Here is a 288,358-nt window from a genome sequence, read left to right on the forward strand (position 1 = left end):
AATTCAAGTAATAACTTTTTGAGTGATGTTGATTTGAAAGCCAATGGCTTTACTGTCAAAATACCGGGATCTGGAAACCTCAGCTCCAGTATTTCAAGATTTGGTAATTTTGACAAGAAGCTATTTGGTAATACTTGAATGGGATTTTGATCGAGTCGCAGTGATTTCAATTTCAACAAACATTTAAAATTGTCGGAAGCAATTTCTTCAATATCATTACTTCCGACAGCGAGAATCTCAAGGTTCGGGAAGAAGCACTCTTTTTCACTTCCATTGACTGAAAAGTCTGGGAATGACCTAAGCTTATTGTAGTTAAGGTATAAGTGTTTTAAATGCTTATTTTGAGAAGGCTTTATATTTTCAATATGATTGTCGTTTAAGTACAAAACTGCTAAATTGTTAAAATTTTCGAAGGAGTCCATTGAAAGTGTTTTCATGTTGTAATATGCAATATCTAGTGTTTCTATCCTGTTTGTTCTCATCAAGGAAAACAAATCTTTTTGAACGGTTATGGTGCCGATTCCATCCATAACAAGATGGGAAAGAAGTTTCAAGTTAGACAAATCACCTAACATATTTTTCATATTTCCGTAGTATATTGGATTATATGACAGATGTAAATATTTCAAATTTTGAAAGTTATCAAGGGCCCTTCGAGAAACGTTCTGAATATTGTTATGATCAAGTTCGAGGCTAATCAGACTGTCCGGATCGCTTATATTTCCAAATGTTTCAGATGAGATGTTTCTTAAATCATTGTAACTGAATATCAAGTCCATAACGTGTTTTTCAGTCTTTGGAATATACGACAGGCTTCGATGACTGCAGTTAAGAACCTTTTGATTATGAATGATGACTCCTCTGCATTCTTTCTTTCTCTCTGTTGAGATGCTTTTTGTGGTTACAAACATCACTAGAAGTAGCAGAATACTCCATGTTCCTTCTCTCAGCATTTTGATTCAGCCGCTTTATGCAGTTAAGCTACCCACGTAATCTGTTGTTTTTTATTCTTATCTGAAATTGAAAATGAGGTTTGAAAACACGTAACAGGTTAAAGAGAATTTTGCTTTTCCTTAACACATCGATTGTTATAAAAACATCTAAAGGAAGATCATTTGGAAGCACTGAATGTACCCAACGCTATTGTCTACATCCGTGCAGTCTGATTATGATCTACACTGTTAGCCATTCAGTCAGTATCTTTTTGGTAAGCACCCCTTTTAACAGTAAATGGTACAGTCCACATTGAAAGATGGACAAGTTCATTATAGAAATTTAGCAGGGTAAGATTTTTTTTCTACATCTCAAGCGAGGTTCTTTGTTATATTACCTGTTCTAAGATACTTTCTAACGAGACGTGTAAATTTTCATCGTTATATTCTCTGTTCTAAAAGACCATATAATTAGACCTGTAAATTTTCATCGTTATAATCTCTGTTCTTAGAGACTATCTAACTAGACGTGTACATTTTCGTCGTTATATTCTCTGTTCTAAGGGACTCTCTACTTAGACGTGTAGATATTCTTCACTATAGTCTCTGTTATAAGAGGCTGTCTAATTAGACGTGTAGATATTCATCACTATAGTCTCTGTTATAAAAGCTGAAACTGAATATTTTGATTAAACGCCTATTTCTATACAATGACATATTCAATGGCGTTGTACATAATAAAGACAGTGACAATAATGACAATAATAATAATGACGAAAATAACCCTATTTAAACATACAGACATGACCGCATGCTGCCCCACTGAGACTAATTTACCCATATTGCCGAATACCAGTGCTTAAAGCCTTACATGGCACATATAGAGGTATAAACCCCGTGGTTAATGGTGCCATCACTTATTATTTTAAAAACGAAATACTACACACTACCCTACCCATAGAGCCTGTACCAGCAAGTACATTTAAATTAACAAACATTAAAAATGTAAGTGTTGAAATGTAAAAACATACAAAATTTAAATACTATCACCTGCTGTTATCGCAAATTAGAACAGTCATAAAAAAATAAAAGTAAAACAATGCCATGAAGTCTCTGAAATACAGTGTCTTAAGAATTTTTATTGTATCAAGTAATTTACTTTTGCGTGTTCATTCCACAGTTTTAGACCAATAGTACAGAATCTTCTATCATTAAATGTTTTGTACTTGTTGTATGGAACAACACAACGACATTCAGAATTTTCTGACGATCTCAATCCTTGTCTACTCTGTGATCAATTCTATTAAATACATAGGTACTCTGCCAATGTTACAGCTATACATGAAAGAAAGTATCTTAAACTCCATCCTTGCTTTCACCGGCAATCAATGTAAGTCATACAATGCTTGTTTGGAACTGTCAAATTTCCTCCTGTTAAGGACAAGTTTTGCGCACATGTTTTAGATATGTTGCATATTACGCCCCTCACCGTTAGCTACACCATGCAGTATGACATTGCAGTAATCCGGATGACAAATCTACATTTCAGTTGCCGCTTTCGTTAAATATTTTCGGATGTTCTCATTTCGCAGGAAATTCAACATGCCTGTACGACACTTGCGATTTTCTCTAAAGTTCAAGGTTTCGTCAAGATATCTAATTGTGCTTTCACGTTTGATATCATCACCAGCAATGTTAAATCGAATTTGTAGAAGATTTGTTCAATTGAGGTCTGCTACAACACATAATAACTTCAGTTTTTGAAGTGTTCATTTTTAGTTTATTTCTATTCATCCAGTCATTGATTATAACTACGTACCGTTCGAGGTCTGCGACCGCTTGTGATTCTACGGAAGCAGATGTGGGACGGAAGCTTTTATTTGATTTATGATCATTGGCAAAACCGTAGACTGATATGGATTTGGGAATGGCATCAAAAAGAGTTCCAGCATAGGTGAGATATAGCCACGGACCAAGGAAACTGCCTTGGGACACACTGCATTTAAGATGGCGGTCTGATGAATATGCATTGTTGATATTAACCTTACAAGTACGTGGTCTTAAGCAGGAGTCTACCCATTGAAGAACTGTTTCACAGACATCACACTGTCCTTTTAGGACGTCTAGCAGAATGTCGTGGTCGACAGTGTCAAATGCCGCACTTAAGTCAATTACAATAAGGGCACTGACTACCTGTTTCTCCATACCACTTAGAAAAGCATTAACCAGATGAAGCAGCTCAGATTCACAGGAGTGATCTTTCCTTTATGCAGACTGGTTCTTAGGCAAAAGACTAGTTTGATTTACACGTTTGTTTAATCTGTAAAGAACAGCTGCTTTCTCTATAAGTTTTGACAAAATGATAAATTACTCACAGAACGATAGTTGGAAAGCTCTAGTTCAAGACCTTGTCTTTAGCTAAGGTCTAATAACAGTTTGTTTATATTACACAGGAAAATTCTGACAATTCACTGATGAGCTTTTTTCACTTCATCTTGAGTCTATTCAGAAAATTTGTACATCCCTGACTTGAAAATCAGAATTTGGTAATCGCTTAGAGATTGGCGTATTTTTGAGGTTTTTGCCACGAAAATTTCGTAAGCAAATCTTTCGGCCAATGAATTACATGAGACTGTCTAATTAGACGTACGTGTAAATTTTCATCGTTATAGTCTCTGTTCTAAGGGATTATCTAGTTAGACGTGTGGATATCTATCGTTATAGTCTCCGTTGTAAGAACATGTAGAACTCCAGCGTTATAGTTTCTAATCTAAGGCACTATCTAATTAGACGTGTAGATATTCATCGTTATAGTCTCTGTGCTAAGAGACCATCCTATCAGTCGTGAAGATATTCATTTTTATAGTCTAGAGACTATCAGACGTGTACATTTTCATCGTTATATTATCTGTTCTAAGAGACTATCTAATTAGACGTGTACATTTCCATCGTTATAGTCGTGTACATTTTCGTCGTTAAAGTCTCTGTTCTAAGAGACTATCTTTTTAGACGTGTACATTTTCATCGTTATAGTACTGTATATTTTCAACGTTAAGTTTCTTTTCTAAGAGACTGTCTAATTAGACGTGTAAATTTTCATCGTAATAATCTCTGTTCTTAGAGACTGTCTAATTAGACATGTAGATATTTATCTTTATAGTCTCTGTTGTAAGAGACTATCTAATTAGACATGTATTAAATTCATCGTATTAGTCTCTTTTGTAAGAGACTATCTAATTAGACGTGTAAATATTCAATGTCATAGTCTCTGTTCTAAGAGACTGCCTAATGAGACGTGTAAATTTTCATCGTCATAGTCTCTGTTCTAAGAGACTGCCTAATCAGACGTGTAAATTTTCATCGTCATAGTCTCTGTTGTAATCTAATTAGACGTATATTAAATTCATCGTAAGTGTCTTTTATTCAAGAGACTGTCTAATATATATAATTAGACGTGTAAATATTCATCGTCATTGTCTCTGTTCTTACAGACTATCTAATTAGACGTGTAAATTTTCATCGTCATAGTCTCTGTTCTAAGAGACTGTCTAAATAAACGAGTAAATTTTCGTCGTGTAATCTCTATCTAATTAGATGTATATTAAATTCATCGTAAGTGTCTTTTATTCAAGAGACTGTCTAATATATATAAACGTGTAAATTTTCATCGTCATAGTCTCTGTTCTAAGACACTGTCTAATGAGACGTGTAAATTTTCATCGTCATAGTCTCTGTTCTAAGAGACTGCCTAATCAGACGTGTAAATTTTCATCGTCATAGTCTCTGTTGTAAGAGACTATCTAATTAGACGTATATTAAATTCATCGTAAGTGTCTTTTATTCAAGAGACTGTCTAATATATATAATTAGACGTGTAAATATTCATCGTCATTGTCTCTGTTCTTACAGACTATCTAATTAGACGTGTAAATTTTCATCGTCATAGTCTCTGTTCTAAGAGACTGTCTAAATAAACGAGTAAATTTTCGTCGTTATAGTCTCTGTTGTAAGAGACTATCTAATTAGACGTGTATTAAATTCATTTTTCTAGTATCTGTTCTAAGAGACTGTCTAATTAGACGTGTAAATTTTCATCGTTATAGTCTCTGTTCCTAGAGACTGTCTAATGAGACGTGTAAATTTTCATCGTCATATTCTCTGTTCTAAGAGACTGTCTCATTAAACGTGTAAATTTTCATCGTTATAGTCTCTGTTCTTACAGACTGTGTAATGAGACGTGTAAATTTTCATCGTCATAGTCTCTGTTCTATGACACTGTCTAATTAGACGTATAAAATTTCGTTTTTATAGTCTCTGTTATAAGAGACTATCTAATTAGACGTGTACAAATTCATTTTTATATTCTCTGTTCTAAGAGACTCAAACTCAAACTCAAACATATTATTACTATATGGCCACCGGCCTGTAAATATTCATTTTTCTAGTATCTGTTCTAAGAGACTGTCTAATTAGACGTGTAAATCTTCATCGTTATAGTTTCTGTTGTTAGAGACTGTCTAATTAGACATGTAATTTTTTATCGTTATAGTCTCTGTTCTAAGACACTATCTAATTAGACGTGTAGGTACTCATTGTCATAGTATCTGTTCAAAGAGACTCCCTAATTAGACGTGTAAATTTTCATCGTTATAGTCTCTATTGTAAGAGACTATCTAATTAGACGTATATTAAATTCATCGTAAGTGTCTTTTATTCAAGAGACTGTCTAATATATATAATTAGACGTGTAAATATTCATCGTCATTGTCTCTGTTCTTACAGACTATCTAATTAGACGTGTAAATTTTCATCGTCATAGTCTCTGTTCTAAGAGACTGTCTAAATAAACGAGTAAATTTTCGTCGTTATAGTCTCTGTTGTAAAAGACTATCAAATAAGACCTGTAAATATTCATTTTTCTAGTATCTGTTCTAAGAGACTGTCTAATTAGACGTGTAAATTTTCATCGTTATAGTCTCTGTTCTTAGAGACTGTCTAATGAGACGTGTAAATTTTCATCGTCATATTCTCTGTTCTAAGAGACTGTCTAATTAAACGTGTAAATTTTCATCGTTATAGTCTCTGTTCTTACAGACTGTCTAATGAGACGTGTAAATTTTCATCGTCATAGTCTCTGTTCTATGACACTGTCTAATTAGACGTATAAAATTTCGTTTTTATAGTCTCTGTTATAAGAGACTATCTAATTAGACGTGTACAAATTCATTTTTATATTCTCTGTTCTAAGAGACTCAAACTCAAACTCAAACATATTATTACTATATGGCCACCGGCCTGTAAATATTCATTTTTCTAGTATCTGTTCTAAGAGACTGTCTAATTAGACGTGTAAATCTTCATCGTTATAGTTTCTGTTGTTAGAGACTGTCTAATTAGACATGTAAATTTTTATCGTTATAGTCTCTGTTCTAAGACACTATCTAATTAGACGTGTAGGTACTCATTGTCATAGTATCTGTTCAAAGAGACTCCCTAATTAGACGTGTAAATTTTCATCGTTATAGTCTCTTTTGTAAGAGACTATCTAATTAGACGTGTATTAAATTCATCGTTATAGTCTCTGTTCTTAGAGGCTGTCTAATTAGACGTGTAAATATCCATCGTTATAGTCTCTGTTCTTAGAGACTATATATTTAGACGTGTAAATATTCATCGTCATCGCCTCTGTTCTTAGAAACTGTCTAAATAGGCGTGTTTATATTCATAGTGATAGTCTCTGTTCAAAGAGACTATCTATTCGGGATGACCGTCACACAATGTAAAGCAAATTTATGGTACAGAATAAAGCAATCTGCTCGAGAAAAGAGTCTATAAATGAATAATTACAAATAAACTAAAATATAGATACTTTTCAATTATTAATTCTAAACATATCTCTATAAGGTGAATTGTTTATCAATAACATAGTACATATAGCTAAAAATGATACAAAATCTATCATTGAATTGCTGTGTAAAAGAAAAATAATACCTTTTTCTTATAAGCTTTATCCTATTTGATATCAACAAGTCCTTTACTTCTACGAAACCTTTATGATTAAGTAAAGCCTGAAGGTTGTATAGGAGCACCAATCCTATTCGTACTAAAGTTTACTTTTTACCATATTCAACCTTACACAATAGTTAAACTGACAGAATTAAGGCGATATTGATTGCAGGTTATTTGTTCTATCTTCAAGGAAGTATTAAAAGTAACCGAGCATGAAATCAAACCATTTCAAAATTACATCTCTTACGCACCTCTGATTTCGTTTAACAATATCAAGGGTTATCTCAAAAGCGTATGCATTTTTATTAATCAAATTAAAGCAATTGTGCTATTCTTCATACAGTATAACTGAACCACACGTTTTTATCGCGTTAATTGTTGGTAGTCCTTATTTTATTAATTATTAGGTTTGTTAGTAACTCTCCAAGAAAATATGTGGGGTCAGTATGATTAGTGGTGGGGGTTGGGGGGGGGGGGGGGGGGGGGGGGATATATATATTTATCACACTGACTCGTAATATTTCTTTGGAGGATCACTAACAAACCCTTATTTGATTTGTTTTATCGACCACATATTTTAAGCCTACAAACCGACTCTCCACAAATACGAGGGGGTGAACACGTGACCACCTTTTATCCAATGAAAATATAGGAATCCTTTTGGAGGTAAAACAAAAACATATGTCTCAGTAGGGAGAGCGTTGGTCTATGGATCGCGGGGTCGTGAGTTCGATCCCTGGGCGGTGCTTATGTTCTCCGTGATAAAAAAGACATTGTGTCTGAAATCATTCGTCCTCCACCTCTGATTCATGTAGGGGAAGTTGGCAGTTACTTGCGGAGAACAGGATTGTACTGGTACAGAATCAAGAAACACTGGTTAGGTTAAGTTCTCGCCGTAACATGACTGAAATACTGTTGTACGAACAAACAAAACAAACAAAACCATATGCTCGCTCTCTACGTGCATGATCTCTATCTGGGTGTCACAGGGGGTAGGACGGACTGTGTTCAATATAAAACAGATAGAACTTAACAGAATTATATTGAAATGGCCAATGGTGTCTGGCGAGATTTTTTTCACTATATACATACATGAACCACTTTGCTTAAACAATGGTCATGTTTTTGACAAACCAGAGTAGTTTGAAATACTATGAGCATTTATATGGGGTACGGTTAAAATTAGCTATGTGGTTTTGCAGAAAATTGTTAACAGGCGGTCAGGCAGACGACAGGGGACGACAGATATCCAACTATCTTAAAATCTCACTATAAACACTTTGTAAGCTCGCATGAATATCCCGACAGGGAAAAATAGATTTAGTTTTTAGGGAAATTGACATTGACATTGAAGTCTTACAAAACTCAGATATCTTTCAAAAAATGAATTATTTCTTTAAAAAGCATTTGGTAATTTAAGACATATACGTATAATAAGTCATCAACAAGAAACATTACGTTTCGTAAACAAGTTTCATACCTTCCTTTATCAATCGTATATAGCTACATTAGACTGTTAGTTGCTGCTACTTATTTCAATGACCAAACGAAATATCAGTGTTGTTTAGTCACTCTGATGCATGTATTTCAAGGTATTTCGTGTGTCTGTTAAACAATTAAATTATCTACGTGTAGTTTTACTTAAAAGGGAATTGTTTCAGATCAATTTCTGTACCGCATTGTTTAACAAAACCATATTTATCGTTGTATGTAAGTTTGTTATTAGTCTCCACCGGTAATAAATATGGGCCACTCTTCCATAAGACTTTTAGCAATGTAAGTGGAAGGATATTGCATGATACGCGAGACGGCTTCCCAGGTTCTTTAGCGTTGGTGTAAAGCACCGATACATGGGACGCTTAACCCAATGTTCGTAAGTTTTAGTTGGAGGAGTGCGGGCTCGAACTCACGACCTCTTGTTTTGTAGTCAATGCATCCATTTTATAGAGGAATATTTTGATAAAAAGACTTTCAAAATTTGTGGTATATTGTTCTGGATAATGGTTTACCTCATATAGTGCATATGCTACAAATGTGAATACATGTACAGCGCAATTGTATTACATGTGAAAAAAAAATAAAGTATTAAAAAAAGATGAAAAGTACAGGTAGATTTTCCGGAAGCAATGAGCGCCCAAAACACAGTCTTGGGGCCATGCATCGCAAAGCTGGCTAGAACGAAAGAGGAACTATGATTGAAAATATATTATATATCAAACATAGTGCAAAGTCTTTTTATGAAACATTTAACTATGCACAGTATATACATTATATAATGTGTTACCACGTGGTCGTTCTTATATGAAACCAATAGTAAAAAATCCAAAAAAAAAAAAAATAAATCATCGCCAACCCTGTCGCATTATTTATATATGTAAAATGATAAACTTATGAGCATTGTCAGTGAAGGGGATACGCACTGAATTAAAGTATATACATACATGCGCATCTTTAGCCTTACTGATATGGCTTCCTGAAATATATTTACTTTTCTTTTTAATCGTTTGGAAAAAAGGACTTGTCTTAAGCTGTCATAAAAAGCATCATCTTCTGTAAACAAATTTTAAAGATGACTCAGTGACACATGTCATACATCCGTTTCAATAGTTGGTTAAAAGTCCCTATTAAAAAGAAGCGAAATATTTACATTGTTTATTCAATCTCATGCAAAGTTCAGTGGATGTTTACATAATTTCGGTGCTACGGTAGATCGTTTTTAATCATTCAGGTCATCTGTCTTCCTGTTAACTAAAAAGGAAGTGTTTCAGATCTTTTTATAAAGCTAAAGTTGCTGAATAATTTTACCCAAGCGCAAAGTTTTATAGGGAATATTTTAATATTTAAGTCGTTAAACAAAAACACAATGTATACGTCAAAATATTTGACAACTTGTTAAATAGTTAAAACAATGTCAGTCATACAATCAATAGCAAGGATCATAGTCATACCATCAATAGCAAGGATCATAGTTATGCCAACAATAGCAAGGATCATAGTCATACCAATTATAGCAAGGATCATAGTCATACCATCAATAGCAAGGATCATAGTTATGCCAACAATAGCAAGGGTCATAGTCATACCAATTATAGCAAGGATCAAAGTCACATCAATAATAACAAGGATCAAAGTAATACCATCAATAGCAAGGATCATAGTCACATCAATAATAACAAGGATCAAAGTCATACCATCAATAGCAAGGATCATAGTCATACCATCAATAGCAAGGATCATAGTTATGCCAACAATAGCAAGGATCATAGTCATACCAATTATAGCAAGGATCAAAGTCACATCAATAATAACAAGGATCAAAGTCATACCATCAATAGCAAGGATCACAGCCATGCCATCAATAGCAAGTATCATAATCATACCATCAATGGCAAGAATCATTGTCATACCATCAATAGCAAGGATCATAGTCATACCATCAATAGGAAAAATCATAGTCATACAAACAATAATAAGGATCATAGTCATACCATCAATAGCAAGGATCATAGTCATACCATCAATATTAAGGATCATAGCCATACCGTCAATGACAAGGATCATAGTCATACCATCAATGGCAAGTATCATAGTCATACCATCAATGGCAAGAATCATAGTCATACCATCATTAGAAAGGATCATAGTCATACCATCAATAGCAAGGATCATAGCCATACCATCAATAGGAAGGATCACAAACATGCAGTCAATACCTAGGATCACAGTCATACCATCAGTATCAAGGTTCACACTCAAGCCATCAATAGCTAGGATCACAGTCATGCCTTAAATAGCAAGGATCATAGTCATACCATCAATAGCAAGAATCACACTTATGCCGTTAACAGTCATGACTGTCAATGAAAGAAGCACAATAGAAGAGTCTTTCCTTGGTATTGATGCGTTTAACATGGGTCATTATTTCATCTTTTTATATTTGTTACAATTTACCTATACATACTGGTAATGATGTTTATATGTATGCATTTTATACCGAAATAGATTTACTTATCTGAAATAAATTAGCAATAAATTACCTAATTACGATAGTACCGTTACCAAATTAAGTTTATAGCTCGAAAATACCAATACGTTTATATTTGACAAAAATATAAACCCAGTGTGTTTTGAGACTCTCTCCTGAAAACAGAGCACATCGCTACATGGTTACCTTTATAAAGAGTACATCACTACATGGCTACCTTTATAAGGAGTACATCGTTACATAGTCACCTTTTTGCCAAGCACATCGTTACATGGTTACTTTAATTAAGAGTCATCGTTACATGGTTGCCCTTTTGCCAAACACATCGTTACATGGTTATTTTTTGTCAAGCGCAGCGTTGCATGGTTACCTTTTGCCAAGCACATTGTTACATGATTACCTTTTTTGCCATGCACATCGTTACATGGTTACCTTTAAAAAGTGTCATCGTTACATGGTTACCCTTTTGCCAAACACATCGTTACATGGTTATTTTTGTCAAGCGCAGCGTTGCATGGTTACCCTTTTGCCAAGCACATTGTTACATGGTTACCTTTTAGCCAAGCACATAGTTATATGGTTACCTGTATGCAGATTACATCGTTACAATGTTACCTTTGTGCAGATTACATTGTTATATGGTTTCTTTTGTGCAGAGTGCATCGTTGCATAGTTACCTTTTTGCCGAGTACATCACTACATGGTTACCTTTTTGCAGAGTATATTATTATATGGTGACATTAGTGCAGAGTACATCGTTACAGGGTGATCATTTTTGCAGCGTACATCGTTACATGATTACATTTGTGCAGAGTATATCGTTACATGGTTACCTTTGTAAAGAGCATATCGTTACATGGTTACCTTTGTAAAGAGTCAAGGTTACATGGTAACATTTGTGCAGAGCATAATGTTACATGGTTACATTTGTGCCAAGAACACCGTTGCATAGTTATTGTTGTGGAGAGCGCATCGTTGCATACCTTTGTGGAGAGTGCATCGTTTCATGGTTACATTTGTGCCAAGCACATCGTAGCATGGTTAAGTTTGTGCAGAGCGCATCGTTACATGGTTACCTTGTGCAGAGCATATTGTTACATGGTTACATTTGTGCCAAGAACACCGTTGCTTATTTATGTGGAGAGCGCATCCTTGCATACCTTTGTGGAAAGCGCATCGTTTCATGGTTAAATTTGTGCCAAGCACATCGTAGCATGGTTAACTTTGTGCAGAGCGTATCGTTACATGGTTCCCTTGTGCAGAGCATATTGTTACATGGTTACATTTGTGCCAGGAACATCGTTACATAGTTATCTTTGTGGAGAGCGCATTGTTTCATGGTTATATTTGTGCCAAGCACATCGTAGCATGGTTAACTTTGTGCAGAGCGCATCGTTACATGGTTACCTTGTGCAGAGCATATTGTTACATGGTTACATTTGTGCCAAGAACACCGTTGCATAGTTATTTATGTGGAGAGCGCATCGTTGCATACCTTTGTGGAGAGCGCATCGTTTCATGGTTACATTTGTGCCAAGCACATCGTAGCATGGTTAAGTTTGTGCAGAGCGCATCGTTACATGGTTACCTTGTGCAGAGCATATTGTGACATGGTTACATTTGTGCCAAGAACATCGTTACATATTTATCTTTGTGGAGAGCGCATTGTTTCATGGTTACATTTGTGCCAAGCACATCGTAGCATGGTTAACTTTGTGCAGAGCGTATCGTTACATGGTTACCTTTGTGCAGAGCATATTGTTACATGGTTACATTTGTGCCAAGAACATCATTACAGAGTTACCTTTGTGCAGAGCGCATTGTTTCATGGTTACATTTGTGCCGAGGACATCGTAGCATGGTTATTTTTGTGCAGAGCGCATCGTTACATGGTTACCTTGTGCAGAGCATATTGTTACATGGTAACATTTGTGCCAAGCACATCGTAGCATGGTTAACTTTGTGCAGAGCGCATCGTCACATGGTTACCTTTGTGCAGAGAACGTCGTTACATGGTTACCTTTGCACAGAGCACCATGGCACATGGTTACCTGCCACGGATGTGCATGCTGATCATAATACACACTGGTCGCAAAGGCAGGATCAATCGTAACCACCATGTTAAAGGCTAATTTCACTTGATATCAGCTAAAATTCATATTTTCTTATGTGTAATAAGCAGGTATATAGTGCGTAACACATTTTACATGCGCACCACATCGTGCAATGCTGATTTTTATGTATAAAACCAGTTTGATACGGACATTACGGAGTGCCCGGGTGTAAAGAAGCCGATTCTCCCTAAATAAACTAGTCCAAGCCTGCATTCAGAATAAGTCTAGTCCCCAATTAAGACTACCATGCGATTAATTTACACCTTATAGTCGGCTGGCCAAGATTCGACACGCAATTAAATAAGTGTCGAATACCGACGCAAATTCGCAAGTCTTAAGATAAATTCGTCATCTGACAACGAACAGAATATGCAAATACAACAAGTGTGACGGTCAGAGGGAGGTAAATCTGTATGTAATGAAGACAATTGTAGACGTTGTACTTTCCCTTCTGATGATAACATATTTTCTTTGCGTTGAAACAATCATTTGAACGGTGTCAGAACAACTACTCTTTCTTTGTACGTTCTAGAATATAGTTCAAAAAGTAGCTAAGGCAAGGAGAGAGGACTTCATGCTACCGTGTGTTACAATCTTATCACCTCGGCCTTTATGCCAGGCAGTAGACCTCTGACATAAAATGACGGTATTTTAGACTACTTTCAGTCACATGTTGATAAATAGCATAATTATGTTACATTTATGGTAATATTAGTAGGAAAAAAAGTACAAACATTTTACTTCAAATAATAAATTTGATAAGTGTCAATATTTCCTTTTTACTTCTTAAAAAAATGAAAAGTGAACTTTTGTTGTGTTTTACTGCTCTCAAAAGAAGAGTGATTTAATACAATTTGTATTCAACTTAAATTATGTGAAATGACTTTAACTAATGTGTGCAGTATTTGAATATTTCAGCATTTGACCTGTGTTATCTGAGGATTGAATTAGGTTCAGCTGGGGCATGGTAACCCGGTCCTGACAACACGCCTCTAAATGTCTTAAATACTGCTGGTACACGAGGATAGTCTTTGAAACTAACTTGTATCTTTTCACTTAAAATTAGATTTGAATTTATTTAATTTCATCGATATTATGTCAGCGTCTTCCGTACTTGTCGTGTGGCTAGAAACTACGTCTCAGTCACGTGATTACCAAAACCCATATACATGTATATAAATGCTCGGAGAATGTGCATAACGGGAAGAAAAAAACAACAAATGTAATTACTTCATTTATGGCATTGACGGTAAAACAAATGTAATTACATCGTTTATTTGTGACATTGAAAGGATGAAATAAATGTAATTACATCGTTTATTTGTGACATTGAAAGGATAAAACAAAAGTAATTATATCGTTTATTTGTGACATTGAAAGGATGAAACAAATATAATGACATCGTTTGTTTGTGACATTGAAAGGATGAAACAAATGTAATTACATCGTTTGTTTTGTCACATTGAAAGGATGAAACAAATGTAAATACGTCGTTTGTTTGTGACATTGAAAGGATGAAACATCGTTTGTTTGTGACATTGAAAGGATGAAACCAATGTAATGACATCGTTTGTTTGTCACATTGAAAGGATGAAACAAATGTAATTACATCGTTTATTTGTCACATTGAAAGGATGAAACAAATGTAATTACATCGTTTATTTGTGACATTGAAAGGATAAAACAAAAGTAATTATATCGTTTATTTGTGACATTGAAAGGATGAAACAAATATAATGACATCGTTTGTGACATTGAAAGGATGAAACAAATGTAATTACATCGTTTGTTTTGTCACATTGAAAGGATGAAACAAATGTAATTACGTTATTTGTTTGTGACATTGAAAGGATGAAACAAATGTACTTACATCGTTTATTTGTGACATTGAAAGAATGAAATAAATGTAACTACATCGTTTATTTGTGACATTGAAAGGATGAAATAAATATAATTACATCGTTTATTTGTGACATTGTTTGTGACATAAAAAGGATGAAACAAATCTAATGACATCGTTTGTTTGTGACATTGGAAGGATGAAACAAATGTAATTACATCGTTTATTTGTGACATTGAAAGGATAAAACAAATGTAATTATATCGTTTATTTGTGACATTGAAAGGATGAAACAAATATAATGACATCGTTTGTTTGTGACATTGAAAGGATGAAACAAGTGTAATTACATCGTTTATTTGTGACATTGAAAGGATAAAACAAAAGTAATTATATCGTTTATTTGTGACATTGAAAGGATGAAACAAATATAATGACATCGTTTGTTTGTGACATTGAAAGGATGAAACAAATGTAATTACATCGTTTGTTTTGTCACATTGAAAGGATGAAACAAATGTAAATACGTCGTTTGTTTGTGACATTGAAAGGATGAAACATCGTTTGTTTGTGACATTGAAAGGATGAAACAAATGTAATGACATCGTTTGTTTGTCACATTGAAAGGATGAAACAAATGTAATTACGTCGTTTGTTTGTCACATTGAAAGGATGAAACAAATGTAATTACGTCGTTTGTTTGTCGAATTGAAAGGATGAAACAAATGTAATTACATCGTTTATTTGTGACATTGAAAGGATCAAACAAAAGTAATTATATCGTTTATTTGTGACATTGAAAGGATGAAACAAATATAATGACATCGTTTATTTGTGACATTGAAAGGATGAAACAAATGTAATTACATCGTTTGTTTTGTCACATTGAAAGGATGAAACAAATGTAATTACGTCTTTTGTTTGTGACATTGAAAGGATGAAACAAATGTACTTACATCGTTTATTTGTGACATTGAAAGGATGAAATAAATGTAATTACATCGTTTATTTGTGACATTGAAAGGATGAAATAAATATAATTACATCATTTATTTGTGACATTGTTTGTGACATCGAAAGGATGAAACAAATCTAAAGACATCGTTTATTTGTGACATTGGAAGGATGAAACAAATGTAATTACATCGTTTATTTGTGACATTGAAAGGATAAAACAAATGTAATTATATCGTTTATTTGTGACATTGAAAGGATGAAACAAATATAATGACATCGTTTGTTTGTGACATTGAAAGGATGAAACAAATGTAATTACATCGTTTGTTTTGTCACATTGAAAGGATGAAACAAATGTAAATACGTCGTTTGTTTGTGATATTGAAAGGATGAAACATCGTTTGTTTGTGACATTGAAAGGATGAAACAAATGTAATGACATCGTTTGTTTGTCACATTGAAAGGATGAAACAAATGTAATTACGTCGTTTGTTTGTCACATTGAAAGGATGAAACAAATGTAATTACTTCGTTTGTTTGTGACATTGAAAGGATGAAACAAATGTAATTATGTCGTTTGTTTGTCACATTGAAAGGATGAAACAAATGTAATTACATCGTTTGTTTGTCACATTGAAAGGATGAAACAAATGTAATGACATCGTTTGTTTGTCACATTGTAAGGATGAAACAAATGTAATGACATCGTTTGTTTGTCACATTGAAAGGATAAAATAGATGTAATTACATCGTTACTGACAAATAACGGATAAACCAAATGTAATTACATCGTTTGTGGCATCGATAAGGTGAAACAAAGAAATGTAGTTACATCTTTTTTGACATTGAAAGGGTGAAGAAAACATGTGACTGTATATAGAGGGAGGTGTAGAAAATATCTACTCAAGTAAAAATCAAAGGTCAAGTCAAGTCAAAAATCTTTAATTCACTCACTTCATGAATATAAGAATTAATGAGTGATTATTTAACCCTTAGCCTGCTAGCGGCCAATGATTCATAATAGAAATGTAGCAGGATCAGAGTTAATAAAATAATAAGAAATATAATGATATGATTCGATCCTAACAAAATAAGATATAAGCCATCACACAAATACCTTTCACATCTATATAATGATATACCATATAGTACATAAAAATGCCCCAATTTGGTATCAGAGAGTCACAAAATGTAGAATTATGGAGATGTAAATATACTCACAATATGAGCCGTGCCACAGGAAAACCAACATAGTGGCTTTGCGACCAGCATGGATCCAGATCAGCCTGCGCATCCGCGCAGTCGCATCCGCGCAGTCTGGTCAGAATCCATGCTGTTCGCTAACGGCTTCTCTAACTGCAATAGGCTTTGAAAGCGGACAGCATGGATCCTGACCAGACTGCGCGGATGCGCAGGCTGGTCTGGATCCATGCTGGTCGCAAACCCACTATGTTGGTTTTCTCTTGGCACGGCTCAAATCATTATCATTTATCTTAACTGAGGCAATATAATTTTAACAAACTTGCACAGTTTTTTTTTAATCGTTTTCTTATTTTCAGTAGTCGTTCCAGCTTAAACACATTCGGATTTCTGATGAAGTATGGTTTGATTCTTTTTTCGTTCATTTGTAAACAGGTTACACTTGAAAAAATAATAAAACTCTTCTTCTAACTTATTTTATACTTGTTGCATGTTCTTTGATTTAATGATATTCTTGACCAATTTCAAGTTTCAACAGCTAATCTGGTTTCTCGAACAAAAGGGGGGGTCCCAGTTAGGTGTCTGCGCAAAATGTTTTTTGATTTTATTTATACTTTGTGGTAATATACCTACATGTATTAAGTTTCATTAACAAGTGTTACTGTTACCAGTTTTGACCTACTTTTATATATATTCACATTTAAAGTGGGTGGGGTAATCTGACATGTGACCAGCCAGGAACACAATTTCTGTTATTTTTTTTAAAATGGTTCTAACCTTTTACCTGAAACTTTCATGATAAAATAACTATGCAATGGGCATTCACACAATATATCGCATTTTAAATTGTACTGAATACTTTTTTCATCACAGAGCCACAAAGTGGTCTAATCAAATTTACTGATTTTAAATGGACGAACTTTACCAAAAAGCTAAAACATTTTTCATTAGTTGAGATATTAAGGTGTTATTTTCAGCAGATATTATAAACTAAATAAACATTAAAATGACAGTATATCAGTATACTCTGATTAATATTGGAAGAGTGGTACACTCTCAAACTGGGAAAAAGTGGGTGGGGTAAATAAATATTCGAAGCAACACTACAAAAATTGTGGAGTTGTTAAGCAATGGCCTCAGATTGTCTATTACTATCTTAATTTTATTAAATACAGCATTGATTGATAAATTTTAACAAAAAAATTCCCACTTTATACATGTGTGTCATGGAAAAAGCATGGACCTTGAACATGACATGTAGACAAACCAAATTAACCCTGAAAGCTCAAAGTATTTAACAAAAGGTTTTGCCTGAGGTAGTATATTTTGAGGAAAGCTATTGTTCAAATTAACATTAAATTTTCTGCATTGATTTTTCCATGGCACACATGTATAAAGTCTTATTAAAGAGAAAAAAGTTTTGTTAAAATTTATCAACCAGTTTAGTTTAATCATATTTTATTGTAATCATCACACAAGACATTATGGTAATGTACATCAAGACACTATTATACAGATACATATGTAAATATATATATACAATAGCAAACTATCATTATACAAGACATATATATTACTACTGTACATTAGGAAGTATTCAGTAACTTTGCGAATGTGCGATAATACAAAAGGGTTGGACCACAAGTTTTACCAACATTAGAAATCGGTCCGTCCCTGGCTGTCAAATTAATGTTAGATTAAACTAAATGGCGGATTTTTTGTTTGGTCTGGAATGGAAAAAATATATATGCTTAACAAAATATAATTTTAAGTTATAAACTTACTTATATAGAAGAAGAGTTAAGACAGTAAATTTAATAGAAGAAAAGCAGGGAAAAAACAATCGAAAGAAAAAAAACAACAACAATAAAACTAACACAGACAAGCGTAAAATCAATCAGTGCACCTCATCGCATCCGCTGCAGAATACCCACATCCAGCCCAGCCCAGAGCCCTCTAAACAGATATATAGTCAAAAGATCAGGAGGCAGTGCTAGTGAAACGACGTGTATTTTTTATATAACTTTGTACTTCTAAAAACAAAGATTTGTTCTCCTCAATAGTAAGTGAATCAATTCCATGAAGTAATTTGTGAGTACTAAGAGGATGAAATCTTCGAGTATTGATAAATAACAATCGACGAGCATCGGCATAATGGCTACATTTAAAAAAGAAATGTTCCGCATCTTCAATACCATGTCCACAAGAGCAATCGGGATAGTCTCGTAAATGGTTATAAAATAAATCATTGTTTAAGTTGCTGCATCGGTTTCTAATACGAGTTTGAACTACATTATAGAATCGTTCTCCTATTAGATAAAAAGACGGAACAATTGGAGATTTAAATTTACTCTTCAATTTGCTCTTAAAAGATGTAAGTGTGTTAGCATTGCGTGTCGGGAGGTCAAGGTTATTCCATAGTTTTACTGAATCGGGTATAACTGATTTTGAGTAAATTTCGAGACGTCTAGGCAATGTTACAAAATTAGTGTTGTTTCTAAGTTCATAGTTGTTAGAATTGTGAACTGTTGGAGGAAAAATGTCTATAAGGTAATCTGGAAGCAGTCCGTTATTTCCTTTATAAGCTAATATTAATTTCTGCATAATTCTACGGTCTGCAAGAGAAACCCAGCCAACTTCAGTTAATAAATTTTGAATGGAAACGGAACGAGTCAAACCAGTAACAATGCGAGCTGCTTCATATTGAAGTTTTTCTATAGTGTCCTTTTCATATTGAGTACAGCTATCCCATACAACTGAAGCATACTCGAGTAGAGGTCTTAGATACGATAAATAAATGTTGTTAAGAGTAGACCTTTTAACTTTGAATTTTAACATTCTCATCGAGCCGAGTACTTTTGAAGCTGAGGAAGTGATATTGTTTATATGGGTGTGCCAAGAGCCATCATGACTTATTGTAAGACCTAGATGTTTGTGATCGTCAACGAAGTTTAGAGGGGTATTATCAAAGGTTAACGAAGGTTGAGCTATATCTCTAAAGGAGAAAAACATGACTTCAGTTTTAGAAGGATTGAATTTTACAAGCCATTGACTTGCCCAACTGGAAATTTTTTCTAGATCTGAATTTAAAACAGTTTCTATATAAACGGAGTCTGGTGAAGATATAGCAAGTGAGCTATCATCAGCGAATAGTCTAGCGGTACTTATAACAGAATCAGCAATATCATTTACGTATACAAGAAATAAAAGAGGGCCCAAGACCGATCCCTGAGGTACGCCTGCAGTTTATAACGATTGCCCTACAAATACTTTTTGCGATCTATTTTCCAGGTAATCTGTTATCCAGTTGACCAAGTGTCCTGAAAAACCATACTGCTTCAGTTTAAATATAAGGCCTTTATGCCAAACTCGGTCGAAAGCTTTCGATATATCACAGAAAACCATACAGGTTGCTTTCTTCTCGTCTAGAGATGTACAGATCTGGTTATATATATCTACAAGTTGATATACAGTGGAGTGTCCAGGAAGAAATCCTGACTGATTTTTATATATAAGATTATTGGAGTTTAGATGATTGTACAAATATTTAAAAATCACTCGTTCCATTACTTTACCTACGCAACTGATCAAAGAAATTGGTCTATAGTTAGATGGTAAAGATTTTTCTCCTTTCTTATAAAGCGGCATTACATTAGCAATTTTCCATGAAGACGGGTATTTATTTACGATGAGAGATCTATTGAATAAAGTGCAAAGTGGCTTAGCTATGGTTTTCGAACATCCCTTTAACATTTTATGACTAATACCATCAGGCCCACAGGCTTTGTTGACAACTAAGTTATCTAAAACGTCAATTACGTCTTGCTCAGAAATAGTAAAGTGGGAAAGAGTTGTATTAGACTTTGCAACAAACTCAGGTAGAACAGAATTGGAATCGTCGAGAGTTGATACTGATACGAAGTAATCGTTTAAAAATGTAGCTTTATCTACGTCAGAAATAGCTGTGTCATGATTTTCGTTTTCAAGGGGCGGAATTTCTTCTTCGGCTTTAGAATTTTCTTTGACTAGCATTTTTACTGTTTTCCAGTACTGTTTAGGATTTGTAGAACTTAAATCATTCATGGAAAATTCAAGAGTATTATAAAATTGTTCGCGTAGGTGTTTTTTCATATTATTGACACGATTTCTTATTTTCTTGTAACATTGCCAATCTGATGGTTTCCCAGACTGAATAGCAATTCGCTTTAAACGATCACGTTTCCTAGATGTAGTACGAATAAATGAATTATACCAAGGTCTGTCGTTGGGGCGGATTTGTATAATTTTAGTAGGAATGCATGTTTTAGCTAGATCTAAAAATGTTTTTTCAAAAAAAGATGTGGCTACGTCTAGAGAGTCTGAGTTAAGAGCTGACCAATCAGTGGTGTTTATCGAGTTATTTAACTTTTCAAATCGGCTTGGTGGTAGTTCCACACTCGGCGGGTGTAACATGTCCTGGCCTGGAAACTGCTTTTTACATAAACATAAGTAGCAAAGTGATCGCTTATATTTGACGGCGTTTCAAAAACTCCAGAATCCAGCGGTATTACAGTATTTGTTAATGCAATTACATCAATTAAGGTGCTTGTACTGTGTGTTATTCGAGTTGGTGTATTGATTACATTTGTCATATTATTAAGAATAAGTATGTCTCTAAATTTACGATTTGTTACATTTAACTGATCTTCGTTTATATCGCCAACTAAAATAATATTATCTGATATTTCTAAGGCCTGGTCAACAAGAATATCACATCTTTGCCAGAAGTCGATAGCAGAGTTTGGTGGCCTATAGACTGTAGCAATAATAAAGTTTTTATTATGATCTTTTATTTTAATACACAGAGATTCCGGTAAAATAGTTTCAAGGTCATTTAATCGTTTTGGTTGTAATCCTGAATTACAATATACTAGGATACCACCTGAGTGTGATGAAACATCTTTCCGAAACATATTTCCTAATCCTTCAAGTTTCATCTGCAAGTCAGAAATATTTTGCGATAAGTGAGTTTCGGTAAAACAGATAACATCGAAGTCAAGAAAATTGTCTTTGATATAATCTAATTTGTTGCGAATACTCCTTATATTCTGATGTAGTACAGAAAAACAACCATTGGATTCTAGACTAGGCCCAGGATTGGGATGGACATCACCAGACAAAAAAATAATTAATCGCGTGATCATTGCATAATGAATATTGTCTAAGATCAAGTATAGGGGGTACATTTTTAAATTAACAAAATCATCAATATTTGAACGAGCAGAAGTGTCAATCAAAGACACGTACATGAAAATGAAAGCAATAGAGCTATATGAAAATTTCAAACTCGAGTTACATACAAGTTGGGTTACAAGGTGTAACTTAATAATGATGTCTCGATAGAGAAAATGCAGGTATTTCGCAAAAAACGAACATAAATTGTAACTAAAAAATGCAGCTTTTATACAAGCACGCCCCCTAAAGTAATTTATCAACCAAGTCTGTATTTAATAAAACTAGAGTGTGTCTGTAGGACACAGGGTGTGAATTTTTTACTATTTCAGGGGCCATAACTCTGGAAATAGGGGGCAGACCCAGATAAAAAGTAGTAGGTGCGCAAGTTCATATCATGATAAACACTCATCAATTTATATCAAATACTTTTTGAGCTAGGCGTGTCACAAGGTGAAAATGTGCATTTTTGACTATTTCAGGGGCCATAACTCTAGAAATAGGGCGCGGCCCCAGATTAAAAATAAGAGATGCGCAAATTCATATCATGATAAAGACTAAGGCAAGGTTTCATGAATCTATATCAAGTACTTTTTGAGCTAGGCGTGTCACAAGGTGAAAATGTGCATTTTTTACTATTTCAGGGGCCATAACTCTAGAAATAGGGGGCGGAGCCAAACGAAAAATAGGAGGCGTGCAAGTTCATATCATTATAAAGACTCATGCAAGATTTCATCAATTTATATCAAATACTTTTTGGGCTGGGCGTGTCACAAGGTGAAAATGTGCAATTTTTACTATTTCAGGGGCAGTAACTCTAAAATTAGGGGGCGGAGTCAGACGAAAAATAGAAGGTGCGCAAGTTCATATCATGATAAAGACTCTTGCAAGTTTTCCTCAATTTATATCAAATACTTTTTGAGCTAGGCGTGTCACGAACTTCGGACGGACGCACGGACGGGTGGACGGACGGACGCACGGACAAGAGCAAATCTATATGCCCCCACCACTCATGGGGGCACAATTAAGATAGTAATAGACAATATGAGGTCATTTCGTAACAACTGCACAATTTTTGTAGTGTTGCTTCGAATATTTATTTACCCCACCCACTTTTTCCCAGTTTGAGAGTGTACCACTCTTCCAATATTAATCAGAGTATACTGATATACTGTCATTTTAATGTTTATTTAGTTTACAATATCTGCTGAAAATAACACCTTAATATCTCAACTAATAAAAAATGTTTTAGCTTTTTGGTAAAATGCGTCCATTGAAAATCAGTAAATTTGATTAGACCACTTTGTGGCTCTGTGATGAAAAAAGTATTCAGTACAATTTAAAATGCAACATATTGTGTGAATGTCCATTGCATAGTTATTTTATCATGAAAGTTTCAGGTAAAAGGTTAGAACCATTTTTAAAAAAATAACAGAAATTGTGTTCCTGGCTGGTCACATGTCAGATTACCCCACCCACTTTAAATGTGAATATCTATAAAAGTAAGTCAAAACTGGTAACAGTAACACTTGTTAATGAAACTTAATACATGTAGGTATATTACCACAAAGTATAAATAAAATCAAAAAACATTTTGCGCAGACACCTAACTGGGACCCCCCCCCCCCCCTTTTAGCATAGTATGCAGTAAAGACTCTGGAGTATTGGATAAATATTTCTCTAGGCCAGATGAGCCGCGCCATGAAAAGACCAACACAGTGCGTTTGCTACCAGCCCGCGCATCCGCACAGTCTGGTCAGGATCTATGCTGTTCGCTGACGGTTTCTCTAATTGTAATAGGCTTTGAAAGCGAAAAGCAGGGATCTTGACCAGACTGCGCGGATGCGCAGGCTGGTTTGGATCCATGCTGGTCGCTAAGCCACTATGTCGGTTTTCTCATGGGGCGGCTCAAATGAAGTTTTTAATAATCTGTAGAAAGTGCTGTTGCATTTTTCAATGCGTAAGTACCATGCATTTATATAATAAATCTTAAAGATTGTATTGTATCTAATTAACATCTTATGTCATTTGCTTTTAATGAACTTTTGCTGGTCCCATGTCTTATTGTTAAAACAGATTGGACTGCATTCAGCCATAAACATTTTGTCTTAAAATATTCTTGTTTATAATTTCAGCGAATAGCGTACACATTTTTATAAACAATATAGGAAAGTGAAAGTCAATATGGCAAATTTGATCATTCTTAACCAGAAAGATTTATTTTTTCTTCAGTATCGAAACCTATAGGCACGCAACCTGTTTCGCCATATACCATGTAACGTGATGTTGACCTTTTTAGTTTTAGAACGAACTTTAGAAATTTCAACTGTACTCTTAAATTACGTCAGTATTTCCTGTTCTACAATCGTGACACTAACTCATGCTCAGAACTTAAATTGTTGCTTACATTTTGAATTAAATCTAAATTGCTCTTCTTTTTTTTTTTCGTCTTAACTTCGGGATAAAGCATTTTGTTGGACGCATTACAGGACACTGCATGATTATAGAGTGGGAGCATATGTTTCAGACCTGGCAATGCGCCGTGCACCTATCTGTTATGGTATATCAAAACTTCGTTTTTGTTCATCAAACAGTCGGCATGATATTTATAAACGTGAATTAAATCAGCTCAGCTATTTGTTTCTTTTTTTTTATTGGATTTAAGCTATTTGCCAACGGTTTGGAACATTTTCAGTATGTTCAGTAATTTACAGTATTTTCATTTCCACCAAGTTTGGTATAAAAAGAATATATGACACTGAAAAAATGATAAAGTGGGTGAAAATTTAAGTTAGTGAAAATGTAAGACGAATGTAAATTTTCTGCATTGATTCAAAAGCGTTGCAACGGTTTACAACGTTCTGCACAACATTTTTTTGTTATTTATAAGAATATCTTGCAAACTTTTTATGTCAATAAGTTTGTACCACTGGTCACTTTCAGAGTACTTACTTTTTATGGATTTTTGAGAAAAAAACATTTTTCGCCTAAAGCCTGTGGGAAAGTTCCTTTAAAGAAGCATGGTAATCGGATTAATTATGGTGGCCTACTCATCTTAATCATTCATTGGTTGACTTTAATAAAATTTTGTAGTACAGTTTCAGATCAACAATTCTTAGAACTCAAAACAAAAAAAAAAACTTTTCTCAGAAAATTAGAACGACCGACATGAGATCAACAATTCTTAGAAGTTAAAGCTTAAAAAGAACGAAACTAGAACATAAACAAGAGGGCCATGAAGGCCCTGTATCGCTCACCTGACCTACAGACCTAAAGATCATTAAGTTTAACATTCTGACCAAGTTTCATTAAGATATGGTCATAAATGTGGCCTCTAAAGTGTTAACTAGCCATTCCTTTGATTTGAACCCGTGACCTAGCTTTTGACCCGACATGACCCAGATTCGAACTTGACCTAAAGATCATCAAGTTTAACATTCTGACTAAGTTTCATGAATATACAGTCATAAATGTGGCCTCTAGAGTGTTAACAAGGTTTTCCTTTGATATGACTTAGTGACCTAGTTTTTGACCCCAACTGACCCAGAGTTAAACTTGACCTAAAGATCATCAAGATTAACATTCTGACAAAGTTTCATTAAGATGTGGTCATAAATGTGGCCTCTAAAGTGTTAACTAGCTTTTCCTTTGATTTGACCTGGTGACCTAGTTTTTGACCCGACATGACCCAGATTCAAACTTGCCCTAAAGATCATCAAGATTAACATTCTGACTAAGTTTCATGAAGATATAGTCATAAATATGGCCTCTACAGTGTTAACAAGCTTTTCCTTTGATCTGACCTAGTGACCCAGTTTTTGACCCCACCTGACCCAGATTTACACTTGACCTTAAGATCATCAAGATTAACATTCTGACCAAGTTTCATTATGATATGGTCATAAATGTGGACTCTACAGTGTAAACTAGCTTTTCCTTTGATTTGACCTGGTGACCTAGTTTTTGATCCTACATGACCCAGATTCAAACTGGACCTTAAGATCATCTAGATTAACATTCTGGTCAAGTTTCATTAAGATTGGGCCAAAATTGTGACCTCTAGAGTGTTAACAAGCTTTTCCTTTGATTTGACCTGGTGACCTAGTTTTTGACCCCAGATGACCCAATAACGAATTTGTCGAAGATTTTATTGAGGGTAACATTCTAACCAAGTTTCATTAAGATTGGGCCAAAAATGTGACCTCTAAAGTGTTAACAAGCTTTTCCTTTGATTTGACCTGATGACCTAGTTTTTGATCTCAGATGACCCAATATCAAACTCGTCCAAGATTTTATTGAGGGTAACATTCTGACCAAGTTTCATTAAGATTGGGCCAAAAATGTGACCTCTAGAGTGTTAACAAGCTTTTCCTTTGATTTGACCTGATGACCTAGTTTTTGATTCCAGATGATCTAATATCGAACTCGTCCAAGATTTTATGGAGGGTAACATTCTGATCAAGTTTCATTAAGATTGGTCTAAAAATGTGACCTCTAGAGTGTTAACAAGCTTTTCCTTTGATTTGACCTGATGACCTAGTTTTTGATCCCAGATGACCTAATATCGAACTCGTCCAAGATTTTGTTGAGGGTAACATTCTGACCAAGTTTCATTAAGATTGGGCCAAAAATGTGACCTCTAGAGTGTTAACAAGCTTTTCCTTTGATTTGACCTGATGACCTAGTTTTTAATCCCAGATGATCCAATATCGAACTCGTCCAAGATTTTATTGAGGGTAACATTCTGACCAAGTTTCATTAAGATTGGGCCAAAAATGTGACCTCTAGAGTGTTAACAGTCAAATTGTTGACGACGGACGGACGGACGGACGACGGACGACGACGGACGACGGACACAGGGCGATCACTAAAGCTCACCTTTGAGCACTTCGTGCTCAGGTGAGCTAAAAAATGTACCGACATCCGCTTTCTTATCTTCATCGTCATCTGGCAAATTATCTGTAATTTATTTTCAGTGCGCTGTTGATAAAAACCTGAGATTAAGTTTTACTTCAATTTCACATGAACCGCAGAAACGTTACATATAAGTTATGGAGCATTCAGCATATTCACGAGGGCTGTTAAAAAATAACATAGACTTTTTCTCTAGGTTTTATATACTTTTATGAAGTAAAACAAGAAAAAAACACCATCATGATTCGCAATCTTTCTATTAACTTGACTGCAAATTTGACGTGATTAAAACTTCTTTTACTAAATTTTATAAGCAATACCTTAGTCATAATAAATTGTTTTGTTAGAACACTGAAAGTAGTATGAACACGTATATTCCAAGCAGCTCAGACAGGGTGCGCACCGTAAGTATAATTGATCCTTATTTTTTAGTTTATAAGTTATTTGATCATGTTGATCATTACAGACATATAGTTAATAAACGGTCTAAAAGTATCAAATAACTATTAGGCAACCTAGCAAGTTCTTATCTGTGGTATACTGCAACAGTTTCGAATATGCAAATTCAGGGTATAATTAGACGTATATTATAATTAATATTTACAGCAGTGGTTTTTAGAGCTGAGAAATGTACCTAAGCTAGAAACTTATAGTATATTTAAGAATAGTTCGGAGATTGAAAAGTATCTGAGTTATGTGAAGAATGATATTTATAAAAAATTGCTTTATCTAGACTTATTATATTTTCTGCACATAATTTACTTATCAAGGAAGGGAGAAATAGAAATATAAAAAGAAACCAGAAAAATGAACTCCAACAACAATGAATATCATTCCCTTATTGTAGTAGGATAGAGTATTAGGGCGCACCTATACTTCCTTGCTATTGAGCTAGTATGTATAGCGACGTGGTAGAGTGTCCGCTTTCGGTGTGAGAGGTCTCGGGTTCGATTCCGGTCAGGCCTGAAGTATTTTCAGTCTGTTACCTTAGGCGCCCAACATAAATAACTCACGAGTAGATATGAATAAATATATTGGAACGTCCCACAGAGGTTCAAACTCCTGGAATTTGAGGACGAATTCTAAAATAGAGGGGGTGTATGTAGTAGGGAAGAGTATAAGGGTGCACCTACAAAATGTTTACTTCCTTGCTATTGAGCTAGTTTTTTGCCTTAGGTGTGAGAGTCCGGGGTTCGATTCTCGGTCAGGCCTGAAGAATTTTCAGCCTTTTACATTATTATAGACAGCAAGAGCTTCATTTTTTACCAAAATGTTACTGCCAATGACCAAAGTTGATCAAATCAAACATCACAAAGTAATTTGATTAATAGATTATCAAAATATGTCTCTACCAAGCGAATATTTTACGAGTATAACACTTCGATAAAATACTGCAAGCTTTTCATATATAAATGATAATTTCAATATGTATAATGTTGTATAAATTTGAATATGGACTGGGTCAGGTCCTATTAATGACTAGGCAATAAATGTTGTTTCTACGGAAGCTTGAAAGTGCCAAAACGTAATTACGCTTCGTTAAGCTATCGCTGTTGAAAGAATACAGTTTGTTAAGCTTTGTTTCATTCTGCTATAAACAATGGCATTTTAGTCGGTTTTCTTATATTCAGTTGAAATTATCCGCAAATATGCCCGAATTTATTGACCATAAACGAAATCAGGATCCCATTTTGAAGAATTTCGGTTAGTTTTCAATCGAGCATTTCTCATTTTAAATGTTAAAATAAACTCCATTTTATTTATACCGTTATTTTGAGTAGCGTCCAAGTTCCTGTTATTAAGGCAGTTCTGCACGTTTGGATCGGAGTATTTTCTACAAAGTAGAATTTGATTAAACTCTGATTTTTCAACACTTCAGAATATACCTAGAAAATTCAGCAAATAAAGAAGATAGGGACACTTACTTGATTTTTTGCTAGACTGATTTGAAAAATTTGGACCTCACGCAATATTTCATAATGGGAGTCTATAGAAAAATCATTACTTTCATAACATTTTCGCGAATAGAAATTTTTCTACAATTCAGATTTTGATGACACTTCTCACAGTTGTAAATAAAAACATGGCCTATAATTTGATGAAATAAAATGTATAGGTCCATGTGCTTATTTTTGAGATATTTAACCAAGATTAAAGTGCATCGGACATTTCACGCTAATTTTAAGACATTATTCTGATTATTTTAACGTGTCATAGGTTTTAATATAATATTTTTACTTTAGAAATATAGCAACAGTGCCATTGCAATAAATTTACTCACAGATTTCAATTAACTCATAATATGATTTTCATTTCCGTACGCCGAATCCAGGCTTTATTCTGCGTTTTCCGGACAATGACGTTACGCCATCACTTCCGGTTTATTAAACGTGCAGAACTACCTTAAGACGAGACCTTTAAACACTCAAAAGGTAATAAAAGAATACCAACAAAAAACAATAGTAACAATCTAAATTATCACGCCACTAACCCTAACCAACAGCGTTGGAAATGTCGAACCTTGTTGTAACTAGATTCTTGATAATAAATGGTATTGCCCGAATTGAGTGATGGACCAGTCCATTTTAGAAATGTAGCAGGTAAAGGTTAGAAACATAGATATTTAGAAGCGAAAGCAGACAACCTGAATCATGTTCAGGTTAGTGTCAAATATATCAAAACACTTCACAAACCGCTTTAAAAAGCTGAAGGCCCAGATGAAATAAAGCATTTTCTTGGTGAAACAACTTTCTTTTAAGATAACATTTTCATTTGTTTACTGGTTAGAGATTGTAAATAGATTTACATAGACTTACTGGCTCTTGTTTTGAGCCAATGTGACTACTATACAGTTTGGCAATGCATTTTAGTTTGCAGAACCAACCAGTTTTAACACAAAATCATCATTTTTGAATACTTCCGACTTTCAGCAAATCATTAATTCCGAACAATTCTCACCATGTTTTATAAAGTTTCTGACATTTTATTATTTTTATAATAGACAATAAGTATACCCATGCTGTGATTTTTGACCAGTCAGCAGATCAAGCAGACATTATAACCTCGCAAGTTCCCTACACAAATATTGAAGCCCGCCCGCTTAGCTCAGTAGGGAGAGTGTTGGTCTACGGATCGCGGGGTCACGGGTTCGATCCCCGGGCGGGGCGTATGTTCTCCGTAACGATTTGATAAAAGACATTGTGTCTGAAATCATTCGTCCTATAATTCATGTGGGGAAGTTGGCAGTTACTTGCGGAGATCAGGTTTGTACTGGTTCAGAATCCAGGAACACTGGTTAGGTTAACTGCCCGCCGTTACATGGCTGAAATACTGTTGAAAAACGGCGTTAACGCCAAAAACAAACAAACAATTACACAATATTGACTTTTGTTGAAGCTTTGTTTTCATAGGTCTATAACTTACTGCTTCACGTAACAAAATGTAAGAAAATACAAAAAACGAATATATATCACATGTTCACTAGAAAAGGGATCGAGTGAAAAAGAAACACAATACAATGTAGATGTTCTAGTTTAGTGACATAATTAATACACAAATACTATGTCAAACAGTTCTGAATACTAACAGAAATGTAAAGCAAAAACATAACAGAAAAATACCAAATAAAAGTTTGATTCTGACATTGTACGTTCAATCTTCAGTCACGACTTTAAAATAAAGTCTACCTACTTAACAAATAAAAATATTAAGATGTAAGAAACAATTATTCCTTGAAGAAATGTGACCATCATATCTTTTTGTTTCGTTAATTACATATCACAGCTTTCTTTATGATGTTTTGGAGGCATAGAAGTAACACATTTTGCCAATTTACCATGAAAATGCTGGTAAACATATGTTTCCCATATGTAAGTAGAATTATTTCAACATTGTATGACGCATGCCATCTCAATATGCTTGATAGAATGCTTCATAGAATAAAATGAGCCGCACCACGAGAAAACCAACATAGTGCATTCTGGTCAGGATCCATGCTGTTCGCTAACGGTTTCTCTAATTTCAATAGGCTTTGAAAGCGAACAGCATGGATCCTGACCAGACTGTCGCAAATGCACTATGTTGGTTTTCTCATGGCGCGGCTCATTAATATAAAATAAACATAGAAGCAAACTTTAAACAATCAAGCTGTATATGTGTACACGTTTCTAACAGAATGAAGATTGGTTTTTCCTCATAATATATTGCCTACCTCAATATTCAATGTTTACAAAAAAAAAGGTATATACATCATTTTGAGTTTTGTTCGCTGTATTCAACGCTTTTAAGTACATGTCTACAAAGACTACAAACGATAATCACTCACTGACTTAAAATCAAATAGCGCTGATTCATTTACATTGTTCTTTTAACTTTACGCTTAAAGACATATCTATATCCTATTTTACTTGTCATTTCACTGTCACGGGTTTTTCACATACATAAGGGTTCTTCCTAGCACACGGTGTATCGTTCCACTTATAATCCTGTTTCTCAAGTAAATGCAAACAGTTTTCTCTTGATTTTCCATTTGGTTCTCTATCATGCCAACCTTGAAATCCTCTATTGAGATATCGTCCACTATACTCCCACACCCAGTTACCCTCCGTTTGTTTGTCGGAAGCACCCAGCCAAGGTCCACTATTCCCATCCTTCGAGTCACTAGTATCCGTAACATTTCTAGTTTTTGTTTGATTCACGATGTTCACGGCGAAAGTGTTTTCAATAGAACTGTCAATTTCAATAAGATAGGCGTCTTCTAACTTGCAGTTTTGAACGGCCACCTCCCATTCCACTTCTTCATCAAAAAACTTGTAGCATGAGAAGCCAACCCGTTCCCATGCGCCACATTCGAGAAAAGCCGCCCCGTTCATTTTGTTGAATTTGCCTTGAATATGTTCAAGCTTATTGAATAATTCAGATATGTTCACTTTATTTTCAGCATTTTGCTGCTTCAATTCGTCGACTTCTTGCGTTGTTTCCTTTTGTGAAATATTCAAAATTTCCACTTTGTCGGAAATTTCAATTATTCTCTGTTCTGACTTTTCATCTTTACACACTTTATTTTCCAGGAAGGTAAGTTTGTTTTGCAGAAATACAAGCATTCTTTCAAGTCTGCGGGATTTCTGCTGCGCTAATGCAAATTAAAGAAAAAAATGCCCAGAAGCACTATCAAAATTGGACTTTGAGACATGTTTTGTCCACCAAGATCTCATTTTAATATTCCAGAATGTTTGCGTGTTTCTTAATATACGAAAATTCTTTGGGGGATTTTCGTGCAACTTAATAATTGGCGGGTCTGTCTGTGCATTTGATTCAATAAACTTGCATATGTTTTCAGGAAAATTGCCATCGTTAATAGATAAATAACACACACAGCTATTTTTGATAAAAGGGCGACAGAAGGCTGACCTATAATTAATTCTGTTTCAGTTTCGTTCTTATAAATATTAATTTCAGCGATAAGAATCCAGATTACATTCCGACAACAAAAATAAACTGTACATTTTAAAATTTAGTCTCATAAACATTTATGTGTACTTTTGCATTTATCATGTATGAATATTTTCAGAAAGAGCGTATACAGTATAAGAATAATTTATTCAGTAGTTGTGTACGTGCAGACCTGTTATACTTCGATCTTTTCAGATTGTTCAGCATGACATTTATGTTGTGATACTCCAATAATCAGCTATCATCGCTTTCATAGTTTTGGGTATTGTTTAATCACCCTTGTAGGTCATAATAAGCTAAATAGTTTTCCCTATATATTCTATATAAAACTGACCTTTTTTAAAGAGCTACCAAACATAACTAGACCCATTTCAGAGAACAAATCCTTACCTCATTTTAAAGAGTTATGATAAAACTGATATAAAATGAAGAGAAAAGTAGGGGTCATGTATCTTCTAAGAGAGATTTTTCTGGTCACATTTGCTTACTGTAAACTGACATCAAAATCACACTGCTGTGACCTGGAAGTACTACTCATACTAAAATTGAGCTTGACTTCACCAAATACAACCTGCTCTCCCATTTTTCCTACCAAAATGTCAAAAATACACCCACAATGAAATTTAAACAGAAACTAGCTTCAATTTAGACCTCTGTTGCCATGCCAAGTGAAAAAGTAGTGTTCAAATACCTGGCAGCCATTACGCGACTAGACCAGATGGCTCCAACGCTGGTTCCTTTAGTTTAGTTAGGCCTATAGGAAAAACTGTTTTCTGTAATAGTCTCAATTTCATTTGTATAGTACCAGTAATATATCTGCATGAAAAATACTAAGTTTCAGCTTGATTAAATCAGTTTTCCAGGTTTTATGGCATTTTCAGTAACGCGGGTCCCTGCGCCAATTTTCCTTCAAAATTGATGTCGCGACATAATTTTTAACATGTTCTTCTAGCCAGAGCTGGTTTTTGCCCTATTTCATAAATGTTCACCATAATTTGCAAGCAAATTACACATTAACACTTTGAAATATACCAAATGTCCCCTCTGAAAGGTATAGATGGGCATAATTTAGAGTGCAAATTTGCATTTTTTTTTAAAAAATACCCCCAAAACAGTGAAAATGTGATTTTTGGGGTTTTTATCAATTTTTGCAGCAAAATTTCAATGAAATTCTCTTTTTTACCAAAATCTGACCAAACTAGTTCATTTATATCAATATCTGGACAAATCTCAATTTTTGCCCACATTTTCTTGTATGGCAACTGCTTTTTAATTTTGTCCTTTTGATGGCGTCTGTTATATGCAGGCTCTCTAACCTAAGGTCCCATTGTGTATAACTGTTCAGTCTTGGCATATAAGTAGGTGACGATGTACGAAGTTAACGAACTTGGTCAACGTCCATTTCTGAGTTCAAATGTCAAATCTGTCCTTTGTATTTTATGTCTGTAATACAACCGCCACACAAATCCTTCATTCCCTACCAAAACTTCATAATTTTACTTCCTTCTCCTCTGATCTAGAACTTAAGGGATATATTGTACGTACAGCAAAGCATGACTAACCCTGTGGTTACTCTTTCTAATTCTAACACGAAATGGGATAATGATTGTAATGTTTTGGGGGTACGATCATCTCTACAACTGATGACGTAATAAATTATATAAACAGATCCTTAGGGTGCATAGAATGTAACTAAGCAAGACAATAGCGGACTGGGTTTGATTTTGAGTCAGTTTATGAGAGGTTATGAAATTTGAAACACCCCTTAAGTCCCACTAGCACTGGCTGAAACGTAACACTGTAGTATACATATAGATTGAATGGACCCCACGGTCACTAGAAAATATAACACTACTAAGTCCAAGATCGGGAAGAAGTTTTACGGCCACCATACGACACTTAAAGACTGCATTTCTGGTGGTTAATTAAATGAAGAAAATCCTTTGGAATGCAACCCAGCAAGATAGTAACAGACCCAATACTACTGACGTGTTCTAAATATAACCTTATGATACGGAATTTTGAAGATTACAGTGATTGCCATATAAAAATTCATAAAGATCTATAACTCCTTTATCCTAGTAGAATTTTAACATTTATTTAACATAAAGTGTTTACCAGTCATTCTCATAACTTTTCTTAAACACTTTGCTCAAATCCCAGTGTGCGAGTAACTTAAACATTTACTAGTTGATGCCTTGTTTCGAACAAAGCACTCGTTTTCCCATATTATTCGCTTTTATCAAATTGCGAAAAGTTGTAAGAATATTATCAGTAAAAGAGCAATTTTCCGGTTTTGTACAAACTATCACATGGATTGGCCAATCTGGTCAAAGCATTGAAAGCATTCTGTTGGGATATATATGAGACAAAACTTTTAAATACTTGTCTTTAACAAAAGAATGTTATTGTTTCTTAAAACAATATTTCCACCATGTTCCATTTGTAAATTGATTCAATATTACACAGTATCACAACACTCAAAAGATAATGTTTCTGTATACAGAGTAGTCAGTGCTTTTTATCATTAACACATGTTCGTATGATGTAGAACCGTTTAAACGAAATTTACCACCAATAATTCGTCCCCCCTTTAACCATTAACCTTTTCACCTAACATTGCAATTTTTTTTATAAGAAGTTGTCGTTGTTGTTTGTTTTGTTTTTTTGCAGTGTGTGTGTGTGTGTGTGGGGGGGGGGTTGTTGTTCTTTTTTGCAATGAAGTATGCGAAATACAATGAGTTCAATTAACCTCCTAGGTCAGATGATAAAACATTTTGCTACCGTATTTAATATAACAATGTTTAGTTCTTTAGCCAATGGCAACAAATTGCCGGCTCATAGTTTGTGCTGGTGTTTATTCAATACATGTTTGTTAGGCTAAAGTCAGAAGTCATTACATAAAACAGTTATTGAAAGGCGTGTCTGTCAAAAGTCAAAACTATGAGCCCAATATCAGAAGGCCTAAAGTTTCGTCTATTAACAGGCAGTCGATTCAATATGTGTACTTAACAAAGATCTTTTTTCAAAGGTACTATCTTTGATTCCGGCCGAAGGCCCTTTATTTCCTGTAAACTTCTGGGGTGAAGGTCATTAAACAGCTGATTAAAACTGTATATTTTGGTTGGTGGATGAAAAAATCCACAGGTTTTCGAATGGTATAGATAAAAGTTTCTTGAGGGATGTGCAGGTTTTTTCTTTAAAACCTGCCAACTCTGAGACAGATAACATCTGAAAATACATTAAAACAATTTAAATTACTCTACGACCATCGCTGCTTCGTATTAATAGATCTGCATTGGCTAATGCGATTGTGTACCTTTATAAAGATACTTCTTGTAGATACTAAATCAGTAATACACTAGTTTACAATGTACGTCGTGCAGTTAATATGTTAATATTGGCACCTTTCAATAAAAAAGATCAAGACAAAACAAGAATCCTGAATAAAACATAATATACCGATTTCTGGTTTCTATTCCAAGAAAAATGTGCAATTACGACTTTTTTCTGGATTCTTTTAACCAAAACATTCAATTTCTGGGTAAAAACGTTATTTTGATTGACAACAACCTACCAAGATATAAAATTAAACAATATGATCCATCATTTAATTTGGACAGTCATCATTAATTGTTAAAAGGGGGTGCGTACCAAAAAGATACTTACTGAATGGCAGACAGTACAGATCATGATTTGACTGAACCGATGTGCAGGCTGATCATAATATACACTGGTCGCAAAGGCAGACTCAGTCGTGTCAAGCATGATAAAGGTTAAATAAATATCAACTTGTCTTGATGAGTAAAAGAGTGTTCATTTACATTGAATAGAATCTAACTTTTATTTACTAACTCTGGAGGTCTTCATACTCTATTGGCAAGTTTTTCAGTTCTAGCACTAAGACTGGCTTAAACCAGTATTAGTTAAGCCACCGCTCAACCTTGTTTTTCTAACGGATTTTCACTAATACTCGGCGGATATGTTTGCGATGTATTAGCTAAACCTTGGTCACACACTATGAACATGTAGATACAGTCATCGGACCGTTTCGCTGTATTTTTTACATATAAAACGTGTTACTTTGGTGATTTACTACTTTCGAAAAAGAAATTCTCATAGAAATCATAGAAAAATGCAAAGACACATTAAAGCACAAAAGCACTAGCGCCTGTTTAATGAATGAAAAAAACAAGAGCTGTCTCCATAGGATGACACATGCCTCCGATGGCACTTTGAATGAATAGTTATGGCCGATGTTAGAGTTTAGGACCTTTGACCTACGGACCTGGGTCTTGCGCGCGACAGGTCGTCTTACTGTGCCACACATTCATGCGTAGTTATTTTAAAATCCATGCATGAATGACAAAGATATGGACCGGACATGCCCATCATTGCACTATCATGAAATATGACCTTTAACGTCTAAGTGTGACCTTGACTTTTGAGCTACGGACCTAGGTCTTGCGCGCGACACGTCGTCTTACTGTGGTACACATTCATGCCAAGTTATTTGAAAATCCATCCATGGATGACAAAGATATGGACCGGACACGAATGCACTATCATGAAAAATTACCTTTAACGTCTAAGTGTGACCTTGACTTTTGAGCTACGGACCTGGGTCTTGCGCGCGACACGTCGTCTTACTGTGGTACACATTCATGCCAAGTTATTGGAAAATCCATCCATGGATGACAAAGATATGGACCGGACACGAAAATTGCGGACAGACTGACAGACCGACAGACTGACAGACGGTTCAAAAACTATATGCCTCCCTTCGGGGGCATAAAAAAGATATTTGCTGGGAAGAGGTGACTTTAATTCAAGGTAAGACTACAAGCATACCTGTGTTTGCTCATTGTTTTATTGTTTTCAAATTGTTTTCAATTCCTAAATGTCCCACCTTTCATGTACAAAACACATGCAATATGCACTTGTAATTAGGAATGCATTTGTAAACTTGAATTAATAGTATAGGTGCTCAAACTGCACTTGCAAACACATGAATTTCAAAATCCACACGTCATTGAAAGGAGACGTATATAATTATGTAGACGTGCGTATCTTTGTATATATGTTCAACTGCATATTTTTGCGTTACGTGTAATTATAATTAATTACACGCACTTATACATTTATGTTTGCACGTATATTTTGAAACGTGTACAAACGAAGCGAATTTAGTAAAGTTAAAATTCAAGAGTTGAATCGGTTACATTTTAGCTCGACTTTTCGAATAAAAAATAGAGTTTTTGCACTCGCCCCAGCGTCAGCGTCGGCGTCGGCGTCGGCGTCGCCGTTGGTTTAAGTTCTTTTATAAAGTAAAACATCTCTAATACTAGTTTTACTGAGACGAAATCTATTCGAAAGTCCAAATCGTCGTACATAACGAAAGGGTTTGCTCAGTCCCGTATCATTCCCTCCCTCCTCAACATTTCTGCTCTAAACTTCATGCTGGAAATTTAAATCCATGTCTGAATATTCAGCCGCCATCTTTTCTTAAACCACCTATGCCCCAGGTTTAATATAACAATAGAAAGATAAGTCATTGCTGACACCGCTCAAAGTAGAAAAATCCAATTGAAGGTTTAACTTTTGTCGAGCCCCGTTATTCACGTGCTGACTTAAGCGTTGTAAATATATCATACACGGCTTAAGTCGGAGCTTAAGCCTTTACTTAATAGATGAAAAACCAGCCATTTAACTATTCGCTCAGATCAGAAAGAAAATAACAATTCATCATAATGCTATGCATTTCAGATATGGTAGCCAAAGAGGCATTTGTTACCAGGTTGGACTACGGAGCTAGCAACCCTGATAAGATTCTGGTTGCGAATGATATCCGACGGTCGTTTACTTTTATAAATCTCACCACCAGCATCGTTTTAGACTCTATACTGGGGAAGTATATTCTGTAGGTTTGGTTGGAAAGAAGATGCTCCATCAATTCCAGGTTAGAACTTTTATCGGCTACCTACGATAAATTATGACCTTATACCGTCAGCTTTAATGTGTGTTTATATCATATCCTATTTGTATGTATATTAATAGGCTCTTGCCTAAATACAGGCACAACGCGTGTCGAATAATTAAATAGTGATCTTCAGTTGTCTAACTGTATTTTCTCTGCTCTTGAGCTAATGCTCAGCATAATATTTAGTAAATAAAACATTACTTTTTCTCCTCTTCATAATTTTGTAATATTATTTGTATTTTGTATAGTTCCCTTTTTGATGTTATTTATGTGCTTACGTAAAGCCTATGTCTCACTCGACGTGAGAAACGAAGTATTACATGTTGTATTTAAATCCTGTTTATATACCATACATAATAAAAATAACAGTTTTGATTCAGCTAAACCCCTTATGCCACATTTCGCCACATGTTTGACTGCCATATTTTCTGTTATGAACATAAAATATATATATTTGTTAATAAAATCTATAAGATCATTTGGAAGCATAGAATGCAACCAAGCAGAATTATAGCAGACTTGCTTTTTTGTCTGTTCATGAGTGGCAATGGAACGAGCAATACCCCTCACGCCCACGAGCACCCGCTTAAGTGGAACACTATTACACAGGAATTGAATGGATTTCAAGCTCCCAAAGGACTAGAAAATGTAACAACACTGAATCTCCTTTGGAAGCTTAAAATGCAACCAAGCAGAATAATAGCGGACTCGGTTTAATTGAGCTGTTCATGAGTTTCAAACTGATTCAACATTTTAAAGTGTAATAGAAATCAAAGACTTAGACTTGCATTTTGTCAAACAATGCATTCGTTTAAGTTTTTTTCGAACTATTTATACATAGTGATACAAACTAAACTTAACAGACATTAGAATTTCTGAACAAACCTTTGTCCGTTTTTCCAAGATTCGTCAATCTAAGCAGACAATCCGGGAGGGCGTTTATTTTAAACTTGATATTTTTTGCGAAATAAAAAGTAGGTGAATGACATGTTGCATTTCCACGAAATTTCTATAACCTTGTGTTTTCTGAATTAATTTTCCTAGAAATCGTCAGTTCTTGTTTACATAAGAAGCGATAAGGGTTCATATTTTGCTTTTCAGTGCTTACGATAAATTATCTTGCAAAATGCCACAAAAACGCACTGATAACACATTCCTTCAGCGTATAAAAACATCAGCATCTTTCGCTGGTTGATTACAGAGTTCATGAAATGAAACTCCATTTTGATATAAAATGTTGAAGTTTTGTGTCAGTTCCAAAGCAATATATTACGCTTGCCTATATAAGTATTAATGACATCATAATGTTTTAAGTTACGTTACTCGGAGAAATATTGGTAGCGTTGAGAATAAATCAAATATTGAAAAATAGATATGTTTGTTTTACATGTGCGACCAAGATAATTGGCATAAATTTTGAAAAAGAAAGAAAATGTATTAACAGCGCATGAATTGCCTTGTTTATACAGTATTTTTCCCCCGTTAACACTTCCTAAATCCGGTGAAAAAAGTAGTTTTTATGAGAGAATATGCACCTATCACACCTGGAACTAGACTAGGTATCTCATCAGTACGCCGTTGAGCAAACTCTGTTCCATATGAACAGCAGCAATGTGATACATTTCTTTAGTTTAACCTTTACCCTGCCAAATTTCTAAAATGGACTGGTCTGACATTCAATGTGGGCAGTACCATTTATTATTCGAAGGGGTAAATGTATATAATTTTATATGTGTATGACACTTTATTAAACCTTTTCACTGTTCGCCTTGTTCTGAGTGTTTCCAGTGGATTTACTTTTCAGATTTTATTTACTTCACAACAGCGGGTGTTAAGTGCTGTGTGGCGGCCGTAAAATGTCGCCCCGACTTCGTCTCAGTGTTGTTATATTTTCTGGTCCTTCGGGATCATTGATTTCAACTCATTTAGATTTGAAGATTGAATACTGCTTAAGCCGGTGCTAGGTGGCGTGGGCAGTGTTACATTTTCCGTTACTGCACATGAACAGACTCAATCAAACCGAGTCTACAATTTTCACTGTTTTCCTTGTTCTCAATGCTTCCGAGGGATCTACTTTTCAGATTTTATTTATTTGCAAAAATCCGCGAAGTTTTGTATTTTGTATATGTATATAACAGAAAGGCCATTTAAATATCTTAACAGTTAATATGAAAGCTTATGGCTACATGAGGAATAAAGTGTTTTACTCATCATCAACTTTGGGCAAGGTATACAGTAAGGGTCACCGTAATGTCGTAAAACTGTTAGGTATAGAGGGGAGACATTCTATACATTTAAGCCATACAAACCTTTCTGCAGTCAAAAGAACTGTTATCACTTTTGTGTAATTAGAGAATAGTTTTTTCAGTTTAGTCATATTTTATTGCATATAATTTTCAATTCTACATATATACATAACATACATAATAAATAATCATATATTGAAATGAAAAGAACAGCAAATGGGTTGGACTTAAAGTTATGCCAACATTATAAACAGTCCTCCCCACTTCGTCATTATTACGTAGATTAAACCGATGACGGAATATATCTTCAAGTGAAAGATAGATAAAAAGAAACAAAAATGAAAAAATTGATTGAAAAATAGATGAAAAGGAAAGGAAAAATGTTATGTGCTGCTCTGTTCCAAACAAAGTTCCACCGACCGACCCCGGTCAACCACCCAAACCTCAATTGCGTTTTCTCTTAAATTGGAGGATTCCACAGGGAACAAATCAAATAAATAAATATTAGGTTGGTTTAAATCGACCTGTATTCTTTATATATGTTTGTACTTCATTAAATTCACCTGGAGAGGATTACTTTTATTTACACTGACCCATGTCTTTGGAACATGGTGGGGGTGAGAGTGAGGTTGGGTGCGCACCATAAACCGGTTTAAGCTCCCCAGTGTTGTTTTTGCCACTGACCGTTCCAAGGCGGTGCCCCACTGTGTTCCTTTGTTTGTTCGTTTTGTCCTTGTGTGTTGACTTTGTGTGCGCGCGTGTGTGTATGCTTATTGTTCGTCTTGTCCTTATGTGTTGGCTTTGAGTGTGTGTGTGTGTGTCTGTTGTTCGTTTGTCCTGATGTGTAAGCTTTGAGTGTGTGTGTGGTGCACGCGTTTGCGTGCTGGGGGGTTCGTTTTGAGGAGGCTGCGCTTTTGGTGCGTGGCACTCCCTGTTTGACAGTTTTCTTTGTTTTGATTTTCTGCGTCGTTCAAGTTACTAGTAGCTACACCAAAAAGCAGTTTTTCAGAACTTAATGGGTGGAAGGTGTGAGTGTTACGACACAGCTGAAGCCTTTCATTTCTGAATCCGTTGCATTTGAAAAAGAAGTGCTCTGCATCTTCTATTCCGTTGCCACACTGGCAGTTGGGATCTTCTCTTAAATGATTCAAAAAAGGTCATTATTCAAGTTGCTACACATATTTCTCATTCTGGTATGATGAATTGTAAAAAAATCTATCACCGTGTAAGAAAAATGATGGTACCTCGGGTGGTTTAAACAGTTTTTTTTTTTATTTAATTTAAATGACGACAGAGTTGGTGAATCGCGAATATTATTCTCAAGTTCATTCCATAGCGCAAAAGAGGACGGAATAATAGATCTGGAGTATATTTCTGCTCGTCTAGACAGAGTTACAAAATTGGTGTAAGTTATACGGGGTAGTCTCTCCAACTGAGCTTGGGAATAGATCGTTTAAGAATTCCGGAAATAGGCCGTGCTTATACTTTATTTAATGTCAATTTTTGTATTTTTCTGCGATCTGAAAGTGACACCCAGCCGATTTCGTTTAATAACCTTTCAATTGATATGGAACGCGTGAGACCTGTAACTAGTCTAGCTGCTTCATATTGAATTTTATCTAGCGAGTCTTTTTCATATTGTGTACAGCTGTCCCAGACAATTGACGCATATTCTATTAGGGGTCTTAAGTAAGATAAATAGATCTGGTTAAGTGTTGTACATTTAAGTTTGTATTTCAACTGACGCATAGATCCGAGGACTTTAGACGCAGACTTCACAATGTTATTGACATGTACATGCCATTTACAATCTTGACTGAGAGTTATTCCTAGATGTTTATGTGGTAATCAACAAAATTAAGGGCGTTATTTTCAAAGGTAAGAGAGGGCATCCTTGTATTAGATAATGAAAAAAACATTTCTAGGTCAGAATTTAACGTTGTTTCCATGAGAGTTATGTCGGTAGTAGATACTGGAAGGGAACTATCATCCGCAAATAATCGAGTTGTTCTTATTAAGGACTCAGCGATATCATTCACGTAAATTAAAAATAATAAAGGACCGAGCACTGACCCTTGAGGAACACCGGCATTTACAGTTTTTGTATTAGAATATGATTGTCCGACGAAGACTCTTTGAGAACGGTCTTTCAAATAGCAATTAATCCAATTGAGAATATTACCCGAAATACCATATTGTCTAAGTTTAAATGATAAACCCTTATGCCATACTCTGTCAAATGCTTTAAATTTAGAGATGTCACAAAATACCATGCATGTCGGTTGTTTTTCGTCAAACGATTTACATATTTGGTTATAAATATCAATAAGTTGATATACAGTTGAATGACCCGGGAGAAAGCCAGACTGATATTTATATATTATATTGTTAGAATGGAGTGATTATAGATATTCTTGAAAATAATTCTTTCCATAACTTTGCCAACACAACTGATTAAGGATATTGGTCTGTAATTAGATGGCAATGATTTTTCGCCTTTCTTAAAAATTGGCATGACATTTGCCTTTTTCCGTAAACTAGGATATAGTTTTTCTGATAGAGAGCGATTAAATAAGATTTTTAGTGGTAAGGAGATAGTTTTCGATGTTTCTCTTAACATTTTGTGACTTATTTCATCGGGTCCACTCGCTTTATTTATAACTAGATTAGATAAGATGTCGGTTACTTCTTGTTCTGTAATAATAACGTTGTTCAAAGATGTATCTGATTTAAAGCTAAAATCTGGAAGAGCAGTTTGCGAATCATCAAGTGTCGAAACAGAAACAAAATAATCGTTTAAAACGTTCGCTTTATCTTAATCTGAGATGGTGTATTCGTTTTGATTGTTAAATAATGGTGGTATATAGTCAGTATTGTTAGAATTTTCTTTTACCAGCATTCTGACCAATTTCCAATATTGTCTAGGGTTTGATGAATTAACTTAACTCATGGAAAATTCTAAAGTGTGAAAAGAAGTTCTTTTGAATGTTTTTTCATGTTATTTATTCTATTTCTTAACTTTTTGTAATTTATCCAGTCCGAAATTTTGCCAGTTCTTAGTGCTGTTCGTTTTAGGCGGTCGCGTTGTCTCGAGATTCTACGAATTTCAGAAGTGTACCACGGTTTATCATTCGGGCGTATAGTAACAATAGATGAGGGAACACAGGTATCAATAAGTTGAATAATATTTTCGTGGAAAAGATTAACTGCATCATGTACCGATCCAGTATATAAAAATGACCAGTTTGTTGATAGTATCAAATTATTTAGAGCCTGATAATCACCGCGATTATAGTTCCACACTTTTCGTTTGTAACACGTCGATGATATAAGTCACTTTTAATGTATGCGAATGTTCCGTAATGATCACTTATTTTGCGGGGCGTATAAAAAATTCCAGAGTTTAATGAGATAATATTGCTAGAAATAGCTATTGGATCTAATAATGTGCTTGAATTATTTGTTACTCGGGTTGGCTCGTTTAATAAATTGATCATACTGTTTAAAGCAAGAATGTCTTGAAATTTATGGTTTGATCTGTTCATTAACATCACCGAGGAGGAGGATATTACTAGTAATTTCAGACGCCTGCTCAATAAATATGTCTACTCTGTCCCAAAATTCAGCCTTAAGATTCGGTTCTCGATATATTGTACAGATGAGGAAAGGCCTAGTTTTATCGTGAACTTGGATGCTCAGATATTCTGGTAATATATTTTCAAGTTCAAATATTCGTTTTGGTTTAAGATGCGCGTTACAGTAAGTAAGGATACCTCCTGAATGTGGCGAAACATCTTTACGGAATATTTTATTAGAGAATAAATAGATCTTGTAAAGATGCAAAGGTCATAATTTTGCTATGACATAATTAGAATCGTTTAAAGTAAATAAAAAATGGCAAATCCTAACAGGACAAGCAAACGCAGTCGCCCATACAGCACTCCACATGCAAATAGGATTATGTGTAAACGTACCCACGTACACAGCGGCTGCGCACATGTACACATTAACACAAACGAATGTAAAAATAACGCAATAGAAGCATCAAATTGATATATACATATATAAAGAAGAAATACAGCAGTGCATCGCCCTGTCTGAGTGGCAAAAACACTACTGAGGAGTTTACTGGCACCAAACTTAACTCTTTAACCCATATATTACAAGAAAATGTAGTCCGTCTCTAGAGTCGGTTTTTAGAATTAGTTGCCAGGGAGGCGCCAACCACCTGTCCCGTCCTCGTACAGTCAAAAAGAAAGCGTATTGATCAGCTGTAAAAACGGCTGAATAACAATCATTCGGTTTGTCTCAAATATGTGGTTATAGCCTCTTGCAATAAAACATTTAATTTATTTTAATAAGTAATTGTTGGAAATGGCTTTGCCCGAGCAGTTTGTTAATAACATCTCCATATACGTCCGTTTGTGAAATACGTTGTTACAGAAGAGTCTTTAGATTACTTTTGGCTAATTACTAATTCCGAATTAAGGTGATAAGTAAGCAATTGATTTACAAATTTTATGATAATGGTAGCCTTGCTAAAGAAGCATTTTGTAAAGTTACTAACAAGTCGCCCATATGGACCAAGAGGACACTGGCCATCTGTCCTTGCTTCTGACCATGTATGATGAGCCCGCCCGCTTAGCTCAATAGGGAGAGCGCAGATCTACGGATCGTGGGGTTGCGAGTTCGAACCCTGGGCGAGGCGTTTGTTCTCCGTGACGATTTGATGAAAGACATTGTGTCTGAAATCATTCGTCCTCCACCTCTGATTCATGTGGGGAAGTTGGCAGTTACTTGCGGAGAACAGGTTTGTACTAGTACAGGATCCAGGAACACTGGTTAGGTTAACAGCCCACCGTTACACTGAAACACTGTTCAAAAACAGCTTTAAAACAAGAAAAAAGTTTGCTGAACACCCTTTTAGTTGTTAATTAAAATAAAAGACATTTATTGTATATTGTATTCACGCTATGAAAATAATTCAAAAAATAAAATATGTTTAAACCAAAAGTAATTGAAAGGTTTTTCTTCTATATCTTCAGGTGACGGCCCGAACTGCGTACCATTAGAACAAACTTCAAGATAAGAAGTATTTTTTCTAGCCTTGAAAAGGCCCTAAATTCTGGATGTTGTCCTAAAACGTCCCTAATTTACATTAAAAGCCCTAAAACCCCCGAATTCTGCCGATCTTCGGCCCTAAATTTCTTTAAAAAACTGCCCTAAATTGAGTAGCCGCACCTATCCGTCCAGATTTAGTATTCGTACGGAATTTCATCTTTCTGTTTTAAGAACAGTAACATATCAGCAATAAAATCAGAAGACATCCGATTATTGAATAATGGGCATATTTTTTTTAGCAAAAGCGACATATGAACAGCGTACGCTGGTCGCGTGATCGGCGAGGGACTGAGCATCTGATTTGGTAGTCTGGTATGCGCGCGTACCCAGCGTACGTTGCCAGCAGCCTGTTTTTCCAAGATAGGCTTAACGTCGAACAATGGCGGAAAGTTGAGGTCAGATGAGTTCATTGGTAATTTTTATGACATGAAACCATATATAAAACTATAATATATGTGGAGGAAGGGATTCCTTCGAGAGCGCTAGAAAAGTGTATTTATTAGTCCTGAATGAAATATTTAGCCGAGCTGAAGAAGTATTCAAGTGAATTTATCGGTAATACTGGATATTGATGCTGTTGTAGTTTTGATGCGCCGGTACATGTGTTCGGGGTAAATATCGGTGTACGCCGTTTATTAGCCGGTGTGTTTCACAGCTGGGTGATGAAAGCAGAAGATAAGTACAAAGCGTACTGTAAACGTTGCAAAAAGTTGATCGATTTAGTGAAAATGGGGGAAGGCATTGCGTGAAAAAAAAAGCGAAAAACATAAACTGCATCAGCGATCAAATTCTGTGCAATTCCCGATCGAAACATTTGCAATCCCTCCCCCACCACCTGCAAAGAATAAGCAGCCAGTCCAGAGTTCTTCATCCAGTGTCCGTGAAACAGATTTTGCTATAAAAATGATGTTTTGTAAGCAGAGGTTCTATGGACACATAAAACTGTTGTCAGTCATAACTCATACAATACTCAGGTAATGAATAGAGGTGGGTATAAGACTGTTATGCATTTTCTGAGGAAGCCCTAAATATTGGTATAATGTTCCTGGAAAGTCCCTAAGAAGTCCCTGAATATTTCCATAAAAAGTCTGTATGAAGCATGCTTTATCAAACTTGGTCTATAGCATCATTATAAGGTTTTGTCTCAAGTTTGTTCAAATGGTGTCAGTCGACTCCTTTTAGGGACCGCTAGGGCTAAGACAAAAATACGTTTTAACGACTTCTTCTCATGAACCGCTCAATAAATCTACATCAAACTTGGTCTGTATCATTCTTAAAAAGTCCTCTCCAAAATTTGTCCAAATGGGGGCGATTGGCGTTTCTAAGGTACCACTAGAGCTAAAAATAGAAATACCTTTAAATGACGTCCTCTCATGAATCGCATGATAGATCTTCATTAAACTTGATTTACTGCATTATTATAAGGTCTGTTACCAACATTGTTCAAATTGGGGCGTTCGGCTCCTTTTAATGGCTGCTAGGGTTAAAAATAAAAATACCATTAAACAATTTATTCTCCTGAACTGCTTGATGAATCTTCCTCAAACTTGGTTCGGAGTATCATCTTTAGTTCCTTTACATCACGACATACATGTAATTGATTTTCGTATAATCACAATAACACATTTATTATAACGTACTCTGGCATGTTTATTTAAGCTTTAGCCTGCAAGCGGCAAGTGATCCTGCTTTTGCGACCAGTATATACCAAGATGAGCCTGCACATCCATGCAGGCTCACCTTGGTCTGTACTGTTCGCTGTTCGGTCAGTAAATTTTCAGCGAACATCCCTTCGAATAAGAAGTGGTACTGTCCAAATTGAATGATGGACCAGTCCATTGTAGACATTTAGCAGGGTAAGGGTTAATGCTTTAAGTGTTTAAATGAGATCATCGACGCAGGTGTCAAAAGTTTTGAGGTATATGGTCGTCTTTACAGGTCAGGCATGAAGATACTACGATAAAATAACATAGAATTTTTGGAACGTTAAAATTGTATTCACTAGAAAAAACAACAGAGCATCAGGTGCATCTGCTAAACAGATATAATACGTATCAGTATATACACATACTTTAGTATGTTACACTTAATGAATAATCATTCAGTATTGCAAAATAATACATGAAAGAGTCTCGTTGAAATATGCAAACAGATCCTTTGGAAACATAGAATGCAACAAGCAAAATAATAGCACACTCAGGTTAACAGAGTCTGTTCATGAGAGATAATGAAGAGTGCAAGGCCCCGCATGCCCCCTAGCTTCGACTTAAACGAATTCTCTTGAACAGATATTGACTTGACTTCATTATGTCAAACGGCTAGAAACATAACAACACCGACCAAAACTTAGTTGGATTCACTGCTGTTATCATATCTGAACCTTCGATTTCATTGAGTCCGCATAATATTTCTAGACAACAGAGTTCCGCTTAAGCCGTTGTTGCTAGGATGTGTGCACATTTCATTTCGTGTTATGAACATTACACAATCAAACGAAGTGTGCCATTATTTTGCTAAATTGTAATCTTTAACTTCAAAAGGATATTCTTATAGATTTTAATGACTATCACAACAACAGTCTTATCCTTTAGTCTGCTAAATTTCTAAAATGGACTGGTCCATCATTCAATTTGGGCAATACCATTTATTATTGAAAGGGGAACTCACTGAAAATTTTCTGACTGGATATCGAACAGTGCACACCATGATTAGCTGACATAGATGTGCAGGTTGATCTTGGTCTACATTTTGCCGCAAAAGCAGACTCACTTGCCATCAGCAGGCTAAAGGTTATTTTGATCTGTGTGGCGGTCGTAAAAGTTTTTCCGTTCATAAAATCAGTGTTATTACTTCTGATCTTTTGGTATCATCAAGTTCATTTAATGTTTGTGTATAATAGAGTTCCACTTAGAGTTCCAGTGCTGTAGAAGGTAATGGGTGTTGCATATTAGTACTACTCATCTTTCATCAACACATGAACAGACTCATTCAAAGGGAGGCTTGTTACTATTTTGCGTGGTTGTATTTTATATTTCTAGTTGGTTTTCTTATATGTTATCAGCTATCACAAAGACAGTCTGTATGTTCCACGTGGCAACCGTATAAAGGCTCCCAGAAATTGGCCTTTTTGGGACAATGAGTCCACTCAATATTTCTGTATTCTGAAGTCCCGCTGCCAGAGAGCATGAGGAAGGTTTGGAACATTTTATGATCTCTCTCAAACCGAGGATTTTCTCATGTATTTGATAATTGATTAATCTATGTGCCTCATTTTTTGACAGGATACAGCAACAACAATAAAAAAAGATTGTTTAATACTGTTGTTTTATTACTATTCAATGTATAATACAGATATATATTTATATAAGAGCTGGCATTTACTACTGCACAAGTGTTGTTGCATTCAATATTTCATACTTTGTAATGTGTTAGATAATATACTTCAACTATACGTTGTGGAATAAATGACTAATTTTTACCAACAATTCAATTTCTTTCGAAATTGAGTAATAGACTGTCAAAAGTCAGCAATGTTAGGTACTAAGTCATTTCTTTCTCTTTATTCTGGATGCAACAATAATTACTACAAAATAAAGTTCATCTCTTAACTCCTTTTAAATAGAAAGTTTATTGCAAACTTTGAATAAAAACGTGAACACAACGGAGTGAATAGTCATAGAATAATCTTCCATTGTATAGGTTTTTCGTCAGTTACATTTCTTTTATACTATATATACTATAAACAATTAACTTATGTGTTGTACCTTTAACATGCAAATAGCAGCCAAAATTTACAGCGAATATTGCAAAATAACATAGCATATGAATGTAACGTTGTCAAACAGTAGTTTCTTTATTTCTCGCATAAGGGTCTGCTGATGACCATTTTATTGCAGTCAAAGTCGTTCCAATCAAGGGCGTTCCAAGTCCTTATGGCAACACAGTCTTCATTATTTTTATCATTATTTGGCTCTCCAGGCCCCCAGTCAAAGAAAGTTGCACGATCGTCCGTACCATACCACCGCCAAATACCTTCATCTCTCTGGTCAGTCAAACCAATCCATGCATAGTGCACTATAAGTGGACATAACGTGATTATTCAAAAGCAATATAAGCATCCATCCAATTACTTTTTAAAAGAAGCTAAATGTTACAAAATTTTGCAGTCTACAGACTTTATCGAATAAATTAAGCACAGTCTTATATTGCTCATTACTAACACAACAAGCTTTAAGGTAGTATCATATTACCGCTGTACTATAACATGACTTTTATTTCAGACACCAGTTTAATTTTCATGCAGGATTGCAGAGTGAGACACGTGTCTATTTTGTCTCTCATGGCATCCGCCAACCTAGTATAATCTGATATATGTCTTGTCTTCCTTTACAAGGAGTTTGCTGAAGTGGAATTTGCACATATAAAGATACATAAAAGTTTAATCTTACCTTTCAATTTTTTTAGCATATGTTTCAGAAAATCATTCTCCAAAGAGTCTTCAATACGCACAAGGTGTGCCTCTTGCTCAGTACAGAAATCCTGAAAATATATCATGTATGAGTTTTTGGTGGAACAAAACGTGATACTAGTAATATAAATATGTAAAACGACCCTCATTTATTTCAATTCTGTATCTGGAATAATTTCGGACAGCAATTAAGCCTGACGTAAAGTTGTTGCATGGCTTGCAACATACATCTGCAATTAATGCACATCATGCCTATCTTGTAGACAGACAGACTTAACTTAAGGGATTCGGTAGACTTTGCCGAAAACTAACACCTTAGTACAGCTGATGTAAGGATATTCAAATTAGAATTCGTATGATGAAAACGACAAATCTATTGTTTTATATCTACTGTATTACCTTCTTGTCAGTTATATCTGTAATTAATATATTACCTTGAGTAGAAGCAGTCATTCGTATTTTAACAGTTTTCGATTACATAGAAACAACGTATGAAGAATGAAGTAAAGAATTCAACAGTTTCGAAAGGCACCGACTTCCAGATGATTGCTAAAATGATTGTTTTCATTAAAATTGAAGTTTCGTCATACAGTGAACATTAGAATATGAGTTACTTCCGGAGAACAGGTTTGTACTGGTACAGAATCCCTGAACACTGGTTATGTTAACTACCCGCCGTTACATAACTGAAACACTGTTGAAAAATGGCGTTAAACCCAAAACAAACAAACAAACATTAAAATATGAATTTTTGTTTCTAAACTATCTTAAAAATGCAAAATCAAGAAAAAAAGATGCCCACGTTGGAAATCGAACATGGGCCGCCGCGGCGGTAGAACTTTTCCACTGTCTGTATACCAAAACCGCCACAGAGGATCAATGTTAAACGTGTTAAATATAGGTATATATAATTAAGGCAGTTTACCTCGAGTAAAGCGTGACAAAGGCTTTTAGATTTTCATGGTAAAAATTAGTAAAAACAATTAATTATCGTGTGTTTCCATAACATATAGTCTGTCAATGATTAAATTTCAAAGTTTTACGAAGGAAAATAGCATTATAATTTTCTGATACCTATTTTTTTTTTCTTTTTTGTTGTCGTACGATCTGGACGCCAGTGCTTTTGAACATACATTACATATCCAAAGGAATCTTTCATAGTAGTATGGATTCACAGTGTGTAAAAAATGTGCAATGATTAAGAGACTCGAAACTTTGGTCTCTTAGAACAGTTCTGTTGTTCTAAAGAACCGCTAACACAGCTGCACATTATCTTTAAATTTGGAAATAATTAACTGAAATTAGTCAGTTATAGTACAAACCCGATTATTTGGTTTTATTGACGGTTTAATACAGTGTGAGAAAACTTTGCTGTTAGACACATGACTCAAAATGGCGAATTAACATCCTTTTCTCATGCTCTGCTTATCATATTAGTCAGTCGCTATGATTTAAGGTCGCACACAAAATTTCATCCCAAATAATGAAGCAAGTTTTAACCGTGATATGTCATTTCATTAATCAATTTTCTTCAGGAAAATGAAAATTGTGATATTTGTACATATTGATCATTATTCCAAAACATTTGAATATAGAGATCACAGAATACATTAAAGATTACTTACATGGGCCTTCTTGAACGTTAATTGTTCACTGCCAACCAAGTAGCAATTTCGTTTGTATGCCACCCATCCATCAGGGCAAGGTAGATGAGCTGTTTTCATCTCAAGTTTTTTTATTGTTTCATCAACATTTTCAAGTTTCTCTTTCAGTTCCTCAACTTCATGTTTTAAAGCATTCTGTGAAGTGTTGACAATGTCCATATTGTCGTTCATACTTTTTGTTATCCATGCAGTTTTATTGTTCATATCTATAACTTTTCGATCAATAAATTCTTTTCTCACAGAAACTTCTTTTTCTATGTCAGTCAGTCTCTTATCTGACTTTTCTTCAAACTCTGAGATCGCCTTTGCTTGCTGGCGTTTCATAACTTCAAACAAATTCAGCTTATTTCTAATGTGTTGTTTTTCTTTTCCTAATCCATCTTGAAATGTTCGAACTTTTTGATCCACTTTACCTTCCAGCATTATTAATTTGGATTTTACAAGATTGAGCATTCTTTCGAGACTGCCGAACTTTGACTGCGACACTGTAAAGTTATAGAAAAACATAGTGCAGAAAAGCACGATGAAGACTGAAGTGTGAGGCATCTTTAGTCTTAGAAATCTAATTTTCAGTATTTGAGAGTTGTCTGTTTTCTAACTATTTATATATAGTCAGGGAAGGACTGAGGGTAATTACAAAAGTATTCCAAAATTAAGGCAGAATTCTGTGCAAAACGTGAAGAAAAAAAGCTGGTTTGTTTTTGTAGGAGTGTTGTTATTCTTTGTTCTTTTACGAACAGGCGACATACATTTTATATGACATGTAGAAATCTAGCGAGTCACAAATGTGTATAGTAAGTAGATAACGTTTGCATGTTTTACGGACACCAATGTGTTCTATATATGCATAAGTTCGAATACCAGTTTCATGTAAATATGTTTCTGTGCTGTTTTGTGGTGTTTCAGTAGGTCAGTTCTAAACGGGTGGCTGACAATTGTTATTGTAGTTTTGAGGGATAAGTACGAACCTTACAATTCACGAAAATTGTTACCCGTTATCAAAGTATATACAAAATATTTCATGGTCTAATATGCAGAAATTCAACAGATTAATGTAAACAAATAGAAAAAAGGATAAATATTTGTAAATTTATCAGAGAGACATATGAATTATCGGCAGAAACAGTACAGTTAAAGATAACTGTTATGAACATGTTTTCTTATACACAGGTGTGTAATGTTCACTCATGTTCAAATAAGTATTTAGTATAAATATTTAAGTTCAATAGCCAAAGACATGTTTGTTGTTGTTGTTGTTAAAAATAAAGGTTTTTTAATTAAGGCAATTTACGTCTGGTACCCTGTTACAAATTCTTTTCAATTTTGAATGGAAAAATTAGTAAAAACCACTAATGCTTATGTGTTTACATAAAGTATAATCTGTCAGAAACTAAATTTCAAAGCATTCTTGAGCAACATAGCAATAATTTCATGATATCTAAAAATGTTCTCTTTTTTGTTGTCGTATGCACTGGCACCAGAACAGAAAGAAAATGCCTCCGTACATGTTATACCCTACCCCTAGGTGTTATATAAGAACCATGGTCATGAACGGGAAAATACACTAACCCAGTTCAATCGCGCATTTCTCTCCTAAAACGTGCAGTTCGGTAAATGTGTACTATGGATATTGAACTAGTGGTAATCTATCTTCCATTGTTTACCTCTCACACTTCTTCAGTATTTCTTGCTTAGAGAAACAATGCGTAATCTATAGTTTCATCAATGTTACAGAAAAAACTTTGATGAACTTCCCTGTTAAAGTGCCGGTCTAGATTACAAAACTATTCTGATTGGTTGATGTGAAAATGTAGGTCAGTCTTCGTTTAACTACACGTGTACGCTAAAATGTGTATATGCAGCATAAACGTGCAATGTGCATAAAATAAACAAAACAGATGTATACCAATGTACGAATTCAAATTTAAAGTCATTTCTAAGATGAATTTTATTCATCATTTTGAGCTTTATTGTATAGCTGTGAATTTTGCATTCTGTTTTGGTTTGTTTACATTCCGCCTAACATGTGCACATTGCTGTGACCTCTAGACCGGATGTTCATTAGGGAAGTTCACGCAAGGTTTTTCTGTAACGTTGACGAAAGCATAAAATATGTGGAGTATCTCTGCAATATGAAATAGTGAGACAATGTGACTGGTGCCCGATGGAAGATAAATTACCGCTTGTTCAATATGCTTGGTACCCATTCATCGAACTGCGCGTTTTATGTGAGAAATGTACGCTTGAAATGGGTTAGAGCATTTTCCCGTTCATGACCATGGTTCTAATATAATACCTAAGGGTAGGATATAACATGTACGGAGGCATTTTCTTTCTGTTCTGGTGCCAGTGGTCGTATGACCTTAAACGAAAGTATGTTTTTGAATAATTAAGCCGCGTCATGAGAAAACCAACATAGTGCATTTGCGACCAGCACGGATCCAGACCAGCCTGCGCGTCCGCGCAGTCTGGTCAGGATCCATGCTGTTCGCTTTCAAACCCTGTTGCAATTAGAGAAACCGTTAGCGAACAGCATGGATCCTGACCAGACTGTCCGGGCAGGTCTGGATCCATGTTAGTCACAAATGCACTATGTTGGTTTTCTTATGGTGCGGTTCATGTCATACTGTCACCGTGTTTCCGTTTGCAAACTGATTCAACATTCTATGGTATAACAGAAATCGAACATTTAGATTTAACTATGGCTAACAAGGCACTTATTGTAGCTTGTTCTAAATATTTATATATGATAAAACAGATACAAACACAACTTTATAAACATTTGTATTTCTGAACTACCCTTCCTCCGCCTTATCAAGATTCGCCAATCTAAGCAGACAGATCCGGGAGCATGTTTATTTTAAACCTTTATATTTTCTACGAAATTACAATTAGGTGAATGCCATGTAGACATTCCAGGAAGTTTATGTAACCATGTTACTCATCAGTTCTGCGCTATTTTTCTCCCTTTAACACATTCCTTGATCCAGTGAAAAAAGTAGTTCTTTATGTAATAATACGCACCTATCACATCTGGAACTAGGTAACTCATCAGTGCATCGTTCAGCAATGTCAACCTCTGTTCCATATGAACAACAGCAACGTGATACATGTATATAATTTAACCTTTACCCTGCTAAATTTCTAAACTGGACTGGTCTGTCATTCAGTTTGGACAGTACCATTTATTATTCGAAGGGATAAATGTATATAGTTAAAGATGTATATGACTCTTTACTAAACTTTATTTGCCCAAATCATCAACGGTTTGTATTTTGAAAGTACACGTATATAAATGGAAAAGCATCTTATTTAACATTTAGCCTGCTGGCGGCAAGTGGCTTTGCCTTAGCGACCAGTGCAGACCAAGATCAGCCTGCACATCCGTGCAGGCTGATCATGGTCTGCACTGTTCGCTATTTAGTCAGTAAATTTTCAGTGAACACCCCTTATAATAATGAATGGTATTGCCCAATTTGAATGATGGAACAGTCCATTTTAGAAATTTAGCAGGGTAAATGTTAATAATCTTAATAGTTAAAACGATACTAATCATACAGCTTATGGCTACAAAGGGAATTAAGTGTTTTACTCATCATCAATGTGTGGCAATGTTTACAGTATTGGTTACCAACCTTTACCAAATATTTTACTACATTTTGTACACTCTATCCTGCTTGAGGGATACGTGTCACAGATGTTTGAAAAATATTTGATTCGATTTTATGACTTTTTTCTATGGTTTATGGGGTATAGAAAATTATTTTGAGAATAGAAATCAAAACGTGTACTCTAAAAGACTGTATAATCAGTTTTGCGTGATTAGAGAATTAACAGGCCTTAAAGGTACAAAGGTTGCTCTCAACTTTTGCGTTGTTCCACTCGTCGTTTTGCTGTTGCTGGTTTCCGGGATACATACTAGATTTCGTCCGTTTAGCCACATTTCTTTGTTTTGAAAAGCAGTTATAATGTCATCCTACTCACCTTGTTACAGGTTTGTGAAACACTGACGGTTCCTTGGAATGAAACAACGCCATGTCATAATTTTGCTATTACATCATTAAAATCGTTTCAAGGAAAAAGCCGCACCCAAACAAACCGCAGCCGGCAACACAGCTATCCACATGAAAATAGGGTTATGTGTAAATGTACGCATGTACACAGCGGCTGCACACATGTACAGCACAAACACAAACAAAAAATATAATAATAATACAAAAGAATCCAGAAATAGCCATAAACATACATGAAGAAGGAATACAGCAGGGCATCGCCCTGTCTGAGTGGCAAACACACTACTGAGGAGTTTACTGGCACCAAACTTAAATCTTTAACCTCTACATTACAATACAGTGTTAATAAAATAACTCCTCGCCAAGTGGTTCTATTACACACATAACAGTTACCACAGGAATAAGTTTTAAAACACAAGTATGCTCATAAATCAAAACCAGTGGAACCATAGATGTATATACGATGACTTTGAAGAAGCCAGAACACCAAAATAACACCATTATGGGCACTTAATTCTGAATTCTGTTATTTCAATAATGAATTATTGATTGAAATTCTGTTATTTCAATAATGAATTATTGATTGAAAGAATGAAGAATATATTTAGATATCTTAAAATCAATTTTATGATATCGTCAAATAAGTAAACCTTATGCAATGATATTATTGTGTATGAATTATTGATATCCATACATCGAATTTATGTTATCATAAAGTAAAACACTGTGCTGTCATTATATAATTAATTGATATCATTTATCCTAAGATGAATTTAGGGTATCATTAAGTGAATTAAGGATATGAAAAATATTCTTTTTCAGAGACATCTAATACTAATATTCTTTGTGACACCTTGAATCACATTTTAATATCTTTAAATCATTTTGGGATGGATATAAAAGTATACATTTTATGGTGCTTAGAATTTTGATTAGTCGTCCAAAAAAACCATATTTCAAGATATCGCAAAATATATTTACAATATTCATAATTTTATCATGACATCACAGTACATTAGGGGTTCTAACTGACCAATCAGAGAGCTGCATTTTCGAGTACCTGCCAGTTTCCACTTGGGTATAACGAAGTATATTTACAATGAACATATAGTGACTTTAGAAATAAATATCACACTATTTTAGAAATCAAATTAAAATTTTTCACTGCACATGCCGCGGATGATGCTACAAACAACAAAACTTTGAAGTTTCATTGAAATATTATATCGATTTAATACCTTCATTTTAGTTAAAAGTTTGAGATTTTACACAGGGAGCCTATGATAAAGTCCGAGTAAAATGTTGTCAATACCCAAGTGAAATAAGTATCATTCCCCAATGTTTTGGACATGTTAAAATTATGAATATCACAAAATAGTTAACAAATAGTAAAACGGCATACCATATCAAGTATTTATCGTACAGATAGAGTTAAGTGCCGTTAAAGGCATTGGTGACATTTGTGATGCTTGAAATAGATTTTACATTTTTAAATTTCTTTCATAGCCATTTAAAAACAATTATTTGACAAGTGGTGCGCAAGAGATTTCCATCGGAATACCAATAACCTATAGAAAAACAGTGTTCGCAAACCTGATAAAGTTGTTGACAAAAAAGGAGGGGATCTCGCAAACAACGTCAAAATTCCACATGTTGTCACATTTTATTACTACTAAAATTGTTCTACAGTAACTACAAGATGTCGTTTAATGATATATCGATAATTCGCGTGTTTCTGTGTATTAACCGCGGAATGTTTGTGACCGAGACCTAAGAGCTTCTGCAGATGGTAACACACAAAACAATTGTGTATTGTCTCTATTATTACATTAAAAATCATAACACGACCACTTATTTTACTGTTTTTGATATATTATGACTTTACGATTCCGGTACAATTTTCAATTACCATTCTGTTGTTCTTTGAAATGGTAAACATGTTTTACCTTTCATGAACACATTCTATGAAACCGAGGCTGTTGTAACTAATTTTTGGTTTCATTCTATGCTTCCAAAGGATCTTTTCACAGATTTTATTAAATATCTATAACCGGGGTCCACAAATGAACAACACTGCCAAAAGTATGAAATGACGATTCTGAAAAATTTAAAAATTATTTACAAACATTAAATTACTCTAAATTGTGCATAATACTTAAAAGTTTGGTAAAAAGAAACCCAATTCAAGAAAAATAACTTTCATCCGAATTATTTTGAGTACGAATACATTCCGAGTAAGATTTAATACGAACGTAGTGACAATATTTCAAGATTTATATGATTTCTTCAAGAAATTAGATAAAAACACACCGGTTGATGCTTACCAAAATCATAAATGAAATTCCTATAGAAAAAAAAAACAATCGCACAACACCGAGTCTTAAAAAAAGAAGTAAACAAGAGGAGAAGTCAAAAAGTATATTCTTGAAGGTCGTGGGTTTGGGGATGGTAAGTGATACAGCAAAATATTCTGTGGATTACTCTGCGTCTTTTATGCCTTAAAAAGAGGTTATTAGGGAAAAAACAAGACGCAGATACTTGATGTCAGTCTACGCAGAAATACATAAACGTTCCTGGCAAAGCACATCATGAGGTGTTGGCCGCTCAATCCAGGAGTCGTGGGTCCGAGCCCCATTGGGGCCACGACCATAACTTTTCATATGACACCAGTACTGGGTTTTCCAGGAAGCGAACTCGAGAGTGGTTGCAATAAGATTGAAGCTTTCATCACAATCGAGCTAAAACAAATTAGTATAAACTAAACTAAAACAAATTAACAGAAAATGAATTGCCTTGTTTGCACACGATTCATTTTTGTTTAATACATGGGCGGATCCAGTGAAAAAAAGTAGCTTGAATAGAGAATAGAAAGACGAAATAACGATAATTCAGCTGAAAAAAAAACTAACATGAAGATCTAAGGCCATGACGTCAGCAAATAGACATCGTTATTTTGAATATGTACAAAAATAACAAAAAAGACATTGTATATTGCCTTACTCAATATTTACAAATTAAATAAACATTTGTAACATTAACACTATTTTCTAAAATACTGTTTTTCCGATCGCAGTCAAATATACTGAACAGCAAAAGAAACTATCCAGATGTATGCTGTTCAGTATATATAGGACCTTAGTTTCAAAGCTTTTTACAAAGTCTTTAAGCCTTAGTTACAAATTCAAAAGACAATATATACAAACGATTATCAATACTCGTAATCAATCCGTTTTTAGTTTTTCTTGTTTTATTTTACTTTTAACCATCACAGGTTTCTCACATACGTAGGGTTTCTGATAGTCACACGGCGTATCGTTCTATTTATAATCCAGTTTCTCATGTAAATGTAAGCAGTTTTCTCTTGATTTTCCGTTCGGTTCACCGTCATTCCAACCTTGAAATGCCTTATCGAGATTTCGTCCACTATACTCCCACACCCATTTTCCCTCAGTTTGTTTATCCGAAGCGCCCAGCCACGGCCCGATACTCCTGCTATCCGCCTCACCGAGGTAGAAATTGTAATAGTAGTTATAAGCATACTCATAAATGTCTGTAATCGCCTTATCTTCGTCAACTGCTCTTGTTGTTGTGAGATTCACGACATGAGAGTTTTCGACAGAACTTTCTATCTCAACGAGGAAGGCGTCTTCCAACTTGCATTTTTCAACGGCAACCTCCCATTCAACTTCGTCGTCAAAGAACTTATAGCATGACAATCCAAACCGGTCCCATGTTGCACAATCAAGAAACGGCGCTTCATTCATTTTGTTGGTTGCTTTTTCAACATTTTCAAATTTAACGGATAATTCCGCTAAAACCATTTTATTTCTAGCATTATCCTCTTTCAGTTCCTCCATTTCGTGTTTCATTGCTGTCTTTGAAGTACTCAAAATTTCAATATCGTCGTAAATGCTTAATTTTATAAATACTGTTTCATTTTTTATATTTTCAACATTTTGAATCATGAATTCTTTTCCCGCGAGAACTTGGTTTTCGATGCCAACTAGTCTCTTGTCTGACTTCTCTGTAAACTCTGAAATCGCTTTTGTTTGCTGGTGTTTCATGTCATCTAATGCAGCTTCAAACAACTTCAACTGATTTCTAATGTATTGTTTTTCTTTTTCGAACCCATCTTGAAATGTTCGAACTTTTTCTAGCACTCGCAAAAGTTCATCGTCATTCGTTGATGTAAATCCAGTGTCAGAAAAGTTACCAGTTTCATCTTGATTTTTATCTTTTGAGTTGTTTAATTGTTTCAAAATCATATCTAAATCATCACGGAAATCAAGTTCATCTTTAAACACTTTATTTTCCAGCATGGTAAGCTTGGATTGCAGAAGATTCAGCATACTCTCGAGTTTGCGGAACTTTGATTGTGACATGGTAAAGCTAAAGAAAAACAAAGTGCAGAACAGCACGATGAACATCGAAGTGCGAGACATCTTCAGTCTTACAAATCTAATTCTCAATATTAGAGAGTTGCCTGTTTCCTAATTGTTTATATAATAGCCATGGATTGAGGGTAATTACGAAAGTATTCCAAAGTTTAGGCACACTACTTGTGCTAAAATAAAGAAACCTGATTTGTTTCTGTTAGAGTATTGATATTCTTTATTCCTTTACAAATGGGCAACATACATTTTGTACGATATAAAATCTAGCGACTCACAAATGTGTTTGCATGTTTTACGTACACAAAGGTGTTCAATATATGAATATTTAAGAAAACCTGTTTCATACAAATATTTTTGCTTTGTAGTGTTTCGTCAGGGCAAGTTCTAAACAGTGGCTGTCAATTGTAATTGTGTTTTTTTTTTTGGAGGTGTGTGTGTGTGTGTGCGTGCGTGTGTGTGTGTGTGTGTGTGTGTGTGTGTGTGTGTGTGTATGTGTGTGTGTGTGTGTGTGTGGGGGGGGGGGGGGGGATAAGGGCAATCCTTTGAACTGAACTTTATTAAAATATTCAGTATTTAGACAATGTCAAAATAAACTGCAGACAGATAGGATAAAACAAACACATAAAAAGAAAGTGAAATGGATTTCCACGAATGAAGTAACATGGTGAAGCACTGCCTTGAGGCATCTTGTGGCGAATACCGACACTGTTAGCTACCACCATATTCTACTGTTATAGGACAGTTTACGGTGTTAATTTGGACGAATCCCGATTTTTTGCGTATGTTTTGATAGAACAGTGCTGCAACTGACTATTGCCATAGCAAAATATATAGTTAACAAGTTGAGAATGTATATATATACCACAAACTACTACTATATGATTGAATTTAATTGTTATCAGGACATCCCACGTCTAGTCCGATATCAACAATTCTTGGCGAGAAGAATTACATGTTGAGTCGCAACCTTCACGGCGTAAAATCATCATGCACCGGTATCATGAGAAAGTTTCTTTTTATAAATACCTTTGCAATAATTAAAGGTTTAGAATATTTATACTATGATATTTATGAAATGCTCTTAGATTAAACATGTGTATTTCATAATGTACATTTATGCATGATAGTTGACAAATATACATACAATAGGAAATGGATTGGAACGGTAGAATTAACTAAAATAGTTCCTCTCCTTGCAGATAAATTACATACAATGATACTCTTGAGCTGTATGACTGCGGAAAAACGTTGCAGATAAGTCACTTGCTTCTACATGTTCATAGCGTTTCAAAAAATTTGCATTTAAAGGTTCATAATGTCTTTGTTTATAATGTGACACTTGCACTATTTTTATCTGAACGTTAAATTTTTGTCAAAGGCTTTAATATAAACTAACATAGTACAAAGTTTTCTTGAATGCATAGTTTTTATTACCTCCCTTTATGACTCTAACTGTAAAAGTGCATGTGTACTATTAAAAGTAGTGCTTTTCTGACATTTGTAATTATACAGAGCATCTGTTTGGACAGCTATTTCATTTGTTTTAACATAAAATATAAAGCTGTATGAAAAAATAAGAATTGTTTGTAAAGGTAAGATAACAACGGATCCATATATTTACTCTTTGCAAATCCATAAAAAATCTACAGAGTAAAAAATTCTGGTTTGATTTAAGCCAGCAAAGTAGTTGATATGTTTGTTCTAGCAATCTTAAAAGTAAATACCCGATTCAACGAACTTTTATATTCTTTATTAATACCAATTTTTCCTTAACAACCCATCCTCCAAGTTAAAAGTAGTTTAGTCTTATTTAACAGCTCCAGGCTGATAGTGTTTTGCCATGTTTTTATTTTTCATGGAATTACGGATCCTTAGATGAATCAACTAACTGATGAAATATTCGCTTGATATTCAAGTTAGTTTATATAATCACGCTTTTTCCCAAACATTTTCAGTTTGTGTTTATATTAGAAGGATTTCTAGTTGATGTTTTATTTACTGTTTACATTTTAGCAGGCATCTGTATAAGTTACAATATGGAAATCTAGATTTGAGTTTGATTATTACAAACTTCTAGATATATTGAGAATATTTAGCGAATATGATATATAAAAATCTGTCCAGAATCCTTTTCTAGACGGCTTAGAAAGTTGATTTCATAAAGATTTTTATTCTCTTACTTTTCAAGACCTTGCTAATAAATTTAAACGATCGAAAAGACATGAAATGAACGTAAAAGAGCTGTTTACTTCATATGTAAGATTAAACTATATTTCACTCATGAACACCAAATTTTACTCTTTCACTACTGGTAATAATATTTTAAAAATTTTTTCACGGAATGAAAGATAGAGCGACGTATTAATTTTGAAATTTTGCTCTACATTTTGCATGTAAGCAGGTTGCTCACAAACTACAAGGCCAAATACTTTCAAGCGTTACAAGCTATATAACTCTGCCTTACAGTTTGTCAAAGTTATGAAAGTTTTTAACATAGAAATTGTGGTTAAACTTTGCCTGTAAGTAAATTTCTCAAAACCTGCCTGGTCGAATGTTTGCAGGCTACATACATCTTTTGTATAGCGAGCTGATCTTACAGGATAAGTTACATGACTCTAACTTAGACTTAATCGAAATGCTGCCCCTTTTAAGTTCTATTAGAAATTTTGTGAAGGTATTTTTCACTCGTGAACACCAAATTTTACTCGTTTACTAGGGTTTTTTTTCTACTGATAATAATATAACATCTAATGTTTCGCTGGATGAACGATAGACCGAAGTATTAAATCCGCGAAAGAATACATGATTAATAAAATTATACACATGTACCTCTTTTAAACTTAGAAATGTTGCTTTAAATTTTGCATGTAAGCAGGTTTCTCACAAACCACAAGGCCAAATCCTTTCAGTCGTTACAAGTTTCATAACTTATATGTTAAAATTATGCCCGTTTTCAACATAGATATTGTGGTTAAACTTTTGCCTGTAAGTAAGTTTCTCAGAACCTGCCTAGTCGAATGTTGCGGGCTTCATGCAAAACTTTAGTATTACGAGCTGATATTAGAAAATATCGGTAAATCCTTTATTTGTAAACTAGTATTTTGTGGAAGGGTCTTAGAAAGGCGGGAGAAAAAAAAACAAGGATGAATATCAAGCAGGGAAAGTCACGTTAAAAACGCAGCCGCCTCAAACGCAAACCCAGCACGCGGACGCGCACACGACCAACACACACACACACGCGCGCGCACACGCACGCACGCACATGCACACAAAACGTTAACACACAAGGACAAAACAAACAAATAAAGGAACACAGCGGGACACCGTCTTGGAATAGTCAGCGACAAAACCACCACTGGGGAGGTTAAACCGGTTTATGGTGCACCTAACTTCACTCTTACCCCCACCATGTTCCAGAGTCACAGGACAGTGTAAATAAAAGTTATCCCCGCCAGGTGAAACCCTAACATACGCAAAGGCAACAGAAGGCATGTAAAACACAAAAAAATGTCAAAAATGCTCTTGTATATTTATAGAAATGCTGCAATCCTTAAGAACCTAAAACGCATGTACTCAACGCCTTTGCAGAAGACAGAGCAACAAAGGAAACACCCTTAAGGGCCCGACGAAACAGACCAGAAGACAGTTATCGTCAGACAGCTCTGGTTGTGTATGTGGGTGTCACGCTATGTATTTTAAAGAGATATCATAGTTCTTTCCTAAAAGATAGACAGATTTTAGAACATTAGTTCAACTGAATGATGGTTAAATGTAGTTTTAAAGTAAATGACAAATTTAAATGTCTCATAATTCCAAAGTGGATGACATATGCATTGTTTTATGTGGTTTTAACCTGTATATATTGAACATATATTATGTTATTTTATAATGTGCTATTTGTATATGTGTATGGATGAGGCACTAAAAAACTTATTTATTAACAAAGTATGTGGAAGAACCAAGCATAAGATTATGATTATTGTTGAATGATTAGTTTCTATCATTTCTGGGACCAGTAAATTAATGTAATATGGTTATATTTATATAAAGAAGATTTTAACCGTTACCATGCTGGACACGACTAATTCTGTCTTTGCGACCAGTGTAGATCATGATCAGCCTGCACACCCGTGCAGTCTGATTATGATCTGCACTGTTTGCCATTCAGTCAGTATCGTTTTGGTATGCACCCCTATTGACAGTTAATGGTACTGTCGAAATTGAAAGATGGACGAGTTCATTATAGAAATATAGCAGGGTAAGGGTTAAACTTTCCTCATCTTCAGTTAAAATGCTGTGCAGCTATCGACGTCTGGTACATATCAGCATTGCCATGGTGATGCTAACTCATTTTCCTTGTATGTTGTTCTTCTTGCCAGTTTAGATGGTATTGCAGCTTCAAATAGATTGATATACTGTATCTGATAAAAAGATAACTGTAATACAGCGGGTTTCCATTTATGCGGACCCTCTGAAAAGTGGAAACCTACCGAATAGAGCACATGGACGTCATATTATTTAAAATAACGGTGGTCAGCTATTTAGTTAGTTTATATGGTTTAAAGCGAAATAAACAGCGGAAGTATGAGCGCTGTACAGCAAGAAATATTTTCAGTCAAACAAACACGCTACATATCAATAAGAAACTGTTATCCTAAGGTAAATGAGTCAGTAAACGGTTTCAGCTGTTAATGCCAGGTCTAATTAACAAATAAGAGAAGGTTTATACATTAAAGAGGATATTTGTACTTTAGAATAATGATATGTGCTAGAAATCAGTCTTATATATTTGAGCTTATTTTCAGATTTTACAGTGTTGCTGGAGTAAACAAAAACCGTGTAGCACTTGGTGCTGTCATTTGCAGGTATTTTTTCGTATTGATGTTAAAACTGGCTGTGTTTTTGGTGCTCTGTGCTTCCGGGATATCTACCCTTACCTCTTATCCTTCTTAGTTTTGTTCGTCATCAGATCGGGAAAAAACAAAATTCAGGGTTTATGCATATTGTTTTACCCATATTAGCCCAGTTAAGCAGAATTAACCCCTTGAATAGGTGAAAAATACTAATAATTCAAAAAGTAGTTAATCCAGAATCACGAAACCTCTCATAATTATTGATTAGCACATGACCTTTGTGTATTTTAGTATTATCCTCTTTGACTCAGTAAAAACAGGTCCTCCCTTGATTTGAAAAATAGAAGTTTTGACTGCACATATGTAACCTATTGATGGATCTTCATGAAACTTGCAAACAAATGTAGATCACTTCAGTAACTTGTTCCAGAGTTATTGATCTTCAACTGTTTTACAAACTATATATTTCCCACATAAGAAAGTAATCCATTGATGGATGTTCGTGAAATAACACAAATATAGATCACTATAGGGCGGAGGTGCAAGCTCATCTTTCATCTCGATCACTTCAGACACTGCAGATTTTTTGCCCATTAATTGTTTTAAAAATCATAAATTCTGAAACTTAATACAAAAACTGATCACTACAGGGCAGAATTTACCCCCTTGTTTGGTAAAATATAGGGAACAACAAACGATGGCACAGTCCTATTATGAATATCGTGTGTATAACTTGAAACATTGTAAGTCCCACCATTCACAAAAGTCACAACATATTTGGCGGGGAATATAAATTCACAGGATTTAATTGTATATTATTTAATGCTTATTTTATAGTTACATGTTACGACAGATTATTTTCTTCCTGAGAACAAACATAATCTAATGTAAACAATGGATAAAACGAATGAGAGTTAATAAATTTTCCTTTATTGAATGTAGAGTAATAATATACATGCAGTAATAATAATAACATACAAATACAGTGTAAACTAAAAATGTCTTTGTACTGACATTTTTCATCTTTTAGTTAATAACACTGAAATGCACGCACGAGTAAATTCATCACATTATCATCACAATTAAAATCACCATTATTCATTAATTTGTAATTTATACCTTGCGTGCGTGAACTATAAGGAAGCCATGATTGTATGTAACTTTTAGGCCCATATATATATGTGAATCTAATTAAAACATTTCGCGACCGGTTTAAAACCTTATGAGCGAGCATAACTACAATTATTTTACTTTGCTACGTGTACTTTTTAAGACCAAAGATGTGACTTAAAGTTTGCCTATTAAAAAAGTTTTACCTTTAATCATAATATCAAACAAAATATATAATTGACACTAGTGCCGGATAAATAAATAAATAAATAAATAAATAAAACGAATTAATAAATAAAACGCTCGAACGGATACAAGTCATTAATAACAGAATAACATGTATACCTTGCTGTGTACAGTCAAAAGCCTGCTCAAAATTGCGATTACTTCATTTTCAAATTAAAATGGAAGCAATTTGTCATTATTTAATTTTAAAAGAAAAAATACCCAGACAACGTTCAGACAATGGAGAATACTTCACGAGGTTATAAAATAATGTCATTTTGATAGAAAGTACTTATATAGCCTTTTAAAACCTGACATAAGCGAATTTTTACACATTTCTATATAGAAATACATAGAAACGATAGTCATCAACTTTAAACAAAAATGGAAGCAATAAGTTTTCAAGTCTGCCACATCGATAAAAAAACATTGAAATAAAGGGCAAAAAATGAAGATTACTTCACGAGGTTATAAAATTTCGTTAAGTATTGATAAAAATACGTTTTTAATGTTTGAAATACATTTTCCTTTACAAATCTATAGTAAACCTGATTATCGATAAACGTTATCGGGTTCGCGACTCGTGTATATTCAAGGGAGACTACTTTGCCGAAACTACTGGTCAATGTATTAGAATGTTGGCCATGATAGATAGAAAATACACATTACAGTCTTTTTATAATAAGTTGATGATCAAGCACAAATTATAAAGTGACAAAATTTGTGCGTCTAGGAGAAAAAAAATCATAATTGAGATTTAAAAAAAAAAAATGACATCAACAGCCCACTAGCTTGGTGAAACGCAGCTTGATTTAAAAAGTGCGATGCTCAATAATTTGAAAACAAAATACAGAATTTTAATAGTTCCAAATGAAGGTTAATTTCCGTAAGATATTCCGAAGTTGAACGTCTCATCGAAAACGAAATACAAGACGGCAATTTGGAAATTACATGAACATGTATAGTGTAATGTATCCTTTAATTATAACAAAGGAGTATGTGTGAAATGGTTTTATATTTCTTATAAAACTTTTTGTTTTTTTAATATATTACATTTTACTTTGATTAGATAAAATTAATGAATTATTTACTTTAAAAGAGTTAAATAGCACCTAAGAAAAAAAGTTTTAGGATATATCTTCAAAGGCTTTTCGCATTTCTCTGTTGCAGTTGAAATTATTTGATGAAATCACACATAAAACTTACATGTAAATTATAAGATTAAGCGATGCTTGCAATATTTAGTAAGATTTAAACTCAGTTGTGACTTAACTTACAAGAAATAAATATAGTTACGTAGGAATTCAAGCAAATTCAGTTTGAAAACTATAATGTCTATTAGACACTACCGTTAAAGAAAATAATTGCAACGTGTTTACTGCCAATGTATTTTGCCTGGAACGAACCAGTTTTACCCTACACATATCTTTTAGAATACAAACAAAAATAAAACAATATATCCTGCTACGTCAATCACAAAATATCATTTAATATAATGATCCTTTACATATTATTAATAAAATGACATTTGATAAAGCTGACAAAGGTCAAATTGTTTCCTCTTTTTACAAATGTTATATTTGACTAAGATCGTTCACTTCAGTCGTCAATAGCATTCCGTTACATCGGCCTTATTTTCATTTCTGTTGCCTTAAGAGGAGAATAGTCACCTTTCCAATGTTGCCAGACAGGACCTTTTGCGTATCCTGTATTGCCGTAATCCCCGTTAAGATTAACGTCATGACAGTGTGTATACCACCAAGCACCGATGAAGTCCCGAGCACAGTTTTGGCTTCCGTCTACGTCGTTATTCCTATCTTTTGTTGAAAACATTTTGTTATTGTGCCTTCTTAAACTGTCTCCAGCATTCCCAGAGTATCTACCAAACGATAGCTTGTAATTGGACTGTGCATCTCCGACCAAAAACGACTCATACTCTGCATATGCCTTCTCATTTCCCATACTGGTCAAGTCAAAACGCACTTTGTATTTACCTTGAGAAGATATCATGTGTATTGCTTGGTTTCCGAGCCAGTAGTTATTGTTCACGTTTCCAAAGCCAGATTTGTATTCATCCCAAGTTCTGAAGAAATTACTCGCCGACACTCTGCGTTGTATGACAGTCCATCCCCCGGTCGTTGTGTCCATGTCACACCTAACTTGAAAGCCTTTAACACCAGGTTTTGGGTAAATAGTATAAACGCCTGTTCTTGTGTACCCGAGGTTTTGGACTTCATCGCAGTCCCGAGGTTTTGTGTTGCCATCTTTAGACCTCGAGATCTGACGCAGTTTAGCTTGAACCATTTTATTTCTAGCATTGTCCTCTTTCAGTTCATCTATTTCGTGTTTCATTGCTGCCTGTGAAGTACTCAAAATTTCAATATCGTCGTACATACTTAGTTTCATAAATAATGTTTCATTTTTTATATTTTCAACATTTTGAATCATATCTTTTTTTCCCGCGAGAACTTGGTTTTCCATGCCAACTAGTCTCTTATCTGACTTCTCTACAAACTCTGCGATCGCCCTTTCTTGCTGACGTTTCATGTCATCTAATGCAGCTTCAAACAGCTTCAACTGGTTTCTAATGTATTCTTTTTCTTTTTCGAATCCACCTTGAAATGTTCGAGCTTTTTCTAGCACTCGTAAAAGTTCATCGTCATTCGTTGATGTAAATCCAGTGTCAGAAAATATACCAGTTTCATCTTGACTTTTATCTTTAGAGTTGGTTAATTGTTTCAAAATCATATCTAAATCATCACGGAAATCAAGTTCATCTTTAAACACTTTATTTTCCAGCATGGTTAACCTGGATTGCAAAAGATTCAGCATACTCTCGAGTTTGCGGAACTTTGACTTTGACATTGTAAAGTTAAAGAAAAACAAAGTGCAGATAAGCACGATGAAGAAAGACATGCAAGGCATCTTTAGCCTTACAGATCTAATTTTCAATATTAGAGAGTTGCAAGTTTACAAATTGTTTATATAATAGCCATGGATTGAGGGTAAGTACGAAATTATTTCGAAGGTAAGGCACACTACTTGTGCAAAACGTTAAGGAGGAAGCTTGATTTGTTTTTGTAAGTGTATTGATATTCTTTATTCCTTTACAAACAGGCGACATACATTTTATATGATATAAAATCTAGCGACTCACAAATGTGTACGTAGAGAACGTTTGCATGTTTTAGGTACACAAATGTGTTCAATATATGAATACTTAAAAAAACCAGTTTCATTGAAATATGTTTCCTTGTTGCTTTGTGGTGTTTCGTCAGGGCAAGAAGTTCTAAACGGTGGCTGTCAATTGTTATTGTAGTGTTTTGGGATAAGGGCAATCCTTAAAATCCATGAAATTTGTTACATGTAAGCCTGTCTTCTATTTGTCAGTTCTTGAACATATAAACAATAATATCAACTAATAAAGTACATAAATATGTGTTTTCGACAAAATCCACGTTCAAACAACTCAGGACCCCTGAACAACTCAGCCCACTCCACCCCCACCCCCAACTCCTGAAACGGAAACCCTTACAGTGGTATATTTATTGGTTTGAACATTACTAAAATACTCAGTGTTTAGACAAAGCCAAAATAAACTGAAGACAGATAGGATGAAACAAACAAATAAAAAGAAAAAGAAATGGATTCCCACAAATAAAGTGACATTGTAAAGCACTGCCTTGAGACATCTTTTGGCGAATACTTGAGAATTTAAACCGACATACTGTGCACCTCAAACCTCACTGTTAGTTGCCACCATATTCTACTGTTATAGGGCATTTTACGGCGTAAATTTGGAAGAACCCCGATTTACGACGGATATTTTGATCGAATAGTGCTGCAACTGACTATTTCAAGTTTACAAGTTGAGAATGCATATATATACTACAAACTTCTACTATATGATTGGATTTAATTGTTATCAGGGCATCTCAAGTCTAGTCTGATATCAACAATTATTGGCGTTGAGTCGCAACCTTCACGGCGTAAAATTATTATGCACCGGTATCTTTTTATAAATACCTTTGCAATAATTAAAGGCTTAGAATCTGGCACTATAATATTTATGAAATGCTCTGAATTTGAACATGTGTATTTCACAAGATTTAGCTTACCAAAAGGTTCCTTCTAGCGCATATTAAATATTCTTTTTAAGGGATCTTTAATAAAATAATTATGAACTATGTTTTTTGCTAGTTTACGTGCATTCTTACCTATTTATTATAAGAATACTTAAAGTTATTTCACACAAACATTTATTTACTTAAAATAATAAACAAACACCTGTAGATGAGCGATCCTACCTAAATATTATCAGCGGACAATAAATACCATCACTCTGTCAAAATTTCTGGAACCAATGTCGACAGCTGTCCTAGAGGCAGAGATCAGAATTTGGTCGTATGTTTGCCTAATTTTAATTAGCAATACAATGGAAGAAAGGTTCTGCCTTATGCTAGTAATTGCATTGCATGAATGAATACTTACAGCTCTAGAACGACTAGACCGTTAGAAAAAGGGCTTTTATATAAGTCGGCACCGACAAACTGATGGATTTGAAAAAAGTGCGTACAAAAAGTTCACAACTTGAAAATTACAAAACAATTAATCAAAAGGTATGGCATTACAAAGTTCGAAATATTTATAGCTCTGTAAAGTGAAGAAATGCATTATTACAGTTCTAGATAAAAACAAGGGAAGTAATTGAAATGTTGTAATCCGGTGACGGTACGTATCGCGCAACAGCATTCACAGACAAGTAAAAAATCTCGAATAACTTTATTAGTACAGTATGTTTTGATGGTTATACTTAAAATGTTAAAATAATAAAGTTGGTATGAAATAAAATCGTAAAATGAACCCCTGGAAGCAGCAAAGAATGCAACCGAGAAGAATAATAGACTATTAGACGATATTTATGGGCGGGAGTCTATTTTTAGATGATGAATATTCATTTAGTTAATCTCGATTCTACAATATGGCATGTAAGATTTAGGAGTTAGATAGTTTAAACTAAATTATTGTTTTTGTAGGTCTCTTTATTACGTAGTTGCATTTCACTAAAGATTGACTTAAAGATGCGTAAAAACACAATGGCAAAGAGGCTATTTGTAATGAATATGCATGAGTACAAAATGGCGGCGCCTACTGGAATTCGGATGCCTTTGATAATACCCTTGTATCCATTACCTGCTCAGTCAAGTGTGACATGTTCACCATAAGTGTTCCTTCTCTTGAGAAGGAACAATAATGTACATTTATGCATGCCAATTGACAAATATACATACAATATGAAATGGATTGGAACGGTAGAATTAACTAAACAGTTTCCCTCATTGCAGATAAATTACATACAATCATACTCTTGAGCTGTATGATCTGTAAAACTGAAATCGACTGCGAACAAACAGCAGATAAGTCACGTGCATCTACCTGTTCATAATATACCAAAATCTTTGCATTTAAAGGTTCATAATGTCTTTGTTTATAATGTGACACTTGCACTATTTTTATATGAACGTTAAATCTTTGTCAAAGGCTTTAATATAAACTAACATAGTACAAAGTTTTCTTGAATGCATAGTTTTTATTACCTCCCTTTATGACTCTAACTGTAAAAGTGCATGTGTACTATTAAAAGAAGTGCTTTTCTAACATTTGTAATTATACATAACATCTGTTTGGACAGCTATTTCATTTGTTTTAACATAAAATATAAAGCCGTATGAAAATATAAGAATTGTGTTAACAACGGATCCACTGATTTACCCTTTGCAAATCCATAAAAAAGTCTACAGAGTAACAAAATTCTGATTTGATTATAGCCAACAAAGTAGTTGATATGTTTGTTCTAGCAATCTTAAAAATAAATACAATGTACCCGATTCAACGAACTTTTATATTCTTTATTAACACCAGTGTTTTCTAAACAACCCATCCTCCAAGTTAAAATATTTAACAGCTCAAGGCTGATAGAAGTTTGTTTTCTTGCCAACTTGTTATTTTTCATGGTATTACGGATCCTTAGATAAATCAACTAGCAGACGATACATTTGTTTGATGTTTAAATACGTTTATATAATACAATAATAATATACAATAGAATAATACAAAGATTTTATTAGCATTAAACATGTTATAGTGTTTATAGCCACAATATGTTATATATATATATATATATAGCCACATATGTTGGTGAGAGTTAATACAGAGGCATTGATAGATCATTTTAACATTCACAGTGATGCACATCCCTAAACATATATGAATTGTATTTTCACTAACATTCAAGTTACAGTGTTTTTCTTTTTTCTCCAGCAAAGTATATGTATTTTGCTAAATGTAACTGAACCAACTTTTGTTCTGAAGACATCAAAATATCAAATTTATTCATAGTTGGCCAGTGACAAAAATATGGCCGAAGAAACTTTCTCCTAAGGTCTCTATAAAAAGGAAACACCAGCAAAAATGATACTCTGTTTCAATTACATTCATCGAGCAACAACGGCATTTGCGCTCAGACTGTGGTATATTATAATATCTTCCAGTTTCTATTGATAATTCATGTGAAGAAACTCTAAACTTTGAAAGTGCTATTCTAAATTTAGGTATAGCTATATTATCCAAGTAACTTTCAAAATTAAAGTCATGTTTAAATACACTGTATGTTTTCAGTTTACTGGAGTTATTTATACTAGCATACCATTGTTGATGATACATATCAAATATTCTCTGTCTTATCATGAGAAAGTTTATACCCTAATGTACATTGCTGTCCCAAACATTGCTGAACCCATGTTCCTGCAATAGTTGTTTTATCTGAAAGGCCCAGTTTCTACCATTATAAGATCTTGACGCATTTGCATCTAACCTTAACATTTCATAGGTTTTATATATTAAACTATCATGTGGTGACTTTAGAATTTTGAGCCAGTACTTGATCATTCTAACCTTACGGATAATAACAAGCGGTACCCTACCTAATTCACCATACAAAGCCGCGGTATTTGTTGAACGCTTCACTAATAAGATTCTTCTTAGAAATTTAGTGTGAACAAGTTCCAAGTCTGTGCATGGGTATGAACCAATCAGTTCACCTCCAATACGTTTATATAATCACGCTTTTCCCCAAACATTTTCAGTTTGTGTTATATTAGTAGGATTTTTGGTTGATGTTTTATTTACTCTTAGAAAAGATGGGGGTTATTTATGTTCCCCGAAGGGCGTGCATATATTTGCCGCTTTGTCCGTCCGTCACACTTTTGCCCGAAGCATTACTTGAAAAGAGTTAAGGCATTTGATTGAAACTTTATATAATCATAGAGGCTATTGAGACAAAGTGCAGTGTCAAAGAATCTTAACTCTACCTTTCCTGGTTTTTGAATTATCTCCCTTTATAATACAAAATAAGGCTTGCTCGGAGCATTACTTGAAACGTATTAACGTCATTTCCTTGAAACTTCACAAAATTATAGAAACTATTGTAACCCTTTATTATACAAAATAAGGCTTGTCCGGAGATTTGATTGAAACTTCACATAATCATAGAGGCAATTGAGACAAAGTGCAGTGTCAACGAATCATAACTCTAACTTACCTAGTTTTTAGCTCAACTATACGAAGTATGGAGAGGTGTCCTACTCGACCTAGCGTCGACGTCGGTGTCGGCGTCCTTCTACGTCCGCACTTGGTTAAAGTTTTGATGCATTTTCACTTTCTCTCTGTAATTACTTGATGGATTTGTTTCAAACTTAAAATAGTTATTCCTTATCATCACCAACATCATATGACACAAGGGCCATAACTCTCACACCAATATTTCATGAATTTTCCCCCCTTTTTACTTCTAATTTCAGGTTAAAGTTTTAATGCACTTTCACTCTATCTCAGTTATTACTAAATGGATTTGATTCAGACCTAAAATAGCTGTTCCACCTTATAACCCACATCATATGACACAAGGTCCATAGCTCTGGTACCAATATTTCATGAATTATGCACCCCTTTTACTTAGAATTTCAGGTTAAAGTTTTCATGCACTTTCACTCTTATCTCATTTATTACTAAATGGATTTGATTCAAACTTAAAATAGTTATTCAACATCATCACTCACATCATATGACACAAGGGCCATAACTCTTGCACCAATATTTCATGAAATTATCGCCCCCCCCCCCTTTTAACTTAGAATTTCAAGTTAAAATTTTGATGCACTCTCACTCTATCTCAGTTATTACTAAACGGATTTGATTCAGACTTAAAATAGTTGTTCTGCCTTATCAACCACATCATATGACTCAAGGTCCATAACTCTGGTACCAATAGTTCATGAATTATAACTTTTTTAACTTAGAATTTCAGGTTAAAACTTTGATGCACTTTTACTCTATCTAAGTTTTTACTAAATGGATTGGATTTAAACTTAAAGTAGGTATTCAACATCACCACTCACATCATACGACACAAGGGCCATAACTTTTGCACCAATATTTCATGATTTATCCCCCATTTTACTTAGAATTTCAGGTTTAAGATTTGATGCACTTTCACTCTACCTCAGTTATTACTGAATGGATTTGTTTTAAACTTAAAATAGTTGTTCCACATTAGCACCCACATCATATGTCACAAGGTCTATAACTCTGGTACCAATATTTCATGCATTATGCCCCACTTTTACTGAGAATTTCAGGTTAATTTTATTGCATTTTCACTCTTTCTCAGTTATTACTAAATGGATTTGATTCAAACTTGAATTTGTTATTCCACATCATCATTCACATCATATCACACAAGGTGCAAAAATCACTCTTGCACCAATACTTCATGAATTATCCCCCTTTTTGTTTAGAATTATACTTATTTAATGTTCTTTATCTCTTTTATTACTTTTGACACAGACTCAAGCTATTGTCCAATACCTTCATTCTGACTGGAGTCATTAAACACTCTAGTGACAGCTCCAGCTTCCTCAGATGTGCCCAGTTTCACTATCCAGCATCGAAATAGTCGAGCGCGCTGTCTCCTGTGACAGCTCTTGTTGAATTATCTCCCTTTATTTTACAAAATAAGGCTTGTCCGGAGCATTACTTGAAAAGTATTAATGGCATTTCATTGAAACTTCACAAAATGATAGAGACCATTGAGGAAAGTGCAGTGTCAAAGAACAATCACTCTACTTTACCTAGTTTTTTTAATACAACCCTTTATTATACAAAATAAGGCTTGTCTTGAGCATTACTTGGAAAGTATAAATGGCATTTCATTGAAACTTCACAAAATGATAGAGGCCATTGATGGAAAGTCCAGTGTCAAAGAACCATTACTTTACCTTACTTAGTTTTTGAACTATCTCTCTTTATTATACAAAATAAGGCTTGTCCGGAGCATTACTTGATTTCATTGAGACTTCACAAAATGATAGACGCAATTTCTTTTTCTTTTTTATTTCTTTTTTTTTTCTTTCTTTCTTTTTTTTTGTGTGTACAAGTTACAAGATACAATACCTCTATGATATACCAAAATCTGCCCTGAATCATTTTCTAGACGGCTTTGAAAGTTGATTTTACACAAAATTTCATTCTCCTGCTTATTCGTGACCTTGCTAATAAAATCGGCAAGACACGAAATGTACGAGAAATAGCTGTTTACTTTATATGTAAGATCAAACTATCTTTCACTCGTAAACACCAGATTTTACTCTTTAACTACTGATAAAAATATAACATTTAATTTTTCGCTGGATGAACGATAGATCGAAGAAAGAATACATGATTATTAAAATTATACCCCTTTTAAAGTTAGAAATGTTGCTTTAAATTTTGCATGTAAGCAGGTTTCTCACAAACCACAAGGCCAAATCCTTTCAATCGTTACAAGTTTCATAACTGTGTCTTACAGTTTGTCAAAATTTTGCCCGTTTTTAACATAGAAATTGTAGCTAAACTTTTGCCTGTAAATAAGTTTCTCAAAACTAGTCCGGGCTTCATGCACAAGGTTAAATGCCTCTAAATGCTACCCTTTTAAGTTCTATTAGAAATTTTGTGAAAGTATTGCATGTAAGCAGGTTGCTTTCAAACGTATCACAAGTCTTTTGACTTTTTCATGTCCCTTTTAGCATAGAACTTATTATGAAATATTTTCATGCAAAGAGGTTTCTAATGAACTTTGTTCTTAATGCTTTCAGGTTCGGCATCGTGAGATGACAATCCTGGGTCAGATTTTATGTCTCTGGTTTACAGTGTACATATAAGAATGTTCTTCTTGCCATTTTACATGGTATTGCAGCTTTGTCACACCCTATATAGATCCCTTCAGATATAGCTCCCCGGGGAGCTGTATTCGGAACACGTTTTCGTATATAGCTCCTTGGGACAGAGGAGCTGTATAAGAACGCAAGCTTGTACTAAGAGTGTCATTTGGATATACGATTTCCAACACCACTTGGGAGAAAGGTGGGGATTTGTAAATTTAATTTCTCGAGCCATTCGTAGGTACAAAGTCCCGAAAACGGATGCAATTAGACCAGTTATGAACATGGGTTTAAAGTTTTGTATCTGGTCTAGCAGTTATGACCCTCGAGTCCAAATACATACTCGACCATTCTGTGACAGGCACCCATCTTCTGTGCTATGTGTCAGAATTATCAAATTAGGTACAAACGTTAATTAGGTGTACCTGAAGATTTTAGTTTCTTTTTGTCGGACTTGACGAAATAAGGTAGTTGCCTCAAAGTCTCAAAACTGTCCAGAAATGTTGACTGGCAAATATTGGTTTAGTACTAGTTATGACCCTTGCATTAGAATTAAGACATCATGTGTGAACTATTTTGACGCTATCTGGTCTTTAAAAACGCGACATAACGAAATGTCCTAAATAAGCCACCTTGTCCATGTAAGGAGCTATATACGGAACAAAGCTACTGGTCTTCCGTTTATAGCTCGAGTTTTAGCAAGGGAGCAAATAGCTATATACGAAAAGATGCCCCGAATATAGCTCCACGAGAAACTATATCCAAAGGGTGTCACACAGCTTTTAACAGATTTATATGCTGTATCTGATAAAAATATAACTGTAACACAGCGGGTTTCCATTTATGCGGACCCTCTGAAAAGTGAAAACCTACCCATGGACGTCATATTATTTAAAATAACGGCGGTCAGCTATTTAGTTTGTTTATATGGTTTAAAGCGAAATAAACAGCGGAAGTATGAGCGCTGCACAGCAAGAAAATATTTTCAGTCAAACAAACACGCTACATATCAAAAAGAAACTGTTATCCTAAGGTCAATGAGACAGTAATCAGTTTAAGCTGTTAATGTCGATTGGCCAGGTCTAATTAACAAATAAGAGAGTGGTTTTCAATTATTGTGTAAAAATTAGATGAGTAGCCTTGACCTTGACACTTTGACATAGTGACTTGCAGATGCGAATACATTCCTTCGTTGAACTAGCTTAAAGTGGGGGTATCAATTTAGCAGATCCTCAGGAAAACTGAAAAAGTGAAAAAACGGTACGGATGACACCTATATTTGAGCTTATTTTCAGATTTTACAGTATTACTGGAGTAAAAGAAAACGTTTAGCACTTTGTGCGATCATTTGCAGGGAATGTTCTGTATTGATTTTAAAACTGGCTGTGATTAGGATTTTCTGTGCTTCCGGGAAATCTACCCTTACCTTTTATCTTTTTAGTGTGTTTTTTTCGTCATCAGATCGGGAAAAACAAATTTCAGGGCTTGTATAGAAAACTAGATATTAGATATGTATTGGTGATGATTTGTAATGAGACACATACAGTCATATTAATATTGCAATATTTTTATTTCAGGCGTGTGGTTACAGACTTTTGTGTGATAATTTGAATGTCAAGTAGGAGACTTTAGTCAGAGAAGCTCTGAAAACTGTTTATTGCCTCCCACCATATACCTGTCATGTGATTTCAGCCAGAAAATGCAATATAATTAATTATCTTGCCTCCTACAAGTTTCTTGCATTTCTATTGGTCAATAGACGTCACGTGGAGACAGGATATATTCCATATCCTGCTAGTACATTTCAGATATGAATTTTGATTTTAAAAAATGGCTGCCGCTTTGTTTATTTACAAAATATTAGATTATAGCATGTAAGTAAAGGGTAGTCGGCAAGATAAAATCGTTACACAGCTTGTTGGTGACAGGATACGGGATATACGCTGTCTCGAAAATACATATCAGGCCCGAGCTTCACCAACAAGCAGTGTAACTAATTTTAACAACGACATAAAAAGCATGGAATTTTATTATTTAGTGTTTTATAGTTTACCTCGTTTTGACTCTAAACTTGGATCACTGTAAAGCTGGCTTCTTGGGAGTGTCCGCCTTAAGTCTTGAGACACGTATGAAATAACTGTAAACTTAGTATTTCTTTGCGAGTACGCCAGATGAAAATTCTTCTTAAAAACACATATAACTGATGGATAAATAATCGATGATGTCATATTCGTACTGTGTGTTGAAACATATCAAATTCAGGGGCTTTCATTTTGATGAAAAGCTATTGGAGGATATTGTATATCTAAAACAATCCATCAGCTTTCCTAAATAACCGGATTCTGTCCTGTTCGTGGATTTATTTATTACCTTAGTTTTTGGGGAATGAACCATTAAACTAGCCTGACTCCTTGAGTCCTAAGTTATATACTGCCCGATATTTGAGGAAATAAAAGTTGTTATTATTGTTATTATTATTATTCGTGCAGGGATCCTTTTCCATGATTGTAAGCACTATTAAAACAGTAGAGTTACTTTAAGATGTAGAGCGGACGCAGTGGTCCAGTGGTAACACTGCCTGTCTACAAAACCAGGGTCGCAAGTTCGAGCTTCCTCCGACTAAATATTAATACATTTGAAATAAGAGTCCCGTGTAAGGATGATTTACACCTGGCACGCTACAGAACCCAAAGAAGTTTCTGGAATTGGAGCGTCTTGCACTAATTACTGATTGTCTTCTAAGGCTTCGCCCATATGTGTTACCGCTACCGCTAGCGACTAAACACTATCAACATGCATCTTACCGCTAGCGACTAAACACTATCAACATGCATGTTGACGTTTACGGTTTCAAACTTCTGAAAGTGTTTTTCAAGTGTGCATATCTAAATATGGGTAAAAGATTAAATGTTTAGGATTGCTTATTGAAATATAAATAGAATGCACAACGTGTACCTGTATATCACAATGTATAGATAATACATGTACAAAACGTTTTATGAGTGCGATAGACTTAAAAAAAATACTTTTTACAGTCTTACTGTGATTTTAAAAATGTTCAAGTATATAATAAAGTACGAACCTATTATAAAATGATATATTAGTTTACTCTTGGATATAAGATATATTTGAAAGGGTTTCAATCATTTTATCAAGGTCAAGATATTTACTCGATGCTTTCATTTTCTTATGTTGGCAATTATGAAGATATTTCTTATTCAATTGAATTATTATGTTATTCAAAACATTAACTTGGATATACATGCATGTCATACAGTGCAGAAAACTTCAGAGTTTTATCGTGATCTTGGGATATATTTAAAGATAATTATAGTAGGCCTAAATTTCATATCTTCAAAAATAAACAATATCTACCCAATATCCATGGCCGAGTGGTTAAGGTCACTGACTTCAAATCACTTGCCCCTCACCGATGTGGGTTCGAGCTTCACTCGGGGCGTTGAATTCGTCATTTGAGGAAGCCATCCAGCTGGCTTACGAAAGGTCGGTGGTTCTACCCAGGTGCCCGCTCGTGATGAAATAATGCACGGAGGGGCACCTGGGGTCTTCCTCCACCATTAAAGCTGGAAAGTCGCCATATGACCTATCATGTGTCGGTGCGACGTTAAATCCTAAAAAAAAAAAAAAATGTTAAAACGAAATAAACATGTGTGTATGTGTGTGCGTTTGTGCGTGCGTGTGGGTGGGTGGATGGTTGTACGGGTATTGCGTGCGTGCGTGCGTGCGTGTGTGTAAACAATATTGTCTATTAGTTTAAAAATAGTATTGTAACCAAGCACATAATCAGTAAGTGCAAAATCACTTAAATCTGGAAGTGCCTTTTCAAACAAATGACTGTAATGCATAACATTTAATTGTAACTGTAGCTCTACATACAAACTTATCTTATATATTTAGCCAACTTATTTACATTCTGATGTGGACCTTCTTCGTTTAAATCTAATATCTAATGATAGAACATTTGAGTGAAAGATGAGCATAATATATCTCTTTAACCTATTAAAGTTCTATAATGGACTGGTCCATCATTCAATTTTGGCAAAACCATTTATTATTCGAAGGGGTGTTCACCGAAAATTTACAGACTGAATAGCGAACAGTGCATACCATAATCAGCCGGCACGGACAAGAAGACTGATCTTGGTCTGCACTGGTCGCAAAGGCAAAATCACTTGCCCACAGCAGGCTGAACACTGACATTCTTTACTCCCTCATTGATATTCATAATTAGGCCCTACTTTATTATAACAATGATTCCTCTTTGTTTGACTATATATATTTTCTCAATTCGAGAATATTTTGTAGTAATACAAATAAGACTTCAAACTGTTATTTTATCGGGTTATTTTTTGTCGAATCTGTGCAACGGCTGTATACCTAAGCAAAGGAAATAACACAACTAAACTACATATCTGTCCGAACCTTTTTCTCTTATTGTTACTGATAAAATTAGATTTTTAGCATTCTATGAGAGACCTCCTGTTAACAAATGCCGTTTTTCTTCTATTTCACACGGGTAATCTTCTAGAAAGGTTTTCATATCACCTGAGAAACATTGAAAAACACACTGATGTAATGTAACCGTTCAAGAATAATATTTCATTTCATGCTATGCTTATAAAGGGATATATACGCAGCTAAAACATTTCATTTTATATAGTTTATTATGTTGAATAAATAAATAATTAAGCAACATACTTCAGTTTTACAAATGGAAATGAAAATGTTCTAACATCTTAATTTAAGACGGCAAATTTAACTACTGTTTCAGTTCTGCCAGTTTCAAAGAAGCTTGTAAGCTGATACTAAAAAGCTATGCGTATTTTGTTTTCATTGAAACTAGCGAAAGTATGGGATTAAATCGAAAGAAAGGCACGGTGAAAGCCGAAGAGCACTTGAAAATCTAAAACTTAATCTAGCATATTGGATAATCTCATATTCTAAAAACAGGTCACAAATACAAACTCTTTTAACCCTTACCCTGCTGAATTTCTATAATGAACTTGTCCATCTTTCAATTTGGACAGTACCATTAACTGTCAAAAGGGGTGCTTACCAAAAAGATACTGACTGAATGGCGAACAGTGCAGATCATGATCAGACTGCATGGATGTGCAGGCTGATCATGATCTACACTGGTCGCAAAGTCAGAATCAGTCGTGTCCAGCATGTTAAGGGTTAATATATTCTAAAAATATGATAGAATATCTCTTTCCATCAAAACGTTTGTGACTGAATCATTCTTTAGACATTATGTTGAAATTATACTAACAATTATGCGCGGCGGACTAGATCCTCTAATAAACAGTATTGAAAAAAATGATTATGAAATAGCACAGACTACTGAATAAAATTTACCGATTCTAAACTCTGTAACATAATTATGCTATTAATGGTAAGCAGTCTTCCGTTTTCACAGGAAAATAACATTACAAAATAGTTGATCTTAAAGATTTCAAACTTTCAAAAAAAATGTTTGATCAACGTCATTTCTTTCTTTCAGCAAAATGACTGCATATTCCTTTAAAAGATCATTTACAAACGTTTAGAACTTAAATCGATTTAGATAATAAATGTGTGTACGTATTTAATATTTAGCACCCAGAAGACAAAGATCCCATGTCAAAATTTCAAATTTGATGAGACATGCAAAACTGCGATCCATTCATGCTATAGCCTACATTATTCTGCAATTGCAGTTCCTCTATATGGTAACATTGCAAGCATACTGTTTCAAATTGTTTTCTCTTCACGAAGGAATTTTTGGGTGTCTGTCCATAATTTATATAATGCAACTATGTTTACTAAAAGACTGAGCATTTTGTTTAGAAATTTCGCTATTCGAAGCCCCGTATAAACAGACACGAAAAGTAATTTGAGGCAAGTGTTCATTATGTATTGTACTGATTTGTCGCCCTTAGTTTCTCTCTTACTTTGATGAAATTGTTGTTTGAGATGTTATTAATAAGATGTTTCGAATTGTCAAACCACTGTTTCCCTTCGTGATAGTTCATATACTTTAATGACGTCATGTTACCACGTGACATATCCTCTTTATTCTCACTGGTGTAATGTTCATGCCAGTGTGGAGGAGGACTTTGCTGAATATCACTCATATAACTAGTTACACGTGTTGCATTTTTCTCATGCCTTAATGTAAGCCGGACTATTTCCTGAGAGTAGTTCTTTTTATCTTCTTGAGGAAGACTTACATGTATGTACTTTGGTCCCTTAATATCCATACGTGGAAGTCCCGGCGGTTTAAAATTCTGGATTTCAAATTCAGAATATCCGTTACGGGTATCATTTTCACTGTTTTGCTCAGTAACGTTTACATCAACCTTATTATTAAACGTTATTGATTTCCCTTTCTTTGGGTATTTACTTCGATCCTCTTTTATAGAACTATTTTGTACTGAGTTACATGTCGCGGAAGTTGTTGAGCCAGAATCTGATTCTATATCTGCAGCTTCAGTATCTCCGTCCTGCATAAGTGGAAGTCTTATGGTTTTATTTTGTTCTTCCGCACTTTCTTTTGTTTCGATTTTTGGCGGAGTAACTGTTGACCTGCTTGATGCGTGTCTGTGAAGAACATGTGCGGTGCCTATTTCTCTATTGCTCCGCCTGTGCAACATTTTCCGTGGCGATTCTGGAGCTTTCGGCTCAGTTCTTAAAACAGTTTGCGCAACCACTGGCATAGCATCTGAAAAAGACGTCGTGAGGCCTTCTGAACGACCGTCAGGTGCTACCGCAAGAAATCTGTACAATTTAAACTCTTTCATAGGTTTTTGTTTCGAATTTTTCCGATCTTTTGAGCGTTCTTTATAAGATTTCACACTATGTGTAGATGTTACTTTAGAGTCTCTAGAAGATTTCGTCCCATAAGACATATTTGGTGTGCTCTTTGTAGACATGACTGACACACAACCTGTATTAACCCTTGTATTATCAGGGTCAGATTTTTCTTCAAGTTTGTTTTCTGTATTTGATCGCGGGAGGACTTTTGTGTTATCCATTTCTACTGAGCGTTTAGGTGAAACAGACAAGCTGTCTCTCGTTCTATCGCGGCTTTGATTTCTCACATTCACGGTACCAGATTGGCATTTCTTCTCACTCATCCCTTTTTTCTGTATGTCTTTTGAAGTTTTCGTTTGAAGAAATGCAATTACATGCTTCATATTAAGTCTATCTGGATCGTGATCATTAATTGGCGTAGTGCTTCTAGGTAACTGATTAATATTAAGTTTATACCTTTTACGTTTCTGAACTTGTTCAACGTAGTAACTATCTTTTATTCGCTGTAGCTCCAGTTCACCGGGAGTGAGTGGCACAGACCGCCGAACGCCATTTATTGGCGAACAAAACCTAATATCCGGCGAACCACATATACTCGGCTTTGGAAGCTTAGTTCGGGTGTTATCGAGTTTGTTGTTTTTATCTTTGGTTTCACCTTTGTTTTCCGAAGAATTCAGAGATGACGATGAGGATACCTGGTCGTTTAAATCCTGAACACTAAATTTTATGGCTTCTTTCATTTCTGAATGTACTTCAGGAACTTTTTTCTTGGCGTACTTTTTTCGCTGTTTATTTGTTGTAGTTTGGTCTGTGTAACTAGTGTTTGTTGTTAGTTCCGAAATGTTAGCATCAGAAAACACAGAAATGTCGTCTGCTAACTCAGACCGATGTGAATTCACTGACTTTGCGTCAGATCGGGTGTCAGAGTTTGCAGAACTCCGAGTAACTGCTAAAACCGGAAAATTACGAGCACTCATTGTTCCTTTAGAATGTGCTTTCTTATCAGGACAGCGAGCGTTATTGCTAGAGAAAGGTACCAACCTTAAAACAGTCGGTTGCCATGTGTCTGTCATTAACAAAACAGCACTCATCTTGAACAAGAAATAAAAATGCTACAACTAAATCTAAATTAAGGAAACATAAAACACTACTAGCACTACGGAAAAAGAAGAACGTTTTGCGGAAAATCTCCACTTTTCAATATTTTGAGGTCACAGTTAAATCATCACAAAGTTACTCCGCAAACGGAATTTTAAAGTCACATTTTATCGCATCTACACAAAATGTTCACGATCCATGATATGTTTCATAAATAATTCCATCCATCCGTATCTACTATCTTCAATGTTTTCTTTTTATCGACAACCGCTTCCATCCCTTTCATTAATTCTCTAAGTACGCCCAAAGAAGTGCTGACTGACTTCCCGGCTACCTGAAAATATAAGTTCAGTTCAAGTTATTTATGTTGTAATCCATTATTAAATTCAATTAAAAACATGTTTAATCCCTAGAAAATAAGACAGCGTGCCAAAAATATGGTAGATTGTTTTTGCCTTACCAGCAAAAGTGATTAACAGTATCGATTCTGTAACATTAAGGTCAATGCTGATTTAAGTTTGTATCCGGTAATTAATCACTTTAAAGGTTTGCTGTTTAAACAGGAACACAAAATAAATCCCTACAAAGTTACAAATATTATAGAATTCTCAGCTGTTTTTAAAATATTGTGTAATCTTCTCAAACAGAAGTCATAAGACAGACGGCACAAATTGAGAAAGGCCAAACTGACACGAACCCTAAGTATTGACATTTTTACTTACAGCGATGAAAAGGTTATCTCACAAACATTAAAGTATTTTAGATCCTTTTCACTGTACTATTTTCGGGCAAAAGATATTTATTATTAATTCCAAACTTTGAGTCTTCCTTTTGAATGCACGACGCCTCTGTTTACACGAAATACGATCATATTTGAATGGAGCTACCCGAACGATTGAATAGAACCAGCATTTTGTAAGTACAAACATTTTAATTGATGTCCTTTTATATTTGAATAAAAGCCTAGAGAATATGATGCTCTCTATAAATTGCTTTGACTATTCGACAGTATTCAATTTACTTTCAAGCACTAGAAACCGACAGAAAATAAAATCATTATATGAGCCGCGCCATGAGAAAACCAACATAGTGGGTTTGCGACCAGCATGGATCCAGACCAGCCTGCGCATCCGCGCAGTCTGGTCAGGATCCATGCTGTTCGCTTTCAAAGCCTGTAGCAATTATATTTTATAATATAAACCGTTAGAGAACAGCATGGATCCTGACCAGACTGCGCGGATGCGCAGGCTGGTCTGGATCCATGCTGGTCGCAAACCCACTATGTTGGTTTTCTCATGGCGCGGCTCATATGACAAAACATTTTGGTCAGGTTTGATTTGTTTTATTTTTACAATATGGATATTATAATAAAGTAAACCAAAAGATTTTAAGTGACATATGTGTTGTTTTATTAAGAAAATAATTGTAATGAACACAGGTATATTTTGGTTAAGTAAACAAATACTAAATGTTCATGTAAAATAAAACTTGAATAGTGTGTTTTTATTGTTATAGTATTTTCTGTTTTCTTTTTGGTTGGGTGGGGAAATCGACGAAATGTCGCATCTATAAAGAAATAATAGACCAATTGTCTTATTTGACCAGTTAAGGTATTCGACCAGAAACCAGTTGGCAAAATTTTAACTAGACCAGTTGTCTTTCGACCAAACGTCGTGCACAGTGTCTCTTTATGCATTGATGAATTACAACCTGCATACCGGAAGGGTGAATAGATATATAATAACTGGTCACAGCATAAAAATTATCAAAGGCCTGCAGCTCCTCAAACACAAAACATGTAAAACATGCGCAGCTACGCTTGGTACCGGTTTTATTTACTAAATTTCATTTAAATAACAATTAACTTAAAAGTGTTTAATAAAAATCAAAATGAATTAAAGTTAGTTTTTAAATATTTTTGAAAATTTTGTGTTAAAATATATTTGTATTCAAATTTACTGTACTGGCGTTTAACAGATAAAGAAATATTTATGTTAAATGATATTTTGCGTGACAAACAAAATAGCATACTGAATAAAACAACTACCGTCGTTTCGTGTTCCCTTTAGCGCTAATCCGTATTTCACTGAAAAAATCTTAGCTTTTTGAATCCCTACCTTTCTACATGTTACACGAAACATCAAAGTGCCACTTGAAATAAATCCGCTGATTTCTAATGTATATTTGGGTTGATCGGATTGTCAAATAACTGCTAAAATATTGATAACAACAGTATTGATCCAATAATCCATTTATCACACAAAAACTCTAATGATAAAAGAAGCACGGTTTAACAGTGACCTTGGTCATCTGATCACTGGTCAAACAACCTGCATTTGTTTTCCAAATTAAATCGAAGCACGAGCTATATATGCTAGTCGCAGAAGTAATACAAGAAATGCAGAATCCTATAAACTAGTATTCCTTCGTTAATTCCAGTAAGACTCGCGTGAAAAACGTGCTAGTTTGACTTTTAATATAATTCTAATTAAAACTAATTATCGCCGCAATTTTTCAATGATGTTTCTACCTAAAGAGACGTAAAATGAATATTATTTCCATTGTAAAATATATACGCATAACATTTAGTTTACCTTGGCGCTATAAATCATTCCTTTTTATTTTGATAGACACCGACTTATACATTCACATGACCTTGTTTTTGTGTGTGTGTAAGATGGTGCCAACTGCTATTTTGTAACCTATTAGCTGTGTTAAATTGTGTAATAACGGACGATACTATCTCAAACATTTTACATTAATGTCAAAAAAGTGTCAACGTTCTTCTATGCCTGGCTGATTTATAAGATACTATCAATTAATGTACTTAGTGCATGCATTGTTTAAAGAAATTTAGTAACCAGTCAAAATTTACTATTTCTTTCTTGTCTTTATTATCGTAACAACATGTTCTCTTGATTTCACTTACTGGACAACCCCACAACTGGTGTTTTTTCTAAGTGACATGTCTCTGACTAAAAACGAGTTCGCGGGGGAGTAACAATATTTATTTTATTTATATTATGTCAGAACACTGATTTTGCTCCGACAAAAATATTCCGTCGGTCGTTTTTACCTTCCTCCTAGTTTCCTGGTGCCTGCGTCACAAATATTTAAACACACTTTTTATGGTGATAACACAATTTTTTTTATTGTTTCCAAAATGCTTCTGCAATTCACTCTTTGACAAAACTGAAATACTTCCTAGAAATAACCAGAAAATTCCATGCACCTTTCAATGGATTTGGAGCGAGAGGCCGTTGTTGAATTTGTTAGCGCATCTCGGCACCGTTCGTAAATGAGTAAGATTGTCCTAAATTCGGGTATCCGAGTACATATCTATCAACGTGCATGTCATTCATTTTATTGCGATGACATTCAAAACTTTGGTGTAGATTTATTTATTTAAAAATTTATTGGCTATTGACCTTGTGCCTTTAATCCAACAATAAGCTTAGTCAATCAAACAATTTTGATATAAAGTGTTTAAATCCATTTAAATTTATTACATGATAACTAGTTTGTAAACTTTTATAAACGTGCGAGTTGCTTTAATGTTTCGCACGTGCTGTAGATATTGTCAGTTTGTTAAGTGTATGTACACACTTTGTTTTGTAAAATACACAATCTTATTCCTTAAATAATTGTTTTATTTATAACAATACTAAATTCCACCTTATTTAAAGGAATGATGTGTCATTTTTCGAGCTTATAGCAAATTTGCTGACTTAAGATCTTACTCATACAATGCAGCGAATTCCAGACGGATGGAATATCTGTTAACTTCGAAATCAATCTGACTAAAGTACATCTCATATTACGCTACGCATAGGATCTGACAACGAGCTATTGATGGCCTCGTTCTGACAACCCTTCCGCTAGCCAATCAAAAGCTAACTTACAACATTCTGCAAGCTTTAAAAAGCCGTGGTTTTTGATATCAACAATTTTTATGTCGAAAAATGTCAGATAGCCGGTTAGCTCAGTCGGTAGGGCACTTGCGCTGTAAGCGGGAGGTCCCGGGTTCGAGCCCTGGATTAACTGCAAATTTTTCTTAAACTAGAGTGACATTCGAACAAGTTGTCTGATTGGTTCAAACAAAAATAGATTTGCGAAAATAAAAATAGCAATATTGGAAATCCAAAATATACAGAAGACGAATGTGAATGGGTCGTTCTCAGATCTTCGTTTAGAAGATCAAGTACTTTAGTCAGATTGCTTCGAAATATCCAATAGTATAAAGCAAAAACAACAAAACTAGCACACACATGCACAAAAGCTTCATGTTTTGTATTAGGGCACTTCTTTTTGTTGTCAACACTTTAAGGTATAAAGTTGGAACTCGCCAAAGATTAACATGTTATAGTTTATATAGTTAGAATGTTAAATATCTGATAAAATTCTTCCATATTTACCTTTTTACAAAAAGATATCTTTTTATGGTATGAATAAGTAGTGAAAAGTAAGTTTGTGGATTTGATATCATATGTAATGAGAAAACTATGTGGCATGAAATTACACCATTAAAACCATCTGGCAAAAAAAAAAAACACAATTCCCGCCATCCATTAAATGATACGATCTTCGCCATCTAACAATTTACACCGTCCCCGACATAGTATAACTTCCAAATGACACCATCTCAGCCATCTATGAAAAAACACCTGACATTTTGCGCCGCAGATCTTACAAATTACACCGCCTAACATTCTACACAATACGCTTCCCTCCGAATTACAAATTTAACCACCGCCAATCTTACGTTACACCACCCAGTCTCTCCCGTAATTTTACAAATTACGTCTCGCGTCATTTTACAAATTACACCGCCTTAATCTTACAGTTTTAGAAAGTTAAGCTGTAGGGACAGATACGTTGACAGAATTTTGATTATAGAAATCCAATTGCAGTCTATTAATACGATGCTTCTGTGCGGCAAACAGAATTATACGGTTCGATTTATTTTCAATAATGTATAATCTATGTTCTATTGCGGATAAGTATGGACCATTTGACATTGAAAACACACTTTGCACACTGTGGTATTACAAAGTATTCAACTATAAGTAATGTATCAAAAACATAATATGAAATATTCGACGTTTATGACAAGCTTTAATCCGATATTAATTTAAATGTCTATGAACCTACACAGCAGGTCACATTCAAGGACAAAAGAGCTAACTGTGATCAAATGTGTTCCTACCTAAATACGCAGAAGATTCCTAGGAAAGTAGTTCCATCCTTTGCTCAACCAGACGCACCGCGATGGTTAGAATAAAGATTTTGCTAGATGGATTGAATGGTGTAATTTGCCAAATGGTTATAATGGTGTTATTTGCCAAATGGTTTTAATAGTGTAGTATGCCAGCCAGATGGTTTTAATGGTGTAGTATGCCAGCCAGATGGTTTTAATGGTGTAGTATGCCAGATGGTTTTAATGGTGTAGTATGCCAGCCAGATGGTTTTAATGGTGTAGTATGCCAGATGGTTTTAATGGTGTAGTATGCCAGCCAGATGGTTTTAATGGTGTAGTATGCCAGATGGTTTTAATGGTGTAGTATGCCAGCCAGATGGTTTCAATGGTGTAGTATGCCAGATGGTTTTAATGGTGTAATTTGCCAGATGGTTTTAATGGTGTTATTTGCCAAATGGTTTTAATAGTGTAGTATGCCAGCCAGATGGTTTTAATGGTGTAGTATGCCAGCCAGATGGTTTTAATAGTGTAGTATGCCAGCCAGATGGTTTTAATGGTGTAGTATGCCAGCCAGATGGTTTTAATGGTGTAGTATGCCAGATGGTTTTAATGGTGTAGTATGCCAGCCAGATGGTTTCAATGGTGTAGTACGCCAGATGGTTTTAATGGTGTAATTTGCCAGATGGTTTTAATGGTGTTATTTACCAAATGGTTTTAATAGTGTAGTATGCCAGCCAGATGGTTTTAATGGTGTAGTATGCCAGCCAGATGGTTTTAATGGTGTAGTATGCCAGATGGTTTTAATGGTGTAGTATGCCAGCCAGATGGTTTTAATGGTGTAGTATGCCAGCCAGATGGTTTTAATAGTGTAGTATGCCAGCCAGATGGTTTTAATGGTGTAGTATGCCAGATGGTTTTAATGGTGTTATTTGCCAAATGGTTTTAATGGTGTAGTATGCCAGATGATTTTAATGGTATGATTTGCCAGAAATTTGTCAGATGATTTGTAAGATGGCAGGTTTGGTGTAATTTGTAAGATAGCGAAGTTGGTATAATTTGTAAGCTGGCAGGGTTGGTGTTATTTGCAAGTTGGCGGGTTGGTGTATTTTGTTAGATGGCGGGGATGGCGTAATTTATAATACGGCAAGGTTGGTGTAATTTGAAAGATGGCGATGGTGTTGTAATTTGTAAGATGGCGCGATTGGCGTAGTTTGTAAGATTCTGTAGCTGGTGTAATCTGCAAGATGGCAAGGTTTGTGCAATTTGTAAGATGACAGGGATTGTGTAATTCTTACGATGGTAGAGATGGAATATTTTCTAAGATGGTGGGGTTGGTGCAATTTGTAAGATTGTGGGATTGGTGTAATTTGTAAGACGGCGAGGTTGATGTAATTTATAAGATTGTGGAGTTGGTGGAATTTGTAAGATATGGGAAATGGTTTGGTTTTCAAGATGGCGGGAATAGTTTAATTTGCAGGATGGTATCATCTGAATGTTCAGCTATGATTTTACAATTTATACAGACAGTTTTCGCAATGTATTTAACTGTAAGAAAAAATAAATATGGTCAAGTTTAATCTGAACGTTAATAATAATAATATTATTATTATTATTATTATTATTATTTTTATTACTAATATGTATTTGAAGTATGACTTCAAGTCAATAAAACTTAATATTAATGAAAAACTTACTGCATAACATCTTGTCTTAAATTCCTGTCTGTCTGTTTGACCGTCTGTCTGATTAGATTTTTTAAACCCCAACATAAAAAGAAGCAAGTTCCACAATCCCGGATATCGAATTAACGAATAATTAATAGAAACAATTCCACTGAATAAATGGATACTTTAGCACTGGATACCTCTACTCCGTTCGCGAAAACAAAATGATAGCCAAATAAATATTTATAACAGATATCGTTTTGGTGGAAAAGGTTTAACTTTCATTGACGATAAGCTATTGATATATACAATCAAAATCGATTCATTCATTTGCTATCCAAACTGTGTGATAACCATCAATTATAGAAATATATGGACCATATACCTACCGCGGAAAGATTATAATACAAATTCAACCTTGTGGATATTATCATTTTGCACTTGATATATTTTACCTACTTAATGGTAACTTTTAAAACATGGTTTATAAAAGAATGTATGCAAATTTGAAATATGAATGTTATGTCAGAACCATGATTAGGTTTACATTTCACAAATGTATATCAAAGCAATATTCAAATTGAATTCATGTAAACCCCTCACTCTGAACTTAGACATTAACGCCGGAGTAAACGGTAGTATATACAGGTTCTGATGTGATTCCAACATTATCTAATTCATACATACATTTAAGTTACAACACAGACCTGTCTACAAGAGACATTAGGTTATGTCTTTATAGCATTTTATTCTGGAAAATAATGCATCTTTTCACCTAAAGTCAAATGTATTAATTTAAGCGTGAAATAAAAATATCATTTTTTTGTTATGTGGTAACCAGGGTATACCCATTAGGTTTAATTGACAATTAAAAATACAAGTGCCGTCTACTGAGACGCAGACAATGTCTTTTCCACCATGCGCAGAATGTCCTGGGTTTAAAGGAATGAAACAGTCGTAGATGTATGGTGCCCAGTTTATGATCTAAGTAAGTCTGCAGTGATACCACTGCTTACAAAAATTACTGTTGTTATACGACCATTGACGTCCACAGTAAAATACTGACGACATTCGGAAATAGTTCGCTGACACTGGAGAGATACGATATATCTGTAAGGAAAGACTACATGTATATTGGGTCACAGGAGGAAGGGCAGTACCCACTGTGGATTATGCGGAAGAATACATTCACAGCAAGCTATGTCAGATCAAACAGACTGATATCATAAGAGTTTACCGAGATAGACTCACTATGCCAACAGCAAATGAGAATGACACGCCGAAATATATGCAAGACCCAAAGGGGAAAAATATACCAGTCTATGACGGCGTTTGGGTGTGAATAAGAGTAGAAACAACGCACAGATGTATTCTTTTGTGTAGACGGCGGAGTTCGACAGCCAGGCCCACCAAAAAAAAAAAAAAAAGACCTGGTGACCTCTTTGGCATTGAAGCAGCATAGGCCATTTCTATGTCCACGACAGATGAAAGAACCTTTGGAACTACGGTCCTTCCACTCGAATTCAGCACAAACTGACCGTAATGCTACTACTAAAAACAATGCATCTCAGAAAGCCGGCGGATCAAGGTGGCACTTAAACAAATGAGCTAAACTACCAACACATTTTATTTTTATGTAGCAGTAAATGATTCATTTTTCCATTTACATGTGTGAATTTATTTACATTCTCATTATATCTTGTATAAGTTCACTTTAATTTCAATAACAATAACGTATCGGTAATATTTATTCAAAGGAATTCAATCTAGTTCAGGTAAATATAATCCGTTTAGTTCAGGTAAATATAATCCATTTAGTTCAGTTAAATATAATCCGTTTAACACTTCTGACTTACCTGATTATGAATCTTATGAAAATAATCAAAACGTGTGTGATAATACCTGTTTTCCTAAAAGGTTTTTGTGTATCATAAACGGATACATTAATTATCACCGTAAAGTATAAAGATCCATGATGATTTTTTTATATGTGTTTTACGGCGCACCAGCACAGTACAGGTTATATGGCACAAAACAGAATTAAAGAGTTGGTTTCACATCCCAATGAGGTATAGAATTAAAACTTTTGTTTCTGCTGGAATTACAAAATTAGAGCAAATTAAAGAGTTCAATCCCTATTGATCATTCAAGGGTAAGATAGTGGTGCCAAATATTTTCATTTTTAGCAAGATCCTCCCGTCCCCACGAAACACATGGGCCATAAGGAGTCATTTACAGAAAATATAATATATACAACAAAGCATTATATACTACTAATGTGGCTATTAAACGTTTACTGAAATTCCAGGCATGTTTCGGCATAAAATGGTTATGACATTTAAAAATTCATTTTGTAAGAATAAAATTACGTTGATGCATGGGATTTAAATCGTCCAGCCGTTATTAAACAGAACTTGATAAGTGAATATGACTTTTTTGCTCAATGCCTTAAAGGTTTAAATTTATCTTATTTTATCCCATCTTTTTATATATCCATTCGTTTCATGTATGAAAGTGGAATATCTGTTGAATTGTGAGTGTGTCTAAAACATTTTCTTTACATTGCGTTATTTCGTATATATTATTACGCGACAGATACATTTGATACGGAATTATCAATTGTACTGTTCCATGAACCGAAGAATAAGAAATTCAATGAATTCAGCGAAAATTGACAATAATGATGCTATTAGATCCTATATAAAAAGATTTATGACAGGTAAAAATCGACTTGCTATAAATGGAAATAAAATTACACTATCAAAGATGATGCGTTAAGAATAATCATCTGTCTGTCAACTTCATAAGAGAAGTTCTTTAACCTGGAGAATGTAAGGTAACTGTACCATTATCTGTTGATTATACAAGAATGATAGGTTTCGTACTACTAATTAGTCAGATGAATTTCAACATCGCGAAAAAAGGTGAAAGTTTTACAGTTATTGCTCTGGCAACTTTATTTAACACTGTTTGAGATACATAACACAGTTTCTAACAAGGTATTAAAGACTAGACTAGTATCTTTATTCTTGACGAAATCCACACAATATTAATTTTGTCCGTTTCATGACGTATTCATTTTCAGAGCGCCGCTTCGACGTTTGGGGCTGTGACGTACTAATAGTGATGTAAAAGCAGTGATATTATCGCGTAATAACGTAACATTTTCAGTCTTCTTTGTTCAATAGGAAAACAAGCTGGGTCTTGTTAGAGTTTTTAATTGATGTAATTATATCTAAGATTCTAAGATTCATGGTCAATTAAAAGTCTTTGACACGTAAAAGAAAAAGAACCAGACATGTCGTTGTTAGAATATACAAAATAGAATTGTCCGTTGTTTACAAAATACAAAGTGAAAATAGATTCCCTAGACACAGAATCAACTCTTTTATTATCAGTATGTATGCTTCATCACTTAGATTCACAGTCTATTAATGCCATTTTGTTCTGTATACCACGATTGCAGATGGCTTGGGCTGTCTGGGAACTACAACACTACAGGTTAATTGCTTTACTCGAAGTGAACTTTTCTTTCAAAACAAAAATGGTATAATAACATCTATTTCATTAATACTGCTACTATCTATTACATTAATACTGATACTTGATTAAAAAATATGAAAACGATATTTTACATTTTAGACATAAGTATTGAGATGTTATGTTATGACGGTGTGCGTGACGTTGAGACGGTAAAATGGATAGATATTGGTTCACAGCGTAAAACGTTTTTGTAAGACATTAACTTAGATCAAAATAAGTACACAGGTACGGTAGGATTGTAAAGTCACACTCAAAGAACGTAGCCCCCTCCATACAAAACCCACAACAGAACATCGTTATGATCGTAGACTGATTTTTATAGTGCTCAATGTCCATTTTTATGGATTTTGAGGTTTATGCATCATCACGTAATTCCACTCTCATGTAAAGAAGATGAACGATTTACCGGCTGATACAACCCGAACCATGCCTGTTTATTTAGGACTAAACTTTAATACCTGTCTCTTCAATTTTAGTTGTCATACCCATGTTTCTAATAGCCTTTTTTATAAATCCGTGTATGAAGTCAAATATTTGTTAATATTATATGATTTTCATGTTGAGAGATTGTTTGATAACACCTGGTAACCTGGTAATACACCTCAGGTTTAGTTGACAGTAAAAGGATCAATTGAAAGTACGTCTTAAGATATGTTTGTTATTATCAGTAATAGGAAGTTCATGCGATTAGTAAAGCTCTAATAATGTGTGACGGTTCTAGCTTTAACAGCATTGAGGTAACCATATCTCCGCGATTAATGACATTTCTATTGCGAGATAGTATTTAAAGTGACATTCTGTCGTTATGTTATCATAACCGTTTTCGTTTCTATGCCAGTGTGCACTAATCATTAAAATACCTCATTTATTAAGTCGTGGAACAAAACTTGACATTTCTCAAAATAAGGTCCTTTGAAAGTACGCAACGCAGCCAAACAAATCAAGTACATACGCAGTTTGATTGAGTCTGTTCAAAAAAGGTAAATATAATAAGCATAGAATGCAACCGAACAAAAATATATCAGACTCATCTCATATCTTGTCGAAACTATCTAATGTTAAATATTTCTCATCCGTTAAATTTAATTACAGATATTCCATCTAACTGGGGCAATTATCATATTTTAGATATCCCATATTTTGTCATAATAACAGACATAATGTTGATTCATTCAAAAGATTTTCTTTATGCGATCTTTTATTAACGCAAAATTGAAGTTTAATACAATTTTAATGGCTATGTTTATATAGATCTTCAAATTTGATAATATAGTATATATAATAGATAAAGAGAAAATAGAAGTTACTGCGCCATATATACGCTCAAAATAAATATCTGGCTTTTATTCCAAAACGTAAAAAGGTTTATGAAAAGTACAAGTGATTTTATGATAAATTGAAAATTAGAAATAAAATTGCACTGCAAAATTCAATGATTATGTATTAAACATTAATCGGTCTAATAAAGTATTTAGTCTGTCAACGCTATAGAAAAAAAAGTATTTGAGCAAAAGTTAATTAAACTTAAATGCTAAGGGTTATGTCCCCAGGTTTGAGAACGTACTGATGTCGGTGTCATATTGTATAAATTACAATTATTAGCGTCAGACTGCTTTCAAAACTTTGTCAAAGAAATATTACATTTCGATCAATTGCCAATCAATAGAAGTAATCACGAATAAAGGCATCTTCTTAAAATACTTTTATACATTAATTGATACAGAATAAAAATGAGTCATGGTTATCAATAACGAACGAATCATTTTGCGATATATCCGTTCTTACTACAAAACTGGCAAGTTTCATGTGAGGGACCGCAGAAAGATGGCTATATTACATAGGTGACCGTCCGTATGCGATATTTCCAGGTCTTCGTCCGCCTCTAGGATGTAGGTGACCGTCCGTATGCGATGTTTCCAGGTCTTCGTCCGCCTCTAAGATGTAAGCTCAACTGCGCTAAGATGCTCATGTGGCTGTCACATTTTGTTACGAACATAAAGTACATCAATTTTTTGTTTAATCTTCTTTCGCTAATTATTATTATCATTAATCATTATTACTATTCTTATTATTATCAGAATAGTTTAATCTATTTAGCAGGAAGTATTATTAAATCTGTTGTTTTCATTACCTCCCTTTATACCACTGATATCGTATAAGATCACGTGCAGTGTGGTGCTTTTCAAACCATGTCATTATGTATAACCTCTATTTGGACAGCTTATTTATCTGCTTTTAATATAAAATTAAAAGTTTTATGAGACTTTAACACTGAATAAATATTTTTGAATACTGTTGTAAATGTGCTATGATCAATTAGGAAAATATGTTAGATAACGATATTACAATATGAAAACCCCTTTACAAAAATTAAAAAGGCTGACTTGTTATCTTTCGCCTAGATTGCCTTGTAATGCAAATAAATGTAAATAGGTCTAAAAATTTTGATGATTAAGCTAGATTTCAATTTTAAAGACATTAGCCATGAATGTTCAAATGAACAAGTTACCAAATTTCCGAATGTCATCGCGTTTTTTTATCTCCGAAGTTTTCATACTGGTAAATGAATTATATGTGCAGTCATCATACTTCGTCTACCTTGCTAAACGTGAGAAATCCTTTAATGTTTCGCACGTGCACTTGATGTTATTGGTTTGAAATGTGTATATACGCAATGTGTTGATTTATAACAATGACTGAAGTAACCGTTTATTCGATAAGTCTGTGATAGGTCTGTGCCATAAGAAGTATGTGTACTTTACAGCCTGTTTGATACATTTGCATCTGAATTTAGTATATAAAATTAAAAGTTAGGGTAGATTTCTCGGAAGCACAGAACACCCCAAACACAGCTATTGAGCCATGTATCGCAAAGAAGGCAAACAGTGACGGAAAAATGTAGCAGATGGGTTGCTTCAAAAATCCAACAACAACTACAAAAATGGGTAAGTGTAAGGGTGTTGGAGAAAGTTGAAAAAAAACAAGGATGAATGTTAAACAGGGAAAGTAAAGCTCCAAAAACACAGTCTCTCTACACCGCTGTTGCAAATCGATGTTTATCCTTTCTTTTTGTTGGGGAGGAGGGGTGGGGGTGGGGGGAGGGGATACGAATATAAAAGGAAATTGCAACATGTCAAGAACATGGCACCTCGTGTTATATAGGATGTCCCGGCACAATCGCATCACACCCGTATTGAAGTAGTCTGGTTAGAAGCGTAAGATCACAAGACACCTTCATTGGTTGTACCGAAGACTAAAACCGTGATGTGTGGTAAGATCGGGGAAGCTATTCCGCTTAAACTCAATTTGTTGTATACTGAATGATACCATTTTTAGATTTTGCCGTATTTTAAATGTCTGTCGTTAATACGCATATGGGAAACAACTGTCAATTCAATATATTGCTTTTGGAATACAAGCCGTATGTTGTACATACCTTTTACAGAAATAAAATAAAATATAATACTGTATTGTACTTATCATGACTTACTTTAACTATTCTTTTCTGAAAATATAGTTATTACAACTTCCTCTATAAGAAAACAGAATAATTGACATAGCAGCAATTTTCGAAACAAAGCAAACATAAAAGGAAAAATCTCCGGATTTTCTAATTAACGTGTAATTAATAATAAAAACATTTCCACTGAATAAGTCAGTACTTTGATACTGAATAAAGTAACCTATTGGTAAATAGCGCACGGAAAATTGATTGCTAATATAAACATTATATAGTTAACGAACCTATGACATGTTTCTGGCGGCAAGTATTGAAACATAAAATCAAAATCTGTTCATTCTATTTACTGTATCAAGACAAATTATAGAAAATATAGTCAATATTACTATCGAATAAAGGTACAGCAAATAGATATGTTAAAACTCGTATAATATAAACAAATAAGTTCAGGAAAATGGCGTACCTTATGTGGTTTTAGCACGACTAAACCTATATTTGCACGAAGGCGCAACACGAGCTCGTATATAGAGTGCTAGTTACCACGTTAAATACACCGTTGCCATTTGATAAATTGTTTATTATATACGTGTGCTCCTTAAATTAATTTGAATAATTTAACTGAGTAAAATGACGTCACAAATGACGCCATCCCCGCAGTTAGACGATTTTAAACAGTTCTCTAAACGGGTAAATTTCTTTAATCAGTCACACGTTCAGTAAATAGTATAAGTGCCCTACGTGTTTAGATACACACTACGTTAAGTAGGGAGCCTCCGTGACCGAGTGGTTACGGTCGCTGACTTAAGATCACTTGCCCCTCACCGATGTGGGTTCGAGACTCACTCGGGGCGTTGAATTCTTCATGTGAGGTAGCATCCAGCTGCCTTACAGAAGATCGGTGGTTCTATCCGGGTAAAATAATGTTTGGATATAAGAATATCGGTTATTTGGCAATGAAAATGTTAAATTCAAAGTTAAATATGAAAGCGTTACAACTGGGTCAATGTATTTTGTAATTAAATCGTAATTATTTGTATTCTGTTACATGGCCATTGTTAAAAATAATCGTTACACAAATATTTACATGTTTTAAAGCTTTATCATACAAACTGTCGGCATATATGTTTGCAACTTTGTCAAGGACCTAAATGCCCGCACTCTGAACTTCGCCAGGTCCTTTTATCTAAAACAAGAACAAAAACCCTATAGAAGCTATAAGTTTTCATTTATGATATTCTCAAGAGACTTGTTAAAATGTATCTTAATATATGGGAACAACGACATTACATATTGTATATTAACACAGAAGAAAGGTATTTTGAAAGAAGCATATTAAACTATGTTAATGACTATATGTAGTTTACCCACTCAAACTATGTAAAGTCAACTAATTACATACTGTATCTTCTTGGTAATATATTTCTATTGAAAAACAAAAATTGCAAGAATTTTTCCTTTTACGTTAGCATCTCGTTATGCTTTGGGGTTCTAATTAAGCTGTTATTGATAGAACAATTACATTGAACACGAATACGTTTATATGTTTGCACTGAATAGCTCTACTCTTTATTAAATGAAGATTATTTGTGTGCAGCACATGGACAATTGATAGTCAAATGAATATTTTATAACAAATTGCGCTCTTCAGAAACATTTTGGTGGCAAACAGACATTGATACAGACAGTAATCAAAAGTCGATTAATTCTACTTACATGAAAACAAACGTTGTTACCACCGATTAAAAAGTGCACCTGTTCAATTTGAAACTAATCTCCATTCACATATACAAAACATGCATATAACAGTTCGAGCAGTATTATATATAATTTACATCAATTTTAAGCTATCAGCTGTTTCCAAACAAGCTAAAACCAACAGAAATACTACCTTCCAAAAACGCAGCAACCCCAAAAGTGTATGTATGAATGTGTAGACGATAAAGTAAATCATACTGACAACAAGGCCAAACCAGAAATATAAAGGTGCATAGTGGAATACTGCCTTAAAATGGAAATGGAAAGAAAACACTACTGGGGAGCTTAAACCGCTTAACCGCGCGCAAATCCTCGTTCTAATTTCCCTCCATTATCTAAAGTTGGAGCACTGTGTAAAAGTTATCTACGCAAGGTGAATCCTTTACCCACGCCAATGAAACAAAAAGGCACGATATGCTCGTGTAGAAGTATTTAAACGAAAACATAAAGAATCATATACACAGGTGCTCAATGCTCTTGCAGAAAGCATGGCAGCAACAGATATTTACTTGATTGCGGTTTGAGTTTCATTCTCATGAAATAATAAGAAGATACTTAGAAGAACAGAAATTTGGAAATAAATGCTATTGATACCTGTTGGCCTTCTTCACAATATCGCGGTTTCAGCACGCAATTATTTATTCAACAAAAATACTACACAATAAATTCATCAGATATAGATTCCTATTTACCATTTCCTTCCTTTATATGTTGTTTTAACCATAGATATTTTAAAGTGTAGCTTCCGTGATTGCTACGTGAGGCAGGTATTAAAGTGCCCGGATAATAATAGATATAGTTTAGACATATTTGATACAAGACTTAATTTACAATTGCTTCTTTGTCTCACCTGTATTTACACAAGGACCTTCTTTCAAACATTTATGCATCTACACGTAATTCTACTCAAATGAATGAGCCGAACCTTGTCTGTTTATTTAGAAATAAACTCTTCAATTTGAGGCGCTATACTTAAGTTTTTGATAGCCGTTTTAATAGCTTTGTCTAAAGTTAAATATTTACTGGTGATAAAATCAATTTCATTTTGACAGGATGTTTGCTGAGATTAGGTAATCATGTAATATATGTTAGGTATTGAAGACGATCAAAAGATAGTTTCAAAATATATGTTAGGTTCATTAGTTATCATGAATTCATAAATGAGCCACACAATGAGAAAACTAACATAGTGCATTTGCGACCAGCATGGATCCATACCAGGCTGCGCATCCGCGCAGTCTGGTCAGGATCCATGCTGTTCGCTAACGGTTTCTCTAACTGCAATAGGTTTTGAAAGTGAACAGCATGGATTCTGACCAGACTGCGCGGATGCGCAGACTGGTATGGATCCATGCTGGTCGCAAATTCAATTCACTTTGTTGGTTTTCTTATGGTGCGACTCAAATGCGACGACCCTAGTGTTAACGGTCTTTAGATATATGAGACGTTATGTTGGAAATGACAGTTTAGTTCATTTTCATTGTACATTAACTTGCCTGTGTTGATATTGACTATGTGTAGTTCAAATCCACAAAATACAATAATTACATTGGTGAATACTTCTTTTGGTATATGGACACAAAATATTAAGGAAATTTACACAGTGATCTGTTTTAGACTATCACAGGAGTACAGAGGACTAGCCCCGTGTTTGTATTGAATTTTGCATGGTCAGAATACATTTTTAAGATATTTCCACCAATAATGGTACTAATCATATCCAATAGTGTACATTTTATAATAAAATAGAAACAGTGTCTGTTATCATTGCGGTGTATTCAAAAACTTTCCCTTTTATCACATTGTAAACGGAACTTTTATTTACTACAAATTTAAATATTTTCATATAATTCATAGAGTCAAAATAACGTATTCAGATTCGTGCACAAAAGAAAAAAAATACAAGAAAACAGAAAAAAAACTACTAAACGTGTGAATAGATAATAACAAAGGGGTCCGGCACATGAGAGGATTAAGTTTAATGACTTATTTTTGAGTCCTAGAGCCATAATTATGAAAAAATTCATACTAATATAACTACTCCCTAGACAAGGGTTTTTACCCCGCAGAAGCTATGTTTTCAACTACTTTCTTTACATGGCCATGAAAAAAATATTATCAGATATTTTCCCATTCAAACATTGCATTCAGTTATTCAAATGAATCAACTTTTAATATTACCTCAACATATTTTCATATATCTATCTGTTTTTCGACAATTCGACATCGTACCGAACAAAACACAGAGCGAATGCGAAGTCTATATAGTAGATATAGTAGTTATATTAGTATGATTTTTTTCATAATTATGGCTCTAGGACTCAAAAATAAGTCATTAAACTTAATCCTCTCATGTGCCGGACCCCTTTGAATAGGATGGTAAACGAAAACTTGAGTTACGATAGTAAAATTCGGTTTCAGCATTTATGTAGACAGATGTACATATTCAAGTAAATTCAAGAAGAAAACTCCTAAATGTTAAATAAACTAGAGCGAGCATAAGAGCAATGACCCAAAATGAGAAATAAACTAAATATGCCGATTAGTCAAACAGAATAGATGTTTTACGACGCTATTGGTTGTCCTGTTATTTTACCGGATGTTAAATATGCCGATTAGTCACACAGATTAGATGAATTTACGACGCTATTGGTTGCCCTGTTGTTTAACCGGATGTTTTGATTTTTCGCACATGCGCTTGCCTTTATCAGTTTAATACTCATAGTCATTGATTAAGTGCATGCACACTTTTTCACGGCTTAGTCTTACTCTTGGCTAGCCTTTGTTTTTAAATTTAACTAAAAGACAAAAAATTTCAATATAGTTTGCTTCAATGTATTGTAATCTGTTTACGCTATACTTTATCAAAATTATTTCTCTTGTAAACTTTCATTATAACTATACTTTATTGAAATTATAACTTTTGGGGAGTTTCGATACAGGTTATATTTGATGAAATCCCAAATTATCGGAACATTTTTTTTTATACAAGAGTTGTAAATATTGCTTCAGATATTTTATAACGTTATTTTTTCAATATCATATATCTCTGCTTTTTATGAGGAGACGAAAAAAGATATAAACATATATGTAGATACAGTAAATTCATACACCAAGATATCTTTTAACAATGAAGACAGCTCTTCAGTACGGTGCCCGTAAAGTAACATGTGCAACTTTTTTTATTTCGTTTTTACGGGCTCCGTACTGAATAGACGACTTTGAATTATTATTATTATTATTATTATTATTATTATTATTATTATACCAGATTTATATAGCGCCCTTTTCATGATAAACATGTTCAAAGGCGCTTTACATATAGCAAACGCAACCAGGGCGCAAATTCATCCCCTACTAGTACAGATACAGATCGATCTGACCAGAGGGGCAGAGTGAGATAAAGCCCCCCAGAACAGACAGAGAGAAATCCTTTGCCCGGCTAACTTAGCCTAGCTCTTTGCGAATAGACAGTCTGGTTCTTTAACGTGACCGGTGTAAAGCACTGATAAACGCGAAGCCATATTTCCTGGGAAGAATCAGTGCAGGCCTCTCTAAGTTGGGTGGGAGAGACTCAAGAGCATCTCAGAAATTTCCAGCGCTGGACCGGGATTCGAACCCTGGACCTCTGGATTGACAGTCAAGCGTGTTACCACTAGACCACCGGCCCACCCTTATTATTATCCCTAATATACAGCTTACGATAACGGTAGTTTTACTGAAAGAGTTGATTAATAATATATTTATTACATTCACTGTTCAATTTGAAAATCTGTTTAACTGAGAAATTACGGTGCCCCTAAAGTGACATGTTACACACTTTTTTTCCGATTAGGTAATGTGAGACTTTTGTTATTTCGTTTAAACGAAATAAGTTATTTCCTCATATTACCTAATTGGAAAAAAGTGTGTAACATGTCACTTTAGGGGCACCGTAAGAAATACACATTCCGAATGTTCTGTTTTATAACGAGACTATACATGATAGTAGTTAAATAAAACTGAAAAGCAATGACATACAATACGTATTCTGAATAATATTCGTTTGTCGTAAATTACAAAAAAAGTAGTACCAGTAAGAGCCTTTCAGTGCATATTTGTTACCATGTTATCACTGGCATCTGATGTTTGTACCCGCGAGAAAACAGCTGAACTTACTGAGATTAAATTCGGAAATTTGGGGTAGATTTATTTATTTTAAGATATAATTAGCTATTGACCCTGTACCTTTAATCCCAAACAAGCTTAGTCAATCAAACAAGTTAAACTTTCCCACTTACATTTATTAAATAAATGATAGCTATTGCATTACGGGCTTTGTGGATGTATTTATTACATTGGTTTGCGAAATACAAATATGCACTGCGTCAAGTAAAATACATAACAGCATTTAGCAAGAACATTTGAAGTAGTTATATTCAAACAAAACGATTTATAATTTGTAAAAGGCAAGGTTTTACGATATACATACTTCCAGGCCTGTTTGATTTGCTCAACTCCTCGGTATGTCTACATTCCTGTATAGACTGAAGTATCTGCTTTCTCACATCGAAAAAAATAATTTGGGTCTGTTAAATTTCCATCTTATAAACTTAAGTGTTTAACAAATAAATAAGCGTCCTCACAAATGTTTTTGCAGGATAAGAATTCTTTTTTTAATTTATTTATTTGCGAACAACTAGAAATGATGTTGATGTTTTCATATACAGTATATGACTTTACGACAAATGTAGTAATCTAGACAACAATGAAAATTGCGTAAGAAGGTAACGAAAGAAGTAAAGAAAAAATTTAACTATAAAAATGTTTCGTCCTATCATAGCAGCATATTTCAACCAAATTACATAAATATAATAAGTATCCTTCCATTTTGAGTCATGTACTTCAAGACAAATCACATGTAATAACTACACATTAATACACAACAACTGGATGATGGTAGTATAGGCGGAATACAAGCACTGATATCTTTAATCTAATTCTTTTAAACGTTGTTTCAATAAACAACTTCCATGTTTCACGAATAGGGAGCTCGATTTTATATCAGAAGTCTGCAAAGTAGCCCTGATAATAAATATAAGGTTGAACATTGTTAAAAGTAGATTACACCAGATTTATATAGCGCCTTTTTCATGATAAACACGTACAAGCGCAAAGACAGCCACTCAGGGCGCCAAATTCATCCTATACTAGGACAGACACGGAACAATCTGACCAGAGGGACAGAGTGAGACAAAGCCCCACAGAACAGAGAGAGAGAAGACCTTTTAGATACAGCGGACTTAGCCTACCTCTTTGCGAATAGACAATCTTGTTAACGTGCGCAGTGTTTAGCACCGATACACGCGGAGCCGTGTTTCCTATGAAGAAGCATCTCATTACCAGAGCATAGACCGGGTTTCGAACCCCGGACCTCTGGATTGACAATCAAGCGTGTTACCACTACACCACCGGGCCACATAAAATAATTTATTTCATATTGTTATGTGAACAGGTAGTGTACGCTTTTTGTCAGTCAAAATACTCATGTATATGTATGAAATTATGTATAGATAACAAAATATATTTCAACTGTGCATGAAATGTTTTTTCTTCAAGTTCTTGCGCGTTAAAGTAATTAATTCTTTTATATTTGGAACAGGAGCAAGAGAATAGCCTTCCAAAGATAACCAACAGGAGGATACAAAGAGCTTTCCACAGATAACCATAACTAACAGGAGGATACAAAGAGCTTTCCACAGATAACCATAACTAACAAGAGGATACAAAGAGCTTTCCATAGATAACCATAACTTAAAGGACACAGAGAGCTTTCCATTAGAAAATAAAATTTTATTATGATAAATATATCTTTTAACTTACGGCATGTAGTGTATATATTCCGTTTAGAAAATCCAGTCATATCTATTTCAATGTAGGTTACACCATCAAGTTTCCTAACAAACCCAGCTTCATTAATAAAACAGTACCATTTAATATAAAGTCAATACAGCACTGACTGCATAAACAGCGTTTTGTAAATGATAGATATCGGTATACAGAACACGGAAAATTGACATCAAGTATAAATATTTTCTACAGATAGTGACAAAGTTTTAACTTTCAAAAGAAGATAAAATATCGGTATATAAAATCAAAATCGATTGTTAAAACATTATGATAAGAATTAACCCGATACACATACGAACAATTATATCTAACGTGAACACCACACAAAAAAATATGCTTAATGGATATTATCATTTGTACCTTTGATATCGTTCCAAAGTTACAAAACAGAAAAGAAAACATTAAGATTGGTTTCAACTTAACATTTAATACGTAATTCTTCAATCTACATTAAACTTTACTAAGACTGACAGAGTTAATAGTTAATCGTGTACCAATTCGGTTTTATATCTTGCCTTATTTATATTTATGTAAATTAGTTTACGAGTTTGGAAGAGAAAAATCGATAAAACTAAAGCTGAACGTTTAACTGACTTAAAGGTCCATTACTAAGAGAAAGTGAGTTGGCATTTTTTTTTCATAACCAGTGCATAGACTTCTGCAAGACACTAAATAATGAAGACTGGCAGGTCAAAATTTACAGAAGGTCTTTGGAACTCAAAGAAATGTATGTGTATTATGTTGAAATTTCAATGAATCGACAGAATGACCCCCCAGGTCTTTTTAACTTTCTTCATACTTCATAGAAAAATAATTGTACATATACTGCGGTTTATTTCGAATTTCTACATACCAACTTTCATTTTCCAATAAAATAAAATAGTTTCTGTGCTTTTTAAAAGAAATTAAAATGTTCACTTTCCTTAGTATTGGACCTTTAAGGTTCAGTCTTAGATACAGGGCGAGGCGCTCCAGTTTGCACATACATATGACTTTAGGTTGAATGTGTCGTCCACCAGTTTAGATCTAATAGTTGGCTGGTAGTGAAATCAAATTTCTTTTGACAGATTTTTTGATCATATTCCATAACCAAGTAAGAATAATCTGCGTGTTGATCAATTATTTGGTGTTTAAAATGACATAGGTTTTGATGAATTGCGATGACTTTCGACCTTGAAAAGATTTAGCATGATAAGTGGCTCCGTATATGCACCAAAATAAAAAGGATTTACTTTTAAAAGCATTATATGATATATTTGTAATAAGCCGTGCTTGAGAACTTATATGCTTTACTTTTTTCATTTTGATATATATGTCGTCGGTCCGTAGTTTATGCTATCAACTGATGTATAGGATACACTATAACTTTTGCTCGGCTAAAGTCAAAATTTGAAGAAAGCAATATGAATATGTATTTCTGGCTATTTATAAAATACAGGCACATTTAAAGGTTAAATTAAGTGAAATTGATTTGATTGTTAAGGCATTTAACTAATATTTAAAAGATTGCACAATCAAAGCAGATGTTATTGAGCTTTAGTCCTTCAAATCAATTTCCCCTACCTATTAATGCCATAGGAGAAAGGCTTTAAGTATACGTGTATTAAAATCGAAGGTTTGTTCCCTATACAGAAATTGCCGTCATATCTTTTTTGAAGCGTTTTCACAAAAAGTACTGCATTTTATACATGTGCTAAAGATGTTATTGCCGTTTAAGCTTTCATGTTTCATGCAGTTACCCTTTCAGATTTTACACTACTTTCTACAAATCACAGAAGTTCTGAGCCATCCTTCGCAAAAAAAAAAAAATTACCCTTTTCAGATATTATGTAATTTTTTATGTTTAAAGTATCGGCTTTCGTTGGTGAAAGAAAGATATATGTCGTAAACTTTAATACCACTTCATGTTCGGCAGTCAGACACTTCCTTTCTTGCTGATGGCACCATAACGGTTCAAGTATTTGGACCTTACCCTAAAGAAAATTAAAGGAACGCATTGCATAATTGTCAAATCATGAATTTCCAAGGTGGACAATTGTTAGTGGATATCGTGTTTGTGTCAATCCAAAAGAATTTAGAATCAACGAATAAAGAAACTTCCTATATAGTATTTTCTTTAAAATGAAGACCCCACCCACCTTCCCCCGCCCCCAACAAAAAGCCCTATTGAGTCAAACCACGAAAGTTCATGCCAACGAAATCAAATGATTTCAAAGTATTTGCTATGTATTAAAAGATTATCAAAACACGGAAGTTAACAACTGTATAAGAGCTGATAACACGCCATGACAAGTTCGTGTCGCTACTCTAGAGGAGCATGTTTTGAAATAAAAACAACCCATATTTTGTGATCTGAAGTAATTTTTGGCACTAAATTAATGCAAGGTTTACCTTATTATTTGATACTGAAATGTTCAAATAATGTCTTATAAGCCATTGCCACTTCCAAACACAGACTGTGTTCTGACAAACCTTTCCTAAATTTAATATGAATAACGAAGAAGGTCTGTATATTTAACTTTTAAGGGGGAATGGTACTTTGTCAAAATTTAAGATTTGCTGATTGTCTTATATACCAAAATAGACTTGAAGATATTTCCAATTGATATCATCATCTTTTAGAGCAATAAACATGCGTATGACGTTACCATGACGTCGCAAACATGACCCGTTTTCGCGCTTTTTACGTCCGTTAATGGTAGCACTAAAATAGTATAAAACTCGATACTACAAGCGTATTGTTGGCGTCAATGCATTAGATTATATATCAAACGACAGAATAAAGCAATTTCTTAGTGATTATTAACATGAACAGGTATTTTCTATCTGAATTTTCGAAGGAGGTTCGAAAACAGACATTTGGTTGTTTAAGAAAATTCAGGAAGAAAATCGATTCTGATCCATTTTGCAAAAAATTGGCCCGTGGAATTTTTGCCAAATTCATTTTCCGATGACATAGAAGTTTTAGTAATTACAACAATTTTATTGAAGCACATATTAGTTCCTGCATTGCAATGTATTTGAAGTGTAAGCTAAGTTAAAAGAATTAATAGAAAAAATGGACGTGTAGGTGGAACATTTTTGATACGTGCCGGTAAAAAAACCCTATCGGAACACAAAAGACCTTTTGTAAAACGGCATATACATGTATTTCTATATTTCGATTTTAATTTTGCTTGTGAAATTCCATCAATTACATTGAATACTCTCTCTCTCTCCCCCCCCCCCCCCCCCCCCCTCTCTCTCTCTCTCTGATTGTTTCAGATGAAGCATTCTGAGACTCAGTCTTAATAAACGTGGATTGAAATTTGTGCTAGACTTATGGAAATGAAATAACGCTGTTTTATACGCCTGATAAAGTATTCTCTAATTGCCCCAGATCTTCTGTCTTACCTTTCTTTGAGTATGCAACCATTGAGACCTTAATAAAGTTACTCTTTACGTTAAAAAGATTTAATTTCTTATACTATATTTGGACATGCGGTATTTATAGTAAGTACATCTTCCCTTTATAAAGATAAATCTATAAGAAGATCATTTGGATAATGCACAACCCTGCAAAATAATACCTGCCATGGTAATGACAATTGTATATATTTCCAAATATGGTCATCTCTAATTGAAACAGAAGTTCTTTTTATTTTTTAAAGCATTAACTAATACATTTGTTACAAGTCTATGGTGGATGCCTATTGTGCCAGACCTTACCACTTTCATTTCATTGTGCCTTTTCGGAATGCTATATAATTTAGATAGTTTTAATAAATAAAGAAATATAATTATAAGTGTTGCCTATCGAATTTAGAATTGTTTGTCATATGATTTACTATTCTCTTAATGCCATAAAGTATCCTTAGCTTATGATTTGACAATAATTGTAAGGGTCATTATTATAATAAAGACCGGCGTGAAGAAGAATGAAATGTACAATAACAAAATCGGAAACAGAAATTTTGGCGACTATTATTACAACGTAATTAAATAAATGTCTTTGGTTCAAAATATAATATTACGATGACATGTAATAAATAGGTAAAAGGCGATTGCGTATCAAAAACTGAGGTATTAAACTTTTTATCACTCTGTCTATTGATGCATAGGATAAAGTCTTAAAGTAGAAATTAATTAAAACTGAAGCTTAAGGGCTAAGCCTCACGCATAGAAAACACCATCATATCTCGTTCTTGTAATATTAAGGTCTATCAGAATCAGTATATTATCAGCATGGAGTAAATTTTGAAGCTTCGACACAAAGACACTGGATTTTATTTGAAATTTCATATGAAAGATACACTTCCATGTTTCTGAAGGTTTTATACTATTTGATATAATTAAAAAAGGAATTGAGCCATATCTGTCGAACTCATTTAAGATATTCTGTAATGTTTGTTTCGAACGTCGCGCTTTCATGGCGACAGGGTGCATTAAGTCGACAAAATAATTGAAAGAAAAAGTCAATTGCAAATTTCAAGACCACTTCAAATGTTTCTTTATGTATGATGGCACCATAACGACTCGAGTATCGGGACCTAACCCTTAAAGGACATGAAAGGAAACCATTACATGTTTGCAGAGCATTACAAAATGAAAATAAAACAAGGAAGTCAAGAGTTTGGTATCAGCTGGTAACATACTTTAGCATTTTCCTGTCTGGACTTAAAGGGAGATTTTTTTTAAAATCAACTCCACCCATATTTTGTGACTTCCAATTTGCAAGGAAATGTTTTACTCAATTAATGCGAGTGTTTTACTCAATTAATGTGAGTATTTTTACTCAATTAATGCGAGTGTTGCCACTTTGGTATTCAGACTCACAAAACTGTTCACTGAAAAATCTTTCCTAAATGCAACTTTAGTATGATTAATGAAGACTGATAGTTTGATATCAAATATGAAAATGTTTTAATAAAAAACGGAAAGCACTTATCTCTTGGTATTCTGAATGATATTTAATTGTCGTTAATTAATAACTTCTACAAACGTACTTTTTTGTATACCGTAATATATTTGGAGTTTAAACTGAGTAGTAAACTTCCACACCACTTGATGTTTGGCAGCCAGACACTTCTTTTCTTGTCTGATGGTACCATAATGGCTCAAGTATTTGGACCAAACCCCAAAAGAAAATGAAAGGAACGCATTGTATACTGTCAAATCATTAATTTCCAAGGTGGACAAATTTCAGTGGATACCGTGTTTGTATCAATCCAAAATAATTAGAACCAACGAAAAAAAAACATTCCTATATATTTTATTTAAAATTTAGGCCCTATCCCCCCAAAAAAGCTCTTTTGAGCCAAACCACGAAATTTTATGCCAACGAAATTAAATTATTTCAAAGCATTTGCTAAGTGTTAGAAAGATGAACAAAAACTGGAAGACAACAACTGTATATGAGCTGATAACATGCCATGACAAGTTCGTGTCACTAAGCTAGAGGAGCATGTTTTGAAATAAAAACCACCCATATTTTGCGATTTAAAGTAATTTTTGGCACTAAATTAATGCAAAGTTTACTTGTTTGTTTGATATTAAGATGTTCAGATAATGTCTTACAAAGCCATTGCCACTTCCAAATACAGACTGTACTCTGACAAACCTTTCCTAAATGTAATATGATTAACGAAGAAATAATGCTGTTTTATACAAACGATATCGTATACTGTGATTGCTCCAGATCTTTAAAATTAAGATCCAACGAAAAAGAAAACTTCCTGTATATATTTTCTTTAAAATTTAGCCCCCATCTCCAACTAAAAGCTATTTTTGGCCAAACCACGAAATTTAATGCCAATGAAATTCAATGATTTCAAAGCACTTGAAAGATGAACAATGTCAAAAGATAACACGCCATGACATCATGTTCGTATCACTTCTCTAGAGGAGCATATTTTGAAATAAAAACCACCCATATTTTACGATTTGAAGTAATTTTTGGCACTAAATTAATGCAAAGTTTACTTGTTAGTTTCAGATAATCTCTTATAAAGACATTGCCACTTCCAAACACAGACTGTACTCTGACAAACCTTTCCTAAATTTAATTTGATTAACGAGAAATGTCTGTTTGATATCAAGTTTATAGGTGAAACATTTAAACGTTTACCGGTACTGAATTTTCATTAATTGCAACAATTTTATGAAACCACATATTATTTCCTGCATTGCAATGTCTTTGAAGTGTAAGCTAAGTTAAAAGAATTAATAGAAAAATGGACGTGTAGGTGGAACATTTTATGCGTGTGAGTAAAAAAGATCTTTCGGAACACAAAATACTTTTTGTAAAACGGCATATGTTTGAAATTTTGTGTTTTATTTCTAATTTGCTTGTGAAATTCCATCAGTTACATTGAAAACTGAATCACTGTATATCTACTCTCTGAATTTCCATTTAATCGAGGGTTAGTTTAGTTTACTCAAATTTCTTATAGCTCGATTGTGATAAAAACTTGAGTTTGTTTGAATCACTCTCGAGTGCGCTTCCAAAAACAAATCAGTACTGATAGACTATGAGAAGTCACGGCCGCGGCCCCAGTGAGGCTAGAATTCGACCTCCGGGCTGAGCGGCCGACAACTTAACCACTAGAGTATCGATCCTTTTTTAATCGAGGAATAACGTAAGACCATATTAAATAAAGAAGGACTTGCGACAGTGTAGCGTTCATACCTCATAATATCAATAATAACGTGAATGTTGTAGCATACCTAGACAAGGACCAAGGACTTTCAAACTCTGTTTTACAGTCCAATTTCTAATTGGTTGTTTCAGATGTAGCATTCTGAGACTCTAATTTCTCCAGATCTTCTATCTTAACTTTCTCCGGGTATGCAACCGATGGAACCTTAATAAAGTTATATCTTACTTTTTAAAAAAAAAACTCGATTTCCTTTATTATATTTGGTTAAACGGTATATCTAATAAGTATGCCTTTCTTTTAAAGTGGCATTTTGCGCATCTTACTGCACATAGTGTGTTTTTGGAGAATGTTTTATAAAAGGCATTTTCAGTTGCTGTGCATTTATATTTGTTAAATTAATGATAATACCGCATACGCATTTGAAATTGATGCTTTAAAAATAAAGACATCGGACTAATAAAATAATAGTTCTTTTCTACATAGTGATCTCCCTTACCTATAGGTAGAGATTTCTGTAGCTGAAGGGAAGCAACTCTGCGTGCAGTTTGACTTTTCTTAAAAAGACTGCCCCAGTCAAAATAAGAAAAGTCATATTTGGAAACTTATTATTTCATTCTGGTAACAGAAAGAGTTTGGTATATTGGGTTAAATGCTGTAATGTCCTCCACCCTTTTTACACACACATCTATTTCAGCTGCATTTTTACTTGAAAAAATGCGCATTTTTCCACTTTAAAAAGATTAACCCTTAGCCTGCTGGCGACAAGTGATTTTACCTTTGCGACCAGTGCAGACCACATCCGTACAGGCTGATCTTGGTCTGCACTGTTCGCTATTCAGTCAGTACATTTTCAGTGAACACCCCTTCGAATAATAAATGGTATTGTCCAAATTGAATGATGGACCAGTCCATTTAAGGAATTTAGCAGGCTAAGGGTTATGTAATATATCTATAAGAGGATCTGGGAGCATAGAACACAACAATTCAAAATAATAGCTGCCATGATAAGTGACATTGTTTCAAACTTTGAAACAAAAAGTTCTTTAATTCTTATAAAGTTGTTACAAGTATATGGTGGATGGCTATTGTGCCAGACCTTACCACTTTCATTTCATTGTGCCTTTTCGGAATGCTATATAATTTAGATAGCTTTAATAAATAAAGAAATGTAATTATAAATGTTGCCTATCGAATTCAGAATGGCGTGTCACATGATTTACTATTCTCTTAATGCCATAAAGGATCTTTAGCTTACAATTTGACAATAATTGTAAGGGTCATTATCATAATAAAGACCGGCGTGAAGAAGAATGAAATGTACAATAACAAAAGCGGAAATAGAAATTTTGGCGACAATTATAACGACATAATCAAATGAATGGCTTTGGTTCCAAATATAATATTAGGATGACATGTAGTAAATAGGTAAAAGGCGATTGTGTATCAAAATTGAGGTATTAAGTTTTTATCACTCTGTCTATCTATGCCATAGGATAAAGTCTTAAAGTAGGAATTAATTAAAACTGAAGCATAAGGGCTAAGCCTCACAGCATGGAAAACACCGTCATATCTCGATCTTGTAATATTAAGGTCTATCAGAATCACTATTATATCAGCATGAAGTAAATTTTGAGGCTTCAACACGAAGACACTGGATTTTAATTGAACTTCCATATGAAAATATCTTTCGTGTTTCTGAATGTTTTATACTAGATCTATTTGATACAAATTAACAAAGTATTGAGCCATATCTATCGAACTCATTTTAGATATTCTGTATTTTTTGTTTCGAGCGTTGCGCTTTCATGGCGACAGGGTGCAATAAATCGACAAAGAAAAAGTCAATCGCAAATTTTAAGGACACTTTAATTTTTTCATTATATGTATGATGGCACCGTAACGACTCAAGTATCGGGACCTAACCCCTAAAGGACATAAAAGAAAACCGTTACATGTTTGCAGAGCATTAAAAGATGAAAATAAAACAAGAAAGTCAAGAGTTTTATATCAGCTGGTAACATGCTTTAGCATTTTCATGTCTGGACTTAAAAGGAGAATTTATTAAATAAACTCCACCCATATTCTTTGACTTCCAATTTGCAAGAAAATTGTTGTTTTTTTTTTTTACTCAATTAATGCGAGTGTTCTTACTCAATTAAGTTGCCACTTTGGTATTCAGATTCACAGACTGTACACTGACACACCTTCCTAAATGCAAGTTTGGTATGGTTAAAGTGGGAAAATGCGCATTTTTTCAAGTAAAAATGCAGCTGAAATAGATGTATGGGTAAAAAGGGTGGAGGACATTATAGCATTCAACCCAATATACCAAACTCTTTCTGTTACCAGTATGAAATAATAAGTTTCCAAATATGACTTTTCTTATTTTGACTGGGGCAGTCTTTTTAAGAAAAGTCAAACTGCACGCAGAGTTGCTTCCCTTCAGCTACAGAAATCTCTACCTATAGGTAAGGGAGATCACTATGTAGAAAAGAACTATTATTTTATTAGTCCGATGTCTTTATTTTTAAAGCATCAACTTCAAATGCGTATGCGGCATTATCATTAATTTAACACATTTAAATGCACAGCAACTGAAAATGCCTTTTATAAAACATTCTCCAAAAAACACACTATGTGCAGTAAGATGCGCATAATGCCACTTTAATGAAGACTGTTACTTTGATATCAGGTTTACATATGAAAAATGTTTTAATAAAAAAACGGAAATTACTTTACCTTTAGTATTTTGAATGATATTTAATTGTCGTTAATTATATAACTTCTACAAACATACACTTTTCCGTATACCACGATATCTTTGAAGTGAAAACTAAGTAGTTTGAAGTAGTTTTCAAAGAAAAAATGGATAAGTATGGATGAATACCATTTTAATACGTTTAGGTGGAACCCTGTCTGGGAACCTAGAGGCTTATTGTAAATCGGCATATACTTTTATCTATATTGTGACTTATGTGAATTTCCGTCTATACGATTGAAAACTGAATGAGAATCATGTAATTTATGTTAACAATCCTGTTAACAAACATCTCAGTTGCTGTAGAGTATATAATTACATGTATGGACAATGACCTGAGATGTTTTAACAGGTCTGAAAGTTCCATTATCAGATTGGTTGACTCTGGGCTCAATCTTTAAAGACATGATAGCTTTCTGAAACTGGTCTCTTGTCTTTTAAAGTCTAGAACCCTGATTGGTTGGCTCAGAGACTACTCTATAAAACGTTATTTTTATTTAAAAAAATCCCTGTTAAAAATCTTGATGATGTGTACTGCAGTCCACTGTTTGTAGAAATGTAAAAGACCTTTCCAAAATGTGTGGGTTTGTATACTTTATTGTTATGATAAAACAAATAGACTTCTGAAAATTAGCGAATAAGGTTTCTGATACCATGGGACAATGGGGAACATTTAAGCTAGGGGTAGTGAGGGGTGTTGCACACTTTATTACCTATCATTAAACGACCCAATTAGACTGCAACTGCTATTTTGTTGCTTAGTTGCGTTCTATGTTTACAAAGGATCTTTTCACAGATTTTATTGATACAAATCACATAAGTTTTGAGTCATCTTTTGCCAACTGATCTGAAATATTCTGTATTTATTAAATGTTTGGAGCGCCGCGTTTTCGTTGATTCTTGGCGACAGGGTGTATTAAATGGACAAAGAATGAAAGAAAAAATTAAAACGAACATTTCAAAACCACTTGATATTCGGCAGCCAGACACTTTTTCTTTATGTATGATGGCACCATAACGACAAGAGTATTGGGACCTAACTCTAAAAGATATGAAAAGAAACCAGTACATGTTTGCAAAGCATTAAAAGATGAACATAAAACTCAGAAGTCAATAGTGATATAACAGCTGATAACATACTTTGACATTTTCGTGTCACTGCTTAAAAGGAGCATTTTATGAAATTAAGTCCACCCATATTTTGTGTTGTTATATTTTCTGGTCCTTTGGGATCATGGATTCCATTCTTCAATACGTGTAATAGAGTTCCGCTTAAGCCGGTACTAGTGGGCGTGAGAGGTGTTGCACATTTCATTACCTCTCATGAACAGATTCAGTCAAACCAAGTTTGCTATTATTCTGCTTGGTTGCATTCTATGCTTCCAAAGGATCATTTTACAGATTTCATTTCGAATTTGCAAGAAACTGTCTTATTTTTTCTCATTCCATGGAAGTATTTCCACTTTATTTGGTATAAGGATCCATTTAATCTCTTATTTTGAACTGACAAACCTTTCTTAAATGTAATACGATAAATGAAGACTGTCTGCTTGATATCACAGGTTTAGTGTGAAAATGTTTTAATAAAAAACGGAAAGCACTTATCTCTTGGTATTCTGAATGATATCAAATTGTCGTTTATTACATAACTTCTACCAAAGTACGCTTTTTCTTTATATTGCTTTATCTTTGAAGTGTAAACTAAATAGTTCTAATAGGAAAACATGGACGTGAATTGTATGTCGTTTTGATACGTTTGCGTGAAACACTTTTATGAAATCTTAAGTGTAATGCTTTTATTTGTATCCTGCCTTAACAACGATTGTGCAATGTCATTAATACGATTGAAAACTAAAAATGAGAATCATGTAGTCTATATACAGTACTACTTGAAAACAACTGCCTCGGTAGCCTAGTGGTAGAGAGTCCGCATCGAGTGCGGGAGATTGCGGGTTCGATCCCCGATCGCGTCATACCAAAGACGTAAACATGGTACTGGTAATATGGTGCTCAGAATAAAGAGGATAGTGCTAGGACTGGTCATCCCGGTGTCAGTATAATGTGAATGGGTGGGATATCATGTCACGTGTCTACGGCGTGATATTCCAGTGAGGCTACACTATAAAGTTGGGCATTGTGTTCACACCGTCGTTTATATGACTGAAATATTGTTGAAAAAGACTTTAACCCGAACACACACACATCCTACTTGAAAACATGAAAACCTAATAATGTATGATGACATGTATGGACAATGACCTGAGATTCTTTGAACAAGTCTGAAATCTCTAGACCATCTGATTTGTTGATTCTGAGATCTATCTTTAAAGACAGGACACAGGACTACTTTCTTAGACTGGTCTCAAAACTTGAAATACATGTATATAGTTACCAAATAATCATTGACTTCGCGTGGTTTATTGTCTGATATACCACGGTTCTGGGAACTGAACCACGTTGACGAGTGGTTTGATATCCAAGGATGATGCCGTGTACTACCAGTTGTAGAAATGTAAGACTTTTCCATAATGTACAGGTTCAGAGTCTATCTACTTTCTTGATATAATACAAAATGTTGACTTTTGAAGGTTTTAGCGAGTAAAGTTTCATAAAGCGTTGAATTGATTGAGAACATATTAGCTGTACTTCAATTTCCAGATTACTAATAAATCTGTTAAACGATCCTTTCGAAGCAAAGAATGCAACCAAGTAGAATAATAGCAGACTCGGTTTGAATGAGTCTGTTCATGAGAGGTAATGAAATATGCAACACCTCTCACGCTATATATAAAACCTGCTTCAAAAATGCGTTGATCTCTACTATATTCGTATAGCATTACTGCGTTGCCTCTACACATACCTGAATGTGTCTCAGATTATATCTGAATTCAGAATTTTGTCCCACGCGATTTGATACTTTGTCATTGTATTGTTACCGTATGTATAATATCTGTGATTCGGGCTATTCAGAATTAACTCTTTTTGTCATATAATTACTTGAACTTTAATTCCCACAGAACCAAAATATTTCATTATAATTTCAACTTTCACTGTCCGTTATACAGATCTATGTACAAAAAAATAAAATATACAATAAAGATAGTGAATGTAGAAATAACTGGGTGATTAAACGTTTAAATAAATAACAAGCTTTGATTCAGAATAAAACGTTTATGACAAGTCAAAATTTATTTTGCAGTATATAAAAATGTGAACCCACGATAATGTCTTTCGTATATTAAATTATCTACAATTCACTTGACATTAAATGGTTTTTTTTTTATTAAAATGCAAGTACTTTATCTATGCAGGGGACTACAGTCCTTAACTTAACTGATATATTACCTTCTTTTTTTTTTTTCTTTTTTTTTTTTTTTCGTTTTACGTATTTAACAGTCAGTGCATTTTCATGTGGAGTGCTGTATGGGCGGTTGCATTCTTTGAATGTGGCTGTTTCTGTTGGAGTTTTGTCCTTGTTTTTATTATTATTATTATTATTTACTTCATCCGGTTTAATTAATAACAGTTTAACTTACTGCTTTGTTGTCGGTACAGCTACATGAGCTAGTACTATAAAATTCTGAGGTCTTCAGCCCGAGACACATTTTGTAACTAGGTGCGCCACTATGAATAAAAGGGATACACTAGCCGTCCATTGACCTGTTTGTTATATACCCCCTCTTTATTTTTATCTTGGTATTTTCGTACTTCATATTTTCCACAAACTTGTAAGTACTAATTGCGTTGCTTTTTCGTCCACAGTGCCGTCAGTATTTGAGAATCGGTCAGAAAACGATTCAGTACCATTTTATCCGTCATAATGGCGCTGCGTCGTCAGCATCGGCCAACTTTCCGGTTATCCGTGACCGCGTGAAGCAAGACTGCATTGTGGATCCGTCAATGGAGACGGGAATGTGCATGTTTTCTTTGGCATTGAAATGGGCATGACATTATGATTTGATAAAATCACTGACGGATCCAGATCACATGAAATCATGTGAAAAATGTCATAATTGTTTAATGATTAATGGCGTTTGTTCGTTAAACCAGTTCTATATAAGGAAACACTTTGATAAGCCGAAAGAATTTATCTTGATACTGAATTCCCGTTAATTGCAAGTGTCTTTCCTTGCTATAATTCTATGAATATAGATTTCGTTTTGCAGTGAATATCACGATGTCTTTAATACTAGATTCATGAACCTGCATGAAAAAAGTGGGATATTTTGTCGAAACTGTTAGATTTTTATAATTAATGCAGGGATAGCCCTTATTAAAAGACATGCTATTTTGCATCTACTCCGCACTCGCCTTATTAATCAGTTCTCAGATTGACGGCTAGATATGTTAGCTATATTTTTACTTTGATGGCACTATATATTACCTGAAATATTGATATAAATAATGGTCAAGAATAAATTTGCAAAGACGCGTAGACCTATTTAGTTTATTCTCAACGTACGTGAAACGCTACATACGTGACTTTTAAGGTAACATGGATTTTAACAAAGGCTACGATTCGAGTATGATACGAAGGTATGTGTGCGTTTTGTGCGGAGGGGGTGTGGTGGGGGAATCATTTCTGTAAGATCACGTGACATAATCATCGGCGGTATCAACAATAATTCTGATACTCCTCAAAGTATTACATAATTATGTCCTTTATACAGCCTTTGTTATTACTTGTTTCTAAATTATTGGACAAGTGGATAAATAAGTTATTTTCGTTTGAGCCAAACGAATTAGAAATCAAAGGCCTGAATGGCCTGAGTCGGCTAATGATTGATGTACTGACAGTATAGTCTACCAGTTTCAGTTTGTTTTTAGTTTTTTTCTTAAAATTTCATAACACAGCTCGATATTTACCCAAAATATTATATCCGGATAAGATTACACTTTTCTCCAGTTTGAACAATATATTTTACAAATTGTGATGATACGAAGACATTTAGCAGCAATTGGCAGTATCTGACATTGAAGTTTACGGTTAAATTACCTCTTATTTAAATCTTTTCATAATAAAGTTATTTCGTTTCGTGAAAGCAGCCAAACATAGACGATCTACTTTCGATTTCAAAAACTACAAGAAAATACAATTTAATGTTTCGCCGATTTGTTTATTTCTCGAAAAATAAGAATTAAAATCATTTTTAATATCAGTAGTAACTAAACAAACTAGTAAGAGCTTCTTCTTCCGATAATTTATCCGTTTACTGACTGCAAAATTCAACCCACGCAAAGTTTATAGAAATCATACGATGCGTGTTTACGTTCTATGTGGGAGAATTAAGGCTGATCGGCTATGTTACCTAACGCATCCAGACGATTCAGATTTTGTTTTTAAAAAAGCATTGTGTGCGTTTCTGTAATTTTATATACGTTTTTATACGCTTAGAAATTATTAGACATGCGTATTTGCATTATTTCTATACGTAATTTACGCTAATACGCATCTTATCTGGAGCCCTGTGGAACTATTTTTGTCCTTCGCTGAATGTTACCCAAGCTTTGTAAGCCTGCGCAATTCTTAAAATGCACATTTATGCTTAATGAGTTACATTCGAGAATTGCACAATTACAAGTCATAAATATGACAGATTACATCGTATATTGGTCATAGCAAAGGGAATTGACACAACTTAACTTCATTCATGCAGTGAACTGTTTGAAGTTTGAGAAATCTAATGGAACTACATCCCTTCACTGTGTTATTTGGTCCATTTAGAGAATCGTTGGATAGCAAGGACTCGTCAAAAGGCTTTCAGCCTTTAGCCGACTCAAAAAGCAACGCACAATCAATTCGAAATTATTCTAAACACCTTCTGTGTTATGGGCGGTTCAGTTATGAATTACAACTATATACAATTTTCTTAAGTCAAAGTTATAACCCATGTCGAAATTTTAAAGAAATATATTTGTTGTATTATTCGGTCAGACGGTATAATATTATGTTTGTTTTAGCAAAGTAAGATTATGTCTTAATAAACAATGCAAATAATTACAACTAAATCATTTGAATGCACTATAAAGTGCATGGAGTAATTTGATTTGTTAGCGGCATATTGTTTCAAAGCTGTATCGGTAGGAAATATCTGAACCATATAATCACTGACATTTTAATAGTTGTTTCAACAAGTATTGTTGATAATATCAAGTTTTCTTTTCAAGGTTTCGTGCGATAAAATAAATCTGATATTCAAAAGCTAATACATTTTTTCAGCATTAATGTTCAATTTACTCCTAAATTTTGCAGTTTCTGAATTGAGTTTCTATTTAGTTCTAATTAACACAAGCAGTATAAGTAACGCCCAATAAGAGGATGAGTAGCATCGATCTGGGTAGTTGTTTTCCACTGAACAGAAAATAGTGGCTCGACTAGAGCCGCTTTTCTTTGTACGCAAGATTCATGAATGAAAGGAGGTAAGAGGAGGGAAAAGAAAAAGAGAGGACAAAAATATCTTTTCACGTGTATTCTTACAAAATAGATCTCAACAATTCATTCAGAACTAAGCGGTCCATAAATACATTGTATAAAGTCGGACTGGAAAAAAAATATACTCGAAATCATGTATGAAAGGAGAGCTTGTATATTTGTATCGTTCATTTTGAATTTATCTCTCAAAACTCTGAGAGTGTCATTTGTTCGTAATCGATTATAACAATTTACCATAACTAGTATCAATTTCTTGAGATAAAAGATTCTTTTGAAATGTGATTGATTTTCCGTTTATCCCAGATTCTAAAAATTGTATTGTATGAAAAAGAAATATCAGTGGTGTAATTGCCAATTGATTTTGTCATTATGACATCGTTTTGTCATCACGTAATATTCCATGTTAATTCCAAGTTAAATCCTTTCCATGGTATATGATCAAAGGTAATGTTTTTCTCGAGGGAGAGGAGGGGCGAGTGGGGAAGGGGGCATATTGATAAATTTAATAAAACAAAGAGAAGTGCACCTCCTGCGGGTGCCAAGGCTCGTCTGTAAGTGCTTGACGTAATGCAATACACAAGAAAAGAGTTATTGTTCTTGGTTTTCTTACTCACCTATTGATGATGAAAACAAGTCTGCAGTTTCATAGCTATTGCTCTTATAGTTATGCAAGTGAAGTGGATCTAAAAATCATTAACCCAGAAGGTCCAATTTTCTGAGTAAAAATGGCCACAATTCTGAAAAACATGCAAATGAGAGCTCTGGTTCCTGCCTACTTACTCATCTAATGATGATAAACAAATGTCAACAGTTTTAAAGCTATAGCTCTAACAGTTTTCAAAAAAAAAAAATGTGGACAGTAACAAAAACAACAATTCCTTGTTGATGTTTTTCATGAATCAAATGAGCTGATGATAACTTTGTTCGATTTTGTATTTACACAGATTTTCTGTATTTTGCGAAAAACGTATGACAAAGCTAAAATTGAATGATATTGCTATCATATAAGTCCGCCCGTCAGTATAAAGTGTACATGTTGACAATCGAAATATAATCGGGTAAGTAGACAATCGAAAGATAATTTGACCTATCTACCTTATATATAGGTTTTAATCAATTGTCTTACGTTCAAAATAACAAAGGTTTGATAAAAATGCGATTGTTTTCGAACATAAAATGTTGTGATACTATATGTTGATCTCAAAACAGAAAAAAAAGATGAACAAAAATATATAAGATCCTTTTGAAACAAATAACGCAGCCAAGCAAAATAATAGTCAACCCTGTTCGTGGGAGGTATTGAAAAGTGTAACACAACTAAAACAAGAACCAGACTTGAAATATAACAACACTGAGTCCAGCAGCTGCCATACGGCGTTGATAGCTGATAAAATTTAGCATTGCATAATACATCTCTGGCAAGTCCATGCTTGATGAATAATGAACCTTCACCTTTTCATTTTAGTGTGCCTATGATTAAGATAATTTTGAATAATTAAGATTTTACTTGTCAAAGATACTTTCCGAATTTAGACATGCGTGTCATATAATTATATATCTTTTAATGAAAGCAGGCTATATAGATAAATGTTAATATACGAGTGATAAAGGCCCTTCTTTGTGTCATAGAATAACTTGAAATTTTATTTTCAATATAATTTCAAGAGTCATTATAAATAATAAAGATCGATGTTAAGGAATACAAACGATGTAAATAGAAAATGCATTTAAATACTTTTTTGATTGAATAAATAAATTTGATTTCTAATAGTTATGACATGTTACTTGTATTGAAAAGATTGCGCTATCAATTTACCCTGTCAATTAATGCCATATGACAGAACTTCAGGTAATGGACCCGTAATCACAATCGGACGTTTCCGTTCGAATACGTTTTCTCCGAATGTATTTCCGGCATTTTCCGGTTGTCACCGGAACCATTGCTCCTATGAGCTACAACTACGTCCGAAGAAAGCCGAAATAACAGACGCGAATATGGAATTGCCCGGAAATTGCCGAATGCCATTACGGGTCCACATTCTAATTAAAATAGAAGGTCAAGGGTTTTGTTGCCTGCACAGAAAATCTAATTATTCACCTTAACGACAAAGTGTCATTTAGGACCTAAGATATATCTAAATGAAAATATTATATATTTGCAAAGCGTTTAAAAGATGAACATTAAAGAAGGAAGTCAAACAGTCACACAATTTTATAAGAGCGAACAAAACACTATGACACATTAAACGAAGCGTTTTATGAAATAAGATCCATCCATACTTTATTACTTTCAATTTGCCACGAAACCATTTATTACGATATAAATGTGAGTTTTTTGCCAATTTATTAGTTATTAAGATCAGAGTAATCTCTTATAAAGCCATTAGCTTCTCCAAACACAGACTTTGCTCTGACAAACCTATCCTAAATGCAATATGATTAACGAGAAATGTCTGTTTGATATAAAATTTATTTCAGAAAATTTCTTGACAAAAAAAAAGAAGGTAAACACGCAGAAATACTTATCACAGGATACTGAATTGTTATTCATTACAATGTTGCTATTCAAATACATTTTGTTTCGTAAAGTGCGTTTCCTTTGAAGTGTAAACCTTAATAGTTTTAATAGGAAAACATGGACGTGTTTGTGTGATATTTTTATCTGTTTAGTGGAAGATTCTTGTGTGTGTGTGTGTGTGGGGGGGGGGGGGGGGGGGGCATATACAGGAAATCTATGGACTTGTTGTAAACCCGCATGTATGCTTTGACCAGACTAAATGAGAATCGTTTAATCTATAATTAGATACAGCCCTAGACCTCAATTCTGATTGGCTGATTCTGAGCTCAAGCTTGAAAGTGACCAATGACAGTGACGTATTCTGAGACTTGTCCTATTTGTTTGATTTGTTTTGTTTTGGGTTTAGCACCGTTTTTCAACAGCATTTCAGTTATGTAACGGCGGGCAGTTAACCTAACCAGTGTTCCTGGATTCTGTACAAGTACAAACCTGTTCTCCGCAAGTAACTGCCAATTTCCCCACATGAATCAGAGATGGAGGACGAATGATTTCAGACACAATGTCTTTTATCAAATCATCACGGAGAACATACGCCTCGCCTAGGTCTCTAACTCACGACCCAGAGATCCGTAGATCTGTGCTCTCCCTATTGAGCTAAGCGGGCGGGCTGAGACTTGTCTTAAATCTCAGCTCTATTGCCTTGAACTGGGTGCAATATTGAACTGGACCGATGTCAAGGTCACACGCTGGAAATCAACTTTATTTCATTTCATTACATCTGATGAACAGCCGCAATCAAACCGAGTCTGATATAGACTTACAAAGTCTGTTGAGATCAAATAATCTGTAATAATATTAATTTCTTCAAACTGACACTGATATTTTCTCAGAAAAAAACCATTTTCTCTCTAGGCTCATCTCAACAGAGGCAAGAGATAATGTAAATTTTTTGAGAAAGAGGTATCAGAGAGGATTGATTTTATGGCCAAGTGCTTTACATTCAATGACTCTAACGACTGATGCCAGTCTAAGTCTGATATTACGTTGCTTGGTTGCGTTCTATGGTCTATAAGTGCCAGCTGGTCCCTCAGCTGTAAAACCTCTCCGTACTTTGACTCAGTGTTGCTATATTTTCTGTTCTTTTGGTTTCATTGAGAACAGTCATTTTTACTGTGAAAGAATTCCGCTTAAAACGAGGCGGGGTGGGGTGGGGATGGGTGGTGGGGGGGGGGGTGCGAGGGGTGTTGCACATTTCATTACTTGTCATGAACAGACTCATTCAAACCAAGTCTGATATTAAGTTGCTTGTTTGTGTTCTATGCTTCCAAAGGATCTTTTCACAGATCTGATTTATACCCAAATTGTTTTCAGCCAATAATGCATTTCTATTTTCGTTTTAACTAGAATGGCAACTGACTTGACACGATGAAGACGCAAGAAACATAAATCAAATTAGTTTATCACGCCCCAATATATTTAGATCTTTACTGACACTATATTTTCGTCTCACGTATTGCTCTGAACATGCAACTGTGAGACTTAAATGATATTATCAACATGTATTTCATACTTCACAATATTTGGTCCTACGGTACGTGTAATGAAAATGTCTTTCATTTAATTTGATTAAGAAGAAAGTTACGTGTAATTCAACCAGAAATTCCATATTTGTATGGAGACTTTTAAAAATGCTCCAAAATTAGGTAGTATAGATCTTAAACACCAAAAGCAAATTGCTTTCATACAGCATTATATCAATATCACGCAAGATTACACGTGTCTAAAATGTAAATGCGTCATCTGCAGAAAGACCTTCATTTTATTTTCAATTTTAACCTAATCCCACATGATTTAATACTTTACAATAATTGCAGGCATAATATGGGTGTGTTCAAAATTAGTTCATTTTGTCAATGAATCACTTGAACATAAATTCCCACAGAGCTGAAATATTTCAAGTTTCATTGTCAGTTATACAAATCCACGTGCAAAAGAATTAAATATACAATAAAAAAAACAGTGGACGTAGATATTACTGGGGTTATTAAACGTTTAAATAAATAACTGGCTTTGATTGAGAATAATAAGGTTATGACAAGTTTAACTATTAAATGTAAACGAAACAAATTACTCCTGTCTGTAAAGCAAGATAGGAAATTTGAAAGCAGAACTTACTACATCTGTAAAGAGAGGAATTTCGTCACCTACATAGAAAAATTACTTAAATGGACTAACCCACACATTTTAGGCGAAAAATAATTTATCTAAAAATCCACAAAAAGTGAGTGCTGTGAAAGTGACTATTGGTACAAACTTATAGACATATGATTTTTGTTAGATATCCTTATAAATAACCAAAAATATTGTGAAGAAGGTAGTAAACCATTTTAACGCTATTGAAATAATGCAGAAAATTTAACCTTTTCTTGCATTTTTACCAATTTTTAACTTTTTATTTTCACCCACTTTATCATTTTTCAGTGTCATATATACATTCTATGCCAAACTTGGTGGAAAGGAACATGCTGGAAAATTTCACCCGAACTGTGGACGTCGAACACGGTTGATTTTTGTAGTTTTGTTCGTGAAAAATTAAATTGGAAGATATATTCGAGTTGGTAAAAAGAAAATATAACATTTTCTTTTGGCCAATTAAAAAGTGCTTTGTGAAATAAGATCCACAAATATATTTACGACCTTCAGCTTGTGTCTGATTGTACCAAACGCCTGTCTTGCCACTAACTTAATGGGAAATGTGCATATTTTCTTTGGTGCGATTTCTGATAATATTTCATAATTGTGCAGTGTTAATGGAGTTTGTTCGTTATCAGTTCTATAAATGGAAGCGTCTGACACAAATCCTTGATATTTTGAATGATACCGAATTCTCGTTAATTGCAAAATGTTTTAACATCTTTCCGCTTTGTGTCGTATATCACGATTTCTTTAAAGTCCGATTTATATTCCAGAATGAAAATGTAACTTGGAGTGTTCATTTCGGGAAACCTAACCGTGTAGGTTTGACTTTTGCAATTTATGTGGGTGTAACCTAGAAAGCCAAACAAAATATTGTAATTTTGGGACTAAATTATATCTATCAACACAGTTACGGGTTATTCATTTAAATTCTATTTATAATCTTATCGCGTTTTTGCACCACATACTTCCACACACCTCTCGGATTACGGCATACGAAGGCGTCGTTTGTAAAAAAAACAAACGGTCAGTCTAAATAACGGCCATACATACATTTGCATATTCGTTTCTCAGTGACTGAGGACAGTGTGCCTTTCTTACGTTCGTACGCGAAACGCTTTGGTTTAATCTATCTTTCTTTCCAGTTGTGCCAATGGCCGCAATTCATGTACCGCACGTGTATGTGCTGAGAGTCGTTACAAACATCTGTATTTTTGTATTTGTGATAAAATTATTCATATTCGAATGTATTTACACAATAAAAATCATCCAGTTCATGTTACCACAATATCTTAAAAATCACAGTCAGAGTCTCTAAAAGAGTGCAAAGTAATTTCCAAAATACAAACATGTAATGAGTTTTCAACTTCTTTTTGAAAACATCTAATGTGTCTGAGTTCCTTATTTCGAGAGGCAATTCATTCCAGAGTTTAGGTCAAACAGTACCAAAACTTCTGTCGCTGAACGTTTTGCGCTTGTTGAAAGGAACAACGAAACACACAGTAACGGAATTTGAAGAACGCAGGTTCCTTGTCTGTGTTTGTTTTATGAGAAGTTCTGAAAAATATTCCGGAGAATTTCCAACTGAACAATTATACATGTAGGTGAGCATTTTGAATGTGATTCTGGCTTTGATGGATAACCAGTGAAGATCATAGAGCGCTTGCTTGGAACTGTCTTATTTTCTTCGATTTAGAGCAAGTTTTGCACACATGTTTTGAATTCGTTGCATTTTGTTTACCTCACTTTGAGCAGTACCGTAAAGAATGACATTGCAATTATCTAAATGGGATATCACCAATGACAGCACAAGAGTTTCGGCAGCCCCTTTGGTAAGATATTTCCGGATACATTTTATTCTGAAGTAGTTGAGCATTGCTGATCTAAATCTTAGATTCCAGTTTTCATCAAGGTATGCACCTAGATATCGAATAAAGCTCCCTGATTTCACTTCATCACCTACAATGCATTTTGTCAGTTGCACACTTAGAGAGCTGTTGCCTACTACCAAACATGATATAATCTGGTTATTATCTATATCGAATTTCATAAAGAAATATATTTTGTTGTATTATTTGGTCAGACGGAACATGTTCATTTTATCAAAGGGAGATTATGTCTTAACCCTTACCCTGCTAAATTTCTCAAATGGAATGGTCCATCATTCAATTTGGACAATACCATTTATTATTCGAAGGGGTGTTCACTGAAAATTTACTGACTGAATAGTGAACAGTGCAGACCATGATCAGACTGCCCGGATGTGCAGGCTGATCTTGGTCTGCACTGGTCGCAAAGGCAGAATCACTTGCCGCCAGCAGGCTAAGGGTTAATATCACCACAGGAGCCTGAAATTCTATCTATAATGCTCCAAAATGGCTAAATATAAAATGAAGCATTATAGATAGAATTTCAGGCTCCTGTGATATCACCAACTATACTAAAACAAATGGCAAGATATAAAAGAAAATAATTATACTGTATCACATCACAGGAGCCTGAAATTCTATCTATAATGCTCCAAAATGGCTAAATATAAAAAATATAGGAGGGGTCATTTTTATATTTAGCCATTTTGGAGCATTATAGATAGAATTTCAGGCTCCTGTGATCACATGAATGTACAATATAGACTAAAGTAATAAGAGTAATTTGATTTGTGAACGACCCTTTGTTTTCTAAACTGTATCAATAGAAAATATCTGAACCATTTGATCACTGATAATGTAATAGCTGTTAAAAACGTATTGTTGATAGTTACATTTTCAAGGTTACGTGCGATAAAACGTAACTGATATTTAAAACATAAAAACTAAAATGAAATGCTTTCTGAACATAGAAATTTCTGTTCGAGCCCTTCCTAGAATTTAGAGTTTCTTTGAGTTGCTCAAATACTTTGAAAACGTTTGGTCTTGAGTTACATTGGCACAGTTCAAACGCAAAGGCATTTACATGCACCTGCTTAGAACTATCAAGCTTCCACAAGCAAGCAGGTTAGCTTAAACTGAATTAGTTTGAAACAAACAAAAAGTGATGACTCGAGCACGCTTAACACTAAAACTTGCGCAAAAACAAAGAAGATAAAAATACAGAAAGAAGGAAAGCAACATGGAAGAAAGGAAAATAGCGTGCTTTTTCATTGAAATATTGTTATATTAAAAATACTGATATGCCTAAACTAAGTGATTAGCCGGACTGAAACTGTACTCAGACTTGTCTTCTTATAACTGCATCCCTTGACAATAATAGCAGACATGTTAGAACCCTGAAAAATACTTAAAATCGCGTACTTCTAGGACTACATTATACTTTGCAAGGAGAGCAGACATAGTGGAATATATCACTTTGACCACACATCTCATATTCTGAAAGTTTCATTTGTTTGTGATCGATTGTAACAATTTACGACAACTGGTATCAATTTCTTGAGATAAAGGATTCTTTTGAAATGTGATTGATTTTCCGTTTATCCTAGATTTTATAAATTGCTATTTTGTAAAAAATACATCAGTTGTGTAATTGCCGATAGATTTTATAATAATGGCAACGTTTAGTCATTACGTAATGTTCCAAACCATGACAGGGTTTTTAACAGGCAAGCAATTGAAACCCTCATTATTCTTGGATAAAAGGTATCTTTTCTGGAGGGAGAAAAAGAAAGAGTGAAGGTACAAGGAACAGGACTGTTTTGGGCAGTGATGAATATGTCAGAGAAGATGTTTTCTTAACATTTTGCGAGTATAGGATGCGCGCTTTCCAACTTTGACAAACGGTCCCCAAATATTTCATTTCTTCTGGTCGTATGACTACCAACAACTTTATTAATTAAAATACTTTGTTTCCAATATTTCTTGCCAAGTAGAATTTAGAGGCTATAAAGTTACATAGTATGTGACAGCTGGTAATTATGGTTTAGTCTCATCCCAAACACGGAACTACATTACTTTACAATAATTGAGCCGCGCCATGAGAAAACCAACAGAGTGCATTTGCGACCAGCATGGATCCAAACCAGCCTGCACATCCGCGCAGTCTGGTCAGGATCCATGCTGTTCGCTTACGGTTTCTCAATAGGCTTTGAAAGCGAACAGTATTGATCCTGACCAGACTGCGCGGATCTGGATCCATGCTGGTCGCAAATGCACTCTATTGGTTTTCTCATGGTGCGGCTCATATAATTATATTTCACTGTAATATAATTATATCATAATATTAAACAATATTTACATAAAAGATATTAACCCATTATATATCACCACAAGGAAAACAGAAGACAACGGTTAACACGATTAGAGTTAAGTCGAAGTATTAATTTGAGCCGTGCCATGAGAAAACCAACATAGTGGGTTTGCGACCAGCATGGATCCAGACCAGCCTGCGCATCCGCGCAGTCTGGTCAGGATCCATGCTGTTCGCTTTCAAAGCCTATTGGAATTAGAGAAACTGTTAGCGAACAGGATGGATCCTGACCAGACTGCGCGGATGCGCAGGCTGGTCTGGATCCATGCTGGTCGCAAAGCCACTATGTTGGATTTCCCATGGCACGGCTCATTTTTCAACACGTTCATTTCCACCATATTTGGCATAGACATTATATATGAAACTGAAAAACGATAAAGTGGGTGAAAATAAAAATTAGATTTTCGTTAAAATGCTAGAAGAATGTAATGTAAATTTTCTGCATAATTTTAAAAGTGTTGCAACCGTTTATTACCTTCTGTAAAACATGTTTGCTTATTTATAAGAATATCCTGCTAAAATATTATATCAAGAAGTTTGTACTACTAGTCACTTTCAGAGTACTCACTTTTAATGCAATTTTGAGAAAACTTATTTTTTGCCTTAAATGTGTGGGTTAGTCCCTTCAAAAAGTGCCCCTTTTTATAATATAATCTTATTATGCACATATATCTTATCGCCTGGAAAAACAGTACGCTGTTGTAAATCATTTTTTGTAACACAAACTGTACATAACGGATTTTCACACGTTATGATAAAACGTTCCATAAAAAAATGTATGTTTGTCTGACTTACAGTCAATAATATCTGTCGAAAATATAATGAACAAGAACAAGAACATGAACGAACAAATTCTGTTGAAATTCGTCAGGGAAATTAAATAGAACGACTCACCCATTTTAACTTCTGCTTAACACAGCTTTTCCAGTCACGTTTTCACAAATTAAGAATAATTTTGTTCCGACTAATTGGCTAAGGTTTTCCAATTAACATTTCACAAAGTTTAAATTAATTCCTTGAGAATTATGATTCAAGTCTACTGTACGGAGACAACATTGAGAGTAAGTCACTCTCGAAGATTACTTAAGATTAAATTTTGAATATTTATTTAAATGTTCTTCAATTTAATCAGAGATATAGTTTATAACTTTAACATTTAACTTTTCATAGTAAAACTTTCTTTTATAATACGCATATCAGCGACTGTCGAATATTTGGGTTGTAAACGATACGCATTGGCTCAAGTGTCAATACGCTATAGAAAAATGTATAGATACCGTCTCAATAACTAATTGAACAAATTTCAAAAAGCATTTGAACCACCTGCCTTAATTAGTGGTAAAAGCGTTTCCCTTTTCATCATGAACAAAATTATAAATCGTGCTATGAAAGATTTGGTTTTCAATAAAATATTGGATGTTGAGTAAGTCGTGGTTTGAAACAAAAATGTTTAATTGAAGATCTATGAAAATATAAACATATTTTTGGTTGAATGGAGTTCAAAATAATTCAGTTTGCCAGATATCTATAAACGAAGCATGCATGAAGTCGTAACATTCTCTGTTGAAACAAGAAACCTTTACTTTGCTTTACTTCGTGTCTATGTCTGTTTTAAAGTTTGAGATATAGTAGAAAGAGTCTAAAAGACACTAGATGTATAGATATTCAGTTCAATTCACTTTATTTGGTATATACAAATTAAATGAGTGTGCATCGCCAATACAACGGAGTTACAGCTATTACACACCACTGGGTTGTCAATATCGGCGTATTTTGAAGAATACAGATTGCTCCTGTTGAAGGAACTCTTTTAAAGTACACCAGAAAGATGTAGAGATGAAGAATCCAGCCGCTACTAGGGTTTGACCCAGCAACCTTCCACGCGAACCCAATACCCGGAAGTGCACTAACAATTTTGTGTATGTTAATTTCATTCAGTTTGGCGATCTTTCTGTAACAAACTGTTACAAATCAGAAATGAACTTATTTGGCCTTTCTATTAAACTGGTGTCACATGGGTTGCAGACGATTTTCATAGCATTTTACAGCAGTATTATGAAACACTAGATACCCACAGATACTTGCGGTCCCACTCCAGGTACGTTTACTAAGGGGAGTAATTGCAACGGAATTGTTTCGAGCTTAGTAGCAGTATTTCCCCTTTATACACATCGCTCTTCACCGACAAAATTATAGGTTATATAGTGACTTTTCAGCTTTTCATGGTGGAGGAAGACTCCAAGTACCCCTCCAGTCATTATTTCAGGACCCAGCGGGTACCAGGATAGAACCACTATCCCTCCGCACGTCAGCTGGATGACTTCCTCACATGAAAGAATTTTACGCGCCAAAAGAGGTTTCGAGCCAACAGCGGTGAGGGGCAGGTAATTTGAAGCCGATGACCTTGCCACGGAAACCCTCCTCTAAGTCTAAGCATTCGCTTTGTCGTTTTGCTTATCTTTCTAGCATCTGTGTTACTGAAAAATTACATGTATTTTTTGTAGCTATGGAATCTGTCTTTAAGCAATGTTTCATGTAAATCTTGGGTCACTAACGGGGATGTTACACCGATCTTATAGATGTACATTCTTTGCATATACAGGTTATCACTTAGATTTAATATAGAGACCCCCACAAGTAAGGGCAAAACTTTCTGCCGCTTAGAGACTGTCCGGTTGTGGAAGAACCTAAGGACAATTAATCAGTATAAAGGTTGTGTCCGGCTTGTCCGCAAATGGACAGGTCCCAAATATAAATGTGCCACGTGCGAGTAGCTACGCATCTCTTCCTCTGTTACCCTGCTATGCACCTGTTTGTTTATTCTTTCTTTAAAATTTTTAGCTTGCAGTGTATGATTTCCTTTGTAATGTTCTTTGCAATTGCTTTTTCGCTAATTTTTATGTATATGCCTGCTTTTAGTTGCTTATATTGTTTCCAGGCCCTGGTGCACTTCAATTTTTTTTCTATTTGACACGGAGAAGCCTAGATCTGTTGTCAACTAGACGCGTAGACTGGTCGGACAGATTTGGCATTCATATGTCTGTAAGAGCCAAGTGATCTGGTTGTAGTAGAAGTCGTGTTAGTTTTCTTATTGTTCTAACAAAATATTTCAAATTGTTCTAATGTTTTGTAAGGTAAATATATACAGTTTCTTGTCTTCTTATTCTTCTTCTTCCAGTTTACTGGCCATCTTTAACTGATTGAAGTTAACTGCCAGATTAATGCGCTAAGAGATAGAAAAGAGTAAAAAGTGTGAAAGTATGTATAGTGCAATTTAAAAAACGGACAAAGACAATTAGATAAATAGTTGGGACAGTTGAGCACGGAATGACTCAACTGAACCGGCTGACATGACGTCTGGTGGAAGACTGTTCCATTCCTTGACCGTACGTGGAAAGAAGGACTGTAGACGATATTGTGTACGGCAGTATGGAATCTTGTAAGAGTGGGTGTGTATATTTCTGGTAGTGGAGGAGTTGTGTGGGGTCAGTTGTGAGTTGTCTAGAGCGACTTGGTTGTTGATGACCTTGTAGAGCACGATGAGTCTGGCCTCTTTGCGTCGTTCTTGGAGAGGTTTCCATTGTAGGTCTGTTAACATGTCTGAGACGCTGGATCTGTTGTGGAACTGCCGTTTACTAAATATTGACAAGTTTACACAATATAAATATAATTTTTAATATACTCCAGAAAATGAATTTGAAGCTATCACTTGAGAATAAGCTATTGTAAAATATGCGTTCAGTACGTAAGGATACGTGAACTCTCTAATCAATTCTGAATACTATATTACTTTATGTAGGCATTAAAAAATAAAGATTGCGTGGCTCATTACGACTGGATAATGTATCTATATGTAGATAATGTTGTACAACAATTTTACGAAAGTGTTCAAAATATGATACAGCCGTTACATTTAACAGGCATAGCAAGAAATGAGCCGTGTCATGAGAAAACCAACATAGTGTGTTTGCGACCAGCATGGATCCAGACTGGTCAGGATCCATGCTGTTCGCTGTTGGTTTCTCTTATCAATTGCAATAGCGGCTTTGAAAGCGAACTGGTCTGGATCCATGCTGGTCGCAAAGCCACTAGATCTATGTTGATTTTCTCATGGCACGGCTCAAATAAGGGTTAATTTGCTAGTCTTTTACTTTCAATATAAAGGTGCCAATATTAGGCCTATTGGCCTACCAGCCTGTATGGGTGTGTATGCATCAATATTAAAGAAAAAATAGTATCTTTCCTGCTCACTTCTATTTTTCACTAGATCTACTGTATAGTTTAATTTGTCCTTAATCCGTGTATCTAAATATTTAATTATTTTAGTTTCCCTGTTTGCCCCTTTATGTTTGTTGATATCTCCGTCGGGAAGTAGCTCAAGTTCGTTTGCTTTACAGTATCCGACGATAAAAAGAACCTGATGCGATACATGGGCCTATGTAGGCCGTACAATCATTTTTCGCAAGGGGAGTAATTCCTGCAATGACGTCATTTCCAAAATGGCGGACGAAGAAACGAAGGTGAATCTGGGACCGGATGGTAAAAAAATCGTTTCTATGATGATTTATATGAAATAAATTAAACCCTTTTGGAAAACATTGGTAAATTTGGCAATTCAATTCAAAATATCGCAGGAAAATAACCCCTCTATGCGCGACGAGAGAGACTACACACTTCTTTTTTGATTTGCTATTTTTGGATCACTTCAAAAAATTTCAAAATTTATATTTTGATTCATGAGCTAGAAAACAGTACATAGAAATGAAACCTATATACCAAAATTGTCTAAATGAAATACCGAGATTGTTTTATCCAAACTTTTTATGTATGTTTAGATTCATCTTCAAGACTTGTAAGGGGTGAATGACTTAGTTCGGTCCGACTCCTTTCCAGGAAAATCAGTTTACTGTGATTTTATTGAAATGTTTTCATTGTCCAAGATCAAAAGTACTGCTTCAGGTTGAAGTAAGCATATGCCAGAAAATGCTAAAATTACCTACCCCCATTCTCTGTAGGGTCAAATTTTTTAGCAATGTTTTTATGTATTGTCGTACCTATAATTTTACGCACCCCTGTTTTGACGCCATTTTTGATTTGTACTCATTTTCGATTAATTTGGGGTTTCCAATGATGTATTTACACAGTGCTTTGAGTTTGAAAGAAAAACCTTGAGGTTCATTTCACTGGTAAACAATGTGGAAAGGTCGGGGTTTGAAGATATTTATCAACTTATATTTACTGTGTGCATGATTTTTAAGGTTTTTACTAATGCAAATTTTCATCCATTATCAGGGCTTCGGAAATTTGCCGGTTTGTCGGTTTTGGACCGATTTTTGACTTTTCAGACCGATTCGTGAAGTGAAAAAACGAAAAAAATCGGTCCCGTAAAAATAGAGAAAAGAATAAATTTCGGTCTGATATCTCAATACACAATCACCTGCCAAGTAGGAAGTTGTTGGTCGCACCTTCAGATAATCAATAAACGTGTCAATCGGTCTGATTGTCACTTTGATAATCGGTCCGTAATAGGGCTGTCATCGATAGAAACGATATCGATGTATCAACGATATTTTTTGGTCGATCGATTATCGATTCCCATTTTTAAAAATCGATATTTTACACAGAGAAAAAAAAACTATCCAGATAAACACTCAGACCCTCTAAAACAACTTTTCTGTCAGCAAAAATGCGCCCTTAGTAACGGAAGTTGTCAATAAAGGTCATGTCTAAACTTGTACCGTAGCATTCTTTTCCAACTAGTCGGCACTACCTGTATGGGGAAATACATAAATACAAATAAAACACATGAAAAGCAGGCAATTAAACTAAAATAACATTAGCAAGAAGGTATATAGCATGTACATGAACAAATAGGTTGTTACTCTAACTTAATAATCGATGTATCGTCGATATCTGTCTTCCGATATATCGGTATCGTCGATATGACAAAGACCCAATCAATGACAGCCCTAGTCCGTAATTAGCGCGTGACGCAATCAGTGCTCGCGCGGCACATCCCTTAATGTTTGCAGACAGCCGACTGCGGTGTATTAAACATTTTTGACTGGTTTCTTAACGTTTCTGACTGGATCCAAATCATTTCGACGGGGATCCACTTCTTTTATTTAGAATCCGACGGATGGTTTATTTCAAAAGGCTATGTTTGATCACGGTAACAAACAATGGTCGCTGCATTTAATCAAAGAGCTATAATTGTACATTATAGGTCTTTGATTTAATGAGACATCACACGGAAAACCGATAAAAATAATTTTTATAATTACTTGATTTGAAAAAAATACATGATTCATTTGTTGGGGCTCCAGTTGAAACAAATGCAGTGGCACTGTTTATCAAATCGGTCTTTTAAAAAACGTTTCAAAATGAAATTTTGTTTACATCAGAAGAGAACATATAACTTTATAAAATGTAGTTGCTTATTGAAGTACAACGTAAGTAAAATGAAATATCCGTGGCCAACCCGCGTGACGTTTTGGTACTATACATGCGGGAAATTCGATCTCAGCGTTCAAATAACGTACACATTCTGTCCGGGGCAGAGTATTCTTTAAATACTGAGGCTGTTTAGCAGAGAATATGTGTCATGTAACTCACTTTGACGCATTGTATTTTATAGAATTCCGTCAAAGAATGAGGAAACATCACAAAGTATTTGCCGTGTATACGGTATCGAAGTCACGTGCGTTGGCTTTTAGACTAGTTACGCACACGGTGTCAACGGTCAATGCCTCGTATTATCTCGGAAAAACATCGAAATTTAAACAAGGTAACGATCACACATAACACTGAATAACTGTCTTCATTGTATGGTAACGCGCGGTGACTGGTAACTCATTTTTAATGCATGACATGCTTATTTCTTTACCCTATCAAGTTTTACAAAATATGTAATATTGGGAATGCGGTGGGTGGGGTAGCGCCGATGTCAGGATTTTCGTTTCGGACCGATTGAGTCATCAAAATTTCCGGAGCCCTGTCCATTATAGAAACGTCCCTGTGGAAGCTTTGATTTAAAAAGTGATGGGAATTTTGTCGTATGTCTGCAGTCTACTGCCACACGACTGCCATGTGACATATGTAGTTGTATTATTTTATAAATGCAGTTTTGGCAGATGTACACATTATCCATGAAACCATTACTACACACTTCAAAATTGTTACTTGCCAAGTAGGCTGCTAACACTGGGTCCATCTAAAGTTTTGCACAAAAATAAATGTGACAAATTCCTCAGAAAGCACTGCAGTCCAGAAGAATGGAAGAAAAGACATCAGTGTGTAATTAAAAAAAGCAGAGTGATTATTTATGTTCTTGGCCTCTTATGTTCATGAATTTTTAAATGTTTTCAGATTTATCATTTGGCCTAAGTATTGATTATCTACTTGCACCTGCTTTTGTGTCAAGTTTTATTGCAGCATCTTTGACAGCTATGGTGTTGCACATCTCTTACAGTGATTGAACAAATAGTTAAGTCAATCAAAAGCTTCGTACAAGTATCATGTAAGATGCATCGAAATAGGTGTGTCAGAAATAAGTATGGCTGACCACAATAGTTGTTGTTTTACCTTTTGATTTCTGGCACTCAGTTATTTAGAATAAGATGTTGATAGTATGATTCAATGCATAAAAGGATAGTGCACATGCAACATCTCATAGAGTAACGTATGTTACTGAATGAAAAAGCGCGGCCATGTTGCCAGTTATGTGCGTCATAACTGGTGTGTCTGGGAAAATTCTGTTTGCTTTAGGTTTAACACCGTTTTACAACAGTATTTCAGTTATGTAACGGTGGGCAGTTAGCCTAATCGGTGTTCCTGGATTCCGTACTAGTACAAATCTGTTCTCTGGAAGTAACTGCCAACTTCCCCACATGACCCAGAGGGGGAGGATGAATGATTTCAGACAATATCTTGTATCAAATCGTCATGGAGAACATACACTCCACCCGGGTATCGAAGTCAGGACCCCACGATCGTAGACCTACGCTCTCCCTATTGAGCTAAGCAGACAGGCTTATATAATTATTTACCAAATTCTAAATCTAAGGTAAGGTAACGTAAAGGTGAATTTTTTATTTACTGTCACTTTGTGAAACATTGAACATAGCTCTTTAGTGATTTTGAGCAACCCTATTTTAAGAACAGTTAAAACCAATTATACCTAGTAACCTTACCCCCAGGAATTTGCTGGTACCCATTTACAGTTTGGTTGACTGTTGCAATCGTGATAAAGTGCCTTGCCCAAGGACACAGGGCAGGGAGTAGCCAGGAATTGAACTTGAAGGGTGGGGAGTGGGAACATCACCTCTGTAGGAAAGTGTCATAGCCCTTTAAACCAATTTGGCTACTAGGAACTGTGCTTCATGTTCTATATCTTTAACCATGAGACTACCCCAACAGCCCAATGGTAGTGTCCCATTTCAGTGAAAGAGTTCAGGGGTACTATATAAGGATGAAAAGCCCTGATAGTTCATATTTCTAAACAAGCAGCTTACAAGAAGTTCTTTTATCATGGAGACTAAATAATTGCAATACCAATTAATCACTTGGTCAGTATATAATTTAATAATACAAAATCAGTTTTAAGGTAGGGGAGGCTGTTTTGTTAGCACTCTTTAACATCAAACAAATTGTTTTTTAGTGTATTGTTTTTGATGATCATATTTATGACATGTTATGACAGATGAATGTGTTAACTGACTGCTCGCCTTTTGACAGTTGAACAGTTTAGCATACCTTCAGCATGATTTAATGTGTCAAACTACATGTAACGGTTACTTACATATGAAAATGAAATATGATCAATTACCCAGGTTAAGAATTTTATTACTGGACACTTGAAGATTAGACTTAGGGTTGAAGGACCTCTTTATTTAATGTGGTTGTTTTTCGACCACAGTGATTTTACTCACATTGATATATTCCTAGGTATATTTAATTTACTGTTTGTGTAAGGTAGAACATGAAACAAGTGGACATTAATAATGGACTGTGCTTAAAGTCTGGTAAGATTTTCATTTCCACTAGACTTTTGTCTTTTTGTGAATTTATTTCAAAGGTTTTTGTAAGAAGCGATGGTTTTGTGGAAGAATGTTAAGAGAATTTCAGAAATGTGTTTGACAGCCTGATGTAGAATTTCATTCACTCTCGAAAAAATGAAAATTTGCAGTAGACAATAGAAGGAGCTCTTTCTGTCAGTCATGAATACATGCATGCATAGAACTTTATCCCAGTAACAGTGATGTAATACATTTTAAGGGGCCTCCATGGCCGAGAGCCTCAGAGGTTATCATTGTTGACTTCGAATCACTTGCCCCTCACCGTTTTGGGTTTAGAATCACTCGGGGCATTGAATTCTTCATGTGAGGAAGCCGTCCAGCTGGCTTACTGAAAGTCGGTGGTTCTACACAGGTCCCGCCTGTGATGAAATAATGCAAGGAGAGACACCTGGGGTCTTCCCGCCAGCATCAGTACTGGAAAGCCTCCATAAATGACCTAAATTGTGTTGGTGCAACATTAAAACACAACAACAAAAAATTTGTTTATCTAAGTCTAGATTTTTGGCATTTTAATATTTTTATTCAGCAGCTTCTGAACAGAGAGTAAGAGTTTATCAAAGCCAACAATACTGTACACAATAGCATTGGAGGTCTAGTACTTTTTGTCTCAGTTTGAGACTGTTGTAAAGTAGCTTGAATTGCCATAGTATTAAAGAGTAAATAAAAGATCCCAACCCAATTTTTCAGACTAGGCAAAACATTGCTTGTGTAAGATGTTATAATAGTAGGTTCATACTGAAGTATTTTGAAGATTCAGGCATCCCAAAAATCTTGTCCAGCTTTGGACAAGTATACCAGGTGATTCTGTAGCTACACAAACTTGGAATGTTTGAGCATATTACTGTGGAAGGAGTTGCTGATATATAAGAAGGTGACATTTGTTACTGGTACCTGTATAATTATACTCTACTGCTGTGGGCTACTTTTTTCTGCTGCTAGCTGTTTGATTTGAAAACATTTGCATAATTAGTTGGAGAAACTCTCATGGCTCAGTGGATTAGGTTGCTTTCTTAGAAGCAAGTGCCTCTCACAGCTGTTGGTGCAAGCCTCACCAAATTCTTTCATCAGAGGGAGTGATCATTAAAATTTTTGAAACTGGCTTGCAGGTGATCAGTGTGTTTTACATAGGTACTGGTCCTTCCTTGAAAACAGTATGTGTTCTTTTCTTGAAAACATTATGCGTTCTTTTCATCTGATTGAAATTGGCCAAATGTCATTGTATTGTAGAACAAAATAAGGAAGAGTGTTGATATTTCAGTTCATGTTTAGTAGGTCATGATTCAAACTTTCAGTTGCTGGATTACCTTTAAAATTTCCTTAAACCATTGATATGCTATAATAAATGTTTGTCTGTTTAAATTAAAGAGTTGAACTCTTCATAGTTAACATGTATACTGGTATACTTTAATCTTGAGTGAGGAATGTAATTTTTTCTCTCGTTAAGGTACATTAATTTTTAACAAATTTGGAGACATTGCTAGATTTTATCATGGTAATCGATTAACTATTAGTGTTGACATAGATTCAACTGATTTAATATTTTGTCAGGTTTAAGCCCTTTGGCAACATTTATTACAGAGTTACTTTTCACATCTGAAAGTGTATTGGTCATATAATTATGTCATTCCAAAATTGTCAAAATTATGAAATCAGGTTACCTATAATATTGTAACCTATTACATATTAAAGTGTAACACTTAATCAGCAATGAAAATTTAAATGTTAATATTTGACTTGGACTTCTTTGTGACAGTGTTATTTACATTTGTTGATAAATTGAACAGTCTCTGTATGTGTAACATTTAAACAATATTATATAAACTGATTAAGCCTGAAAAAAAAAAAAAGTGAAATAACTGTTTATAATTATTATCTTGGAGTACTTGTTAAAAATAGTATTTTCTCCAAGATCAGTGTATAATGAAAGCTTGAAATTGTGCTTTCGTTGAAACGATTGCCCATTTGATAATACTTTTATAGGCAAGATCAAATTATCAAGTTTTCCGTATACTCTTACTGAATACTGTATTGTTGTCTATGGTATTTACTAAGACTGAAATATCGGCTTTCTTATGCAAAAAGTTTTAGTTTTGGTAATAAAAAGTGCTTTATATTCAAGTTTAACCTTGCTGTCTAACAATTTTGTATCAAAAATCAATTTAGGGACAGGAAAAGTGCATAAATTGACATGTCCAACCGGCTTAGATATCACCTATATTGTATATGATACATTTATAGATATGTGTGATTGATAATATATATGTAAACAGTGAAGTTTACTACAGTTTTATAGCACACTTTGTGCCTTATTAGTGTTTGAACACCTCCGAGGTATCTCTTACGGGTCAGCTACCTGTAGTGGGCTGTTAGTGTAAGGTAATAAAAGAATAAAGAATATAACACATACAGTTTCCTATAAATGACATTGTTTGGCCTGGTGTAATTGTGGCTTTGATGGCCCTTTCCATTAGAAGGAAATCAGTGTAAAAGAATGACATATGGGTTATAGTTTTTGTATGTCTTTGAACCTTGGATGTAAGGTTTTGTGGATCTATGTATTATTTTCCTTCTCATGATTAAAAAATGAGACTATCAATAGACAATGTATTTGTTCTGATAGGTTGGTTAAAATGAGGAGACGGGTTTCTTGCTGTCAGTTTCTTCACTGAACAGTCCGCACCCCCCCCCCCCCCCCCCCCCCCCCCCCCCCCCCAGCTTTAAAGACTGTATGGGTAGCCTGGTCTGAAGGCTCCACTTGTAGGAAAAGACTCCATACCAGAGCTACAAACATTTGTAAGCATTGATAAACATAAGTAACATTTGAACCATTGCAGCTTGGCTTGCCCTTTAGGTCTACAAGAAATACTGCTATGGAAGGCTGTAGTCTCTTCAAAATTTCAGTTTTAGCCAAACTGAAAAATACCTTTGTACAAAAGAGGCAATTTGTGTTGTGTTTTGAGGTATATATTTACCTATTTTGTCTCATCTACCTGAAGATTTGTGTGTGGTGTTTGGTTACCCATATATTGTAATGATAGACCAGGTATGGTAACAATGTAATGACTGTTTTAATACCTGTATTGACAGGGTGTATACTCTGTAATTTTCTCAGTGTAATCATCGTGTTTGGTATGTATGATTTCCATATAATGTGGCAAACTTTATGCTTTAGAAAAATACATGCTTTTAAACAACTGATAAGGGGTAGTATTGCAGCTGATTTGGCATTTGCAGTTTAGCATGATTGACATTATCCAAGTTCAGATTTTGAGTTCCATAGACAATGATAGATATTTAAGGTAGTGGATGCATAATCACAGTTTGTGATTTCCATAATTATGATTATGTATTCTCATAATTATGCTGTTCCAGCGTCATTCGACCATATTCAGAACAACCTGAGAATGCTGAAACTGCATACAGAGAATATGTTAGCAATTATTATGTATGTCCGCATTACCTTAAGTATTGGCTTTCCAAAGGAAGAGCTTGCTGTTGAGGAAACTCATCAAACTTCTACAGTCAGGCTAAAGAGAGATTCAAGTATGGTTCTTATTTATAATATCTTTAGAATATTTGTGATGATGCATTTGGGTGTATGTCACAAGATTCTGCATTCAGGTGATAGGTTGTTGTTTGTACAGGAGTAAAGGAGCTGGACTACACAGGTTTCTGTTTACGACACTCCATTAATTAAAAGTATCAAAAAGGTGTGATTATGGATGTAGGTGTTGATGTATTTTCAGTTTTCTAGGTGAGACATGTCCATGTATATGACTATTGTTATTACAGATAGTGATCGTTTAATTCATTCTTCAATCCTGTTTGCCCTATATGTCATACTGCGGGTTACAACATATTACCCCAACAATAGTAATATAAACAAACATAGTAAAATACATATTTGTGGTGTTTTTGTGGTAGCTACATTTATCAGATTAAAGATCTTGAATGAGAGAGATACCTCCGTTCACTTCACGGTCTCATTGGCACGAAAAACCGTGAAATTCCTTACATCAACATTTTCCTCAACCCGTAGGTTGATGCGGAGTGGCTTACATATTCATTAGTGAATGTGTATAGAAAGTGTGTGTTAGAATATCATTGTAATTTCATGTTTTAATGTAATAGGAATTCATTAAAGAGTGTATGGATATGACAGGTAATAAATTTTAAAATCTATTGTCAGTTATACTGTAGTCTAAAGTATTCTAAACATCTAATTCAACTTTAGATATTAAGCTTTTTGTGGTCCAATTTTACTTTATGTTGGTACAAACAGAAATAAAATTTGAGTGTTTTTGTATATATTGCAAGATTTTGTAGTACTGTTTCCAAGGATACTGTTGATGTTACGTACACAGAGCTGTACCTTTTATTGAATTTCCAAGTTTGGTAGTAAAACTGAAATATTCCTCTGTTTGGAGGAGGTGATTTTGACCACAACAGCGTTTTGAACATGCAATTTGACATCATGCTGTTAAAAATAATAGTTACATGTTTTGAACATGAGGTGGGGCAGTTCATGTTGTCACTGATATCATTGATATGTATATTTTGTTTAACCTTTCTTCATTACATTTGATTGTATGAATATATTTAACAAATCATTTACTAAATAGGCCTTCCTACGCATCTGAACGATGAACCGTGGTAAATTAGACGATAAATCACAAGAAGGGCTCGATTGTTTTCATTCTGACATGCTCATTGACATATTTTAATAAATATTATGCTGGACTTCATTTACCCGAGGAGTAATGAATCGGACGTCATTCACCAATTTGACGTCATAATGCTCTCTTACCGGTCCGCCATGTTAGAATGTTTGTTTATATTTTTTAAGTGGAAACCCGTGTCACATTGTCACCCGAGTGCAAAAAGTGGTTATAAATGCAATGCCATAAAAGAGCAGTTATCCACGCTGAGGTTACAAGTATGAGTTTCTAGCTTTCAGGTACGGGCAAATTTAATATACAGTCAACCTTCCCTGTCAGCTGGCCGAATCTTCATCTGATTTTAATACACTCTTACTCTTGCTGTGATGAGTTTGTCATGTATGATCATTAATGATTTGTTAATTGTAGGTGTGTGTCTGGTATGATTATAATCAATTGTTTGACAGGCAGTTTACTTGCTTGGTATTTGTTGAATAGATAAAATTTGAACCCTGTGTGATATTTAACTACCCGAGGTAAATAGTTCATAAATAGTTTGTATATGTAAATATAGAGTGTCAAAATCGGTAGTCTATTTTAACGTTTACATTTGTATATACTATATTTGTATATCAGGATATTTACATTTCTTGTATTGAGATGTATTGAGATCTATCTATACATTGTCCTACTTTGCTGAAATATCGCACCAATACCTGGTATTAAATTCATATAAAATATATTTTAACGTTCAAGTTGTGATATCTGTGTTTTGAAACATGTGTAACTTCAGTATCTCTGGATGGATATGATATCTAGTGGTATCGGAATATTTAGCATCGGATTTTCACATCGTGGTTTGTTTCACTATAAATATATTTTGAAGTCCAGTTTTCTCCGCATTTCATGTTTCCTCAGCAGTCCAGTTTTCTCTGTGGTCCATTTTCCCCAGCAGTACAGTTTGTTCAGCCTTATTTCTTTTGCAGTCCAGTTTTCTCTGTAGCCCAGTTTTCTCTTCAGCCTTATTTCTTTTGCAGTCCAGTTTGCTCTGCAGGCCAGATTTCTGTATTTTCCCTGCTTTCCAGTTCTTTCTGCATTCCATTTTTCCTTGAAAACCACTTTTCTCTGCAGTCTATTTTCCTGTACAGTACATTTTCCCCAGTAGTCCGTTTTCCCTGACAGTCCATTTTCTCCTACTGTCCATTTTCTACAATCATACAGTCTAATTTTCCTGTTCAGTCAATTTTTTCTGTTCTGTCCATTTTCCTGTGCAGTCCATTTTCCCTTGCAGTCCCATTTTTCTGATGTCTCTGTCAAAAACCTTTTCCTCCCACTTTTTCAGGATGCAAGTTCAAACAACCGTCTGTACAGTTCAAAGACAAGTGATTATTTTTATATCTCCATCTTTTACAAACTCTTCATTGCTTTAATATTAATATATAGATCTAAAATTGTTTGATTTTGTTTTATTTGGCAAATATAAAATGCTGATTGAAGATGAAAACTAGTTTCTGTTTTTGCTTTAATTTCCTCATGATTTAGGATCTACATTTTCCATTTCCTGAACATTTAATAGACATTTAATCATTACATATTTAATACAATTTGAATATTGTCTGTTTGTAGTTTTAGTTCAGTTTAGACAATGATTTATAGTAACGTTTCACCTTTACTTGAAAGGTTTATGTTTTTCTCAGCGTGTACATGATATCGTGAAAATGTCAGAACAGTGTTGCATGTTGGGCGGAGTAATCTGTTTTTTGTAAACGTACATTCAGTTATTAGATAATTATAGAAACCAATGTGTAAGCATTTATGAATTCAAATTCAAATTTGAAAAATGAGAATTGCAGTTGATTGGCTACCTACTGACCTATAGACTGGAAAGGAATTGTTACAGTTAAGCCATTTTCAATTACATTTTTGTCAAAAAAGATAACAGTAGTGCGCTTTCTTGGCTTTGGGTTATAGAAAACAAGTGTTATTATAGAAACTTAAAGATTTATTATAGAACCCAAAGATGCTTTAATACAAACAACACTGAGTGTACACTGGACTGGTATGTTTATGTAAGGTGGCATTATTATCTGGACTGTTGTTATGGTTTGTGTATTATAGACAAATGGTTGTATGCAAGACTATGGTGTAATCTAGTTCATTATCTAATAATAATTTCCTGCTACAAAATATCTGCGGATGTGAAGGCATTTGGTGTAAACATTCCTTGCTGTCAGAAAATTTGGTACGTTCCCAATTCACATCATAGTTTTGAAAAATATTCAGAAATTCTTTCCAAGTGTTCTCAGTGTCTGGATTTGTGGAAATTTTCAGACAGTCGTAAACATATATATATATTATGTAATATGGAGTAGTTTTGGATATCTTGAGAGATTTTTGAGACCTACAGTTTAATAGTGAAAGTTACAGATGGTGCTGACATTAAAAGGTAGGGATTTTACATCTATATGGGACAGTTACTGTTGGATTTAGTACAGATTCTATGCTTGACCATCTTTAAACATATTAAAGTTGTATTAAAATGCTTTAATGTATTCAGTAAGTTTGCTTACATCCATTATCGTTTCCTTTGTCCTGTACCTGTCCTTTGTTTTGTCACTGCTCTTGTTGTATTGGTCAATCTTGGCATACATAAAGCTGCATTGAGCTTACATGTGGGTCCGAGGCACTTAGGCTCGGATCAACAGCAGGCCAGTGTTGGGTTAATTGTTTCTAAAAAGTCTGGAATCTTGACCACTATAGCCCAGAGACCACTGACTTAACACCACCTCCACACAGTGATCTACATGTCACCCCTTTATTAGCCCGAATTGAATTACTGGGCACATTGGAAAAAATGTTTGTATACCTGGTGACATTTGTGTGGAATTCAGGGACAATAATTGTGTGAACAGTTATTAACACAAAATAGCTTTCTGAAAGTAGTTTGCAAATTTCACCCAGTCTGGTACCAGACCACCAAATGTCTTTTTCTTAAAAGATCTCTTGTTCCAACTTTATTCTGATTGTTAGAATGTTTCCATTCTTATTGTTTATTACCAACACTTAAAATATGTAATACACTGCCATATTTCAGTAGACATGGCAAATACTGTAAAGTGCCAGTCTGTACTGCATGGCAACATTGGCAACAATGCTATTTGTTTTGTTTAAAATAACATTGTCCCTGGGAGAAAGAGTATGCAAAAATGGCTAGAGCCTCTGAAGAGGATACCATTGTACTGCAAGATCATTTAATTTTGTGAGTATGTGATTTCCTGGTTTGAGGATCATTTCATGGGGCTATGATTTTGTGAATTTCGACTTTTGAAGATCATAGGAATGGGACTTTAATTTGCCTGCTGGGATTAAATTTATTTCACCGTCAACAAAAATACTATTGAATATAAATGATTCTACAATATACACAGCAAAGCAGAAGGAACTATACCACAGCCTTATGGATTCAATTAATTTGGAACTCTATCAGCTGCTGTGTTATATTTGCCACTGCCTGCTGCTATATTGTTAGAATATAATCACTTCTGCAGACAGTATCACATAACTCTTACACAATACACAAACACTTGTTATATAACACTATATTAAGCTCCTATTAAATCAATGTGGAGGATTCTACAAAATACAATATCCCATAATTATGTATATAACTTTAGTTTATACATAATTTATTTTAGGTCGATTGTGAAGGAAGTTCTAGAACTTACATTAATCACTCTCAACACCTCATTCCTGATGGAATCCATCGCCACGAGGGTATGAGAGAAGAGGCCAATTTTCCTTTTAATGCTGAGTGCCAAGCAAGGGAGCTACTGGAACCGTTTTTCACGTCTTTGGTACGATGCGGCCGGGAATCGAACCCACAACCTCCCGCACTCGAAGCGGACAATTATACCTGAAATTGGCTTTTGATTGTTTCTGTCTGATAATTTTTTATACGGTGGTTGAAGGAGGTATTTTTAGACAAGAGGTTCCGGGTACATATTCCATACATTATGATCTGTACCATTTAGAGGTTTAAAAAGAAAGAAATTCACCAGTTACTTCCCTTGGAACATACACAACACTTTTTCGCAGTTTTTAGTAATTCTGTGCTGAAACTGTCATGTAATGACAGGATACTGTGACATCATTTTTACTGTTGGGGTTTAGTAGCATGGATTTAATCAACATTGTCAAATTAAATCCCTATGATTAAAGATTCCCATTTCAGAATTTCTGTTTGTAAAATTCATGATTGAATGCCCCTGTGAAATAGAAGTTTTTGCTGAAAACATGAAGTTTTTTGCCAATAAAATTTCAAGCTTAACTTTTAACTGTAACAGAAATGATTTTTGAGTGAAATTCAATGAATTGACAGAACCAACATTAAAATGCCTGGCATATTTCAGGGTTGTCAATAAGAACCGGCCGCCGGCCGAAATGGACGGTTCAAATGGCATTTGGGCCGGTTCAAATTCGCAAAAAAAAAAAAAAAAAAAAAAATCGGGCCTAAAAACATTAACCCGTCGATTATAGTTTTTTTCTCTCACGATTCTGTCACGAAAATATAATTGGTATAAAGAACTCTCCATCCAGTCTAAAAATCGATATTACTCACGGTCGTTTCCGTTCATAATACACAGCGTGTCATCACGGGCGATGGTTTCATACACTGCCACGTGCCTGTCGATCTTTGACTTGAGTTAAAACACGCAATAAACCAATGACAGCTGTGGATGTAGAACGCGTGACGTTTTTTATCGGCAAAACTATTTAAGCTCCGCCTTTATAAATGATGATATACGTACGTCATAATTGACGAAATCAAAGCTAACGTCAAAGAGACGAAAATCATGTTTCACGGACTGAATTATTATATTTTAACAGGCCTCGACCTTAACTTTTTTCAGCAGTTGCCAGCAGGTCCACCAACTGCTAAAATCTAGTAGACCTGCTCAGACTTTAGTGGACCTCCAATTCCATCACATAAATTGAGATGTTGTAGACGTCATAACTTCATATGACTCAAAGAAACAGGACTTATTTCTAAAATAATTAAAAATGGAAGACAGTAGCAATCTGTTATCCCGAAAAATAATTATTTTGAAAAGTGTCCCAAAATATGGACACAATAATCATCATCCTCCCGACCCGTGTTGAAAGTGAAAAAAAAATCAACACTTATCGGTAATTATTCTGATGATAAACTAAGTAATTGGCCGTTTTCATCATCAGTTAACACCCCCTCAAAGAGCTTAAAGGAGTTCATCACAATATTTTGTGCGCAGCTCAATCGCGCAGCAAGCGATATCCACTGTAAAGTTCAGAATTCGCCGCCGAAAGTGCATAATTGTCGGATATGAGGGCACTCGCGCAAAATATATCGTATGTACTGACAATATAGGTCGTACATCCATATTTTACCTTTAAAAGTGATGGTGTTTTATTGGAGGAGTAGTTGTAGGAAGTGCTCGAATCGAATACATTGTGGACAGCCAATTTGAAAGTAAACTATTTCGTCCAGTAATGATGCAGCCGACTCCAAGTCAAATAAAATTCCAGAAAATCTTAACGTAGATATATCTCCTTCAAGTTCAAATGTGACTTCCTAAAAATGTTGTTATACTTTTTGTGCCCCATCCCGAATTTCACGTAGTAAGACCAGAGTTATGGCCCCTGATAGTCAAATTGTACATAAAGGGTCTAAACATTTGTGTCGCATGTACCTCAAAATTATATGCGCCAAGAGTCATGAAACCAGTCTAGAATTAAATTCTGAATGCGAAGTTGTGCACCAGTGCATTTATTTGAGGTTTCACTCAATAATAACAGATTTATGTCCCTTGACGTGGTCAAATATATACGTAAATGGGATGTGAAAGTTTGTGTAGCACGTATCTCAAAAAGTATTTGATCTAGAGGCTTGCAACCTTAAAGGAGCATTATTCCGCATGTGAGTAAGAATATTGGTTAAGGAATTGATAATGACATTGTGCAATTTGTTTTGTAAGAAAAAAAAATGTTCATAATTTTTAGGTGGGTGGGGTAATGAAAAAATACTTTTGTGGGTGGAGTGAATATTTCTTATTTTTTCTTGAAAACAAGCACGGGTTGATATTATTTTTTTGGTTAAGATTTTTTTGTCTTAGTTCTAGCTTACATAATATAAAATTTGGAAAAAATCTGTCCGCTAGATTTTTCATATCATTAAGAAATACTTCGTGTTTTTCTCAGTTTCAGATACTTTCGACATCTGTCAAAAGTAATTTTTCTGAGTTAATATATCTATATGTTGACATTTTATGCATAGTTATAGAGGTGTTATTAATTCGGATGCATAAAAAGTAACATCAGAGTGAAACTTCGAATAAATAAATGTTTGCATTAGTTTTATTATAACATGTATGTACTGTTTCTTTAGACAAAAATACCGATTTGGTGTTCTTAATAAACTTTGAATATTGAAAAAAGAAGCACGGGTACCTATTAGTTTTATTTTTTATTTTAACTTGTCATACATCAATCTATAAATATGCAAAGTTACAAAAAATTCTGTCCGCTAGAAATAATTGTGAAAAACATCTTTAAAGAAGTGTGTCGGTTATTGTGGCATCTGCAGTGGAGATCAAAGCGGTATAGTTTCCCCGAGATTGTCATGGCATTACGTCATGTTTTCGCGCCATGTGACACATCACTTTCTCGATTCCTTTAATTGTTGAGAAGAAATCAGTAAAATAGTTTTTTCTTTAATTTTTTAAAAGCGACTGTGCAATATCCCGAATAAACCGACATGTAAATGTGTCAGACCGTGAACGATGATAGTGGATGTCCTACCTCTGTGACCTATTTGCCCTCAAGAAATTTACATTATTGTTTGAGAAGAATATCTAACAACAACAAAGTGTTGTGTCAAAAAAAATATGTACAAAGAATCATTTAAAACTTATTAAAAACCGCAACGACATCATACTGCTTCATTTTAAAAGCACATTTCTATTTACGTTCATGAGGTCACGTAACTTATTCTGCCGCGCTAACAGAAATCTGTTTGCCAAAAATCGTTTTACTCCATGTACTTAAATTGCTGCCGCTTTTTCATTATTTAAGATTTTTTAATTGTGTTTTTTGTACTTTCTGGTCAAAAGTCTGAATTTTATTACCATAGTATGTACCGTTTATTTACTTTAAGAAGGAAATAAATGATCAAGATCGCGCTGTTTGAAATTTTACAAAACATAATATGAAAATTTGATCGTTTTTAAAGAATTTTGCCTACATTCCTGTAGATATCTCATTAAAATTGTTATAGAATTCAAACTGTATTAGTTCTCAAGCGGTGTTGAAAATTTGAAGCGATTATATTAAAAAATGAATGCACTACGCGCGTTTTTTGTGTCAAAAGTAACCGCGATGTAAATTAGATATTACGATAGGGCGCACGTGCTTGTGGAATGGAAAATTACCAGCATGACGTTTTGATATTTTTACGATTCGCGGGTAAATTCCAGTCAATCCAGGTAATTTTGCCGGATGTAATTTCTCAATTTGGTAAAGTTACCACGTAAAAACCACTCGCCCGATCGGTTGAGTAGTCCATTCGTGCTATCCTGACTTTAACTCGCCAATGCTTAAAACTGTAGAATGCCGTACTTAAGGCAAAATCAACTTTCGTTTTGTGAATTCGCCGATATGGGTACGATTTCCCCCCTATTTTTCACTTTTAAGGGTTTTATTTTAAGTGCAGACCGTGACTGAAAATTGGTTGACCGTCGGTCTACCCAACTTTTGATAGTTAGTGGACCTGTCGATATTTTGGTTGCGTCGGTCCAACGGTCCACCGCTAAGGTCGAGGCCCGAAATTTAATATTAGAGATATACGTGAAAATATATTCATCAGTTATCGTAGTGTCAAAGTTATATTTTGTAGCAAAAATTTCGGAAGAAAGAGTGATGGGACATCCGCGATAATTTCCAAGAATTTTGAAATCATGAGTGTCGATGGTCCCGATTTAAAAGAAAAGACAACAAAAAACAAAACAAAGAAATTATCCACAAGCTCCTTTACATTTAATAATCCAAAATGGCTCATAACTAATCTGTAAACAACAATTTTCGGATATTTTCACACCTATTTACCCCTGTCGAGTGCTGTTTATTGCATTGTATAACAAAGCCAGGTGTTGATTATAATGTGTGACAACTGAGACAGATATTTAATTTCTATAAAAAAATTATTAATCACAATCAAATTTAGATCAGAAAATATATATTGGCTTTTACCTTTTTTCTATAAATTTTTGAAACCGAAAGTACAGTAGTTGTCGCGGTATCAGCCGGCCGATTTTTGATAAATATTTCTCTTAAATCATTTTAATAAGAGGAAATGTCATGGTAAATTTTTATATCAGATACTGTCAAATGCTGTTAAACTGTCTTTGCACCATCATAATTTGTCAAACACATCCTTTGAACTGGAGATTTGGTCCCGGACATACAATTTTGGATATCTGGATTTTGATCAATAAAAAATCGAGGCTAGGGGTTTTGGATAAGGACAGGTGGGATGAGAATCAAACAGTTAATTTTCTATGCCTAAACTTGTATTACTTCTAACTCTGTACATTTTGTTTTGATGGTTCTAACAGTGACATTTTTTGTCACGCCAAATTGTAAAAATTCATCTGGGGAATCTTCTTCCCACAAAAGAAATATGAGTAGGCCTACAGGTTTAATTCTCAGCAGAGTTTTGAATTTAGATATACAGTAGTTCAATAACTATTTGATTTTGCAAAGAAGTACAACAAAGAGTTGGAGTGTGGTGACAAGTTAGATATTAGCATTTCAGGACTTGAAAATGCATTAATGAACGTGTAAACTCATTTTTATTATTATCTCCAAATTTACCAGGTGAGCTCATAAAAATGTGAAAATAAGGGTATATTGTATTTAAAAATGCAGTGGAAAGATGTTCTTAAATGCTTCCAAAATGCCCCAAAATGCAGGAAATGAAGCGCTGAATTTCAAAATTTTTCGGGGGGGGGGGGGGGGGGGGGGGGGGGGGGGGGGGGGCATGCCCCCGGACCCCCCTAGCTGGCCGCCTACATTTCTATTTCAGCCTGTTCAACAAAAACTTATTGACAACCCTGATATTTCTGCCAAGTTTGTACTTTGAGCACTTTATGAGGCCTTTGATTTGGATCATTTGCTGATTTCACAGACGGTTACTTGAAACTAACATAAAATATAATTAACTCATTTTCTGTCGGTAATTGATTATGAATAATTTCTGAAGCTGTTCATGGAAAATTGACAACATTCAACTTTGTGTCATATTATAGCATGTCACCATTCACCTGTATGATAATAAGGAGTAAAACCAGTCAATAAATGATGCTACGCAGTCTGCTTTTGCCATAGATGCATATATAGACCATGTATTGATTGCCTCACCGTCATGAAAACAGAAATTAATGAAATAACGCCTTTAATCGGCACTGTTGTCACATCGGAATTTCCAGTCTAGAGGTGTGTTTGTCGAAATGTGAAACCAGTCAAGGAAAAATGGAAAATTTACTACATTACGGTGGTTCTGTTGTTCATCAAAGAGACTGGTTCTTTAACTATTTATGGAAATGATAGGAACAGATGGACTCGGATAATTCTGGTACTGATGAGCTTCTGTATAACTTGGACTAGAGTAATTGAGAACCAGTCTATGTTCTATGATGCTGAATCGAGGTTACCAGGACTTTCTAATGATCTATTTAGTATTTGTGGACTTTTCTCGGACTATAAGGAATGATGTCACGAGTGAGATGGTGGGATTCAGATGATGCGGATAGCTCCGCCGAGTTCTCTGGTGATATGGCGTCGTACGATAGCGGTGAGGAATATAAACAGTTTCTCCACAGTATAAAAAGTTGTTAACAATGTCAGTTAATCACTTTTTGCACTCATCTAACAAATATTTCACTCTTTCTCTCTGTCTCTCTTTTAAATACAGTAGCAGCTGCATTTTCTGGTTTTCTGAAAAAAATGTTACAAATTATGGTACTAAATTATATGTAATTATATGTAATACTTAACATACTTAACATGAAAGTGATAGTTATATTGTTGTTGTTCCCGTTTTAAGATGGAACTGAAACTTCCGCCAGTAGCTCTGCAGTAGATCTGATTCATTTTGAACAAATGGCAAAAAAATGCATACAGATGCAGTGTCTGCAGATTGATTGCATGTCATGAAAGGTCTGGTTGGAGATTTTGTGTCCAGATTTGATTCATTAATGTGCAATGTCTGATTTGCCATTTGATTTCTGTTATTTTGAAATGCTGAATATGGTTGACATGGCAACGATATAATCGTTTTGTAATTTACAGAACAACACAGCTAGTCAAGGTGTTATTGGAAACTAAATGATACAGTTTCTGTTGTGCTTCCACTCCTCTCGTTATGAGGTTCCATAAACTGGTTCGAAAAAAAATCTAGCTATGAAATTTTTATTTTTGTTAAAAAAAGCTGGCAGAAAACCTGGATTTGCCATGTCACCAGTGGTATTAAGTCTTGTAGGCTAGAAGACAGTTGTAGTAGATCAAATAAAAGTATCAAGTGCAGGGATATATTAAAATAATCCTGACCATTGAAGTCAGAATTTGTATGGATGGGTCCATCAAAGAATAGTTTACAATCTTCCGAACGAAACTGAATCCATGACGTGCATCCAGTGTGTTGGAACTACCTCCCTTGATTTTGAAATTCTTGGACAATTGTATTTTTGTTCCCATATCTACAAGATTTATATTCATGACAAAGGTGGGTTAGTCCCTGTTCACAGATGTCCCTGGGCAATAGCTGTAGTCTTTTTTAGCATGAAAGTGTCAAAACAGTCATTACACTTACACTTTGGAATAAGTGTAAGCAGCTGCATCATTAACTGAATAAACATATGCAAGAAATTGAAATGAGTCGTGCCATGAGAAAACCAACATAGTGCGTTTGCGACCAGCATGGATCCAGACCAGCCTGCGCATCCACGCAGTCTGGTCAGGATCCATGCTGTTCGCTTTCAAAGCCTATAGCAATTAGAGAAACCATTAGCGAACAGCATGGATCCTGACCAGACTGCGTGGATGCGCAGGCTGGTCTGGATCCATGCTGGTCGCAAAGCCACTATGTTGGTTTTCCCATGGCACGGCTCAAATTGAGATTTAGTTCCTAAAGAACTTGACATATTTGTACTTGATGCAGATATATCAAGGTAAATACAGACTTACAATGAAATTATCACCTGCAAATATAGGTCTAGGTACCCTTTGATCTAATTGGTTAAACCTTAATCTCATTAGGTATGTATGTGTCAGTAAAATATTCATAGTCAGATTTTCTGATACTGCAAGGGTTCAGTGCAGAATGATTTATTCCAACATGATGGATATGATAGGGTTGACAATAGCTTTGGTATGTATATATGACATACTTTACTGTGTTTGATTATTGATAAAAAAGCACTTTAAAAGATCACCAGGTTTTGAATAGAATGTTATTAAGATAATTATAAAAGGGCGGAGTTATCTCTGAATATTGTGAAGGAAACTTTTAAAAGACTGTTCAGTTGGTTGAAGAAGTTGAGGTCACTTGATTTTACAAGATGGGCATGTATTTGGATGATTTCTGATGAAACTTTCTATAAACAGAATAAATACTTCCTCAGATAAAAGCAACTTTCTGCTTGTGTATTATTTGAGATTGTCTCCATTTATTCACAGAAATCCAGAGCTACCATTAAATTTTATCAGATTCTGGCCAAGATCTATCCTGTTTTTACCTTTAGCCTGCTGGCGGCAAGTGATTCTGCCTTTTTGACAATCGCAGACCAAGATCAGCCTGCGAACATCCAAGATCAGCCTGCGAACATCCATGCAGGCTGATCATGGTCTGTGCTTTTTGCTATTCGGTCAGTAAATTTTTAGTGAACACCCCTTCCAAATAGTAATGGTACTGCCCAAATTGAATGATGGACCAGTCTATTTTAGAAATTTAGCAGGGTTACAAGTTAAACATATCTTATTTAGAGAATTTCAAAGTTCTTCCTAGTGCTTGGATTTTGAACGGGGGGGGGGGGGGGGTCAAATTCATCTTGCACAGACTTTCCAGCTGGTGACTGTATGGTTTGGAATCTGTAACAGGCTTGGTTAAAATGTTTAAAGCTGCACAATTTGAGAAATAGTACAAAGGTTTAAGGTTAATTATAAAGTGCTGTAGTAGGTTTTGTTTATTTGATATATATGACTTGAAAGTGAAACCATCTGTTGCCTATATTTACATAGGCAGAGAGCATTGATTGTACATAGTGGAGTATGAGGCACATATGTCTTGACTCAATGATTTTTCTTGTTTTTGTGCTAAAGAAAAGCTTTCTCATCAGAAATAGGTTTGTTTAATCACTCTGGCATTGTTCAAGTTGTACGACATCATTCAAACTTTGATAAAAGTCAGGACTGAGAACCCACTGCAGTGACAACCCAAAACACTGCACAGTGAGGACCGAAAACCCTCCGCAGTGAGGACCGAAAACCCTCTGCAGTAAGGACTGATGATTTGAACACTTACAGAAGTTAGACTTGCTCCCTTCCCTATGTTTGATCTGTCATATTTCTCATATATAAATTTTCTTCATTAACAGTGGATGTTACTCCAGCAGTCTAATATTGACATTTTTATTGCCCTTGGCTCTGAAGCCATAACATAAAAATTAATGTACTATTTTAGAGGCTTAAATTTTTAATACTTACAAAATGTTTGCAGTATTTGAAACAAGTAGAAGCAGCATGCTGCATTAGACATGTATTTTGATGATGAGTACTTCTTTCTGTTGCTGCCTGTTGTTAAAACATGTACTGTGAAATCATTAATATTTGTGGGGGACTAATTTTCGTGGATTTCGTGGTTGAGTCAATCCACGAAATTTAATCCCAACGAACAAGTAAAATTCCCATTCATTTTATGTTCAAAAGTTGAGATCCACGAATTCATAACCCCATGAAATTGTCGTTTTGAACAAAACCACGAAATTTTGTGCCCACAACATTTAATGATTTTTCAGTATGTTGTACTGTGTGAAGCTGTTTTCAGATTGATAATGACTTTGTGTATATTGGTAGTTCACCTTTGTAACATATATATATATTGGAAACATGATATGAAGTGAAGCTGATTTAGATGACCAGATTAGTATTTATACACCTTTCCTGCAAAAACTACATTGTTATATTGTCAATATTGTCCATAATATCACTGTACTGGCATCATTCAGTCATATTGTTACAATTTCTTGAAGTAAGTTTTCAGGAACTGAAGGCTGTTGTATTTGGAAGAGAATGAATCAAATTGTTTTGTTGCTTTAACATTTCCTGCTGTTGTTACATTTGAATTGATTCTGGTAATAATGCTGGCAACACGTGTGAACTAATCTTGCTGAAATCAATAAGCTTTCTATCCATGCTGAAGTTTATTGATATTCAAATATCCCGCTGGAATTAGTAATCACCACTAAACAAAAACAATAAATTTTAACAATAATTATCGATGTGCAAAAAAATAAAGTCGGTTTCGCTAATTGTGTATGATTTATCATTTCTGAGAAAATCTTTGCATTGGCAGTTACATATGGAGTTGTCCCCCCTTTCAGTAAATGTACCACTAGAGCAGAGGTAGAGTTGGAGTGTAGTTTAGTCTGGCTACTGATTATATAATTTTTCTTTTCATTCATTACTGTTATACATTTTCAGACCGAACTTTTTTGGCTCTGATTATTTTGAGATGAAGGGACATGATTATACAAAATTTGGAAATTTGGAAAGGTGCAGGAGTTATCTCCTGTGAACAAAAAATAGGGTCAGAGTGCAGTCCCACTGTTTAAATCACTTGCAGGCTCTAGGAATAGGGTTTAAAGGCAAATGATCTTAGGTTGATAAAAGTCTATGAATGATTTTAATAATGATTTCTGCAATGATCATCCCCTCCCATCAAATGTGTAGATTTCTGTGCATGAAGTATTAACACAAACCACATGCAAAGTTAAAAAAAACTTGCCAAGAAATGACAGATAAGTTCAGATTTTTAAAACTCATTCACAAAATTCATTCTACAGCGGTTTTCCTCCAGGTGTTCTCAAAAATTCTTGCTGTTGTAAAAATTATCTCTCCTCATGATAGATACTGTTTTTGCAGCTTTTTAGTGTTGATGCATTTGGTAATTAGTTTTGGAATAACCAATGTGTTTTCAGGTGTGCAGAGAAAAGTCCACACCTGATAATTAAGTAACACAGTAAATTCATTAATATATATATAACATGTTCACAGCGATATAATGTGGTTGATTATGTGGGTGGGGGAGAGGGTTGGATGGTGATGGAGATTAGGGGGATGGGCTAGGATGGACAAAAGGTAAAGTGTTATAGAAAATGAAAAAAAAAGAGGGGTGTTGCTTGACTTTTTCCATACTGAATAGATAGGCTAGTTGTCCACCAACTCAATCCCTGACCAGTTTATCTTGACGTTTTATCTTTAGTAGAAATATGTTGTAAAAATAGACTTGTGTGCATGATTGTAATGCTTTAATTCAGGCAATAATTGCGATATTCCTGCCATAGAGGATTGTAATGGATAGTTACCTATAAAGGACCCTGTATTTCTTGTCATAGTTATGCTTAGGGTAGTAAATTTATTCAAGACTACTTATCTTTGTATTATCAGGTTCCAAAGAGAACCCTGATGATCATGTTGGGACAGATGTTGATGGAAGAATGGATAACTCTGCAGAATTAAGAATGGAAAGTGAAAGTCCGTCTTCGGAACTGGAAAAGCTTCATAGTGGAAATACTAGTGATAATGAATCTATGGAGTCCGGAAAGAGCGGAAGTTATGATGTCAATCCAGAAGTTACTGGAGATAATGTTCAAATTGATGTCACAGATGGAAATATAGGTGATAGTGCAAGTAAAAGTGTTGAAATTAGTGAAAGTAAAAGTTCTGGTCATGCAATGTTTATCGATCTGAAAGAGCCGGCAGAAAAGAAGTTTAAATCAGATAGGAGATTAACAGATAGTGTGTTGCTTGAGAAACATTCGAGTGATGGAAGTAGTGGTAAACTGAACGAAAGTCTAGGTAGTCGACCCAGCTCAGCTGCAAGCTCCGGAAAAAGCGGAACTCCCGGGAAAGACAAAGGTAATTGTATGCTTTACCTGCTTGCGTCTTCGGACCAGAATGCATTTTGTAATTTTTGAGTGAGCTTTAACTTTTGTTTTCATTTGCTGAGAAATTATCACATTTTGATATTCAGGCTTTGTATTTTAGTTTGCTGATTTTGTGTGAAGTGAAGTTTGCAATTTATAAAGGAATTCTGACAGAAAATATTTTCAAAGGTTGCTATTATCATCAGGTGTAATATTTCCCTTTTATTACTAACTTTTTATGTAACTCATTCCTATTTGTGAGAAATATTTAAAATTATATAATTTCTTTTTCTATTTCATATTTATTCACTTTCTCTTTTCCATTAAACTTTCTTGCATTTTCAATTTCATAACATGTATACTGTAACCGTGTTTCCTCTAGGCGAAGATGCAAAAAAATTATACATGATATGGAGTGGAAGAGTAGGCAAGTATTAGAGAAAAAATTTAGTCGGGATGTTAAAATTTCTGTCATATGTTTGTTTGTCTGTCTGTCTGTTTGCCGGTTCAGTTATGCTTGCAGTAGAGTAGAGTAGTTGAGTTTGCTAATATCACAGAATGCATGTACAGTAAAACAAATGTTTACTACACACACATAAAAAGTTGCCTCTTGTATTTGCAAGAAGAATCTTTATCAAATTAATGAAGAAAATAGATGCATGACTCCTTTTGGCATTAAGAGTTTATTGTCTTTTACAGAACATTACCGTTATTTTGTGTGGATAATAACCGTGATACATAGTTAGGTCTGAGACTCAGTCCACAGTTTCTTGTTGGGTTAAGTCTCACTTTCAAATGATATTATGTGCATTAATGAGTTTTAACTGTTCGATCAATTTGGCATGAGAAGTTTTATGACTTTCTGCAAATTTACACCCTGCTTAGTGCTTGCACTAAGAATTTTGTAGAAGTGAACATTTGAAATTTACAGTATATTCAAAGATACGGCTTGCTTGTAAACACAGAATATAACCTTTGCAAAATCCCAGATCAGTTTGCAGTTATTGGCTATATTGCCCTTACTGTAGTGGACTTATATTGACAATTTCCATTCAATATTACATGTAGATTCTGAACACAATTTTAGCTTTCTCAGCTCAGTGGTATGGAAGTTGCATGCTTGTATGAACTGCATTAACAGCAAGGGAATGCAAAAGTAGTATATGAGCCGCACCATGAGAAAACCAACATAGTACATTTGCGACCAGCATGGATCCAGACCAGCCTGCGCATCCGCTCAGTCTGGTCAGGATCCATGCTGTTCGCTAACAGTTTCTCTAATTGCAATAGGCTTTGAAAGCGACCAGCATGGATCCTGACCAGACTGCACGGATTCGAAGGCTGGTCTGGATCTATGCTGGTCGCAAACGCACTATGTTGGTTTTCTCATGGCGCGGCTCATATATGAAGATATGCAAGACAGAATTGTCGTCTGTCATTACAGGTCGACTACCTTAATTCATTTCTTTTCATGGACATTGGATTTAGCTGATAAATGTGATGTAGATCTGCAGTTAAAATACATACATGTATATTAATGGTGAGATTTTGTTAAAATATTCGATTTTGGAAAAGTAATCTTGGGGAGGAATGGGGAAATTTTGAAACTGATAGAAAATGATTTCATTTGTTTCGAACAGACTTGTCATTCCTTTAAAAGCCCTGCACACCCAAAATAGTCTATCACACATGCTGCTTGAACAGATTAACGCACAGTGCATTAATAATGGAATATTACATCTACATTTAACATTATGGGCAGAAACAGGATTTTAAAATTCTGGGAAGGAGAAATGTATTGGCTCATGAAAGATGGACAGACCTTTTGGTTAAGTGGTTATGGCCTTGACCTTTGCCAACACTATATCTCCTAAGCTACTATACTCTAGAGTGTAGAATATATATCTATATATATAGTTGCTGGTACAGGAAATTTGCTTTATTGTATTTGTAGATTATAGATGACATGCATGTATAATGCTGTAGGAGGTTACTACTTTTTTTTAAAAGTAGAGTTATTGCATTCGCCCCAGCGTCGGGGTCACCGTTGGTTAAAGTTTTTGATAAAGTCAAATATCTCTGTTACTTGAAACTTAAAATAATTATTTACTATCAAAGTCTACACCAGAAGAAACAATCCCCATAACTCTGATTTTAATTTTGACAGAGTTATGCCCCTTATTAACTTAGGATTTTTTGGTTGAAGTTTTATAAAGTTTTTACTGGCAAAGCTCTAATTCAGAGTCAAGCACTGAGGAAAGTCGAGCATGCTGTCTTACGGACAGCTTTTGTTAAATTTTGCTTGCTTGCCAATCATCTAGTAATACTGTAGAACAGGTGATATTAGCATTGATTTTTAAAATTCTTGCTGATGTTTGCAAACAAAGCAGCACACAAATTTATGATACTGTGAATATTAAATATTCATTATTTCCAGAAGAATGGTCAACTATGAAACACGTTATTGCTATTTTTTTGTGAAATAAAAACAATGCAAAAATTACCCAATCAGCAGCAGTATCTTTTATGTGTGTAAATTGTACTACTTAATTGTTCTCTTGAGTACAATATAAAACAGAAAGGAAATGATGGTAATATATAGTGTTGTTTACAGTATGACAGACAGTCTCATGGTAATTTGCACTTTTCCAGTTAATTTATTATTTCATCAAAAATTTATCAAAATTAATATATACGACTTATTCTTGGAAGTCATGAAATGAAAAACAAGTTGGTATTTTTTCAAGCTATGATTGCTTTTTCAATCAATTAATCATCAAACCAGTTTTTTCTTTCTTGATGAATTTTTATAAAGATGAAAAGACTTACCTTCTGTTGCCTAATGTTATGGAAGATGCAATTGTGAGATAAAAAATGATGTCATTAATGTTTCAAACTGAATATTGATCTTTACAGCAAAACTTCATCTTGAAGGAGGATTTTGATTTTATTCTGTTGGGTGTTCTTGAAAAGTTTCGAGAATTTTACCTCAAGATTACAAATAGAAGGGGTCTTTATATTGCATGTATTTTATCTGCGCACATCAGAATGGACTGCCGGACTAAAGAATTGTTAAAATTTGCAGTTTTAAATGGTCCTTCATTTTTCAGTATTGACATACTTTTTTCCCATTATTCGGATGAACCAGTTTCTAGATTTTCATCAGTGAAGAAATCTGTTCATTGAAGTATTAAGGATTCACTTCCGGTCTTTTCCAATTTTTTGCCATATTTAGAATCATTATTATTTTGTCATTAGTTAAGATTTGTTGAAGTTGGGAAGTCTTGGACAGGTAATTTCCTCCAAATTAGCTACTAACAGGAATTGTACCAAGAGTTCTTAATTAGGTTTTAAAGAGTTTTAATTGTGTCCATAACATAATGAGGGGACAGGGAGAGCCAGGATGAAGGAGTGAGGGATTTCATTGTCTGAGCTGGTTTCATTAATTAGGCTCGAATATTTAAGCCCAGACTTCGTTCATGAATGTCTAACATTGTTAAAGGCTTTGCCCGCTGGAGAGTAGTGAATACATTTAACTTAATTAGTTGTGTACAATATTGATGTGTTCCTTTTATTTAGGGAGAAAATAGCGGCTTTGTGACAGATTTTCCTGCCATATTTGATTTCACAAATGAAGATAATGAAGGTTGGACAAATGTGTACAAGTAATTATTGGTGAAGCTACATGTAGTACAATGTCATTGAGAAGTTTTGTCTTTTCAGCAATTTAAAAGAAAAGAAAGAATTAAAACGGCTGACAAGGTCACAAGGAAGATTGAAATTTTATGATTACACCTGTACTTTACCTGTCCAATGCTATGCTAATAAGTGCATGTCGCCAGAGGGTACTGGCATATTTTTATGATTATTAACAACTAAATATAGTCCAGTTTTGACCAGTATAGTAACTATAGACCTAAACTTACTTAATTGTGTTAATAAATCATATGAGTTACTACACTGGACGAAACTGGACTATATTTAGTAAATTTATTATATGTGGTCAACCATCAGTGTCCATTTCTGCAGACTCATGACATTATGGCTTTAATGTTATTATTTGTTATTTTCCTGTAATGGTGACATAAGGCAGTGATTTTTTTTGCCCTTTTGGGAAAAGGTCCGGTACCGTATAAATTGGGAAAAATAGCGGGGTTTTACTCAATTGGAATTTTTATAGTTAATTAATAACATCATTAAGAATGCTTCTTCCTTTAATTCCATGTAAATAGCATCAAACAAACTGTTTAAATGGTTAATTCATGGTGAATGTCAATGTAACAAAGTTTTCCTTCTGCAATCATCAAAACGCAAACTTAATTTGGTCATTTGGGAAATTTTTGGATGATAATTGGGAAAAAAGGTTCCATTTTTCAATTGGGAAAAGGTCCTGTTAGGGGTACTTTATAAAGAAGGAAAAAATAGCCGTAAGGAAGTCTATATATTTAAATAAACATCTAGAACTCGGCACTTTCTGTTACGTAATCTCGTACAAAATGTTACCATAGCAAAATATCAATACCTTAATTATGATAAGTTTTATTACTTGGAATTATTCAGAACTCTTACACTAAATCAATAATGTCCCCAGTTACATTAAGCTGCCTATGAAAAGCTTTGATTGGAGGGAGTTAAATATTAAGCCATAACTAGCAGTGACATCTTGTCCTTAGGGGATGTAGTTAGGGACCACCCTCTCATGATATTATTGAGGTATTGGTGAGGCATGCCATGTGTGCTGTTTTTAGATGGCATTTTTTTATGGGACGTTAGTCTGAGCTACATGTATGAGGAACTTGAATAGAATTTTATTTGTTTTGAGGTTTTTTTTCATACCTGTTTGGCACACTGTAGGTGTCAGACTGCTGGAAATAACTGTTTTTGTTAGGTAAGCCTATCTGATTTTTTGCAGGTTTTAATTTAAATTGCAGAGAATTATCTGAATCATTGTTGTGACCAGTATTCACTTCCTTGGACAAACCAGGTCTGGTTTTAGGAGAGGTGTGCTGTTGTCACCTACCTCAGTCTTGAGTTGGAGTGGCTGATCCCTCATCACAAGACCCTTTGAACTACCTGGTTGTACTTGCATGGTTTATATGTTACCCAGAGGTAACCATTAGAATCAAAATAATACGAAACTGAAATTGTATGCGAGGCATATGGCACTGAGGCATGGCACCATGTTCAGTCTTGGTGTTATTTATATTTGTTCCTACATCCCTGAGTAGCTATATGTTGTGCTGAGCATGGACTTTTTCACCAGATGGACACTTTTATTGCATGATACAAGAAGAAAAGAAGGGAGAAGACAAATTGATAATTCACAGCGACACTACCTGTTTGGCAGAAGGTATTCTCTCTGAATTCACTGGTATGAAAAGTGTAAGAAGCTTGCATGTGCTTCCACATAATTGCACAAGACCATTAAGAATGAGGTCTTAATTGTAGAAGAGAATTATCTCCCTATCTCATAAAGATTATTTTGAGTATCTTACAAGAGGGAATATTTGTCTGGAATTGTTTGTTGTGTGGCATTAGGATTTGCTGTTTTACTTTGTTTTTTTGATCAGTTTTGTAATGTTTGCATAGATGATATAGTGGATGAATACCATTGTAAACAGTTAGTGTGTTCAAATTCATTGTAACTTGTATAAAATTAACTTTTTGAGAAAGGAAAGTGTCTTAGTATTGAAGTAAACTTTGCAAACAAAAATTTAGGGAAGGTTGTGTATCGGAAACTGTTAAAATTAACAACATTAGTGTTATTGCTAAGTGAGTTTTACAGGCTATAAAAACAATAAAAATGCTACAATCAATGCTGTGCTTTCTGTTAAGATTTAATCTGTGATAAATAGAAACAAAAAAGAAATCAGAAGTGTCAAGAAAATCAAAGTAATTGGATAATCAAACTGGAGAAAATTTGTACTTTCTCTCTTGTGATGGAGATTATTGAGGCAGCTGCCGATTGATTTGTAAAGGTGCAGTGATCTCTTTATCAGGTATGGTTCCAGATTGTTCCTGATTTATGACTTATTTGGAAATGCTATAGTAGCATGCTATTTATATAGGATTGTATGTATTTATAAATAATATTCTATAATATTAGATTTTATTGGATAAGATGGCTGCAGTTCAGTATTATACTGACCATTCTAGAGTCTCTTACCACATTACCACCCACATAGCTGGAAACAATTGTTTACAAAATGATTGCCATATTGAATGTGGAGAAATTGATTATATTATTTGTGCGATATGATTTAACATTCACACAAGGCTGAGGGCATCATCTGGAGGGTACAATTCCTAATTTGGAAGCACCAGCTGTGGTTAGTCACCAAGGGAACTGACTTCAAACAAAACAGGCCTTCTGCTTCTGCCTTAAACTCAAAACAGCCAATTAGAAATATTGATTTTTAATGCAATTAATTTGTTTTACAAAATGTTGCTGTACTCCTGTCTTAATTGCCATCATCTTAATTGCTGAAGTTTTATTTGAGAAGCAGGAAAAGGGGAGATAACTATATAGTCAGATTACTATTATTAAATACAAGTTAAATGTACAGTAAACTTAATTTGGCAAGCACATAATTAATAGTTTTCTTTGGACAGGTTATTTCTCTAGATTTTGTTGGGTTTATTCTTGTGAAATTTCAAAAAAGAGGTAAAGTTGTATATATTATTACAATATTGAATTAAATAAGAGAGACAACTCTGCTGAAACTGAACATTGTGGTAAGAGATCTAGGCTGAGCAGACGAAAGCTCAGGGTCTAAAATTGGAGTTGTTAAAAATAGATAAAAGACAACGTAAAAAAGTATTCTTTCATCTTACCTGTTAGGGAAACTTCAACAGCCTTTGTCCATGCTGGTGTCCCGTGCCTTGCTTTATGTAATTCCACTTGTCTTTATAAATGATTTCCAATAATTTGTTGAATTACATGAATGGGACGATATTAAAATCACGTTTTTCATCTTGAAAATTGTTTGCTTATTGCACAGTTAATATTTTATGCAGTCTGAATTACTTCGAATGGTTATTTAGCTGAATGTTAAGATTTTCCTAGAACGTCATCGCGTAGCCGATCAATAGATAAACTCAGACCATTTCCAAATTTACAGACAAAGTCGATATTTTGGAGCTCGTTTCCATGGGATAAGGACAAAAATGATACATTCTGTGATGTAACAAATAACAACGTAATTTCTGGAAACTTTTGGGCATATTCATATTGTATTGATCGCTTATCACAAGATGATTCAGAATTTTTCAGTTTTCTGCCCGACTGAAGAGACTTGTTTCTCAGAAATTTTTTTTACATTGAATATGGAAAGGAACTTGATACTTTGTTGTCATATATTTATAAGCATTTAGATTTATCAGGATACTAGATTATTCTAACAAGGCCTTTGGAACTTGGCATTAAAAATTCTTTTATGAAAATTTTTCCAGCAGACTTATGGGCCGTATTAAATTATTGATTTTTTCTGCAGTATCATAGTTTATTCGGAAATGTCTTTGAAATGAACTGATCCGCTGCTTGTTGATTATTGTGAAAAAGAAATTTAAAAGATTTTTTTCAAGGTTTGAAAATGTGGAAATGTTTGACAGAAAGATCTTGTGGTATACATTATACTGAGTGGACAGTTCCAGGAATATTATTGAATATCGTTCCATATTGTAGCTTCATTGATCGTGGAGACAGCATTTGGAAGGCCTCGGACATTAAGTATAGTAGGAAAGTAGAAAATTACTATGAAAGGGAATGTTTACATCTGGAATAATGATCTTATGTATTCTTAATTGGTTGACAAAGGATTAGTATAGAGAGTGTTGGATTGTCTGCGCCTTCTTATTAAGGTTTGATTCTGGACTTGCTGAATCTGGAAGCAAATTTTTCCATTAGTTTATAGATTATCATAATTTACTGAGTCATCAAAAAATATCGTTTTGGAGATTAGGTAGAAATCGGCATCAGAATGATGGCTAGTGAAGGATTTAAATATGAGTTTAACAGGAAGTTTTTAGGGTTTTTAAGAAAAATTTGAATCTGGCGTCAGAGCTAGAAAGAATTGAGGAAATAGACTGCAAGGAGGGGCTGGTTTGGCAGGTATCAGTAACGCAGGTTAAAATGGAGCAGCATCACGTGCGGTTTGAGAAGGCGGTCAGTGAATGTGACAGCGAAACTAGTTGGTACAGTTACATCAGCACAGGTACGAAAACACCTAAACAGGCGCGTTCTATTGTTCTATTCTGACAGTAGCATTCGCTGTAGGATCTTCAGAATCTTGGGTTCTTTTTACCCCATCCACTATTTCTTAATGCACTGTTGATTTGCATTACCCTGATCCTTAGAAGTATAATGTTATAATGAATTTCTGAAAAGTAATATTTGTTAAGTATTGGCAGTAGTTAAGCATCATGACGGATGGACTAAATTTTAGATTGAATAAACTCGAAAGTATATCTTAAGTAAACTGAAGTAAAGTTTTAAGTCTGTCCTTTACATTGACTTTTATGCAGTTATTTGTTAACCCTTATCATGCTGGACATGATTGATTCTGCCTTTGTGACCAGTGTAGATCATGATCAGCCTGCACATCTGTGCAGTCTGATCAAGATCTGCACTGTTGGCCATTCAGTATCTTTTTGGTAAGCACCTCTTTTAACAGTTGACGGTACTGTCCAAATTGAAAGCTGGACAACCTCATTATAGAAATTTTGCAGCTATTAATTTTTATTCTCATGTTATCCAGACCAGTCTTATACATGGCTCAGTGGTAATTATATGACTTATATATTAGTTAAGTCACTGGTTTGCTGTGCATAAAATGGTCACCCCTACTCTGCCAGGGAAGTACGTGCTTGCATGAACTTTAAAATGGACTGACAGGGGCGAGATTGTAGAAGAGGTTTTTAATTAGAATCAGTCTTGCAAATATATTAATTTGACCTTGACATCTTGTTGAATATTAACCTATGTAAAACACTGCAGACAAAAATATAAATGTTTGATGAACTCTTTACAATCAAAATTTCAGTTCTATTATGTACAATAAAAGTACAATTCTATGTTAAAAAGAAATGAATAGATTATGGAAAACTTTCAGCCTTAATTAATGATCATAGTTGTTTTTAGCTTGACTATTCGAAGAATAGGGGAGCAATTCTACTCGCCCCAGCGTCGGCGTGAGTGTGAGCGTCACAGAAATGTTAAAGTTTGCGTACCACCCCAAAATTAATATTTTCAAAGTCCATTGAGATATTGCTTTCATATTTTGCATACTTGTTTACCATCATGACCCCAGTCTGTATAAAGGAGGAGGCAACTCTGTCAAGCATTTTGACTGAATTATGGCCCCTTTTAGATTTAGAATAATGTTAAAGTTTGCATACCACCCCAAATATTTTCAAAGTCCATTGAGATATTGCTTTCATATTTTACATACTTGTTTACCATCATGACCCCAGTCTGCAAAAAGGAGGAGGCAACTCTATCAAGCATTTTGACCAAATTATGGCCCCTTTTTGACTTAGAATAATGTTAAAGTTTGCGTACCACCCCAAATATTTTCAAAGTCCATTGAGATATTGCTTTCATATTTTGGATACTTGTTTACTGTCATGACCCCAGTCTGTAAAAAGGAGGAGGCAACTCTATCAAACATTTTGACTGAATTATGGCCCCTTTTCGACTTAGAATAATGTTAAAGTTTGCGTACCACCCCAAATATTTTCAAAGTCCATTGAGATATTGCTTTCTTATTTTGGATACTTGTTTACCATCATGACCCCAGTCTGCAAAAAGGAGGAGGCAACTCTATCAAGCATTTTGATTGAATTATGGCCCCTTTTCGACTTAGAATTTGTTTATTGTAATGTTCGTCATGACCCCAGTCTGTAAAAAGGAGGAGGCAACTCTATCAAACATTTTGACTGAATTATGGCCTCTTTTCGACTTGTGTGATATTGCTTTCATATTTTGGTTACTTGTTTACCATCATGACCCCAGTCTGCAAATGGAGGAGGCAACTCTATCAAGCATTTTGACTGAATTATGGCCCCCTTTCGACTTAGAATATGTTTATTGTAATGTTAAAGTTTTACTCATAGCTTATATTATACTATCAAGCACTCCGAGAATAGTCGAGCGCGCTGTCCACTGACAGCTCTTGTTCATTCCAAAGTCACGATGCTTGATACTGTACTTAAGGCAATTGGATATTACCCTGACACATGATGTTGTTAAGCTATGGCACTGACCTGACTCAGAGACTTCCAGGCAAAAATATCAAAACATATTATCTAGATTATAATATGTACATAAGATTTGCTAAGCTATATTTGGAAGTTTTCATCATTTAGTGATCCCAATAACAAAAATCCTAGACACAGTGCAGATTTTTCGTTGAGACTAGTCTAAGTTAAAAGAATAATTATGTATAATGTTTAAAGAGAGATTGGGAAAGTACATTTAAAGTTTGAAGACCTGGAAGGTTTAGCAATTATCTCCACTGTATAGACAATTGATGATGCTATTATAGAAATTACTGGTGTCTGTATGACTTGGCCTGAAAATGTTCCAAGGATCAGAGCAGACTGACACACTGTGTAGAGATGATTGTATGGATTTTGTAAGGTTAAAACAAAACATAGTGCAATGTAAAGTTTTAACCTAGCATGAATTGTGAGATATTATAGCAGCTAAGGGCCATTCAGGTCAGCCGGGTTTAATTTAGGAGCAATGAGGGGAGGGGGGTGGGGGGATGTAGTGGAATGAAGCTCTGTCTGCTTTAAGTTTTAAATGGAAAAACTTGCAGTCCTCTATCTTAGAAACTGGTATTTCAGTAATCAGTATAACCCTTAATTAATTGACCAAGTCACTGCCGGTATGTTTTTTTTTGAAACGATAAAACTAGTATTTTCCATTTTTAGAAGTGAAATAATAGAACAGCTTTTGGGATGGGTGAGCATTGGAAAAGCAATCTTTTCTGTGTTTTTGAACAATTAGATGTTGTTACCAAATGCAGTTTTAAGGGAGTTTGGCAGAAGCTGGGGTAAGGGCATTTGGAGGAAATTCATTGTATTCATAAAAGAAACATGTAATACTGTTATTTTCAAGAAAGTTTGTTATTATTATTAAGAATTGTAGGAAGAGTTAATGTGGTTGGCAATGAATTCCCCTTACAGCAGATGTAGTGTATTTCTCTTGTGTTTTGTCTGATTTAAGATAAAATGGTAGATAAGGGGGAGGTTTCTCAGATTGAATTTGGCATTTCTTACATCCATACCTAGAATTCTTGGAAGATAGAAGTACAGCAGAAAGTAATTAAAACATGATTTTTACATGATTGGGAGAGGATCATCATCTTGTATACATGATTGGGAGAGGATCATCATCTTGTATACATGATTCAAATGGGGAAAAATTTTTGCACTAAGTGCTGTGTTAATATACATGTACCTGCATCACAAAGATTAAATGCCATCGTTGTTGTTTTGAGGGGTGAAAGGAAAGAAGTGTAATCTGTCATCCAGCAGGTTTACAGGAGGTTTGTTGTTCTACCCAGGTGCCCGCTCATGCCTGAAAAGGAAGGGCACCTAGCTGGGGTCTTCCTCCACCATCAGAAGCTGGAAAGGTTGCTGTATGATATACATAGTGTATGGTGTGACTCAAAACCCAACAAAAACAAAACGAGCAACAAATGAAAAAGGGTATCAATAAATACTCATCAAATATGAAATTTATCAAAGTAAATGGTAATCTCATTGATTGATACTGGAGAGAGTGAAGTAGTCTGCCAGCATTTACAGTGAAGAGTTTTATGTTTGTGGGAAACAGCCTGTTTGTAGATTATACAGACATATAAATCACAAACAGTTGCAGAATCTCACAACATTATATATATACCTGCAGGAATTCATGGTATGGCAGGGAGAAAAAATAGTTCCTCTTGGAATTATGAGAGAATCTTGTTTTGCAGTGGATGTTGTTACCTTTAGTGCAGCCTTTTGAATTATTGATGGAATAATATTTCATTTGTATGCAGTTTGTGTTGGAATACAGTTCGATTGATTAGACGATTTATGGAATTATTTCTCCAACATAATGTTGACATCTTTGACACAACTTAGTAAATCGGTCTATGAATATGCAGTAATTTCGTTTACTTATACGTAGAACTTTGCATATAGATTATAATTTTGCTGCACAAGTACCTTCTACCCAATCTGACTAAAGTACATCTCCTATTACGCTACGCATAGGATCTGAGAACGACCTATTCATTGCCTCGTTCTGATGACCCTTTCGCTCGCCAATCAGAGCCTAACTTACAACATCTTGCAAATCTACCTGTAGCCTTGACTTTTGTTATTTACAATTCTTATGTCATAATGTATCAGATAGCCGGTTAGCTCAGTCGGTAGGCCACTTGCTCTGTAAGCGAGGGGTCCCGGGTTCGAGTCCTGACATAATTGCACATTTTTCTTACTCTGTGACAACCGAACAAGTCGTCGGATTGGATAAAATAAAAATAGCAATACTGGAAATCCAAAATATACAGAAGACGACTGTGAATGGGTCGTTCTCAGATCTTCGTTTAGAAGATCAAGTACTTAAGTCAGATTGCCTTCTACCCTATTGAGCTGAAAACCTACTTTTTACAGTCAGACTAGTCTAAAGTAAACAGGAAATAAAATCACATGAAGAATACATGCATAGATTGTTTTTAATTTGATTATACGAAGATCTTACTAGCCCTGACATCCACAATGTTGCTCCAGGCATCTTTTTCCACAGCTTGGTTAAAGTTTTGATGCAGTTCCATGTTATATCTGTTAATTTACTTAATGGATTTGCTTCGGACTTGAAAATGTTTATTCCTTGTCATCTCCAACAATGTATGACACAATAGTCATAACTCTCTCATCAATATTTTACAGACTTCAGGAAAGTTAGAAAAAATGGCCGGACATTCAGTCTAGCAATTCCTATAAATTTGCAGGACCGAAAAAAATGTTGGTGCAACGCAAATGTTGCTTTTCTCCATCATCATATTCGAGCCCGGTCCAATTTTTAGTCCATTTCTCGTTAAATGTTCAGTCAGCCCTCTTATTATACACCCGTCTCTGAAAGAGCGGGGTGTATTATGTGAACACCCATGGCGGGCGGGCAGGCAGCCGGGATCCAAAAGCATGTCAGCTCTCTAAGTCGAACAGTTTTCATCCGATCTTCACCAAACTTGGTGACAATATTTGTGGGCATAATATCTCAGCCAGGTTCGATAACCAGCAAAATTGCTCCAGGCACTCTTGAGTTATGGCCGTTGAATTACTCAAAATCTGCAAATTCAGCCTTCTCTGCCCTCTAAGACGGTTTTCATCCGATCTTCACCAAACTTGGTGACAATGTTTATGGACATAATATCTCGACCAGGTTCAATAACCAGCAAAATCCCCCAAGGCACTCTTGAATTACTTGAAAATCTGCAAATTTAGCCTTGTCCGCCCTCTAAGTCAATTTTCATCCGATCTTCCATAAACGTGCAGATAATGTTTGTCGGCATAATATCTCAGCCAAGTTTGATAACCAGCCAAATCGCCTCAGGCACTCTTAGATTATGGCCCTTGAAATACTAGAAATCTGCAAATTTTAAGCTTTGTCTGCTCTTTGAGTCGAACAGTTTTCATCCGATCTTCACCAGACTTGCTGACAATGTGGGCAAAATATCTCGGTCAAGTTCGATAACCAGCTAAATCTGCCCCAGGCACTCTTAGATTATGGCCCTTGAATTAGACCAGATTCGATGACGGGCATATTTTGTGACAGTCTTACACTCTAGTTTTTGTATGTTTTCTTCTTTTTACTACAATTGTCAGGCGTTAATTTACGTTTCTTTCCTGTTCTGTCCCGGTAAATATGTTAGTGATGCCATTTTGATGTGTTGTCCGAGATGTTTAGGTTCTAGGGGTACGATAAATGCCGCATCTGGATTAAGAACGGTGGACCGCGTCAAAATTTTCCAGTTATGTCTGTCAGACCGACAACTTTCCAGAAGTCTGATTTTATGAATAATGCCCCATTTTATATTAGAATTTCAGGTTGATGTTTGGTGCAGTAGGTCTTTCATGGTGTCTCTTCATGCATGCTTGTGTACATGTGCTCAATTGAGAGACATTACTTCTCAACATGGAATAGGAAATATGCATAGGTGTGAGATATTTTACTGTCAAAATCTCTTCCCAGCCTTGACTTGAATGCATACACATTACATAAACTGAGGGTTGTCTAAAAGTAATTTATAGAATGTGATATGGCTGCTAAAAATGATTTGCAACAAGATTGAATTTTGCATATTGTTTTTTTTTTGTTTTGTTTTGTTTTGGGTTTAATGCCGTTTTTCAACAGTATTTCAGTCATGTAACGGCGGGCAGTTAACCTAACCAGTGTTCCTGGGTTCTGTACCAGTACAAACCTGTTCTCCGCAAGTAACTGCCAACTTCCCTACATGAATGATCAGAGGTGGAGGACTAATGATTTCAGACACAATGTCGTTTATCAAATAGTCACGGAGAACATACGCCCTGCTCGAGGATCGAACTCGCGACCCCGTGATCCGTAGACCAACCCTCTTACCTACTGAGCTAAGCGGGCGGGCTGCATATTGTTTGTAAACAAGTTTTCTGCATAATATTAATTCCTAGTACCAGAAAATGATCTTGGTGAGATATGTATTTAGATAAAAAAGTAAAAGAAAAAATCTTAATAAAACTGATAAGAGGTTTGAACGTGAGGCTTTTCATGCATTGTCCGGTATGAAAGTGTATGTTTATAGAGCATTTTCTCAATGATATTGAAGGTCTACTTTTACAGATACCGACAATCAATTACATTAACAAAAATGAAAATGTTAAACAGTGAGAAAGAAAATGGGACTAAGTAAATCAGTGCTTAGAAAATGTCATACGAATATAGAAGAACTTCATTAAGGTCATGAGAATTTAAGCTTTCTTGGGTGAGTAATGATGTTCTATTTTACATGAAATATTCGGACTTTGAGTTAATGATAATCTCTTGGAACAGTTTAGATCTTGGAATAGCTTTTTTATTTTGATTTTTAACATGGATTGTTTTATCACGGAGTATGGATTTAGATGATTTCACTAGAATGAATTTTCTTTCAGGATCAATTTCAGAAAATTTCTTTTTCAGAGTGATGCATTTGCATGTTTAAATTTGATGTCTGATTTAAATATTTTAATGTTGTGTTACAAGATGTAAGAAGTGAACAGTTAACATGAAGCTATATAATAGTTGTACATAATCAACTTAATTTCAGTTGTGTATTATCATGTCAAGCAAAATAAATGAGCCGTGCCATGAGAAAACCAATATAGTGGGTATGCGACCAGCATGGATCCAGACCAGCCTGCGCATCCGCGCAGTCTGGTCAGGCTCCATGCTGTTCGCTTTTAAAGCCTATTGGAATTGGAGAAACTGTTAGCGAACAGCATGGATCCTGACCAGACTGCGCGGTCTGGATCCATGCTGGTTGCAAAGCCACTATGTTGGTTTTCACATGGCGTGGCTCAAATGATGCTCAGGCCAAAGTCATAAATTTTTAAGCTTTTACTATTACAAAGTTTTAGTCATAGATTTTAAAATAGAAATACTTCAGATACCAGTATTGTTGTAAAGGTTCATTTCATTCATACTAAGGAAATGGTTGTCATGATAACAAAATTGTATACATACCATGATTACACGTATAAGTGTCATCATTACATTCTGTAAGTATAATGATTACAATGTCTTAAGTATCATGATTACATGTTTAAGAGTCATGATTACATGACTGTATAAGTATCATGATTACATGTACAAGTGTCATGATTACATGTACAAGAGTCATGATTACATGTATAAGTGTCATGATTACATTCTGTAAGTATAATGATTACAATGTCTTAAGTATCATGATTACATGTTTAAGAGTCATGATTACATGACTGTATAAGTATCATGATTACATGTACAAGTGTCATGATTACATGTACAAGTGTCATGATTACATGACTGTATAAGTATCATGATTACATGTACAAGTATCATGATTACATGTACAAGTGTCATGATTACATGTACAAGTGTCATGATTACATGTACAAGTGTCATGATTACATATACAAGAATCATGATTACATGTATAAGGGTCATGAATACATGTATAAGAATCATGATTACATGTATAAGAATCATGATTACATATTGTACAAGTGTCATGATTACATAAGGGAAAAATTATAATAGAGTTTATTTATTTCAGATCCAATAAGAAAAGAAAAAGAACGTGAGCGCGAGGAAAGAATCAAACACGCTCAGCAGAAACTTAATGAGGAACGGCAACGTAAAATTGAGGAGATGCGAGAGCAGCAACGTATAGCGCAGGAAAATAGAGAAAAACAGCTTGAAGCACGTAGAAGAAAGATAGAAGATTTGAAAAAACGGGAGGAAGACAGGCGCAAACAAGTGGAAGAAAGGAGACGTGTTCAGGAAGAAACAGACAGGGTTAGTTTGCTTTATATTATATTAGAGGTTTCTTATACGCCCGTCTCTGAAAGACCGGGGCGTATTATGTAAACACCCATGGCGGTGGGCAGTCGGCGTCCAAAGCATGTCCGCTCTCTTAAGTCGAACAGTTTTCATCCGATCTTCACCAAACTTGCTGACAATGTTTGTGGGCATAATATCTCGGCCAGGTTCGATAACCACCAAAATCGCCCCAGGCACTCTTGGATTATGGCCCTTGAATTACTTAAAAAAACTGTGAATTTAGCCTTGTCTGCTCTCTTAGTCGAACAGTTTTCATCCGATCATCACCAAACTTGCTGACAATGTTTGTGGGCATAATATCTCGGCCAAGTTCGATAACCACCCAAATCGCCTCAGGCACTCTTGGATTATGGCCCTTGAATTAGGCCAAGTTTGATTATTTTGTGACAGTCTGGCACTCTTGTTTGTGATGTTCAAATCAAGCAGGCCTGTGCTAGTAAAAATATGATACATTTTGCAAGATTGGTATTTGATTTTAATTATTTGTCAAGTGCATTTTATTTGATTATTTTAAATTTTTAATCCCTTTCATGATAGCAGTCAGCAGTTGTTAATTTTTTGTCAAAGTTCCTTTGGGTGAGACACTTTCAGGAGATGGCCTTGTCTTGTATTTCTTAGATTTATTTGCACAACAATATTTCTCCACAACAAGAAATTACAACTTCCACACAGAAATGGTTGATCATAACTGACGACTTTGCTGGCAGGACTGGCGTGATTTTAAATTCCTGAATCGTCATTCTTTGTGCCTTCTTATAGAGTGAAAAGAGCATGATAGATAGAACTTTAATTGACTGTAGAATTATAAGGACATGTAGAATGCAGTAATTTTATATCAAGGATTTACATTTTCCCTTGCAGGTTAAAAAAGAAGCCATTTTGAATAAAGCCAAGGAAAGATTAACACGTTACGAGCAGTGGAAGGCACATGGTCGTAAAGGTGGGCGCAGACATGTCCTTGGCTTTGGAAGCCGGACACCGCGTGAAGTGTGCTTTACGCTAGATGCAAGACGTTCTTCGTCTCAAAGCACGCTTAGACGCTCCCCTAACAGCTCCGATTATGACTCATACTTTAATCGCCGAGCAGTGTCGGCAAGCAGTGTAGTACGCCGACACTGCTGTATAGATATTAACAAACTCACGCAGGGGACGGGTACGTTCTGTCTACTCTTCTCTCTTTCACAACATGTCAATCAAAATTTTTGTATTAAAATACATGAAAATGGAATCTGTTTTAAAAGCATATTAGAATCAAGTGAAATTATGGTTTGTAAAATTAAGGATAGAAAAGTTAAATACATAATTTGTAAAGTTATTAAAGATTTTTTTTCTAGGTTATGTTTAATTCTCTATGTTTGCTACATTTATAAGGTTAAGGTTATTACCTCCCTTTGGTTGTGGAGCTTTGGACCCAGTTTCACATATAAGTTTTCAGTTTTTCCATCTCTTTTGTTTATTTCATATTCACAAAAAATATCATGTTGACTGAATTTCTTAGAGTTTAGAATGAATCCTTGTGTGATAAAAAAAAAAGCTTATATAAAAAAAAAATCTTGCCTGTATTTTTAATGATACGAAGAAAAAAATCATAATAAATGTTAGCTCTATTATTTGCTAATATATATTTTTTTTAATTAAAAAGGTCTGATTTTTAGTTATAAACTGATAAAAAAGTGAATAGAAAAGAGTATATGTCTCTATCAGGAAATGTCGAGCATCTTGATGAATGACTGTTCTGTTATACCCTAGCATGTTCATTTAAATGTGAACACCTTCTTGACATGTTGTTTGAATATTCTTATTTCTTTCTTTTTGTTTTTATTCGTATTTATATCACAACACTAATGTGGGTGAGATATTTTACATATAACTCTCAGATAAATGCAGAAGTATTGGCTATGAAGAAGCACATTTGGAGGTTTTTTTGTGACCTTGGAAAGTTGTGGGTGGGGGTTGCATATTCACTTACCCCTGTCCGTTCCTCTGTCCGTCTGTAGAAATGTCCTAAAATCATGTTTGTCTAGCTCATTATTTAACAAATAATCAAGGCATCGAGTAGTTTGTCACCTGATTTATCACGGTTCAGAGTTCAGATGCACAGGAGTTGAACCATGAGGGCGTTAGCCTGAGTGTTGAAATATCTAAGCATCTGAAAGACGAGTTGTGGTAATTTAAACAATAAACCACAAAAAAGCCTTGATTGTTTTCATTAGCTCGACTATTCGAAGAATAGTCTAGCTATTCTACTCACCCTGGCGTCGGCGTCGGCATCGGCGTCACACCTTGGTTAAGTTTTTGCATACAAGTACATACAGCCATCAATTAAAGGCATATAGCTTTGAAACTTATTTTTTCTTTTTCTAGGTCAATTAACAACCTCTCTGGGTCAAGTCCCATAACTCTGACATGTATTTTGAGCAAATTATGCCCCCTTTTGGACTTAGAAAAGTTTGGTTAAAGTTTTACATGCAAGTTACTATCTCCAAAACTAATGCAGATATTGATTTGAAACTTCACTTGTGTCTTCGGGGTTATAAATCTAGTTGATAGCAGCAAGTCCTATAACTCTGACCTTCATTTTGGCCAAATTATGTCCCCTTTTGGACGTAGAAAATTCTGGTAAAAGTTTTGCGTGCAAGTACATACAGCTATTTCTAAAAGGCATATAGATTTGAAACTTATTTTTTCTTTTTCTAGATCAATTACCATCCTCACTGGGTCAAGTCCCATAACTCTGACATGTTTTTTGAGCAAATTATGCCCCCTTTTAGACTTTGAAAATTTTGGTTAAAGTTTTACATGCAAGTTATTATCTCCAAAACTAATGCAGATATTGATTTGAAACTTCACATGTGTCTTCGGGGTTATAAAACTAGTTGATAGCAGCAAGTCCCATAACTCTGACTTTCATTTTGGCCAAATTATGTCCCCTTTTGGACTTGGCAAATTCTGGTTAAAGTTTTGCGTGCAAGTACATACAGCTATTACTAAAAGGCATATAGATTTGAAACTTATTTTTTCTTTTTCTAGATCAATTACTAACCTCACTGGATCAAGTCCCATAACTCTGGCATGTATTTTGGGCAAATTATGCCCCCTTTTGGACTTTGAAAATTCTGGTTAAAGTTTTACATGCAAGTTTCTATCTCCTAAACTAATGCAGATATTGAATTGAAACTTCACATGTGCCTTCGGGGTTATAAAACTAGTTGATAGCAGCAAGTCCCATAATTGATATGCATTTTGGTCAAATTATTCCCCCTTTTGAACTTAAAACTCTTTTGATATTTAACCTTTTTGGGTAATATTTTCCTGCTTCTGGGACAATATTTCGAATAGTCGAGCTTGGCTGTCTTACGGACAGCTCTTGTTCTTAATTAAAATACATGTTCATTGAAATATTTTGTTAAAATTCATGCTGGACTTCATTTATCTTTGTAATATTGTGGCAATTTGATGTCATAATGCTCTCTTACTGGTCTGCATGTCAAGCGTTTTTATCGTAGAATAGACAGACAGGACTTACCTTGAAAAGTCAGTGAAAAATGTTTTTTTTCCAAGGTCAGTGATTTGTCAGGGAAATTCTGATAATGGTCAGTGAAAAATGAAATTTTAGAAAAGTCACGGAAAAGTCAGGGAAAAATGAAATTCTGGGTTGATGTTTAAAATGTTCAATACCTATGGCAGTCTTTAAGCAGTATTTTTAAGTACCAGCTATTTCCAAACACATTTTGGTGTAATTGTATAAATATAATTTAAATGAGTTTGAATCGATTTCTTTTTTATGTTAACTTTGGAATTTTGAAGACTGAAAGGCTTTGCAACCCTTGCCTCCGAAGCATAAATATAAAAGGGTGGATTGTAGGGGAGGAGGAGGCCGAAATAACATGGTGGTATTGGTCAGTGAAAAGTGTGGTTTAGCCAGGGAAATGTCAGGGAAAAGTCAGGGAATTTTATTTTCTCAACTGAGTGGAAACCCTGACATAACTTAGCCTTCTTTTCTGTTTTACTGGCTATTAAATCCAGCCATGTTAGAATGAAGATTTAGTGGATTTTGTTCAAAATTTCACAGCAGAACAGGAATGGTGTACATAAATACCGCCAGGTTTCTGGTAACTTTCTGTTTGGAAAATCTCATGTGTCCATGGTCCTATCTGCATTTATCTGGGAGTAAGGACAATATAATTCCATAATCTTGTTTGTAGTGTTGAGCTATTATATACTTTATTAAAAGCTAGGTGTTTGTAGTGTGTTTGTGTGTGTCTAAAACTTGAAAACAAATTTAACGATTTTGTTAACTGTACGCTGCACAAATTAGATTTTTTTTTTTGCTAGAAATTTCTCTAGGTTTCTCTTCTTGTTTCTTTTCCTGATACAGCTCGGCAGAATCCTTACGGCGGAAGTTTGTACCGATATTTCAGTACCTATTTCATAAGTATGAAACACTCTTATCCGCAGTATGGCTTTAAAGCACGGAGGAAACGCCGTTAGTAGGCATTTGCAGTTGCTTCAGTATTCGGGTCTTTCTTTGCTTTTATTCTGTTCTTAAGGTAGTGTGTGGTTTCAGAAATAAGGTGTAGGCGTGCTTGTAAATTGAGATGGTTGTGGTCACGGATTCTGAGAAGTCTGTGATGGTTTGACCTTTAGTCAGGCTATTGTCATCTATTGTCATTGTATATTGGTTTTGTATAGCTGACAGACATAATAAATACTAAAAACTGCTTCTGAAAAATGAGGGGCAATTCTGTATTAACTGTCTGAAGAGTTTAAAAGTGCACTACAGTTTTCTTGAAAAGCAGAGATGTTCTTTGGTGAATGCTTAACATGTCAGCCTTAATTGGGCTTGAACCTCTTTCCCAGGGCAACTCTTTCCCTAAACGACAGTACTTACTCGAAATTCTTGTGCGTTATAATTAGGTCTGCACGTTTGGAAGCCTGTATTGTGTTGGGTTAGATCTAGTTGATAATGTTCAGAAGGATGGTTAAATGACTCACATCTGTTTGGGAAGTATATACCTTCTTACTTTTGTCAAGTGATCTTTTTGTTGGTTTCTTTTTCTTCTTTTAGCGTTTCTTACTGTGTAGTAATTTAACCGTGTTTGTTACTAATTTTGTGTTACAGCCTATAGCCATAATACTAACACAGCTAACTAAAAATATTTTTGTATTAAATATTTAATTGTTATTTTCATCCAAAATTCGTCAAAAAGTTCTGGTAGGAACTAGGATTCAAAATAAGAGAAAACATTGTCATGTGATTAAAATCTATTTGGTAAACATTGATGCCCCATTTGGCAAATATTGAAGTTTTCGTTAGGTTGAATTGGATGAAGATAACATTTTTTTTTTGTGTCCTAGAATTTAACCTTAGTTAAAAATGTCAACGCCTTGTGTACAGCATTATTTTCCTCTTGCACACTGCTTTATGCAAAACTATAACTGTAAATATTTACATTGTTTTTAACGGGTTGTTTCTTGCGTAATGATTCAGTAAAGTAAACACTTGTTTGAAGTTATTAAAGTAAGACATAGATTAATGTTAAATTATTTTGGTTGATTTTATCATCATATTTTGTTATATGCACATTATATTATGCATCTTGAGTTTTATTTTATTATCCTGTGGATTAAAACATTTCAAATAAAAGCTTTGCTCTCTGTCTTGTAATAGCGGACGTGCGTGGGTTGATTGGAAATTTAAAAAATGCTATGGTAGTTTAGATTAGAAAGTGCCATTTTATCATTTTGCTTAATATGACTGTAGTTTTCAGGCAATAGTCCACGCCTTCAATATTTCTGTTCTGAGGGTGGGGCCAAAATTATAAGGTTACATAATGTGTTTTTTTTTATGCTTTCAAGTAAATGAAGTTTAAACACATTGTTTGTTAAATGTTGTTCCTTTTTATGACATTCTGATGTAATTTTTTGTGACATTTTGATAAAATTTATTACCATGATAGTTATCACCTAATGTTTTATAACACAGCAATACTTTCCAAAATATTGCCTGAAAAATATAGTAACTGATCAAAAAGGGGAATCTGCTAGTAGATTTGTACCAAACAAATGAAGAACTTTTTAATAAACCTGCATGAAAAGTTGCAAATTTTTTTCTTTGATATTCATGTTATAGGTTAATATTACAGTTTAGTTATATGTCTTTAATCCACAGTAATTGTATTTGTAGCTACATTGTCATATTGTTGCATTATTTTTTTGCATGTTGGTGCATTTTGTTGTGAAACCGCTTATATCTATTGTCAACAGGTTACCCTGGGGATTCCCCACCCTCCAAAAAATTATCAGCATCAATGAGCGCGTTGTATCATAAACGCAGTCCCGACTTCTCCTCCACTGGTACCCTACATACGACGGGTACTGGCAACCTCAAAAAATCTGGGGCCGAATCCATGATGGGTAAGGGAATTAACTGCTTTAGTATAATTGTTCATTTCTTTAGTTACTGCCCTCCTTATGCATAGACGTGACAACTTACATGTTTCTGTTCTTTGTTTGTTTTTTTTTTCGAAAAAGATCCTTGTCTTTCTATATACAAATAACTTTATAAATTTTGACTTAGAACCAAGATTTTTAGTACCCATATTTGATCTAGGACAGAAATCTGGACTTTAGATCTGCACGTGGCTTAGTTCCTATTATTTTGATTACAACTTCCAGTTTTGCAGAAATGTGAACTCTTGAATAATCAGCATTTTATACAAAGTTTGATAAGTTGATTTGAAGCAGAAATCCAGAAAATTGATAAGAAATGCATCTTCAGTTAAATTGTTTACTGATGACTTTGAACTTGTCTATCTATACGATAATGGTTTATAAGTTATTCTAACACGATCCGATTCATTTTCTTATTAAACAAAGAAGGCAGAAAACAGTGAATTATAATACAACAAATCACTGTTCTGACGTCACAGTTATTACGTCATAGCGTCAAACGGCATAGCGTCGCGCTAGAAAAGAAACCGATTGAAAACGGGCAAATACTTAATGAATATCGTCAAGGATGTACTTTAAAATCCTTGTTAACATGTTAGAATCGAAATAATATATCTCATCCAGTGATTTGCTCTTGAATAAATCATTGTTTGTCGTTCAGATGTGTATTAGTATATCACTCGGGCTGCACCCTCGTGATATAATTCCGTCACATCTGAACTCCAAACAATGATTTATTCAACGACAAATCACTGGATGAGATATATTATTTCTTAAATAAGGAGGTCAGTAAAAAGATTTAGTATATTTTGCTTGAAGTAATTTTAGTTTAAAGCATGTTTCCCATTAACAGCATTTTACAAGTAATTATGAATATTATGTTAATAATTAAAATACAGATTTATTACTTTAAAGTGATGTGCATAATAATTTTATTATACATGTATATAATGTGAGGTTAGTCAGCCCATAATGGCAGTCGACATTTCCGGTGCAGTTGTGTACTTCTGAATACTTATTTGGCATCCTTCAGCCATACGAGTAAACGGCTTTTCGTAACGACCGGAGAAAGCTGAATTCATGTAAGGATAATACATGTATTTACTTGACAGGTTATTTACAGTGTCATTATGGGTCGACTGCCTTCAAAAGTCCAATGGAACAATACTATGATATGCTGTAACATGGTCTAATTAAAACATTTTGGAGGTCTTTATAGTTTGGACATTGTCAGCAATTTGAAAAAGACACTTTGGTTGAAAAAAAATTATTCTTGACATTCCTTCAAAAGTCTTACAGGCTTTATTACATTAATTGACATTTTTACAGCATATTTCTGTATTACTATATAAAACATACTGCCATATAATTGCATGCAGAAATTATAATCAGTGATGGGAAATGAACTTTCATGTGAACTGTCAGCCACAGACTTGTTATCTTGGTCATGTTTTTCTCACTAAGAATTTATGATGTTTGAAAGACCATAAAACTTTGATTGAATATATTGGGAGGAAGTATAAACCTAATTAAAGCAACCAAAAGCCTCCGTGGTCGAGTAGTTAAGGTTGCTGACTTCAAATCACTTGCCCCTCAGCGATGTGGGTTCGAGTCTCACTCCGGGCGTTGAATCCTTCATGTGAGGAAGCAATCCAGCTGGCTTACAAAAGGTCGGTGGTTCTACCCAGGTGCCCGCTTGTGATGAAATAATGCATGGAGGATTACCTGGGGTCTTCCTTCACCATCAAAGTTGGAAAGTCACCATATGACCTATAATTGTGTCAGTGCGACGTTAAACCCAACAAAAACAAAATTAAAGCAACCAGATGAGTTGTCCCCCTTTGGTTTCAAAATAAATCATACCTACACAGTTCAGGTCATATAAAGTTGTCTCCCTTTGGTTTCAAGCACAGTTTAGGTGATGTGATTTTGCAGCTTATTAAAGTTTTGGAGAGGACATAAACATGAAGTGTACTTGCAGACTTAGACATTGGCAGACAGATCCTGAAATAAATTGTGGAAAGAAACCACAACAACCACTAAGTTAATTGCACAGTGCAGTATATTATGATGTTGAATAAAGAAAACATGTATGTCTAAAACAGAGACCACATGTGCATGTCCGCTGGGATCTCTGGCTCTGTATTTACTGAAGTTCTGCTTTGGCAAAGGCATTTTAAGGAGTGTTAGAAAACGTTAATGAATTTTCATCCTAGAGAATATTTAATATATAAGCAATGTATACATTTTGGCTTGCCTGACATTGGCAGTCATATTTTGCTTTAGATGTTGATAGGAGGCATCATTTAACATCTTTATTCACACTACAGCAGAAAAAATCAATGCACCAAACTAAATAACTGTACAGCAATCAATTAAATTAAATTGACATTCAGTTTGGTACAATTTAATAAGTGAAATGTATCTGGCTTATTTTACATCAGGGAATTTAGTTATTAAGTTAATTTCTTTTAAATATTAGTTTGGTTACAGATTAGTTGGGAAAAAAAGTGTCTGACAGTTCACGGAGCACAGAGCTCATGTTTGCTTCCCCGATGAAGCATTGCATGTATACAGTTTTATATTGATTTTCTCTATGATATTGTATGGTGTTATATATAATGTATTATTCATAGAATAATCACTTCATTATATGCATGGCCACCCGCTATATTATAGATTTATAATGTCTGTGTTTATTTTCAGTGTTAGACATGTTTGTTTGTGACAATGAATTGCAAAAAAATCTGTTTTCTGATGGTCCTAAAGCAAATTAATTTACCAGTATATTTTCACCCAGTCTACCTAGGGTGGGATTATCGCTAAAAGTCCATGGGTTTTTATATTGCATCCACTTGTTAAGCAACTTTTGTTTGACGATTTGACAAAAAAACCTATCTAAATATTTTGTGCCAAAGCATTTGTTTTGTGATGGGAAGTTGTAGTTAACTTGTTTTGACAAACTCTTTACTGGTTAGAAATCCAAGTGTACCATCATATAAACAAATTTTAAACATTTCAAAATAACATTACAGCCAAACAAACAATGATCTCTTTATTACAAACTAACATGATTTTGTTACAAATTAACATGATTGAATATATGACTGTATATGTTATATTAGAGGTATGGTGGAGAGCATCTGCATGTCATGTCCATAACTGCTTGCTTACTTTTCATTTAATGCCATTATACAAGTCAGTGTTGTGAAACAGAATGTCTTGTTAAAGCTTAGTGCATTTGTATATATTTTATGCATGCCCAAGTAAGTATGGAGACATATCTGTATATTCCCAGAGGTGGAGGCATATATACACTTAAAACAGAAAAACAAAATTTTGATACAAAAAGATTAACTCATTGTTATTTTCTTTTCTTTTCCCTTAATTCCTTCCTTTCCAAATCAAACATCCTACCCATCATGCAACATTCAACATGGCTGCTAACTGACTTTTCACCTCACATCCAACATGGCCGCCACACACTGGATCCACAGCTCTCCACTCCATTCCCGAAAACCGACTTGGCCGCTCTTTTGTAGCGTCCGCACCTCCCACAAAGCACAAAAGCGCAGTGAACCTCGCCAGTGTGAAGATGAGAGATCCATCCAAGACATCGCCACGGAAACCACGCCCATCAAGTGTTGCGACGTCAATGCCAAGCTTTGTGAGAGTGGAGACTGACACGCCGAAGTCGTCACGCAGCAAGAGTACAGAAAGGGGTCCGAGAGGTATGTTTTCTATATATTGTGAAAGCAGTATTATTCTTGGAATACTAATTTTCATGGGTTTTGTAGTTTGGTTAATCCACAAAATTAAGTGTCAGTTATCAAATAAACTTCATATTTGTGTTATCTTTAAAAGTTAAAATCCATGAATTCATATCCCGGCAAGATAGTCCTTTGATGCTGAAACCACAAATTTTAATGCCGACAAAATGATTTCAAGGCACAGTATTGTTAATGAAGTTCTGGTATTCGATGAAAAGTAAGTTGCGTATAACAAGGTTGCTTCATCAGTAACTGTTGAAAATATCTAAGAAATATATGCAGTGAAAAAAAATTAATGTAAGAAAATACTGCTTGATGTTTTTCTACAATGAAAGTCTCGTGTACAATTTATCTGTACTCTGTGGATGTCACATTTAAGATTAAAGAGAGATTAGTATCAATATCATCTTTTAATGAAAATATTTTATTTTTCCGAAAAAAAGTAGTGTTATTCTAATTACATATAAGTAGGTGTTTATTATACTCAAATTCAACTTATCTCTCATATTGGTATAAAATGTGTTGATATGTATTAAATAATATTAACATCTTTGTTTCAGATCGCAGTAAAGGAAGGGTGTCAATCAAGACTGATGAGGATAAAGCTGATGGCAAGGTAAGAAACTGATGCAAACACGATGTCATGTTAGAGGTATATGTCTTGTTACCATCCTTAACCCTTACCCTGCTAAATTTCTATAATGAACTAGTCCATCTTCCAATTTGGACAGTACCATTAACTGTTAAAAGGGGTGCTTACCAAAAGAGTACTGGCTGAATGGCGAACAGTGCTGATCATGATCTACACTGGCCGCAAAGGCAGAATCAGTTGTGCCCAGTATGATAAGGGTTAAAGCAGTTAGCTCAGAACATGTTGGGTCTTGATACCTGAAATAGATGATGTTGTAAAGATGGCCCTCCTAGTTTGAGGAGGAACCCCACTTTAGTTTGGTGATGTTGAGGCTCATATGCAAGTTTACGTTCTGGGCAGTTGGACCAAAAAATGTTAAATGGACCAAAGAAGAGCTGAGGTGGGTAAATGATAAAATTTTTTTAGTAACATAGCCTGTTGGTGACGGGATACAGGAAATATGTGTCAGTAGACAAATATATTGAGTTTATATGTATTAATGACTTTGAGAGATTGAAAATATCTGTTTGTACAGACAAACTGAATATTGAGCTGAAGTGAGCAGCGCCATGAGAAAACAAACATAGTGCATTTGCGACCAGCATGGATCCAGACCAGCCTGCGCATCCACGCAGTCTGGTCAGGATCCATGCTGTTCACTTTCAAAGCCTTTTGCAATTACAGAAACCGTTAGCGAACAGCATGGATCCTGACCAGACTGTGCAGATGCGTAGGCTAGTTTGGATCCATGCTGGTCACAAATGCACTATGTTTGTTTTCTCATGTCGTGGCTCAGATCTTGTCTTTTAAAGACACTCTGGAGATTTTGCATCATTAATCATTAACTGTCAGTTTGTGAAATGTTGGTTTGGGTAGGACAGTCTGACATTCAGTGTTGGTGTTTACTGATATGCGGGAAAGTATTGATGCACTTTTACTTTATATGTCTGTGTTTCATAGACAGAATTAATGTGTCTGTTGTTTTCTTGTCCTTAGAAAAGTAAAGGAGTCAGTTTTCACTGTATACTGAAAACTGTAACATTCGAAATGAACTGGGCTAACGGAAAGGAGAGATCTGCCGTATACCTCTGTTCTAAGTACCAACAGAAAGTTTTCTCATTATTAGCCAGAATCTACTGATAAATAGTATTTATGTTTGTATTTTATCCTTGACTGTTTAATGTACATTAAATTAAAACAATAACAGGAGAAGAAAGCTGCAACCTTGCCGAGACCATATGATAGAAAGAAGATAGAAGAGCGAAGGCAGGAAGTCAAGAAAAAGACAGAGGAAAGAAAAGAACGTGAGCGGGAGAGAGAAAGAGAAAGAGAAAAAGAAAGAATGACAAAATCTGAAATTCAGCATGAGACAAAGGGAATGGAGAAACCACCACCCAGAATGTCTAGGTCGTTTGTGGAGAGGATGGCGGCACCTAAACACCCGTCGCCAGATAAAAAGGAGCCAGTTAGAGAGCCGACACCAGTTAAGGTATGAAAAGTTTCACATGTATCTGATTGATATAATTTACTTATGCATCAGTTTAAATGATAGAAGTAAGAATTGACTTGGAAATGTTGAAATGTATTTCTGCATATGCATGTACTAATTTTGTTGATGTTTCAAGAGAGACTTAGACTTTAATGCAAGTAATGAAATTGAATGCAGTGATTATTAACTTTCATTAACATTGACATTGTACTAGAGAAATTTGAGCACAGCTATTGCAAGGCATGCTGAAACCTATTTACAGGTAGTAAGAAGAAGTGGCCCAATCGAGGCCCCGGTAACTTCTAGACAGGTAAAAAAAAATGTGTTACCATGGTTACAGCTTACAGGTCATGTGACACACTACATTGACTGGAGATTTTGAAACAACAGAATGAAAAGGATGATTAGATTTGCAGAACTGTCACTTACTTACATTATTGTATCTCGTACTACTGTAAGGGTAAGCATTTCCGTGAAAAGAAACAATCTGGCATGCATGCTAAAGGTCATTGGTGAGCTCAGACGTGGATTGTTTAGTAGGTCTGTGGTCAGCTGCCAAAGCCTGAGGTACTCTGTTTGAACTCTTGTGGAATTCGGTTTGGTCTCCTTAAAATACACAGGTATTTGGCAGAATGAATGACCCTGTGCATCTACTTGTGCCTGAGATAAAACCTACTTCAAGTATCCAAGTTTCCTTCATTGAGGCTTTATGTAGCTATAAAGGCAAACTATGACAAGAAAACGGATACAAAACACTGTAAATAGACAAGTCAATGTAGTGTGTCACAGTGACCTGACTTAGCTCCTGTCTAGGTGACTCTGCGGGCATTTGAAACAACACTATATCTTACACATGTAGCCTTTTTCAGTTGCTGGAAGTGTATTCTCTTATATACTATGTATGACTGGTATATATAACTAACACTTCTAATGTCAAATTGAAGTTCAGTCTTAGTTTAACCCTTAGCCTGCTGCAGGCGAATTTAACAGCCTTTGCAAACAGCTTGGAACCAGATCAGACGCCGATTAAATCGGCGTCTGATCAGGTTCCAAGCTGTTTGCTACTCTGACAATATTTCTTCCAATTTTGGAGCAAATTGAATGAACTTTACAATTTTAGCAGACGACATTTCCAGCAGACGACAATTTATCTAGCATGCTAAAGGTTAAGTTGATTTTAAGTTAAAATCTTGCTTGGCCCATTTTCACCTGCATGGGGTAAGGTCTTTCTTTTTCAGTTTGTAGGAGGGAAATGTCCCATTATGTTGAACTTTATCATAAATGATAATTATGAATACAAAATACTTCTAGAAAATATTATGAACATTCAAGTGTTTAAAAAGTAATTGTAATGCACTTTTTCGTAACCCGCCCGCTTAGCGCAATAGGGAGAGCGCTGATCTACGGATCGCTGGGTCATGAGTTCGATCCGCAGGTGGGCCGTATGTTCTCAGTGACAATTTGATAAAAGACATTGTGACTGAAATCATTTGTCCTCCACCTCTGATTCATGTGGGGAAGTTGGCAGTTACTTGCGGAGAACAGGTTCGTACTGGTACAGATTCAAGGAAGATTCGTTAGGTTAACTGCTCGCTGTTACGTAACTGAAATATTGTTGAAAATGGCGTTAAAACCGAAACAAACTTTTTCGTAGTATTAATATATATGTATTTTTTGGCATTTTGACCTTATTGTAATAAATGGAAGATGAAATGTTGCCATATCATGATAATAGAATTTCTTTTTGTTACACATTAAGATTGTTTTTTTCTCTCAGAGTCTTACTCCATGATGACTTCTGCAGCTTAAAATTGTTACTTAGAGTTGAGCTAAAACAAAACCTCCATTAAAAATGACTTCCTATAAAGGAAGCTGTTCATCTTATCTTTTAATTGCTGACTTGTGTCATTGTGTACAAGATTGCTGTATCTCAGAGTGGTGCAACCGAGAGAAATTACCCTGCCCGATCAATGTTTCTATAGTCTCGGGTTAGATAGGATGACACATTCTGATAGGATTTCTCCTTAATGACCTTGTCATGTCCGTATTTATGTATTAAACGAACTTAGTTATGAAAATTGTAGGGTGAAAAGTTACACATGTATATGTATATAAGGCATGTATTATATAACTTGTGATTGACATTATTTATTGGAAAGTGTATGAATTATTGTCATTAACAAAGTATTGATTGGATGATGAACTAACTGTGTATTTATTGGATTATAAAATAGCTGCTAATTAGGAAGAGACCTACCAAGTACACAGTAAGCTTTTGTAACATTTGGCATGTTAAATATTGTGGTATTTTATGTTGCACATTGATAATACAGTTATACAGAAAAATGTATAATGCCAGCGCAAAAAAATGCTTACCTGCATTGACACATAGAAGTGGTTACTTGGATATCTGCATTGACATAAAGAAGTGGTTACTTGGATATCTGCATTGACATAAAGAAGTGGTTAACTGGTTATATGCATTGCCATAGAGAAGTGGTCACGTGGATATTTGCGTTGACATAAAGAAGTAGTTATCTGCATTGACATAAAGAACTGGTTAACTGGAATGACATAAAGAAGTGGTTAACTGGTTATATGCATTGCCATAAAGAAGAGGTTACATGGATATCTGCATTGACATAAAGAACAGGTTAACTGGTTATCTGCATTGACACTAAGAAATGGTTAACTGGTTACCTGCATTGACATAAAGAAACAGTTAAGTGGTTATATGCATTGACATAAAGAAGTGGTTAACTGGTTATATGCATTGCAATAGAGAAGTGGTTAAGTGGTTTCACTTTGACATACAGAAGTCGTTAACTTGTTACTACTTAGGCATCTAAGAAGTGGTTAAGTGGTTATCTGCATTGCCATAAAGAAGTGGTTAACTGGTTATCTGCATTGACATAAAGAAGTGGTCAACTGGTTATCTGCATTGACAGAAGTGGTTACCTTCTTAAGCATTTAAGAAGCAGTTAACTGGTTAACCTGTATTGACATAAAACAGTTAACTGGTTACCTGCTTTGACATAAAGAAGTGGTTAATTGTTTTTCCGCTTAGACATAATGAAGTGTTTAACTGGCTAACTGCATTGACATAAAGCAATGGATAACCACTTTTTGCTCTAATATGCTAATAAGATGGTAACTGCTTCAGTACACCTTGCATACTTATATAGAAAATTCCATTATGAACCGAACAATATATGACAGTAGCACTTTATGCCTCTTGGGTTAGCTCGGTAAAGTACAAGAGTGGCACATTTGATCATTGGCGAGTCAAAACATTATCTGTGACAATTAGACAGAACACAGTATGTCTGAAGCCAGTGTTCCTCCACTTCTTAATCTTGTGGTGAAAATGTCAGTACCTTTTTTTAAAGACAAGTCAGCTCTGGTACAAAGTCCAGGATCAGATAGTCTGTGTTAGTTATCATTGTTCCCTGTTACATTACTGAAAACCTGTTAAAAAACAGCATTAAACATGATCATAGAAAAATCACTTAGGTAACATTCAATATTAAACACAACTGCACTGAGACAAATGCACTGTTACAAATTTTGTAAGTTTCTGGATTAATTTAATAGAGTGTTTTTAACCTCAAGAATTGTGGTCTAAATTATGAAGGTGATATTCAGACAGCAAGGTTGAGGTCAGATTGCAGTCTGTTAGAGCAAATGAAAGTGCTACATTGAAACTTGATGTGCAGATTGAAAACAGCCTAGTGAAGCAATGCTACTCTGTTTATTTGTTTTGCAGCACATTATTTTGATTTATTTAGTGCTACAGTAAGATGAGTGCAAATAAAAGTATTTAAACTTTGTAGTGTGCTGCTGTTTCAGTATAATTTATCCAGATATTTTTTTGTCAAGCCGGCTTGTTGAAGCAAAGATATAGTCGTCGGAATGGCTGTTCGGTGTATGTGCGTGTGTGCGTAAATCCATCTGGATTTGTTTGTCCGGGCCATAACGTTGACATGCATGGAGCAATCTTGTTTATATTTGGCATGCTTGTTAACCTCAGTGAAACGGAGTGTCATGTGCAAATCCCAGGTTCCTATCTCAAAGGTCAAGGTCACAGTTGGAGGTCAAAGGTCATGTCAGATCTTGTCTGGCCCATAACTTTGACATGCTTTGAGGAATCTTGTTTATATTTGGCATGAATGTTTAACTCAATGAGACGGAATGTCATGTCTCAAAGGTCAAGATCACAGTTAGGGGTCAAAGGGTGGGCTCGACATGTTGCCCGCTGGCATCTAGTTTTAACATGTCATAGTTACGTATTTTTGCAGTCTGAAGCAGGCCTGTAGAGACCATAGAATATCACATGATTGATCTGCAGGCAAGGAAAATATTTTTACTGACAATTGAAATCTGAAGGCATTGTATTTCCACATCTGATATGTTTGTCATTTGCTTCCTGACCACAGGCTAGTACTGGTACTAAATTCAGGAGATAACTGGTCATTGTGTATAACTGAAAACAGCTCCATATAACAAAACTTGAAAACTCCCCAAAAGGAAATAAAACTATATTGATTTGCACTTGTCTTGCAGTTAGATTGTTCTGCTTGTGTATAGTTTGATATCTGTGATGTGTCATTACATACTGAGTCATCTATTGCCGTGTGCAGTGATGTACATGTATGTAATCTTTTAAAATTATGTTTGTTAAGTTGTGATATTGTAAAGCTTTTTTTGTCAATTTGTAAAACAATTTTAAATTTTTTTGAATCTTGTTTGAGCCTTGATGGCAAGTGTTTTGCCATGGTCTGGGTGTAGTCTTGGTTTGAATATTACTGTAAGTCTGCTTGAAAAGAAACCTTTGTGACATGCTGTAGTAATAAATGTTTTTCCAGTGTGTTGATACAAGGGAGTATTGAAAAAGGCTATTTATCTAGATGGTATATTTTATTGATGTATATATAGGATACATTGAGATGAGTCAGATAGATAGATTGTCTGTTACCACTGGTAATAAGTCCCCAAGCTCTCTCTTCACAATCAATATAATGGATAGACTGAAACATAGGCTCTCAGAGAAAATTGGACCTGAATTATTCTCTCTTTTCTATCATTTTAATTGAGATACCTTGGTGCCAGAGAATTACATTGTAGGGTAGGGATTTTTGCCTTTTATGATGTAATTAACACACATGTCATATCATCAAAGAGTTGCAGAAAATTGAATAAAGATAGGTGCATTGTTTAACCTAAATTACTTCCCGAGAGACACTTAACTTCCTTGTTCAGTGAGAACAGATGACCAAAACACATTTTTAGCCCATTGTTCAAAGGGAGGTAAATCTTTATGATGTCAGGAAATTGAATAAACTGAATTATATTTAAGTCAGGTAGGATAACTTCCCTTTGAAAAAAGAAATTACTAATCTCTTATACATTTCAGGCAAAGACTCCTGTAAAAGACAAACCACCTAAGGTTCCTAAGGAGTCCCCATCTAAGAGTGCACTCAAGACTACAGACAAGATCAAGGATGACTCCTCAGAGACGAAGTCAGAATCCTCCAAATCTGTAAGCCCCGCCCCCTCGGGTACGCCTCCTGCTAGAGGAACACCCACCATACAGATTGAGGAAGCTGCAGGTACATTTTTGCATTTTGTGTGATATGTCTGTCATTTGCTTCCGGAAATGTTAACATCTGTTTGTGTGAATAAGATTAATTGAAGCTGTTGCCTACAGTTTCTGTAGCTGTTCAGATCTAAGCTATAATACCAGTATGTTAATTAAATAGTATCTGTAATTATTATCGCATTTATTGCCTGAACACCCCTTTCATCTATATCTAGGAGAGAGAAAAAGTCAGTATTAAAACCACAAACAGTGTGTGAAACTTCCTTGTAAGATTGATGGGCAGTTTATTTAGTACAACGCTTGAAACACTCTAAAATAAATATTGAAAAATGAATAATGACCATCTGTTTACAGATATCCCAGAAACCCCTGTGGACGGTGAGGTACCAGCTGAAAAGCCTGAGAGCCCGGAACCAGAGGAGAGGAGAGAGCCAGTGGTAAGAATTGCTGAGCCGGAAGCTCCAAGAACTCCTCCAAAAGCTAAACCGGAGTCCAAGCAGTCAACACCCGAGCCTAAAGCAGCTCCTAAAGCAGATAAACCAGCACAGAAAACTGACAAGGAACGCGAGATGGAGGAGTATAAAGCTAAGCTGGCCGAGAAAAGAAGACTGGCGAGAGAAAAGGCGGAGCGAGAGGCAGAGATTGAAAGGCTTAAGCAAGAGGAACTGCAGTAAGTGACAATTTGTGCTCCTTATAATGCTCTATGTTGTGCTACTTTATGCTTTTTGTTCATGAATAGAAATTGTTTTGACATAAGGCAAAATGAGAGATTCAGATTGAATGACAGACAGAAAGAACTATGGAAAGTTACATTAAACAATGCTAAAGACAATATTCTGTTAAAGAGCCATGGATTTAGCTCAAAGTGCTAGTGCTTTTTTAGATATTATTGGAGGTATACATTGGGTTGTCCACAAATCTGTATAGCTCTTTTTAGCTCTACTATTCAAAGAATAGTCTAGCTATTCTACTCACCCTGGCGTCAGCGTCGGCGTCACACCTTGGTTAAGTTTTTGCATGCAAGTACATACAGCTATCATTTAAAGGCATATAGCTTTGAAACTTATTTATTCTTTTTCTAGGTCAATTACCAACCTCACTGGGTCAAGTTCCATAACTCTTAACATGTATTTTGAGCAAATTATGCCCCCTTTTGGACTTAGAAAATTCTGGTTAAAGTTTTACATGCAAGTTTCTATCTCCAAAACTAATGCAGATATTGAATTGAAACTTCACATGTATCTTCGGGGTTATAAAACTAGTTGATAGCACCAAGTCCCATAACTCTGACCTTCATTTTGGCCAAATTATTCCCCCTTTTGGACTTAGAAAATTCTGGTTAAAGTTTTGCGTGCAAGTACATACAGCTGTTACTAAAAGGCATATAGATTTGAAACTTATTTTTTCTTTTTCTAGATCAATTACCTACCTCACTGGGTCAAGTCCCATAACTCTGACATGTATTTTGGGCAAATTATGCCCCCTTTTGGACTTAGAAAATCTGGTTAAAGTTTACATGGTTACAAAAGATATAGATTTAAACTATTTTCTTGTTATAAACACTATTGGTCAAGTCCATAACTCTGACATGTATTTTGGGAAATTATGCCCTTTTGGACTTAAAAATCCTGGTTAAGTTATGCAAGTTACTATTCAAAACTAACAGATATTAAACTGGAACTTCACATGTGTCTTCGGGGTTATAAAACTAGTTGATAGAATCAAGTCCCATAACTCTGACATGTATTTTGGGTAAATTATGCCCCATTTTGGACTTAGAAAATCCTGGTTAATGTTTTGCATGCAAGTACATACAGCTATTACCAAAAGGCATATAGCTTTGAAACTTATTTATTCTTTTTCTAGATCAATAACCTACCTCACTGGGTCAAGTCCCATAACTCTGACATGTATTTTGGGCAAATTATGCCCCCTTTTGGACTAAGAAAATCCTGGTTACAGTTTTACATGCAAGTTACTATCCCCAAAACTAATGCAGATATTGAATTGAAACTTAACATGTTTCTTCAGGGTTATAAAACTAGTTGATAGCATCAAGTCCCATAACTCTGATATGCATTTTGGTCAAATTATGTCCCCTTTCGAACTTAAAACTCTTTTGATATTTAACATTTTGGGTAATAATTTCCTGCTTCTGTGACAATATTTCAAATAGTTGAGCTTGGCTGTCTTACGGACAGCTCTTGTTTCTTTGTATATTGGAAGGTACCGGTATCTATTTACAATGATGCATGAGACTAGAGAATGTTTTGTGATTTTGCGAAAGAATACAGCCACATCTGTATTAAGCATCCAGTCAAAGGAGTGACACAGTCTGGAGGCTTAAGAGAGGTGGCTGCTTAATACATGTTGCAATTAGAACAAAGACTCTAGTCTTCCAAGTCAGCTGACTGGCTGCTTCAGGCAAGTGATCACTAAAACAGTTACAACTGTAGTAGCATTGTATCTGAGGATGTGTTGTAATCTTTAGAACATTACAAATCCATGTTTATATATATTATAGACGCCAGGAGGAAGAAAGACAGAGGCTGGAGGAAGAAAGACAGAGACAGGAAGAGGAAGAGGCTCTTAGACTGGCAGCAGAGGCTCGGCAAATTGAGGAAGAGAGGTTACAGAAAGCGATAGAGGCGGAGGAGAAGAGGAAACGTGAGGAGGCCGAGAGACAAGAACAAGACAGAATTGCTGTATGTATAGTATTGGAATACATAATAAGATGTATTAAATCCTTGCAAATAAAATTTGAAAAAGGGGTGTATTGCGGTCAGTCGTATGGTACTTGGCAAAAATGTCATTTCCTCAGAGAAGGCGGTACTGAGGGTGTATAAATCACTTTCAGTGTAAGCATTGTCTTAAAAATGTTTTGTTAAGAAACTACAAAATTTGTCAGCCTGTGTTTTTTATCAGTATTAAATTTTGACCCTAAATCTTCATTGTGCTTAAACTGAAACATTTTCCCCCTGAATATATTTGATTGAAAATGTTTAAAGAAAAGGCTTATTATATGGTAGTCGGGGCCTCCGTGGCCGAGTGGTTAAGGTCGCTGACTTCAAATCACTTGCCCCTCACCGATGTGAGTTTGAGCCTCACACAGGGCTTTGAATTTTTCATTTGAGGAAGCCATCCAGCTGGCTTACAGAAGGTTGGTGGTTCTACCCAGGTGCCCGCCTGTGATGAAATAAAAGCAAGGAGGGGCACCTGGAGTCTTCCTCCACCATCAAAGCTGGAAAGTCACCATATGACTACTATAATTGTGTCAGTGTGATGTTAAACCCAACAGAACAAAAAAAAACAAAAAAAATTATCATAGTCTTTTTTTTTTTTGTCATAAACAATATAACTGTCTAAGATTTTAAAAAAGAATCTTGACCATAGACAACTAAATACACTTGTCCCAATCTAAAAGCCTGTTTCTGATAAAATGGGACGTTTGAACTCGACACTATCAGTTGCTTAAAAGTCAGTTCATTTTTTGGCCTGAAATTCATGGCTTTGGCCAGATGGCTTTTTCGGGGGTATACGAATGAATGGATTTCAACTTAGGAAGATAAAATTAATCATAAAATGATGTATTTTATGACTTGCAGAAGGAGGAAGCCGAGAAGAAGGCAAAGGAGGAGGCAGAGAAGCGTGAGAAAGAGATGCAAGAACGTGCACGCAGAGAGGAAGAGGAACGTGTCGAACGGAAAAAGGTATCTATATTTCTTGCTAATAAATGATTATGAAGGCAAATTTTAATGGCACTGTTCCAGACTACTACATGATATTAACCTTTGTTTGTGTGAAAACTAGTTGTAAAACAAGTCCATAAACTTGACATTATTTGGTAATTTGCCAATTGGACTTAGAAAATTGGTTGTATGATGCAAGTAATACAGCTTTTAAAAAGAGCATATAGTTTGATAACATTTTTTTCTTTTTCTAGTCAATACTACCTATGGGTCAGTCTAACTGCATTTTTGGCAATTATGCCCTTTGACTTGAAATCCTGGTAATCTTTACATGAAGTGACATCCAAACTAATGCAGATATGAAATGAAAATACAGTGTATTCTTCTGGTTTTAAACTACTTGATGCATCAAGTCCCAAATTGATAGCTTTTGGTCAACTTGTCCCTTCGAACTTAACGTCTTTTGTATTCTACATTTTGGGTATAATTTCCTGCTTCTGTGACAAATTCAATAGTTGACTTGGCTGTCTTACGGACACTCTGTTCTTTGTAATTTGGACGTCCGGTATTATTTACATGAAGCATGAGACAGAGATGTTTGTGATTTCGAAAGATACAGCCACATCTGTATTAGATCAGTCATATGGAGTGACCATCTGGGGTAAAGAGGTGGTGCTTATACATGTTGCAATTAGGAAAAGCTTGTCTTCAAATCAGCACGACTGGCTCTTCAGGCAAGTGACCCTAAACGTTACAACTGTATAGCATTGTATCTGAGATTGTTACCTAATTAGAACTTGAATCCATGTTCTGATATTATTATGACGCCAGGGGAAGAAAGTCATCAGGTTGAAACAAAGAAAGACAGTAGACAGGAAGTTGAAGAGCTCTTATGACTGTCAGCATGAGGCTGGCAATTGAGGAATTGAGAGTTAAGCAAGCGATAGGTCGGAGGATGAAGAGGAAACGTGAGGTCACCGAGAGCCAAACAAGACAGAATTGCTGTTGTAATAGTATTGGCAATATAATACCTAATGTATTATATCCTTGCAAATAAAATTTGAAAAAGGTGTAAATGCGTCGTCGTATGGTACTGGCAAAAATGTCATTTCATCAAGAGAAGCGGTATGGTGTAAAATCACTTTCATGTAAGCATTGTTTAAAAATGTTTTTTAATGAAACTTACAAATTGTCAGCCTGTGTATTTTATGGAAATTTTGCTAATCTTCATTGTGCTTAAAGAACTTTCCCCGATATATTTGATGAAATGTTAAAGGAAAAGGCTATTAAATGGTAGTCGGGGCCTCCGTGCCGGTGGTAAGCGATGACTTCAATAATTTGGGCCTCACGATGTGGTTGAGCCTACACGCTTGAATTTTATTTCAAGTAAACTCCAGCTGGCTTACAGAAGGTGGTGGTCTCCCAGATGCCCGCCTGTATGAATAAAGGACAAGGAGGGCACTGGATTCAACCACCATCAAGGGAAGTCACATTGCTACTATATGGTCAGTGTATGTTAAACTATCAACAAAAATAAAACAAAAAAAATTATCATGTCTTTTTTTTTTTTGATAAACAATTTGAACTGTCTAAGTTTTAAAAGATCTGACTAAACTAAATACCTTGTCCAATCTAAGGGGTTCTGATAAAATGGAAGTTTGAACTCGACACTACAGTTTAAAAGTCAGTCATTTTTGGCCTGAATTTATAAGCTTGGCCAGATGCTTTTCGGGGAATACGAATGATGGATTAACTTAGGTCAAGTAAATTAATATAATGATGTATTTTGATTGCGAAAAGGAAGCCGAGGACAGGCAAAGGAGGGGCAGAGAGGGAGAAAGGATGCAAGAACGTGCAGCAGAGGGAAGAGGAGTTTCGACGGAAAAGGTATCTATCATTTACTGTAATAAATGATTATGAAGGCAATCAATTTTAAGGCACTGTGTCTAGATCTTGAAGATCATTTGTTGGTGAAATTACTAATTGGTAAAACGACTAAATTGCAATAACTAAGGATAGAATCTTGCATGGTAGTCTTACACTTTAGAATGAAATAAATTTGATTTTAACATATTTGTTCTTTTGTTTTTGGTTAAGCATTTTTCAGCAGTATTGATTTTAATATGGAATCTTTATAGTGCCATCATACTTTATTTGCTTGAAACGAGAAAATGCAGTTATTCATAAGTGGCATTTTTACATTATCTGATTGCTAAAGCAAAATGAAGTATTAGACATGAAAATTGAGAATATGAAACAGGGAAAGTCAGAGCTTAAATGTTGCATTTAAAAACAGGTAAACAAGATGGTGCCGTGCTTTTTAAATGGATAGTGAGTACATACATATTGACCTTTGCTGTAACAGTCACTTTAGGGGACCTCAATGTCCGAGTGGTTAAGGTCCCAGACCTTGAATTACTTGCCCCTTGCTGTTGTGGGTTCAAAACCTGGCTTGGGATGTAGAACTCTCCATGTGAGGAAGGTTTCCTTTAGAAATAAAGTGTGTTTTACTGAAAGGTGTACAAATATTTTTTTCAGAGATTGGAAATGATAATGAAGAGAGTGAAGACAGACAGTCCCAGTACTACACCAGAGAAATCTAGGGTAAGACTATACATTACAAGGATCTTAAATGTCTGCTTGTGTAAGACAGGGTATTCCCTACCTGAGAGACTGCTGAGAATTAGAAACCAAGCTGTTTCTAAACTTTGTTGTCACAAGGATTGGGAAAACAGCTGTTATATGTTATATGTTGTACTACTTTTTTGCCTATCACTAAAAGATGTTGTAAATGATAAATTGCAATGACAAATTAATTTGGATATTTTTAGGCATTATGTATAATGTTTATTATGTCATAAGGTGACTGGTACTAATGACCTCACTTCAGTGCACACTGTTTTAGACTAAAGTATTTTGCTAAAGAAAACAGGGATAACTATTCTAGGTATATGGTCAGACAGTTGTATACTTTCTCTGCTAGGCAACAAACAGAATACTTAGTTTAGAAGGCATTGATACTGGAATAGTATCTAAGTTTAGCAGCTAGAGTTCTTAAACAACCTATTATTCAATTTTCTCATGTTGTACATCTATAGATTCACCTCTGTTAAGCAGTAACTTGTCGTATGTGGTCATATTATTTGAGTGGCAGATTAAGTCATGTTGAACAGTCGGCAGAGATTATCAGCATGTGTTCTCTTTGAGGAAATAGTCATGTGGAAAATAAGTATAGTCTGTTAAAGAAGAAACTAACACTGTAAGGTTAACTGACTGCAAGGTGATGTGCTAAAAAGAATACCATTGAAATACTGTGTTAAAACAAGCTTAACAAAACAAACACTAGACAACAGAATGACCTCTGTATCTCAGAAACAGTCTTGCTAAAATGAAATATTCTTGTGGTGACTTCAAATTTTATTACAAATTTCTTATTCATGAGAACAAACATCATATATTTTCACTTTCTTTAAATAATCTAAAACTATATATGTTGTTTCTTTAAATACGTAAAATTAATAATTAGAGACACTTTTATTTCAGACTGAGTCTCCAACACGTGTAGTTACATCTTCATCAAGCAGAACCAGTCTGGTTTCATCTGAAGACGAAACTGACAAAGAAGAAAAATCCGACGGACTCAAACCTGAAACAGATGATACGCCAAAATTCAAATCACCACTTCTACAAAAGCTGGCAGAAGGCAAGGGCCAAGATGGGGATTCCGGAACGCCAAAGTTCAAATCTCCATTGCTGCAAAGCATTATGGGTAAAACAAAAATTGGTGCCAGGTTGTCCGGTACCAGACTGGATGAGATGGATAAAAGTACCGAAAGTCTAACAAAAAGTTCTGAGGAGCTTTCGGAAAAAGAGAAAAAGCAAGAATTGGAAAAAGAAAAAGATATCATTGACTCTGGAATTTCAAATGGTTCTGTTAAATGTGAAAGTACTGAACAATTGATAGAAGATGATAATTTAGCAATGCGTTCCGATGTTGATTCACATGATACTGTGAGTCATAAAACTGTGATAGAGGTTAAAGATAAGGAAATTCATGATGGTGATGATAGTTTTGAACATAAAGTTAGTGATAATATTGCCACAAAAGACACAATAACTGATTCTCAAACAATGATGGACCCAAATGCCGATAGTGCACTTTCGTTGTCCTTTAACGGTATTGGAAGCTCTTCTCACAATGGGGATTTACATATAGAACAGAAAGAACCAGTAGACCCAAGGGATTTAGTAGATTCAAGGTGAGTTGCATAAAATTGCGGGAATTTGACTTTTCTTTTATTGTAAACAGAGAAAACAGCCAAACTCAAAGTTTTCCTTTTAAAAAGGAGAGTGAGCATGAATCAAATGTATGGTAAGGTTTTGAAAATTTAATTCTGTTGCAGTGTGAAAGCTTTGTTGTTAATTAATTGAAAAGAAGAAAAGATCAAGTGTGAAAGCAGGTAAATTTCACAGACATTTTACCTCAGCATTTTAGTAGAAAAACTGGCAGTGTTTAGGTGAAATAAGTTTGTTAACTTTAGTTAAACAACCTTGTAAGTTTTAGGTTACATATTTGTATTTAGCTGTAGTCTTGAATTCCTGTCATTGAATTTCTGTTATAAAGTTGTAGATTTATGATAGCAGGAAGTATTACAATTGTAGTTTTGATAGAGTTACTTCCCTTGGCCAGTGTGAGTAACTACAGAACACTGATACGTGCATAATAGAACTTGCATTATTTGTGCAGCATAATTATGTAACATCTGTCACACCTTGCTTGCAGCCATAATACATGCAACAGTTACATGCAACTAGAATTGACATGATTACAGACATGATTACAGTATTTATAGATTTATAGAACACAGTTGTTTAATTATGAAAATTTAATGTACAGGTATTGTTGTCTCAATTAGTACACATCACATCAAAAGTTTTGCATGTAAGCAGATTTCTCAGTAAGTAATCGGCAAAACACTGTCAAACAGTAGGCAAGTCTGCAGTATTATGAGATGCTTACCTTGAGTGAGGTTCCATAACTGACTTAAATTTTACAAAATTACACCCCTTTTCAGCGGGACTGTTTCAATCTAAGGGAGATTACTGATCAAACAAGGATTTAAGTTTGCAAGCAAGGTCATAACTCGGAAATAATTGTGTGTATTGGATTATAACATCACACAATGCTACCAAGTCATCGTACCTACTAAAATTGCCCAAGTTAGATAACTTTTGGTTGAATTTAAAAATTCTGTTAAAGTTTTGCATGCAACTCAATCATTTATCAGTATCTCTGACAGTAACAACTATATGTATTGGATTTAAATTTCAAACAAGGCTTCTTAGTTCTGAAATCTACTCAAATAAACAAGTTAGATTAACTTCTGGTTGAATTTGATATAAATTATGACCTTTTTTCCACTTGAAAATTTAGCTTAAGTATGTAAACTTACTACCAAGTTGTATCTCACTAACACCTACATATGTTGAACTGAAACTCCACACAATACTTCATAGTCATTAGACCTTCATGTAAATCCAAGTTAGATGACTCTTGGTCAATTTTTAATGGCCTTCTTAGCTTGACTAAGAATAGGGGAGCTATCCTACTTGTCCCGGCGTCTGCGTGAGCGTGAGCTTCACACAAATGTTAAAGTTTGCTACCACCCCAAATATGAGGATGCTTCATATTTTGCATATTGTCGGGTCGATTTATGCGCACGCGATCTGGCACTATTTTAGGGAGGGCCTTTGAATGGAATGGCTGTCGTTGGACGGAAGTTTTCAGTCATTAGCTAAAAATTACCAAAATCAATGACAGAAACCTGCTTGAAACGATTCAAGGTGGAATCTGTTCTAACCACGTCCGAGTTTATCAGCATAATACATGTACTGTAACTGGTCCGCGTCCTTAAAATATTGTGAAACACGAAGAGAGGGTACCGTCTAATATGGTACGGTCGGGTACGGGTTTACATGTAGCCCGCTTTCGGTTGTCCTTATTTGGATTATTGTTTACCTGTCAAAGTCATGTGGAAATTTACGATGGCGTTACGACCAGCCTTAAAGCCAGAACAAGATCAGGTTGGCAGCTGATTACGAAAAAAACCAATAGCGTGATTTTCAAAGTTCTGTGAGGACTACAAAGGCTCTCAAGACGCAGATAAACAGGAAATGTATTGTGAAGTTGTAGCAGTACGAAACCGTCGGTTCATTGCATGGGTGTATGAATTTTTAATATGTTTAAAATCGATAAAACACTGAAATGGGAGGGATTCCGAAATCAGGGAGGGACAGCTGAATTTGTAAGGGGAATCCCGCCAGGATATGTTAGAAAAAAGGTAAGCATCTAACCATTTTTACCATCATGACCCCAGTCTGTAAAAAGGCAAGGAGGCAAACTCCATCAGCATTTTGACTGAATTATGGCCCCTTTTCGACTTAGAAAATATACTTATTTATGTTAAAGTTTTTATTTTGGTAATTTACTGTCATGCACTGAAACTATCTAGCGCACTGTCATGAAGCTTGTTAACTCTTGATTTAGTCACCTGTCACAAAGTGACAGGTGACTTTTGTGATCAGCAGAAACGTCACGTCGTACTTCGCCTTGCTGCTCAGTAAACTTTGTTGTGACCACTCTAGAGGTCCATTTTCTGGGACTTATGAAAGTTGGTCAAATCACCTTGATGATATCTAGGTCAGTCGAATGGTCACGTGCATCAAAAAAGGTCAGTAGGTCTAAATGAAAAACCTTTGACCTCTCTAGAGGCCATATATTTCACAAGATCTTCATGAATTGGCAGATGTTCACTTATGATACTGGTCAACTTCGAAATGGTTCAGGTAAAAAACTAGTCATAGGTCTAAAATTAGAAAAACTTGTGACTTCTCTAGAGGCAATTTTTCTTGGTCTTATGAATATATGGATAAAAATGTGCCACTTTGATATCTAGGTCAAGTTCGAAAACTGGTATGGTGTAATTATACTAGGTCATAGGTCTAAATAAAAAACCTTTGCCTTTAGGGCATATTTCTCAATGGATCTTCATGAAAATTGGTCAGGCATGTTCACCTTGTGAATCTTGGTCAATTCGAAAACTGGGTCACATGGCTTAAAACTAGGTCAGTAGATCTAAAAGTGTATAAACCTTTGACTTCTAGAGGCCTTATTTTCATTGAGATCACTCATGAATATTGGTCGATGTTCACCTTGAGATATCTAAGTCGATTCGTACTGGTCATGTCGATCAAAACTAGTGTATAGGTCTAAAATGAAAAACTTGTGACATCTTAAGCCTATTTCAATGGATCTCATGAAAATTGATAGAATTTTCACTTGATTAAATACTGTCAAGTTCGAAACTGTCAGTTGCATCAAAACTAGGTCATGTCTAAATAGAAAACTTGTGACTCTTAAGCCATATTTCATTGACTTCATAATATGGTCAAGTCCTGATGATATCTAGTCAGGTTCGAAATGGGTCATGGTCATAACTAGGTCAGTAGCTTTAAAATAGAAAACTTCATTTGACACTCTAGAGCATATTTCTGGATCTTCTATAAACTGTGAGAATGTTCATGATGATATCTGGTGTTCATAACTGGTACATTGCGTCAATAACTTGTCAGTAGGTCGAAAATTAGATAAACCTGTGACTCTCTAGAGGCATATTTTCGAGACTCAATGACAATGGTGGAATGTTCACCATGATGATATCTAGGCCTAAGTTTAAAAGTGACTCGATGACTTTCAAAAACTAGGCATTGGTCAATATGAAAAAGCTTGTGACCTCTTAGAGGCATACTTTTTCAATGGATTCATGAAAATTGTAGATTTTATTATTTAGTAATGTCAATATTACTAGTTTCACATGTCATATATAGAAATAACGACTCATACTCAGTTCAACACATGAGGTCATGTGGGGATAGGTGGCAATCAGCATCTTGGTCCTTTTTTTAAAAAAATGTGAGGATAATTGATCACTTATCGGCTGTCGGAGTTATGTTAAGTTTATGTTTAGTCATTTTTCATAACTATCAAGTATGCTTAAACATTGACACTTGTTCACCATCAAAAGCTGACTCGTACGCAAGAATCATAATCTATTGCTTTGCAGATAGGCCTTTTATCCGAAGGCGGACATATGGTTTTTGAACGTCTATCTTCATGTCTCAATTTCGTGTCGTCATATCTTTTATCAGATGGATTTTCAATTAACTGCTGAATGTGTACCACAGAGAGACGAGTTTCACGCCAAGACCCAGGTCCGTAGTCAAGGTCAAGTACTCTTAGTACGTTTAAGGTCTTTTTCATGTAGTGCATTATGGAGTCGGTCCAATCTTTGTCTCCATTGATGGATTTTCAATTAACTAGCAAAATATTGGCACAGTAAGCAGTGTCTGGCAAGACAGTCTTAGCTAAGGTCAAGGTCACATTAGATTAGTCTATTTCAGAATTGCATTATGCATGTTGGTCATATCTTTTCATTCTTGCTGGATTACAAATTTGGCATGAATGTGTAACCAGTAAGACAAGTGTCGCACGCAGACCCAGGTCGTGTCAAATTAGTACCTAGTACTTAATGTCATATTTATGATAGTGCATGATGGGCATGCCGGTCCATATCTTTGTCATTCGGCTGATTCTAAAAATACGCTGATGTGTGGCACGTAATTACGATGTTGCGCAAGACAGGTCAGTAGTCAAACGTCCTAAATCTACATCTCCTACTATTCTTTCAAAGTGCCATGTGAGCAAGGTCATACTAAGGAGGAGCTCTTGTTGGACTTAGAAAATATTGATTTCTTGGTTTAGGTAGTTTTCTCCGAAACCATCAGCTATTGCTTAATCTTGCACACTTGTTCACATCATACGCACTGCAGCAAGAAACATAACCATCATCAGCTTTATTGCAAGAATATGGCCTTTTGGACTTAGAAAATATATTTCTTGGTAGTTTTGTGTTAGGTCCTTTCTCCTAACTATCAAGTATTGCTTTAATTGCAACACTTGTTCACCATCAAGGTTCGTACAGCAAGAACTAACTCTATACTGCTTTGCAAGAATTAGTCCTTTTGGACTTAGAAAATAGAAATACGGTGGACAAAAATAGGTGGCGTTGCACCGCAGCGGTTCTTGTTAGCTAGGTTTGATGAACTTACGTCAAGCTTAATTAGTAAAGTATAATATCAATTGCCAACAATAATTTCTAGTTGGAACTTGCGGTGAATTATTGAAAATTGGCATCTTACTTAGAAAATTTGGTTGAATTTCTGAGTTTCATAATAAAGACGCTTGTTAGATTTAAAATTTTTATTGTGGGCAGGTGTCTTGTGTAGCTCCTGTTAGACTGAAAATTGGTAATGCTTTGTATGATCGAAAGTGTTAAGATTGTCAATAAGCCATATGCTGTCATAGACAACTCTTGCTTTATCTTAATAAATATGTTTCTTGTTACACACAGTGTAATTTAAAGAAAATTCTTAAATTTAATAAGTTCAAAGCTGCAGATTAGAATAAAATTTGCATTGATTTAAAATTGTGAATGAATTGTTAATCCTTTGATTATACTGTACTTAGATATTGCCTAACGTGATAATTTGTGAGGTTCATGTCATCACTACTGTTATTGATTGAACTTCAATTTAAACAGTCTTGATACAGTTCTAGTATATTCATTTGTTTAATGTCAAGAATAAATGGGCTGTCTTATCAAATCAGATTCAAAGCATCATATCATTGATATGATTATCACGCTTCTTAAAGAGAAGTCGTATGTATTTCAAAACTAAACATTTCTGCTGATCTTGTTGAGCAGACTTAGTAATTACAAACATTTGTTTGTACAGTTTAGTATATATTACGGTTTACGTTAGAAAAATATATGAAACAGACTTGTCAATAATTTTAGCATTACAAAATAGGCAACACTTTTACTACAAGGTAATTGTTAATTGTAGGCAAAGTTCAGTTACCACTGTGTGAATCAAATTACATACACAAGCGCAGGTTTTTTCATCTTCAATGTCAGATTCCCGTGTTGATATTTTCAGATATTCTGCAGACTGTAACAGGCAGTTTATGCTAATTTAAGTATTTTACGGAATTATGTTTTTGTGAGTTTGGTAGTTTGATACTTGTTTGAGAGTTGTCCTTATCAATTGGACTGGAATGAATTTGTTTGTGATTAAATTCAATTATAATTTATATGTTGATTAGCAAGTGATGCCTTAACCTAATAGTTAAGTGTAATCCGATTAGGATTAAAGTTGCCGTTAGCCTGTTCGCGACCTCAGAATGTTACAAATTAGTTAGGGACAAGCAGAACAACGCTTAATATGTCCCTGGTTCTTTAGCATGCGGTTAAGTAAGGGACTTTATCAGAAAGTTTGTAATTAGTGAGAGAAACTTAATCTGTGAAGTCTGTATGGTCGTTCGATAGCTTAGAACTTCAATCAGATGCATAGTTTTGAAATGGTCTTGTGTCGCTCTATAAGCTGTCACGGTTCACGAAAAGTTGTTTGTTTTGTATGGTACCTTTTGGTTTAGATAATTAAGATCTGTTGTATTCTCAAAAAAATGTTTGCTGAATAGCGGTGTTTGCATGACTGAAAAGTTTGATTGATTAGTCCTTGAATTCTTGACTTTGATGTAGTCTAAACATTTGAAAATGATTGACTGAAATTGAAAGTACTGAATTGGAAGAGTGCTTAATTCCCACAAGTTTTAAAACTTAAAACAGAATAGAAAAAAATAACCAAAAAATTTGAAAAATTGTACTTCTCACTTACTAAAGAAATATGACGCATTTTATATTTAGAGTTACATAGCATGCACTTCCATACAGTTTGGAACAGTTATATAGTTGTTGACTAGATTCAGAATGGTTGAGAAATAACCTTAATAAAGGTTGAAACCTTGAATTGTCTTGAGAATTGATCCCAGCGGTTGTTTGAATTTTTAACATGTTGTGATTTATCAAGGCAGTTGTTGCTTGATGAATGGAATTTGCATAAGAAAAAAATTTGCGGCATAGTGTAAATAAAGTGATGATGGTACCTTGTTGGTTAATACAACGTTTCAAAAGACTTTTCTCTTTTTCATTCACTTCACTACATGTGTAAAGCTTTAAAGCTTATGAAAATGTTAGATAGTGTGACCAGGTAATGAGACATTCGACTTTTAATTTGTGAACAATGATTGGCCTAATTGGTCACAATGAATTATCTTAGACAGGAATGTTTGGGTGCAGGTGCATTGAGCAGCCGCTTTGTTGCTTTTCATTGAAGATGTTCTTAACGTAACTATAGCAATACCAGGTCTCTCCCATCTCCGCCCAGAAACAACTCAACAACCAAAAAAACAATCACTTTTTTGCCAATTTCTGACCAGTAGGCAAAAAATCCTTTTCATTTTAAAAATTGCTTTAATGTTTATTTATTTTAAGGAGTTGCCATTTAAAATCTTTTTAAAAAAGATTTCTATTTTCTTTAAATACCTGTTTCATTATTTTAAGAAGGGCAAATTACTACAGTTAAAGTTAAGTAAATTTAGAGATTTTGGAATTTTAAGTGCTCTTGCCGTCTCAACTGTCATTGTCAAATCATGAAATGGGAAATGACGAGCTCAGGGTAAAATTGAAAGTTTTTTGTTACTAATCAGATTAATAAAAAATTCTTTCTGTTCCTTATAATACAAACGTTAAGCTGTATACTTGGAATGTATTTATCGCGTGTGGAAGAGCTTTATATCGACAAAAAGTCATGTATCGGCAAATGTCAATATTGATTTGAAGATTAGAGTCACTCTCGATAACATGCCAAAAACTTCGACCCGGCTATCTTGTTATATGAACTTAGTGTACAGATATGTAGAGAAAACTAGTCTGTGCATTGTACAGTATATTACATACCTATCTAGCTAATCGTCAGGCCGAGGACTGTGTCAAAATAATCGTAATGCTACATTAAAATCTGTTGTGTCAACAATAAAACCATCGCATATTATGGTGGACATTCTTTGATATTGATTATACATATTCAATAAAAGCGTCATCCCATTTATTAACGAGTCGTTATCTTTATTTGGGTTGACAGTAAAAAGTAATGAAAATTATTCCTCTATTGTCACTATTGATTTATCAGTCACCTCATTATATATTCCGTGTAATATTTATACTCTGACACAATAGTGATAATACATAACCGGATTTTATTTTTGTGAATATATAGATTAGGGCTATACATTTACAGGTCAGTGAATTGTGAATTAATTTGAATACCACTTTCAACTTTATTAAATTAGAGAATGCTTCAGTACGTACTTAGTTAGTAAATTTGATTGTAGTAAAACTCTTTCAGGTAGAAAACGGTTCAGTCGTTTTGAGACGTGCCCTGAAATATTTGACGATAGTATACTATACATTGTATGTCGTATAGCGTATATCAGTTTCAAAACAAGGTTAAAACAGCAATCTGCGGGTGTATTCTTTAACTAAAAACTTGTCATACGTTTTATCGAGTTAATAAATGAAGCAAAATCTGCTGTCAGGATTAAAATACTCAGGTAGGTAGATTTCGTTTAAAATTCGTAATTTCAAATATAGATTTATTGATGTTTTCATTGAGTATTAAGATGTTACTGAAAATAGGTATGAATTTTATATATGTTTTAGAAGGAACAAAATTTATTTTAAGGATAGGTTTAGACTATTCAATTCTTATATGAAATGTTTGCATAGGCATATTAGGTTATTCATATTTATTTGCTTGAAGAAGTCAGTTTCTATAGAATATAAGTCACAGAATATCTTTGTATAATGGTTTGTGCATGTTCAAAATTGCAGGAGGTATAATCTCAGAAATCAGTAACTAGAAAGGAAGTCTTACTGTTGTTTGGGTATAATTAATGGCTTTCTACCCATTTCGTAAGTTTTGTCCAGTATTTGACCAGTTTTGAAACATATCTTATCAGTGGGCATACAGTGACTGCTGTTGTTTGTAGGATATCTACCCTTATTGACTGACACTGCTTGCGAGAAACTGAATGTATTACACTGTTGATACCATCAAGTAACTTAACAAAATCCTGTTTGATGTTTGTAGGTTTGTAAGATACCCAGCTGGTTTGTTTTGAAGTTTGAAATATTTCATTTAAGGAGATACTACATGAAATGGTGTAAAGCAAGAATGTGAGTTAACTAAATAGGATAGTTTAAAGCAATATGGTGCTATCTGCATCCTTTGACTATATGGAGATAGCACATTTTTAGCTCGACTATTCGAAGAATAGTCTAGCTATTCTACTCACCCTGGCGTCGGCGTCGGCGGCGTCACACCTTGGTTAAGTTTTTGCATGCAAGTACATACAGCCATCTATTAAAGGCATATAGCTTTGAAACTTATTTTTTCTTTTTCTAGGTCAATTACCAACCTCTCTGGGTCAAGTCCCATAACTCTGACATGTATTTTGAGCAAATTATGCCCCCTTTTGGACTTAGAAAATTCTGGTTAAAGTTTTACATGCAAGTTACTATCTCCAAAACTAATGCAGATATTGATTTGAAACTTCACATGTGTCTTCGGGGTTATAAAACTAGTTGATAGCAGCAAGTCCCATAACTCTGACTTTCATTTTGGCCAAATTATGCCCCCTTTTGGACTTAGAAAATTCTGGTTTTAAAGTTTTGCGTGCAAGTACATACAGCTATTTCTAAAAGGCATATAGATTTGAAACTTATTTTTTCTTTTTCTAGATCAATTACCAACCTCACTGGGTCAAGAACCATAACTCTGACATGTATTTTGAGCAAATTATGCCCCCTTTTAGACTTAGAAAATTTTGGTTAAAGTTTTACATGCAAGTTATTATCTCCAAAACTAATGCAGATATTGATTTTAAACTTCACATGTGTCTTCGGGGTTATAAAACTAGTTGATAGCAGCAAGTCCCATGACTCTGACCTTCATTTTGGCCAAATTATACCCCCTTTTTGACTTAGAAAATTCTGGTTAAAGTTTTGCGTGCAAGTACATACAGCTATTTCTAAAAGGCATATAGATTTGAAACTTATTTTTTCTTTTTCTAGATCAATTACCAACCTCACTGGGTCAAGTTCCATAACTCTGACATGTTTTTTGAGCAAATTATGCCCCCTTTTAGACTTAGAAAATTTTGGTTAAAGTTTTACATGCAAGTTATTATCTCTAAAACTAATGCAGATATTGATTTGAAACTTCACATGTGTCTTCGGGGTTATAAAACTAGTTGATAGCAGCAAGTCCCATAACTCTGACCTTCATTTTGGCCAAATTATGCCCCCTTTTGGACTTAGCAAATTCTGGTTAAAGTTTTGCGTGCAAGTACATACAGCTATTACTAAAAGGCTTATAGATTTGAAACTTATTTTTTCTTTTTCTAGAACAATTACTAACCTCACTGGATCAAGTTCCATAACTCTTGCATGTATTTTGGGCAAATTACGCCCCCTTTTGGACTTTGAAAATTCTGGTTAAAGTTTTACATGCGAGTTTCTATCTCCAAAACTAATGCAGATATTGAATTGAAACTTCACATGTGCCTTAGGGGTTATAAAACTAGTTGATAGCAGCAAGTCCCATAACTGATATGCATTTTGGTCAAATTATTCCTCCTTTTGAACTTAAAACTCTTTTGATATTTAACCTTTTTAGGTAATATTTTCCTGCCTCTGGGACAATATTTCGAATAGTCGAGCTTGGCTGTCTTACGGACAGCTCTTGTTACTTTAAACAATCCAAGTACAAAGATAATTATCTTTCATAATTTAAATGGCCATGTATATTGACTTGATTGCAGTATACAGATTGTATTGTCTATTTATAAGGAGGAGTATAATTCTAATCAGGTTTTGAATAATTATTTTCAATTAGTATTCAATTAGAAACTGAATTTGATACCTTGTTCATGTTGTTTTATACTGCATTGCAAAATGTGTGGTAGTGAATATAGATGCTCCCAAGTGATTTCTCAGGGAATTATTGAACATTGCATTGATTGTATACCAATTTAATCTGCTTTCTCAGTATTGTGTTGAGGGGTGATTTCATATTTCTTGGAATTGTCAGGTATATATTTTCAGGTAAATTTAAACTATTATCGTGTGTGTTTTACAACTTGTAAATGCCAAGTTTAGAATAAATGACTGCAAAAATAGCTCATTAGGTAAAGCATCAAGTCACAAGCCATACTGTAACATAATATACTGTTTATAGAAAATGTGAATTATTCATTTCAGTAAATTATAAAATGGTACTTTTCAGTAAAATTGCAAATATCATGTATTTAATCACTTTAGCAACAATTTTGGTGTCAAATATAGGTGAAATTTACAATGGAGAATACCCAGCCAAAGTTATTTTTTTGACGATAAATTCAGACTAAGATATTCAAGATATTATGAAGATTTAAAAAAGATGCTTTTTCAATCCTCAAAATTCTTCAGAATGATGTAAATTATCAATGGTATTGTTTTATATTGAAAGAGAAACAAGGGGAAAACCTTGTTTCGAAAAGGTTGATCAGAATCATTCAAGGCATACATAAATTAAGTATTGAGTTGAGCTACTTAATGGTGTATAGAGATCGGGCAACACCTAGAATTATCATAAATAGCGTGAAAATATTATATATATCAATGTTCCATCTCAAAATTCTTCAGTACGCTATAATATAGCGTGCAATTATCTTTGCATGTTCAACCCATTTATAGACACATAACCATTTCAAGCTCAATTTGAAAAGAAACAAGATAGCATACTTTAAGTGTTGCAAATAAATAGCGGATGGTTTTAAGGAATTTTAAGGAAAATCTTCAGTAATGGGATAGGTATTAATGCCATGGTTTATTTGTTTTCAATAATTTTTATCAAGGTTTGAGAGATATAAAGTATCTTTAAAATCAGATAAATTGTATTTTGATATGTTTGTTTTATGAAATCTTTTATGTTGATATTTGTATTTATGTCAATACTTAATTTTGAAATGAGTATATGGTAAATTTATGGTTTTGACCTAGTGGGGTTATAGTGATAGGAAATATACAAATAAATTATTGTTTAAAGACATTATTTATCCCCCAAACCTAATACATTTATATATACATATGTCATACTTTGATCTGACAAAATGATACAGGAATGGATAAGAATGAAAGACACATCTTTCAGAATTCTTCTCATTTGCAGATAAGAAACTGCTTGGGCATACACCTAGCTTTAAATTAGTCTGTATTAGGACTAAAGTGGCAAATAGTTCTAAAAGATGAAAATATTGTCTTGTTAAATCTGGTGTCAGACTAGGAAAGAAAATGCCATTGTACATGTTATACCCTATCCCCTGTGCATGGTCATGAACAGGAAAAATATCAGCCCATTTCGGTTGTGCATTTCTCACCTAAAATGCTTAGTTTGACAAATGAGTACTATGCATATTTTAACAACTGATGATTTGTCTTCCATCATGCACTAGTCACTTTTCCTCAGTGTTCCTTATTGCAGACACACTCTGTATATGTTAGTTATCTTCAATGCTATATAATAGCTTGCACAAGGTTCCCTAGTCAACTTTTGGTGCAGAGTCAAGGTCAGAAACAAGGACCCTAACCCTGAAGTTTGCATTTCAGTTTTAGCTGTTTAAGGATCCAAAAGACTTTAATGAAACTTTGAGAAAAAGTTAAGCTAAATGAGTTGTGCGGCTAGTGTGAGTCATTTACCTCCAAAGTCAATGTCATAGTCAAGGACTGAAGACTTACCCATTGACTAAGGCACTGATAATTTGCGGACATTCATCACTTACCATGCTTACTAGTGACATTATCTCTTTTTTAGAATTGTTAAAACAGACTCTGGTATATTGTCTTCTTTTTCTTCGGTATTTTGTGGTTAAAGATAATGTTATATGATTTTTTTTGTGTTACCTATGTAAAAGTCTGCAAAATCATCCTACTTTAAGTAACAACTTTTTAAATCTGAAACTGAATTATTTCAATGTGTTGATTTGTTTGTTTAAATATTTGATATATTTTCAAGTATTGAAAAATGTTTCACATTGTATAGATTTCAACCTGATTTGGTCCGGTAAATGGGGAACATTGGCCTTGTTTAGTTCAATAGTCCAATCACCTAATATACTTTAAAATGGGACCTTTTATTCCTTACATACAAGTATAATAGCTTTGGTGTTTATTATCTTTTAAAAGCTATCATTAATTTCTAGTTTATTTCCGATAAAAATGGGGGGAAATTTGAAAGATAATTTGATAAAGTAATTACCCCCAAGAAAGAAGAAATGAGCCGCGCTATGAGAAAACCATAGTGCGTTAATGTGACCAGCATGGATCCAGACCAGCCTGTGCAATCTGAGTAAAGTACATCTCCTATTACGCTACGTTTAGGATCTGAACATGAGCTATTGATAGCCTCGTTCTGACGACCCTTCTGCTAGCCAATCAAAAGCTAACTTACAACATTCTGCAAGCTTAAAAAAACCTTGGTTTTTGATATCTACAATTCTTATGTCGTAAGATGTCAGATAGCCGGTTAGCTCAGTCGGTAGGACACTTGCTTTGTAAGTGAGGGGCCCTGGGTTCGAGCCCTTGACTGACTGCAAGTTTTTCTTACTCTTTGACATTCGAACAAGTCGTCTGATTGGTTCAAATAAAAATAGCAATATTGGAAATCCAAAGTATACAGAAGACGAATGTGAATGGGCCATTCTCAGATCTTCGTTTAGAAGCTCAAGTACTTTAGTCAGATTGCCAGCCTGTGCATCCACGCAGTCTGGTCAGGATCCATGCTGTTTGCTTTCAAAGCCTATTGCAATTAGAAAAACCGTTAGCGAACAGCATGGATCCTGACCCAAATGCACTATGTTGGTTTTCCCATGGCATGGCTCAAATTACCATTCATGCAGCTTAAAATGTAATTCATTATTGTATAGAGATTGATTTTATGAGTGTTAATGGTAGAGTAAGAATACATTACTATTATGCTCAAGGTGAATTGAAGGTTTGATGATAGTAAAAAAAACAAAAAAACCAACAAATTAAAGCAATAGATAAATTTGACTTTCGATGACTTACAAAAACAAGAGTGTCATAATGGCCCTATATCGCTCACCTGTTGAACTTGGTCTTAGAATCATAAAGATAAACATTCTGACCAAGTTTCATGAAGGTAGGGTCATAGGGCCTCTAGGGTGTTAACAAGCTTTTCCTTTGATTTGACCTGGTGACCTAGTTTTTGACCCCACATGACCCAGTTTCTAACTTGGCCTAGAGATCATCAAGATCAACATTCTTTGCAAGTTTGTGTCAAATCAAAGCATAAATGAAACCTCTATATGGCTGATAAGACCAAAATAGAAAATGATGGAATCTAGCTGGTTTTCGAAAGGAACCGAGATCTTATTGTGACTTAAGTTGGGTGTAAGTGTGGTTAAAATCCAATGTCAAATGTCACATTTATCATGTTCACAAATTTTGGCTCTTTCGGGGGTCAGTCAGGTGATTCATCATGGAATCCTGGATCTTTTGTTGTTAAAGATATTTTGCAAGTTTGTATCAAATCAAACCATAAATGAGGTTTATGGCTGCAAAAGCCAAAATAGCAAATTTTGGCCCTTTAAGGAGATTTGGTCAGTTTTTGAAAGGATCTGAGATATTATGCCAATACAAGTTGTGTGCAAGTTTGATAAAAATCTATTGCAAAATGTGATCTCTGTCAGTCAGTGTGATTGGGTCATTGTGACTTGTTCTGTTTTCTGTCAGTGTGATTGGGTCATTGTGACTTGTCCTCAGTCTGTGTGATTTGGTCATTGTGACTTGTTCTGTTTTCTGTCAGTGTGATTGGGTCATTGTGACTTGTCCTCAGTCTGTGTGATTTGGTCATTGTGACTTGTTATGTCCTCTATCAGTGTGATTGGGTTATTGCTACTCATTCTGTTTCTGGCAGCGTGATTTGGTCATTGTGACTTGTTATGTTCTCAGTCAGTGTGATTGGGTCATTGTGACTTGTCCTCAGTCAGTGTGATTTGGTCATTGTGACTTGTTCTGTCCTCAGTCAGTGTGATTGGGTCATTGTGACTTGTTATGTCCTCTGTCAGTGTGATTGGGTTATTGCTACTCATTCTGTTTCTGGCAGCGTGATTTGGTCATTGTGACTTGTTATGTTCTCAGTCAATGTGATTGGGTCATTGTGACTTGTTATGTCCTCAGTCTGTATGATTAAGTCATTGCTACACATTCTGGCAGCGTGATTTGGTCATTGTGACTTGTTATGTCCTCAGTCAGTGTGATTTGGTCATTGTGACTTGTTATGTCCTCAGTCAGTGTGATTGAGTCATTGCTACTCATTCTGTTTCTGGCAGTGTGATTAGGTTACTATGACCTTGATCTGTACTCACATTAGATTGTAACTGGCAGTCATGTTTTACAAATTATATATTGTCATGCTGATCAGTAGAATTTGACATCTTGTTTTAGACAAGTGTGGACACAATTCCTTTGTAAACGATGATAATATACAGCTGAATATCGTTACCTCGATATCGTTTAGCTCGATACTCCGGTTAGCACGATGTGTTTGAGTCGGTCCCGATTTTTCCCTATTTATTTTAATGTAATTATTTATCATTACTTCGATATGATTAGCTCGATATTTTGTTTAGCTCGATGAGATTTTTCAGTCCCGTCAACTTACCTATACTGTTTTTACACCTGGTTTTGTCGATATCACAGATTGTCAAAAAATATCCATGTGATTTGTAAGGTGTGAAAATCAACCTATTGTTGTCCGACGATGTATTAATCATACTTAAGTTAGTTTGTTTTGTTTGTTATTTAATCCAATATAAATGTCATGAAGTTATTTAACTCCCAATAATTAGTCTTATAAAACAAGGAAGTATAAAATAAAATTTATTTCATAATTCTTTGTATAAAAGCAGGAAAGCTGTTTTCCAATATAACAAGTAATTTGAATGAAATAATTTCTGTTTGACGGAGTAAAAATCTGCCATTTAGGATTGAATACAGTATGCGTATTTAACAGGCAAATTTTCGTTATCGAAGCACAGTCAAAATGACTACTCAACTAGGAACATTATCGCTGCATTCAGACTAGTTAAGGGAAGGAATAAAAATGTTAATATTTAAATGTATATTTTGAAAAATTAAAAAGTTGTATGTATGTATTTAAATAAATTAAGATGCTTTATTTGTCAATAAGATTAATATCGTATTTACATTTTATATCATTTCTTTCAAACCCTCTGGAAAAAGCATTGGATATAATGACAATATAGACGTCGGACAAAAGAACAAAGTAGTCCCAGATATCGTCGATATCGTTACGTCGAACTTCGGATACGTCGATGCAATTTTTACAGTCCCTTGAATATCGAGGTAACGGTATTCGACTGTATACTTACAAGGATATAATGCATTTGAAATCAGAATTAAATGACCTTAACTATAATATAGTGACAGTACTCAGGGCTCCAGATAAAATGCGTATTAGCATAAATTACGCTTTGAAATAATGCATATACGCATGTCTGATAATTTTTAAGCGTATAAAAACGTATATGAAATAACAGAAACGCACGCAATGACTTTTTACTGGCGTAAACAAAATCTGAATCGTCCGGATGCTTTATGTAACAGAGCACAGTCGGCATTAATTCTCCCACATTGAACGTACACACGCATTGAATGGTACTCTATAAACCTATATTTTTTACACTCAATGTCTGCGTATATCAGATAGTTGGGAATTAATATTGATGGTACGGTAGTGTATTTTAAAGCAGTGTCGGTTTAAAATATCAACTTCCTGTGCGGAATAAACAAAAATGTCTCTTTCTAAGAATGTATAAGTGAACAAACACTGCGCATTCTTTAAACCAACAAAACTGATCCCCGAAACATAGCTAAAGGTATATTGAATATTCTATTTTATTCGGTAGCGAGTGTGAAGCCAAAGAAAGCCAAGGGAAAAAAGAAGCAAAAACTTAAATGATGAATTGAAACTAAACTGCAAACAAATGCTTGGGTGTTACACCCAGTAAATATGTTATATAACTGATTTCTGTTTTTTTTTCACATTTATAAATTTTCAGGAGTAAAATTACTTCTAGTCAGTTTCAGATTTTACCATTTTACTCATTCACAAAAAATATGTTGAGTAAATACTCATTGGCCAAAAAAATTATCTGGAGCCCTGCAGTACTGTAAGTAAGTTTGGAAGTAAGATGAATTAGTGTAAGTACGTTGGGGCGAAGATAGTTAGTTGAAGTGGTGTAAATAAGTTAAAGTTATGTAAATACATTGAAGTTATGGAAGTAGCTTGAAGTGGTGTACTTTAGTTGAAGTAGTGTAAGCATGTTTAGACAGAATCTTGGAGTAAAAAAGCATAAAAATTGTCAGACTCAGCTGGCTAAATGGTAAAATTCCAACTGTCAATACAGAAACTGCTAGTTTGATCTCTTTTCCGGGTAAAATATTCTCTTATGATAATTTACCAGAGAAATTGTGCTCTGAGCACTTGTTTACAAGGGAATTTGTTAGTTAGTCATCAGTTTGAGATATAGTAAAGGTTTGTGATATTTATTGAAAAACTGCATGATATTGTGATAAACTTTTAAAAAAACTTAAACAGTCTTTTACTTTTATCCTGTCAGCAAGTGAAACATTTACGAAATGCATTCTGTCTTACATTTCAGTATTAGCGTGAGAACGGTAGATTCCTTAGAGAGCCCCCAAACTGGTATCGGATCTTTCGGTGTCAGCATCACTGATTCTCAAACAGTTCCATCATCCGACTCCACACAGTTTGAAGAAATCATAGACCTTACAGGTGTTCCAACAAAACCATTAAAATTTGGTGACAGTTTTGTGAATCATAGTGAGGACTTACTGAATTTAAACAATGTGGATGGAGTGGATAACGGGCACCTGAGTGAGGACGGAGATGTGAGCACACATCCTGTTGGTAAACCTATTGTAGCGTTTGAGGAGAATGCAACAAGAAGACAAGATGTCACAGGTAAACAAGGCATCACTGCCTCATTTCACTTAAACAGGGCCTAATATGCACCTAAAATTTGCATCATTTCACTTCACACTCATATACTTATGTAAACATGGCCTCGTATATACATCAACACTCATATACTTATGTAAACATGGCCTCGTATATAAATTAAAACTCATATACTTATGTAAACATGGCCTCGTATATACATTAACACTCATATACTTATGTAAACATGGCTCGTATATACATTAACACTCATATACTTATGTAAACATGGCCTCATCTTTTCTTCAGCATTACTAAATAGTCATTAAAATGTTCCATAGTTACTTAGGCAAATCCTCATAATCTGTGAAATGAGAGCTCTTAGTCATTTAACAAGATATGACATTTTACTGTGAAATCATTAGTATTTGAGGGTGATTAATTATGTCTCCCACCACACAGTGGTGTGTGAGACATATTGATTTACTCCTGTCTGTGTGTGTGTCTGTCTGTCACAGAGCTTGTCCGCACTCTTAAGTCCAACATTTCTCACCCGATCTTCACCAAACTTGAACAAAATATGTCTGACCATAAGACCTTGGCCAAGTTCGATAACTAGCCAAATCTGCCCAGGCACTTTGGAATTATTTCCCTTGAATTACCGAAAAATCCTCAGAGCGCATGCGCTTTCGTGCACCCAAAACTTTACAATTTGGGTCCAAGAAAGCGCATGCACTCTGAGTAGTATAGGAGTCCTTTTGGCTTGATCAGTGTTCGATAATGAGCCAAATCTACCCAGGCACTTCGGAATTATGGCCCTTGAATTACCAAAAAACACGCAGATTTCTTGCGCAGTTTTGACCTCATAAGGATGCATAATTATATTACTTTTAAAAGTAGTGTGTGGGTCCTTTTGGTGTCAAAAAGCGCTTGCGCATGTGCTCTAAGTAAACAGTATATAAAGACTGACTTACTATTTAGATGATTAGGCAGTTGTGGGAGACATGCGCTTTTCTCAAAAGCAGAAAAAAGTTAATTTCATGTATATTGTTTATTCAGAACTATTTAAATTGAGTTTAAATTTACTTTTAACTTTTTTACAGACCTCTTGTCATGAAGACACAACTGATGTTAATGCATCCATGGTAACTGCAGATCTTTCATCCAATCAGCACGCAGAATCGAGCATGGACAAACATGACGCTATTGGTGCGTCACAGCACTCCCCATGTGTCAATAATACACGTAAATCTAACAATACAGATTTCAAATACGTCTCTGTTGGAAATCATTCAAATTACAGAGACCATTCTGGCAGATACACTGAAGACTTTAGCCAGAGACTTAATGATGACCCAGAAAAAATAGAACGTCTCGACAATTTATGGTCCGAAGTGGAAGATACTATGGGTCGTCAATATTCAGATGCGTGTAAAGTGCTGGAGGTTTATGGGATAGGGGAGGGGGAGGAAGACAGTGAAACAGAGGAGGGACAATTGTGGAGAATGGTCCAGGGTGATGCACCCTACACCCTAAATATTGTATGAGTTTTTTTATGATATCAAATATTTCCACAAATTTTCTTGCCACATGGAAAAAGCAAATCATGCTATCTATTGAACTGAAAGCTAAGGGATTGATGTACTTTCTTATAATGATTTATAAGAGGATTGTGAATTTTTGTAATTTGTCTTTTTCAAGTGTTAAATAACATTGGTGCAATAATAGTTTTGACAGTAACTAAAGGGAAATAATCATTAACATATGAAAATAGTTTTGATATTTGTAATAATCTCCCTTGCATAATTGTGGCTAACTGGTATGAAGTGCATTTAAAACTTACAAGTAAGGTGCTGTTTCATTTGTTAACTCATTGTTTGAAAAGCTGAAGTACAAGGCATTCACATTGAATTCTAACTTACAAACAATATTCTTGTCCATTCTTATGTAGGTGCCAAATCCTGGATCATTATTACCTCCCTTTGATCATCAGTTGAATGATAGAATTACCTCCCCTGTATTTTTGTGTTCTTTATTATATATAAAAGCTGTGATCTTACTAGTGATATGTGTAAAAGAACTGTGATGTTTCAAAGTAATCCGAATAGACTTTTGCTGACATGTTTCAAAAAAGGTAAAGCACAAACTTAAGAACTGTAGTATGCAGTTAGATTATTAATGGCATTCTGACTGTCTTGCAAAAAATCTTAACTTTCAAAATTTTCCTGTTTCACAAAAAAGCTACTGGTAACTGAATGATTCTTAAACTTTTTAAAGGCTTGATTTTATGTATTTTGGTAAATCTTGAAGCATTTTCTTGAGTATTTTTTTTTACTTAAATGCATATAAAAACCATGCTTATTTAACATTATGCTCCTTTCGGGTTTTATCAGTGTATGCATTATTATGACGTGCAATTGCACAAGAAAAAAGAAATTTAGGACATTTCAGTATTTTTATACATTCTTGAAATGAAATCATGTATTACTGTATAACTATATTACTGGAACAATGAAATTGACAAGAAATATCATGAAAATACTTAATAATGCAGATCTGTGTGAGCTGTATTCTCAAAAACAGGTGACATTTTGGTTTAAAAGTAAGATTAAAAATAAACTGACTAGGGAAAAATTTTTCCAAGATAATTGATTATGGTTATTTTTGATACATCACCGTACTTTTAATAATGTGAACTATATATAAAAATGGTTGTTATGACAACATATTGTGCTGATCTGCCATTTTCATGTTATATTTATTGTTGAAATACGTAAAGCTGTAATTAGTGGTGTGCTTCAGTGTTTCAAGTCAATTTAATCGCTATATTTCATGTCGCCATTAATTGATGTAGCACTTTCTTAATTGGCTAATTGATATACTGCTATACAGCTATGTCAAGTATTTGTGACATGGCTACACAGTAATGTCAAGTATTTATGACACTGCTCTACAGTAATGTCAAGTGCTTGTGATGTTTTATGGAAGCTCAGTCTTTGATATTTTCATGTATGTAAGAAGTTGAATAGCATTTTGTAACTTTCCTCATTGTTGTAATAAGTTCAAATCATTTGTCTAGAGTTACATATTAAAAAGATCATGAGACCCTGTTTAATCAATGTTAGAATATTTTGTTGTACTGTCTAGTTTCACCAGTGTTGGATAATTCAGACTTAAAGTAGGATTCTTTATTGACTGTTATGTTAACTAAAAATCCTGTTTGAAGTTGGCATTTAACCAGCATGTAATAAACATAACCACTCAAGATCTGCCAATTGAACTAGCTCTGTTGGATGGTCAGAGACTTAGAATTTAGTGTGAACAGGGTCTTACTGATGTTTTTCTTTCTCACAAACAATTACACACATCACCATGCCTCATTTAGTCCACATAAGTCACAGAATCATGTTTGTATTAATAATTTATTGGTTAGAATGTCCTCAGTTTTAATCATTGTATTAAACATCATTTAGAAAATGTTAATTGGCATTGAATGGCCAGTATGAAATCTGTAAATGAGTCACAGAATGTGTACATGTACGTGAGGAATATAAATCCAAAGTTAAAACAAGAAAAGGAGCTTACCTATACCATTTATAATTTTCACAAGAATGTTTGGTAGAGCCGTACTGAACAATATGGTAGTATCCCTTCAAAGCTGCAGTAATAATGATTTGTCATTTAAAGGGACTTAACTCCAGATTTACATCAGAGTACTATTAAATTTGAGAAAACACTTCTAGTTAAAACACAATGGTCCAGTTAGTTTTTAAGGCATGCTTGTGAAGCTGCAAAATGTATTAAACATTCATTTACTTGTACTCCTGGTTTCAGAGTAAAATTGTAAGAAGAATTGGCACAAGTTTAAATGTACTGTGAAAATATCCACTGAAATTACATTAACCTTTGTTAACATGCTGGACACGATTGATTCTGCCTTTACTAACAGTGTAGATCATGATCAGCCTGCACATCCATGCAGTCTGATCAAGATCTGTACTGTTCGCCATTCAGTCAGTATCTTTTTGGTTTGCACCCCGTTTTACAGTTAATGGTACTGTCCAAATTGAAAGACGGACAAGTTCATTACAGAAATTTAGCAGAGTAATTTTGGATGGTATTTTGATGTTAATTTGGATTTGAGTCCTGTTTTAAGAAATAAGTGTTGACTGTTTTTAATATTCATATTGTCCGAGGCAATCTCCTACTCTGTATTTATAGAAAAAATTTGTATTGAGGGCAAAATGTCCGAGAAACACCAATTACTGAGTTACTGAAAAAAAAAAAACGACACTTTTTGTTGATTTTGAATGATGGCTTCTATACATAAAGCTTATTTTACTTGTTCTGTCTAGTATTAACAGTTTTGAAATTTCTATCTTTAAACATTTTCGAGGTTGTTGGCTTTTTTGACTGTTATTTAGACGATATGGAAATATGTATTTATTTATAATTTTATAGAGTTTTTCATAGTATTTTATACTTCTGTACATTCTAATAGTAGATAAAAATCATATGATCTTACACTTTTGTTACCATTTGTTTGATTTAACACTAAAACTTGTTTTATTTAACAAGAATGAAACTTGTTTGATTTATCAGGACTTAAACTTGTTTGATTTAACAAGAATGAAACTTGTTTGATTTAACAAGAATGAAACTTGTTTGATTTAACAAGAATGAAACTCATTTGGTTTAACAAGAATGAAACTCATTTGATTGATTTAACAAGAATGAAACTCATTTGATTTAACAAGAATGAAACTCATTTGATTTAACAAGAATGAAACTCGTTTGATTTATCAGGACTTAAACTTGTTTGATTTAACAAGAATGAAACTGGTTATACTTCACAAGACTAAATCCGTTCTTGTATTATTCTTCTGATAGCTATAGATCTCAGTGATACAAATAACAGTCTTGGGAATATTAACTGATTAAATGAAAATTTACTGATGACTTTTATGTGTCTAGAATTACAGATTTGTTTGGTTGTTGATCTATATAGAATACATTTTGTTTTGTGATAACAGTAGCCTGTATGTCTTATTATTTGTTTTTTGGAAGATTTTTTGTATTTAAAAAACAAGAGAACTATTTTGCTCAAGAATTTGCTAATTTCTGTTGCCTTTGTTTGTATGTTAACAGTGTGTAATAGCAGATGTTGATGATTTTAACAAAGGTTTATTGATTTAGAATCAATATTTATCACTGGATTGAAAAAAACAAACTGACAAGTATTGACTTATCATACACCTGTTTGGTTTTGTCATTGGCTATTTGAGATATTTCTGTTTGTTTCTCGTTGAAGTATTTCTACATTTATTGTAATCACAAAGTGCTAAAAATTACATAACACATTAATATATTTTGTTCATGCGATTCCTTTTCGAAATTTTTGTTTGGTTGAAAGGGTCCATGAATTTCCTCCTTAAGTTTGGTTGTGGAGTATTTTTTGTTTGCGTACCAACCAGACTGCTTTCGGTGTCAATCAAAGTGATTTCATGTAAGCTTTATAACTCCTAACTCTCCTTTTTCCTGCTTTTGTTATAGTGGGTACACAACCTGCCTTTCTTTTATTTTATTTTCCATAATGGGATGTATTGTAAAAAATGGGATAGTCTTAAAATAAGCAGAGGGGCTTTAAAATTCAATCAAGATAGATACATGTAAGTTACAGACACAGATTAAACATTTTGCTGAGATGTGGAACCATAATTTGTAGTCCTGTTTGGTGCCATATAACCTGTACTGTGTTGATGCGCCGTAAAACCCAAATCAAAACAAACAAAAAAATAAAAATATAAACATATTGCATATAGTATTGGGTTGCGGTTGGAACTGGCCAGAACCAGAGGACATTTAACGATGCAATTTCCACCTATAAATGTAACAAACCTTCATAAACCCAACATCGTTACTTACCCTTTCTATTTAAGTCTCACAATTTCTCTAATGAATACACAAATATGGGATCAGTATTGTTTCTTGTTTCCAGACCCTTGCTTATTACTCCACATTGCTACACCGTCGAGGCTTTGTGTTTTTGTGTTTATGAACAGCTTTGTTGACTTGGTTTTCGCATAAGGAGGAAATCATACCTGGACACCTTACCTTTCAGTTATAGTGATGAAAGATCAAGTTATACAAAATGTATACAAGAAGTATCATTTGAAAATATAGGACAAATGTGGTGGCAAGCATTTGTTGAACTGGATATCTTAACTGCAAGATAACAGTTACAGAAAGCAGTTACACTCCGTAGATACCACTTATGATATATTTTTTTCTTGCTGGTGTAAAACCAGAGGTAGCTAGTATAAAACTATAACAATTTTTTTTATAGTACTGAATTTAAGGCTGTATTAATCGCCTTACCAAATTACTACTGTTTCTAATTAATTTTTAACTTGCTGCCAAATTCCATTTCCTACTTCGAAAATATAGAATCAATTGTGTATTTTTTTTTCATTTCGAATTTAACAGTAAATTTCAGTAATGAACTGTTTTTGCTTTAAATCTACATTAAAATAACAAGATTTTCTTAACTTTATTTGAACAAACTCGGAATGAGCCCAAAATTTAAATTTTCATTAGTTGACATATGACTATTAATAAATTTTCAACTCAGTTAAGTAATAAAAACAAGAATTGCACAATTGGTCAGTACTGTTGCGGCACAAAACCACTGTATACAGTAACACTACATTTCTGCTGGTCCAGAGAAGAAATATTCTTAACACAACACAATATATGTACATGTCCATTGTCTGTGGGGAGTATGATTGAAAAAAGACATTGTGTTACATATATATATATGAGCATATACTACAAACATAGTTTGTATGTTGTTTCGATACTAACTTTATGGATAAGTGAGGAAGTTGTAAGAGAATGTTTCGTGATTTAGTGACACTTGATAAAAAGTGTGACTTCCTTTTTTTTTGCACATTGATATATTATGCTATGTATTGTTTCAGTAAAGTGGAATAATATTGCGCTGTCTTGTATCTTTTATACCATATCACCTTGATATTTACTTAATCCAAAATTGACATCATGGCTGAAGTGCCAGCATTGACATCATGGCTGAAGTGCCAGCATTGACATCATGGCTGAAGTGTAAGCATCGACATGACGGCTGAAGTGCCAGCATTGACATCATGGCGGAAGTGTCAGCATCAACATCATGGCTGAAGTGCCAGCATTGACATCATGGCTGAAGTGCCAGCATTGACATCATGGCTGAAGTGCCAACATTGACATCATGGCTAAATTGTCAGCATTGACATGATGGCTGAAACATTGACATTATAGCTGAAGTGCCAGCATTGACATCATGGCAGAAGTGGCGGCATCATAGCTGAAGTGCCAGCACTGACATCTTGAATGATAGTGCCAGCATTGACATATAGCTGAAGTGCAGCATTGACATCATGTCTGAAGTGCCAGCATTGACCTCATGGCTGAAATGCCAGCATTGACCTCATGGCTAAATTGTCAGCATTGACATGATGGCTGAAGTGCCAGCATTGACATCATGGCTGAAGTGCCAGCATTGACATCATGGCTGAAATGCCAGCATTGACATCATGGCTAAAGTGCCAGCATTGACATGATGGCTGAAGTACCAGCATCGACCTCATGGCTGAAGTGCCAGCATTGACCTCATGGCTGAAGTGCCAGCATCGACCTCGTGGCTGAAGTGCCAGCATTGACCTCGTGGCTGAAATGCCAGCATTGACCACATGGCTAAATTGTCAGCATTGACATGGCTAAGTGCCAGCATTGACATCATGGCTGAAGTGCCAGCAATGACCTCATGGCTAAAGTGCCGGCATTGACCTCATGGCTAAATTGTCAGCATTGACATGATGACTGAAGTGCCAGCATTAAGTATCAGCATTGACATGGCTGAAGTGCAAGCATTTACATAATGGCTAAATTGTCAGCATTGACATCATGGCTAAAATGCCAGCATTGACATATTGCTAAAATGCCAGCATTGACATTGTGACTGAAGTGCCAGCATTTACATCTCATTCTCTGCTAAAATGCCAGCGTAGACATTATGGCTGAAGTGCCAGCATTAACATCATGCATCATGTCTTAAGTGCCAGCATTGACCTCATGGCTGAAATGCCAGCCTTGACCTCTTGGCTAAATGCAAGCGTTGAAATCATGGCTTAACTGCCAACATTGTCATCATGGTTAAAGTGCCTGCACTGACATCCTGGATGATAATACCAGCATTGTAATTTTGGCTGAAGTGCCATTATATGCATAGTGGCTAAAGTGCATTGACATCATGGTTGAAATGTCTGTATTGACATTTTGGATGATAATGCCGGCAAGGATATCATGTCGGAGATGAAAGCATTTATACTAGGTGTAGATCTCTAGGTTTTTTTGTGTGAATAGGTGTACCTTGAAATTCGAATAAGGAAGGTAGTGAAATAGTGCCAGAAAGACGCCGAAAATCGGACATTTAACTATTTTATAAATATTGTTCCAATTTTTATAGCCATGTTTCCCGTGGTTGAGTGGTTAAGGTTGCCGACTTGACTCGCTTGCCTTTCACCACTGTGGGTTCGAAACTCCTTTGGGTAAGGAGTTACGTCATGCGGAAAAGCCTGGCTTACGAAAGGTTAGTTGTCCAACCCAGGTGACTGTCCATGTCTGAAATTACGAAGTACTGTCTTTATCCACAATTAGCTGTGCTGACAACGTTAGTTATATAACTGAAAAAGAATGTTAAACCAGACGCTAAATCAACAGAACACACACGGTTAGGGCATGTGTGCATGTGTCTGTGCACCTGTGATAACTCGTGGAAGGACAGGTTGATTGAGTTCCTTTTCGGTACACGGGTATAAAATCATCAGATCCAATCAAGGTCAAGATTGATTTTCGTAATAATCCACTAATAGAGTTATGGCCCCCTATTTGACTTCAAACGCAGCAGAATATGTATGTCCTTTCAATAAATCTGGGAAAACTGAATACACTGAATACATTATTGGTAGACCGGTACATAAGTATGAAATGCAGGCTAAAGAAGATTTTGGTAACAATCCGCTAATTTTTGGCGGAATTATGGTCCCTATCTGTTTGTTTTCTTTGCTTCTAAAGGGTCTGCTTATACATCTTACCAATTATTACAACAGCGGTACTTTGACTCGGCATTGTTTCATATTTTGCGTCTTCGGGATCACGGGGAACATTAAATGGATCTGTACAAATAATAGAGTCTCAGTTACCCCGACACTAGGGGGCATGCATATACTGCACATGTCATAAGCACTCAGAACTCAGTCCTACCGAGTCTGCTAATATTTTACTTTGTCCCGACTTCATCTTTTTGTTGCCCGACCACCGTATATTGTTTCATGCAGTAGAGTGATGTATATGGCATTTCGATGTATTTTTATATATCGGCGTTAATTGAGAGAAAAAGAGACACTTTATGCCACTAATTGTCAGCACAAAGACTAACTTTAAACTATGTCTGTATGTTGGAGGGAAAAGGTAATAAGGTGTATCATCCTGTGAACTATTTAAAGGACATGTAAAATCAATTAGACCTTACCCAAATAGTCTGCTGCCAAGGAAACACGGCAATGTAAGCGGTCAGGATTCAAACCTATGGTCTTCAACTCTGTAGGAAAGCGTCTTAGTCCTGTTGCCCAATGCCTCCAGCGTGTGCAAAAGAACCTTTTTGAACACGTATCTAGACACAAAAACAAATGAGAAAATTATAATCGGAAAACAAATGATCGTAGACAACTCATACTGACCAAAACCGAGATTGATCTGCACGCTTAGCTCAGAAGGGAGAGTGCCGATCTACGGATCGTTAGGTCTTGAGTTCGATCCTCAGGCTGGCCGTATGTTCTCAAAGACAATTCGATAAAAGGCGTTATGTCTTAAATCATTCGTTCTCTACCCGATTCATGTGGGGAAGTTAGCAGCTTTGTACTGGTACAGAATTCAAGAACACTGGTTAAGTTAACTGCCCATCGCTGCATAACTGACATACAGTTGAAAAACGGCGTTAACCCCATGACAAACAAAACAAATAATGTGTGGAAGTTAGCAGTTACTTGCGGAGAACAGGTTTGTACCGGTTAGGTTAAGGTTACGAAGAAGGCCTAGAGAAACAAAAATCAAACAACACCAAATCATAGAAAGAAAGATTTGTTTGACATGAAAATTAAACAGCATGTAAAAGATGTTTATTACTTTACGAAACAAGTGTCAGTATACAGATATAAACATTGAATTCCAGAAAATTACTGCCAGTAGGGGCACCACTTCCGGACAGTCAAACCCCTTTAAAAGCTCACCATTTTCAAAGAACTGTTACACATGTTCGTTTTGATGCATTTTCAATAGCGTGCGGGGAGTGAAATTTCACGTAACAAGGTGAAACACAGTTTTCAGCAATAGTTTATCTTTATTTCTTTACAAATGGCATTCATTTTCAAAGGGAAACAACCTTTTCTCGACGATTACTTAAAATAATCTGGAAAAAGTCTCCCTTTGAAAATGAATGCCATTTGTACCTGAAGTATTCCGAAAAAGTTGTCTCCCTTTGAAAATAAATACCATTTGTAAAGAAATAAAGATAAACAATTCTTTAAAAATGGTGAGATTTTAAAGGCGTTTAACTGTCCGGAGGTGGAGCCCTTTACTTAGGCAGTCCTTTTCCGGAATTTAATGTTTTTATCAGTATACTGACACTAGCTTCGTAAAATAATATACATGTTTTACATGCTGTTCAATTTTCATATCAAACAACTCTTTCTTTCTATAATTTGGTGTTGTTTCAGTTTTGTTTCTCAAGGCCTGATTCTCATCCTTAACTGCCAACCGTAACATAACTGAAATATTGTTGAAAACTGCGTTGAACCCAAAACAAATGATGTGCATTAAGCAGGCTGGTCACATTGCCCGATCGGGCTTTAGGCATACAAACTAATGTTTCTTGAAAAATAATGAATATCTTTCTTTCAAACTGGGTCCATTAATTAAGCATAACATATGACGCATACTATGGTAGAAATAACATTGTTGCCTTCAGTTTTTTTAGAATTATTTCCCTTTTTCAGAATTTTATGATGCATAATTTTTGAAGTCCAAACAAATTATGTTTTAATGAAATGTTTGAAACAGAAAAGGGATCAATGGGTTTCTATTGCTCAAAACTTGTGCGCCAATACCTTTATTCTATGTATTTAAGGTTAATACTTTGTTTCTAGTGCAGATGTATGAACAATTTTTTTATAACTAACATTTTTCTATAATGTTGTTAGTGAAAGCACAGTAAAATATATACATTCATGTACTAGCGCAATAATTAAGAGCATTAGAAATCCATTGAACCCTTTTTTGTTTTAAACTTAGCATTAGAACATGTCTTTTTTGGACTTTAAAAATTATGCATCATAAAAATCTGAAAAGGGGAAATTATTCTACCAAAACTGAAGGCAACCAAGTTATTTTTATTTTAATTTATGTCATATGAAATGCTTAATAAATGGACCAAGTTTGAAAGAAATATCTTTACTAATTTTCAAGAAAAATTAGTTTTTATGTCGAAAGCCCGATCGGGCAATGTTACCAGCCTGTTAAGATTAGCAAACCATATCTACACATTTGACATTTTATCTTATTTCTACATGTAAAATGTTATTTCTACATGTAAAATGATAGTGGTATTGAAACAATTTTATTTCATCAGGTAATGTCAAGTGAGTTGGATTTTACGGTGAATCGACATAAAACGAGCCGCGCCATGAGAAAACCAACATAATGCCTTTGCGACCAGTATGGATCCAGACCAGCCTGCGCATCCGCGCAGTCTGGACAGCATCCATGCTGTTCGCTAACGGTTTCTCTATTAAACTGGCAGTAATTGCAATAGGTTTTGAAAGCGAACAGCATGGATCCTGACCAGACTGGACGCACAGGCTGGTCTGGATCCACGCTAGTCGCAAAGCCGCTATGTTGGTTTTCTCATGGCGCGGCCACCCTGCCGTAAAATATAAATGAACTCGAGAAACATTACAGCGTACGTAAGTAAAAGATGTTGTTTCTCGAATTTATTTTTGCATAATGACATTTTAGAATTGATTATTAAACATATATTTCAAAGACCATTGACTAACAATTGAACGTCAAACATAATCTACAAGCTGTAGTTGAGCATATTCATGCCCCGTGCCAAGAGCGTGTATAACTGAAATAATCCAATTTAGTCACAGAAGATCGAGCATTTATAAAAAGACAGTTGATATTAGTAAAGAAAATACTACAAAACGTGTTTTTCCTCTTATCATATAAAAATAAAACGAACACACAATGTCTTTTTCAGATATATCATATTTCTTTTTCATGGTGGTGACAGGAATTCGTTATTCTGTATCAAAGATGTTGGCGGCTATATAAGAGCAGAAGTTCAAACGATTTAATCCTCTTTGTGGGGTATGACTTAATTTGTGCTTCAACACAAAGTTTTTCGTCGTGTTGAATAATTCAGTTTACAAAGAATAGACAGTAATCTGCTAACATCTTTGTTTCGTGGATCAATGGAACCTATGCCAATACAGGATTTATGCAACACATGTCTGGATGTTTATGTGTTCTTCCCATTACCGAAACGTTTATTAACTTGTTGCCAAATAATTTTCCCGCCAAAAGTCAATGTCTCCCTTTGAATATTGTGTACGTGCGTTCTTGTGACGAAAGGATAGTATGGGTACAATCTGTCACATGATACAGCTTTAACATCTTGTAAGGTTTCCATGTCACGTGCTGTGCACGTGTTAGTCTGTCCGTACTTCCTTTTGATCACAGCATGCGCACTGTTTGGTACAAAATATTCTTCATCTTCGAACAGCATTTTCTTGAGCGGAAATATATCATTTCTTGGGAAAACAGTTCTGTTATTAATAGCACCCTCCAAATGTCTGACATGTGTGGAATTGTCCACGAAGAATAGTATGTGAATGTATGGAAACACTTCTCTTCTACCAAGTTTTGATTTATTCGGTTTACTAGAATCATAAGACAATTTCCATAAGTTTTTATCATCCTTTTCTCTATGTAAAGCGTACCCTTGTATTTTGCCAAGAACTGTTTCTGCAACTCTCATCTGCTTAAAATCCATCCATATATCAACATCATCATCCCATGGAATTAGGCCAGCATGCCGGTAAGCGCCCAACAATGAGCCGCCATACAACATGTATGTCAAATTGTTTGCTTCACACGCGTGTTTAAACGTAACTAAAATGTCTTTAAGTATTAAAAATTCTTTCTGTGTGATAGTCTGTCGAAAAGCCAGCAAAGACGTGTCTGTTGCATTTGACAAAAGACATCTTGAACTCCAGTCTGGAAGTGCTCCCGTCTTTTTAATAAATAGATCTACAATTTTATTTGATCCAGACATCATCTCAGCCGAATCATTGTCTGTCCGAAATGCAGTTTTAAAGAAATAATGATACATCCATAAAAGCAACGACAGGTAAATAACCAAAATCACAATAATATATCGTAATACATGCATGTGTTTCATTGTATAGACATATCGTCATGGCTGTCACATGATATTTACAACACGATCGCTAGTTGTTTTAAAGCACATCCTGCCAATACACATACGTACTATCAAAACAAGCATACAGTATGCTTTTTTTTACACGATAATATTACACATGCAAGGACAAATTCTATTTATAGTAATCAACATTCTATTTATAGAATAAATGCGCGTATACAACGCATTTATAAAGTATTCAGAACAAAGAAAAAAGATAACATATATTCAAAACAAAACAGCCAGCCTTCGCTAATAGTTCATGTTTTGCTCTGTTGTAAAACGGCGTTTAACCCAAAACAAACAAATAAACATGCTTTCCTCTCCTTGCCATTGTTATCATTCGCGTACGTGATAGCTATTATTAGGGAATCGATCTTACCGATTTTCGTCGCGAAGCGACGAAAATCGGGATCGAATCCCACTACGGTAACATACGAGGGTATCCAAAAAACACATACTATCCAAATAAAAAAATATGGAGTTCCGGTTTAGACCATGGGCGTGCGACGACCCCGATGAAATTCGGGATATCACGGTCTTCGTTAATGTTAATAAGCGTCCGTCAGATCAGTAGGCGAAACGCAATATCCGCACAATAAGATGTCTGCGACTCGGAAAGAATATTCAAAGTAAGCTGTTAATTTTGTTGCGTCAGAAGCTAACCAGCCGGTAACGTGACTACACTGATACAAACATGCCTACTGAGTAGCATTTTTAAACGGCGACATTTTGAACATTTTTATATTTAGAGTGAGAGTGGATACAGTACAGCTACACTGGCGCCGACATTTTGAAAATTTGAGAAAACAAAAACATTCTCCAACGAGTTCTTCAGCTCGGGGAATGAGAGAATAGATTCACCTTTGTGTCGCTTTTCAGATCGTATTTTAATTCCTTTCCGGTACTTTAGTTTCTTTGAACTTCTCTGTTACTCACTAAGAATTTTTTTTGAATTTTTAAAATTAAGAAATCGGTGATTTTACTTGCAGGCATGACTGATTAATGGAATTATTTTACTTTTATATAGAATATGGACGGCACTCCAGTACAGCATGTGCATGGTTGGACCTGTTGACATTTTTAGAAACGTGAGTAACTAACTTTCCATTGTATAATAATAATGTAAACAAACACCCCACCCATAAGAAGCATAGAAATTCCTTATTTTTTAAATTTTTATTTATTCATCAATTTGAAATGGGCCTTTTAGATTATTATTTCTTAAGGCTCACTGCATGTATACACAGTAATTAAATTGAGCTTATGATTCTGCCGATGAGCTGTGCACAGCCTTAGAAATATAGGGAATCAGATCGGCTTATAAAATGAAAAAAAATTTAGATTTTAAACAGGCTGGTAACATTGCCCGATCGGGCTTTCGACATAAAAACTAACATTTTTTGAAAAATAGTAAAGATATTTCTTTCAAACTTGGTTCATATGACACAAATTAAAATAAAAATAACTTGGTTGCCTTCAGCTTTGGTAGAAATTCTGAATTATTTCCCCTTTTCAGATTTTTATGACGCATAATTTTTGAAGTCCAAAAAAATTATGTGTTAATGCATTACATTATGCTATTGGTGTTTGTTCCGTATACTCCACACTCATTTGACACCGTGCAAATTGTCAACAGTCAGGATAGCGTTGATAAGCGCAACTTGGCGCAGATATGCAATTCGGCTCGATCTTTCTTTGGAATATGTAATACTGTTTACGTGCCGTACTGATACAACCACATTTTAAAAGAAATTCGTACTGATACGGCCACATTTTAAAATTAAGTCATATCTTATTCCGTAACAAATTTGTAATTACAAAAATACAGCCCTTATCTGGAGCTCTGAAGCATGCTCGATTAGTTGGTCAGAATTATGAAGGAATTGAATTCAAACTGTTCCATAAATGCAAGAGTTTAAGAGTTAGTTAGAACCATAATCATGCAGTCTGAATATGTAATTACTTTCACAAATCACAGGGCTCAAATTTTGGACTCGCTAAATGCAGTTTCACGGAATGCGAGTTAAGATAAAATTTCACCCAATTTATTTTGCAAAATACAAATTGTAGTCAAAATTGTTGCGGTTTTGGTTAATGTTTGTAGATTGCTTTCATTTGAGGATAATAGAAACACAACATCTTTTTTGGTTAGCCATTTTTTGTTGAATGGATTACTGATTATATTAAAAGAAATGTAGAGGTCTATCTTATAATTAAATCTAGAACGCAGGCTATCTTACTAATTCGTACATGTATACAGTTGAATCGGTATTTATAATATTAGGTACGAAAATTTGCCTTGCCGTAGTTTCAGCTAGTAGTTAAGTTACGCCATCAATGATGCGTTCCGAATTACTTTGAGGGTCATTTTGAGTTATAACGCACAAAATTGTACGCCAAGGAAAACCGTGCAAACAATATTGATGTTCTAGCATGATTTTTTAGGATATTCTAACATTTTTAATTGAAAGTCGAAATTTGCAAGTAGATTTCAGATTTAGCAACAAGAAAAAAAAGCTACATGCTAAAATTTGCAGTACGTTAGTCAAAAAAGTTAAATTTGAGCTCTGCAAATGCAAACTGAAGCCACTCACATTATACTTGTTGTTCCCATGCATTCAATTCCTGTTCTCCTAGGAATCCCCTGTCGAGCATGTCCCAAACAATATGATGAAGTATTTTGAGAGTATGAGCTAGACCAGTTGTTTTATGGTTCAAAATTCAGCTTTAAGTTCAGGCATGTGAAATTGGTGTCAGGTTTGGAAAATTTTCTATCTGGTTGCCAGAATGGGTTAGTTGAAATCTGAATTTTGTACACTGCACACATACTCAAATATGTTTAAAGTTATACATTTATGAATCATGACCGTCAGATACCAATAAACAATTGTAGCACTTTGTCGGCTCCTGTGTTCATACTAAACTGAGGAAGGCAGCACAGATTCTTCTAGCTGCTTTACAAGTCTGTTTTTGCCTTTTAATGTTATCGAGCAAAGTGAAGGCCATAGACCACCAAGTCAAAAAGGTACTTGGAATTCACTGGCTTAAAGTAATGTTTGGCTGTTCTGGCTGGACAGTCGTGTAAACAAACCTATACTCATACAGTGACTTTTCTTTTTCAAAACTGAAATTTTTAACCGCATTTACTTTGTTTCATTATACATTTTGACAAAATTTGCTACTGTTTTATTTTGATTAAAAAAGTTTTATTTAACAAATTTATCCCGCCATGCCAATAGTATAATTGGGGTCATTTTATTGGCATGAAAATTGAAAAACTGCCCAGAAGATGTTAGCCCTTAGACTTTTGAAATTTCAAAACAGCTGGTTGTCCATGTTTTCTTAATTTGCTCACTTTTCACTATTTTCAGGCATCTTGGCATTATACAGAGTATTGTTGTACTGCTCCAAAGTGCTTGTTGACAGACTGAAACCACTTGCTTGCAGCTCTTAAGGTATTTCTATCTTTCTGTTTCTTTATTATATAGTTGCAGCTGTGGGAAGCAGTTTCAATCATTCAAAAAGCATGATAATTACTGTATACAAATTAGTATTTGTGTGGACAGATTTTTGCGATTGAGTCAGTGCACAGAATCAAATACCAAGGAACATTAGGCATAAAAAAAATTGTCTGTTTCCTGTATCCTGACCTACCATAAATTTTTGGCCAGACCCTAAATGTTTTTATGGCCTTTGAGAACATTTTTTTTCAACTTTTGACAAAAAGTCGCAAAACTGCACTTTTTATGCTTTAAACATGGACAGTGATGTTATAAATCAACTTACTGATGCTCTAGAGGCATAACCCCCCTATTTGTATTCATTTTTTGACACAAAAGTAATTTCCAAAAAGTCTCCCTAAAAATAATTTTAAAAAATCCAAAGAAAAAGATTTTCCGACCTACCTACCCTAATTTTTTTAGCATGTTACCAGAAACAAAGAATTTTTTTTAGGCCTTAGTAAAGACTCCATTTCATTTTCTTGATGAAAAAACATTTCTGGACAAAACCATAAAATTTAATACATTTATGCAAATTTAAACAATTATTAGCTCGATCACCTGTCACAGGGTGACAACATGAGTTGATGTCCGTCATGACATGTGTCAACAATTTGTAAAAAATCTTCTTCAGAACCACTGGGCAGATTTACACCAAACTTCACAGAATGATCATGGGGTGGTCCTCTTTCAAAATTACCCAAAGAATTTAATTCCATATAGAACTCACTGAAAAGAAAAACTTTGAAAATGATTTCTTGTCAGAAATTGTTAGCCGGCAGGGCTTTTCACCCTTGTATGACAGAGGCCTATATTCGGCCACTTCCCAATCCAAAAATATTGCATTTTTTTCCCAGCATCCCAAACTGCAAGGTAACATTTCCCAAAAATCACATCAACAAATGGTTTTATTAGCTCGACTATTCGAAGAATAGTCTAGCTATTCTACTCACCCTGGCGTCGGCGTCACACCTTGGTTAAGTTTTTGCATGCAAGTACATACAGCCATCAATTAAAGGCATATAGCTTTGAAACTTATTTTTTCTTTTTCTAGGTCAATTACCAACCTCTCTGGGTCAAGTCCCATAACTCTGACATGTATTTTGAGCAAATTATGCCCCCTTTTGGACTTAGAAAATTTTGGTTAAAGTTTTACATGCAAGTTACTATCTCTAACACTAATGCAGATATTGATTTGAAACTTCACATGTGTCTTCGGGGTTATAAAACTAGTTGATAGCAGCAAGTCCCATAACTCTGACCTTCATTTTGGCCAAATTATGCCCCCTTTTGGACTTAGAAAATTCTGGTTAAAGTTTTGCGTGCAAGTACATACAGCTATTACTAAAAGGCATATAGATTTGAAACTTATTTTTTCTTTTTCTAGATCAATTACCAACCTCACTGGGTCAAGTCCCATAACTCTGACTTGTATTTTGAGCAAATTATGCCCCCTTTTAGACTTAGAAAATTTTGGTTAATGTTTTACATACAAGTTATTATCTCCAAAACTAATGCAGATATTGAATTGAAACTTCACATGTGCCTTCGGGGTTATAAAACTAGTTGATAGCAGCAAGTCCCATAACTCTGACCTTCATTTGGCCAAATTATGCCCCCTTTTGGACTTAGAAAATTCTGGTTAAAGTTTTGCGTGCAAGTACATACAGCTATTTCTAAAAGGCATACAGATTTGAAACTTAATTTTTCTTTTTCTAGATCAATTACCAACCTCACTGGGTCAAGTCCCATAACTCTGATGTGTATTTTGAGTAAATTATGCCCCCTTTTAGACTTAGAAAATTTTGGTTAATGTTTTACATGCAAGTTATTATCTCCAAAACTAATGCAGATATTGATTTGAAACTTCACATGTGTCTTCGGGGTTATAAAACTAGTTGATAGCAGCAAGTCCATTAACTCTGACCTTCATTTTGGCCAAATTATGCCCCCTTTTGGACTTAGCAAATTCTGGTTAAAGTTTTGCGTGCAAGTACATACAGCTATTACTAAAAGGCATATAGATTTGAAACTTATTTTTTCTTTTTCTAGATCAATTACCAACCTCACTGGGTCAAGTCCCATAACTCTGACTTGTATTTTGAGCAAATTATGCCCCCTTTTAGACTTAGAAAATTTTGGTTAATGTTTTACATACAAGTTATTATCTCCAAAACTAATGCAGATATTGAATTGAAACTTCACATGTGCCTTCGGGGTTATAAAACTAGTTGATAGCAGCAAGTCCCATAACTCTGACCTTCATTTTGGCCAAATTATGCCCCCTTTTGGACTTAGAAAATTCTGGTTAAAGTTTTGCGTGCAAGTACATACAGCTATTTCTAAAAGACATACAGATTTGAAACTTAATTTTTCTTTTTCTAGATCAATTACCAACCTCACTGGGTCAAGTCCCATAACTCTGACGTGTATTTTGAGTAAATTATGCCCCCTTTTAGACTTAGAAAATTTTGGTTAATGTTTTACATGCAAGTTATTATCTCCAAAACTAATGCAGATATTGATTTGAAACTTCACATGTGTCTTCGGGGTTATAAAACTAGTTGATAGCAGCAAGTCCCATAACTCTGACCTTCATTTTGGCCAAATTATGCCCCCTTTTGGACTTAGCAAATTCTGGTTAAAGTTTTGCGTGCAAGTACATACAGCTATTACTAAAAGGCATATAGATTTGAAACTTATTTTTTCTTTTTCTAGATCAATTACTATCCTCACTGGATCAAGTCCCATAACTCTGGCATGTATTTTGAGCAAATTATGCCCCTTTTTGGACTTAGAAAATTCTGGTTAAAGTTTTACATGCAAGTTCTATCTCCAAAACTAATGCAGATATTGAATTGAAACTTCACATGTGCCTTCGGGGTTATAAAACTAGTTGATAGCAGCACGTCCCATAACTGATATGCATTTTGGTCAAATTATTCCCCCTTTTGAACTTAAAACTCATTTGATATTTAACCTTTTTGGGTAATATTTTCCTGCTTCTGGGACAATATTTCGAATAGTCGAGCTTGGCTGTCTTACGGACAGCTCTTGTTTTGTTTACAGTTTAGTATTACCGGAGGAAGTGGTTCTCAGATATTGATTTTTTAGCTCATCTGTCACAAAGTGACAAGGTGAGCTTTTGTGATCGCGCTGCATCCGTCGTCCATCCGTCTGTGCGTGCGTCCGTAAACTTTTGCTTGTGACCACTCTAGAGGTCACATTTTTCATGGGATCTTTATGAAAGTTGGTTGGGGTCTCTTTTTATCAATTTACAATGTTTGATTTGTGTTTTACAGGTTTACTTCTTGAGAGCCGTCAGCTACAAAATGGAAGGTCAACAAATCCAGTATACTTGAAAAGCAAGAAAGAAACACCAGAAAATATGAAAAGACAGAAGAACAAGAGAACTTGAATAAAAAAAAAAACTTTTAAGGATAGGAATTCAGGATTTACTTGGAAACTAAATTTATTTTGAGAACAGCAGTGATTGACGAAGCTCTGTTACTTAAAGAGATAATGTATTATCACATTGGTTTTGTTATTGTCGAGCCCGCTTGTGGAAGCAAAGACATAGTTGTCCAAATGTCTGTTCGGTGAATGTGCATGTGTGCGTCTGTCCGGATTTGTTTGTCCAGACCATAACTTGGACATGCATGGAGCAATCTTGTTTATATTTGGTATAATGTTAACCTCAGTGAGACGGAGTGTCATGCACAAACCCCAGGTTCCTATCTCAAAGGCCAAGGTCACACTTACAGGTCAAAGGTCAAATCCAAAAATGATTGTCCGGAGCATTTCTTCTTCATGCATGGAGGGATTTTGATGTAACTTGGCACAATTGTTCATCATCATGCGACAGTGTCTTGCATAAGATCCTAGAGTTACTTCCCTTTGTTACTATAAATAGCTTACATTTGTAACTTTTTTATTACTGGTCATAGGGAAAAATCAAGACCACTTTTCTGTAGTACAACATGCATGTTACATCCAATTTTCAGGTGTATTTTGACCTATCTCTGCTGGTGCGGATTTTTGTGTGGACTTAGAATTTTTTTATATATTTTTTTTATGCCCCCGAAGGTAGGCTTATAGTTTTTGAACCGTCTGTCGGTCTGTTCGCAATTTTCGTGTCTGGTCCATATCTTTGTCATTGATGGATGGATTTTCAAATAACTTGGCATGAATGTGTACCACAGTAAGACGACATGTCGCGCGCAAGACTCAGGTCCGTAGCTCAAAGGTCAAGGTCACACTTAGACGTTAAAGGATAGTGCATTGATAGGCTTGTCAGGTCCATATCTTTGTCATCGATGGATGGATTTTCAAATAACTTGGCATGAATGTGTACCACAGTAAGACGACATGTCACGCGCAAGTCCCAGGTCCGTAGCTCAAAGGTCAAGGTCACACTTAGACGTTAAAGGATAGTGCATTGATGGGCATGTCCGGTCCATATCTTTGTCATCGATGGATGGATTTTCAAATAACTTGGCATGAATGTGTACCACAGTAAGACGACATGTCGCACACAAGACCCAGGTCCGTAGATCAAAGATCAAGGTCACACTTAGACGTTAAAGGATAGTGCATTGATGGGCGTGTCCGGTCCATATCTTTGTCATCGATGGATGGATTTTCAAATAACTTGGCATGAATGTGTACCACAGTAAGACGACGTGTCGCACGCAAAACCCATGTCCGTAGCTCAAAGGTCAAGGTCACACTTAGACATTAAAGGATAGTGCATTGATGAGCGTGTCCGGTCCATATCTTTGTCATCCATGGTTGGATTTTCAAATAACTTGGCATGAATGTGTACTACAGTAAGACGACATGTCAGGCACAAGACCCAGGTCCGTAGCTCAAAGGTCAAGGTCACACTTAGACGTTAAAGGTCATTTTTCATGATAGTGCATTGATGGGCATTTCCGGTCCATATCTTTGTCATTCATGCATGGATTTTAAAATAACTACGCATGAATGTGTGACACAGTAAGACGACATGTCGTGCGCAAGACCCAGCTCCGTAGGTCAAAGGTCCTTAACTCTGACATCATTCAAAGTGCCATCAGGGGCATGTGTCATCCTATGGAGACAGCTCTTGTTTTTAATTATTTTTTTTTAAATTTACGTTCCTTTGTTGTTACTGTAAATAACTTATATTGTAACTTTTTGCAATCTTTTTTTTATTTGGCATAAATGTTTGCCTCAATGAGACAAGGAGTGTCATGTACAACTCCCAGTCCTTTTGACAGCTGGCGGGCTCGACATATTGCCCATGGGCATATAGTTCTCATAAAACATACTAAAGTTTCATTAATCTTATTTTAGATAATTGTTTTCTGGTTTATTTTGTAAAGAATGTCTACTACATTTTAATTAACATAGTTACAGTAAAGTAATATTTTTCATGAGATTTTAAAGAGAATGTTCTGTTATACCCCCATGTAGTAAGCTTGTCTGTCTTTCAGTCAGTAGGTTTTCATGGCTTCCAGATGATAACTCCTGAAAAGCTTGACCGATTTAAATATTTTTTGGTACATAGGTACAGGTCAAGACAACTTTGGGGTCAGTAGGTCAAAGGTCAAGATAACTTGCCAATGCTTTGGCCTGGGATCATAGCTTTTGTAACACAGGTGTAACATGATAAAATACAGGTTGTTCAAATTTGAGGTCAATAGATCAAAGGTCAAGGTCACAGTGACCTCGAACAGTTGAACCGTTTCCGAATGAGACCTTGAGCCTATGATGATTAAGTTTGGTACACAGGTGTTACATCATGAAATACAGGTCAAGTTTTACTTTGAGGTCAGTAGGTCAAGGTCACAATAAGGCAAAACAGTGAAATGTTTTTCAGATTATAACTTGAGAATGCTTGAGCCTAGGATCATGAAAATTGTTAGGGAGGTTGATTATGATCAGCAGGTGACCCCTAATGATGTTGAGGTCAGTAGGTCACAGGTAAAGGTCACACTGACCCGGTTCTTTAAAATAATGCATGGAGGGGCACCTGGGGTCTTCCTCCACCATTAAAACTGGAAAGTCGCCATATGACTTATCCTGTGTCTGTGTGATGTTAAATTCAACAAAATAACGGTTCTTTAAAACGTTTTTTATATGCCCGAAGGAGCGTGTTATGTTTATGACGCTGGTGTCTGTCTGTCCGTTAGCAATTTCGTGTCCGCTCTGTAACTCTTGAACCCCTTGAAGGATTTCAAGGAAACTTTACACAAATGTTCACCACACCGAGACGATGTGCAGAGCGCATGTTTTGGATGTCTCGCTTCAAGGTCAAGGTCACACTTAGGGGTCAAAGGTCATATCAGTTTGTTTCGTGTCCGCTCTGTAATTCTTGAACCCCTTGAAGGATTTCAAAGAAACTTGACACAAACGTTCACCACACCAAGACGACGTGCAGAGCGCATGTTCCGGATGACTTGCTTCAAGGTCAAGGTCACACTTAGGGGTCAAAAGTCATATCAGTTTGTTTCGTGTCTGCTCTGTAACTCTTGAACTGCTGGAAGGATTTCAAAGAAACTTGGCAGAAATGTTCATCACATTGTAACGATGTGCAGAGCGCATGTTCCGGATGACTCGCTTCAAGGTCAAGGTCACACTTAAGGGTCAAAGGTCATATATGACTTTGCTTTGTGTATATTGCTCTGCATTGCAGTGCTCTTGTTTTTATTTGGCAGATCTCTTTTTTTGTACTTACAATAATTTTTTTTTTTTTTTTTTAATTACTTCCCTTTTATGTTACTATAAATAGCATATTTTGAAACTTTTTTATTATTGGCCGTAGGGAAAAACCGAGACCACTTTTCTGTGGTACAACATGGATGGTACCTCCAATTTTAAGGTGTATTTTTACATACCTATATCTGATAAGGAATTTTTTGTAGACTTTGAATATTTTTTTTGTGGACTTAGATTTGTTTTTTGAAGTTTTCCTTTTGTTGTTCTAGTCCTTTGGGGCTACAACAGTCAAGTTCTTAAAATTTTGCTCCCATCCTATAATGTAAGCCTTCGGGCGTATATTGCTCCGCTTGGCGGCGCTCTCGTTGGACAGTAACTTCAGGATGCTTGGGATGAGAAACACAAAATTTAGTACAAGGTTGGTCTTGACCAGCAGATTACCTGTATTGATTTAGAGTTCCAAAGATCAGAATGACCGGGAACATTTAAACCTTTTCCATGCAACAAGGTGAGCTTTTGTGATCGCTCTGTGTCCGATGTCCGTTCATGAGTCCGTCATCAACAATTTGACTGTTAACACAGGTCACAATTTTGACTAATCTTTATGAAACTTGGTCAGAATGTTAACCTCAATAAAACCTTGGACACATTTGATATTGGGTCATCTGGGATCAAAAACTAGGTCACCAAGTCAAATCAAAGGAAAAGCTTGTTAACACTGTAGAGGTCACATTTAAGACTATATCTTCATGAAACTTGGTCAGAATTGTCATCTTGATGATCTCAAGGTCCAGTCTGAATCTGGGTTATGTAGGATCAAAACAAGGTCACTAGGTCAAATCAAAGGAAAAGCTAGTTTACACTCTAGAAGCCACATTTATGACCATATCTTAATGAAACTTGGTCAAAATGTTCATCTTAATGATCCATAGATCAGATTCAAATCTGGCTTAAGTGGGGTCAAAAACTAGGTCACCAGGTTAGATCAAGGGAAAAGCTTGTTAACACTCTAGAGGTCACAATTTTGGCCCAATCATAATGAAACTTGGTCAGAATGTTACCCTCAATAAAATATTGGACGAGTTTGATATTGGGTCATCTAGGGTCAAAAACTAGGTCACCAGGTCAAATCAAAGGAAAAGCTTGTTAACACTAGAGGCCACATTTATGACCATATCTTAATGAAACTTGGTCAGAATTTTAATCTTGATGATCTATAGGACAAGTTAATTAAATCTGGGTCAGGTGGGATTAAAAACTAGGTCACTAGGTCAAATCAAAGGAAAAGCTTGTTAACACTCTAGAGGCCACATTTATGACTTCATCTTCATGAAACTTAATCAGACTGTTAATCTTGATGATCTTTAAGTCAAGTTTGAGTCTGGGTCATGTGGGGTCAAAAACTAGGTCACCAAGTCAAATCAAAGGAAAAGCTAGTTAACTCTTTAGAGGCTACATTTATGATCATATCTTAATGTAACTTGGTCAGAATGTTATCTTGATGATCTTTAGGTCAATATGTCAGGTGAGCGATACAGGGCCATCATGGTCCTCTTGTTTATTTGTTCTTGTTTTAAGAGAAATTGTACATTTTAGAATACAGATTACAGCAAGTCACATTTTCTTTGTTTTGACAATACTTATTTCAAAGCCTGACAAAAGCATCCAGTACTGTTATTAAAAGTTGTTATTCACAGTTGAGCTCTATTTCTTGTATGGATAAAACAAATTGTGTGATCTGTGATTATTATAAATGTGTATACAGATAAACCTTAAACATGTGAACAGTTTATTCAATAAATAAAGTGTAATGCAAGTCTTTGTAATGTGTATATAAAAGCAAAATTAGGATTTGTTTTACGAGTAATTTCAGAATTACAATTAACACAAATAGAAAAAATCAAGCCTGCACAAGAAGGCTAATATGTCTCCCTAGACTGAGCTCTTAACCTGCCGTGGTGCAAATAGATTGTTGATGTGTGTCTGTCTTGTTAACAGTGAGTTGCAATCTAGTAACTTTTCAGTTTGTATGATTTTTAGCTCGACAATACGAAGTATAAGGAGAGCTATCCTACTCGCCCCAGCGTCGGCGTCTTTCCGCGTCCCCACCTTGGTGAGTTTTGGTGCACTTCCTCTTTTTTCATCTTATCTCTGTAATTACTTGATGGATTTGATTCAAACTTGAAATACTTATTCCTCATCATCATCCACATCATCTGACATAAGGGCCATAACTCTGGCACCAATATTTCATGAATTATCCCCCCTTTTCACTTAGATTTTCAGGTTAAAGTTTTGATGCACTTTAACTCTATCTCTGTTATTATTGAATGGATTTGATTCAAACTTAAAATAGTTGTTCAACATCATCACCCACATCATATGACACAAGGTGCATAACTCTGGTACCATTTTTTCATGAATATTCCCCCTTTTTACTTAGAATTTCAGGTTAAAGTTTTGGTGCACTTTCACTCTACCTCTGTTATTACTGAATGGATTTGATTCAAACTTAAAATAATTGTTCAGCATCATCACCCACATCATATGACACAAGATGCATAACTCTGGCACAATTTTTCATGAATTATTCCCCTTTTTACTTAGAATTTCAGGTTAAAGTTTTATGCACTTTCACTCTGTCTCTGTTATTACTGAATGGATCTGATTCAAACTTAAACAATTGTTCAACATCATTACCCTTATCATATGACACAAGGTGCATATTTCTGGGACCAATTTTTCATGAATTATTTCCCCTTTTTACTTAGAATTTTAGGTTAAAGTTTTGATGCACTTTCACTCTGTCTCTGTTGTTACTGAATGGATTTGATTCAAACTTAAAATAGTTGTTCAACATCATCACCCACACCGTATGACGCAAGGTGCATAACTCTGGCACCAATTTTTCATTAATTATTCCCCCTTTTTACTTAGAATTTTAGGTTAAAGTTTTGATGCACTTTCACTCTGTCTCTGTTATTACTGAATGGATTTGATTCAAACTTAAAATAGTTGTTCAACATCATCACCTACACTATATGACACAAGCTACATAACTCTGGTACCAATATTTAATGAATTATGCCCCTTTTTGCTTAGGATATACTTATATAGTGTTTTGATACATTTTATCTTTACCTCTCTTATTACTTTAAGTTGATATTTTTGACATAGACACGCTATTGTGCAGTATCTTCATCCATAATTGGAGTCATTAAACACTCCAGTGACAGCTCTAGTTTCCTCAGATATGCCCAGTTTCACTATCCAGCATCGAAATAGTCGAGCGCGCTGTCTACTGTGACAGCTCTTGTTAGCTTACCTGAGCACGGTATGAGCTGATGTGATCACCTTAAGTATGTCATTGTGCTTCTCAACAATTTGCCTGTTAACACCCTAACTAGAGTAGACAGTTTTTTTTAAATGTTAAAGGGATGAGTTGAAGTCTGATCGATTCCCGATTGAGGCAGTGCCTTATTTCATATTAGAATCTAGTTGAAAAAAAACTATTAGGCTATCTAAACAAACTTCCTGTGATATGTATAAATCAGAATAACAGCATTAATCTTTTTTTTTTAATTTCTACTACATACACACTGATGTAATCTGTTCAGAATAGTTTGACTATAATACGAATAGCATATTAGATCTAAGACACGTGAGAAATAAAGCAATATGTCTATGGTACCTACATGTAAGAATGTCAATAAGCGGATACATGAATGAAATTAAAGTTTATACAACTAGATAAAACTATGAAAGAAGAAATACATAAAATGGTGAATCTACGGACAGATTAGATTCTGTTATTATATGTCTTGTAATCAATGCTACTGATCAATGTAATAATTACTCGTTCTACTTAGTTTAACTGTTTATATACATGTATATAGAAATGCCACTGTATTTTGTCTAGCAGAATACTTGTAACAATTATTGCCACTGTATAACTTAGATGGAAAACACATATTATAGCTCCGTTTGTATTATAATTACCACTGTATTTTTGTGTCGCAAAACACTAATTAAAATGATTTATTTTGTGACAATAGGCCCGCTATGTTGCTTTATCCTGGAAACGCCTCAAGTAAGGACAACAAGGTATGGCAAAAATTCATTCCGCTTTGACGCTGCCCGGGTGTGGAACAGTCTGCCAAATGACTTACGTACAATCGATCAGTACAAAGATTTTTCCCGACTGATCAGCACCTGGACAGGTCCAAAATGTAAATGTGCCATGTGTGAATAGCATAACACCGCTTCATCTGTTGTCCTGCTTTGCATGTGCTTGTTTTTTTCTTTCTTTAAAGATTTAGTTTACTGTGTATAATTTTGTTGCAATGTTCTTTCGCATTTGTTTTTATCGTTGCTTTTATGTACATGCCTACTTAAAGACTGCTTCCCTGTTGCCAGTCACTGATGCCCTTTGTGCTTTTTTCTTTTTGCCATAGAGAAGCCTATCTGTTGTCAGCTGGACGAGTACACTAGCTGGACAGATTAGACATTCAAATGTCAGTAAGAGCCAAGTGATCTGGTTTGCAGTAGAGACAGTGTACTGTTGTTTGTTGATGTTCTAAACCTGGTTTGTTCCTGTTTTTAACTTAGTCTTTTATGTGCTTTAAACGTAGTCTTTTATGTGTTTTCTTTTATACTATTTAGAGGAAGGTGCTAAGGGCTACATCAACCGTAGTAAATTTGCTACTAGCATTCACCAAATCTTAAAAAGCCTTTTAAAATTTCTTTTGCCTTTTAATTGTCTTTATATATAGTTGCTGCCATGATTAGCACCTTCTATGCAATAAACTCACTATGTAGTGTATTATACGTATGTCATTCCCCTTTTACTTATGTACTTTTTTACAGGTTTGTGCTTATATGTGCTATGTATGTAAGTTTCTTTTAATTGTATAACCATTCCATCCTTAACAGCTGTCATTTAATTTATGTTTTAATATGCCTAACTTTCGCTTTCCTTTTAGCCGCTTTATCTTTTCTTAATTTCTGTTTTCTTTGTTTGTCGGGAAATAGCTCATGAGCTAATGATTTTTGTTATAGATCTACTTTATCCGACGTAAAATAAAGATTCTTGTATCTTGTATCTGCGAAGAAGCCATCCAGCTGGCTTACGGAAGGTCGGTGGTTCTCAACAGGTGCCCGCTCGTGATGAAATAATGCATAGATTGGCACCTGGGGTGTTCCTCCACCATTAAAGTTGGAAAGTCGCCATATTTGTAAATAGGCAGATTCTTACATGTGCTTTGCAAGACAATAACACAGTACAAGTTATAAAAAATAGTGTTTTCCTTGACAGTATTAAGTCGGGTAGTAACATTATTACACCTTTGCTCTAGATAATTCTACATTGGCAATAAATAATATAGCAAATATTTTGTAAATCAATACGATGTAATACAATATCAAAAAAAAAAAAAACGGTAAGTGTTTTACAAGATAATTAGTACATGAGCCATAGGGTTGATTGGTACCATCTCGGGGGATTAATTCTCATAGTGATTTTTGGAAAGGTATACAACCCTGGAGTAAGATAATATATGATAGCAATGTATCGACGGTAGCTTTTGGTGTATCATCATTCTGTTATATACCTACACTTAGATACAAGTTCAGGTGAGCTAAAATATATCCATGTAGACATACGAATTATGGAACATATGCTATTCAGTTTGAATAATTGATGTATTTGTAACAAGTATTTAAGAACAAATAAATAAAATATTTCCTTAATTTTCGACATTTTTGGGTTTGCTTCTTTGAATAAATGTTAATTAGAATAATGATTATAAAGAACATCTTAACAGCATGGACAATTATTAAGCATAATTACAGTTCATAATTAGATTTGCTTCAGATAGATGTTAGACCTTGAGGTATCATTTCCCCCAGCCTTCCCTAAGGAATTCTACATTATGGGTTTCGGAAAGTACATACTGAATGCTTTTTATTTCTACATAAATGCCGTTTGATTGTTAGGGCTTTTGTAATTTACGGGACATTTAATATGTTTCCTCAAAACATTTAAGACGATGAAATAGTGTTACACAATGATTAGGAAAAAGTGCATTCTGTAGTTTATTAACAGTCTTATTTAACCATGAATTGAATGTGCTTTAAAACAAGATTTCTTTCACGCACACGTTAACATCTAAATTAGTGTAATTTACGTAACAGTGAGTTTATTACCAACATTATAGATATTTTACTCGTACTTATAACCCAATAACCAAGATGTTATGATTCTTCATTTTTTTTCTGCTGTGGAAGGAACTTTTCCATGATGTAATCTCCGTATAAGTTTGTATGTTACCAAAATGTTACAAAACTGAAATTTCTAAAGTGAAGAAAATGCCCTACACAGATCGGGAAAAATTATAACATTTTATAATAACTATACATAATTTGTATTGTTGAACTAGATATTTACTAGAATGCAGTGAATCACCATCTCATTGCAATAGTTGTGCGAATTTTACGTTACAATAATACGTGTTACCGAAATCAGTACAAATCAATTATAAATGTTCAAGAACATAATTTTACATGCATATATTGTAATACGTTTTAAAATTAGGTTTTAAACAAACAGAAAACAAATAGATACTCACTGGAACACCATGACTTCATAGGGACACTATCATTCTTAGTTTAAATGTTAGAAATCTTCTGACACTTACTTATTAACAGATGACAAATATATTCAACCATAGTTATTTGACCTTCAACCGATGTTTATAAGTTTACAAGTAAAGGAACTTGCTGACAATCCAAGCTTTGAAAATCTGTTGAAAGTAAAACAGCGTTCAAAGACTACTTTCAAAAGTACCAACATTTCAAAAGTTTTAGAGAGAGACATCACGGAAAAGGGCACACTTCTGTATATACTTTATTGATATCATTCATTATATACTGGCATTAATCGAGGCCACAAATGTCAACGACCTAGATGTGCATATAGGAGTCTGGTACAAGTTGTGCCCACTATCATTTGTGTCCAATCATCTGAACGATGCAATGTATCTACCTGCTTATCCGTTAGTTTATACTAATTTATTTTAGCTCGATTGTAATGAAAGCGTCAAGCCAATTGGTATCACTGTCGAGTCCGCTTCCTGGTAAACCAGTACTGTTGTCAATAAAAAAGTCATGATTGTGACCCTAGTGGGGCTCGAACCCACGACTCCTGGATTGAGCCGACACCTTATCCACTAGACCATCGCTCCCCTATCTGTTCCTTATGATGAATCTTAAGTAACCCACCTTTGTGCAGAAAAGCTTTTGAAGTCTCGTGGCTTCAGTGTGTCTAGATCAGCCGTACCAGCATCACAGAATGCTGTAAAACTCACTATAGAACATACTATCAACCTTCATGCCAAGAAAAGAAAAGCATCAGAAGTTTCAGCAGAAAATGTTCTTCATTCTACAGGTGTTATTTAACACAGCACATACGAGCTAAATATGTTGAAGCCACACAACCGAAAACAGACATGACTTTAGAAGACAAATCCACACACAAAGAACTGGAACCTGCGCAGACCAAAACCGATTATGCGGATGTAAAAAGTTGAAGAAAAATTTATGTTTCCATTCAAAGCTGAAAGAAATGTGTCTGGACTATTCGTGATATTAGTTGTTGAACGCGCATGATGTAGACATAGAATTTCCTGTGTCCTTGGCAAAATACGGAAACAAAGACAGACAAAGCCAAACTATTATACTACGTTGTAGGAAGTATCGAGCTGCAACAATCATACCATTTTATTGAAAATGTATCTAGCATCATTGATGGCGATGCTTTCATAGTAGATTACGTTGCAGATACATACTTTTCCAAAACAATCTAGTCTGTCGAAAGAAAACGACGTGGAACTGCACCAACACTTCTGTTTTCTGGACAAAAATACTAAAACATCCGCAGAATTGGAAATATTTCATGAGCAATGATGACAACAAAACTCAATTATTTTCAGACAGCTTAACTGGTGAGGCGTCAACATGTGTGCTCCGACGACGCTTTGGAGGACGGAAAGTCATTTGTATTTGCAGTATAATGGTCATCCAAAATATCGGAACATCAACAAGGTTAGGTACGAAATGTTTGTCAACAAGAACGGCAACCAAGACGGCGTTCTTGGTAGTTCCGACGGCATAGACATGACCCTGTTGCCACCATATCAGTTACTTATTCATTTACTTAATATATTAATCTACAGAATTCTTAATTTATATATTTGCGTAGCTATTGTAAAAAAAAACAGGAAAAACTTATTACAATAGACTCAAATTTGATACAATCCCTTAATGTTTTTCTACATTCAATTAATACTTTTGTAGTTTTATTCATATAAAATTAAACGACCTTGATCTTTTCTTTAATGTGTATATTTGGCTACATGCCCATGAGAATAACCTTTATCTTCCTGGTGTTGATAAAAATTGCTGGAATTTGAGTGACAAAAAGATTGTTCCTGATAAACTTGTTGACATATTGTGCAACACTGACATAAACGAAACCAGTGAAACTTATTAGCTAACCAATATTGACGATATCTTATAAGATTCAAACAGTGATAAACAGTCATAATTAAGAATGTTCTAGTATGTTGAATACATAGAAAATGTGGTTTATTGAAAACAAAGAATAACTTTGACATGATATACAATGACTGAAAATATTAATAGCAGCATATTACCGATTGCAGTACCATATTGTAACATAAATTACACTTCTCCATTCAATTAATTAACATGACATTTGATATCTAATTGTAGAATGATTTTATTGATTTAAGTTAAAATGTTTCTTTTTCTAAACATCATACTAAATAACAACCACTTTATCATGTTTATATGAAATATTATGAAAATCTTGATTTTATGGTAACGTATTTTACTGTATAAAAGTACCATCTGGTATTATTCAGCATAAAATGTTTTCTGTTTAAGCATAAGAACATTGATACAGAAGTAGGCATGAGTGTATCACCTTTTAGATAGATGAGATAGTAAAACATCATGTTTAAACAACATATTTTGTATTTTGCTTTTACATGTGTATTGTCACGTAAATTAGAATAACAACAAAGTGACTTTGATATTAAAAACGAATCGCCTAAGAATAACTGTCTAATTATAGATTTAACATAAAACTAGTTCAGAAATTGCTTTGATTTAACGATATTCATACTTTTCTGTTCCATATCATTTATAGAAGTATTAATTAATTTTCAAACAAGTAGGCAACGCACATTAATAGGCCGTAAATTACAAGCGCCCCAACAGCCAATGGCAGACAACTTGATTTTGTGATCTGTAGAATTCTACTGCCTTATACTCTATGTATTTAAACATGTCATATTAGTTCAAGAATGAGCAAAATACCTTTCTTACTGCATATTATGAAACAATATTTGTATGCTTTAATTATATTTAAGCACTGGTCTATGTGTGTTTGTAATTGCAATCACTTAACGCTAAAGAGGCAATAGTTCAACAACAGTTCTATAAAATACATAAACTGAGCTGTTTGTCTATCAATTTCGAAGCAAATATAGTCAAAAATAAGAGAGAACCATTAGTTTGAAATAGAAAGTATTCTTATGTATAACAGAAGTTTGATGAAAGTCTATTTTGGGATGGGGTTACTGCACGGCTAATAACTCACAAAAGCTACCACCACTGCAATGCTATCACATAGTTTCTGAATTGTCAGATGCTTACCTATCCAAAAATAGCATTGAGCTTTAATCCCCTCGGATGGTACCGCTGGCCAAAATTATTGGGTCTGGCTCGTGGACTAAATCATACATTGGCAAAAAAATAACAAAGGTTTGGCAAGACATAATACAACAGTGCCATATAAAACAAGTGTTTTGCAAAGTGAAATATGGTGCAAAATAAAACATGTAGGTAAAATACGGTGTCAAATAATACAAGTGTTTTGCAAGACAATATTACAGTATGTTTATATTTCCATTGTATTTTTGTCTTCCTAATATATTTGACACTGTATTAAAATACTTTCTCGCAAAACATTTATTTTTTTGTCATTGTAGTAAATTTTGTCTTGCAAAACAATTGATGCTTTTGCATGCTATTACTGTCTTGCAAAACACTTTTAACAGTTAGTGGTACTGTCCAAATTGAAAGATGGACAAGTTCATTATAGAAATTTAGCAGAGTAAGGGTAACAGGGGCTCAATGAAATGTTCAATGTGACTTAACACTGGTGCACATACTATAATAACTGAGATATATTGCACCCAGTAAAATGTTTCACATGAAACATCCCAATCTTATTACGTAAAATTCATATTAATAAAGTAAAAATCACCTCTTATCACTCTTACCGCGTAAACAATCTTAATACAGGCTCCTTCAATAAGGTAAGGACAAATGGGCGTGACAACAAAGACTAGGCCAAGATAACCAAACATTTGCTGGGAGACAGTGATGATGATGCTCAATCTGACTAAAGTTCTTGATCTTCTGAACGAAGATCTGAGAACGACCCATTCACATTCGTCTTCTGTATATTTTGGATTTCCAATATTGCTATTTTCATTTTCGCAAATCTATTTTTATTTGAACCAGTCAGACGACTTGTTCGAATGTCAAAGAGTAAGAAAAATTTGCAGTCAGTCAGCAAGGTTCGAACCCGGGACTCATTGCTAACAGAGCAAGTGCCCTACCGACTGAGCTAACCGGCTATCTGACCCCTTACGACGTAAGAATTGTAGATACCAAAAACCAAGGCTTTTTTAAGCTTGCAGAATGTTGTAAGTTAGCTTTTGATTGGCTAGCGGAAGGGTCGTCAGAATGAGGCTATCAATAGCTCGTGTTCAGATCCTAAACGTAGCGTAATAGGATATGTACTTTAGTCAGATTGTGATGATGCTTGTCCATCTGAAGGCGGTATGACTTTAAAGGAAATACCTGCATGAACTGTGGACAAACTATACACACATTATTATTACACCCATAGATTAAGGGAAGTAGTATGACAAACAAAATGCGAATAAGATCTATTTTAAAGAAATCTAGTTAAGGTAAAGGTAAACTTTAAGGTAAAGGAATTTTGTATTTTGCGACGCTTTGTGAAACAATGAATAGAAATTTTACAGAGCTCCTTAGCTATCTTGTGTGTAGGGTTAGGGTTTACAACCAAAACACACTAAAGAACTATAGATTTGTGTCAGATCTCGCTTAGAACGTCCCAAAAAGAGCAATTTAAACTGAAGAAGCTTGGATCGTCCAATATCATACATTGTAGTATGATTGGCTGCGTTCGATGAATTGCAGGTAAAACTAGATTTAGATATTAGTCGTACAATAGTCAATCTTCATATGATGCAATCCGTTGTTGGTCCTTGTTTTGTGTAGGGAGATCACGGTGGACAATCAGTCAATGGTCAATTGACATTTCCCGCAATAACGCTCGGAATAACGCTAATTACCGGCTGTTTGCAGTCGATACCTGTTGAAAGCAGATGGCACCTTCAATGGTTAATTTGGACTGAAAAGGTACCAAGTACTTCTGACAAGCTATAACTGGGGCATATATGTTACGTATTATTGTTCCTTTCGTTGGTACAAATTAAACTATCGCCACGTTTTTACAAAATATAACAAAGCACTTGTACATTAATCGTGTACATCAACACATACAGTATGTATTTCGTACATTTATACAGCAGTTTTTACCCGCCATATACAAGAAATGTGACATAAATGTATCTAAAATCATTAACACCTGGTGCTTAGTGCTACAGTAGAAAAACTGAAATTGAATAAACTACGGCTATACGTTTAACAAATACTGGTGAACTATAAATAAAACTGTTTTAAACATTAGGAATATAACACTCCCTGTGTAACATCCAGACTAAATAATTTAAACTTTGATATCCTATATATACCAGTCCGTAAAACAAAACAAAACATTATAATACACTGTTTTGGTTTGCCAAGAACATTTTACGTACAGGACTACAAAAATGATTCGATCTGACAAATAGAAAATTTTACGAGTTTGTGTCTGACCAAGAAATAGAAAAAAAAAACAATGAACATTTACACGCAAGAAAACCCCAACAGTTCCTTGTGAATACATGATATTACTAATGTAGACTTAACTTTCGGTCAATATGTACTTTTGATGCTCTGCCTAAAAGCAATATTGACCTAAGACATTGGATTAAGATCTCAGTCAAAGTGTCTTCCAAGCATATCAAAAACGCATATTTACGTCAACATCATGCAAGTTTTTATCTGTAAGACGTAAAAATGTTTTTATGGCCTTGGAGAATATTTTTTTTTCAACATTTAAACAAAAAGTTGCAAAACTGCACTTTTTATGCTTTAAACATGTTAAGTGATGTTAGAAATCAACTTACTGATGCACTGAAAGCATTACCCCCTTATTTACATTCATTTTTTGACACAAAATAATTTCCGAAAAGTCTCCCTTAATAAAAAAAAATCCAAAAAAAAAAAAAAAATTCCGACCTACCTACCCTAATTTTTTTTAGCATGTTACCGGAAACAAAGAATTTTTTTAGGCCTAAAATACAATTCAATATTATGTCGCGAGTTTGGCATGCTATATATGATCTTCAGCTGACTGGCGTTGTATACAAAACCTAGACCTCTGTTTCTGTGTGTGAAATTGTTACTAATGTTACTGTTCAGCATTGCAAATTGAAATATTTCTGATTAAACTGTCACTATTCCATACTGTATATAAAATACAGATGTTCAGTATTACATTTGCAGATTAAAATGTTAGCATGAAGCTTTCATCTGTAGATTAAAATTTTGCTAATCAGTATTGCATTTGCAGATTAAAATGGTATTGTTAATACAGCACAAAATTATGTTACTTTCAGTATTGCAGAGTAAAACGTAACTGTTGAATATTGCAGATTGCAATGTTACTGTTGTAGATTGTAATGTTACTGTTGTAGATTGTAATATTACTGTTGTAGATTGCAATGTTACTGTTGTAGATTGTAATGTTACCGTTCAATTGCAGGTTCAAATGTTACTGTTCAACATTGAAACTTTGTAACTTTTTTTTTCTTTTATATTAAAATTAATGTCACTGTTCAACATTGCAGAATTAAACGTAACTGTATAGCATTGCAGATTAAAATGTAAATGTTTAGAATTGCAGATTAAAATGTAAATGTTTAGAATTGCAGATTAAAATGTAAATGTTTAGAATTGCATATTAAATGTATCTGTTCAAAATTGCAGATTAAAATGTTAATGCTTTACATCAACAGTTCAGTATTGCATTTAAATATGTTTCTCTCAGATGGGCACAATGTCAAATCAGATCAAACAACTTATAAAACTGAAAAAACTGAATCTGTTTCATTTGATACGCCTATTTTTACGTAAAACATGTTCAGTGGCGTTTTACAAACACATAAAAAAATTACGTCTAAAAGTTAAGACATTTTAAAGATGTATGAAATAAATGAGCATAAATATCACTGTGAATAAATTATTTAGTAAGTATTAAACAAAAGATCAGGCATCAGATAAGATTAATAAAATATTAGAATATTAAGATACTGTAAGACAGCTGTTTTGTTAGTAAGTAAGTAAGTAGAAATGAGTTATTGTGACATGTCCATAAGTTATTACAAACAACTGTATACTTGTTTTGTGATAAAATTGTTCATATTCGAATGACTTTACACAATAAAAATCATCCAGTTCATGTTACCACAATATCTTAAAAATAATAGTCACAGTCTCTAAAAGAGTGCAAAGTAATTTCCAAACTAATGAGTTTTCAATTTCTTTTTGAAAACATCTAATGTGTCTGAGTTCTTGATTTCTAGATACTTATATGTTATTAATACGTTTTTTCATCTATGCCAGTATTCTTATCAATTTCATTTAGTCTTGAAAAGCGTTGCTTCTACCTTTATGTTTGGCTGTAAAGATATGTTTTTTCAGTCGAGAACGCCGACTTTATATCGTGCCGTACTAAGCGGTATTACCAATTAAAGTTCTATTTCACGTCGTGTTACACCAAATTGTTATTTTATTTTATATTCGCATATTATATGGTCATGTATCTAAGCTTCTATGTGGTAACATAGATTTGTTTGTTTGCTCATTTTCAGTTATAACATTTGAAATCGTTTTCCTAATTGTTTTATTTAAGAAACCCAATGTTTCTATTAGCGTACTGTTGTAGTAAGATCTTGTGACAAACGGGTAATAATAATATAGATGTTCACATGGGACGGATACTACATTTTTAATTTCTATATAAAATAAATGTGTAAAATCCTGTGAGGTACATATATCAGACCTGCCGTACATCCTTTCTATCATTTTCAACATTTTGTTAGGTACACAAAACTCTTCGTCCTCATATAATACTTTTCTTACTGGGAAAACATCATCAATTAAAAGAGTAGTTTTTTCTTTTAGACTGTCTTCCGAATCATATATATGTGTTGCATTGCCAGTAAAAAAGTATACATCTATGTAAGGAAATCTTGGATCTTGGTTTTCCCGTGTTTTATTTAGTTTCTTCGACCCGTTTGACATTTTCCATAAATTTTTCGTGTATGCTGACTGGTGCAACATTATGCCTGCAGTGTTGTTTAGAATAGTTCTTGCCTTTTCCATCTGCCTCAAGTCCAACCATACATCGACGTCATCATCCCAGGGGACAAATCCGGCGTGTCGGTAGGTTCCAAGCACTGATCCGCCACATAACATATATGTTAAACCATTTTCATCACAGAGTTGCTTTAATTTTCTCAATAAACCCATCAAAATTTCATATTCCAGCTGCGTCATGACCTGGCGGAATGGCGTGAATTTCGAGTCCGACATCTCTGAAAAGTTCAAGCGACTTCTATTTTGCCACCCTGGTAGCTTCCCTGACTGTAGTTCTATAAATTCGTTAGATTTCGTCGTTACAGCGTCATAAGTTATGTTTTCATAGTTTTCATACATGTTATGCGTTTCCGTTGAAATATCACTTTTCTCTGTTTGGTCCCACAGGAAGGAAGTAACCAAGAATGGTATACATATTATATAAACAATATACAATGATATAGCGTTGTTACACAGGTTTTTCTTCGACCCCATGGTACAACAAATAGCATCCATCCTTCTACCCTTCTCCAATAAACATTTCTAAGAGACTTGTTCAAAATCCTGTTTTTTAAAAGTAAAATAATAATATTTCAAAGTCCTTTCAACTTGTGTGTTTATATGTATACAGTGATGTATAACACTGACCTATCCCAGCACGGTACAAATCTATATTGCAAAATTAAGAACATAATCCAATATTTGACATTTATAAAATGATTGTTCGATCCCGGTTTTCTCGTGTCTCTATGCTACGAAAAAATGAGTATACTTAAAGTATTAACTCCATCTATAAACGAGTAGCTTTAATCTGATGGTGAACATGATATAGCTTATAGTCACAGTCATTCCTTGTGTACTCATTTTCACTTTTATCTTTTCACTAAAGGAATATTCCAACATATATTTATTCTACAGAAATCTCTCTATATTTTATATGTATGAACATAATATGCATGACTGAGAGTAAAACAATATCTTCAGCTTACATTGATAATTGATATTTTGTTATTAAACTATATATATCCAAGAGTAATTGTATGGATTACTCGTAAAAAGACACAAACACATGTTGCATTTAAACGTCACATTGGAGAATTTTAACATATGTCACCTAGAGAAATTGTGACTAGTATATGTGTTTAAGTTCAATACGATAGTACGACTCCATATTCTTTTCTTAATTGAGATTAAAATTACATTCCAGAAAAGCCATATTTATAAGTATTTCTGGAGTCCAAAACATCAATTTGGTTATTCGTTTGTTGGGTTTAACGTCGCACCGACACAATTCAGGTCATATGGCGACTTTCCAGCTTTTATGGTGGTAGAAGACCTCAGGTGCCCCTCCTTGCATTATTTCATCATGAGTGTGCACCTGGGTAGAAGCAACGACCTTCAGTAAGTCAGCTGGATGGCTTCTTCACATAAAGAATTCAACGCATGGAGTGAGGCTTGAACCCACATCGATGGGGGTCAAGTGATTTGAAGTCAGCGACCTTAACCACTCGGCCACGGAGTCCCCAATATACAGGCAATGTCGCCACATGTGAAACTGATATGATTATCACAAACAACTCATATGATAAACATATGGTAGGCCTAATCATTTCATATGAGAATCATAGAACAGAACAGAACAGAAAGTTTATTAACGAGTACACTACAGGTACATTGTTAAACATGATTTACATAATACAATTTTAGAGGTCACGCATACAATGAATTTGGCTAATATTATGACAACACATATGGAAAACTTTTGCAATATAAAATAGAGACATAATTCCATCAAAGCAATACAAATGTGCTTCATATGTAGCGTAATTGGCTCAGTATATATTGTAAATAAAGAAACTATTGTTTCGGAGTTACGCGAATTGAAGGAAAGAATATGATCGGGAAATTTACAAAGTTACCATAGATTTGTTTAAATGCCGTTCGTTTTTGCTAGTGTCAATGTTTATCAGTAATTCCATATTTGTTGTTTCCTTCTAGTTTGTACCATGATAACTATCCTTTGTAATTGTAACGTAGCAATATAAAATGGCTAAACATTGTTGTTATTTTAACCACTCGTAGCCAGAAATGACTGGGAAACTATAATGATGACGTCAACATAAATGACGCGAAAATAATGAGGCACTGTGACTGGTGCATGATGGAACTCAGTTTCCTTTTGCCGAACAACCCGTTTTAGGTGGGAAATACGCAATTGAAATGAGCTAATATATCCCCCCCCCCCCCCCCCCCACCCGGACACCAAGGTTTTCGTATTATTCCTGGGGGTAAGATAAATGTACAATGGTTTTTGTCTCTGATCTGATGTCACTGTATAGTTCTCTCAGAGTAGTCCCTTTTTCCCTATTACATTCCCATCTACTAATCTATGCTGACCGTATACCTAAGCCCTTATGAATCGATGATCTAGACAAGTGCCAGACATCATGGCATAGGACTTACCTTTATATATGAAGAATTTATCTTTGACAATATTTGTTGTACTGTGCACTTGGTTCTCCCAAACCCAAGGAACCTGCAAATGTTTGACCAGAACCCCTTAGTCGCAAGCGGTGGTGATATGTACACAACATGCACCCGCATCATGGGTTATATAGTCAACACTTATAAATCAATTCTTAGCAAGCACTTCGTCAATACCTGAAATTATTGAGCATTTAAATTGCAACATGAGGGAAAGCATATGTTTTAGACACAAAGGTGAGATCGGCTGTGCTGATCAACAAAGGACATTCTACATGGTTCTTCAGATACTCTAAAACATGGTATCTTATAGAACCATTTACATAATGCAGAGGCACGTTCCAAGTTCATATATATTTATATTTTCATGCTCGCTTACCAAAAGACTTCGTCGATCGTTATCTATGTTCTACTTTGTTAGTATATGTTTGTGTAAACATCTATTTTTATCGTTAAAATAACGGTATTCATTTCTAACGGTATTCATTATTTTTTTTGCGTTGTAGTTCTCAGTCAAAACTTTGTGAATGCAAACAGTGCTGAAAGGCCTTTATATACAAGCCATACATGTATTTTTTTATTTTACATACATTCTGATTTAGTTAGTACATGTAGGATTACATGTGAATATTAACACAACAAATAAAATGTATTTCAGTGTTTCAGTTTGCCAGCAAGTAATTCAACGAGGTGAAATTTTCTATAAATGCAAAAATTATCTACCTATCCTCTAAACCTCAAGATTCGCTATAACCTAACGCACTGTATATTACGAAACTAATACGGTGTTAAACCATTCAGCAGATAGTCGCTATCGTGATAAACAAACAAGGAAGTGATATGGGACAACAAAATGGCGACTGGAGGGCGTTTAACACGCTCCAGGATTAACGCTTCTGATGAACTTATTGACTACGTTTGTTCTCCGTGTACGAAGAAAAATAAGACAAGCGAAGCTGTGAAATATTGTGTGGAATGCCAGGAGTATCTGTGTACATCATGTGTGGAGAATCACAACAGTTTCTCTGCTCTGTCGGGGCATTCATTACTTGGAAGGTCACAACTTGGAACTTCAGTAGGGACAGGTGCCAGAAATCTACCGTCGGTGCCGACAGATAGATGTAAGGTCCACGCAACAAAGCTGGTGGAAATGTACTGCGCAAACCACGACACTGTCGGCTGTTCTGTTTGTTTCAACATTAGTCACAAGTATGTATATGTTAATATTTATATATATTCGTGTTTTGTTTACAATTTCGAAAGCAGTCTTTTTCTAAACATAATTATACCAGTCAATAGGTAAGATTTAGTTTTCAAGCTCGTTTTTTTATCTAGTCACATTATCATTGTTTATTATCTGTAAAGTTAAATTTGATATCAGTTTACTAGGCTAGATTAAGTTTGAGGGCTATCCGATAATCAATACAGAGATCACAGGTTAAGGAACCTGTATTACAGGAATAAGGTCAGTAATTCGAAAGAAGTCCATAATAAATAGATCCTAATTTTCCCATTTTTTGCGCAAATTCGTGTAGAACGAGTGCTTTAATCACCTTTCTCACTACTAGAAGACATTCTGCATGAAATGAGACGGTTTTCATGTTCATACACCCCACATGGCAAGTTTTGCAGATCGAAACCGGAAGTAGGTGTTTATTGCGCGGACGAGAGTAAATATGCGCCATTTTTAGGGTAGCAGACCACAACTGACTGGCATTTCACTAGGAACTACATAACCCCCTATTTACTTTTCATTTTTTCGTTAATTTGTGATAGAACTTTCATGAAAAATAGGTGTAGGAAAATGTGATGTTCTCTAAAGATACATAAAGACGATATGAAGTTGTCGTTTTTTATATGAAACAAAGAAGGATTTGAATTACTGACCTTTAACCTATAAGAGCTGAAATAAGACTTTCTCGAAACACATCGCAATTAGTCATAATAGTCATAGATCGGTTGTTTATGATATAAAAGGGTGTTTACAATGCAAAATAATAGTGAAATTTGAAAAATTTTGAATTTTGACCATATTTTGAGAAGATGCGCCTATTCAGCAGCGATTTCTGAGATTAAAAAGCCAGTATTTTGTCTCCAGAATGTCAGAAAATGCACAAAATGCATCCTTTTGGGTCTTATTCATGACGGAATGAATGATATTTCAGAATCCAAGTGAAAAATAATGCAAACGAGTGAAACTTTTACCAAAATATACAATAAAAGGGCCATAGGGCCAAAATTTAGCCCAGTAAATTGGTAGGGGGTGGCTTCTATTAAATGTCTATATTTCTCTAAAATCTCGAAATTTCACAATGAAACTTGGCAATATGTCTGGTATTACATCTTTCTTGGAAATAGAGATGAAAATGGTGTGAAATTTGATAAGAAACATTTCTTATGTAGTATACTAATCCACCGACAATATTTGACAGTGACGTCATTTTGCCAACAAACTATAAATAACCACGGTATATCCCAAACGGATTAATACTTATAGTAGACAGAAATATGTCTTTATCATATGAGTGACTCTTAGTAAGATATGGCCCAGTGGATGTGTTGGCTACTTGTTACGCATGCGATGTAAGTTCGAAACCGGTGGTATGCGAGGTATATTTTATTGGGGTTTTTTTGTGTTTTTTTTTGTAGCAAAAAATATATTGTTTGAAAGACCAATTACATTTGCTTTCCTTGATTTTGAAAATGTTGTTTTATATGTTTTTCCTGTTAGCTTTTTTTAATCATCGATCATTTATTTCATTATGAACGTATACCAAATGTTAATGCCTGTCTCACCGTCAGTCCATTGTGTTTTAGAATAGATATTGCTTCCTCGGTCTTCTCCAAAGGCTGGTTACAGTTAAAAACGTGTTCAAAGCCATTTTAGTCATTTTATAAGGAGTGAAGTGACAAACGTTTTTCTACGCAATTTATTCTGTACGCATAATTCGTGAAGCACTAGAAAATCAAGATAACTATATAGTTGAATAATAAAATACCGTGCGGGAAAAAAGTTTCGCCGACCGGATTTGAACTCGGTACCTTTCGGTTACTACGACAGCGTCGTTATCCTCTGGGCTAAGTATCCATGCAGGCTATAGTTAAGAAACATAATGATAATCCAGTACAATAAAGGTAAATATTGGAAAGTAAACACAATATGACGTCACTGTCAGGTATCCCTGGTCGGATAGTACCTTGTTACCAGGGTAAATTCAAATTAGCTGAACCGTAGCGATTTATTGTATTTCGTGTAATTTAATGTTTTAGCCGCTACAATCTCAAGTTCGTTTATCTCTCTCCCTACGAGTACAATTTTTATCCAGGTTTGAAGTACATGACCCTTCAAAGGTATTTTATATTGAAATGAAGGAATATATAGAATATTTAACACTTTCCAGTGTATTTCAAACATTGTTTTTTTTTGCGACGGCTTCAGTGCCATATTCTGTTAATGACCAACATGGAATATTAGTGTAATATTACTAGCAGAATACCAACACTTTACATGGAATCCTGTTTATTTTAGCCACGGCAACAGAGATGTTTAAGATATCTTATATCTTGTTTTTTTTTTTTATCGTATTTTTTTTTTAATTATTACATAATATTTATTTGTCTCGTTCAGTGTAGCTCCGAAACATTTTATTTCTAAAGTAAATAAAATGTTCGTGTTATTTGCATTTATTTAAACAAATTTCAAAGCTTAGTATACTTACAGCAGTACCCATTGTCTGACATTTTTATGGAAAATCACTTTGCTGTGAATTATCATTCTCATTGATAGTGTTGAAATACAGATAAAAAGCTAAAGCTGTGATAATTAAATAGGCCAATGTCAACGCCTTTGAATTTTACATTTAGATATATAGGTTACGGGATTCGTTTCCACGGTAACGTTAATTTAGTTCAAGAAATCACTTTTCTACTGAAATGTGAACAATTGTAGAGCATAGTTTTAGTATATAAGTACCTAATTATCAATGGAAACGGAAAACGTGTATTTGAAAAATTGCAGTAATAAGTAACATTTCACCGAACTATATTCCCCAATAACATCAGTTTCCGTCATCCATATTCTTACATTCCGCATAACATTTCAATATAACTACATAAAGGCCGCAAAATATTGATCATTATTAAGAGCGAAAGGCTCATAAAAACTATTTCGGCAAATAATGGCTGTTTAAAAAATGTTCAAAGGAAAAATTTGTGCGGTAACTGACACGCAACGTCATAACATCGATGACGTCATTTTAAAAGAGCAATGTTTGGTAACGTTTCTGCGGTATTTTCTCCATTATTTCAGCTGACAGCATTATTAAACCACCAAGCAACAGATCAGAGACAGGTTAATGATTTATTTTCAGAAGAATAAATATACAAACACATTTAGTTTGTCGTAAACGTTGTCGTAAATCGTCATGTTAGCTTCCGGTTGGGCACGCGCACATACAAATGTTAAGGAACCCTACCTTTTTAAATTATCTCATGAATTGATGTATACAGATATTTGCTCTTCATTATGCCTCATATATTCAAGTTGTAATTAAAAGTTGTACGGCTATTTGATATATTGACTTCTAGGAAATGACTAGAAGAAAGTGTTTAAAGTTCAGTTTTGTTTGGGTTTAAGTCACTTCGACACTATCAAGGTCATATGGAAACATTCAAGCTTCTGACAGGGGTCAGAAGATTTCAAGGTTATCCTCTGGGCGTTATTTTAGAATCAGGTGGCCACCTGGATAGTCCTACCGATATTACGTAAACCAGCCGGATGAATTCCTCAACTTAACGAGTTTTACATCTCAAGTAAGGTTTCGAATCCACAGATGCGAGGGGGCAAGTGATTCGAAATCGTTAACTTTATCACTCTACCATAGATCCCGATTCATTTAAACTTTAATTTTTAAATATGATATCAACAATTATGTATAAAATAATTATTTTTTCTGTTTCTAACAGGAAATGTGATGACATACATTACATACCTGAATATGTGCAAAAACAGAACCCAACATCACAGTTTTCACGTTTACAGAGTCGACTAAATGCGACAATCTTGAAAATAGAATCACTTGCGAAACAACAACAACAACGTAAAGTCGAATTAAAGAAGAATAAGGATATTTGTCTTGACGAAATCCAAGCGTTCCGAATGGATATTAACAAGACAATAGACCGACTGGAGCAAACTACCATTAAAGATTTAGATGATCGATTCTGTGCGTTAGACCAGATGTTTGATAATGAAATGAAAGCCATTCAGAAAACGCTCGATCACTTGAGAAAACAAATAGTATCTACAGAGACGACAGATGTGAATACATCACAGCAGTTTGTCAGCTTGAAACTCTGTCAAACAGAAATTATAGAAGCTGAAAATCTTATAACTGGTGGATCACTGAGTATAGACAAGAACAGTTTACAATTTGAAAGAAACTCCAAAATCTTAGATTTCCTGCAGTCTCTGTATTCACTACATAAACCTCAGCATCATACGACCGAACAGCGAGTACTTCCACAGAAAAAGAAGGAATCATTATATCAAGTGAAAACGAAAGATTCCTTCAATGTTAAGTTGCCGAAAGACAAAGAGATATGTGACATTTTGACACTGTGCTTGCTTGACTGTGGTGATTTTCTTGTAGCCGACCGTGAAAACAAAATACTGAAGCAAATTGATAGTATAAATTACAAGATTAAACGCTCGGTTAAACTGCCAGAAGTATCAAATTCAGTCGGTACAGTAAATGCTGAAGAAGCCATTGTCTGTCTGAAAGGAAATAGTCTACAGTTTGTGTCAACTCGTGGTGAGCTTGTGCTAACCCGTAGGTTAAAGATGGACCATTGTTGTTTAGGTGTTTCTGTCATTGCTTGTTACATATTTGTTACTGATGGCCAGGACAGGAACATTTATAAATATGACATGAATGGAACACTTCTAAAGAAAATTTCTGGTAATAAAATATTTTCCTGGAATCGTCGTATTGTAGGAAGTGAGGACAAGAAAGCGATGTATGTGACTGATATGAATAAAGGACTGATCAAACTGGACTTGGAGGGTAATATCATCTGGAACATTTCGGGAAAAGGTTTGAAAAATGCGGCTGATTTATGTACAGATGAGCTTGGTAACGTGTTTGTTGCTGATAAGTACTCAAACACTGTCGTACAAGTAACATCTGATGGAGAGTGCCTTGGTAATGTAGTAACAGGAAAACAATGTGATAAGGAACCATATGGAGTGTGCTTTAACAGTAAGGAATCGAAATTGTTTGTGTCTGGACGAAATTGTAATGACATTCATGTGTATTCTCTTGAATAGATTTATTGTCTGGAGTCAAAAGTTGCTGGAAGCAAATTGTTAAATAATAAATTTTTTTTTTCGTCTTTACTGACTTTTCAAAAATGCAGTGCTTGGTCATACAATGTAATTTGTAATTTGCAGTTTTGCAAAAAAAAAACAACAACAAAAAACAAAACAAAAAAACACACAAAAAAAACAACAACAAAAAAAACAAAAAACAAAACAAAACACAATCTAAGATATATAGTCAATCCTTACAAAGAAATCAAGTTTCCCCTCGATATACTATCTCGGAACAAAATACGTGTAACGCTTGTCAAACAAGAAAACAATTGGACTAAATACCGTACTCAAGAGATTCACACTGTTGATAAAATAGAGAAAAGATGAAACTTCACAGGTCGCTCAACACAACAAAAACGAAAATGTTGCAGGCTCGGTTTGATTGAGCCTGTTCATGGATGGTAGTGGAAATGCATGCTACCACCCTTAAGGTAATTTGATCTTTAAGAAAAATATCCACCTCGTTAGCCTAGTGATAGAGCGCCAGTTTCGATGGCAGGAGTTCGCTTCCTGGCCATACCAAAGACGTGTAAAATGGTATTAGTGGCTTTCTCGTTATGAGGATAGTTCTAGGACTGGTCAGAACAATGTCAGTATAATATGACTGGTGGGATATCATGTCACGTATCTACGCCGCGATATTCCAGTGAGGCAGCACTGGGAATTGTGTTCGATGAAATGTACAAGTGAACACCGTCGTTTATATGACTAGACAATTGTTGAAAAAGACGCTTAACCCGAACACACGCACACGCACATACACACAGAAACACATGTGGAAAAGATCCAGGACCTTGAATTAACTTTTTGAAAAGATATTGTTGTTAAACCTTAGCGTTTGTTATCATTCGTCTTGATTTTCGTGAATATAAACAAATATATTGTTACGGTCGCTTTCTCATAGCTGACGCATTGGCTCAGTGGTTAGAGCATTGGACTTCCACCCGTGCGACCCGGGTTCGAATCTCCCCTGAGGCATATGAGATTTTTTTCATCATTAAATTTCTTTCCTCTTTAACTACTGTAACGGTTAAAAGACGTAACTCGTCCGGTATATTTGACTTTATCTGGTGCCTAAAATAGTACTTTTCATGCCAAGCGTCATCATAAATGATGACTCCATTGAGGAAGGGAAGTGTCACGGTCGCTTACTCATAGCTTGTAAGTTCAAAAAACAATCTCTGACAACTGCGCTTTGGCTCAGTGGTTACAGGATTGGACTTCCACCCGTGTGGCCCGGGCTCGAATCCCAACAGAGGGATATGAAAATTAAATTTTTATCCTCTTTAATTGTCACGGCTAAAAAATTCGTAACTCGTCCGGGATCTAGACTTTATCTCAAGCCGAAAATGGCACTTTCTATGCCAAAATGGCATTCACGTTATCATAAATGATGATTCCTTTGAGGAGGGGAAGTGTTACGGTCGCTTACGCCTCACGCTGACATCTGCGTCAGGGAGTCGTCTCTTTAACACAGTGGTTAGAGCACTGGCCTTCCACCCGTGCGACCCAGGTCGAATCCCGCCTCATGCACCTGGGATTTTTCATAAAATTCTATCCTGTTCAATTTCTGTTAAGAATATGTATATACAGCTTCTGGTGCTGGAATTGTTTCTAACATGTAATTATTTCGGGCCGAAGAATAATTTCATTGGATGCACTTTACCGGTACAGTCAATGATCAGTATGTGTTCTTACTGGGAATGCTGCCCCCAGCCCCGCAATGTTTTTTGTTTATATGATAGACCATTAATAAGTTTAAAATAAGGACTATTGTATATGGTGGACAAGATATATTTGGTTATTCTTATATATCTGGAGGTGACCAGAAAATTCTAATTTCTGTTTTGTCGCTTATGATCTACATTCTTTAAATATGTTACACGAATGATCTTTAAATATATTCTGGTTGAGACTGATTTCTTTTAAGAATGTGTTTACAGTTGATGTATGGTAGATAAATAACTGATATGTATAGCTTTATTGTTCTATATTTTAATATATATAATTCTTGTAGGAATATTCTTTTGATGAGATGTTAGCTTTATTTCACCCAGTGACGTCAAACGTGTGAAAAATGCTACAACAAAATGCAAATATTTAACTTTTGACTTTAAATCAACTTGGAATCAAACCAAGGACCTCGCACGCCTAAGACAGATATTCTACTATTTCGCTATAACAGCTGCATTACATGAACTTGAACAATTTTGTGACGATGACTGCCATTTATACATTCAAATGATTCTCAGACTTAAAAAGTCCATTGCGGGTTACACGAGTCTGTCCTATGCAGTTTTGTTGCTAATTGTAGTAAGGTATACAATAGCGAATTATTTTCATGATTACATACTCGGTTTCATTCTCCATTAAGTTACAATGGAAACGGAAAAGTTATTATTTAATCGCATCTTATAATATACATAACTGCAACTAGTAACAAAAGCCACTAAAAACGGTCATTACGGCCGCAGTTGAAGGATCCATTCTGGCGCAGTGTGCCTCACGCGCCATAATCATAAAGGTCCCGTGTAACCGGAACATCCACACGTTCCGACGTTGACGTCATGTAGCAACGTCATTATGGCGAGTGAACGGGTGCTGAATCGTTTTCTGATCGATTCTCAAATAATGATGAAAAAATTAATACAAACTAATCATACTTCAGTTTGTGAAATTTATGAAAAAGATTAAGATAAATGTGAAGAGAAGTACATATTAAAAAAGTCAATAAACGGCTGGTGTGTGCAGTTTAGCCATAATGGCACAAATACTTTCATATTGCCCGATGCCTTTAGCCTTAATGGAACACCTAGTTTTATAATGGTCCACGGGCAATTATGGAACTACGAGTGTCATTATGGCCTGAAGGCACAGCCAGGTCGTATATTAACCTCTTGATAAAATTCTCGGCAGTCACACATTTTATAATTTTATTCAACTCGTTTAATAAATTCAGTATGAAAAGATACTCATGTAATAAAATCTTCATTTAACAAATGAAAATGAAATATAATGTGAATAATATGTGAATAATATGTGAACTGAAGTTATTTTTTTTTTCAGAGTTATGCGAAATGAAGGAAAGAAGGTGATCGGCCAGTTTACCCCAAATCGCTAGAGCAATTCATGCATTTGCCAATCATATTCTGTCCTTTATTAAGCATGGACACTACCAAAAAATCTTACATATTTCCCTAGATGACGTCTGGTGAACTGAATGACCGGGATGCTGATTCTTATGTCAAATATTACAGACTAATTTACAAAAAACCTTGTTAACAAATGGAAAAGAAATATTATGTAAATATGAGAAATTTCAGAGTTCGTGGATTAGTTGATCACATTTCACCTTGTCGTTCATTTCGCACGAACTCAGAAAAAATGTGTTTGCGTAAAAGCACGTGGGTACGCACAATACAATGGCTCTACAGTTTTACAGTTTGATACATGCCTTAACCGAGATTTATACTGGGGGTTATAGAAATGTCGTTCTGTCTCCCTTTAATTGTCGGGCCGTCGTGTTGTGGTGTTTTCGCCCTGTACACTCGACAACATGACAATACAATACAATACAATGCAATGCAATACAACGCAATGATGCAATGCAATGCAATATTGTTACAATACATTACAATACAATACAATGCAATGTAATGCAATGCAATGCAATGCAATGCAACGAAAAGAAATGTAATACAATACAATACAGTACAATACAATACTTTGTATTGCATAAAACATTCAAAACGTTTAAAGCAAAAAACATATATGTAAGCACAGACATGAATTTGCAGTTCTAAGTACGTTCGCGAAGTATATAAACTTACACAAATTTTTAACAATGTTTTCAGATTTGGCTGACATACGATTTGTGAATTTTTGAATATTTGGCCATGTAAAATAGTAACAAACAACAGAAAATGTATTTGTCGTATTTTCCTATCTTCGCCCCCCCCCCCCCCCTCCCCCTCAACACAACTCAACATGTCAACACCTAAATACCAAAGAAAAGAAGGATGAATATCCAACAGGAAAAGCCACGTTCTAAAAGCCAAGCCCTCTTTATTTCTTTTATAAAATGAACTAATTTCCGAGAGTAGGAACATTTTAATGTGATTATACAACATTAGCTGAAAGAACTGTAAAGGCACAAAATAAAATTCTAAAGAGATTGATATCAAGATTATTTAAATAGCTGAAATTAGATGAACAATTGAAGTAATAGTATGTTGCCTAAATTACCATGATATGTATTTATCCAACATGACATGACATGTTATTTATCAAAACTGCAACAAAATGAAGAAAAAGTGATCCTCATGACGCAATCAAAACTGATACATTTTTTGAACCCGCCATAATTGTAACACAACTGTGTAATTGAGTGTTATATTTTGTGTGATTTTTGGATGATTGCCAGAAGTTCCATCGTGATTTATACACCATATAAACGCAAAAGATCCCATTCAGTCCTTATACATTGTATTTACATTTTCGGAGCTGAAACCCATTCAGTCCTGGCTTTTAACGTCATTCGTTTTAGCCAGTGTCAATGTTTATCAGTATTTCCTTCTAGTTTTGTTCCTGGTGACTATCCTTTTAATATTCTAGTATTTGTTACGTGGCAAATGAATATGAAACCAGCTGAACATGGTTGTTATTTCTAAACCTGCATGTTTTTCTATAACGTTGACGTAAGCAAGTGATTGTCTCTGTGGTAAGAAACATTCAAGTAATGCAACTGGTGCAAGATGGAAGATAAATTACCAATTGTTTAATACGCATAGTATCCAATTGCCGAACCGCGCGTTTTGGGTGAGAAATATCCAATCGAAATGGGTTAGTATATCTTCCCTTTTGGTACCAAGGTTTTCATAGAATACCCAGGAGTAGTGTATAACATGTACAATGACATTTTGTTTCCGGTCTGGTGCCAGTGTATACTACCCTCACAATAGTTCCGTTTATTCCTATCATACTACTCCATGTATTCCGTGTACATAATTATGCCATTATGGTTCGATGATCTAGACAAGTGCTATAGCCCATTTCACAGGAACTTCGGAATTTATCGGAAATTTTCGTAAAATCAAATTACGTGGAGTCTTATCAGCTGATCGGCTCAACCAATGAAATACTGGTTCTTAATTGTACATGGCGGTTTTGTAATGGCGAGTGCTACAGCAGCAGACGAGCACCCTTTTATTGAATTAAAAGACGCTTATTCTATCGTAAAACTGCCACAGACTTTCAGAAAATTCAATATTTCTACTATTATTATTTATTTCCTCTATACGCATTCCGATTTTCGCTCAGTCAGGGAAGTTTCTTTTGAGCACTACACGAACGGTCATGTCCGAGTAAGTATACATGTATATTGGTATCGTAGCGTATGTAGGTCAAGTTCCAAGACAAAATAAAAGTTAGTTGTGAAGTTTTTCCTGCAGGACTTTTGTCCTTTTTTCACATTACCACTCTTTGGTTAAACGTACTGAGTGATAGTATAAATAATGAAGTAGTTCCAGTTGACGTTTTTACAATAAAATCCATACTTTAAAAAGTAAATACGCGCCGTTGTTTATGATTAATGTTACTATTTAAAGCGTATTTTGTACATGTATCCTCCAGCATTTGATTGGTCAGACGATTAGATGTTCGGATCATGATCGCCGTTTTCCGTGGATTCTCGTTAAAAACCGTAGAGAAATGGGCTATTCATCACTGCACTTGTCAGACACATATCCTTTAATAAGCACATACAGTTATATCTGTATAAAATATCTTTGATAACATTTGCTGCAACGTGCATTTAGTTCTCCAAAATTCCAAGAACCTTCAAATGTTTGACCAAAACTCATTTGCCGCGAGCGGATAGCATGATAAATAACATCACTCACATCATAGGTTATATTGTCAACACTTAAGTCAGTACCAAGTAAGCACTTTGAAATAACTGAGCTCTTTTGAAACGATTGTTACACGAATAATTAAGTCAAGGTAGCCTGAAGAAAGGTATGCATTTCAGACACAAAGGTCTCACCGGCTGTGTGGTTTAACAAAGGACATTCTACATAGTTCTTCGGATAGTATTAGACATGATTTCTTAAAGGACCATTTACATCATGCAAAGAGGCACGCTCCAAGGTCATATTTCTTACACTTTTACACTCGCAAACCAGAAGACTTCCTCGTATGTTTTACGTTGTGAACATATATATTTTTATCATTTACACATCCATACATACACCAATATGGGGTTGCGGTTTGAGGGTGTCTGCGTTCTTAGAACCTGAATTTTCCTAATGGATATTCATTCTTGTTTTTCCCGTAGATCCCATTCAAAATGTTGACAAATGAGATCGATACTGAAAGAGCTTGATATAGAAACCTTACATGCATTTTTCTCGATACCTGAAATACATAAGCTTATAAATTTTATTCTTTGTTCAAAAGCTTCGTATGTATTATTAATGTACAACATTTGATAAGAAACGCTGTTTAGTTGAGTTTATATGAAAACAACATAGACAAAAGCTATCTGCCATACATTTTGTATTAGCATATGGCAAATTTTAAACGAGTCTCTTTTTATACTTTGTTTATACAATGAAGTTGAGCTCGCGATTTTGTTTTAATTTGAAAAAAAAAAGAAAAAAAAAAAGAAAAACTAAATCCAGGATAGCCATAGAACTTTTTCTTGACGCTACAGTATATACTTGCTCACAAATCTTCTACTGCAATATACTAAATAGTACCGAAGGTTAGTAACTTTAGCGCCTGTCGTCTCAAAGGAGATAGGAAGATCGAACCACGTTACACAAAAGTTGCGCGTTCGGGGAAATTCCTACAGATATAATAATCACGAATAATCATTCAGTTCTTAACGGTATAGAGGATAACCATCAAAGTTTCAAATTCAAAGAAAATAAATCTAGTAATGTTTTACTATATATGAGAAGGAAATGTATATTCTATTCAAAACATTAAGATTCTAACAAACTTTCAACCTTGCAGTTGTTTACTTATGCGCTGATTTAGTCAGTTGAGGATAGCTTTGGCGATTTTTCAATTATTAGCGATAACCGACATCCGAGGAAACTTTACTATTAATTAGAAGAATAAGTATTAAACACTTTTTAAAACAGTCCGCTTAATAAAATCTAACTCACTGTAGGTTTGCCAGAAAGTAAATCAACGACATTAAATTTTCCACAATTATGTAAGTTATCTACTTCCCCTCTAAACCTCAAGATCCACTCTACCTTAAAAGGTTGTATAGTACAAAACTCTAATTTTATCTGATGTCACGTGAAACCATTCAGCAGATAGTCGCTATCGCGATAAACAAACAAGGAAGAGATATATATGGGACAACAAAATGGCGACTGGAGTGCGTTTAACACGCTCACGGATTAACGCTTCCGATGAACTTATTGACTACGCTTGTTCTCCGTGTACGAAGAAAAATAAGGCAAGCGAAGCTGTGAAGTATTGTGTGGAATGTCAGGAGTATCTGTGTACATCATGTGTGGAGAATCACAGCAGTTTCTCTGCTCTGTCGGGACATTCATTACTTGGCATTTTGGAACTTCAGGTGGGACAGGTGCCAGGAATCTACCGTCGGTGCCGACAGATAGATGTAAGCTCCATGCAGCAAAGCTGGTAGATATGTACTGCGCAAACCACGACACTGTCGGCTGTTCTGTTTGTTTCAACATCAGTCACAAGTATATATATGTTAATATTAGACATTTGCGAATTAAACCGATACCGAATCCGAGGTCGTAATCCACTGTTATAGGGGGCATTTCAAAACATTTTTGTCAATAAGGCCAAGCCATTGATGTAATGTGTTTTCAGGACATATGCTATGTGAGGTGGAGGTTGTTATTCTTAGCGAGGCTATTTTATCTGTGATGCTTTCATTTTCAGGTTTTCATTCTTCTCCTAGAACGGGTAAATCAAGGAACGCCAGTTAGGTAAAACGACTACCGAACATAACCGAAATTATGTTACAGGAAGGCATGAAACTCAATAAAGCAATAAAAGCATTTTCTAAATTTATTGGTTAATGTTTACAAACCATAAGGAAAATATTTTTTCCTAAGAAGAAAAAGAGTCAATCTGAATCGCTAGAAGATATGCCATATTCTCGCATCAGTTTTGGTATTTTTTTTTTTTCATGAACTTATTGTACATTTCATGATTTTCCCTTACTAGCTCAGCAAGACGACGTCGTCGCCTTGGGGGTTCTTGCTCATCGCCTTCAGAATCATTGTCAGAGAGAGCTGCAGCAGCCGCATCCCCGACGCTCTGCTCTCCCAGCCGGAGCAGCCTGGTCGCCATCTACTTGACGGTCACGATCTCCGTGATCTGCGTTGTTTTCTTGGTCAGCTGCTGGGGCTTGTTGTCGTCCATTTTTGTTGCATAGGCTCGCCGGCCCGAGGTGCATTACGCACCAGACGTCTTTCGTTTTCACGAATACTCTCAACTCGCCTCTGCAAAACAGATGTGCAGATATTTTTTTAAAAAAGATTAGAATAAAATCATATAAATATTCTTCAGAGATATGTAAGTTAAAGCGCTTTCAATTTTTAAAGAAAGTAATCTTGAAATATTGTATACACTGTGTAAGTTTGAAAATAAAGACTGATTTGTAAATGTAACATTTTATTTGAGAACTCATATCTTAATTTACCGATGTTTGACTGTCATAAATGATAACAAATTTGAAATATCAATAATTACCAAATTACATGCTTGTATTAAGTTAAATCATCCCTACAAGTACTCAATAGACATGTATCGTTCCGTATTTAAATAAAATGTTTTTTCAAATATTGTACCTTAGATCTTGATCTTCAATATTTCTTGTTGACATCAGTTTTGCAAGTTTTACCGACAACCGATCTTTTAGCTGTTTGATAGTTGCAGAGTTGTAAAATTCTCTAACTGGCTGTGGAAGCCGGTCAATGTTTTGTTTGATGTCATCAATGACGTCATTCCATCTTGTTGGATGCGTACGATACGCCCGAAGCATGAGAAGAGTTTCTTCCTTTGAGATTCTAATCGACTTTCTTCATCGTTGGAGCAGCGTAGCTGAATTAAGAATTGAGATTTTTTATTATAACCTGTCTGAATATGTTTTCAATGTGTACAATGAAACAAAAAATGCTGAAGTTATTTCGTCTGGCCTAACATATCGTTTGGAATTATATAAACATTACCACGTGCATTATATAAAGTTTAACTTGATATCAATTTTTATATGTTTTACATATAAATATTCGAATTGAAACGGAATTAAAACGGTAAGATAGATTTATAGATGTAGAATAATTTAAATGAATTAAAGATAGAAGTAGATAGGCAAAAAAAACTTACCATTAATTTATTCATTATGTTTATTAAAGATAAATCCAAATTGAGATGTGTAAAATGAATGCACACGTAAAACTCGTGTTTCTGATGGTTTGTAATTTTGTAAACGGAAAACAACGAGGCCAGTTTTATATAATATGTGTTTATTTCGTCAAGTCTCCTTATATATGTATTCTTTAGTAAATGTAAACTGAAATCAAATTGTATATAAATAGAGGATATTACATGAGTGTCTTTTCAGATTGAAATTATTAAACGAGTTGAATAAAATGATAAAATGCCAGGCTCTGTCGAGCATTTTATCAATTTTATCCAACGAGTTTAATAAATTATATGTGGGACTTCACAAATGTAATATTCTTTTGATCACATGTTAGTTTTTCCTTTTGAAATATGAAAAAATCTACATTCGTTTACTATTTAAACAAGAAAAATTTCACTGACCCCCCGTACACCAAAAGCGACGTCAACGTCAAACTTTTTTAACACTAGGGGTGAAATTTTTTTTTTAAAGGGCTTCATTACACCCCCCCACACATCAAACATGTAAATAAAAATTAGTACAAACTTCAAAATTTTTAAAAATTTTAAAATTTTTTATAAATTTCGGGTTTTTTGGGACCCTCGAGCGACGAGAAACTTTTAATAGCTATGCTTCCTTTCAATAATAGAAAAAGGGGACGGGCCCCCAATGGGGAACCCGATAAAGATTTCCCAACCACCCCTTTTAACATTAAAAAAAACTGTCAACGGGGTTGAAAAAAAACGGGAAAATTTTGTTAAAACACAATGACAGATTTAAAGGGTTGAACACAACAGCCCCAAAAACCTTGCTAAAGGTGGGGCAAAAAAATCATACAAATTTAAAAAAAATTACTAGAATTCCCAAACTCATTTTAAACCAAGACTTAACAACACACCTTAAAAAACTTTTTTGCCCCACGGCGGTTTTAAGACTCTTTCTAGGAGAAAAAATTTTAAAGCCTCTTTTGTCCCGGGCTTGGTTTTCAATTTTTTTTAATTGTAAATTCTAAAATTACTCGTAAAACAAACCCAAATTTTTTGTTTTTATATAACAACCCAAAAAAGGACTTGCATTACACTTTTTTTATTGAAAAAAAACTGTTCACATTTTAAATTTTTTATCTGTAAACACATTAAAATGATCACAGATCACAAAAATTTTTTTAAATCCATCATGAAATAAACTAACTGGAAAAAACAACTTTTAATAACAAAACTGGTTTCTTTTTCAGGCTTTAAATAATTTTTCAAAATAAAAAAAATGTGACTTGCTAATTGGGTATTCTAAAATTTTACAATTTCTCTTAAAACCCCAAAGAACAAATAAACAAGGGGGGCCCATGAGGGGCCCTTACCCGCTCACCTGGCTTATTTGCCCCTAAAAAAAATTCATCAAATCAAAAATTCTGACCAAGTTACATTAAGATATGATCATAAATGTAGCCTCTAAAGAGTTAACTAGCTTTTCCTTTGTTTTGATTTTGGTAAACCAAGTTTTTGACCCCACTTTACCCAGATTCAAACTTAACTAAAGGGATAAACAAGTTTAAAACATTCTAAATTAATTTAGGGAAAAAGAAATCTTTAAAATTTCCTCTGGGTTTTAACAAGCTTTTTTCCTTTGATTTGACCAAGCACCTAGTCTTTAATCCCCCCTAAACCAAAAATTAAAAATTTGGCCAAATAATAAACAAGTTTAAAAAATTCAAACAAAGTATCTTTAAATTTTTTCCCAAAATTTTTCCACTACAGTAAAAAAAAGTTTAAACCTTTGTTTTTACCTGGTTCCCTTATTTTTTGCCCCCAAACACCCAATTTAAACCCTTGTCCAATTTTTTAAATTAGGGTAACATTTGACCAAGTTTAAATTAAGTTTTGGGCCAAAATTGTGACCTCAGGGGTTTTTAAACAAGTTTTTTCCCTTTGATTTGACCTGGTGACCTAGTTTTTTCCCCCCACTTGCCCAAAATTTGAATCTGAAAAAATTATCATTAATTTTAACATTTTGACCAATTTTCATTAAGAAAAGGCCCATAAATTTGGCTTCTATATTTAAACTACTTTTCCTTTGTTTTTGACCTATTGACCTGGGTTTTGACCCTACAAAACCCAGATTCAGAAGGGACTTTAAAATCATAAAATTTAAACATTCGACCAATTTTTCATGAAGAAAAAGTCTTAAATGGACCCACAATGTTAACAAGTTTTTCCCTTTTTTGATTTGACTTGGGACCTTTTTTTTAAATTCAAGATGACCCAACTTAAAAAGTGTCCAAGTTTTTAAATTGGGGGTTTTAACATTCGACCAATTTCATAAAGTTAAAGAAAAAAATGTGACCTCAGGGGTTTTAAACCAGCCCAAAATTGTTGAAGGGACGGACACGGGGGGCGATCACAAAACTCACCTTGACATTTTGTCTCAGGTGAGCTAAATGCAGAGTTGTCCCCGGGAGACGAATTTTTCCCCCACAAAGGGCCCCAAAATCAAAGAACTAAGCCAATAACAAAGCAGCTTTTTTCCTTGGGCCCTTTTAACCAAATAAACCTTTAAAATTTTAAATTCTCCAAATTTTCATGATCCCCCCCCCAAAATTTTCTCAAGTTTTTTTGAAAGGGAAAAAGGTTTTAAAAATTTTTCCGGGGTCACCCAAACCTTTGGAGCTCTAAACCCAAAACGGGGTTAATCGCTGGTCAAACAACCTTGAACAAAATTTTGTGTTTTCTCCCCAAGAAACCGAAGTTATTGCCCAAAAAACCCTTAAAAAAAGAACCGAATTTTTTTTTGTTAAATTTAACATCCCCCCCAAAACACGGGATGGGTTCAAAGGGTAAACTTTCCACTTTTAAAATTGGGGGAAAGGAAGACCCCAGGCCCCTCGGGCATCATTTTAAAAAACCGGGCAGTGTACCTTCCCTTTTCCCCTCTACCCAACATCATTAGGGGAACACCGGGCTGGTCATAATCAACCCCCCAAAAAATTTTTCCCATGATCCAAAGGCCCCAAGCATTCTCAAGTTTAACTTGAAAAACATTTCATTTTTTTTGGGCCTTTAATTTGCCCTTGACCTACTGCCCCAAAAAGAAAAAAATTTTGACCTGTTTTTTCCATTTTGGACACCTGTTCCCCAAATTTTATCATCCTAGGCTAAAGGGCCCAAATTAAAAAATCGGAAACGGTTCAACTTTCAAAATCACTGGCCCGGCCCTTTTTGATCATTGACCCTAAAATTAAAACCCAACCTTTATTTTATAAAATTTTACTTTGGGTTTTAACAAAAGCAATGATCCCGGGCCAAACCCCTTTTTGCAAGTTATTTTGACCTTTCCCCTCGACCCCAAATCAAAACTTAAAAAAACCTGAAACAATGCCCAAAAAATATTTAAATGGGGTTCAAGCTTTCATGAGTTATAAACGGGAAAGCCTTTAAAACCCACTGATTTAAAAAACAGAAAAGTTTTACTACTTTGGGGGAATAACAAACCCTTTCTCTTTAAAAAACCATGAAAAATATGAGAACTAGATCCCCCCGGAAAAATTTTACAACCCCAGCTGTAAAAAAGGACCGGGAGTTGTGCAAGACACCCCCTGTCTCTTTGAGGCAAACATTTATCCCCAAATAAAAAAATTTGGGAAATTTTTTAAACAAAAAAGTTAAAATTTACAGTAACAAAAAAGGGAAAAGGGTAAAAAAAAAAAAAAAAATTCAAAGCCACACAAAAATCCCCCACCATCAAATGGGTCAAAAAAAAACCGGGAAAATTGGATGAAACATTAAATGGGAAAACCTACAGAAAATTTGGTTTTAAAAATTTTTCCCCCCACAAGAAATAAAAAATTCCCAAATGAAAGCTATTTAAAAAAAACAAAAAAGGGGAAAAAAAAACCCAAAGGATTTTAAAGCAAAACCCTTTTCTGCCCCATGATAAATCCCAATTGCCCAATTTACATAAAAAACCCCTCTATGAAACAAAAAAAAGCTCCAAAAAAAAGTCATTTTTTAAAAATTGATTTTTGACCCTAAGTGTGCCCAGACCTTAGACCGGGTTTCGGGCCGCAGACCCTTGCGTCTAAAGGGTGGTGAAAAAATTGTCCCAATTTCCCTAAAAAGCCCCCCAACCCTTAAAAGAAAGGGCTAAAAGGTCAATTTTGGGTAACCTTTGGGGGGGGGGGGGATTCTAAATTGGGGGGGGGGGGGGGTTAAATTGGGGAACCTTAGACCTAGGGACCTGGTTCTTACGCATGACACCCCCATCCCCAGAGGGGTGAAAAAATTGTGCCAATTACATCAAAATCCCTCCATGGGATGAAGAAGAAATTTCCCTACGAATTTAATTTTTTAAAATTTTTACCTTTGACCTGAAAAGGGATCTTGACCTTTGAACAGGGAAAACCCGGGGGTTGTGCACGACACTCCGGCCACTGAGGGTTTAAAAATTCCCTAAAACCCTAAATAAACAAGATTGCTCCATGCATTTCCAAAAATTTTTGGCCTACAAACAAATCCGGACGGATCCACCCCCACATACACCGAATAGTCAATTTTACAACAATTTTTTCGCTTCCGCAAGTGGGCTCGACAATAAAAAACCAGTGTGAAAAATAAAAATTTTCCCTTTAAAAAAACAAGCTTAGTCAAACACGGGGTTCTCAAAATATATTTTTGTTTTTTAAATAAATCCGAAAAACCTATCCTTAAAATTTTTTTTTTTTAAAGTTCCCTTTCTTCTGTCTTTTATATTTTCTGGTGTTTTTTTTTCTTGGGTTTTTTAAGTATACTGGATTTGGTTTTCCCCTTTCCCTTTTGTAGCTGCCTTCTCCCCAAAATGAACCTTTAAAAAAAGAAAACAAAAAATTGTTTAAAATTATAAAAAGAGACCCCCAACCCCAACTTTCATAAAGATTTCCCAAAGAAAAAAAAGGGACCCAAAAAGTTGGGCACAAGCAAAAAATTTACCGACCAGGGTTTACGACGGACCCCCCGCCCATCACAAAAGCTCACCTTGTCACTTTGGTTTTACAGGTGAGCTAAAAAACCAAAACTGAGAACCCCTTCCCCCGGTAACTCGAAAAAAGTAAATAAATTTAAAAAACCCTTTGGGTGATTGTAATTTTTTGGGAAAAAGAAAACCCTTTTTTTTTTGGGTGTTGGGGAAAAAAAAACCCAAAATTTTTGGATTGGGAAGTGGCCGAATATAGGCCTCTTTTCATATAAGGATGAAAAGCCCTGCCGGGGTAACAATTTTGACAAAAAAAACCTTTTCAAAGATTTTCTTTTCGGGGAGGGTTCTATATGGAATTAAATTCTTTTGGGGAATTTTTTAAAAAGGACCACCCCCTTTTTTTATTCTGTGGGAAAATTTGGGTAAAACTTCCCCGTTTTTTTGAGGAAGAAATTTTTCAAATTGGGTTTGGGACTGACGACAACAACCAAGTTTCACCCCTGTTACAGGGGATTTCCCCGCTAATAAATTTTTTTAAATTTGCATACAGGGAAAAAATTTTATTGTTTTTGGGCCAAAATGCTTTTTTCATCAAAAAAATGAAAAGGAGTCTTAAATAAGGCTAAAAAAAATTTTTTTTTTCCCCGGGAAAATGCTAAAAAAATTAGGGTTTGGTTTGGGCGGAAAAACCTTTTTTTTTTGGGTTTTTTTAAAATTAAATTTTTGGGAGACTTTTGGAAAATTTAATTTTGGGGTCAAAAAATGAAAACAAATAGGGGGGAATGCCTTAGAGCCCATTAAATTGATTTAATAACCTCACTGCCCCCCTTTTCAAAAAGCTGAAAAAAATGTTTTCAAAGACAAAGGCGGGCGGAAACCCTCCCCTTAGGTTTGGCCAAAAAATTTTTTTGGGAGGCCCGGAAATAGGAAAAAAACAATTTTTTTTTTACGGGCCAATGTTCCTTGGGAAAATTTTAATTTTAAGCACAGAAACCAAACGCAAAAATCTGTTTCACACAAAAACTAATTTTTTAAAAAAGTATAACATGCCTTTTGAATGATTGGGGAAAAATGCTTCCCAAGGTTTCACAGCTGCAAATAAATAATAAAGAAACCCTAAAAATAGAAATACCTTATGAAACCCAAGCAAGTGGTTTCAGCCGTCAAAAAGCAAATTTGGAGGGAGTACAAAAAAACCTTTATAAAAAAGACCAAGATTTCCAGAAAATTTAAAGGTTGGAAAAAAAAAATAAGAAAACATGGACAACCCGCGTTTTGAAATTTTTTAAAGGGCTAAAGGGTAACATCCTTTTTTTCATTTTAAACAATTTTTTGGGCCAAAAAGATGACCCCATTTTTATCATTGGCATTTCGGGAGAAAAATTTTTTAAAAAAACTTTTTTTAATGAAAATAAAACAGTAAACAAATTTTGGGCAAAATGTATAATGAAACGAAGTAAAAAGCTGTTAAAAATTTTCAGTTTTGAAAAAGAAAAGTCACTGAAAAGGGAGGTTTGTTTAACGCAAAATGGGCCACCAAAAACAAACATTCATCCCGCCCAAAGGGTCCACAAAGGCCCCGAGTGTGATCGGAGTTCGAAGGAAAGGGTTTTCCCCCGGAAAGGGGCTGGGGGCGAAGGGCCTTTAAAGCCGGAAACGGGCCCCACATAAAAATTTAGACTTTTAACACACCAAAAAAACTGGGGTTTTTAAAAAGTCCCCCCTCCAAGTTTTTCTTTTTTTTGAAAAATTTTTCATGCGGTAGAATAACATTTTGCCCGGGAATGAAAAACGTATTATACGGGAAAAAAAACACTGTTTCAACTTCCCCCCTTCAAGTTTTTATTTCAATAATTTTCTACGAAAAAAACCAAATGATTGCTTTTTTTTCTTTAACATGCGGGTGACCTTGAATAGTAGGCTTTTTGAGCGTGATCTAAGGCCGAAATGCGTGTGGGACACCCCAAAAGCGGTGTCTGACATTTTTGAACATTAACTTTAAAAATCAGGAAAACCCGGGACCTTTTTTACTTTGTGGTCAAAAGACCTTTACTTTTCCCGGAAACAAAAAGGCCAAAAAAGACGTAAAAACAGCAGAAAATCTGTTCTGCCTTCCCGTTTTTTTAAGAACACAAAGGGGCCGACAAAAAGCTACAATTGTTCCCTTGGAATCTGACTTTTAAAGATTCAAAAAACTATAAATTTTTAAAAGAAATTTGAGTATGTGTGGGAGTGTACAAAAATTTAATTTTCAAAATAACCCTCCCGGCAACCAAAAAAAATTTTCCAAAGCCTGACACCCAAATTTTTAAAATTTCCCCAACTTAAAGCGAAAATTTTTTAAACCCAAAACAACGGTCAAACTCCCTACCCTAAAATAAAAACCCTCAAATTGTTTGGGAAAATGCTCGACTGGGGATTCCTAGAACAGGAAAAAGAATGCCAAAAACCAAAAAGAAAAGTAGCGGGTTCCGTTTGCATTTGCAAGCTCAAATTTAACTTTTTTTTCCAACTTTCTGCAAATTTTAGCATGTACTTTTTTTTTTTGCTTAAAAAACCTTAAATCAAATTGCAAATTTTTGAATTTTAATTAAGAATTTAGAATATCCAAAAAAATTTATCTAGAACAACAATATTTTTTGCCCCGGGTTTTTTTTGGGTCCCCAAATTTTTTTTCGTTATAACCAAAAAGAACCCTTTAAAGTAATTCAACCCCAACATTGAAGGCGTAAAAAACTACTGGCTAAACAAAGGGAGGGGAAAAATTTTTTGTACCTAATATATAAAAACGAAATTTAACGAAAACAAGAAAAATAAGTAAATAGCCTGCCCTTCTAGATTTTAAATTTTAAACCGAACCCGTTCCCCATAATGCATAACTGGCCGGGGCACAGCTTACGCAGAAAACATAAAGGGGTAAAAAAAAAATTTTTTTTTCCGTTATCCCGACCAACCCCAAAAATTTTTGGGCCCGACCCAAAAATTTGTTTTTATGGCCCTGGAGAATAATTTTTTCAACTTTTTGACAAAAAGTTGCCAAACTGCACTTTTTATGCTTTAAACATGGTCAGTGATGTTAAAAATCAACTTCCTGATGCTCTAAAGGCATAACCCCCTTATTTGTATTAATTTTTTGACACAAAAATAATTTCCAAAAAGTCTCCCTTAATAAAAAAAAATTCCAAAAAAAAATTTTTTCCGACCTACCTACCCTAATTTTTTTGAGCATGTTACCGGAAACAAATATTTTTTTTTAGGCCTAAGCTCAACTAAATTACTGTGTATACATGCTGTGAGCCTTAAGAAATAATAATCTAAAAGGCCCATTTCAAATTGATGAATAAATAAAAATGTAAAAAATAAGGAATTTCTATGCTTTTTAGGGGTGGGTGTTTGTTTACATTATTATTATACAATGGAAAAGTTAGTAATTTACTCACGTTCTAAAAATGTCAACAGGTCCAACCATGCACATGCTGAAAAGGGGAGTGCCGTCCATATTCTAATAAAATTTAAAATAATTCCATTAATCATCATGCCTGCAAGTAAAAATCACGGATTTCTTAATTTTAAAAATTCATATAGGTTGTAAACAAAGAAGTTCAAAGAAACTAAAGTACCGGAAAGGAATTAAATTCGATCTGAAAAGCAAACACAAAGGTGAATCTATTCTCTCATCCCCGAGCTGAAGAACTCTTTGGAGAATGTTTTGTTTCCTCAAATTTTCAAAATGTCGGCGCCCTGTACTGTAACGTGTATCCACTCTCACTCTAAATATAAAAATGTTCAAAATGTCGCCGTTTAAAAATGCTACTCAGTATTGAATAAAGCATGTTTGTATCACAAATTTTATCAGTGTAGTCACGTTACCGGCTGATTAGCTTCTGACGCAACAAAATTAATAGCTTACTTTGAATATTCTTTCGAGCGCAACATTTTTATTGTGGGGGATATTGCGTTTCGCCTACTGATCTGACGGACGCTTATTAACATTAACGAAGACCGTGATATCCCGAATTTCATCGGGGTCGTTTGCACGCCCATGGTCAAAACCGGAACTCCATATTTTTTTATTTGGATAGTATGTGTTTTTTGGATACCCTCGTATGTTACCGTAGTGGGATTCGATCCCGAATTTCGTCGCTTCGCGACGAAAATCGGTAAGATCGATTCCCTATTACAACCGCCACCTGATAACAGTGAAGACATAAAACAGATTATCTGTATACTTACAGCCATGTGCAGACTGCCTCCTCCCCCCGATATAGATGTAAAATATCGACTATTTGGTGAGGACGTTTATACATATGAAGGGCGAGATATTTTCCCCATGATCGCATCAAATCGTTATATGTTTTATTCAACTTACCGGGGAAACACCAGAGAAATTAATTGAACTTGAAACTCCCCATTTCATTGAATGTTGACAGGGAACATAGATATCGAGCCGTAACAGAATTATGCTGTTCATGCTTTGGTTACGGTCTTACCCAACTTACAACCCTGTTAGCCGTCCCTGTGCGACTTAAGTGTCTCTACCACAAAAATGAAATAAAGGCTCTTGTTCAATTTTTTTATGACAAACTACATTCGCTGGCCATCAGTTGTTGAGTGGAGATCTATGCGCGGAACATGGAATAAACTACCAGACGCTGTCGGTGCAATAGATGGTACTTCCCACGAAATCATAGGCCCGAATCCGAGCCACCCGGAGCAGTATTATTCCGGGTATCGAAGCTACCCCGCCATTCACACGCAAGTTATCATCGACGTTTTCGGAAACATTCGGTAAAGTGGAAAGCGGCTTTTGGGACATCAGAATGATGCACAACCCGTTTACTTGAATGGCTCAAAATGGCACCGATATTTCTTTTCCAGGAAACTGTATTTTTCTGGCTGATAAAATTATCCGAACGGTGACCCACTTATGACCCCTTACACCGCAATGTGTTAAATTAAACAGATCAATAAATTTGTATAGGATACGAGTAAGAGCATGCGATTGGAGAACTTAGAAATTATAAAGTCATAGGGGCGTTGTGGCGACACCCCAAGAAATTGTTATCAAGTATAGTTAAATATGTGCCGCACATGTTTGTCGTCGTAAACAGCTTGAATTAAATTTGTAAACACATTCATACTTTTTAGTTATTTATAGCAATGAATGGTTTGAGACAGTCCCTAGAAAATACCCGAAGTAGGATTCGTATTCGGTATCGGATTAATTCGCAAATGTCTATTTATATTAAGGGATATAATTATATTCAGAACAGTTGACTTTCCCATACGTGAGATCCGCTAGGAAAACAAGTCGCATTATAAATTATTATATAGTAGGGGAATTTATACGGACTAAATCACCACCACAATATACCAGCCCAATTAGGGCAAAGCGCCTTAGCATACAAACGAACACGCACATGCACAGCAAGTCCACTAACCCAATTTAAGATTAGTTCGATACTGTTTTATATACGAGCCCGAATTGTACTACACTTTTCGTACTGGTTCAACATTTCCCATATATATACTCAAATCCTGTTTTCATTCTCATAAATCGCAGTGACTTTTTTAGTCTTTATAACGATTGGGACCAGAGAAGCTAAAATTTTTCTCTCTCTGAAAGTTAACGGGATCTTGAGGATACATTGAATATATATATAGAAATTTGCATTAAGGATATAATTATATTCAGAACAGTTGACTTTCCCATTCGTGAGATCCGCTAGGATACAAGTTCGCATTATAAATTATTATATAGTAGAGTATAGCTTCTATAATGACTCGTGGTCACGACTTAGATTAGCCCCGGCATTTTAAGTTGTTAATTCTCGTGTTTTCGCTCGGCGGGGTCACCGGAATGGAATGGAATGGAAGATAGATAGACGGACGGACGGACGGACAAATAGATAGATATATAGATACAATCCAATCCGTCCGTCCGTCCGTCCATCCATCTATCTATCTTCCATTCCTGTCTAACCCTTTGCAGGGACGTAGACACTTTTGTGTGCGTCCATTTCGCACTCAGTCCATACCCTTTCTATACAGCGGCAAAGATAAAACGGTCGTTTTGATTGGCTAATCTAAGTCGTGGCCAGTAGTTATTATATTGTGGCCACAATTTACTAAGTAGTGGCCACAATACAATAACTCGTGGCCACAATTTGCTAACTTGCCGCCATGTACAAAGTTGTGTCCACAATTTACTAAGTTGTGGTCACAATATAATAATTCGTGACAACAATTTACTAAGTTGTGGCCACGATTTACT

General features: G+C 34.8%; 10 protein-coding genes and 1 long non-coding RNA gene across 33 annotated transcripts in view; 3 read left to right on the plus strand and 8 right to left on the minus strand.

Annotated features, from left to right (window-relative positions):
• LOC123552594 (toll-like receptor 13) overlaps nt 1-7,130 on the minus strand; it is a 10,719-nt gene extending 3,589 nt beyond the window's left edge. The window contains exons 1-2 of the mRNA XM_053540120.1: nt 6,924-7,130; nt 1-1,014 (exon numbers count right to left, since the gene is read on the minus strand). The exon at nt 1-1,014 is cut by the window's left edge and continues 3,589 nt beyond it. Of these exons, the coding sequence (XP_053396095.1) occupies nt 1-953 (953 nt within the window). The 5' untranslated portion in view covers nt 954-1,014; nt 6,924-7,130. The remainder of the gene's footprint in view (nt 1,015-6,923) is intronic.
• A 23,547-nt stretch (nt 7,131-30,677) lies between these two features.
• Nucleotides 30,678-32,424, minus strand: LOC123553132 (perlucin-like protein). Its single transcript, XM_045342879.2, has one exon. The coding sequence runs from the start codon at nt 32,262-32,264 to the stop codon at nt 31,572-31,574; it is 693 nt and encodes a 230-aa protein (XP_045198814.2). The 5' UTR covers nt 32,265-32,424; the 3' UTR covers nt 30,678-31,571.
• A 16,843-nt stretch (nt 32,425-49,267) lies between these two features.
• Nucleotides 49,268-52,675, minus strand: LOC123550813 (CD209 antigen-like protein 2). Its single transcript, XM_045339205.2, has 3 exons — nt 52,054-52,675; nt 50,409-50,499; nt 49,268-50,034 (listed from the first exon to the last, which is right to left on the minus strand). The coding sequence occupies exons 1-3, from the start codon at nt 52,636-52,638 to the stop codon at nt 49,814-49,816; spliced, it is 897 nt and encodes a 298-aa protein (XP_045195140.2). The 5' UTR covers nt 52,639-52,675; the 3' UTR covers nt 49,268-49,813.
• A 4,339-nt stretch (nt 52,676-57,014) lies between these two features.
• Nucleotides 57,015-60,898, minus strand: LOC123550814 (uncharacterized). Its single transcript, XM_053540122.1, has one exon. The coding sequence runs from the start codon at nt 60,545-60,547 to the stop codon at nt 59,423-59,425; it is 1,125 nt and encodes a 374-aa protein (XP_053396097.1). The 5' UTR covers nt 60,548-60,898; the 3' UTR covers nt 57,015-59,422.
• Nucleotides 60,899-66,193: 5,295 nt separating this feature from the next.
• LOC123553133 (ficolin-2-like) lies at nt 66,194-69,620 on the minus strand. Its single transcript, XM_045342881.2, has one exon. The coding sequence runs from the start codon at nt 69,610-69,612 to the stop codon at nt 68,308-68,310; it is 1,305 nt and encodes a 434-aa protein (XP_045198816.1). The 5' UTR covers nt 69,613-69,620; the 3' UTR covers nt 66,194-68,307.
• An 11,989-nt stretch (nt 69,621-81,609) lies between these two features.
• Nucleotides 81,610-132,367, minus strand: LOC123552599 (uncharacterized). Of its 6 annotated transcripts, none has more exons than XM_053540140.1 (2): nt 132,042-132,367; nt 81,610-85,191 (listed from the first exon to the last, which is right to left on the minus strand). In XM_053540140.1, exon 2 carries the CDS (start codon nt 84,848-84,850, stop codon nt 82,856-82,858), a length of 1,995 nt encoding a protein of 664 aa, XP_053396115.1. In that variant the 5' UTR covers nt 84,851-85,191; nt 132,042-132,367; the 3' UTR covers nt 81,610-82,855. The 6 variants fall into 6 exon arrangements, with proteins under 6 accessions (XP_053396115.1, XP_053396116.1, XP_053396120.1 ...); XM_053540141.1 differs by lacking the exon at nt 132,042-132,367 and adding an exon at nt 106,339-106,569; XM_053540145.1 differs by lacking the exon at nt 132,042-132,367 and adding an exon at nt 99,806-99,895.
• A 3,237-nt stretch (nt 132,368-135,604) lies between these two features.
• LOC123552600 (ensconsin-like) lies at nt 135,605-227,424 on the plus strand. 17 transcript variants are annotated; one of them, XM_053540126.1, is made up of 19 exons: nt 135,605-135,686; nt 159,637-160,107; nt 160,498-160,542; nt 176,444-176,685; nt 177,592-177,883; nt 181,109-181,216; nt 182,998-183,147; nt 186,681-186,914; nt 187,514-187,569; nt 188,792-189,073; nt 189,336-189,383; nt 194,487-194,682; nt 195,027-195,342; nt 197,197-197,377; nt 198,278-198,382; nt 200,900-200,965; nt 201,905-202,620; nt 220,128-220,450; nt 221,530-227,424. In XM_053540126.1, exons 1-19 carry the CDS (start codon nt 135,647-135,649, stop codon nt 221,541-221,543), a joined length of 3,885 nt encoding a protein of 1,294 aa, XP_053396101.1. In that variant the 5' UTR covers nt 135,605-135,646; the 3' UTR covers nt 221,544-227,424. The 17 variants fall into 17 exon arrangements, with proteins under 17 accessions (XP_053396101.1, XP_053396107.1, XP_053396100.1 ...); XM_053540132.1 differs by lacking the exon at nt 135,605-135,686 and adding an exon at nt 144,261-144,386; XM_053540125.1 differs by lacking the exon at nt 135,605-135,686 and adding an exon at nt 145,670-145,739.
• A 5,091-nt stretch (nt 227,425-232,515) lies between these two features.
• On the minus strand, nt 232,516-234,148 carry LOC128556150 (uncharacterized). Its single transcript, XM_053540146.1, has one exon. The coding sequence runs from the start codon at nt 234,003-234,005 to the stop codon at nt 233,064-233,066; it is 942 nt and encodes a 313-aa protein (XP_053396121.1). The 5' UTR covers nt 234,006-234,148; the 3' UTR covers nt 232,516-233,063.
• Nucleotides 234,149-234,786: 638 nt separating this feature from the next.
• LOC128556151 (uncharacterized) lies at nt 234,787-248,689 on the plus strand. Of its 2 annotated transcripts, XR_008370442.1 has the most exons (4): nt 234,787-234,930; nt 235,057-235,117; nt 237,401-237,484; nt 240,832-248,689. It is a non-coding gene; the product is annotated as an uncharacterized LOC128556151 (long non-coding RNA). The 2 variants fall into 2 exon arrangements; XR_008370441.1 differs by lacking the exon at nt 234,787-234,930 and having other exon boundaries at nt 234,967-235,117.
• Nucleotides 248,690-255,937: 7,248 nt separating this feature from the next.
• Nucleotides 255,938-259,821, minus strand: LOC123553135 (uncharacterized). Its single transcript, XM_045342883.2, has one exon. The coding sequence runs from the start codon at nt 259,391-259,393 to the stop codon at nt 258,335-258,337; it is 1,059 nt and encodes a 352-aa protein (XP_045198818.2). The 5' UTR covers nt 259,394-259,821; the 3' UTR covers nt 255,938-258,334.
• A 2,371-nt stretch (nt 259,822-262,192) lies between these two features.
• LOC128556152 (uncharacterized) lies at nt 262,193-269,711 on the plus strand. The gene is made up of 2 exons (XM_053540147.1): nt 262,193-262,570; nt 266,327-269,711. Exons 1-2 carry the CDS (start codon nt 262,215-262,217, stop codon nt 267,687-267,689), a joined length of 1,719 nt encoding a protein of 572 aa, XP_053396122.1. The 5' UTR covers nt 262,193-262,214; the 3' UTR covers nt 267,690-269,711.
• Nucleotides 269,712-288,358: the final 18,647 nt, after the last annotated feature.

This window comes from Mercenaria mercenaria, chromosome 4 (assembly GCF_021730395.1).
Source record: "Mercenaria mercenaria strain notata chromosome 4, MADL_Memer_1, whole genome shotgun sequence".
NCBI lineage: Eukaryota > Metazoa > Mollusca > Bivalvia > Venerida > Veneridae > Mercenaria > Mercenaria mercenaria.

Excerpts from the sequence above, each read along its gene's own strand:
- LOC123553133 (XM_045342881.2), bottom strand. The coding sequence starts at position 69,612 with ATGCCTTGCATGTCTTTCTTCATCGTGCTTATCTGCACTTTGTTTTTC.
- LOC123552600 (XM_053540123.1), top strand. The coding sequence starts at position 154,681 with ATGATGTCACGAGTGAGATGGTGGGATTCAGATGATGCGGATAGCTCC. Across the intron at positions 189,074-189,335 it reads GAGAGCCGACACCAGTTAAG|GTAGTAAGAAGAAGTGGCCC; the intron begins GTATGAAAAGTT and ends ACCTATTTACAG. Across the intron at positions 198,383-200,899 it reads AACGTGTCGAACGGAAAAAG|AGATTGGAAATGATAATGAA; the intron begins GTATCTATATTT and ends TATTTTTTTCAG.
- LOC123553132 (XM_045342879.2), bottom strand. The coding sequence starts at position 32,264 with ATGCTTGTATTTCTGCAAAACAAACTTACCTTCCTGGAAAATAAAGTG.
- LOC128556150 (XM_053540146.1), bottom strand. The coding sequence starts at position 234,005 with ATGAAACACATGCATGTATTACGATATATTATTGTGATTTTGGTTATT.
- LOC123550813 (XM_045339205.2), bottom strand. The coding sequence starts at position 52,638 with ATGCCTCACACTTCAGTCTTCATCGTGCTTTTCTGCACTATGTTTTTC. Across the intron at positions 50,500-52,053 it reads TAACGTTCAAGAAGGCCCAT|GATTTCTGTACTGAGCAAGA; the intron begins GTAAGTAATCTT and ends ATATATTTTCAG. Across the intron at positions 50,035-50,408 it reads TATGCTAAAAAAATTGAAAG|TGCACTATGCATGGATTGGT; the intron begins GTAAGATTAAAC and ends GTCCACTTATAG.
- LOC123550814 (XM_053540122.1), bottom strand. The coding sequence starts at position 60,547 with ATGTCTCGCACTTCGATGTTCATCGTGCTGTTCTGCACTTTGTTTTTC.
- LOC123552599 (XM_053540140.1), bottom strand. The coding sequence starts at position 84,850 with ATGAGTGCTGTTTTGTTAATGACAGACACATGGCAACCGACTGTTTTA.
- LOC128556152 (XM_053540147.1), top strand. The coding sequence starts at position 262,215 with ATGGCGACTGGAGGGCGTTTAACACGCTCCAGGATTAACGCTTCTGAT. Across the intron at positions 262,571-266,326 it reads TGTTTCAACATTAGTCACAA|GAAATGTGATGACATACATT; the intron begins GTATGTATATGT and ends TGTTTCTAACAG.
- LOC123553135 (XM_045342883.2), bottom strand. The coding sequence starts at position 259,393 with ATGGATGCTATTTGTTGTACCATGGGGTCGAAGAAAAACCTGTGTAAC.